This window comes from Sebastes umbrosus, chromosome 3, assembly GCF_015220745.1.
Source record: "Sebastes umbrosus isolate fSebUmb1 chromosome 3, fSebUmb1.pri, whole genome shotgun sequence".
NCBI classification, from domain to species: domain Eukaryota; kingdom Metazoa; phylum Chordata; class Actinopteri; order Perciformes; family Sebastidae; genus Sebastes; species Sebastes umbrosus.
In genome coordinates this window covers 17,596,265-17,841,796 of record NC_051271.1, presented here as the reverse complement: position 1 = coordinate 17,841,796, position 245,532 = coordinate 17,596,265, and the positions used below count along the sequence as shown (strand labels likewise).

General features: G+C 39.0%; 11 protein-coding genes and 3 long non-coding RNA genes across 22 annotated transcripts; 9 read left to right on the top strand and 5 right to left on the bottom strand.

Moving 5' to 3' along the window:
• Positions 1 to 49,777: 49,777 nt before the first annotated feature.
• parn (poly(A)-specific ribonuclease (deadenylation nuclease)) lies at positions 49,778 to 62,228 on the top strand. The gene is made up of 26 exons (XM_037765128.1): positions 49,778 to 49,914; positions 50,119 to 50,196; positions 50,290 to 50,369; positions 51,292 to 51,359; positions 52,724 to 52,805; positions 52,976 to 53,036; positions 54,161 to 54,326; positions 55,263 to 55,325; positions 55,428 to 55,466; positions 55,548 to 55,590; positions 55,680 to 55,760; positions 55,912 to 55,968; positions 56,171 to 56,248; positions 56,355 to 56,398; positions 56,508 to 56,550; positions 56,767 to 56,842; positions 56,935 to 57,045; positions 57,139 to 57,208; positions 57,318 to 57,373; positions 58,200 to 58,286; positions 58,378 to 58,452; positions 58,536 to 58,710; positions 58,841 to 58,968; positions 59,600 to 59,666; positions 59,756 to 59,910; positions 61,255 to 62,228. Exons 1-26 carry the CDS (start codon positions 49,896 to 49,898, stop codon positions 61,299 to 61,301), a joined length of 2,049 nt encoding a protein of 682 aa, XP_037621056.1. The 5' UTR covers positions 49,778 to 49,895; the 3' UTR covers positions 61,302 to 62,228.
• Positions 62,229 to 63,240: 1,012 nt separating this feature from the next.
• On the bottom strand, positions 63,241 to 76,064 carry LOC119484766 (RNA exonuclease 5-like). Of its 2 annotated transcripts, none has more exons than XM_037763839.1 (19): positions 75,887 to 76,064; positions 73,119 to 73,371; positions 72,815 to 72,941; positions 72,599 to 72,719; positions 71,258 to 71,365; positions 70,945 to 71,033; positions 69,683 to 69,798; positions 69,427 to 69,565; positions 68,713 to 68,807; positions 68,492 to 68,594; positions 68,244 to 68,338; positions 67,198 to 67,306; positions 66,618 to 66,734; positions 66,395 to 66,535; positions 65,340 to 65,432; positions 64,871 to 65,219; positions 64,583 to 64,788; positions 63,488 to 63,597; positions 63,241 to 63,404 (listed from the first exon to the last, which is right to left on the bottom strand). In XM_037763839.1, exons 1-19 carry the CDS (start codon positions 75,918 to 75,920, stop codon positions 63,350 to 63,352), a joined length of 2,460 nt encoding a protein of 819 aa, XP_037619767.1. In that variant the 5' UTR covers positions 75,921 to 76,064; the 3' UTR covers positions 63,241 to 63,349. The 2 variants fall into 2 exon arrangements, with proteins under 2 accessions (XP_037619767.1, XP_037619768.1); XM_037763840.1 differs by having other exon boundaries at positions 73,119 to 73,368.
• A 127-nt stretch (positions 76,065 to 76,191) lies between these two features.
• eri2 (ERI1 exoribonuclease family member 2) lies at positions 76,192 to 83,822 on the top strand. The gene is made up of 9 exons (XM_037763841.1): positions 76,192 to 76,456; positions 79,683 to 79,747; positions 79,897 to 79,977; positions 80,070 to 80,197; positions 80,307 to 80,469; positions 80,815 to 80,915; positions 81,089 to 81,170; positions 81,260 to 81,348; positions 81,796 to 83,822. Exons 1-9 carry the CDS (start codon positions 76,434 to 76,436, stop codon positions 83,230 to 83,232), a joined length of 2,169 nt encoding a protein of 722 aa, XP_037619769.1. The 5' UTR covers positions 76,192 to 76,433; the 3' UTR covers positions 83,233 to 83,822.
• An 837-nt stretch (positions 83,823 to 84,659) lies between these two features.
• On the top strand, positions 84,660 to 91,583 carry thumpd1 (THUMP domain containing 1). Its single transcript, XM_037763842.1, has 5 exons — positions 84,660 to 85,170; positions 88,448 to 88,625; positions 88,711 to 88,796; positions 89,102 to 89,264; positions 90,735 to 91,583. Exons 1-5 carry the CDS (start codon positions 84,967 to 84,969, stop codon positions 91,067 to 91,069), a joined length of 966 nt encoding a protein of 321 aa, XP_037619770.1. The 5' UTR covers positions 84,660 to 84,966; the 3' UTR covers positions 91,070 to 91,583.
• Positions 91,584 to 99,423: 7,840 nt separating this feature from the next.
• On the bottom strand, positions 99,424 to 111,690 carry LOC119484770. Its single transcript, XR_005206113.1, has 3 exons — positions 111,678 to 111,690; positions 110,784 to 110,787; positions 99,424 to 99,571 (listed from the first exon to the last, which is right to left on the bottom strand). It is a non-coding gene; the product is annotated as an uncharacterized LOC119484770 (long non-coding RNA).
• A 3,418-nt stretch (positions 111,691 to 115,108) lies between these two features.
• On the top strand, positions 115,109 to 129,293 carry LOC119484765 (axin-1-like). The gene is made up of 13 exons (XM_037763838.1): positions 115,109 to 115,314; positions 116,638 to 117,334; positions 120,506 to 120,699; positions 120,858 to 121,010; positions 121,512 to 121,646; positions 121,771 to 121,867; positions 122,798 to 122,935; positions 124,196 to 124,586; positions 125,889 to 126,051; positions 126,163 to 126,339; positions 127,195 to 127,494; positions 127,623 to 127,772; positions 128,051 to 129,293. The coding sequence occupies exons 2-13, from the start codon at positions 116,708 to 116,710 to the stop codon at positions 128,175 to 128,177; spliced, it is 2,652 nt and encodes an 883-aa protein (XP_037619766.1). The 5' UTR covers positions 115,109 to 115,314; positions 116,638 to 116,707; the 3' UTR covers positions 128,178 to 129,293.
• A 4,532-nt stretch (positions 129,294 to 133,825) lies between these two features.
• On the top strand, positions 133,826 to 161,506 carry LOC119485451 (general transcription factor 3C polypeptide 1). Its single transcript, XM_037765077.1, has 40 exons — positions 133,826 to 134,287; positions 135,909 to 136,118; positions 136,303 to 136,479; positions 136,592 to 136,735; positions 138,980 to 139,079; positions 139,166 to 139,289; positions 140,049 to 140,228; positions 140,796 to 140,911; positions 141,634 to 141,686; positions 141,779 to 142,137; positions 143,721 to 143,789; positions 144,042 to 144,172; positions 144,282 to 144,406; positions 145,377 to 145,530; positions 146,021 to 146,124; positions 146,882 to 146,991; positions 147,555 to 147,914; positions 148,164 to 148,309; positions 149,272 to 149,369; positions 149,480 to 149,576; positions 150,072 to 150,255; positions 150,370 to 150,463; positions 150,611 to 150,743; positions 150,839 to 150,926; positions 151,225 to 151,286; positions 151,794 to 151,902; positions 152,002 to 152,144; positions 153,020 to 153,162; positions 153,248 to 153,332; positions 153,438 to 153,550; positions 153,660 to 153,719; positions 153,806 to 153,899; positions 155,075 to 155,244; positions 155,852 to 156,523; positions 157,035 to 157,174; positions 158,328 to 158,432; positions 158,522 to 158,811; positions 159,879 to 160,606; positions 160,702 to 160,888; positions 161,049 to 161,506. The coding sequence occupies exons 1-40, from the start codon at positions 134,067 to 134,069 to the stop codon at positions 161,262 to 161,264; spliced, it is 6,894 nt and encodes a 2,297-aa protein (XP_037621005.1). The 5' UTR covers positions 133,826 to 134,066; the 3' UTR covers positions 161,265 to 161,506.
• Positions 142,955 to 143,267, bottom strand: LOC119485458. The gene is made up of 2 exons (XR_005206273.1): positions 143,108 to 143,267; positions 142,955 to 143,018 (listed from the first exon to the last, which is right to left on the bottom strand). It is a non-coding gene; the product is annotated as an uncharacterized LOC119485458 (long non-coding RNA).
• Positions 161,507 to 164,156: 2,650 nt separating the features above from the next.
• Positions 164,157 to 221,939, top strand: LOC119485453 (vascular cell adhesion protein 1-like). 5 transcript variants are annotated; one of them, XR_005206271.1, is made up of 10 exons: positions 164,157 to 164,375; positions 164,839 to 165,111; positions 165,230 to 165,559; positions 166,400 to 166,654; positions 183,362 to 183,634; positions 207,140 to 207,472; positions 208,982 to 209,239; positions 209,455 to 209,607; positions 219,747 to 219,786; positions 219,952 to 221,939. XR_005206271.1 is itself a non-coding variant. In XM_037765082.1 (9 exons), the coding sequence occupies exons 1-8, from the start codon at positions 164,303 to 164,305 to the stop codon at positions 209,592 to 209,594; spliced, it is 1,935 nt and encodes a 644-aa protein (XP_037621010.1). In that variant the 5' UTR covers positions 164,157 to 164,302; the 3' UTR covers positions 209,595 to 209,607; positions 219,747 to 221,939. The 5 variants fall into 5 exon arrangements, 4 of the variants coding, with proteins under 4 accessions (XP_037621010.1, XP_037621008.1, XP_037621009.1 ...); XM_037765082.1 differs by having other exon boundaries at positions 219,747 to 221,939; XM_037765081.1 differs by having other exon boundaries at positions 164,158 to 164,375; positions 219,308 to 221,939.
• On the bottom strand, positions 175,053 to 179,867 carry LOC119485455 (kelch-like protein 10). Of its 2 annotated transcripts, none has more exons than XM_037765084.1 (5): positions 179,676 to 179,867; positions 178,155 to 178,665; positions 176,982 to 177,578; positions 176,610 to 176,759; positions 175,053 to 175,466 (listed from the first exon to the last, which is right to left on the bottom strand). In XM_037765084.1, exons 1-5 carry the CDS (start codon positions 179,792 to 179,794, stop codon positions 175,104 to 175,106), a joined length of 1,740 nt encoding a protein of 579 aa, XP_037621012.1. In that variant the 5' UTR covers positions 179,795 to 179,867; the 3' UTR covers positions 175,053 to 175,103. The 2 variants fall into 2 exon arrangements, with proteins under 2 accessions (XP_037621012.1, XP_037621013.1); XM_037765085.1 differs by having other exon boundaries at positions 178,155 to 178,641.
• On the top strand, positions 192,718 to 201,480 carry cdc37 (cell division cycle 37 homolog (S. cerevisiae)). Of its 2 annotated transcripts, none has more exons than XM_037765086.1 (8): positions 192,718 to 193,120; positions 196,436 to 196,732; positions 196,820 to 196,925; positions 198,021 to 198,136; positions 198,238 to 198,360; positions 199,109 to 199,291; positions 200,971 to 201,042; positions 201,173 to 201,480. In XM_037765086.1, the coding sequence occupies exons 1-8, from the start codon at positions 193,004 to 193,006 to the stop codon at positions 201,263 to 201,265; spliced, it is 1,107 nt and encodes a 368-aa protein (XP_037621014.1). In that variant the 5' UTR covers positions 192,718 to 193,003; the 3' UTR covers positions 201,266 to 201,480. The 2 variants fall into 2 exon arrangements, with proteins under 2 accessions (XP_037621014.1, XP_037621016.1); XM_037765088.1 differs by having other exon boundaries at positions 192,718 to 193,158.
• Positions 201,113 to 203,734, bottom strand: LOC119485457. Its single transcript, XR_005206272.1, has 2 exons — positions 203,527 to 203,734; positions 201,113 to 201,221 (listed from the first exon to the last, which is right to left on the bottom strand). It is a non-coding gene; the product is annotated as an uncharacterized LOC119485457 (long non-coding RNA).
• On the top strand, positions 213,508 to 220,224 carry LOC119484912 (vascular cell adhesion protein 1-like). The gene is made up of 5 exons (XM_037764093.1): positions 213,508 to 213,808; positions 215,227 to 215,499; positions 215,618 to 215,950; positions 219,070 to 219,106; positions 219,870 to 220,224. The coding sequence occupies exons 1-5, from the start codon at positions 213,736 to 213,738 to the stop codon at positions 220,222 to 220,224; spliced, it is 1,071 nt and encodes a 356-aa protein (XP_037620021.1). The 5' UTR covers positions 213,508 to 213,735.
• A 3,997-nt stretch (positions 221,940 to 225,936) lies between the features above and the next one.
• On the top strand, positions 225,937 to 243,363 carry LOC119485452 (cAMP-specific 3',5'-cyclic phosphodiesterase 4C-like). Of its 2 annotated transcripts, XM_037765079.1 has the most exons (18): positions 225,937 to 226,205; positions 227,196 to 228,010; positions 228,994 to 229,128; positions 231,851 to 231,978; positions 232,087 to 232,269; positions 232,375 to 232,414; positions 232,699 to 232,769; positions 233,566 to 233,728; positions 234,915 to 235,008; positions 235,110 to 235,267; positions 236,209 to 236,307; positions 236,446 to 236,610; positions 237,033 to 237,132; positions 237,281 to 237,435; positions 239,286 to 239,408; positions 239,565 to 239,747; positions 241,304 to 241,696; positions 241,754 to 243,363. In XM_037765079.1, exons 2-18 carry the CDS (start codon positions 227,969 to 227,971, stop codon positions 242,219 to 242,221), a joined length of 2,700 nt encoding a protein of 899 aa, XP_037621007.1. In that variant the 5' UTR covers positions 225,937 to 226,205; positions 227,196 to 227,968; the 3' UTR covers positions 242,222 to 243,363. The 2 variants fall into 2 exon arrangements, with proteins under 2 accessions (XP_037621007.1, XP_037621006.1); XM_037765078.1 differs by having other exon boundaries at positions 241,304 to 243,363.
• Positions 243,364 to 245,532: the final 2,169 nt, after the last annotated feature.

The following is a 245,532-nucleotide window of genomic DNA, read 5'->3' as shown; positions in this document are numbered from 1 at the left end:
AGCTAACCACGATCATTCATCAAAAATGCGTCTACAAAGTGAGATGACATTCAGCATTTTGTGACAGCGGATCAGTTTTAAATATTGCAGGGAGTAATGGGACAAGACGGGACAGCCACAGAGAGCGGTTAGATGATGAGCTGCAGGCGACAGGCCGCACACCTCCAATCCCTCACCAACTCCTGTCACCGTGTCCTGCTGTTGTGTGGGAAACAGCGCAGCAGGAAATCAGATCACGGTTTGCTTATGACATGATGGAAAAAGGCCAATTAGTGTCTGACTTCTTTATTAAAACATGAGCTTGTTTGGCTTCGCTGTGAACAGATACACAAGTTACTCTTTCGTTATATTTCTGACAAAGTAGCTGCTCAGTGAGTGTTTGCTGCCACCAGAAATCTGGGACCTGCAGTGTTAAACCGCTGGAGTCACCAAATCAACCAGGACCGAAATCTTAAGTTGACAGCTCCTTGAAGAGGAACCGCTTCATATGTAGATAACGAAAACACAACAACTTTTAGTTTCAGGTGATTATACACTAATGAAAACATAGTTATGAATATTAAATTCCATTTCTGCCTATGACAATTTCAAATAATTCAAGAAAACTGAGACTTTTTATGTTTTTTGTGTGTCTTGAAGTGAAGACATCTGGAGGTTCAGAGACTACAGACCTAAAACTTTGTTATAAGTTAGTCTACAAATTTAGAGAAGTCCTCATGTAGTGAAGAAAGTGCAAATCAGAAATTGCATATGATTAGAAAACATAGAATATATTATTGGATACTCTTCTACTGTAATAATATGTGTTATTTACTGCATCTCATTTGTGATCAAGGTGTGTTAAATAGAGGTGTTGTGATTCATTCAGAGCATCAGTGCATTGATTATACATTATACCAACTTAACACACTGTAGGATGTGCTAAGAGACAATCAATTCACAATGCTCTTGTTTATAGCAAAAATCAATATGAATCAACCTGTAAAATCAAACTGAAGCTAAACATTCCTCCCATGTGCAGACTGTAAAGCTGAAAGTTGCAGTGTCAATACTATCACTGCTACTACTGCTGACTCTGTCACAACTGCAACTATCGCTGAGAGGGAAATATGGTGTCAACACTGTACAGGGTAACATACTGTATATACATATATACAGTATATCAACCCGATATCACGTCAAAGCATGTAATAGACCCGCCTGTCCACCGGAGGATGGCGTGTCAGTGTCACGTTTTACTTCGCCATGCCATGGATATTACTCATGTGTATGGAGGTGCAGTTGCAACAGTAGCAACAAAACCACTTAGCAGATTTAGGAAAAATGTCATGAATGGCCTTAAAATAAGTACATAAAAAACACGTCACTAATGTAACTTACAAAATAAAACACTGGTCTCAAACGTCGGCCTCCTGGTTACAAATCTTGTGTTGATTGGACCCATCCACCTCCCCTCCCTGCCGCCATGTGCCTTTCTCACTTTTTATTCTACGTCACAAGCTCACTAGTTCTGAGCGTAGCATATTTACGAGGATGTATTTACATTGCAGTCAGTACAGAATACATGGTGTACGAATGACATGCCTAAAGCAAGAACAGCATTCTTATTACACGCTTTTGCCTTGCACATTATCGAGTCATTCAAACGCCTTTTCGTGCAACCAGGCTATCAACTAAATTTTATTTTATTTAATTTAATGAAGGGAATGTCCTGTTCTGTTGAAAAATAAAGATGCTTTGGTACCATTGTGACATTTTCTTTTTAAATAATAGAAACATACAACCACCTATTATGAATGATCAAAATTCATACTTAGATCACCTAATGACAACTGAGCAATCTCCATCCACTGTGGAAGACTGTGAGACGGAGTGGATTTCTGCAAAATGCTAGTAAGACCATGGGAAAATATAACTCTGCTATCCACTTTTCATCTTGGAGAAGAATAGGGACATTATTTAACTTATTTATTTGATGAATATACAGCTAATCCTTACTGAATCGAACAGTCATTTCCAAAATCAAAAGAAAGAAAAACAATATGCACTCTTGAGGCAAAAAATCAAGATGAATCATCAAATGTATTCACTGTGAAACCAGTGATTTGCACCACCTGGTGTTAATTTAACACCCCCCTGCCTCAGCTGCTTCCATCATTCAGGTTTATTTATACGATACAGAGTGACTCTCAACAACATCCGGAAAATTTGAATGAAGTTGTTGCCTTCAGCTTTGAGTCACACATGCAGACAGAACTATAAACCTGTAGTGATGGTGATACCAGACCTAAAAGTAAGAGTGATGCCCCATTAGTCAGGATGTGTCAGGACTTGTTTGTGTTCTGCATTGTGGTCTACTCTGGTTATAAATGGTATCTGTTCCTCGTCTACGATGGATTTTGTCGGTATGATTGTTGAACTTCCCTGCCAAATGTTGAGTTATACGGTTACTGTCTCAGATTGCTAAAAAGTGTTCCAGTTTTCCACTTACAAAAGAAGCATGTTGATGTCACATCACATCACATCAAGATATTAAAGAGGACCAATTTTGTGCTTTTTCCTTTAGTGTTTCGTATAGTATTTTGTGCATGTAAAAGGTCTGCAAAGTTATAAACCCCAAAGTCCACGCCAAAGAAATGAGCATTGGGCGAAGGTGAATTCAACATTATCATGATGTGTTCAAAGTTAGGACTGATAATAACACCTTAACGCAAATTTGTGTTAATGTCACTAATTTTTTTAACGTGTTAACGTGTTCATGTCAACCATGCTTGTCAAAATGGGAGGTTAAATAAGTCCAAACTTACTCTAAATTTTGGCGAGGAAAAACAGTCATGGCCATTTTCAAAGGGGTCCCTTGACCTCTGACCTCAAGATATGTGAATGAAAATGGGTTCTATGGGTACCCACGAGTCTCCCCTTTACAGACATGCCCACTTCATGATAATCACATGCAGTTTCGGTCAAGTCATAGTCAAGTCAGCACACTGACACACTGACAGCTGTTGTTGCCTGTTGGGCTTGAGTTTGCCGTTTTATGATTTGAACATATTTTTATCCTACATGCAGTACCTGTGAGGGTTTCTGGACAATATTTGTCATTGTTTTGTGTTGGTAATTGATTTCCAATAACAAATATATACATACATTTGTATAAAGCAAGCATATTTTCCCATTCTCATGTTGATAAGAGTATTAAATACTTGACAAATCTCCCTTTAAGGTACATTTTGAACAGATAAAAAATGTGTGATTAATTTGCGATTAACTATTTTAATGGATTGACAGCCCTAGTTCATATGTAATCTTGTAAAATTGAATATATTGAATATAATGAAAATAGCTGTTGGAAGGAGAAGTTTGTATTGAACATACAGCCCTTCAAAGGGATTTACTCTCCCGCACAGAAACACTGCTCTTGAACTGCCTGAAACGCCTTGCTTCAAGTCTTCTAACATGGTGATGTCACCAAGTAACACATTTGCATACCTGCCTAGCGGCTACTTCGGCACGCCCTCAAACAAAGCTAGTTAGAGCGGAGCTGGAGTGGAGTCGGAAGAGTTAAAATATTTTTTGAACATTAAAGCATGTAAAGAAGCCTTAATGGAAACCCAAAATACAAGTATGCACTTGAAAATTAGCATAATAGGTCCTCTTTAAACTATCTTTGGCCAGTTTTCTGTGGAAACAAGAAACCTGTAGATATTTCCTCTATTTCTTAACAATCGTCAGAGGAAATTTTAGACTCAAAGGTTGCCAAAGGTAGAAAAAATATTAAGCTAAAAGTAACAATACCACAGTGTAAAACCACTCTGTTACAAGTAAAAGTCCAAGTTAAATATTATATTATTGGATTATAAATTATTGATGCATTAATGTGTAAGCGTCACTAACGTTGCAGCTGGTAAAGGTGGTTTTAACTACTTTACATACTGCCAGATATCTTAATCTATAATAATAAATCATGATTTATTTGTTAGTTGATTGTTGTTGAACATTAATTATATTTTGTATTAATCTGAATCTGTAAAAAGTAACCAGTAACTATAGTTATTAAATAAATGTAGTGGACTAAAAAGTACAATGTTACCGTCTGAGATGTATTGGAACAAAAATACATAGTGGAATACCGTCTAAGTATAAAGTAGCATAAAATGGAAATACTCAAGTGAAGTACCTCAAAACTGTACAGTACTTGTACAGTAGATGTGGTTACATTCCACCAGTGAAGATTGCTGTCACAGTTCTGTGACTTTCACTTAACCATTGTGTGAGTGTGTTTGTCCTCAATTAAACATGATGTTAATGACCTTAATGTGAATACTGGAGGGGCTACATTATCCCTTTAACAGACTGATTTGATTAATTATGAGGGAGAGGTGTCATTTGATAGACTCAAACTGGAACAGTCACATGTAAGCAGCAAACAAAGACATCCACACATGCAAATCAGATTAATGTAGAAATATACATCTATTTATGCTAATTTGAAGGTATTGTACAGTGTGTAACTTACACAAATAATAACTACATGTGCTTAAATGTATTATTCATGCACATATATGCAAACAGGAGATTGTACTACTACAATGGTACATGTAATTTCACATTGCCTTTGTACTGCATTGTAGCATTTATTATGCTGAATTATGAAATCACAACCAAATATATTTATTACCTAAGACGTGTTGCCAAACAAAAAACACACATTGTTTGTATAAATATATATGTGTAAAAACAGATGAGAATAATTATTTGTTCCCTCAATATATTAGTGTATATGTCTGCATAAATGTTTTTTATTATATGAACATATACAGCATCATCATTGTTTGACATAAAATAATAAATGTTTATGTTTACTTCTGATATGTAAATATTATGTTAAACTGCATGTCAAAAACTAGCTCTAGTTTGTGCTTCTCATGTTTTACTATTACGTTCAAGTCCCAGAGCTAAGCTTTTGATTTTATGAAAAATATAAATACTCAGCCCTCTTTGAAACACAACTTACCACTCTTCTAAAAATGTATTTCCATCACCCTAAAAGCCATCTGAATGAGAACAGATTTTGTACGCTGCATAATAAAACCCATTTAGTCCCTGAACAGACAGAAAAACGTACTGTTATTGTTGTGCCTTTTTTTTTTTTTAAATCTAGTCTAAACAAAGATAGAAGCTGGAAATGAATAGCTCCTAGCTCAATTTTTACAACGCAAATCAAATTAAATAAATAGTTATAATGGTAAATGTTGATGTTTGTTTGTTTCCAATATTTTCATACAAATAATAATACATCAATATTTTAGTTTGTTCATTTTATTGGATGCCCATTATCTTCTGCCATAGCGGTTGCTTATCTTCCTTTGGATATTTTGCTTGTGTTTTACAAAAGGAAAGAACATGTAGGCTAATTTATGTGACTTAAATATAATAGTATTACTTTACAAAAACATCATTCTAAATGTTTATGTATTGTAAAATATACAGCTTTCACAATGTTACCCTCATATATGAATATATACTGTATATTGTCATTAAGTATGTTCATATATGATCACTACTTAAGAACACAAACATACTGTATGCCAATATGCATTAAAGACCCAGTGAAATGAACAATACATTTGACCAGTTTTAACTCTGTGTCCTTTTGTTAATTGTTCATTTACTTCTTGTTATATGACAAATATATGTAAAAAAAAAAAAAGAAGAAAAAAAAAATCAGTATCGGCATATTTTACATTAACATACTGTCTTTTCTCTTCTTGTAAACAGTTTATATGTTTGATGACTCATCCTGCACTCATTAACAAAAATCCATCCAATTAAATGAGACTCTGGGCGACTAGCTAGCCACACCGGTCATATAAAACCACACTTCACCGTTTGTGGATCGTAGCAGCTAACAGAGCAATATGGAGAGATAGAAAGAGATGTGTGTTTGGACACCGGTGGGAAAAATGTTGTTTTCATTCCATAAACAATGTGGCTGAGGTCTAATTCATTCAAGGGAAACCTTGACGATTTTCAACCGGCTTTGTGTTACTGCAGCGCGGGCAGTACGTGCAGATGAATGGCGCCCGGCCTTCCTCTATGCCTCTAACGTTCGGAGCTCCCCGCTCACCCACCAGCAAAAGTCTGCAGGATGACGCAAAAAGACTGGGAGACTGTCGCCCGCCCACTTTTTAGCAGTCCAATCAAATGAAAAGGATTTGATTTAAATCCCTCTTGTAACTGTACAACGCTCAAATATTCACTGGAAAATATGTCACAGTACTGTAGCTAAAAACGCTCTAACTTCTGTTACACTGACTTTAATAATCCTATACATGTTCATATATGTCATTGCATATATGAACATGTATTTTAACATACAGTATGATCACTTGCATTTACAATCAAGATGCCATAAATGTCCTATAAAGGCACATATGTGGTCTGTGGTCATACTGTATATTTCCTCTCTGTATGGGTAAGATGCAGACATACACACAATCACAACACTGCAGTCAGTATCGTCATGCCAACAGAGACAGACTGAGAAATAGACTGACAGGCTGAGCGAGCCGGCAGACGGACGGACGGACAGGCAGAAAGAAATTCTGACAGGTGGAGGGTTTAAGATGATTGACAGCGCGAGAGAAGAGGAGGACGGAGGTGAGGAGGAAGTCACTGTTGGGTTACGTTTGACCTCCGTCACAATACAGCTGACAGGCATGTCACCCTCATTGGTGTACAATGTGTTGTTGTACGTGTATATGAAGGCTGTAAAGCAAAGCAGGGCTGCACAGTTTAGTCGTTAGGTCAAATCCAAAATAAAAGACTTGAGAAAAACACAAAATAGATAACTGACCATTTGCTAAACTCCTCCCCTGACCAGCAACTGTCCAATCACAGCTTAGCAACCGTAACTAGGCACAGCAGATATGTCAAGCTTCGGATTTGGAAATCGACGGTTGTTGGCGAGAAATGAAACGTCGCCTGGAATAAAGGACCCTTTGTTGCAAAAATTACTGTGAATTTCTTGTTGGTGAATCTGCCAGCGCTATCACTGTAACCTGGATATTGATATGTGCCGTACGTCATATCTTAGGGAACAGTCATTACAGGCTAAATTAAATCTTACAGTAGCGTACCGTAATTCACTTATAGGATATACAGTTTGCAAGAAACACACCATTGTTGACACATAAAAGAATTTATCCTGAAAAAAATATGGACCTATAAATAGAAATCAGTTGGGACCCAGTTAGTTTATCTAACTGAATATAACTCTAAATTAATAAAACCGTATTAAAATAAAAATGAAATCCTGGTGGGTGCAGAAGATTGAAATTACAACATTAAAAAAAAAAAATAACTGATGCAAATCATCACATCAAATCCTGATGAATGTGTGAGCAGTGTGTGTTAATCTGCCCGTGTCATGTGTGTCTGTGTCTGCAGCCCCAGAGGACCAAAGTCTCCTTTGATACGGAACGAAAGGCCAGCGGTGCCAGCGAAGACTAGCCGAGGCGAGAGAAAACATGAAAGCAGCAGCCGTAATTATGCTTAACCCTCACCCCTTAAGGAGAGATTTGGTGATGCAACATCACTCTGCCTTCATGAGGCTGACAAAAACACCAGCAACTCGCTCTACCTTTCACACACACACGCATGTAGGATATACATACATCCACGAATTAATGGAGGAGACAGTGAAGGAGTCGCCGGATGCAAGAAAAACACTTGAAATGTTGAAAGCAGCTTCTGTATTCGCTCTCTAACACTTCGGGGTGGACATGCGACATCTCACCACCTCCATCATGCTGTTCTCACACACACACACACACACACACACACACATGTATGTAACTGCACACACACACACGGAGATGCTCTCATTTATCTCAATGCGGTAATAACACTAATGATATCCCATGAGTACCTCAAAGTATAAAGGAGGGACTGAAGAAGGAGAGTGGGAGAGAGAAAGAGTGGGAGAGTAAGAGTCTTTGTGAACAGTATGCTCTCATCTCCGTTGGCAGGAACGCCATTTGTGAGTCTGTATGATGTTTAAATAGAGACAGCAACGGACGCGTGCACACACGCGCTCCCGGAGACGCTCGCACGCGTACACACAGACGAGCGCGTGCACGTCGACTAGAAGACAGAGACTGGGGGAATGGAGAAGAAAAGAGGATTTAAGCGACACTGGCAGGCTTTCACACTGTTTTTAGGTCAATGACAAGAAGCCTATTCAATAGACAGACACACACGAGTGAAAAAAGTACGCAAACACTGGCGGTGGTGCTCACACGAGTGCAGCTCAAACACACACAAGCTGTGCATACGCGCAAAATATACTTAGCTGCATTTACTGTCAACCTTCAACAAAGAATCTCTGTAACAGTACTAGAAAGGCTTGACAGATATCATACTCTTCCTCAGCTGTTATTTTGTTTCCTCTCTCTAACATGTAAACAAGAGTTTGCTGATGCCTACGTGGACCGGCTCCATTTCCTGTCCTGTTTTGGACACTGTGTGCTCCTGACCCACTAACTTGGCCGGGGTTCAAAGGGACAGTGTGTTTGCTTGTGTGTGTGTGTGTGTGTATGTGTGAAGTGTGGGGGGATACAGGAGCAGCCATACAGATCAAAGGGGGTTGAAAACAGTCTGTCATCCCACTAGGAAGCATCAACTCTCATACATATTCACCAGGGGATGTGCGGGCGCATGTGTGTGTTCGAATGAGGCCCACTCATAATCAGTTATCTAACTTCCTCTTCTTTAAAACGACGACAATCGCATTAACCAAGAAATTCGGATTAATAATATTCATATGTGGAACTTTAAATCTTATCTTGCCTGTGTGCGAGTCGGGGAGAGGCAACATGTGGATGTGTGTGCTTGTAGACACACTTATGTTTCATGTACGCAGATATTAAATATTGAATTAGTATTTAAAGTAAAGGTTGGGCACTAGACGGACGATTAATCATACTTAATCATACTACTTAATCATAAGAAGTGGATGCAGTCACAGTGACGTCACCCATTAGTTTGTGGACTGTCATTTTGAAGCCTCAAGTTCGTCATTTTGGCTGTCGCCATCTTGGTTTTTTGCAACCAGAAGTGACACAAGACAGTGGAGCTAAGTACAACCAAACATTGAAGACCTTATTAGGCGACCAAAAAGGTTATAATTAACTTTAATGAACTGAAAACACACTGTGAAAGGGTTAAAGTTGTAAGACAAAAACACAGACAACTCCCAGACCGGACAACGCCGTGGTAGCGACCTGTCAATCACAAGGTAACTAAAGCATCCCCTGCTTTATGGTCTATTTGATTGCATAATGGGACCATAATGTACTAAATGAACATCATGCTGTATTGATGAAGACTTTAAACTATAGCGATTGAGACCATAAACTCATGTTTACAATGTTTACTGAGGTAATAATATATGAGGTCATTTTCTCATAGACTTGGGAAGGCAGGCTGCACTTTTTGTTTCACTTTTTATAAAAGCAAAAACATCCCCAGCATTATTCATATTTTCTTTAAACAGTCCCCTTGACTTTCAAAAAAAAACTGCAACACCCTCCCACCCTAATGTCTTAAACTAATATAGCAGTATTGAGTTGGTACAACTCATTTCACCATAAACAAGTGAAAGAGCCAAAGCATGAATAATTTAAGATGGTGTAGACTAAACTTAATAAATAAATGGAATAACACATGTTGGCAACACGTGATGCTGAACTCAATTATCTCATCATATTTTAGGCACCAAATTTTACATTCCTTTGTGATAACTACATGTGCACATATGTGAATGTGGGAATGACTGCTGATAAAGATTACAATAATGATGAATAACTAATATCCATTAAGATCCACATGTATTCTGTGGTTATCTTACATGTTGGTCCTGTGATGGGGACAACTAAAGCCGTGACACAGAGACATGATTGTTGTCGTGTATATGGCAAAGTGCACTTTTATGACCACATGAGAGCCATTATTTTACCAATTAATCCTTTAAGAAAAGGCTGTAATGTTATAAAACTACACTACGTTTCCTTAAAAAAGACAAATGCAATCCCTTATTTATTCTCAATACAAAACTAAATATGGATGGACATATGCAAAACTAATGTATTAAAAAGTAAGTCATATCACATTGGAATAATCTGAGAAAATAACCAAAAAACATTCCCAGTAGACAATGAGCTTTTGTCAGTTCACAAACAGCAGAAACAGGTTTGTGAATTAAAGGCCAAACTGTGTCAAAAAGCCAAGAGAGAGTCCAATAAAGCAGGAGACTTACGTAGATGGTTCCTTTGGGCAAATGAGAATATCCTGTAAAGCGAAGAGAAAGAAGTTGGGGGTTAAATCCAGGCAGAAAAAGGTGAAGATTAAAAAGAGAATCAATCATAGCAACTCGGGGGATCAGCACTCTGCCTGGCAGCACATGGCTGCCCATGTAGGAAATCCAGCTTGCTCTGCATACAAACTGGCACTCACATTCTTCCAAGTGTACTTTTTCTTTAGTCAAACTATGTGCTTTTACTTTGCTTCTTTTGCTGGATTAGATTTTAAATATCTCCCTTTTCAAGCCATTTCTCCTCTCTCCTTCCTGCTCTCCTCCATTGTGGTTTGTTTGGTGTTTTTTCTCCGCCCACACCCCTAGGTGTCACTCATCTATCCCCTACACCTTTCTTTAAAGGGCTAATCTGCCTTATTTTTCACCTTGTTCCGTCCTTTCTGCTACACTTTTACCATTTTATTAATCTGAAAGGCCTAAAAATTCTTCAGGACATGAAGGGCTTTCTGTCTTTCTAACCTTTATAGCATCATTTAGCCGATAGTATTGAATCGTTTGAGGTTGCAGACATGAACTGTTTTCATATCCTGATCAGTATCTTCAAGGACAACTTGTTAGTTTAGAGATTCAAGTTGTTCACCTGCAAGGTAAGCACATTTCCAGGGTCTGGTGAGATTAGATGTGAATTTGTATTCAGCACTAGACTTAGACTGTTCCTCAGTTGTCTGAGGAAAGCTGTAATTTTAAAAATCCTCCACATCTGCTTGCAGTCTTTTTTAATGGCAAACAACATCAGCAGGTGCATCTGGAAGTAAATCGTTGCAAGAACTTTGCCCATTGGATTATTCATCTTCCTGACAGATTGTAAATCCCAAGGGGACAGTTGCATAAACTTAGTTTAAGATGAGTCTTGGCCTTAGACTAGTCTTAGATTGTCAGGTTACTTTAAGTCTGTCTTTTGCAAACTGTATTATGTTTTCTCCATTTTAAGGCCACCAAGGAGGGCACTGCATCACATTTTCTCCATGTAAGGGCACCCATTAGTGCACTGCATCTCCTTTTCTCCACTGGAAGGCACCCTAGAGGGCACTGTATCATGTTTTATCAACCACATGGGCATCCAAGAGGGTATTTCATCACATTTTCTCCAACGGAAGGGCACCCAAGAGGACACTTTATTTTGTTTTCTCCACTTGAAGGGCAACCTAGAGGGCACTTTATCGTGTTTTCATGTTTCTACCATAGAGGCATCAAAGAGGGCACTTTTGCTTTTATGGAACAACGTTCGAGCGCTGCTTGGATGGAGAATGATGGAATTTGTGGCTGAAATGACAACGAAAGCACCAGAAAAGGGGCAAAAATTACCGTGGACACTCGGGTATCACGTTTCCATTATCGCCGATCGGACCTTTGACTATTGCAGAGTCATTTGAATGAATGAATGCCGATTGTAACCTCTCCCATTAAAGACAAAAGTTGCCAGATGTTAGTGGGTATTAGTGGGTTGTTTGTCCAGAGGGAAAGGCGCTTAAGTGTAACCACTGATAGAGGAGAAGAATGAACAGTTTCAGTGGAAACAACAGGAACCAATATGCAAGAAACGCTCCATGTGAAAACCTAATGGCTGCCATAACTCACCGGCGCCTTAACACCTCCCTTAAGACCTCTATCTGTTTACGTGTGTGTGTGTGCGTGCGTGTGCGTGTGTGTGCGTGTGTGTGTGTGTGTGTGTCCATGTGTGTGAGACATTGATTTATCCGTTCTCAGACGATTTAAGCAGTGTCTGTTTTAAATGAGCCCATTTAATGGCCTGCTATGTTAACAAGTCCTGCAGGATTCTTCAGCTATGGAGTTATTTAAATAGAGAAATGAATAGAGAGAGAGTTCATCTAAAGGAATACAACAACTAAAGGTTTTCTTTTCAAATTGTTACAGGACTGATGTGGTTGTGTTCGAACAAAGGCATTCATGAAAAGCACACATAATTTGAAACTCAGGTCTTTTCCACCTGTCATACGGTGCAGGAGATATGAGGTTGTGATACAATACGAGTGTGGCGGCCTTGTGGGCTTCTCCTATGCCTGTCCTGTGGAAAAGCTTCTCTCTCTCTGCAAAAATGTGCCCTCAGGCAACAATAGACAGGATTAGTTTGAGTGTGTGTGTGTGTGTGTGTGTGTGTGTGTGTGTGTGTGTGTGTGTGTGTGTGCGTGCGTGTGTGCACGCGTGTGCGTGTGCATGTACGTGTCCATGTACACGTCTTTGTCTGCATGCCTGCTCGGGTATTTGTGTGCAGTGTATGTGTCAAGGACAGCTGTTCCTTCTGTTTCTTAGTAGGGCCTCAGGCGACTCCCCATCAAGCCTGTCCAAACGCTCCTTTCTTCAGGGGACAGTGATAGACTGTCATCGTTCTCCGCCCTTAATAAATCCTTCCCAGCAGCAATCAACACAATCTGAAACCTCCGCCGCTCAAAATCTCTGTTTGTTTAATTTCAGTAGCTCAGGACTTGTCTGCTGGAAGTGTTGAATATAATACAGTCTCTCCCTGCATCTTTCAAACATCACTCTCTGTATAGAGGCCTACGGTACAGTACACATGTGGATCAAGTCTATCTTGCTGCACTTGAGAAAATCGGGACACAGAGAAGTCAGACGTGTATAGTGTTACCAATTATTATCATAATATATAGTAACCAGGGAATTTTTTAATACAACCATGAGACAAATAAAAGACAAGAAATACAAGAACAGATGTAACCCAAACTGGGAGTGGGGGGTTGTGCTGATGTGTGGGAGAATTTAAGGTGTTTTAATTCATTAAAACCAATAATATTGCCTTATACTCAAACTGCAATTGACTCATTTGAATGTTCACTAAACCCCGAGCAGTGATTGTCCAGTCTTAAAGTGATAGTTTGGGTGTTTTGAAGTGGGGTTGTATGACGTACTTATCCATAGTAGGTGTATTACTTACAGTAGATGATGGTTGGTGTGTCCTCAGTTTGGAGAAACAGACAGGAGTACCGACACCACAGCAAAGCAATGTACTGCTGTGGATGGGAACGGCAGAAAAACATATTTTAGCCACCTAAAAGAAAGGCTCACCTAAAAAAAATCTATATCCGTTTAAGTGTACGCTATATTTACAATATTTTCATCTTGCCGTCAGACAGCCTTTTCCTTCTCCTTTCCAACGGGGAACTGAACTGAAAGTGAAACTTATCTACCCTCTCTCCAAAGCCAGCAGGCTCAGATGACAAAAACAGTATGGCTACGTTTCACTCTCAGTTCAGTTTGCAGTCGGAAAATACTCTAGTGTACACTTACACAGATAACATTTTTTAGGTGAGTCTTTCTTTTAGTTGGATAAAATCCGTTTTTCTGCTGTCCCCGTCCACAGAAGTGCATTGCATCAGGTGTCAGTACTCCTGTCTGTTTCTCAATGCTGGGGACACTCTGATCGTCATCTACTGTAGGTAATACACCAAATATGGATAAGTACCTCATACAACCCCACTTCAAAACACCCAAACTATCACTTTAACACCTGTAACAAGGCATGGATTTCTCCATGTTGAAGCAGCATGCCAGCGATACTCAGCAGAGCTCCAGAACCAACCTGGTCTCACTCCCAACCTGTCAAATACCGCAGCTTAGTCAGTGCCCCTCAGCGTCTGAGACCACTGTTCATGCCCTGTGTAAAACCAAGTCAACGTTGACTTATTTTACCGTAGTTTTCTTACGTAACTTCCGTACTTTACCAAAGCCAGTTACATAACAAGTGTAGTTATTTTACGAACAAACGTACTTATTTTAATCCAAACGACATCCTTTTCCTAATCCTATACAAGTACTTTTATTGCCTAAACCAGACAAGTAGTTTTGTTGCGTAAGTCAACCTACATTGGAAGTTTATTTTGAAAAAAAGACTGTATGCATGTAACAAGCGGGAACTGTATGTTTCTTGTGAACAAGGAACACGCTGTGACACACCGTGACACGCCGTTCCTGACACATACAAAACTGACGCTAGAGGGGTACCTAGAGTGCCATATTTTGAAGAGTGAAGCCACTGACCAAGCGTCGGTATATGACGAGTGATGAGATATGATGAGTTGGGAGTGAGAAGGTGTTGCCACAACAGCTACTAAATGGTGGTGAGATTGTTTCCTCAACTGTTGTTTCCAAAATTAAGAGTGAACTTCCAACCTTAGCTCACAAGGAAATGGACAGGGTGAAAATAATTGATATGTTGCCATGACACTGAATGTATATTGTAAAGCTTTGTCAGCTGTTCTGTATTTGAAATTACTTATCTATACTGTATGTTGATTAATGTTATTTTAATTGTTCTGTCCCAGTATGTCTAGTTTTCCTTACAGGCTACTTTCTGCATAATTTTCTCCAGTCAAACTCCTGGCTAAGCATTTTACCAGCATTTAGGGAAACTTTTCTTTCAGCTTACAGTTGCTTTTCAGCTATGCGTGCATAACCCCCCCGAGGTTTACCTGCGGCTACCCTCATACACCCCCACGCACACAGAAATACACAGAATCTCATAAAAGAATATTAGGAAAGACTTGGCTCTCCACCTTTCTCTCTGTGGATTTAAATAGTGGAAATTAAAAACCACACACATACACGCGTCTCTCCAGAGGGCAGTTATACCTAAAGGTTACAAAATGTTTAGTCGAGGCGGGAACCAGCAGAGCTGAGTGTGAATGTTCCTAATGATTACTAATGCATGCAGCTCCGCTATCCTTCAACCTCTCTTCAGAATTACAGTCAATATTTATTCTTCCCAGAAAGTTAGTTCTTGATATCTTATTTTTGTTCTCTTGAATCTAGCAGTTTGGTATCCAATCCCCACATCCTGCACAGGTGTCTCTTTAGTGAACTTTAATTTAGGAGCTCAATAATGCACAGAAGGTTCAGTTTTAACAAAACTATGTCCCAATTTGGGGTGTCCTGGTAGCCACTTGTGGACTTGGTGGGTGGGGGGGGCTCCCCTTGGTGCCCCCATGTTCAAAAGAAACGCAGCAAAACTGATAAGGTGGTTATCAACTAGGACCCCCAAGAAGGTCGCTAGATAAATCTGAGGGTCGCTAGGTGGTTGTGGAGCAAAAAACATATTCAAAATAAAATTACATATTTTAGAATGGGGGATGTTTTTTACATTACATCGCCTGTACTTTCCATCAATCCATTATCTGTAACCGGTTATCCTATTAAGGGTTGCGGGAGGCCTGGAGCTGATCCCAGCTGACATTGGGCGAAGTTGGGGGTTGTCGGGCTGACACATAGAGACCGACAACTATTCATGCTCACACACTCAATTTAGAGTCAACAATTAACTTAACCTGCATGTCTTTGGACTGTGGGAGGAAGCTGCGTAGAAAACCCACGCTAACACGGGGAGAACATGCAAACTCCAAGCCGGATTTGAGACCTTCTTGCTGTGAGGCAGCAGTGCTAGCCACTGCACCATCATGCCGCCCTCGCCTGTACCAGGGATATAATATTTTATTGTGTGTGTTTATGAGAATCGAAGTATGTCTGAAGATTATTTTCTGACGGGGGATTCCGACGGGTCAGGGGGAGAGAAAAAGTCACTGAACGCATCAGAAATCCACAGCGCCTGGAGCACATTGGACATCGCCTATGTGCTAGCTGTTCTAAATAAACAAAGCTTGGGGGGTCGCAAACACAAACCGGATTATTCTGGGGGGTCGCGACTCGAAAAGGTTAAGACCCACTGCTCTAGGGTGCCCTTCCAGTGGAGATAAGGAGATGCAATGCACTAATGGGTGCCCTTAAATGGAGAAAGTGTGGTGCAGTGCCATATAGGCTGCCCTACATGCTAGAAAACGTTCTGCGAGCTGGTGCCCCTTTTAGTTTTTTTTTTGCCCTGCCCCTCAGACAGTCTGCCACTGCTGGGGGCCTTGGGGTTTTAAGACACTGACCATGTAATCCAGCTGGAGACCCTCTCCCCCATCAGCTGACTGTCAATCTAATAAAGGCAAAACTGGCCCAAACAATACCTAAAGGTCCAGTGTGTAGGATCTGGTGGTATCTAGCGGTGAGGTGAGGAGATTGCAATCAACTGAATCCTCTCCCATGTGCCAAGCTTCCTTCAGGTTTTACCCGTCAAAAAATGTGCCTGCTTTGTTGATCCAGAATACACAGAAAATGAAAGCAAAGTGGAAATTACGTTTCCAACGTCGTCGCCTACGCCTACGATGTGTCCTCCTGTTGGCTGAAAATGCACCGGTATGTTTACGTATTGTTTTATTCTGATATCCACATAGCCCATAGACATCTATAAGGTACGTTGAGTTTCGTACGGTTTTGTACTTCGAGTGCACTGCATTTTGCCATACTTCACAGTGTGAACACACTTATGCACTCAAAATAGTAAGTGCAAGTACAGAAGTACGCAGATTGGAACACACTGTGTGTGTGTGTACGTGGGAAGTAAGTGGTGAAGCAAGAGAGAGAGAGAGAGAGCGGCGGCGGTGACGGGAGCGAGTAACGTTATCGACTCCAGCCCAAGCAGAAAATGTTAGTTTGGTTTATCCATTCTGGGCTACTGTAGAAACATGGCGGTGCAACATGGTGGACTCCCTGAAGAGGTCCCGCTCCCTATGTAGATATAAACGTCTCATTCTAAGGTAACGAAGACACAACGATTCTTATTTTCAGGTGATTATTCACTAAAGAAAACATACTTTTAATATTATGTTCCGTTGCTGCCAATAGATCCCCCTAAATGCTACACACTGGTCCTTTAAGAAAAGCATTGTCCCAATTCCATATTATTACTTGTAATCAGATCTATGTTCACACTGCAACAGTGACAAAATCAGGTATTCTCATTTTGAATGTGGTGTTGATGTATTATCCTGCTTGATGTGGTTGCCTCAGTGAATGTGGCCAGCGAGGTGATCTGGGTGCAGCGTTTAAGATCAGTACAGCTCAACTGATTCATATATCAGAACTGCCCTGATCACCCACTTCATCAGGAGTTTGATCTCCTTCCTTTTATTAAAAAACTTTTTTTGATATTCAGTTTTTTATTTATTATTTGTACATATACTGTATATTATATATTGCTTTTATGTCCTTGATTATTGATTGTAGCTGTCATCAGTGTATTCCTGTGACCAAATTTCCTCTGGGACAATAATAAAGTTGAAGTTGATGACAAAGCTGCTCACAGATGGAAAACATCCAAATAAAATGTGGACACCGGTGAGACAGTTTAAAAAAAAAAAAAATCAAAAACTGTCTAAGTTTGAAGCTGGCAGTGTAGCAGCCAGAATACAGTATTGAGGTTAGTTAGTCGTTCTGGGACACAGCTCACAGCAACTCTTGCTTGCAAAAGGATAATGTTCCTTTTCAAATTGCAAATGTCAGGCTTAAATAAAAACCTGCTATGATTCTTAATAGAAGACAATTGTAGAAAAAGACATTATTTAATTTAAATGTATTAATCAGCTTCAGTAACAGAAACTGTATTTGTTGGATAGAAATGCAGAAAGATTCATGTCACCCATTCTTAGTTCAACATGATTTCTATACAAGGATCTTTCAGAAAATAACAACAAGCCATCAAAGGCTATTCTTTTATCTTAAAAACAATACGCTTTATGTAGATTAAGTTAATATTTTAGATGTGTGCCATGGTATGATCCCTTTTCCCTTTTAGGGCTGTCAAAGTTAACGCAATAACGCGTTAACGCAAATTCATTTTAATGCAACTAATTTCTTTAACGTATTAATGCAACTTGTGATTTTTTAAGTTGTAGTGAGTTCATTTTTAAAGCTAGAGCAAAGATACTGGCATCACATGTGAAATCAAATATCAAATATGAAACTAGAAAAACCTCAGGAATCCATTGGTATCAACAATGTCATAATTAGCTTGTCGTGAAGGAGGTTAAATAACGCTCCGAACTTGCACTAAATTTTGTCGAGGAAAAACTGGCATCGCCATTTTCTTGACCTCTGACCTCCAGATATGTGAATGTAAATAGGTTCTATGGGTACCCACGAGTCTCCCCTTTACAGACATGCCCACTTTATGATAATCACATGCAGTTTTGGTCAAGTCATAGCCAAGTCAACACACTGACACACTGACAGCTGTTGTTGCCTGTTGGGCTGCAGTTTACCATGTTATGATCTGAGCATATTTCTTTATGCTAAATGCAGTGCCTGTGAGGGTTTCTGGATAATATTTGTCATTGTTTTGTGTTGTTAATCGATTTCCAATAATAAATATATACATACATTTGCATAAAGCAGCATATTTGCCCACTCCCATGTTGATAAGAGTATTAAATACTTGACAAATCTCCCTTTAAGGTACATTTTGAACAGATAAAAAAATGTGTGATTAATTTGCCATTAATTATGGACAATCATGTGATTAATCGCAATTAAATATTTTAATCGATTGACAGCCCTAATATATATATTTAACTACCAGAAAGCATGCTATATTGTGATATATATTGTTATCAAGATATGAAAGACCTATATTGTGATAGAAGAATTTGGCCGTATCTCCCAGCCCTATTTATCATTTCAATTAAATGATTTCTTGTATGTAAAGCACTTTGGAAATTGCTCCAATGTCTGCATTGTGCCTTATAAATAAATCTCCCATCAGCTGTGATTGGACCACTGCATTTACGGGAAAAAAATATCCCCCTATTTCCCCTGAAATTACCATGGCAGGTAACATATTGAAGGTATCACACACAACCCCTACACTGATTGGAGCCACACTTAATATGGCAAAGTTGTTTTTTCTTTGCTGTGCTATGAGAGCAAACCTCTGCAGGAACCTCTTGCTCTGTTGGAACAGAGCTCGGGCTTCGTAATGTCCCTTCGTAAAGTTGAGGCTGATGTTAATCCACACTGTAGAAAAAAAAAAAGAAAACCCAAAGAAAACACATTTCAGTGCAGCAGAGTGATCACGACAATAGGCCTAGACTGCAGATAATAAAAAGAGGAGAAACATAATAAGAGAAAAGTCCTTATGACTTTCAGTTGATCAGGCAGAAAGCCGTATAAACCACCTACTACCTCCGTCTGGGAGTCGTGTTCTATTAGCGTGCTTGCCCTATAAACACAGAGTGTACACATTATAGCCTGAAGCTACGCAAGAAAAGCTCCTTTTCAGATTACACTATTTTCTTTACAACACAGTTCAGCGATGATCACAGAAATTGTTTCGCATTCTGCTGCAAAAAAAAATCACAGCGTTTCTGTTTATGAGCGCTTCTGTGTTTATTCATTTTATTTGGCTTATTTATCAAATGGTACACAGTTGTTTTTGTGTTTTGGAAGGAACATTCGAGAAATGTGCCATATCATCATATTCTATTCCAGACTGCTGTTTGTTTGTTAATTATATTGTAAGAGGCTTATACTGTATGATGCTGCGTGTATTTTTACTAAATTTACATGCACTCACAGTGAGCGTCAGCCCCCATCCTGTGTGCGCTTATGTTTGTGCAAATATTGCATGTATCTGTGCATTTTAAAGTACAAATCTATAGATAATAATCAATGACTCTGTCCTCTTTTATTTCAGCATTGTTTGTGTGTCTTGGATGATGCATTGTTAGCAAATTAGACTTCAAAAGACTCATCGATTAATGTCTGTTTATTGATTTGTACTTTACAATGCATACAAACACATACCGTACTGAATCTGCAAACACACACAAAAAAAAACTGCAATGATTTATGTCTAACAGGAGTTAAAATAAAAGCTGCATGAAATTTAGCTTGGAGCCCACAGAATAACCAAATTTTTTGTCTAATTGCAATAAATCTTTGGTGCACAAACACACAACCCAACACTTTATATGAAGATGGATTGAGTTGTGGATACAATGAACTGGCAGCAGTTATGAAAGACTCAGTTGCAGGCTGTTGTATTAACATTATAACAGGTAAGAAACATAAAAATATACAGGAATTTATGGCTGTGAAGAGGCTCTTTCTGAGATTGCAGGGTATGGATGGAGGGTCGATAGGTTAAAGGTCACCTGTCAACCATAAAATCACATTATGATCCCAAGAATGGGTTTGGGTGAAGGTCAGTGTGCTATGACTCTTTATGAATGGGTGTTTTGGGTGGAGATATTTTTGTTTTCTCTCCTATCAACACACACGTCTCAGCAAACGTTAGGCTTCAGAATATTAGTACAGACATGAATATGATTAAATATAAACTGAGTGTTTTCATAATGCACACCATGACCACTCATTCCTTAATATTCAGTCCTCGTAAGTCCTCGGGGAGAGCATTAGTAGCAGCAGATGTCCTGTGATTGTAATATCCAAGAATCTTTCAGAGATATCAGTGATCTTTGCCTCGCTGCCATGAGAGGAATCCCAAGAGCCAACAAAATTATTCCTCTGGCAAATTCAGCTCTTTCCAGATCAGCAGGAAGTAAGTAGTAACTTTTAGTTTGCAAAAATGATCTCTTCACTATTTTACTACCAGTAGTGGCAGTCATGCAGATCGTTTTCTCAGTCTTTAAATTGCCACCTCTGAGATGATTGCAAACACACCGATACAGTGGAGAGAATTGAAAAAGCTCAACAGAAACATCTTTCCAGAAACAATATCTTCGACCTCACTGTAAACAGTTTTCATTGGAACTACTTCCTACCAAAGAAAGTGACTTTTTTGAAGAGCACAAACAAAAACCCATTCACCTCTATTAGGTTGGCGGCAGCAGAAGATATCTCCAAACCTCAACATATAAAACTGACAATCTGCATGACTCTGACTGCGACTCTGATATTCTCCATTCTGCAAAACTCCAGATTACATTCAACGATCAGTGTATCTGTGCATGGTGACTACAGGATGGTCAAGGTTAGGGAAAGACTATGTTTTTTGGTTAAATTGGCCCTAATTAATATTTTTCTACTAACTGATCACATGACTAGGTGTCAGGCCTGGTTTCATCATTTTAGGGTCAAGGCCACTTGGCATTTGGTGGTGTCAATTTTTTGAGGGCAAAAAGGCCAAATGCCAGAGCAGCAAGGCCATCAATTAACACAATGCTTTTAAGCCCACAGAAATAATGAATAACTCAGAGGTTAAGGATGATTATATCTTTTTTTGGGCTGTCTATCGCTTAAAATATTTAATCGCGATTAATCTCAAATTAATCACACATTTTTTATCCGTTCAAAATATACCTTAAAGAGAGATTTGTCAAGTATTTAATACTCTTATCAACATGGGAGTGGGCAAATATGCTGCTTTATGCAAATGTATGTAAATGTGTATTATTGGAAATCAATTAACAACACAAAACAATGACAAAATATTGTCCAGAAACCCTCACAGGTACTGCATTTAGCATGAAAAATATGCTCAAATCATAACATGGCAAACTGAAACCCAACAGGCAACAACAGCTGTCAGTGTGTCAGTGTGCTGACTTGACTATGACTTGCCCCAAACAAAGTGGGCATATCTGTAAAGAGGAGACTCGTGGGTACCCATAGAACCCATTTTCATTCACATATCTTAAGGTCAGAGGTCAAAGAACCCTTTTGAAAATGGCCATGACAGTTTTTCCTCACCAAAATTTAGCACAAGTTCGGAGCATTTTTTAGCCTCCTTCACGACAAGCTAGTATGACATGGTTGGTACCAATGGACTCCTGAGGTTTTCTAGTTTCATATGATGTTCACTCTAGCTTTAAAACAAAACCCGCTTCAACATCCGGAAGATTGATTGTGTTAATGCGTTAAAGAAATTAGTGGCATTAAAACTAATTTGCTCGTTACCAATTACCAATATTTGTAAGTTGTTTATTGTTCTTATTTCCTACAGACAAAGTTAATACCATTAAAGTCCTGTTATGACCGACATAATTAATTTGGATCTATATTTCACATACAGTGTCTGTTAGCACAAGAAGAATGCTCACATTTCTTCTCCTACACAAAAGACTACAAAAGGGGGTTAGAGGGAGAAGGAGCAGGTTTTGGGTGCATCCCCTCAACCATCCGTCAAAAAGTGTATTTTTATGAAGCAGTGCTGAGAGCCGCTGCTGAAACGCGCTTTGGTGCATCTGGTGGAATCACGAGCATCATGATCACGATCAGCTCTGGTGGATACTTGGCAGCCAAAACGCAGCATAGCTGTGCCCTATCATCATAAATAGCCCTGTTTTCCAGTGGTTCATATCAGTCATCCCATGATGTCCCCCAGTAAGAATTCAGAATCTCAACAAAAGACACTGGTGTCTAAAAACCGTATTGACAGGAAAGAGGCAGAGGAGAAAACAATGACATCAGCTGGGACAGTGCGGCCGGGGCATCAAGGCCACTGTGGCCGCAGGGCATACGATTTTCAGAGGGGCATCAAGGCCAGACAGAGGGGCCATATAGCCGCCGTGGCCGCTGGGTAAATTCCTTCCCTGCTAGGTGTAATATTAAAGGTGTTGCTCGTAGTGATATCGTATCACCTGCAGTTCCCCTCAGCTCCATGGAGCGCTTTAGCATTAGCTCATTGTTTTGGTTTCACTGTCATAACTTTACTGTTTTGGTTCACTCTCATGGCTCTCATCTCAGCGCTGTTTCCAGACGCAGCATGCAGCTGTTTGTGTGAAATACTCTAAAAACACACTGAACACTCAGCCCGGTCGCACTAAATGGCGTATGAATAACAAAGTAATTCGCAACTCATTTAGCATGCAATAAGAATGCTGTTCTAGCTTTTGGCGTGTCATTTGTACGCCATAGTCTGTATTAACTCCATTGTAAACGCATCCACGTAAATATGCTACACTCAGAGCCAGTGAAGTAGAATCAAAACTGAGAAAGGTTGCTTACGGTGGGTGGGAGAGGAGGTGGATGGGTCCGACAAACACAGGAGATTGGTGATCGTGTCCCAATGTGTTGTTGAGTTATTTTGAAGTTACGTTAGTGACGTTTGTGATGTGTTTTCTGTACTTCTGTTATGTTGTTTCTGTGCATACTTTCTTATTTTACGTACTGATTTTAAGCCCAACCATGATGTTTTACCTAATCCTAAGTGAGTGGTTTTGTTGCCTAAACCTAACTGCGGCTGTTACCGTAGTTGTGTTACATGGCGTAAAAATGACACACAAAAAGGCTCAAATACGTTCTCATGACACGTGTTCTTGTAATGTCATGCTATTTATGTGAGATCGGTTGGAACACTACCTTCCCAGCACCAAACAGCAAAAAGACAAAGTTAGCGACTATCTGGTGAACATAGTGAAGCATTTAGCGGCTAAAGAGACAGATATTTCCCTCAGGAGTTGGTGGAGAGCAAAAACAGAGCTAAAAGAAGAGTGAGTATTGGCCTTACATTTGTCATGAAGCCAGAGTCGTGACTCTAAAATGTATGTTAATTTTCCCGGGACTATGTAACACAGGGAGTTAATGAGAAAAAGGGTTGGACACGCTTTCTGCATGTGCATTATGTGATAATGTTCCTCCCATTTGCATTGTACCATAATGATTTGACATTGTTGAAATGGGTGTCATAAAATGCAGGGATACATGTTATTACCAGCAGTCATCATCAGACATATGATAATTTCCTTTTCCAGTTGCTGCTCTCTAAAGTTGTTTCTTTGGCTCCGCTGCACATGGACTGGTGTGTTAAGCAGCTGCACAGTTAGTTACTGCAGCCCGGCTCCAACAATTTCATTCCTATTCCATTTTTCTATACTGACTGGGACTTCCTTTGACACGTTTGACACTCAAAAGCACCACATTTGCATATCTCCTCATGAGGTAGCACTCACATCTCTTTCTGTGCACGACAATTTACATAAATTCAAGATTATTTTTTTTAGATTTATACCCTGCTATTCAGCCTCACATGTGGTACTGCACACGCTCCAGTTCACAAACTGCTACGACGGCTGCTCTGAGGGTGGGCAGCAGCTACTTTTGCGAGTCTGTGGGCAAAAGAAACCCAAAATAGCACGTGCGGAAAGAGCATTGTGTTTGACCACAACTGAGCAAAACCCATTGAAAGTCTAATATTCATTATTCCCTTTATTTTCCAATTATATTACTGATATTAAAAGCCATTTTTCAATTTATACACTGTTGTATCCTGATGAATTTCCTGTAGTCTGATCTGATTCATAAGATGGATAACTGCCAAGGCTACTACAGCAAATACTCGTAAAAGATAATACCAATAATACCATGTGGCGGAAGTCATGAATATATTTGCAAGGAATAATCTAAAATAAGAAAGCACCACATGCAGGCAAGATTTCATCTTCATGCTCATGGCTTACTGCTGACCTGAGATCATTTATAGCTCTCTCTACTATCTAAATGTGATCCTGTGCATGTATGTAGTATGTGCATATGGGAGAGAAAAACAGGAAGAGCACGTATGTGAAGATAGTACACAACAGTATGTCAGCTCATGCTATAAATGTCACGGGGAGGATATATGGACTAGTTTTCTGAGGGTAATGGGAGGAGGGGCTGCCAGAGGAAGAGATACCAGGATTGAACGTCTCATTGGGGATGAAAAACAGCTCACTCTGGGACTTGTGAACTCACAGCGTGGCTCACCTTCCACTCTTATGATCAAGGATTGCACTGCGTGGGGAATTAAAAAACTGCTCTCTGAGTGTGTGTTTGTGTGTTTTCTCACAGGCTACAGTTCAGCCTGCTCTACGCTGGCATGAGTAGTGTAATAATTAAGAGAGGCCTGGGCCTCCAGCCCCGGTCACTGTGTCTATTATTGGTTCAAGCTGTGAGTTATGTCGGTGCCCAGTGGACTAGAATAAGCACGGAGTTAATCGGCTGGGAGACAATTAATCTTTTCACTTTTTTTTCTGAATCATTAATTCATACGGATGTTTGGAAAATTAGGATTTAAGAAAGTCTAGTTTGTAGATTTCTCACACACCAACACTTGTTCTCCATCTTCGTCGCCTTTTTGGTGAACAGTGCTGAATAAAACCATTTTAATATTATTATTCCTACACCACCTTCTATGAAAGGAGGATGTAACGGCAATCATCTGCCTTGAGATCTCTTTCCTTTTATAATCGTTTTTGATGATGTTCTGCTAAAAACCAAACCGTTCTCGCTCCCAACCTGTCAAATACCACCGTTTGGTAAGTTCCCCTCAGCATCGGAAACCAACACACGGAGGCATCCTTCAGCAACAGTATGTGAAAAAAACAGGCTTTCAACTAACTCCGATGTAAACCCACCCGCGGTGTTATTGGACAGTCGGAGCAAGTGACGTCGTATTATTTGCGTGAGAGTCCGTTTAGGGCAGGTAGTGGATGGGTCAAACAAACACAAGACTTTCAACCAGGAGACCGGTGTTCGCGTCCCATTATTTTAGGTTCGTTCGAGATGAACTGCGCCTCACCTTGAAAGTTGACGAGATCAGGCAGCAGCAGCAGGGGGCGGTGACAAAAAACTGTCATAGGCTACTTTATGCAATCCGGCATGACTCGCAGCCTCTGGAAACTCCCTAGAAACATTTAAACTAATCACAGACAGATTTAGCAACTGCTTTGCTTATTTCTCGCATAAAATGTTTTCAGAAACACATTTTGGTGAACTATTTTCATGATATAAGAGCAGAAAGTTTCCAAACGAGCCGCCATGTTGGTTCCGAAAGCTAGAAGCAGCCGCCCACGAGGGAAAGCATTCGTCCAATCAGGTGCCTAGAGCCTTCTGTCTCGTGGCAGCGCATCAAGCGTCCAATGCTGGGAAGCGAGGCGATCCCTCACAATAAAACACAAAGGTCAGCAAAGGTTCTGATGTATATTTCATCATCAGAAGGTGTATACTAGGCTCTGTGCGGACATCCCCGTACCGCCAATTGTTGTGACTACACGGACAGTCCGCGAACACGTCCTCCAAGCGAATAGTATAAACAGAACTACTAGGCATTCTGTGGTGTCCGGGTACGTGTCCATTCGGGAGTAAAACCGAGGCTTAAAGCGTGATTTATGCTTGCCACAACTGCGAGGGTCTCGAGTGTCCGCATTTCCAAAGTGACGTCACACCATCAGACACGGCCCTCTGCACGGAGAATAAAAGATCCAAACATTTCCTCGTCACGATTTCACGTCAGCTCATGTCTGTGCAACCGTCCTTGCGGAGAAGTATAACTGAGGTTTAAGAATGATAAAGGTGTAACTTGCCCCACCCTGGCAGGAGCAGCATATAGCAGGAGTGAAAGAGAGAGATGATAATCAAACACAGACTGAGTCCGAAATCACTCCCTCAATTACTGTTTCACTACAGCCTGTATAATAGACACTTATTAATTATCACTTTACATCATCATTTACAGGTGTAGTGTCACACCACTCTAGTTTTTGCACTTGTAAAATGTGACGCGGTGCATTGTGGGATGCAGAATGCAGGGTATATGTCATGGACACTTCTTTTTTCATTTCACCATTTCATTGTGGGGATCTTTGAGGGCACTTCAAATACAATGGCGGAGAGTAAAGTGCACTTTATAGTAAGTAGAGAATGATTTTGGACACATCCATATTCTGCACATGTTCACACAGTCCTTGAGCTTGTGAATTTGTCTGGTGAAATTTACTTGTGTGGTCCGGCCAAAAGCAGAAGGGGACAGGAAATACTGGTCAGGGTTGTAAACAAAGTTGTAAATCACAGAGTGTTTTTGCAAACATTTTACTGTGATTAACCTCTAGCACTGTCCTACACTCACTGCAGACCAGCAGCATCTCTTCTTCTTCTCTGCTGTTTGTATTATTTTGTGCTGTGCAGTTGTAAAACGAGAATATAAACAGTCGATAGTTCCTGAATGAGAGGTCAGTCCCACCACTTCACACAAACTGACTGGACATTAGAGAGCCTTGCAATTTTGCATGTCAAAAGTTCAACCAGATTTGAGTCTGTGTTAAGAGAAAGAGGCGGGTCAATTCATGACAAGAAGCGAATGTGTCTTGTTCTAAACAGGGAAGCTACAATCTTAAAGGGAACATATCATGTATGGAGGACGGAACCTGCCAAAATTTAAAAAAAAAAAAAAAAAAGAGATAAATAAAAGAGTCAATAAATAAATATATTATTAAATATAGCAAAACTAATATTAAAAAATACATGTATCCATTAATCAATTGATAAAATGTGACATAAATTGATATTCCTGTTTTAATGTGCTTCTTTATTTATTTATCTTTGTATTAATTCCCTTATTTATTTACTCTTCTGTTTAATTTTCCCTTTTGCTTTAATTTTGTATTTCTTTATGCATTTTCTTATTTGTTTTTTTAAATGTATGTATTTATTTATGTATTTATGCATTTTTTTTTTATTTGTGCACAATTTTCCCTTTGCATTTCACCCCTTATTTATTTCCCCAAACTTATCTATTCCTGTATTATTTTCTTTCTTTCTCTACATGTCTTTAACATTTATTTTTACATTTCTTTAGGCATTTCTGCCTCATTATGCAAATGAGGGGGCTGTCACTCAACGTGTGTCATCATGGGGTCAGAGTGCATAGATCGACTATATGCCAGCCAGCTAGCTGCACTCCAGTCTTCATCCCCGGCTCCGTACAGCGGGTCATCGACCTGCTGCTGCTCCCCCGCTGCTGCCTCGTACTGGTACAGGTGTGCAAATCTAAATACATTTTTCGAGTCACTTATTTATTTATTTTTAGTTAAGTCCTCCATAATCATGCTCATTTCAAGGTTCATACTTATAGTTTGGGTTTCTACTAGAACATGTTTACATGCTTTAATGTTCAAAAAACACATTATTTCCGAAAAAAAAACAAGTGTGCTCTGATTGGCTTGTAAGAAAATTATGGTGCACCTTTGCAAAGTCGTTCTCAAGCTGTGGGCGATATATTCTAATGAGCCTGCATGTGACATAGGAAGGGGACTCAAATCTGAATGTTGATTCACATGTTTTTTTGTCTAGGCAGCCCCCAAAAACTGACTGTGTTGTCTTACTTCACAGTTTGTGGGTTGGTAGGAACTCCAGATACCCAAATGTATGAGCATAAGCACTGAAAAAGGGAGTTTTTCATGATTAAAATAAATGAAAAATACTCAAATGGTGAATCATCTTTGGTTTGTTAAACACAAATGGTTTTCCTTCCTCCTGCTCTCACTTTACTCATCCGCAGAGCATCATCTTGATTGGCCCTGAATTAGTGGGAAAATCTCTAGAGACAAGAGAAATCCTCACTAAAGCTGGTGTTTCATTTGAATAGATTTCATTTCAATTCCTTCTAAAATGGTTAGCGGTGAAAAGATTAATTTTATAAACCTGCACATGAGCAAAACGGGTGTAAAACATTGTTCCGAGCAGCAGGGGACGAAATGTATTAAATTCACTGGGAAATAGCTTTGAAGCAAATAGCGAGCTCAAATTAAACTCGGAAAAAATGTTTTAGCAATTACTAAAATTGAAATGCAATGTGAGAGAGAGCAGACAAATAAGACAATCTCCTGTTATGAAAGTTGCAATCTAAGCCCACACACAGAAACACACACACACGTTTGTCAGCACAAGATCATTTTCTCCCTTTTACACGGTGTGAGATGACAAATTTTGCACTATATATTGCATTACATTTCTGACAGTGTATTTAATGAGCAAATGTTGAATTTCAGCTTTCACATACAAATAGTTTCCTTCCCTATGTGTGTGTATGTGTGTGTGTGTATGTGTGCAGCCGCTGTGTGACGTGGCAGTAAAACACAATCTCACTTCCTGCTCGTCTCCGGGCTGCATGTCAAGGCCATGACGTGTTGGTGGATGTCAGTTTACAGCACGTAATCAATCCTCCCTTTGAGCATGTGTGTAGTAAATTCTTTAACTGAATAATCACACATTTGCACAAATAAGTTAAATATACACACACATGTATGAACACACTCACAGAGTAAGTACATCTACAACAAAATAAAAACCAACCGCCAGGAAGAAATACAAGTTTTATGTCTAATTCATGCATATAAGATGGAAAAAGAATTAGAAATACTTCATTGATCCCCGGGGAGGAGTTGGGACGCTACAGTTGCTCTTATATAAACATAAAGAAGTGTAAGAAAATAGAATTAAAGGAGTAAGTAACATTAAAGACATATAATATATAACATATAACCACAGTGCAAATAAGTAAATACAAAATGCTGAGAAGTGGGATCTATTAAGTGTATTAAATATAGGGCTGTCAGTGTGTCAGTGTGCTGACTTGACTATGACTTGCCCCAAACTGCATGTGATTATCATAAAGTAAAATTAATCGCACATTTTGTATCTGTTCAAAATGTACCGTAAAGGGAGATTTGTCAAGTATTTAACACTCTTATCAACATGGGAGTGGACAAATATGCTTGCTTTATGCAAATGTATGTATATATTTATTATTGGAAATCAATTAGCAACACAAAACAATTAGAAATATTGTCCAGAAACCCTCACAGGTGCTGCATTTAGCAAAAAAAATATGCTCAAATCATAACATGTCAAACTGCAGCCCAACAGGCAACAACAGCTGTCAGTGTGTCAGTGTGCTGACTTGACTATGACTTGCCCCAAACTGCATGTGATTATCATAAAGTGGGCATGTCTGTAAAGGGGAGACTCGTGGGTACCCATAGAACCCATTTTCATTCATAATCTTGAGGTCAGAGGTCAAAGGGACCCCATTTGAAAATGGCCATGACAGTTTTTCCTCGCCAAAATTTAGTGTAAGTTTGGAGCGTTATTTAACCTCCTTCACGACAAGCTAGAATGACGATGATGGTTGGTACCAATGGATTCCTTAGGTTTTGTAGTCTCACATGATACCAGTATGTTCACTCTAGCTTTAAAACTGATTCCGCTACAACCTTCGAAATTGTAAATTGTGATAATGCGTTGAAGAATTGAGTGGCGTTAAAACAAATTTGCCTTAACGCGTTATTATCGCTTTGACTTTGACATCCCTAAATTAAATATAAATGCAATTATAGTCTATAATACATATGCAGTAGTGTGTGTGTGTGTGTGTGTGTGTGTGTGTGTGTGTGTGTGCGTGTGTTCGTGTGTGTGTGTCTGCTATTGTCAAATTAGAAACTGAGAACAGCCTCAAAGCCTCACATGAACCCCGTCACATTATTTCTCATTTCTTCTCTCTCCTTTTTTTTCTCTCTCTCTTCATCGTCCCTTCTCTTTCCCTTCAAGGCTAAACTCAAGCTACCTCTGAATCCTCCCTCAACACAAGGCCGTATGAGATTAGCTGTGTGTGTGTGTGAGGTTTACCATAAATTCTCTCCTCTCTCTCCGTTTTCCTCACACACAGATGGATAGATGATCCTATTTGTATATGCTCTATACTGACACAATGGGCTTTTATCTGAACTGTGGTGGAAATGATAAAACAGGTGTGGGGAGGAAACAAAACCTGAATGATTCATTTTTGTCTTCCTTTCTTTTTGGCTTTCTTGTTCCCGTGTTCTTGACTGCCACTATCAAACAGCTCTGTATTGTTTCTATTGAATGCTTGTCTTAACTCATAACAGCGTCACAGAGGAAGATGAATTACGGGCACACGGAGCAGCCGAGGCACAAAGAGCATTTAGCTTAAAGGAACAGTGTGTAATATCTCGGGGGGATATATCAGCAGAAATGGAATATAATACTCATTATGCCATAATTGCCCCAAACTGCATGTGATTATCATAAAGTGGGCGTGTGAGTAAAGGGGAGACTCGTGGGTACCCATAGAACCCATTTACATTCACATATCTGGAGGTCAGAGGTCAAGGGACACCTTTTAAAATGGCCATGCCAGCTTTTCTTCGCCAAAATTTAGCATAGCAAAAAAAATTATCCTCTGATTTACAGACGTAACTTTATACATCCATGGCCACAGACTCGTTGGGGTTTTTGTTACAAAATGGCGCAACCGCAGCGTCATTTAGCGGCTATTGTCAAAAAAGCACCAGAGTTTTGTCTCTTTGCTTCTTTGACCTCTATATGAACAGTGCTTGACCCAGCCACGTGCTTGTTCTTAAGTTAAAGGGAATATTTGTAACTTTCAGAAATGCTTGTTAACAGCGACACCTGTGGCCGTTAAGTCAACGAAAGTCAGCGTCGAGCTCGCGCTTGCTCGCTCTAAATAGACATGGACGAGCATCGCTCAAAACAGTGAGGCGACACACGTCAGCTAAAAGCACAATATCACTCTATATTTCATCTGCTTGGTAGTAATGTTAGCTGACCAGACGAAGGTCTCTCCATGAATCACTGCTGATCCTAGTGTTGGCTTTTCCTGCTTCAGCGCAGGCGCAGGCAGCGGGGCTACTCAACGAGTTATGTTATCGCCTCCCGATCGCAGCCGGCAGCCGCAGGGAGACACCGGCACCCGGTCGGTAACGAGACGACAACGTAACCCCTGGAGGAGCCCCCTCTGTTGGTCTGGAGGAGCTGCAGCATTTATTTCTGCACAAACGTCCCCTATACATTCACTAGATATTCTCAGAGCTAAACTAACTCTTCTGCAGTGTGGAGTGAGCGCGCGTTTACGTCTAGTAGAGGTGGAGCGAGTACGCGAGAACGCGCGCTCTGTCTGAGTGAAGGTAAGCAGGCAGCGGAGACGAGGCTCCGGCCACACGCGAGCGCGCATATGCAAACGCGCATGTGTGGCGACCCGCTACATTTATACGCTTAAAAAGTTACAAACAGTCCCTTTAAGGATGAATAATCATTTAACATCTCAGCAATCAAGATCAAAGAGGGTAACTCTGATAAGATAAAGATTAATGACACTTTTCAACTATTCTATCAAAACTTGTATAAGTCGGAGGTTGTTCATGATGAAAAAGTCTGTGCTGAATATTTAGAACCATTACATTTAACTTCTCTGGAGGCCGTCTGATCATTAGAGGGAGCGACTATCACCCTAGAAGACCTAAGACAAGCCATTAAATCAGTGAACAAAGGCAGATGTACGGGTCTGGATGGATTGCCTCCAGAATTAAACATTTCTTTTTGGCCCTCTGCTGTTGAATATGCTTAATTTTTCCATCAGTAGAGTTTGCTTTTCCACCTCTCTCGTTTGTTAAAGAAGGACAAGCATCGAATTGACTTCTCTTCTTACAGGCCTGAACTGTGAAGTTAAACTCTACTCTAAGGTCTTGGCAACGCAGTCGGAGCGCTATATGCCTCGTCTGGTCCACCACGACCAAACCAGGTTTATTAAATCGAGGCTAGCATCTGATAATGTCCGTCGCTTGCTTCTTGTTATAGATTTAGCTTTAATATCAGAAGAGCAAAGTACCATTCCTCCAACACATGGGCTTCAATGAAGACTTTTCTATGACTAAGCTATTGTATGCTAACCCTAACGCAGTAGTGTGATAAAAGGCAACATTTGCTGATCAAGGATCTCAGTTTCCAGATCCTCTCGTCACGGCTGCCCCTTATCTCCACTTTTATTTTCTCTTTCTTTTAAGCTTGTTGCTCAGCCAATACGGCAGTCGGAGGTCCTTGAGCCAATCATAACACACTACATCACATTACTTTGTACGCGGACGATATTCTGATTTTTACCAAAAATCCCTCTACATAACTCTCACAACTTTTTAAAAAGTTTTTAGGTTTTTGGTATCTGGGTATAAAATTAAATGGGGAAAAATAGCATCAATGCCATTGGGTTAATATAAGTGAGCAGGCACCTGCTTTGAGTATTCCTGTTGTTGTTCAAATACGTAGAGGTCTCTGACTATCCTTCCTCCCACATTAACCACTAAGAACTGCAATAACATCCTAAATGATACTGATTTAAGGAGATTTTCAGTCTAGATTTGAGATGAATGTATTGCCTCGTATATACTTGTATTAGCTCAATGATACCTCTAGTCCCACTGGATAACTACTGGAAGAAGTTGCATTCTGTTATCAGCATTAAGCTGCCTAATTTTGAATGGTACTTATGGTGTTTTGCTCTGTGTCGACTCCCTACCAGATCTGAATCTGGAGATTGTGTGCAATGGCGTCCCATTGAAGAACATTACCATAACACACCAATGTTGATATATTCCAACATAACCCATAAGATAGTGAAACAGGTCTTTTATATCATACGTTTCTATTGTTTGGCATAAAGTCCAACAATTTGCCAAAAAATTGCAATTTTTCATAGCTATTCTCTTTTGATAGATTGGAAGCCAAGTTTCTTTCCACAGTATCATATCTAATATTTTTTGAGAGCACTCACAGTGTCTGCCTTCATACTTAATGACACCTCCTCGTTGGAGCTAACTACAAATGATAGGCGCCCATTGTTAGCTGGTCTCACAGCTGCTAAAAGAACATCACATGCACTGTCGGCGAGGGAATGGCTCTCTTCCTACCGGGATATTGCACAGCTGGAGCTTTCTAAAGCACGATTACATTATGCCAAAACACAAAATATTACCTGCTGGTCAAAGGTCAAAGAAAATAAGTGTTTTATTATAAATATATGTGGTTAAATGTCTTTTTCAGCCATGTTTTCGTGTATTTTGCCTGCTTGCTTACTTGTTTACTCTTTACATAGGATACATGTATGATATGTACATTTATTTATTTCATAATAGTCATGGGATTCCTGGGTAGCAGGGAGATGGGGATGGGGTTGGGAGGAATGGGTATGTTGTACTGTTTTTGTTTGTTTTGTTCTGTTTTTTTGTGTGTTTTTTTTCTTCTTCTCTTTGTACACTTCCTCGGTTCATCATGTCAGGGGTCAGAGGGTGGAGGTGGAATGGGCTGGTTGAAGGGAAACAAGAAACTGTGATATTACACTCTGCCTTATGTCACTTTTATGACTGCAATAATGCTGCCCCTCCTTTATACAAACAATAAATAAATAATTGATCATAAAAAAGACCATTACTACAGTAAGCCCACTGATTGCCGCTCTATATCACGCTCTCTGTCATTCATTAAGTGAATAAAAGAGTGTTAATACTTCAGTTATTAAAGACTGAATGTCCACTATGGGACCACCATGATGCAGACATATAACTCAGGCTTTAACTGAGAAGATGGTTGGGCAGACAGACAGAGAGATTTGGAGTTAAAAGGGATAGGGAGGATCATAATATATACAGTAACTGCTAAAAAAGAGGTTGATAACACAGAGTGAGGACAAAGAAAGTTACGAGGGCGAGGCAGAAGAGGTGAAGAAAGGACACCAAACAGACTGTGAAGTAATAAGACCTGAGAAATGTCAATACGTCTCACACAGTGCTTGACAAATTCCTCCGTGACTCTGTGATCTAGTAATGTTGCACATAATTATTTAACCCTCTGAAACCCACAATAGACCCGTTTTTGTCTTTTTTTCATGGGGGTACAGGGGATATTTAGATGGAGATAGCAGGTCAACATACTGTAGATGTCACATAGAAGTGGTGTACATCATCTGAAAGCTGGGAACCTGAAGATTAATTTGAGATGCAGCTCTTGTTCTAGTCATAAATCAGAAATAAACATGAATTAATTAATTAAAATAAATTGTGAAAGTGTATAAGAGCGTAGAACATGGTGATATAAGTTTGTGATGGCCATCTCATGCTCTATTATATCTCATAAGTTGTTGCAGCAATTTTAGGGTTGATATCATTCGTCACACAGATTTGGTTTAAGATTCATCCTCTTGGGATAATGCACATTTGTACCAAATTTCATGGCAATCCATCTGACAGTTGTTGAGATATTGCAGTCTGGACCAACCAACATGCCGTTAGCATGGCTAAAAAGTGAGCATACATCTAGCTGACTGTGTCTTTGACTAACTGATGAAGTGACTGACGTCAAAGTGACTCTTCAACTAACCGAGTGACTGACTGATGGACTGACTGACATCCCACTGAATGGCCAACTAATGCACTGTGTGGGAAGGTACTCGTCCACACTTGTGTTTGCATTCATATACCGCTCCCTGCAACAACCTGTTCTTCATAAATAATGCACAGTGTTTTCATGTTAGTGTCACTCTCATGCTTTGCCCACGCACCAGATGAAGATAATTGAGCTGCATTGCATACACAAGCCTATACACAAAGTACACCTCTGAGCATCACACACCGGCTTCATTAAACCACACACAACTTCTGTCTTCATTAAGGTGTATTCTCTCGCTCTCTCTTCAACACAAACACAAACCCACCCACCTTGATTAACTGGTTACCATCCTCCCCCACAATGTGAAACTATAATGGACAAAGTGACGATGTTTAAAGCAATATTCTGATATTAACACAATTAAAACAATGTACTCGAGTATGAAATTGCCATGTAAACAACAGGTTCAAATTAGCCTAACCAAATAAGGTCATAGCTTTGAATTAAAGACGTGGAGGATTCAGCCTCATTGTTGAAGGGCACTTTAAACATGTATATCGGTATGCCTTTATCAAACCATGACTCATAGAGTTTTTATGACATTTTGCGTCATAAACAGCGATCCAGCTGCTTGATGATGCATGAGCTATTACTGTGCATGAATCAACTCTCATATATAGCCATAGAAAGGACAGATCAAAGTGAAATTTACACAAAGCAGCGACAGGACAGAAACTGTCGCAGTCAGTGACTGCGACAGTTTCCAGTGGTCTTTTTGAGATTTATCCAGGGCTGGATGTTGTGTACTTGGAGCCAGACTTTATATAGTATTAGATGAGGGAGGTTATTTGGCCCACAACTGCAGGAAAAGTCTGTTACCTTTTAGTTAAATACACCTGTGCAATCCAATGCAACACATATCATACTCTAGGGCTGCGTGATTATGGCAAAAATCATAATTATTTTGGTCAATATTGGGATCACGATTATTTACAGTAACACAATTACTCATTGATTTTGGAAACATCATGCATTTAGAAAGAAAATGTTGTAATCAATCTGGATCAATGCCTAAATCTGGTGCACTTTGAGAGCTAAATTAGGAGGCTGGATCGCACCCAGAAAGCATGGTAAACGAGACATGGTCTATGTTTCAAGGTGGATCAGATGGGTTTGCCGACATCGCTGCACTGAGGTCAGTCCGTGCCGGTTTACAGTCGAAAGAGAAAGGAAAAGGGTGCGCTGGATTTAACTCAAGACAAAACGAGAGCGTCATTGCAAAGCGGAATGCTGCACAATAATTGTTAAATGTCGATTATCTTGTTTTCATAATCGTTGGAAGCCAAAATTGTAATTGTAATTGAAATTTGATTAATTGCACAGCCGTACTCCTTCAATAAAATCCTACTTTTGTGAGGTTTCTAATCAGTTTGTCTTTGAGCTTCTAATGCCACAATAACGTCATAAGGGATGGACCGATAGCAAATTGTCTTGACGGTGCTGACCTTTGAGGGAACACAGAGTCAGGGAGTTCAAGACAGAGGAAGCTATCATAACCCATTAGCAGTGTAGTCGTGTTGCACTGCGGTCGTGCAAACAGCTCCACAATTGGACATTGGTAGGACATGTTCCTACCAATGTCCAGCGACTACTGAATTGACCTTAGCAATAATTTCGATCAAAACATTAAGATATAACCAGTGTTGTCTAACTGAGGAGGACACTATCCTTATGCTAACAGTTCTGTGCAGGAAAATACAGGAAAATCGTGCTTGTATTGACACAGTAAGTTTTGGTTTTCAACCTCCGATGAAGAGCAGCGCCCAGCTGGTAACCTTTGTCTCATCCAGGGGATACTACCATATATGCAGAGCAATAACATAGGCCTAATGCAGACTATAGAACAGGTAGATTTATTTATTAGACTATTATGAGTTTATTCTCATTAAATTATGACTTTATTAGCGTAATATAATTACTTTTTTCTTGAAATATCAAGACTTTATTCTCATTAAAGAGGACCTACCATGCTCATTTTCAGGTTCATATTCGTATTTTGGGTTCCTACACACTTTTAAATGCTGTAAAGTTAAAAAAAAATGCTTTAGTTTTTTAATACCAGCTGTGCTGCAGCACCTTTCACCCTCTGTCTGAAACGCTCTGTTTGAGCTTCTGCTCCCTCCCCTCCCAAAAAAAACAGTCTGCTCTGATTGGTCAGCTGACCCACTCTGTTGTGATCGCTCAAACTAGCTGCTAGGTAGATATTATGCAAATGTGTTGCTTGGTGACATCACCATGTTACGGAAGAAAAGGGGGGACTTCATGCAAGGAAGGGGGAAAAGCAGAAAGGCATAATAAATCCTCTATAAATTACAACTTTATTCTCATAATATTACATTTTCTCAAAATATTATGACTTCTCAGAGAACGTGCAAATCTGTTTTGAATGTGTCGTGTAGTGCATTTTTTTTTAACATGAGCAGAAATTATTTATACATTAATTAAAATAAATGAATGTATCATTGAGGTGAATAAGTGCCACATGCACATTTAAAGAGGTTACTTCTCCAAACAAAAGACACAAAAAAGGATGGAAGAGTAAATCATGCCAACATGTGTATTGACTCAGCAGGGATAACATTAAATGAGAAAAGTTGATCTACAGGAGAATAAATATTTGAAAGCAATACAAAATTGCCTGAGAGCGTTACTGCATTATAGTCCATTATATTTTGAACTGTCACCTGCCGCTTGAATTTTGTATTTTCCTTTAAATAAATAAATTTCCAGCATCAATTGGTGCATACAAATTCACCAGAATGCAGGAAATTAAGTGTTTGACACTCAAAATGTGGGCGAGGACCCCCAGACCCCAATGTTGAAACGAAACCTACGCCCTCGACCAACGTCTCCTAAATAAAGTGTGTCAAATTGCCTCATTGTTGACCAAGCTTACTCGCTAACTCAGCCAGAGAGCTTGGAGAGCTATTGTGACTGGCCAGCATGTTAGCAATAGCTCACTACAGTAGTTTTTCAACGTGCCATGCAAGTAGTCCCTGCGCCAACAAGCTTCTAGCAACCACCTTTATGAGGCTGAACTTCACTGTGACAATTTCTAGTGTGACAAGGCTTTGATTCAGTGTTTATTGACGTTCTGTCAGAGACATATTGATTAAACTCTGTGGTCATATTTAAGGCTACAGATTGTGGAATTGCTGTACTGGATTACATTATATTTCTAATATAGGACAGAGTATGTTTACTTCTTGAATGTGTATCTTCTTAGCTTAAAGGTATTAATTCAAATTGAATACAGCCATGTCTTTGCACATATTCATACAAATAAGCTACTTCATGTGGGACCTATAAATACAGTATATGTTCATTGATTCAGAAAAATAAAAAAGTGGGCATTTTAGGTTTAAGGACCATTTCAGTAAACAACCGTGGATTACTGGTGGTGTTATCTAAAGAGAAAGTGGTTTACCAAAAATATTCAGACAACCAGACTTTTGTGAAATATAGCAGTGTTTTGTCCTAGCCTTCTTCTGAATTTAGCAGCAAATGTTGTGTTTGGATGAAAAATTTATAAATTCATCAGGTCTATCCGGTCAGAACGAGCAAGAAATCTAGGTCCAGCAGTGCCTGAAAGCCATTTTTCAGTTAAATGAAGTGGCAACACAGAGACGTTTTTTTTCTTCATCTCTGAGGAAATAGTCTTAAAACCCCACTCTATTTAAACTTTGAATCTTTGCTGCAGAGTCAGAACCAATATGTGTAACAGTAATCATTTTTATAAACAAACAATTTTAAACCACACACTCTTTTGAAAACCGCTGAACTGATTTTAGTACCACTCTGTCCCCTGAGTGCTAAAATATTTCAAGCTGGTATCTGCACTGTAAAATAACATATAGTAAACACATTTAAAGCTGCACTAGTCGATATTTTTATATTAACAATGAATCTGACGATTTCGTTCACATGCCATGTTTAGTGCAGGACCCAGAACTTCAATCTGTCCCACGGACTATTTTACTTCCTTCATCCTTTCCCTCCAAGGATGTTAAAACATCCAGTTGAAAGGTCAGCCAACTTGACACAGAGAAATCGAGCAGTAATGTTACTATGATGGATTTACGGTGCTGGAAATCCATTTGTCTTTGTTTTGACTTTGTTTGGTTTAGTCAGTGAGGCTTTTACTGCTAAATTACCTCAACTTATCATCGTCATTGCAGCAGGCAGGTTTTGGTTGCTTATAAACGACAGACACGACTGTAGCGCAACCTCCCAAGCACCTTGGCTAAAAGGATGAAAGCGGCATTCTCTGAGCATTTTAGCATCTTTCAGCTCATTGTTTTGATTTTCTGGCCGAAAAATGTTTTGTACTGCAATTAGCTGGTGAATATCATGGAGCATTTAGCTGCTAAAGAGCCAGATATTTCCCTCAGAAGTTGATGGAGACCAAAAAAGGGCAAAAACAAGTGTGCTCCAGGTAGCTAGAAACATGACTCATAATGAATGCAAATGTGTCTGTTAAATAAGTAAACAGGCAACAGGTTGCCGATATGTTCACCAAAACAACTTTATGAGGTGATTATACAGTATGCCACGGCATCGAGGTCCCGCCCACACACCCGCCCGAGCCAATCACGAGCCGAGCATGGCTGCAGCTTGTCAGTGAGAGAGACTCACAGCTGTCAATCATGACATCTCACCCTCTTTTTATAGCATCAAATAACTAATTAAACCAAACTTATCAGAAAAATGAACACTTGAACATACATCAGTGTGATAAGCACTACCTAAAATTACAGAAACCATCTTTTGGAAAAATGTATTTGATGTGTACTTTTGCTTTTTAGTTTGGCCCATGTCCCATCCACTAACATGGAGGAGGCAGGATTTATGACCTATTCTGCAGCCAGCCACCAGGGGACAATCCAGATGTTTTGGCTTCACTTTCTGCTGCCCCCATATGGCCAAAAAAAAACAATCAAATCAATCAATCCAGGTTTAAGTTACCTGGTTGGTCGATGGCATTTCATTCTGCTCGGTAGCTGAACACCAACCATGATGACATAACAGGCCTGACACGAGATGCTCCACCACTGTGTTTGCTGTTATTGTTTGCTGTCTCAAGGCTACAACATCTGAATGTTATCTAACTATATGTCATCAACCTTCACATTATTGGTCATCGTGTTCTGAACATTGGCGAGGATTATGCATCAGTGTGTGGGTACCTGCATGTGTGTCTGTGTGAAAGATACAGAAAGTGTGAAAGAGAGAAATCTATCAGGAGATTCACTCTGAATGAGCTGAATGATGAAAGACAGTGTAACAACAATACAGAGCTGTTTGAAAGGTCTGTCCGTCTATATATCTATCTATCTATCTATCTATCCATATATCTATCTATCTATCTATCCATCTATCTATCTATCTATCTATCTACAGTATCTTGCAGCTAGAGATGGTATTGGACATTATAATGGGGATTTACACAGGCAGTTTTTTAGAAAACTGTATGGTAACTGCCTCCTATCTTGCAGAGTCAGAGGCCTGGGAAATTGGAAGTGATTCATAAAATTACTGCGGCAGTGAGTGCCATCACAGGCTGAGATTATCATCATCCAATGCTCAGCTCTGTGTAGTGTGTGTGTGTGTGTGTGTGTGTAAATGTGCATCTGTGTGTGGGTTCTATTAGAAGTTATAGTCAATAAAATCCCCATGTTGACGACTGTGTTTCATATGAACAGAGGGAACGACTGCTAACACCAACATGCCAAAGAGGTAACAATCTTTATACTCATATGGCATCATAAACACAGCTTCGGTGGATCATACAGTAGCTGAGTTTGGTGCATAAAACGTCTCAGTTTAAAATGTTATCCAACCACATCTTCAGCTTCTAAAGATAGTTTACAGAGACTCTTTATTTGGCCTTGACATTGCAGTCAAATTCTCCTGTGGCCCTGTTATGTCACTTTGTGTTTTGCCAGCGATGAAGCCAGATAATGAATAATTTTAAGGTTTAACACCTTATTGTACCTCACAAGAGTTCTCATATGACTGAAGTCGCACTCACCCTGTTCATACCTGGCAAGTGATCGGATCACAAGTGGACAGCTCTAAGTACAGGTGTGAATGCACCCAAGACGCATTGAGGACACATTGAGATCTGATCGCTCAGACCACATTCGGAGGTGGTCTGGGCCACATATGGCCATATTCTTTTAGCAACATGTACGTGAATGTCTAATCATCACTAAAGCGTATGTCATGAGCTAAAAACAAATGGAATGGTAAAAGTAAACATTCTAACTTAAAAGATGCCGGTAGCCTTTGAGCGGCACAGTGAATTCAATAATTTCTTTCTCAGTCTATCGATGGCCAACTGCTTCATTTGCTTGGCACAAGTAAGTAAATTAAATCATTCGAAATACGAATTGGTTAAAAAACAACAACGCATTTAGTCTTTGCAAACGGAAATAATGAATGTGTTTATTTGCATATAGAGTGGAGAAGTGAGATTCGATTTACCAGTCCATCTACGTTACAACACTCACCTATGGTCATGAGCTTTTGGTAGTGAACAAAAGAATGAGAACGCAGATACAAGTGGCCGAAATGAGTTTCCTTCGTAGGATGTTCTGGGCTCAGCCTTAGAGATAGGCTGCGGAGCTCAGCCATCCGTAGGGAGCTCGGAGTAGAGCCGCTACTCCTTTGCGTCGAAAGGGGCCAGCTGAGGTGGTTCCGGCATCTGATCAGGATGCCGCTCGACGTCTCCCTTTGGAGGTTTTTCGGGCACATCCAACTGGTAAGAGGTCCCGGGGTAGACCCAGAACACGCTGGAGAGATTACATATTTTGTCTGGCCTGGGAACGCCACGGGGTCCCCAGGAAGAGCTGGAAAACGTTGGTGGGGAGAGGGATGTCTGGAATACCCTGCCCCACAACTCGGCCCCAGATAAGCGCATAAATGGATAGATGGATGGATGGAAGTAAGATCCGATCACATGTGGTCACTCGAGACGCATGTGTGGACGCATCCTAATGCCAGGTGTGAACTCATGTAATTAGAGCTGTCCACTTGTGATCAGATCACCCAAGAGGCATGTTAATGCCAGGTGTGAACAGGGCCACCGCCACAAATCAGATATTGACAGATTCAGTGTCACGCTTTCATTAGGCACATACTGTTTGAGGGACAATATCTGATTCTGAACACTTTTTCTCCTGCAGTGCTAACATGAGCTAACAGTCCACATTCAGGGTACTCTGTTGCATTACTGTAAATGTTCTTAATCTTGTGTGTATATAAAGTGATATGCATTGTCTGCTATCTCTTGTGTGCCCTGTGCTCTGCCTTTGTACTAAATGTTGAGTCGCTGTTATCCTTGTGTGCCAGTGAGCTGTGGAATTTGCTTGCGCCAAAAAGTCAAAACTTGGATCCTGATTCTGCACATTTGTGTTTGGTTTGAGATCTCAGTCGCATCGACAGCAGACAATAGGCAGTCCAGAAATAGCAGAAGATGAAGAGTCGTTTTCAGAATTTGCAGCACTTCTCTGATCAGATAAATTTAGAGTCCCAAACGTAATGAAAGAAGCCATTTCTGTACACTAGTGATGGAAAATGGTCGGCACAAATTCTATGAGTCTCACCTCAGAGAGTAAGACTTCCTCCTCCTTGTCTCCACAGCTGAGATTCACTCCAGCTCTTCCTTTTATCCCAGTCAAACCCCTCATCCTCCCACAAGTTCTTTTTAAACAAAGAACCAGACCAGAGACAGGCAGCCAGCAACGCTCCTCTCCCTAAATTGCCATCAATTTATTCTTTGTTCTTACTTATCTGTTACACTTCTACAACTCTGAAAAACTTTTATCCCTTTCACAGCCACGTCTCTGTTCCTCTCCCATCCCCAACCTACAATTATAGAATGATAAACCACACTTATTCATTCCTCTGTTTGGCCTGAAAGCAAAGCAGTTTCTATTCACTTGAGGACGGGTTAAAACAGACAGTCTGTGTGTGTCTGCGTGTGTGATGAAATGGAAGAGGACGTGTCAACAGCAGGTTTTTGCTTATGTGCTGCCACCTAATCTCACGCATGATTAGGAGAGCAATAACACGACTGTCTGAGCAGGTTACAAAAATGTGAGCTCCCCTCTGTGTGTGTGCGCGCTTTTATGTGTGTGACAGCCTAGAAGATGTTTATTGAACTACTAACTGTCACATTACAACCAGTCTTTCTTTTTCCCACCTATGCTCCTTCAGTGTTTTAGTGTCCACACCTGCTGCATTACGAGCCTCCGGCCTCTCGACCTCTTTGACCTTCATCCAACCTTCTTGATTGCCTCTTTCACTAACATATATTCCTTCTTTAACACCCCTACCCCCCTGCGGCCTCTCTTCAATTTCTTTGTCCACTCTAAAAAAGGCTTGATTGCCCACTGGCTGGATCAGTAAACAAACGCACACACACACACACACACACAAACCTGACAGATGCTAATGGTCTACCCTCAGCCGGCTTTTACCTTAAATTGCAGCTCCCTTTCTCCCTACCACCCCCCTATTGCCTCTCCATCCCACCACTCATCCCTCACTCTGACTGAATCTCATTCTTTCATTCACTTCCTGACTCTGCCCAGTCTGTGACTTCCCCCATTGCGCTCCTTTTCACTGTAAAAGCTATGATGTATTGTGATGAAAAAGGGAAAAAAAACGAGGGAGCAGAGGGCTTTTATAGTGAGCTCAAGCATCCACATGCAAGTGTGTGTGCGTGCGTGCGTGTGCTTGTGTGTGTGTGTGTGTGTGACAGGGAAGAGGGGAGGGACTGTCTGAAAGCAAGAAAACAAGTCATCTGAAATTGTGGAGTGTAGCGCCCTCCTGTGGTGGCTGTCTAGTTTAGATTATAGACAAACCAATGATTATTTTAAAACCTGAAGGATGCTTTATGAAGTTTGGGGAAATAGGATGTAGATGTAATCGCAAAGAAATTTAGAAAAATCTCTAAATAGATATGCAGGTGTGAAACTGTAGCAAGTTTTGGTTCTTTAAAGCATCAGTTTAAATATGATTAAAAAACCAATATTTTTTATAAAACGGTCACTATATCCTGACCGTAGTGCATGAGACAGGTAATCTGAAAAAAAGTCCTGTGCCTCTGTGTCCTCCAGTGTCCTCCGGTGTCCTCCGGTGCTCCTGATGTCATCTGCAAGACTTCACAGACCGAAGGAAAACAACCAGTCGGAGCTGATCTAGAGTCTGCCGTCTCAGAGCAGCTGTCAATCACTCGCAAACTCCGATCAAACGGTCAAACTAGGCAGCGCTGATCAAATATGAATCGATATTCTGTTACTGTGATGCCTATTTCTCTCCTCAAATGTTTTCAAAACATCTTGTAGTGTACTGTTTAGCTGTGAGATTAAAAAGTTTGTGACCCCGCAGCCATGTTGAGAACAGTTGAGGAAATACCAAGCACCGCCCACCAGCCGGAGCACACTTTCTCATTTTACAGCTAAACAATACACTAGTGATTGACAGCTGCCTCCGCTGAACGAACAGCCATGAAATTAAATGACCTGTGATTGGTCAAAGTCTCTCGCCTACCAGCTAGATTTTCTAAAGCCTGAAAACAGAGCCCTGAGGAGGTGCAGAAGTCTAGTTTTCTCTCAGAACACTTGAATTACATTATGCTGAAAGGTTATTGTGGAATTTTTTTCCAAAGATGCCAAAAATATTCTGCCAACTGTAGGTTTAATGTGACACACCAATTAAAGAGAAGCAGTTGTATAGTTGTTTGGAAATGAAAATCTTGGATCTCAAGTCTCCCTCCAACAATGCTCAATAATAAAATGATGCAATAAAAAACCAAAATGAGAATCTAATACATAAAAACAATCTTTATAAAGGAGTGTATGAAGACAAGTGCAAAGAACTGTGCAGCTTTAAATCTAATTTTTGCGACATAGTAACTATGACAGGCTTTGTTTAAAAGTTGCAATATGACATCCAAATTAAAAAGCGTCTCTTTTCTACTGAAAGGTGTGCGTTTGGCACGGCTTGATTGTGTTACAGCAAATCAAACCAGACAGCAGGGGGGATCCAGGCTTGATAATGGTGGGCGATAGGATGTCTGAAGTTCAAATCTGCCTGAAGTATTTTAAATCTGTACTCAGGTGAACAACACAACAGTATTATTTGATGTTTCTTCAAAGTGTGGATGAGATTGATTCAGCTATACAGCGTGTCAGAAGTAAACTTACACTTAAAACTATTTACTGACTTAAAAAACAGTAACTGCTCATAGAGTGCTACAGGGATGACGTATTTTTGTAGGCCAACCAAGAAGTTAGAATCGCCCGGGTTCCCTCGACAAAAAGCCAATGGGATTTTTGCATTGGGTTTTGGATTATCGCAGAAAATAAACTCTGTGGCAAACACACATTTATGATACTTACACGTTTTGTTCAGCAAGATAATCTCCACAAATGAACACCACTTTTATGATTTTTGAAGTGTGAATGCAATCACCAGAAGTAAAAAGCTAACGTTAGGCTATAAACAAACTACACCACGAGTATACACAACGAGGCTGTAAAGGTGGACGAGTCGGTTTGTGAAACTAATTGGACAAACACCACAAAAACCCAACACAGCGGGACAGGTTGGATACGGCACTCCAGGCAAAGTATAATGATACTGTCGTGTGTAGCCTGGTGTGTGCACTGAACTTGATTGACACTTGTGACAGGTGAATGACTACATACACACCGACTGCACACAGCTTATTGTTGCCCCGAGGCCGTATAGTGGGTTAATCTGGCTGTGAGTTAGATTAGTGAATCTTGGCAGCTGTAAAACACACTTCATATTACCTAACATGTGTCCACATGCACGAGTACTACTTATAACAATGACCTTAATTCTTTAACGCCAAAGTGTGTGTGATAGCTTCAGTTCACGTCCGGCTGGAGACTATTGTTCACATGTCATTCCTCATCTCTCTCCTCTCATATCCTGTTTTCGCTCCACTGTCGTTGTCCACTAAAGGACAGTTTCACATCCTTTGAAGTCTGTTTTAAAACAACACCGACATGCCCATATGCACATTGAAATCATTTCTGGTTGCTGTAATCACTCCTGCTGTCCATACAAAGAGATTCCTTCCTAAAATGAATTCAATGTGATGAGTGATGAGGGACAAAATCCACAGACGTCGTTCTGTGTAAAAAAATGATGTTGTTTCCACAGACGTGTTTCTATTTTTGCCCAATGATGCCAAAAATATTCTGCCTACTGCAGGTTTAAAGGCATAAAATTCCCCAGACTAAAGATTCAAACTTTTTCTCATTATAACAAATTTGACTGCTTAACAAAGAGCAAAAGTCATTTAGAGAAATTGATTTCTTGAGATTGATAGGGGACACGTGACGTCGAGCAAGAGTGAGCATCTCTGACACACTCGCCAGAACCGCATGTACGCTGTGTGAAAACCTTTTACGGGATATGTTTTCACGGAAATGATAAACTCATTCAGGCTTTTAGCTGTTTGAGAGGACATTTCTGTTCACACATGTAACAGACCTTAAAACCGCAAAGCTGGAGAAAGTTGACTGCAGTTTTTCCGTAACACACCACAGATTCTGCTGCAGAGTGTGGGTTGGAAAAACCATAACAGCAGTAAATCTGAAATGACACCTTAAAGGTCATTGAAAAATAAAGACATCCCATGGATCAATGTGATTCAAGTGGCCCCTTTTAAAGTTCAACAAACACACACACACACACACACACACACACACACACACACAAACAAACGCACTCTACCTCCCTCCCACTCTCACTTCCACTCATCAACCATATTTAATTAAATCTGTTTAATCTGCCTTGTCATTTATCACTTATATAAGCTTTTCTCACCATGTTGTGCTCTGCTGTAATCTATTTTTTTCTATGCCACTCATATCTTTGTCATTCTGATGTTTGTTTGTTTTTTCTTTTGTTTGTTCTGAAGTGAGATGCTTTTATAGAAAGATTTTGATCTCAGCTGCAGATTTTGTGATTATATTCTCCTCTGCTTGTTGTCATCTTAAAATAATAGAATAATAATAACGAATGAGTATAAAGCCTGTCTACATCCAAGCTCAGGAAAACTAATAATAATAGTAATAAAAAACAAACAAAGGCATACATAATGCAGCTCGTTGCATGCATACACAACTATATCTTGCATACAGTAAGATAATATAGATTTATGCTGTGTGTTTAAATGCCTTAAATCTGAAGGCTAAAAAATACTTTGTATTGCATATTTGTAAAATACTGTCAAAAAAATATATAATTCTACAAAATTACACCCCTGGAGAAAACGTTAGAAATAAAAGCTGAAGCCTTTTCCTGATTCCCTTCATTAAAGAAAAGAAAATCTCCTCCAGTCCGTACTTTTTGAAATGTCATCTTTGCATTTCAATGGAGGGGAATATCTCACCCCTGCACTCACCGTGAAGACATTTTCTTATGAAAAATGCTTTTTTTATGTTCATGTTAGCATTCAAACTGTGGATAATAATCACAGGAGCTGCTCTGCCTCTTAGAAACTCGGTGGCAGCTGTATCGCCAGCCTGACTTCAGAGAAGCCACTTTAAGGAACTCATAAGAGATCCAACCATGATCCACAGTAAGAGCTGCAAATCCTCCACACATGCAAGGCAGGTTTTTGAGGATGCTTACATTATGCTGTGGTAGACTTTGTCCTACATCCGCTCCTTGTTTCCTTGCCTTCGTCTCATCTTTGATGCCTCCAGCCCCCTCTGATCCTGAAGAAAGCAGAGACCATAAATGAATGTGTTATTGTGGGCACATTTTTTCTAGATTACCCCTGTGACCCTTAAGTTAAAACGTTAATATCCATTCATGAGGTCACAGTATAACTGCATTTTGAGTGCGTCTTGCTTCCTTAATTTGATATAGTCTTAGAGAGACAGTTTAGATAAATATATTGTAACTAAGTTAATTTACTCAAACACTGAGTACAATTTTGACATACTTGTACTTTACTTGAGTATTTCTATTCTATGCTACTTTATACTTCTACTCCACTATTTCAGAGGAAACTGTTGCACTTTTTCCTCCACTACATTTATTTAATACATATAACTAATTACTTTTTACAAAAAGAAGAAAATATGATATTCTTATGATATGATATGATGCAGTACTATATTACTAATCTACTGAGTAGTATACATAGAATCTAAAATTGGCTTCACATTGACTCATTGATTAATTTATGTGCACTATCAATGTATACCTCTGTGCAATATCAATATTTAGTGTAATTGTAATATCTCATATTTCATATGTGCAATAATGTGAATTCAACCATTCAGTCTGTCTATTATTATATTTTGCTTTTCTTTTTACAGTTTACTTATTTATTTAATCTTGTTTCTCTTTATTGTTGATGCTGTGAGACTAATAAAGAAATATCTAAATATCATATACATCAAAATGCTCTTATATGTATGTGTTACTGATAAAAAAAACAGAATAATATAATATTCTTTAATAATATAACATACTTAAAGGAGACATTCTTCATTATGAGCATTTTTACTTTTGGTAATTTAAGTACATTTGCTGATATATAAATTTGTAGCAACTTATAGGCTATTTCAACCAAAATATCAAGAAGAAAAAGATAGGGAAGAGAAAAATTAACGTTAAAGCTGCTGCACTAAAACGCACCTAAAATCAGTTTAATTTCCCCTCTTACATCTCTATAACTTCGAAGCCAACATGGAATATAATAAATAACCTAATATATATATATATATATATATATATATATATATATATTTGATGTTTTTAATTTAAATATATTCGATTTAATATTTAAAATGACAACCCTTATATATGTATATACAGTATATATTTTAAATATTAAATATATAATATAATAAATAACCTTATATATTATATATATATTATATATATATATGTATTTTGAATATTATATATATATATAATATATATATCTAAATATATTATATATATATAATATACAAGCTGTATTTGGTGTTTTTAATTTAAATATATTCGATTTAATATTTAAAATGACAACCCTTATATATATATATAAGGGTTGTCATTTTAAATATTATATATAATATAATAAATAACCTAATATATTATATATATTATATATATTATGTATTATATTATATATATATTATATATATTATGTATTATATACATGAATTATATATATTATATATATTATATTATAAATACTGTCAAAAAGTGTATATATATATATATATATATTATATATATATATATATATATAATATATATATATAAGGGTTGTCATTTTAAATATTAAATATATAATATAATAAATAACCTAATATATTATATATATATATATATATATATATGTATTATATATATTATATTATAAATATTGTCAAAAAGTATATATATATAATATATAAGGGTTGTCATTTTAAATATTAACTCTAATATATTTAATTAAAGACACTACACACAGCTGATGACAGTTTGAACATCTCCAGTTGACCTCCCAGGCAGCAGCATTGACCCCGGAAGTGTTTGGTGAACGGTTAAAAGCCAGTTGACGTCGCTAGCTAGCGTTAGCTCCTGTTAGCCGGTTCAGTCATTGTGCAGGATGGAGGTGACACGCAGAAGTAAGTACACAGCCTCATGTTACCCGCTCTAGCTTTACCTCGCTATATCCGTCGTGATAACGCAGAACAGACTAGTGACCTGATGTGTGTTTAAAACACACAGCGAGTCTTTTATCGCTCACACTGTGCTGCTGCTGCTAGCTGCGAGGCTAATGCTGGCTAGCACGCTTTCCTCATGATGTTAACACACTTCACCTGTTTCAGACTATAAAGACAGCTTAAACACGGTGTACAGCGCCATAGAGGAGGCGGACTTCCTCGCCATCGATGGAGAGTTTTCAGGTAACTGTGTTTGTAGAGTTATAGCAGAGATTAACATTGAAGTAGTCAAAGCTGTGTGGATGAATTGTGACATGTGTTGATGTGTGTTTTCAGGGATAAGCGATGGTCCTAATGTGAGTGCACTCACCAACGGGCTGGACACACCAGAGGAGAGATACACCAAGCTTAAAAAGGTGAGGAATGACTGCACAGCTTCATAAATGCATCCTGCTTTCCCTCCATATAGTCCAGTTTACTGTCATTTAAACGCATGCACTATCTGCAACCATCCTGGACTCTAACCACTGCTGCACTTTACACTATACATCCTATATTCCACTTTAAAGACTGCACATATTACATTTATGTATTGCACATACTACATTTATTTATTGACGGACTGCACACACTATGTTCACCCATTCACTCTGTATGTTTTATATCTCTATGACCATTTTTCTATTTCTCAGTTCAGTGATTCAGAGTGTCCTGCAGTACAGCCTGGCTCAGTAGTATATCTGTAAAACTTAAAACTAAACTTTATAGCCAAATCAATATCTGCTTTAAGATCATTGGCCAACCTGTGGCAGCCTCCTTTCAAGCAGCTCACAACAAGAGCATGCTCAGACTTGCCAACAGCATCTCTTCTGATCCCTTACATGTTTTAAATGGGGAATATCAACTTTTGCCCTCCATGAGGCGATTCAGAGTCCCTACATTTGTTCATCAGTCCATCTTGTTGCTAAATAATAATTAATGTGCTGCTAAAGACTTGTAAATCCAGAGGACAGATGGTAATTTTGTAATGGGTTATGTATGAATAATGGTGATGTGTTTAGTTTTTTTGTCTGATGGGTCTTACTTGTCTGTCTGTTTATGGTAACAGTATATCTATTGGATGTGTATTTTTTCTCAAACTGAGCTGCCTATGGATGCAAAATTAATTTCAGTTCAAACTGACAATGAAGTTGTATTGTTTTTATAATTTTTGTATACCTTTACCTCTCCTGTGTTTCACTCTGTTTGCTGATGTTGCTGCTCTGACACCTGAATTTTCCTCCAGGGATTAATAAAGGTTCTTCTTATCTTAACTCTCTCTCTTTGTGTCCCACTCAGCACTCCATGGACTTTCTGCTGTTCCAGTTTGGATTATGTACATTCAAGTACGACCAGACAAAGTCAAAGTGAGTCATATCTGCTCACAAATGCATCACTTTAGATCTGATATTGATATTTGGTGACAAATTATGAAGTACTGTCTCCCAAAGGACTCACCAACACTGGTATCTATCTACCCAATTAAATATAACATTTGAAGACCAAATTGGTTCATTGTCAGGTACATAGGGGAAAAAGCCGACTTATTGTGAGTTGTCAGTTTTTGGACTCTGTACCTGGACAAAATAAATGTGTGTTTTCACACTGAAAAATAACAATATTCTTTATACCATCTCCCCATTTAATCAAGGTTTAAAAGCTGGAGGCTCCCAGGACCTCCAGGCTTACTGTGTGCTAATTTTTTTGCAAATATGCAACACTAATGGGGGCCTTAGGTGGTTCCTGCTTTGTTTAAAAAAAAAAAAAAATATGACTTGCTCCCGCACACACTTTTCTCTGCTTTATTAGTCAACGTTTCAGTCAACAAGGACATTCATCAGGACATTGAGTTAAGTAATGTTTAATGTCCTGATGAAGGTCCTTGTTGCCTGAAACGTTGACTAGTAAAGCAGAGAAAAGTGAGTGCGGGAGCAAGTAATTTTGTGAAAAAGTACATATTGGAGGTTATCTACTCCCAGCACCACAAACAATTTTGAGAATGTGCATGTTTTCCTCTCCTTGAAGGTTCCTGCTTTGTTACCAGATCTTGAGGCCCAGATGGTCCCGATGTCAAAATCTAGCCTTGACCCATCGTTTATTCAAATTTAGACTTTTATGATCTTTATTTTTAATTTATGTGTTTTAATCAAATCAATCCGCAGCAAATCAGGGCCGGGTATGATTTTAGCGTAGAAAAATCGTGGGGTTAATGGCAGCTAATTTTTGCCCCCGTAATCCAGCCGACTAAGTCTTGATGTTAAACACATTTTATCATCTATTTGAATTTCAATTTAAAATGGTCCAAACTAGCGCTGCTCCCTCTTAGTCGATTAGTTAACTAATTGGCCGTTTTGTTCTTAGTCAACCAAGATTTCTTTAGTCAATTACTCTTTTTTATGCTTTTCATTTCTTTTTCCTTATTTGTTGAGAAACTCAGATTTGTTGATTAAATTAACTAAATCGATTAGTCCACAAAATCATATGAGTGTTCGTTGACGAAGGATTTCTTTAGTCGAGGACAGCCCTAGTCCAAACAAGTAACAGTTTACAGAGATTTCCCCCAATGCCGTCGATACATTTTATTCAAAAACATTTGCCAACTAGATGATGATGATAATGGAAGTGATCCATCTTTTGTGACTCGCACGCAGGTTATTTTAATAAACTCCCCGCAGCTGGAATGATTTCACTAATCTTTATTGTTCTGTGTCCTGTCTTCCCATCTCTGCAGATATATCACAAAGCCTTTTAATTTTTATATATTCCCCAAACCGTTCAACAGGACGTCCCCTGACCTAAAGTTCATCTGTCAAGTAAGTCAGCGTTGCTGCTCAGGGTCATTTGGTTGGATCGCTTCAGTGTGAACTGAGATAAATTAGTTTTAATAGTGACAATGATTTGGATGCTTTATAAATGATTGTTCTGTAAAAAGATGTTGTTTTTTTGAAAGTTGTGAAAATGGAAATCATCTTTGTCATTTCAGAGTTCCAGTATTGATTTCTTGGCCAGTCAGGGATTTGACTTCAACAAGGTGTTCTGTCATGGTGAGTATCCCGCAGAGTGACCGTGACATACCCTTTTTGTCTCATGATGTGTAGTGCTTGGGACCTAACCTCAATATTTGACTATTGACAAAGAGATTATAGCACCAAATATTAAACTTTTATGGAAGTCGATAGTGAATGCTTGGTCAGTTTCTTTATCAATTCTTAGATTATTATCTCTTGGTTTTTAAATGAAAATCTTGTTCTAAACTATTTTAAACATTACCCAACTTCAGTGTTGGGTTAGGAGTCATCTGTCCTACTGGGACAGCTGGTTCCAGCAGGTCCTCTTCACTCAGACTTGTGATACTGGTCCTTTTTGCTAGCCTGGATCTAGACTTCTGAATCTGCCCACAAAATGGCAATTCAGTCTGATTATTAGGCTAGTCTTTGCATGACTTTTACAGTCTGATGGTCAGTCTTTATTCAACACTGGTGTCTGCTGTAGGTAGAGGCTAGGACTGCACATTAATCAAAATTTTATCTAAATCACAATATGGCCTACATCAGTTTTCAAATCGCAGGAGGTGCAATATTTAAGACGAAATGTGTTTCAAAATACCATTTTAAATTAAATATTGTGGTGCTGCAGAGATCTCATGGCCTACACATCATATTTTACAGACTTAAGAAAACATCTTTGTTTGGTACAGATCCCTGCAAAAATCACACCACAATCATTTTAATATTTTTCAATGAAAATGAGCTTAATGATGTTAAAATGATTATTCCCTCAAATATCGCAAATTGCATTGCAATCTCAATATCAGTCAAAATAATCAGAATTAGATATTTTTCAAAATGGCTCAGCCTTAGTAAAAGGTTATGCTGTCGCTTATATTCACTCCTCCGAAAATGTAACTACACATAAAAGCTATGCAGGTTTAGCGGAGCCTGTGAAAGATGTTAATGTTGTTCTCTTGTATTTCCCATTTATTTTCCCAAAGCTGGTGAGGTTCTTGAGTGTTTGTTTTTTTTATGCAAGAAAACTGCTGCTCAACAAATTGCGTTCTCATCTTGCAGTGTTCATTGCAGTCGTCTGTAGGACAGTGAATGTGTTGAGCCACCATAGAACTTCGGGTTACTAGGAAGACGTAAATTTGTGACTTGTCTGGTTTTCAAAGGAATCCCATACCTAAACCAAGAAGAGGAAGCCCAGCTGAGGGAGCAGACGGAGGAGCGGAGAAATCAACATGCTAACGGTGTCGGGACGCCATCCTTCATCTCCCCATCCTCCAAAGGCCCTGCACACGTACCTGAGGAACACAAAGACTTCATCAACAGGGTGATGTAAGTGTTACAGTACATATGGAGTACTTTTTGTGTGTAAAACATGTACACTTAAGGCAATAAGGGGGCTCTTGTTTCAGACTACGAGCTGTGGGTACTGACAGGGTTGTGTGTGATGTTTTGCATGGTGGTAGCAGCTTAGTTGTTTCACACTAATATGAGCAGGCTGAGGTGGCTTACCCCCTGGTTACCTTTCCTTGGGGGTATGTTTTGGGCATGGCCGACTGGAAGGAGACCCCATCATTTACCCAGGATTTGCTGGAGCCCATTTCCCTCTGGACAAAAAACCCAATAACACCCACCAACATGTGGCTTTTGCCTTCAGTGGGAAATGTTACAGCATTCATTCCCAGAACAAATGACTCTGCAGTAGTCACGGGTATTTATCGGCACCTGCTTCTATCGACAGTGATGGAAACATGACACCCGGATGGACACGCTAATTTTCTGGTGTGCTGCTCATTGAAATTAATATAATAAATAAAATCAACTGGGATTTGGACAATTTTTTAATATACAAAACATACAGTTAATATCCTCTCCTCAAAGCCACCAGACTCCAGTCAGATAACAATCATTTTACCTTGCTGATCATTGTAAAACCTCATTCAAACTTCACCGTCTTTGTTAGTCTTTCTATTGTTCCAACAATCCCCAGCTGTGGTTTGAGAGACCGAATAAGTAACCGATATAAGAAAAGAAGTAACCACTGTAACATTTTCACTGTTTATTAACCCTGCTTCTGCAGTGGGCTTCTGGGAGAAAAAAGGTCACTGCAGCGGTACGGCATACTTGCAATGAGAATGGATTTAAGCGTGTTTTAACCTGCATATATGGGCTAATTTTGGTGGGAAAAGGGTATAGGAGTCACATGGGAGGGACCTTACCTCTTAGTTGGTTTTGGCATAACTGTCACTTCTACTGTTTTCCTTACAGAGGGAAGGTTGAAGCCCTCTTCACTAACTCTGAGAAGACAATTGACTTGGATCCATGTACCGGGTAATCTAGCCCTTCTCTCAAAATATCACACCTACTCTAAATATGTATTCATCATGTACATTTTGTATTTTTCCATTATTAATACTTGTATTTCCTTACCAGGTTTCAGAGAAAGCTGATATACCAGACACTGAACTGGAAGTGAGTAATCTTTATCGCAATTATTGTTTTGTTTTTTTGTGTTGGATTGAAGGAGATTAAGATTGGTCTTTTTTTCCCCAGGTTTCCCAAGGGGCTTCATGTGGAAACTGTGGAAACAGAAAAGGTAAGAACACATTTTATGTCAACCAATTTGGCCTTCTGTTTTTGTTTGGAATATGTAAAATATTGATTGTAAGTTGTGTATGTGTGCAGAAGGAGCGATTCATCCAGATCAGCAGAGTAGATGACGAGGAGAGGAAGAGGAGGGAGCAGCAGAAACAGGAGAGAGAGCAGGTGAGTCTGGGGTTCAAGATGGACATTTAAATGAAAGTGTCGCATTCTTGTCTTAATTGTGCGGAGTATACTGAACATAGGAAAACATAAAGATACACTATGCTTTTATTAAATCTAATATTTTTGCCCCACACTTCTCTATCGCCAACAGGAGGAGCTAAATGATGCTGTTGGCTTCTCCAGAGTCATCCACGCCATCTCTAAATCTGTGAGTCAACTTTTTTTCAAACTGGAAATTGGCTCCAAATTGTTGAATTGTATTTTATATGAATTACTTGGCAGTTGGAATACATTTCTCATGTTTAATTGCACTAACCTTGAATCTTTCTGTTGGCAATTCAAGTTTTTTTTCTTGTGTTTTTTAAATATTTTGTTTTTGGAAAATCTAACCCATTTCATCGGACACACAGGGTAAACTCGTGGTTGGCCACAACATGCTGTTGGATGTGATGCACACCATTCACCAGTTCTACTGCCCTCTGCCAGAGGTAAAAGCTAAGATATGGAGCCTTTTTCGGCTTCCTGAAATGGCAGTTTATTGCTAAGTAATGTGATTTATGAGTGATTTATGCTTTTTTTTTTTTTTTTCTTCAGGATCTTCAAGACTTCAAAGAGGTCACAATGTGTGTCTTCCCAAGGTAATATTCCTCTGCTTTGCTAAATGTGGTTACTTGTCTTCACAACAGATGCTTTTCTGTACTTTCTGTTGTTCAATCAACACATTAATGGTCATCTATCCACTTGCAGAATTCTGGACACAAAGTTGATGGCCACCACTCAGCCTTTTAAGGTAAAGGATCTCGGCGCTGTAGAATACCAGGGACACCAATTTGTTAGTGATTGAGATATTTAGATTTAAAAAATGTTCAAGTTGTATTACTGGTCAGAGCACCAAGCAAACAAGTAGCTGTAAAGTACATCCCAACGTTTTATTCTAGATTTTGTCTTTTAATATATTTTGATAATATCTAAAACGGATGAGTTTTATTTTACGTTTGTGTTTCAGGAGCTGATCAATAACACGTCTCTGGCCGAGTTGGAGAAGCAGGTGAAGGAGAGCCCCTTCAAGTCACCACAAGTTGGTAAGTAAATATGCTAATATTTGTGTGAACCACTCTCAACCTACAAAATCCTGCCGACACCTTTTTGTTATCTTTGTACGGTTCACTTTCAGAAACGGCAGAGGGGTTCCACAGTTATGACACAGCCCAGGAGCAGCTCCACGAGGCCGGGTACGATGCCTACATCACTGGCCTCTGTTTCGTCTCGATGGCCAACTACCTGGGTAATGCACACAGTCACACCGATCCTGTTTGTAAAGAAAACAATGACTAAATACCTGTTGTTTAACGTGGTCTGCTCGACACTCTCTTTACAGGCTCTTTCTTGACTCCACCTAAAGCGTACATCTCTGCTCACTCCAAACTAGTTGAGCCTTTCTTCAACAAGTAAGAGATGCACTCGAATTTACTGTATTTGTAGTTTTTTTTTTTTTTTTTTATTAACTGCTAAAAACATTTTTAAAAGATGCATATACTTCTGATTTTTGTTCTCAAGGCTTTTCCTGATGAGGATAATAGATATTCCCTACCTCAACATCACAGGACCAGATTGTGAGTACGATAATGTAGCACAGCAGAGCTACTGTATATGTCAGGATTGTTGAATTGCCTACATGCCTGCAAATCTTGCCAAATTTAAGTAGTAGCACCATGGAGCAATGTTTTTACGAGTAGGTCCCTGTTTTGTTTGTACTGTGCACAACAATCCACATTCCTGCCACCAGATTAGTGGCAAAGAAACTAAACAAAAGCAGTGAAGAAGAGCAGCAATTATGGATGTAAACTGCACAATTTTAGAATATATTTAAAAATCTGCTTTTCAAATGTAATAAGGAAGGAAATGCATTCATGTTTTTCAGGCACCAAAGGATGTAGATGTGCCTTTTGGTGGGAGACAAAATGTTTAGCACGAGGGGCAGGAAAATACCAAAACAAAGTCAAAGGCCATACTATTAAACTTAGATGTGTATAACATGACAGCAAGCGAACGCCCGACTATCGCTTAACATTGGACGCTCTCCGTCCACACTGAATCCATTAAATACGCACTTCTGTTACGTCATGTAAACAAACCATGTACCTATCAGCTGTGTATCGCTTTCAACGCGAGCGACAGGAATAAATAGAAACAGGCCGTCCAACAAATGTTCAGCTCAAAATTGTGCACTTTGCAGCGTCGCTCGCAGCCAGTGAGGTCATTCCAATAGAAAACAATGCAATCAAGGTGATTTTGTGGCTGATGCTCGCTCACGTCACATTCAGTTAGGACACAGTGTTAGCCTGCCAGGGCTTTAAACCAGCCACTTAACTTCAGCGTTTGATTTTCTTGACTACTATCGCCACTTCTCCACCTCAACTGTTGCTGTTGTTCCTACAGTGCAACCTAAAAGAGACCATGTCCTGTATGTCACCTTCCCAAAAGAATGGAAGACCAGTGACCTCTACCAGCTCTTTAGTGCCTTTGGTAAGACATGATTTTTCCTGTATAATTCTGCTTGCACACAGGTATGACCCATTGTTTATCACTCACTTTCTACTTCCTGTTATCCACTCAGGAAACATCCAGGTTTCCTGGATCGACGACATGTCAGCATTTGTGTCACTAAGTCAGACGGACCAGGTACAGATAGGTGAGTTTCTCAAACACACGCACATACCAGGCTGGATAAAAAGTGTTGCTGCAATCTGTTAACGTCTTTGTCTCGTCACGCAGCTATGAACACCAGCCGCTATGCAGAGAGCTACAGGATCCAGACGTATGCAGAGTACATCCAGGGTAAGCAGCAGGACAAGGAGAAGCTCGGCCCAACGCCCAAATCTTGGGGAGAGGACGGCTGGGTGAAACCTCCCTACACCTCCGCTTCTTCTGTTAGTTTTGGATATCACAGGTAAACGTGCGCTGCTGATATGCGTTGCATTTTCAACATAACATACCATGCATTTACCTCTCGCCTTGGGAGGTTTTGCAGGTGTCCACAGTTTTCTATTTACATTGATGCCTGTTTTTTGTTGTTGTAGGGGTTTGAGGAAACGCAGCATCAGTCCCGTTCTCGGAGAGCAGGGGATCGGAGACAATCAAGTTACAGACGGCTGGAGCCACTACTCGTACCCGGATGGCACCGGCAGCAAGAAGATGAAAACTGATGGTGTGTGAACGCTGCAGTGTGGTAACATGCAGCCAAGAAAAGTAGTTGGCAGAGATACAGCGTTGCCCTGAGAGAGAGAGGCAAGGTGGCATTGTGAATAATCATCACAACTGTTGAGATTAACTATCCAGGAACTCTGGGTAATTTGTTTAACATCAGATTAATTTTTCAGATAGATTTTATGCTACCTGCTGCAGAATGGACAGGTCGGATGCACATCTGGATAGTTTTGCATTTCCTTTCAAAATGGGGAAAAACTGAGAACATGCAAAGTAATTTCAATTATGCATATATCTTATTTTTTTGGGATGAACATTAAATAACAGTAACAAGTATATTTGCTGGATTCATTTGTATCTGATATTGTAATTTGAGTCATAAATGATGGCTTTTTTTTTTTCTTCCAGTTGTGCTTTTTGTAGTCTCAAGATGGGACCAAGTTATTGACAAAGAAATCAATGGAAAATTGACATGTAATTTTCCCCCATATGTCTTGGTTTTAAAGTTGCTAAGGACAAGCCCTACCAGCATTGAGTGTATCCTTCCTAATTTTATGCTTAAGTGTGTATATATGCTGTATAAGGAGGTCTAATTAAGGCTCTCATTCACTGGTCGTCATTGTGTTTCCCAGACAAAAGTGGACACGCAAATGCAGAAGCTATCGAGAGCAAGACCTCAGAAGGATGGCTAAAGACGGCGTAAGTAAAAATGGAGGCGATTGTTGATGCTGTCTCTTTTATTCTATTTGCTGCGAGTCAAGTCTCTAAACGGTTTCTGTGCCCTGCAGAGATGCATCAGATTCAGCGGGGTCGAGTCCAGTCCCGGGTGATAAGGAGGAGGAAAGTCCTGCAGGCAATGATGCTGAGGGGACGGTCACCTGGCAACAAGCTCCGACGGTCCCCGGGAGGAAAGGTCAAAAGAGCAAGAAAAAGAAGTCTGAAGGTGCGTTTGTCAGTGTGAGGGCGGATACACACTTTGAATGACAGTTCAAACACTCAATAAGAGGGTTGATGTCTAAGAAATCCTCTTTCATCATATTTATATAGTTTTGTTCATTATCAGAAGTTATCCAGTGACTATTATCTGTACAGTCATGGTTACAGTTCACTGCTAGGAACTAATGCAGCATGACTCGTCGTAATGTTGATTCATAAAATGTAAAGAAATAATGGCCACAATCAGCAGGACTGAGGCGAAGCTTACAGCTAACTCACTTCCTGTTTGCATCACCCAAAGCATGAAGGGAACCGTAGTGTCAAAACTCGTATCCCAAATAAAAATAAGACAAAGCAATAGTGTTTTTAAATTAATGAATATTAAGGTAATATGTATACATGTCAACGGATTAGCAACTTTAAAATTTGTTTCCACTGCCCCCAGTTTGCCAGAAACTCAGTTATTGCAGGTTTAATCTTGATTTGTTAAAAACAATCAATGCATTTTTTTTAATTTTTTTTTTTAGATTAGTAAGGTTCAGAATGTCCCATCAACATGGTTCTTATGTCGAAGCGACCTTGGCACTCGTGGCGATCCATTCATATACAGAACAGATGTTTGTGATGTGTTGAAAACATGTGGACATGCAGGCAAAACTGAAACAACTTGACATTGTGCAAAGCAAGAACATGTATACTACCATTGACATGTCAATGGTACATGTTTTCTACACGATTATAACGTTTCAGGTGGGAAGAAATTCTTTGTAACATAAGTCAACATGTCACGGAATATGTTGACTGATTGGCTGCGTGTCCTCTCTGGCTGTACTATGCCGCTAAAAGTTTAAACTCTTCCCAACTTTTGTTTGGCTGCACTTTGCTGCAGAGTCAAAGGGCCACAGCAGCTTTTCATAGACATTGCAAGGCAGCTGCTCTGGTATGAATGCGGCGATATGTTATCTGCAACCGTCAGCCAAACAACCGGCGATTGCAGATATATTCTCACAGGTTTTAGCGCTCATGGCAGCTGTCCGCTGAGCTGCGGCTTTCACTCGTTTTTTGGAGGCAGACCATTAAATTGGCAAAAGAAAAATGAAAATCACCCCAAAAAAAAAACAACCGGCAATGTACTCAGCCAATCACCGATAGCTGATATGTTTGTTCAATCGCCCAACCCTAGACTGTACCAAGACTTGTAAACAAAGGGAATCAAAACTGAGTAAAAAGCCATGGGTTCAAGAGATTAAATGTACCATTGTTAAGATTTCAGTATAACTTGCAAATGAAGATACTGGAAGCTGCAGTTCTTGTTCTCATCTTTACCGGTTTGTCCCCTCTCCTTGTACAGGGGCTGAATCTGCAACATCGCTGTTTGAGGTGCCAGAAGTCTGGTAGCGAGAGGTGAGGAGTGGAGAGGCCACTGTCCCACAATGAGCTCCTGCTTAAGAGTCTCTTCCTAAGCACTTGGGTCGCTCTCCTGTAAGGTTGTACATCACTGGGAGTGGTGCACGCCCTAAATTCATTCGTTCACTCAGCAGCTGTGGAATCCGTGTCCAAAGCTACCAGCCAAGCCTCTTGACTGAACTATTGAAAGAGAGAACACAAGCCATAACGACAGCTGCCATATTTTGATCTTATATCAGAGGAGCAGGCAACTCTTTTGGGTAAACACACACACACACACACACACACACACACACGCTCTTCACTAGAATCTTAAAATCTTTAACTCCAGAAATGTTGATTTATTCTGTGTTCAGACTGGAATCTGCCACCACAGTCATGCCGTCACATTGAAATGATTTTAAATGGCCCCGTCACCTCCAAACAGTCTTATATTTTGTGAGCGAGTTTGTGCATGTGAGGGAGATGTACATTTTCTCCTGTCTCTGTATCCCTGTGAATCCGTTTTCATAAAATACCACCGGACAGGTTCTGTAGTTTACAACGTCTGGGTTATTTAGTTATTTTTAATGCAGTCAAATATTTTTTTTTTTTTTCCATTTTAAAACAAGTTCTATCAACTTCCCCAGTTTTATCAAAACTATATAAGCTTATCAATGATAATGTGATGTTTATTATTGGTGGCATTCTGATCCTTTATGAGAGGTGCTTGTTTTCGTTTTGTACAGTTGTTTTTCTTTACCTTTTTTTGTGTTTAATGTTTTGTAACTGTGTCAATCTGCAACATTGTCAAAGTATGTTTTAATGCAAAAGGTGTAAACGTTAAGAAGACGTATACATTTTTGTATAAGATAAAGTTTAAAAATACTGAAAATATTTCCTTGGAAAGGGAAAAAAATTAAAGAATGTTTCTTAGTATCTTTTGTTTTCTGTCTTTTCTGTTCCCAAACTCACCTCCGTTGACCTGAGGGGCATTCGCCACACATTGTCATTACACTGTACATGGCACACTTAAAGCACAATTTTTTGCTTTAAAAAATCTAGCCCGTGACGGGAGACTTTGACCAATCACGGGTCATTTCAGAGAGAGAACGTTCCTATTGGCTGTGCTCCGGTCACTTTGCGTTCCTTCACCAGATTTCACAATGGCGGTGGTGTCACAAACTTTCTCATTTTACAGCTAAACCGTACACTACAAGATGATTCTGAAAACATTTGAGGCGAGAAATAGGCATTAGTGTAACATAATATAGCATTAATGTCATTAGTAACGTCAGTGCTTTTCCTACTATGACGACTCAAATCATCAACTGTGATGAAGAAAGGCCTAATTAGTTCCTGGAACAAAAAGGAAAAAGACAACGTTTGACATTAAAACACATTTAATGGTACAGTATCAAAATGCAAACATCCTGTATTGTAAAAACAGCTAATAATTAATATATATATATATATATTTATCTCCTTGTTTAAGGTGATATTATAATAATAAAACCCAACATGGTGTTTGATACGTGTGTCTTTGGGTTCACAGTCACCTCATGAAACTGCCGTCTTATCATCTTCTTCCAGAACAAACTGTATCTGGAAGACTTTCAAACTCCACCTCAACATGTGTTATGATTAAAGAGTTATGTGCCAAGTCTGACTTTCATGAGCGCACTCATAACCAACTGATTCTGTTAGTTTCCCATTAAGAGACAAACCAAGAGCCAAAATGCAAACAATGATCACTGTGGAGAATAAATAATTTGGTACCAAAGGCAGATGTTAATTTGTTGCTTTGATTATTTCAAGGCCACACAAAGTATTTTACAAGTACTGTATTTGACTTAAAAACGTTCCTTTATATCAATTTGCCAAATAGAAAAGTGTAGACATTCAACTCTCAGCTCTTTCAGTAAAAAAAACAAGTCTGAGGTAAAGAGAATCGTTTTGCTGAGTCTGTGGTGGTTTATTTTTTAATTATTTGGACTGGAAGATATGTTGATAGTGCAGGTTTATAATCGTTCCCACAGAGGACCAGGTCTCTGTTCTCCTCAAGACCCATGCTTGAACTCCATGAGGCACAAACCAGGAAGGTGACCAAGAGCACTGGAGAGGAGAGGAGAGGAGAGAGGAGGTTTAGAAATATTGAACTTGGTAGCAGATTTTCCTCAGACTGTCAGAGTCCTCACCTGGTGCATCCGGGCAGCACGACCACAGACAAGGTGCCTTGTGGGAGAGATCTGAAGAGCTTCAGCAGGCAGCGGTCCAACTTCCCCATCATGAGATCCATTTCCTGCTCCTACAGAGATCACATATTGGAGTCTTCATTACATGTGTTCAATAGGGCTGTAACTAACGATCATTTTCTGTGGGACTAACGCTGTTGTCAAACTGTTGTGAAGCTGTGCGCCATAGACGACATGTCTTCTCAATATTGCCTGATATCATAGTTTGTTTTTACTTATACACCGCTAAGGATACCGGATCCGGTATCGGGCCGATAGTGACTCAAATAGCTGGATTGGATATCGTGATAATGGGGCCGATCTATTCAATTCAGTTCTATGTTTATATGCTATATACATTATATACTGGAATTTTAATTCCTGTGTACGTTTTGACCAATTTGTTGCTGCAGTAAAAAGGTGAACACTTGAATTGTAATTCCTGTTGTCCTGGTGTACGATTCATTAATCTAATACTAAATAACAATTCCTACATTTATATCTATATTTATTTCTTACATTTTGTTTTACAAAGTTAGGAAAGCAACATTTAAGTCAAGCCTGTTGTTGCTTCACACATAAAAGAATAATCCCAGTCTCTTCCACACAGTGAGAATACAGCTTATTAATTAAACACTGGTATCGGATCGGTATCAGAACGGATCGGTGCATCCCCACTTAAAACCCCGGCAAAACCAGTGCCTACGTACAGTGTCGGCTTAAGAAAAGAAAAGTCAAAATTCTCTGATTCCAGCTTCTTAAAAGTGAATATTTTCTGATTTCTTTACTCCTCTATGACAGTAAACTGAATATTTTTGAGTTGTGGACAAAACAAGACATTTGAGGACGTCATCTTGGGCTTTTAGGAAACACAGACCAACATTTTTCACCATTTTCTGACATTTTATAGACCAAACAACTAATCGATTAATCATGAAATTAATCGACAGTGAAAATAATCGTTCACCCATTTCCACTGGGATCGACTCCTTTTCCTAAACAGTGACGTTAGGAATGTGTGACGACCAACTGGAGTCAATAACACACCCTTGTCTTTACCTGAGAACTGGTGTGCACGCGGGTCCTCTCCTCGTCTTCTGCTGCTGCTGCTTCACTGTCAGGATCCACCGTGGCGATTGGTGTTGTCATGGCAACCCATGAGGGCAAGTGGGGTGGAGTTAGGGACGAACAGACGAGGTAGTTTTCCCTCCTGAGATCCTCAGTGGAGCTGAAGGCTGCATGTCTGCAATCTGAGCTCTCAAACTCTGCACACAGAGACACTCGTGTTGGAGAACTTTGTTTGAACAGTACAACAAGGGATAGTGAATAATATAGCTTTTTACTCACTTATGTATGCATGTCTTGCACGTTTTCCAGGTTTGGCCGGCAGGATGACTCTCTCCACCGAACCAAAGTGACCAAATGTCTCTCTGACTTCCTGCTCAGACAGCTTAGACTGCGACCGCTGGCCGTTTACTTTCGTTGAGGGCGACCTGTTCGCTGTTTTAACAGAAGTAACACCTGAACATTCTGCATCTGACGTGTGTCCATTGACCCGTGCAGAAACGTGTATGCTCCCAGCCATACTGGGGTTCAATTTAACAGCGTAGAGGTGACTGGCGTGGAGACTGTCACACATCAAAGTATCAAGAGTCAGATCCAAGTCCAGCATTGACTCGTAAACAGGCCTCTGGACCTATAAAATGCACACACAAGCAAACATGTTGGAGATACAGCAGTCTACTGGAATAACTTTAACTGTAATGCAAAGGGAAGAAGTGACAGGAAGCAAAAGGAAAAAGGGAAAGAGAGTTACCTTGATGGAATGTCCCTGCATATTAAATCCATTCAAAGTTGTTAGAGCCAGCACAGCTCCCTCCAGCAGCTCAAACTCTACCTCTGCATGAACCTGGAGACCAAACAGTTAGAAAATATAGGTCTTATTAATAAAGCACGTCCAAACAGAGGGGGAAGCTTTTAGAGCTCTAGTTTAAGAGGAACTGAAGCGGTAATTATCACCATATCTTAAGAGGTATTCGGTTGTTGATGTGTTCATCTGACAGAAATACAGTTTACTAGCAGTGTATTAAAGGGTGGGTCCATCTGCGTTCGTTTTTTTTTCAAATGGAAACGTCCACTCAGCCGTTGCAAAAAGCAGTGACGAAAGTTACCAAAGTAAACTAATCAATAAGGTTATGTATAATGTGAACGCTAGCACCAGGTGAGTCAACGTTAGCTGTGCTAAGATTGGAAATAACTGAAAGGGTTAGTTCGGATCTATTTGAAGTGAGGTTGTATGTATACTCCCTCTGGGAGGTAAAATTACTGTTGTTTTTAATGTAGTCTGGTGAATTTGAAGAGAGCGATATAAAGGCTTCAGTTACTGCCGGAAAGGGCTTTCTGACGCTGAGGTAAATCGGCTTTGGACGGGAGCAACAGAAAAATGTATTTTAGCCACCTTTTCACCGCTTTACCTCGCCGTCAGGCAGCCTTTTCTGATGGGGAACTGAAGCCGTTATTTTGCGGTCTTCAAAGCCACCAGACTACATTCACAAAAACAGTCATTTTACCTTGCAGAACATGGGAGTATCTGGCCTACCGCTGCATCGATCGGTTAGTTTGTTTGTGTTATTGTGTGACTTTCAGATCCAAACTAACGTGGCATCATCATGCAGAAACCTACGTCAGGTCACGTGGGAAAACGTTTTTATCAGGGCTTAAAAAAAACAACATTTTGACACTAAAACATAGTACTTCAACCAAAATGTTCGGATTTGAATACATAAGGAACACCACTGGAAAGCTAACCTCAAAATAATGGACCTGCCCCTTAAATGTGAAATAAAGGATGATAACGTAGGTGAGATATACCCTGACAGTTGTTTTCAACATTTTGATATTTCGAACCGGTCCACAGCAACAGAACAGCCGCCTCACATCCCTCTCAGAGAAACCTGCAGGGAACGGCCCGGCAAACACGACGCACATATCTCGAAGGTCCGCACACACCACCTGCAGGATAAACACACACACACATTAAGTAGTAGATTAAAACAACACTTTAAATGTATCATGTTGTGAATAAATGCCTCACCCTCTGGTACTGGTGCTCCTGATGAGGGTAGCTCCTCTTCATTTGGTCCGAGAGGGAAGAAAACTGGAGCACTGAGAGGAACGGATACTTGGTCTGTCTCCTGAAAGAAGCTAAGATCTGAAGGAGACGAGATACAGTAACAGAGGTAGAGAAAGGGAAGAGTTAAGGGGAGGATGGTGAGGGAAAAGAAGACACAGATCATATAGTGAGGGAGAGGAAAAATGGTGCAAATGCAGCAAACTGTTATATTCATCTATAATATAATCAATGATGATCAATGTCATCTCTTGAACAAAAAGAGCAACTTCATTCATCTTCATAGTTCAATGTTAAATTAGGAAGAAATGCCACTAAAGATTTTCCATCAGAACCAGAAACCTGAAGATATTCATCACTGAACGGATCCTAATATCTAACAAATAGGTCAACCAGCAAACCCTCTATGTGTATTATATACAGTATATGCACCACGAATGAAAAACACATCAATTCATATTTTGGGTAGAAAACCGAGTTAATTTAGAGTGTTTGATCAGGTAAAGGTCAGACGGCTTCGGAGTCAGAACTTCTCATGTCTCACCTCTTTGTCAGAGTTGTGCCACTGCTGATTGGACAGCTCCAGAGTGATGTCAGAACGCTTTCCTATGAAGGCTACTGACCGGCCCAGTGTCTGTAGGATGTCCGCAAACCTGCACGAGAAATAAAGATGGAGAATCTGTCAAATACAGCTGCAGCAGAACGTGCGATGAGAGGAGTTTGACATTGTGAATGAGGAGCAGAATCCCTCTATTAGCAACGTAGATTGTTTAATAGGATTTTAGTGTTTTCATTAGTGAAAGATATATTTTTCCTAAAAGTCTATCATTTTGGATTTTCAGGAAGGCATTCATCCTCATGATTCATGATTCAGTGAAATGATTCTGCAGACAGTTAAATCACAGAGATTTGAGTTGAAAATTTCAGACAAGGACGGACTAAGTTGGAGAGATCGGTAGACTGACTCAGATATTTCTGATTTTGTGTGTGTTCAAAAGCCACATTTAAAAAGTCCAAACTAAAATGTGAGTGCTGTGTTTTTGTATTGATCCACCATCGGGAGTGTTTTTGGGAGGGAAAATGCTATCTTAGCATGGAGGCCAAAAACCTAGAGGAAAGATACGGTTAACCCGACTTAACCGGTTTACACTGCAAGCCTTAGTGCTCAATTCACATTTATTGCTCAGATCCGATTTTTGTTCTTCAAAGGCTACTTTTAACTACATCTGTCCGCGCCTCTCCTCAAAGCTCTCGCGGCAAGACTCTCAGTTCAGGCGACCCATCTCCCTGAGAAAGTGCGTGATGTAAAAGATCAGAGTTCCGATATGAATGTTCAGACTGAGGTCGCATTGCAAAGAATCAGACTTCTATCTGATTTAGGACCGCATATAAAAGTGGCCCAAATCAGAATTGAAAAGATCAGATTCCATGTGATTTGTGCTTTTCACACACAGATCTCAGTCACATATGCGCAAAAAAACAGATTTGGGCCACTTTTGCCTGCAGTGTGAATGTAGCCTTAGTGTGAACATGGTCTGAGTAACAGCAGATGTGAAGAATACAAAGAGGTATACAGACTGTATATTGTACCTGTGACTTGGGGCAGGTGCAGGTGCAGGTTCACAGTCAGAGGACTCCTCTACTATTGTATATCCCCACAGCTCCTCTAGATGAAGTTCTACAACCTGAGAGTGAGCACACAGAAAATATTACATCAACTGTGCGTGTGCGTGTGTGCGCGTGTGCGTGTGTGTGTGTGTGTGCGCGTGTGTGTGTGTGTGTGTGTGTGTGTGTGTGTGTGTGTGTGTGTGTGTGTGTGTCTGGAAGCGATGTGTTACCTGACGAGGTCCTGTTTTAATAAAGTACTGAGCCAGCTCCAGGGCCGCCACTGCATCCTCAGTGGGATTATGACCCTTCTCCTCTTCAGTTTGTATTTGCCTCCTGGGACACAAGTGGAAAATTTAATTATTAGCCGTACTGGGTGAGAAAAAGACAGAGAGAGAGAGAGAGAGAGAGAGAGAGAGAGAGAGAGAGAGAGAGCGAGAGAGAGAGAACTTACTGCAGCACTACGTCGGCCAGGACCTTCAGTTTAAACTTGTTTCCAAACTCTCTCCTGTACAGCAGGGAGGTGTCGATTACATGCTGGTGGATCAGCTGCAGGGACGACACAAACACAATATTGGTCTTCACTTTAAAGAGAGCCTCTACAAAATGAAATATCCATCCACAATACATCTGAGAAATTTGACTACTTCCAAATGACTGCTGGCATGAAGGGAATAAAATCACTTTTTTGAGTTCTTAAAATATCAACATTTTTGACAATGTAATTGTCTGACTTTTTTTTAAATAAAAACCAGCTTACATGAGACACTGACATGTTATGAATATCTTGTTCCTGGTGTCTGCTCACAACCATCTATTTATTTATTTTTGTGAGTGATGAAGGCAAAAAAATATGTTCCCACATTGTAGACAATAAAGTTCCTAACTTACAAAGTTTTTTTCAAGGTGATGCATCAGAGATTTTATATTAAATTGTGTAGCAAATATTCTGACAACTTTGAATTAAATATAATAATATAAATAAAATAATATGGTCTCTGAGTATAAAACTCTTTTTATTTATGAGGTTAACTGCTGTAAACAAGTCAGACATCTGAAATGTGTCAGACTTAACTTGAATTTCGAGGTAACATCTGACTCAGAACATAACCACATCCTGATAATTATATTGTTACAAGCAGAAATAAAAATGTCAGTAGTAACTCACTTTCAGAGCCACGAGGTCGTTGTTTAGAGAATGTCCCACCAGGACAGCGTCGCTCGGCAACAACGTCCTGATCTTTACTTGAACATCACGCAGGGTCGTTGTGATTGGTCGCAACAGCTGTGCGGTTATACCAGAGAACCTATTAGAAGGCAACAAAAATGTGTTTTAGCATTTTAACACAGAGATTGATGATTATTTAAAAACACACCAGTGTGTGTGTGTGTGTGTGTGTGTGTGTGTGTGTGTGTGTGTGTACCTTGTGAGGTAGTCGAGGATTCGGTTCTGAGGTTTCACCAGGTCGTCCATCACACAGTTCCCATCGCTGTCCACCAGAGAGACACGAGCCAGCTCGTATCCTCTTTCTGTTAGACACTGAAGCACAACATGAACACACTGATTCACTGCTGGATCAGAATAACTCACAACACAAACTTCTAACAACATCTTGCCCAGAAAAGCGATGAGATCCCCATCACAGAACGCTGAGAAGTGATGAATAAATGGAGACAGCACAAGAGAGGACGGACCACATGATAAATAAAATATTACTTGTTGTTATTTGCAGACAGATGAGGTGGTCTGGTAATGTGAGCTGCTGTTTGTATCAGCTACAAGTAGAATAGACGTGCGTCAAAGTGATGTAGCTCGTTCTGTCAGATAGTAAATATCTGTTTAACGGGGCACATGTAACATAAATATGCTTCAAGTTAAAGTAGCATGAGCATATGTCAATTCAAACAAGTCAAGTCAAATTTATTTATAAAGAATATTTAAAAACAACCCACGTTGACCAAAGTGCTGTACAGACTCATAGGCACAAATAAACAACATATAGGCACAAGTGAAAAATCAGGAGGATTCAAATGCTAGTGAGTAAAAGTACAGTATGTCTTGAGCCCAGACTTAAAAGAGTCAATGGAGACAGCAGATCTGATCATTTCTACCTGACAAAATATTTATTATAAAAATGTGATAGGGTAGCACATCCCAAATTTCAAACTCAAGGAGGACAAAATACTAGCATTTCACTTGTTTAATTGGCTCACATCACAATAGATATACGCTTACGCGTGAACTGATTCTGTATACTTCACCCGCTCTGAAGAAGGCTCCATGTCGAAACACGTAAGCGTATGTGTATTGTGATACATTAATGTATTTTTAAAATGATGAAAATTGAACTACTTATTGATGGATTCATATTTATTTTTGCAATTTCTTTTTATTGCCCATTAAAATGTCAAAAAAGAATTAGTTCGTAATTTAGTCCATTTATTCATAGTTTAATAAATACATTTGTAAATACATCTATTAATGCCTATTTTTATTGTACAATTAGTTATTAATCAAATAAATGCTTTATTACTATTTACGTGACTCTTGTGGTCCTACATAAATATCACGATAATGGTACCTGTCTATTTGTCACAATACATGCTGCTGTATTGACTGTTTAAAGCTGAGTAACTGCTACAAGGAAAGTGGGAATGAAGTATATAACTGAGAGCATCTTCTCACCATTTCGCAGTCGAGTCCATACAGAGGGCTGCTGTCAGTCACACAGTCAACACTATCCATGCACACAAATTCCTCAAAGCCGGGCATTCCTAACCAAGAGAGAGAGAGAGAGAGAGACAACATCTAAGTTTTCACATCAAAAACTGATCTTTTAAAAACAAAGGTCTCCATAAATGTAAAAATGCATTTTAATGAGGATATACACACATACAGTATGCAGCCTGCTAAGATACTGTCATCAGCAGAAAGCCCTGAAAGCGTAATGGTGGAAGAAGCAGGATTACTGTGGATGGAATCAGAGAGAGAGACTCACCTTTGACAGGGAAGTGTGTCTTGATCATCTCCTCCTGGGTGAGAACGTATGCCGTCAATCCTCTCCTCTGTGTCCCAAACTTGCTGATTACTGGGTGAATCCTCAGTGCTGCAGCAATAATACACACACGCACGCACGCACGCACACACACACACACACACACACACACACACACACACACACACACACACACACACACAATTAAGAACAAGAGTAAAAACACTGAGGGAAAACAACAAATCTACAGCTGAGAGGTTTAATGTAAGATGACTAAATGGCACAATATAATAATGTGATGATATTCAGGGGATGAATATTAAAGCGTAACTTTGGTACTTTTCAACCTGGATCCTATTTCCCCATGTTTTTGTGTCTAAGGGACTAATAGGGACAACTATTTTTGAAATTGGTTCGGTATTGAAGAAGAACGCTGTAACCGACAGCCACGAAACAATCTGCGAGGGCAAGTGAGCAGCGTCAATGTCAAGACAACATTATAGAAAGGACTCTACAGAGAAATAAAATGTTTTTCTGACCTTTCTCTTGATCCGGTCGGTTTGTTATTGTGTCCAAGTCCAGCTCAAGGAGAGGTCTCGTTGTGAAATCTGAATATCCGTATACTCTGGCTCAAATAAATACGGACGGCCATCAAATTCAGAGACCAGATGTAAATATTCAGCCATGACATTGAAAGTATTTTAGATAACACTAAGCTACGCTTTCTGTACTCCAACACAACAAACTCCATGTTTCCGCCATAGATGTATTCCACTATTCCACCGTTGTCTTCCAGCAACACGTCACCTCGCCAGATTTCACAACGAGACTTCTCCTTGAGCGAGACTCTTTCCATGATATCAGACACTTATAATAACAATCAGAGCCTGTCATGGTAAAAAACAAGCACTTTTAGTGGACGTAAATGTCGGTGCCAGCTTGCCCCAACAGCAGCGTATTGCAGCCCGTGAGCAGCAGCTCTCCCTCAATACTAGACCAGTGTCCGAAATTGTTGTCATTATTAGTGAGTTAGATACAAAAACATGAGAAAATAGGGTCCAGGTTGAAAAATACCAAGCATTCAGAGGACAATTAATGACACAAAATATTTTTTTTTGACTAACAGTCAAATGAAATGTGGATGTGAGGCATTCATAAAAAGTAAATTTAACTCTATAGCAGCCTTTAATAAACAGGAATGGGCGAAGTTTTGTGGGCTACATTATCATTTTTTGACGATCAAAGTCGAAGACAATAGCTACTCAGATGTCGTACTGATGATGTATTCATATATTGCCCACGTCTACACACACTCAGAACATATTATCCGCATAAGATTCTCACCTTTGTGCACTTCACTGTTTCCATTGTGTCTTTGGGAAAGAGATGGATCATCTGATTCAGGAACTTCACTGCTGAAGATTCCTGACACCAGGTTGGCAGACGATGGCGTAAAGGTGATCCTCTAATCCAGCCAGATAAAAACAACAAGGACCAGCGTTCAGCCCAGACACTAATAATGTATATCATTGTACATTTACATCCCCTCTGGTTACTTACAGTGGTGTAGTTGGTCCTGAGGTGTGGCAGGGTGAGGTAGTGTTTGTAAAAGTGACTCTGGGTCAGGCCCTCCACGATCACCACATTCACAGCTTTAACCCTCTTCTGATGGCGGAGATGACACCAACTAGAAGAGACACGGGGGGGTGGCGGGAAGAGTGTGATGAAAAGTACAAGTGGTGTAGACTTTAAAAGGATCATTAAGATTATTGTCAGAGCACAGGGACTCAGTAAAAGTGCAATACAGAGAGTTGTTTGATAAAAGCTGATGAAGTAGATAACATCTTACCACCCCAATCATTACCTCGGCTGTTTAATGCCACTTGTTTTCCCCAGAGCGGCATAATGCAGCAGCTCTGTCAGCTCATTCAGTGTAATTGGTTGTTGAAGGCGGTGGAGCAGCACGGGGCTCCTCGTTGGGCGAGGGGAACATCCACACTCCCGTGTCTCCTCACCTTCCTGCACAGATTTTAATCTCTTGGCCTCTTCGTGTGCTGTGAAGTCGACGTGCTTTCTTTTTCTTCTGTCGAATGTATCTGCTGCTGTAGATGCTTCTACTAGGAGGTAAAAAAAATAAAAAATAAAAACATATTTAATCATTATAATAATTTAAGCAGAAGTTAATGTAAGTTTAAGAGCTACACATGTTGCTCTTTAAATGTGTTTTATTTATGAAGGTACAACAGGGGAGCACTGTGTTTAGCCAACTAAGGCTGTTTTTCAAAGCTCAATACTTTTCCAGTACCAAAATGTGTCCGTAACTTTTGAATATAGAGCTGCGGCGATAAACTGATTAGTTGTCAACTATTAAATTAATCACCAACTATTTTGATAATCGATTAATCAGTTTGAGTAATTTTTAAAGAAAGAAAATGTCAAAATTCTCTGGTTCCAGCTTCTTAAGTGTGAATATTTTCTGCTTTCTTTACTTCTCTATGACAGTAAACTGAATATCTTTGAGTTGTGGACAAAACGAGACATCTGAGGGAAACAGTGATCAACATTTTTCACCATTTTCTGACATTTTATAGATAAAAAATTAATCAATTAATCAAGAATTGTCACTTTACCTTATTTACCTTTATATACTTTACATACTGTTTTATAAACTGTTACACCTTTGTACATATACATATTTACTACTTCTCTATACATACTACATTCCTGTCTACACCTCTGTATATATATTTTTAGTACTTCTCATTATTACACACTATATTCCTGTTTACACCTCTGTGTAAATATATTACTTCTCATCATGCATATACATACTACATCTTGTTTACATTCAGTTTTCCCATCTGAAATACTGTTGTCAGCAAAGTTACAAGTTTACATTTACACTACTATTTTATATTTACTTATGTTTATATTTATTTTAACTGCATTATTTTATGCCTTAGATTATAACTTTGCTTTTACTTTTACTTGTGTGATTTCCCCTTTTATATATACATATTTTATGAGCATTGTTGAAGGAACCTGAGACCAAAGATTTTCATTACCAATAAAAATGCTTTGCTGGAATTGACAAATGACAAATAAAGAACCTTGAAAAAATCCTCGACAGATGTACCGAAAATGAAAATAATCATTAGTTGCACCCTATTTGAATATCAAAAACTGTCAGTTATGCTTTAAGTGTTGTTTACTTATTCTTTGATCAGATATTTCCTCATTCACATCAGAATTTTCAACTTTATTTTAAACTGTGGTTGCTTTGTGTAAAGACAAAATATAAACACAGAGAAAAAGATAAGGAGTTTTGTAAATGAAGGTTTTCATGCCTTCATTAATGATAAAATGTATATCACCCCTAGTCCTATCGCACCTGTATTTCTGTAAATAACTTTAAATTATTATAGTTTTAATATAGTTGAAGTAATTCTGCAGGTAAACTTCATCATAGACTGACCCGAAAGAGAGAGAATGGGTTTGTATAAAAACATGTTTACAATGTGACGCATGGAAACAAGCAATGTTTTATTATAAGGCACCACATTGGTATGAAAAATGTAAAACAATACTCAGCCCATTCTGCAACTATTTGGCTGAAACGACTTCACCCTTCATCAGGTGGGATTTACAAGTCAAACTGAATATTATTTTTTTTATATTTAGAATAGCATGCTGGGTTCATTTTGATTACTTTAGCTGTAAAGCAACACAGTGATAATTGGAATAAGTAGATTGGCTTACATTACATGGGGTTGTGTTGGGGTATTTTTTCCCATTGTGAGGGGATGGTGCATTAAAAGCACATCTAGTGACTGTATGATGATGTGTTTGCTGTATTAGTGTTGCATCTGTCAGGTGAGTAATTTTAAGCTTTATCTGTATAACTGTATTAGGTACAAGTGAATGTATCCCAGTGGAATCTGAACTTTTACAAGGGGTACAAAGATAAGTAACATGCTGGTGATTTGGGTTCATTTTGATTACTTTGTACCCCTCTAAAAGTTCAGATTCCACTGGGATACATTCACGAGTACCTAATACAGTTATACAGATAAAGCTTAAAATGACTCACCTGACAGTTGCAGCTCTAATACAGCAAACACATCATCATACAGTCACTAGATATGTTTTTAATGCACCATCCCCTCACAATGGGATAAACAACCACATGTAATGTATACTTATTCCAATTATCACTGTGTTGCTTTACAGCTAAGGTGATCAAAATGAACCCAGATCACCAGCATGTTATTCTAAATATTCAGTTTGACTTGTAAATCCCACCTGATGAAGAGTGAAGTTGTTTCAGCCAAATAGTTGCAGAATGGGCTGAGTATTGTTTTAAATGTTTCATGCCAATGTGGTGCCTTATAATAAAACATTACTTTGTATTAGTGCCTCACACTGTAAACATGTTTTTATACAAACCCTTTCTCTCTCTTTCAGGTCAGTCTATGAGGGAGTTTACCTGCCAAGCTTAAGTGAGAATGAACAGTAACAGTTACAGTACACACACCTAGCTGGCTAACACAACAATAATAAACACTTATAGAGTATTTATAACTTGAGTTATAACGCGTGAGAATAGCAACGAACGTAAAAATGTGTAAATACCAGATGTTGTTGATCCTGCAGGGTCCAAATCCATGTTTTTCCACCACTCATAGAGGCTAAAAACACATGGTTTACTAAGCACAAGCACTGCTGCAATGTGGGATACAAGTTTAAAAATGCCAGTACTACTTCCGGTTTGAAATTTTAAAAATAAACTACTGTACACACTGTTGTCATGTCTTTCAGTCAGTAAATGCAGCTAAATGCGACAGATTTGATATAATCACATATTAACAGATCAGACTAACACTTTGTTGTTGTATAAATGTTTTTACATTTGTGTTTTTTTATATTGGTTACAGTATGTCATGCTTTTGTTTTGGTTTATAAACGGTAACACCGGAAATGCAGTTTCGATAAACTCCATTGTTTGTTTTTCTGTGATCGATTGTTTCTGCAGTTGATTTCACTGACTAGCCCAGATTAATCAAGCTCAGACTGATGGATGAGCATTTAAAAAAAAACAGCGCGGTGTTTTCTGAGTTGTCTGAATAAGACTCTTTATAGTTTCACATTTATTATGTAAAGTTAGTTACTAGCTGACGTGATGTCTACGAAGAAACTGGCCAAGTAAGTGACTTTAGCGTTTAGCGTTAAGCTAACGCTGAAAACAAACTGAGGAGGAGAAACATGTGACATGACACCCTGAATGTTTCATTAACGAGGTGACGTCATGTTCTACATGTGTGTTAATGTTACACTGAGTGTTGAATATTGGTTAAAATGTAATCTGTTTGTTTTAAAATGAACAGCACAGCAGTACTTTCCTTTAGACCTCAGGGGTCAGTAACATCTTCAGCTCCTCTCCAGTGGCTCCCTGTGGGTTTATACAAATGGAAATGAATAACTGTTTTTTTGTTTACATTTTCATTTTTATTTATCATGGTTGTAGGTCTATGGTACGACGGTATATTAGGGCCACTTTGAGGAAAGAATAAATCAGAGATTTCGAGAATAAAGTCATAATATTACGAGAATAAAGTCATAATATAACAAGAATAAAGTCATAATATAACAAGAATAAAGTCATAATATTACGAGAATAAAGTCATAATATAACAAGAATAAAGTCATAATATTAAGAGAATAAAGTCATAATATTACAAGAATAAAGTCATAATATAACAAGAATAAAGTCATAATATAACAAGAATAAAGTCATAATATTACGAGAATAAAGTCATAATATTACGAGAATAAAGTCATAATATTAAGAGAATAAAGTCATAATATTACAAGAATAAAGTCATAATATAACAAGAATAAAGTCATAATATTACGAGAATAAAGTCATAATATTACAAGAATAAAGTCATAATATAACAAGAATAAAGTCATAATATTGAGAGAATAAAGTCATAATATAACAAGAATAAAGTCATAATATTACAAGAATAAAGTCATAATATTGAGAGAATAAAGTCATAATATTACAAGAATAAAGTCATAATATTGAGAGAATAAAGTCATAATATTACAAGAATAAAGTCATAATATTGAGAGAATAAAGTCATAATATTACGAGAATAAAGTCATAATATTACAAGAATAAAGTCATAATATTACAAGAATAAAGTCATAATATTGAGAGAATAAAGTCATAATATTACAAGAATAAAGTCATAATATTACAAGAATAAAGTCATAATATTAAGAGAATAAAGTCATAATATTACAAGAATAAAGTCATAATATTAAGAGAATAAAGTCATAATATTACGAGAATAAAGTCATAATATTACAAGAATAAAGTCATAATATTACAAGAATAAAGTCATAATATTGAGAGAATAAAGTCATAATATTACAAGAATAAAGTCATAATATTACAAGAATAAAGTCATAATATTAAGAGAATAAAGTCATAATATTACAAGAATAAAGTCATAATATTGAGAGAATAAAGTCATAATATTACAAGAATAAAGTCATAATATTGAGAGAATAAAGTCATAATATTACGAGAATAAAGTCATAATATTACGAGAATAAAGTCATAATATTAAGAGAATAAAGTCATAATATTACAAGAATAAAGTCATAATATTGAGAGAATAAAGTCATAATATTACAAGAATAAAGTCATAATATTAAGAGAATAAAGTCATAATATTACGAGAATAAAGTCATAATATTACAAGAATAAAGTCATAATATTAAGAGAATAAAGTCATAATATTAAGAGAATAAAGTCATAATATTACAAGAATAAAGTCACAATATTGAGAGAATAAAGTCATAATATTACAAGAATAAAGTCATAATATTAAGAGAATAAAGTCATAATATTACAAGAATAAAGTCATAATATTACAAGAATAAAGTCATAATATTATGAGAATAAAGTCATAATATAACAAGAATAAAGTCATAATATTACGAGAATAAAGTCATAATATTACAAGAATAAAGTCATAATATTACAAGAATAAAGTCATAATATTACGAGAATAAAGTCATAATATTACGAGAATAAAGTCATAATATAACGAGAATAAAGTCATAATATTACGAGAATAAAGTCATAATATTACGAGAATAAAGTCATAATATTACGAGAATAAAGTCATAATATTACAAGAATAAAGTCATAATATTACAAGAATAAAGTCATAATATTACACGAATAAAGTCATAATATTACAAGAATAAAGTCATAATATTACACGAATAAAGTCATAATATTACAAGAATAAAGTCATAATATTACACGAATAAAGTCATAATATTACATGAATAAAGTCATAATATTACAAGAATAAAGTCATAATATTACAAGAATAAAGTCATAATATTACGAGAATAAAGTCATAATATAACAAGAATAAAGTCATAATATTACAAGAATAAAGTCATAATATTAAGAGAATAAAGTCATAATATTTCAAGAATAAAGTCATAATATTACAAGAATAAAGTCATAATATTAAGAGAATAAAGTCATAATATTAAGAGAATAAAGTCATAATATTGAGAGAATAAAGTCATAATATTGAGAGAATAAAGTCATAATATTAAGAGAATAAAGTCATAATATTGAGAGAATAAAGTCATGATATTACAAGAATAAAGTCATAATATTACGAGAATAAAGTCATAATATAACAAGAATAAAGTCATAATATTTCAAGAATAAAGTCATAATATTAAGAGAATAAAGTCATAATATTGAGAGAATAAAGTCATAATATTGAGAGAATAAAGTCATAATATTAAGAGAATAAAGTCATAATATTACAAGAATAAAGTCATAATATTACGAGAATAAATTCATAATATTAAGAGCATAAAGTCATAATATTAAGAGCATAAAGTCATAATATTGAGAGAATAAAGTCATAATATTAAGAGAATAAAGTCATAATATTACAAGATTAAAGTCATAATATTACAAGAATAAAGTAATATTATGACTTAATTCTGTAAATCTCAGATGTTTTTTCCCCTCATTGTGGCCCTATTACTACGTAGTACATTTGCACTTTGGCCCTCACTGCATTAGACTTATATACTATATACTTAGACTATAAACTGTGTTACATTCATCACAATGATCACATGTTTTGCGGCTCCAGACAGATTTATTTTAATTTTATTTTGCCTAAAATGGCTCTTTTAATAGTAAAGGTTGCTGACCCCTGATCTAAACATTTTATTCAGTCAGTAACTTGGTAGTAACATTAGTAGTACTAGGCTAGTAGTAGTAGTACATGTCCGGCTAATGTTACAGTTAATATTAGGTTTAACGTTACTGCACTTCTAATAGTGTCTCTTGAATCCTTCCCTGTCTCCACAGAGAACTGGGATTATTGAGGCAGCGGAGTCAGTCCTCTAATGGGTCAAAGAAATCACTGTTATCAAGTAAGTATGATTATTTGAATTGATAATGTGCATACAGAGAGAGAGAGAGAGAGAGAGAGATCATGTTTAGACTTGATCCCCTAGTCAGTACACTATCCCTCTGGATTACACTGTTGTACTTGCCATTAATACTGTATAATTTCTTTCAGATCAAATATTTTCCTACCTGATTGTGATTGATTTTGAGTCAACTTGCTGGAGAGAGAAAAACCACTACAGCCAGGAAATTAGTAAGTAGCTCTTTATATATTACATGTGGACCGTCCTTATTTTTCACCCTTATATAACATCTGTCCCTCTTCCATTTCTTCCTGCTATGCAGTTGAGTTTCCTGCTGTTCTGCTGAACACGTCTACAGGGGAGGTTGAGTCTGAGTTTCATACTTATGTTCAACCCCAAGAGCACCCCGTTCTGTCCGAGTTCTGCACTGAGCTGACCGGGATAACACAGGTGACTGTGCATAAATACACTGCTACAAACATACCAATGCACTTTCTGCTGCCGTGTGCTGTAAACAGTTTTACACTACATCTGACATCCTCGATTCTCTGTGTCACAGATGCAAGTTGAGGCAGGGATCCCCCTTCGGATCTGTCTTTCTCGGTTCAGCCGCTGGGTGCAAAACCTGCAGCTCGAGATGGGTGTGGTCTTTCCCAACAGACAACAGAGATCTTCTGCACCTTCACCTTCTCAAAAACTGTGTACTTTCCTCACATGGTCAGGTAAAAGTCAACTGCAATGGTCAACAACTCTTATGGTAATCTTTAGTTACCATACGCTCATCATCATCAGTCTCTGCCTCAGTTAGTGAGGATCTTACCTGCACTGAAGACAAGATCACACTCAACAAGAATGCCGTTTTTATCTTCAAACATTACAAATCATGTATAACAACAGTGAATTATCTAACTCTGTCGCTCTGTTGCATTATGTGCAATGAACAGACTGCCTCATCACAATAACATGGTTTATTTTCTCCTTGTTGGAATTTTGAAAAATGAAGTGGAGAAATTTAGCTGAAACAACATTGTTAACTTTAATGTGCCTCCATATGCGTTGCGTATCAGACTGGGATCTCGGAGTTTGTTTGCTGTACGAATGTAAACGCAAGCAGCTCCATAAACCTGATGTGCTCAACAGCTGGATAGACCTGAGAAGCACCTACAGGGTAAGTGACTTTACACATCTGTTCTCTTTCATGCTTATGGCTGTAACTAAATAAATTGTACTTTGATTAACCAAATATTCACTCATAAAACTTTCTGTCTATTAACTAATCACTTGGACTAGACCTTCCAGCACTCCTCATGCTGTGATTAACCCTTTTTTTTTTTTTTTCAGCTGTTTTATGACCGGAAACCCAAAGGTCTGAACGGGGCACTACAAGATCTGGGAATACAGTTTTCAGGGAGAGAACATTCTGGTATAAACAAAGCAAAACTTCCTTTGTCCAAATAAATCTCCATAGAAAATAGACTCAATCTAAATCCTGTGCGTCTTGTTTTTCCTCAGGTTTGGATGACTCGCGAAATACAGCTCATTTGGCAGCGAGGATGATGAGGGATGGGTGTGTGATGAAGATCACCAGGAGCCTGGAGAAGGTGAGTGGCCGTCGTCCAACGATGCATCCCAACTCCTGAATCCCCCGGCCCCCCTTCTGTCTCCCCAAGCAAAACCTGTTATGGATGATGACGATATGGAAGTCTTCACGGATGAAGCTTGTTTGGTTCATAAATTGTACAATTTTTTTATTTGTTGTGAAGCTTTCTTATTTAAATAAACACATATAGATATATAACTGGACTGTTGCAAATAATAAACACAGATATTTATGACCTTTACTTGGTTAGCTTTTAGACATTTGTGCTTGATGCTACGTTAAATATTTCTCGACACTGAAGAGAAAAGGAAGAGCAAGATAAGTAAACATGCAGCTCAGCGGTTATACAGTGTAGCACCTATAACTGCTGATAGAACTTATTTGACTACAGTTTCAAAAATCAGGAGTGGGTGATATTTTACTGATTATAGCTCTCATCTTCTTATAGATGCCATTAAAGGTCAAACCCATGTTTGGAAACACAACTGCAGACAACAAAAAATCCAACACCGATGAAGAGGAAAACACACTTACCACAAACAAACCCTCATCACCCAAAATTCCTCCCAAATCATGTCAGATAAAATCACTTTCAGGGAACATTATGAGGGATTTAGACACAAAGGAGAACTCAAGTTCTGTTCAAAGCCTGATCTCACCAAAGACACTGCTGAATGGTACAACTACGCCACTATGGGGATGCAGCAGGAAGTCTATTACAGCAGTGACTGTCGCTAATATTTCCTCTTCAGTTATGATCAACTGTCCTGCACCACGCAATAACAACAGCAGCAGCCTTGTTCTGTGTTCGACCACTTTGGGCTGCCTTTCAAATCTGCCTCAGCCAAACCAGCCCTCCAAAACCGGAGCAACAGTAGAAGAGGAAGGTGCAGAACTTTTAGTGGAAGCAGAGGACAGGTGTGGTTCATATGATGATGTGGTGCTGGAGGGTGACGATGACGTCATCAGTGAAACGGAGAGAGAATTTGACAGCGGATGTCACGTGTGTGAAGAGACGGATGATACACATTCACCAGAGAAAAGACACAAAATAAGAGAAACGGTGAGCTTTGAAAACAACTTCAAAACTCAAAAGATGGCCAATGAGTCATCAACGACGTCTGTATCTACAAAGAGTTCTCACATTAATATGTCTAATCACTTGAATGAAATCAGGCAGCATTCAACGATCTCAGAGCCCAGTTCTTATTTTGCTGTGCCTAAAACTGTTACTCGGGACTCCAAATCTTATCGGCACAAAACAGGACTTAGAACATCTCTACAAGTACAAGAAAAGTCAGATGGGTCTCATAAAATCTGTCGAACAAACACACCCGCTCTATTCAGGCACAACCACTTCATCCCAGAAAAGACCTCCACCCCTTTTACCTCATTTGTCAGGCCCAAAGCAGTCATCACACAACACACAAAGCACCAAGAGACTCCAAAATCTTCCTTCACCATCTACACTGACCCAGCAAAACCCTCCCGTCCCTCCTCATGTCACGCCTCCAAGAATGTCCTCTCCTCTTTGTCGACTAACACACTCTCCTCACGCACCAATCTCGCCTCCATCTCTGTGACAATGAAAGGAGGACAGAGGATCACATCTCCACTGTGTGCGTGTGGGCGTCGTGCAAAGCGGCAGGTCGTATCCAACGGCGGACCAAACCACGGGCGAGGGTTTTTCTGCTGCCCGGTCCGGCGGTCAGGCAGCGGAGGCAGGATCCAGAAGGGCTGCGAGTTCTTTAAGTGGGAGTCAGCTGTGATGAAGAGCAGCTCAGTGGCCGCTCCTGCTGTCGGGTCTTCAGTCTCACTCTGTCAGATCAACTCGAGTCTGAGCTGTCGTCCACCCCAGAGGTCAACGCTGAGAAAGAGCTATTAACTTGTTGAAGAAAAAAAAGAAAGCTGTGTGTGTTCAACCTCAGTGAAATAGACTTTGTGATGTTGTTTAACTTGTTCCTCCTCTTTATGTTGTATGTGAAAAAAGTAAAAGCTGAATAGATATGCTTATAAACAGAGGAGATCCCCTTTTATGAACTTCATACAGCAGTACAAATCAAAGCTGTCATTTTATTGACACAAGGAATGCTTAATTAAATTTCTTTATTACAGTTTGGATAATTAATTGGCTTTTATAAAGCTAAAATTCCCCCAAAAGATGTAATTCATTGCTTTTCCGTATTTCACATCATTGTTGAATGAATACTTTTAAATATTTGACTGTTTGTGACACTTAATTATACAATTTAGGACATAAAAGTTTAGTAATCATTAATGAATAATGATAATTAACTAATGAAATTAATTTATATAATGTTAGTGTTGTGTTTTTATTTAAACAAAAATAATCAAATCAGCCAATAATGAACACTGATAATAAACTTCATTTTGTTCATGTTTTGTACAAATTTATTTTGGAAATGTGCTTTAGAGATCAAATGAAATGTTGAATAAAGTGATTAAAGTTTAATCATCATTTTGTGTCATGTTTTAATCTATAAATTTAATGAATAGAAGTATAAAGTAGCAAAAAAAGAAAATAACACGTATAATTACTACTTTATAATATGACTATTCTCATAATACTAAGACTTTTTTTTTCGTAAACCTATGACTTTATTCTCAAAATATTATGACTTTATTCTCGTAATATGACTTTATTCTCGAAATATGACTATTCTCGTAATATTATGACTTTATTCTCGTAATATTATGACTTTATTCTCAAAGTATTTTGACTTTATTCTCGAAATATTACGACTTTATTCTCGAAATATTACGACTTTATTCTTGAAATATTATCACTTTATCCTCGAAATATTATGACTTTATTCTCTAAATATTAGGACTTCTATTCTTGTAATATTAGGACTTTATTCTCGTAATATTAGGACTTTATTCACGTAATATTAGAGCTTTATTCACGTAATATTAGGACTTTATTCTCGTAATATTATGACTTTATTCTCAAAGTATTTTGACTTTATTCTCGTAATATTATGACTTTATTCTCTTAATATTATGACTTTATTCTTGTAATATTAATTTCTTTATGCTCGAAATCACAGATTTATTTATTTTTCCTCAATGTGGCCCTAATACTCCATCATACCGTCGTACCATAGACCTACAACAATGATAAATAAAAATGAAAATGTAAACAAAAAAACATTTATTCAATTACATTTCTAAAAACCCACATGGAGCCAATAAAGAGGAGCTAAAGAGCCACATGTGGCTCCAGAGCTGCAGGTTGCTGACCCCTGACCCCTGGTCTAACAGCATGTAGTGAACAACATTTCGCGAACCCCTCAGTCTTTTGTCCCTCCTCCCGCGCCGTCCAGTGCAACCAAAAAACGTGCAATGTTGTGACTGAATGAGACATCTGTCCTCTGAGCTGCAGCTCATTTGAACGCACATTTTAGGCGGTCCGGCTGTGTCATTTAGTCAACTTCACATGGCGTTTACATTGTAGTCTGCAGCTTTAAAAACCCAGTGAATCTTCATCTTCACCCGGTTAAACCGAGGAGGAGGAGTGTAACCAGGACAACACGCTAGTCCCGCTGCTACTGAGCTGAAGCACTCTCACGCTCTCTGAAAGGTTTATCTGTTAAACATGTCGGCTAATGACTCGAGGAAGCGGAGCAAGAAGCGGTATGCAGCCGGACACCACAACAACAAGCGGTGGAAGGGCTCCAGAGAGCTGGAGGTGGGCATGGAGGGGATCCTCATCACATGCAACATGAACGAGAGGAAGTGCACCGCCGAGGCCTTCAACCTGCTCAATGAGTACGCAGACACGCTGTTTGGGCCCGAGAAGGTCAGTCCAACTACACTTTAACAACATCTGCTGTTATACTCATCAATCAGAGCCCCTGGTCTACTGTTATTATAGACCAGGCCTGGCTCAGGTTATAGTCCTGTTCCTAGAAGTTACTGTGCAAGTTGGAGCAAAGTGGCATCACTATTTTTTACTTTATTTACGTGCAAATAAGTCCAGTAAGTTTTGTTTTGCCTTTTCCTGCACTTTAAATTATTATATAACAATATATTATTATTTTTTGTTATGCTTGTGTATTCTTAAATTGTGCAAAAAATAAAGACAAAATTGCATTACCACTATTTTATAATTTTAATAATTAATAATATAATTATAATAATAATTACATATATTTTATAATTATAATATAATAATTCATAATATTTTAATTAATTCCATTTTTAATTGCACCTTGTTTTTTTGTATTGCATAGGGGTAGCTAGATCAAAAGCTTGTTATTGTCCACATTCCCATATCAATAGACTTGAATTAAACATGGTCATGCAGGTCTCTTTTTCAATACCCACTCTCTTGTCACACAGAAATGAATGAAATCTGAAAATCTGATATAGTGCTAAAATAGTCAGAACATTTTGGATTTAAATTGGCGTGTTTTCTAATTTTTTTACGTGCAAATAGGTCCAGTAAGTTTTTTTGCCTTTTCCTGCACTGTAAATTATTATATAACAATATATTATTATTATTTTGTTATGCTTGTGTATTCTTAAATTGTGCAATAATAAAGACAAAATTGCATATTTTACCATAGTTAATTAGATTTTTAATTGCACATTGGTTTTGTGTATTGTATAGGGGTAGCTAGATCAAGATTCAAGCCCTTTATTGTCATTGTGTAGTACAACGAAATTAGATTGTGACAATCCCATAGATGCTAATGAAAAGATAATACAATAAAAAAAGACATAGTGCAATATAAATATAAAAGATAGTACAATGTAAAATATAAAAATACAATATGTATATTGATGAGGTGACAGTTTTTGCCAGATTACAGTTTTCCCAGATTATTGCACAGCATCATATAATTAGTGCACAGAGTGATCAGCATGTTATTGCACATATCCGTAACAGTAGAAAAGCTTGAAAGCTTGTTATTGTCCACATGCCCATATCAATAGACTTGAATTAAACATGGTCATGCTGGTCTCTTTTTCAATACCCACTCTCTTGTCACACAGAAATGAATGAAATCTGAAAATCTGATATAGTGCTAAAATAGTCAGAACATTTTGGATTTAAATTGGCGTGTTTTCTAATTTTTTTACGTGCAAATAGGTCCAGTAAGTTTTTTTGCCTTTTCCTGCACTGTAAATTATTATATAACAATATATTATTATTATTTTGTTATGCTTGTGTATTCTTAAATTGTGCAATAATAAAGACAAAATTGCATATTTTACCATAGTTAATTAGATTTTTAATTGCACATTGGTTTTGTGTATTGCATAGGGGTAGCTAGATCAAGATTCAAGCCCTTTATTGTCATTGTGTAGTACAACGAAATTAGATTGTGACAATCCCATAGATGCTAATGAAAAGATAATACAATAAAAAAAGACATAGTGCAATATAAATATAAAAGATAGTACAATGTAAAATATAAAAATACAATATGTATATTGATGAGGTGACAGTTTTTGCCAGATTACAGTTTTCCCAGATTATTGCACAGCATCATATAATTAGTGCACAGAGTGATCAGCATGTTATTGCACATATCCGTAACAGTAGAAAAGCTTGAAAGCTTGTTATTGTCCACATGCCCATATCAATAGACTTGAATTAAACATGGTCATGCTGGTCTCTTTTTCAATACCCACTCTCTTGTCACACAGAAATGAATGAAATCTGAAAATCTGATATAGTGCTAAAATAGTCAGAACATTTTGGATTTAAATTGGCGTGTTTTCTAATTTTTTTACGTGCAAATAGGTCCAGTAAGTTTTTTTGCCTTTTCCTGCACTGTAAATTATTATATAACAATATATTATTATTATTTTGTTATGCTTGTGTATTCTTAAATTGTGCAATAATAAAGACAAAATTGCATATTTTACCATAGTTAATTAGATTTTTAATTGCACATTGGTTTTGTGTATTGCATAGGGGTAGCTAGATCAAGATTCAAGCCCTTTATTGTCATTGTGTAGTACAACGAAATTAGATTGTGACAATCCCATAGATGCTAATGAAAAGATAATACAATAAAAAAAGACATAGTGCAATATAAATATAAAAGATAGTACAATGTAAAATATAAAAATACAATATGTATATTGATGAGGTGACAGTTTTTGCCAGATTACAGTTTTCCCAGATTATTGCACAGCATCATATAATTAGTGCACAGAGTGATCAGCATGTTATTGCACATATCCGTAACAGTAGAAAAGCTTGAAAGCTTGTTATTGTCCACATGCCCATATCAATAGACTTGAATTAAACATGGTCATGCTGGTCTCTTTTTCAATACCCACTCTCTTGTCACACAGAAATGAATGAAATCTGAAAATCTGATATAGTGCTAAAATAGTCAGAACATTTTGGATTTAAATTGGCGTGTTTTCTAATTTTTTTACGTGCAAATAGGTCCAGTAAGTTTTTTTGCCTTTTCCTGCACTGTAAATTATTATATAACAATATATTATTATTATTTTGTTATGCTTGTGTATTCTTAAATTGTGCAATAATAAAGACAAAATTGCATATTTTACCATAGTTAATTAGATTTTTAATTGCACATTGGTTTTGTGTATTGCATAGGGGTAGCTAGATCAAGATTCAAGCCCTTTATTGTCATTGTGTAGTACAACGAAATTAGATTGTGACAATCCCATAGATGCTAATGAAAAGATAATACAATAAAAAAAGACATAGTGCAATATAAATATAAAAGATAGTACAATGTAAAATATAAAAATACAATATGTATATTGATGAGGTGACAGTTTTTGCCAGATTACAGTTTTCCCAGATTATTGCACAGCATCATATAATTAGTGCACAGAGTGATCAGCATGTTATTGCACATATCCGTAACAGTAGAAAAGCTTGAAAGCTTGTTATTGTCCACATGCCCATATCAATAGACTTGAATTAAACATGGTCATGCTGGTCTCTTTTTCAATATCCACTCTCTTGTCACACAGAAATTAATGAAATCTGAAAATCTGATATAGTGCTAAAATAGTCAGAATATTTTGGATAATTGATTAACCGTTTAAAGGTCTTATTGAGAATTTTTTTTTGATCACAGTTCCAAGATAATAATGGGAGCAGCAGTGAAGAGGAGGAGGCTGATGAAGAAGATGTTGATGTAGCGCTGAAGAAGGAAGTGGCACAGCTGAAAGCCTCTGGAACTAAACAGGAGAGGCGCTTCCAGGCGTTGGACAGCGGAGCAAACAATGTAATCTTCATCAAAACTCAAAGTCTGGGTAAGTCCTTTATTGAATGAATCATTGACATGATTTGTAAATTTTAGTTTTATTGTGGCCTCAATTTGTTTTTTTCCTCTCATAGAATCTGACAAGCTGGTTCATCACATCCTGTCTGATCTCCACACCACCAAGAAGAAGAAGTCACGCGTGATCCTTCGGATGCTACCAGTGAGAAGCTGAAATTTACAACTGACAACCAACTGTGTTTAATGTGATTTTACAGATGCAGTAGAGAGATGTTTTGAGTTTTCAAACAACTTAAGTTTAATAAGCTTGTGTTGTTATTGCAAATGAGACAGAGAGGATATATTATTTGACATTTAATAATAACACTTCTATTGATGTATGTATCCAAATAATAGTTTAGGCATGTTTTTTAACAATAAAATGTAATGTTAAATTAGGAATCAAGACTAAAATAATTGAAGTTTCATGCTGCCGCCATGTCTTATCCTTGTCTTTGTGTCATCCAGGTAACTGGAACATGCAAGGCCTTCCAGGATGACATGGTGAAGTACTTGACTACTTTCCTGGAGCCTTGGTTCAAAACCCCAAACTGTGGTACCTACCAGATCGCCTTCAAGGCTCGCAACAGCAGCCACAACAAGAGAGACGAAATCATCAAATCAATTGCAGGTATGTTGGACTCTAGGGGCCCTATCTTACACCCAAAGCACAGCGCTGCGCAACTGTCATTGCTAGTTTCAGACCAACGCAGATGTCATTTTCATGCCCAGCGCCCACGTTGTGTAAGTAGCAAATGTACTTGCGCCCATCTGTGCGCCTGTTGGTCTTAAAATGAGGTGTGGTCAGGTGCTTTGTTGGCACATGGCTTTCTTGAGGCAGCATAAAGCGTTGGCGCCATTTTTTAGGGTGCATTATTCAGATAGTAAGATGCGTCTACAGAGGCGGGTTCACAACACACGTCCTCTCTGCTTGTTACACAAACAGGGACAGGCAGCAGCTCTCCTCCTCCTCAGTTAAATACCATGTTGGCACTAGAACAATGTTTTTATTCATGTAAGGGAAAACACAAATTTCAGACAGCAGGTGACAATTCAGAATATAATGGAATATAATGACGTAAGGCTCTCAGGCATCCTGTATTGCTCAACCTGCAGCGCCCTCTCAATGCTCCTCTAGCATGACCGCAGTGACCAGAGAGATCATGGTGCTTACACGCCTCTGTGGTAGGCTTGCCGCGTTAGTCAGTGTTACACAGTGGTCGGGCATACACTGATTACATTACGTACCCATCGCCTACACACTTGTTTTGCTTTGTTTACAGAAATAAAACCCATTTAGTTCATCTTCGCGTATCAACGCTGTGTTATCAATAGTCAAACGACGGACGCTACAAACTGAAAGTGAATGTGTCTGCTCCGTATGGAGTCTCAGCTCAGAGTAGCAGGAGTCAGATTTCACACACGGGATGAGAGAGAGTTGACAGACAAGACGATGGCGGAGGATTTGGTGGACACACAGATCCCCGACGTTAACGATCAAAGTAAGCGCACTACACATATTGACCATCATCTTTTCCCCCCGTGAGTTTCATCGGAAAGCAATACAGTTTAAATATTTATCAATACAATTTTATCATATTTAGCCTGGTGCACCACATACATCTGCTCGTGCACTTTCACTTCACGCACAAGCAGATCCGTTTTCTCAGCGGAAAATGGCTCGCTTCTCCAATTTGCCGAATCCGCCTTTTAAATAGCATTGAGCCCGTTGAAGGCGCACCTGGCTTTTAAATGGAATGGTAGATGACACTGATTGGTTTGATTCCGGTTACGCCCAAAACACACCTATGATTAATTAAGATACTAAATACAACCACTTTGCGCCTTGCTTTGTGCCCAGATTATGCGTCACTTAACTAGCGAAAGTGTTGGACACGCACGCCCTAAATGCACTTGCTCCATGCACTTTAGACCATGCGCTATAAATCGTTAAAATAGGGCCCTAGCTGGATATGTTGGTCTGATCATTTTGGCAGATGAAAAAGAGTAAATGAAAAGTAAATTTCACATTTTTGATCATCAGTGTACAAAACTGTCTTGTCCCTTTTTTGTTTTGTTTTTGGTCTTTTGACCATTGCAGGTCTCGTGGGGAAGCTGAACCCTAAGAACAAGGTTGATTTGACCAACCCAGAACTGACAATCATTGTGGAGGTCATCAAGGCGGTGTGTTGCCTCAGTGTGGTAAAAGACTATACGCTGTATAGAAAGTACAATGTCCAGGAAGTAGTCAAAGAGGACACGCCAAAGCCTGACGTGACCACAGCACAAACGGATACGAATACGGCTGAGGAGAAGGCGAAACACGATGCAGAGGAGACGAATGAAGAAGAGAAGAAGAAAGGCGAAGAAGACAATGGCAACAATGTGCCCCAGGACAACAAGGAGGCTGATAAGGATGAAGGTGACGGGGAGTAAGAGCTCATATTTAGAGAAGCTGATGATCAGTCAGATTTTGAATTTCTACAAAAAAACATCTTAAGTTGCATTATATTGTAGTGTTTTTTGTTTTAAATACAAGGCTCTAAGCAAGAATACGTAATTTTTTTTAATGACTGATGACACGACTTGACAAAGGTTCGCAGGAGTCGAACAGAATCCTAATTTAATGTCTTTTTTATATTCCTAAAGATATCTATGATACATTGGTACCGACTTCATTGAGGTGTCCATTTTTTAAATAATTGATATATGTGATTTTGAATTAACTGTACATGTCACCATTCTGCAGCATAACTGCCATCAGCTCAGTTTTTTTTAATACTGAATTTGATTTTTAATTTCAATGTTATTTTTATTTTATTCTTTTACATTTTTACTTAAAGAAAAAAGGGTTTTGTTCAGTTTGTGTCACATTTAGTTACTCCGTTTTTTGTAACTGTTATTTCCTAAAGCAGTCCCTGAATTAAAGGCATTTGTGTGTTTGACAGTTTTTGCCACATTTCCTCTTTTTATGGTTCATTACACTTTCAGTGACACAACAAGGGTGGTGAGAAGTAGATGAGAGGAAACATGCATCACAACTACATAATAAAATAAGTACTCTGCTACTACACACCTGCAGGGTGTTTGTGGTCTTGTATTTCACATTATGTAGTCAAATGTCCTGTTTGACATTGTGGTATTCACTACCAGTCATTGAACGGGCACTTCTTCTCTTCACCACAAGATGGAGTTAAACCCTCATTTTGTAGAGTCGTGGTTGTCTATGTTACAGATGTACTGTGGTTATTGCACCTGGATGAATCATTTATCAAAATCATTGAAACAATCTCCTAATATCACCTTCTGGTATGAATGCTTTATATTATTTACTAAATAACAATATAAACAATATAGGTTTCATATCAATGTAAAAGAATATAATGTCTTATGACAGATGTAGTGAATTTACATGTATTCTCCAGCTGAAAGGTGATAACTGCCGCAGCAACCACTACAAGCTGTGATGCCAAAAATATACATTGTTCTCGGGTGAGTTTCTTGAGTGATAATATGCTCCACAATTTGTCATATTTAGATATGTTTTATTGTCAGTCAGATTTTTTGTGAACATGAGAAACGTCTCACTCAGAAAGAAATGCAAAAAGTATCAATGATGTAATAAGACTGCACAGCGGCGCTTTGACCTAATGCTACCTGCATGCTAACATGTTTACAGGTAGATTATAATACGTTTACCTGGTTTGCCATTTTAGCTTTTAGCCTGTTAGCAGTATAACATGCTATTTAGCTCTAAACAAAAAGGACAGCTGAGGATGATGGGCAGCCATGTTGAGATAAGTTGAGGAAATACGAAGCACCGCCCACCAGCTGGAGCAAACTTTCTCATCTTACAGCTGAACAGTACACTACAAGATGTTTCTGAAAATTACAGTAACATAATATTGATTCATATTTGATGAGCGCTGCCTAGTTTGATCGGAGTTCGCGAGTGATTAACAGCTTCCTCCATTGAATTAACAGCCAATAGGAACGCGCTCTCTCTGAAATGACCTCTGATTGGCCAAAGTTTCCCATCACAGGCTAGATTTAAAGCCTGAAAACAGAGCCATGATGAGGTGCAGAAGTCTAGTTTTCTCTCAGAGCACTTGAATTATAATATGCTGAAACGTTATTATGGAATTTTTGCCCAATTATGCCAAAAACATTTTGCCTACTGCAGGTTTAAAGCTGTGCTCATATTTCTGTAGCATTACCCTGGGTCCCTCCTCTGCATCCACCGAGCCTTAAAGGTCATGAACAGTCCTTTTAAGATATCACCAGGAGAACTTGGCTTTGTTTGTAGATTTGTGATGCTAAATTTAAGAGAAACTTAAATATGTTCTCTAAAGCAACAATGGTGCAGTAAAACCAGCGCTAGCATTCAGTGACGGCATTAATCATAGTAAGGACACGTACACATAATGACACACACATGCATTAACAGAATTGTGAATTTCTCTCTGCTCATTACGCTTGGGCTGAACTGTTGCTGTGACCCGTCCGTCGTTATCTCCACCACATTCAGCTAAAACTCACAAATTGCATTTTCACTGGCTCTCAGGTGCCCCAATCAGTGTGACCTGCTGACAAGCTTATAGCTCCAACGCAAGGGGGAAGGACCGGATGTTTTCAGCCTGCCAGTGTGTTATTAGTACAACGCCAATTAGACTGTGTGACTAGCCTACATAATGGATAACGTACAGTGATGCCTCATAATAATATCACAGTGGCAGCATCTTAATGATATCTCTGCTGTCAGGTGAAATCTTAGAGATCATAAAAACATAATTTCATACAGATGCTAAGGCTATTATAATATAATATTATATTATAATAAATTAATGTTGATGACATTTTTTATTCAATTCATAAAAAGCATTCTGTAGAATATGACAATTTAAAAATGTTTAACAACATAATCAAAATCAAGAGAATATTTACAGTGCTAACCGCTTGGTGCTGTCTACAGGAGAAAATAGCCTCTGATGTTTTAATTGCCCCCGAGGCCGTTTCTAATTAAACCTCAGTTGGCACTAAAGCCCACTGCTTTCCAGCCAAATAGGCATACGAACACGTACACACTGTTCTGCCACCCAGGATTGTACACTCATTCAGGTTTAAATGTCACAGGCCTGTGAAACAATTGCATCCACAGGCGCATGTGCACACAGTCCCCGGGGTCAGGATTAGCATCCGTTGGTGTGGCTCCATATCTGACCTTTATGAGTGGCTAAGTAGTACTCTCCAGGGTCTCATTTGTCTCACTTTAGCCGAACAATGGCCTCAGCCCCCTCACAACTGTAGACTCCTCTCTCACAGCACAGAATGAACAAGCCGAGGCTCAAATTGTTGAGCTTCAGGGATTTTCAAGGACTCCAGGTCTACTTTCACTTACTTACATGCGGTTAAAATAACCATTAAAGGGTAACTTCGGTATTTTTCAACCTGGACCCTGTTTTCCCATGTTTCTGTGTCTAAGTGACTAATGGGGTCAACAATTTAAAAAATTCAGTATTGAGGGATAACGCTGTACCGGGCAGCTGCAAAATGAGCTGCGTCAATGTAACGTTACATCCACTAAAAGTGCTTGTTTTTGCCGCTGACAGGCTCAGATTGTTATTACACGTATCTGACAACATTATGGAAAGGACCCTACAGAGAAATAAAATGTTTTTCTCACCTTTAGCTTGATCCGGTCTGTTTGTTATTGTGTCCAAGTCCTGCTCAAGGAAAAGTCTCGTTGTCAAACCTGAATATCCGTATACTCTGGCTAATAAATACGGGCGGCCATTGAATTCAAAGAGCTCATCTGCATTGTGGAAATCATCTAAATATCCAGCCATGACCTTGAAAATCTTTAGATAACACCAAGCTACACTTTCTGTACTCCAACACAACAATCTCTGCCCGACTGGCACTCACGTTTCCACCATGGATGTATTCCACTATTCCACCGTTGTCTTGCGGCAATACGTCACCTTGCCAGATTTCAGAACGAGACTTCTCCTTGAGCGTGACTCTTTCCATAATGTCAGACACTTATAATAATAATCAGAGCCTGTCATGGTAAAAACAAACACTTTTAGTGGACGTAAATGACGGTGCCAGCTTGCCCTAATAACACCATATTGTAGCCTGTCAGTTGCTGCTGTCTACAGCGGTCTCCCTCAATACTGGACCAGTTTCAGAAATTGTTGTCACTGTTAGTCAGTTAGACACAAAAACATGGGAAAATAGGATCCAGGTTGGAAAATACCAAAGTTACCCTTTAATGGTTATTTTAACCACATGCAAACAACTTAATTTGCTTCGCCATTGTCTCTAAAACAGATGCCTGTGCACACACAAGAGTGAATGCATCAATGTGCATGCAGCGTTGTTATGTGCACTGACTGACTGTAACAGCAATATTTAAATATCACTAATGCTACAAATATTTAAGATATATTTATTTTGGGGTGCACGTTTTACTGTTTGCTGTCCCTATCTTTTATATGTTCAAAAGTGGTTGCCATTGATGGTAACCAAAGGCCAAGAATTGTCAATTGCTCAGAATGGTTGCCAATGGCAACCTGGCAACTATCGAGCCCTGAGAATGGTATAAGTAATGGCATTGATATCAGCCAATACCATGAGTTATACCATCAGTTACATGAGAGAAAAAAGTGATACCGGTGCTTCCTTAGTCCAAATATTCCAATGCCAAATGCAAGATTGTTAGACCTCTTAAAGCTTAAATATGTGTGCATCTTCATTTGTAATTGTGGTTTGTATTAGGCCGGATGACTTTCTTTTGCATCAATCACAAGCACTTCAAATTTATGCAATATGGTGAATGGTAAAGTCTCAAAAATCATGAAGATGTACAACAAACACAGCACGGCTGCATTTGCTTGAGGCAACTCATAAAGTTGTCACAAACAGACCAACACTGACTGAATGTGGTGTTTGTTAATAACAAAATATGGCCTCAAAAATGACCACTGAGTTGAACCCAAACGTCCAACAGCGACAACAAAAAGCGATTATGAGCTTTGTCAAACTGGTGTTTACTGCAGAGCCATTGTATAGGGAGGCTTTTCTGTTATTTTGTCCATCCCTAGGTGTCAGTTTGTAGCTTTCCAGATGCTTTCTCCTTTGTCACACGCATGCATAGTCAATAGATGCACACACCAATGATTTCTTTATTTATTTATATCTATTGTTGCAATGGGAATATGGTTTGGAGGACATCTATTTCTCTGAGAGAGTCTGTGTGAATGTATGTGTGTGGCAGCCAGCTATGTGAATGAGGTTCAATAATGAGAAATGCTTATCAACCCTCTACAGCCTGTCAGCTCGCTGCTATTAGCTGTTACCCCAACAGTCCTACAGGTAGGCCAAGAGGGCTCTTATTGATTCCAAACATTCCTATTTGTCCCTGCAGAAAGGGAGCAATCAGCAGACGGATTTAGTTGATTAGGATTATGGGAAGTCATTTGTGGAGAAAAATAACTGGGCATTTTTAAGGGGTCTATTAATGTTGCGAAATTAGTTTTCTTAATACCTGGGATGAAGTTGCTGTTTGAATGTAAATCACTGTTTATGTGATTGGAGCGTGAAGGAGAGAAGGAGGGCTTGGTTTTTTAGGAAAGCTGAGAAACAGTTTTGTCGAGCTGAAGAGAAGGAGGTGGTGAGATGGAGAGAGCATGAATGAACAACAAATTCAGGAGCAGTTATTCCCCTCCACACACTCACATCTACTCACTCATTCTCTCATCAGCGGTATAATCCTCGCTGAGGGTGCTTTCCATATCACTGGGTGGCTTTTGCTGCAGAGAGACCCGTTTTAGCATAATACTAACAAGAACCTTGACAATTAGTTAGACAGGAGAGGGGACGTGGGGGCAGAGCGGCGGCGGCAGGGCAGCGTGCAGAGTAAAGACGTGAACAAAAAGCTGGGGAAAATAGAAGAACAGGAGGTGGAACTGGGACATCAGCTGTGTGACTCTAAAAAGCTTTAATTACTTTTCTTTCATTTAACTTTCCAATGATCAGTGCTAAGAGGAACCGGATCAAAGCTCTATTTCACTAATGAGACGTATGAATTTGCCCTTAGATGTATGAATACACAGAAAGAACTCTGCATATGAATGGCACCAAGAATCTTAAGATGTAATTGCAGCCAATATAGTTGTTTAGAAATTTGTACAGGCAACGTACACTCGTGACCACTTTATTAGGTACACCTGTACAGTCTAATGCACTCTAATGCAAAAGCCCCGCCAACCTTTACGAAATTCATAATGTTTAATTTTTTTGGTGACATTCTCCGAAATGTGTAAATTAAATTATCTGTTTATTATTGAGGTCATATTTAAATAGGTGGTGTTGCACTGGATTGCATTATATTGAGAGATAATTTTTGCCCTTCCCATTCATATACATGAGGGGGTAGAATAGAGGAAACACCTCTCAATATTATCAAGTCCAACGTAACACCGTAACTACGTATGACGCCAATGCTAAAACAAATAATTGAATTTACACATTTCCATCAATGTTGCCAAAAAATAACATTATAGACATCTTAAAGGGGAACTACTGTACGCCCATTTTCAAAATCCATACATGTTATTCCTATGGTATAATACAGTCCAAAAAATGTTAGCAAACATGAACAACTCTCTTCCAAATCCAAAAACTAGGGTGCTAAAACTCAAATTTGTGATGTCATAGGGTATAATGTCTGGATCTGCCCAATGAATTTGAAGAGATGTTATAGATGACACTGAGAGCAGCCAGGGAAATGTTCTGAGTATACGGGAACATTTTGTGTTTCACAGCTGAGAACATTACAACAGAATAAAGCTCATTTGGGTATTAAAAAGAAAACAAACATTCTGTGGTTCCATAAAATCAGTCTCCCGTTCTTTGTCTATGGAGCAGCTCCAGACTTTATACCCTATGGCATCACAAGTTTGAGACTTCCTTCTCTGGTTTCTGGCTTTGAGAGAGAGTAGCTCATGTTCACAAACATAAGATATTCCTTTATTAGTACAACAGTGGGGAAATTTGCAGTGTACAGCAGCAAAGGGGATAGTGCAAAAAACAAGAAGCATCAGCTAACACAGTAAAAAAACAGCTAAACAAAGTGTAACAAAATATGAACCATTTAAAATAGAAGGAAGTATAAAAATAGGAGCAGTATATACAGTATTGACAATAAACAGACCATTAACAAAATTGCACAAGTGGAAAAATGATATTGCACAGTGATAATGAAATAAAATTCCACCTGAAAATATTGCACAGTATGAATTATGAACTTTACTAGGCCATGGAAATAACATGTTGGAATTCATAATTTGGGTGGTGTTCCCCTTTAAAGGTAGAAGTTACAGCAGGGCTGTTGTATTGGACTGCATTAGATTGTACAGGTGTACCTAATAAAGTGGCCAATGAGTGTAATCTTACAAACCCCTAGTCCTAGTTATACACTGTGGACTACCTTTCTAGTACATATTCAATCACATATCTCAAGCTTCAAGCATGAAATGTAAATAAAGCTTAATTACACAGAATAACATTATTATTGCAGCTGCACTATTATTGGTTTGAGTTGGGTTGGTTTCAACTAGTTTGCGAGCTTATGTTAGCTTACTAGCTATTATTAAAAGACGATATATATATATATATATACTATATGATGTGATATTATTGGATTCCAGAATCAGACTTATATGGTCTGTAAAAACATGTGCAACAACAGTGTTAATATAAAGGTAGAGAAAGGACCTGTGTTTGACACATTTTATTAAAGAACAAAGATATTTGCCTAGACCTAAATGTTAAGTTTGAACTGCGCACCACCGAAACACAGTAACTTCATATTTGGTTAAAATTGAGTTTAGCGATTTTTTGACATTGGATTTAACATATCAAAAAGTTAATATGCTCTAGAAATATAAAATGTCTGCACAAACAGAATGTAAAAGTTACAATAACTCCAAAATAAAGCAAAAAAACAACAACAAGTGAGCTAACTAGACAGCTAAAACAAGTGAAAGCCAGCTGGGGAGTTAGCCACTGCTAGCCTTAGTTGAATCTAAATTAACCTTTTTTTCAAAAGCGCTCTTTGTAAGTGAGAAATAGCCATCAAAATTTGATGAACTGGCATCTTGAAAATCTTGTTTTTTATTCTACATAACCAAATGTAGCGAATGTAGATAAATTTAGTCACGATGAAGAAAATAAATTACTTTGGCTAAAAGATAACTAGCCGAGCTTAGCAGAGAGGCAGTAAGGCTGCATTCACATGAGATCAGGTGTTGCGGCGATTCTCCGCAGGGTTGTGCAGAGGTTCTGGGAGAGTCACTTTAATGCAAGCCCCCAGGAAGAGCGCTGGTCATTGATTCCAATTTTCATGTGGCCAAATGGCGGTACTACAACTTCTGTGTCCGTCACGTGATGCCATTGGGCCCAAAAATACTTTTCCTCATAGACTTACATTGGGAAAGAGACGTCTGTAACTCAGCGGATTATTTTTTTTGAGGTAAATAAACTTCGCAGTATGAACACTTGAATAGCCCTTATTTAAATCATTAGGTCCTAAAAGTTGTAAAATGCTCTAATAGCCGAATCCAGAGTTATTTCCCTTCCTCCATTCATGTGAATGAGACCCAGACTGAGGCTGGAGCGAGGGCTGGGAGGTAGAGTTAGAAGCCGTGACAACGGCGTGACGGCTGTGACCCCGTGACCGAGCCATGTAACCGAGCAGACGCTATACTGCGCTGGCTCCATGGGCCCAATGGATGGGGAAGATCGCTGGAAGATCCGGGTAATTTTGCAGATGGAAATCGAGCCATTTTGGCATCATGCGCCATTGAGCAACTCTCATAGGAGTGAACGGGGCCCCACCTCCAACGCTGTATCCAGTTCTCTATTACATCCATGCTTTAATGGCCCATTAACTGCAATGATTAATTTTTCTGTTTCTACTTTTCCCTGTGGCCGCAGCCGCGGCCCAAATGCACTACCTTCATTCAAAATGAATGAATATATTTGGCGTTTTCTCCATATTGCCTGATCTCGTGTGAATGCAGTCTGTCATCTTAGAATTCATATGATGAGTTGAGTTGGGATAAAATATTCTTTTAGTCTTAACATGCATAAGATAATGCATTACAACCTTTCTATCTGTTGCACAGTTTGCTGGCCAGCCTGAAAACTTTGAACCCATTTTTTCTCAACTCCAGTTTCTGTAGTTGGTCTGTCAAGGATATTAAATTTTCACTAAACGATTATCGTGGCCAGAAGAATTCCTCAAAATGATATTATCGCAATATCTATAGAAAACTTGAAAAATAATAATAATACTATCAGTCAAATTCATATTTAACTTTGTTTATTGTGCGTTTCATCTCTTTGGCAAATTAATTACACTCAATATGTGAGTGTATGGAGGTGGAGAGAGAGTCTGTAACCATAATTAAGTGCAAAAGCATGATTTAAGAAGCACTGGATTATTTACACAATATTACCATGTGTGTATTATTAACATGATATCATTATTAATATTTTTAAATATCATTGTTATCATCAATACCGATATAGAGTGCTCCAGGGATGACTTATTTTTGTAGGCCAACCAGGAAGTTAGCACCGCCCTGGTTCCCTCGACAAAAAGCCAATGAGATTTTTCCACTGGGTTTTGGGTTATTGCAGAAAATAAGCTCTGTGGCAAACAAACATTTATGGTTTTGTTCAGCAAGATAATCTCCACAAATGAATAACACTTATATGATTTTTAAACATAAATGCAATCGCCAGAAGTAAAAAGCTAACGTTAGGCTATAAACAAACTACTCCATGGTCACATGAGCGTGAGTTTACACAACGAGGCTGTAAAGGTGAACAAGTCGGCGTGATGACGTTTAGTCATCTTATCATTTAGCCACTTGTTAGCAACCGCCTTTTTAAAGACACGTAAAAGCTTCAAAATTCATGATCGGGATATTCATTGATTTATTTTATGTTGTGTTGTGTTAACCACAGACCTTAATTCAGGCATCTAACTAAATACCCATTCAAAAAACCCATTGACTTCCAAAATACATTCCTGTAGCACTCTACATCGTAACTCCCCTATTCACTGTTTTCTGTTTTTGTAGATCAAATACTGCTTGTTAACTGGTATTTAAAAAATAATGTATGTCAACAATGCTTAAAGTGGTAAAGAGTTGAGTGGCTTTACTCTGTTTGCCGGTACATGAATGTTTGGTTGAATGCTGCTCATTCTGTTGCTAATTATGTGTGTTTTTTGGGGGGGAAGATCTCATTGGATTGGATAACAGCTGCCGCAGAGGATTGAGAGTGTGACAGTGAAACATGTATATGTGATTTTCAGGCAGATGACAGACAGACAGAAGGGGCTTCTCAAGAGGACATACAACTTTAACAGGATTGGAAATGGTACCGGCCAGCTGTAAGAGGTAAGAGAGAAAGAGCAGGGGATGAGAGTCAAAGTGGGAGGAAGGAGGGGCGGCGACTCAAGGAGGAGTGTTGCTAGATCAGTTTGAGGAGGAATTAACTGTCATTTAGCCACAAAGTTGACTAAAGGACACATTTGTGTTTGTCGCAACAGCTTGAAGAGATGGATAAGGAGGCTGAAAAAAAATGGTTCGAGAAAAAGAGCGAGCTTTGGGATGAATGAAGCCGTTAAACACATCATCAAACGCTACAGGCACAGCAGGGGGCCTCGGGACACAACCGTCTGAGAGATGGGTGGTGTGGGTGTGTGCATGTGTGTGTATAGTTTTGTATTGGCCAAATAAACCATCCATCTGCAGGGAGAGGAGAACAGTGGATGCGGGGAGCGGGGGGGTTACAGGACTCTTTACGCTCCATATTTGCACCCCTTTCAAATGCACAGACCGACAGATACACAGTCCTGCCCAGAGGTTTCTTTGATGCTTGTCGATACCGCTGCGTGATGATGTCATACGGCAGAGAGCAAGGGAGGGAGGCATGATCAAAGGAGAGAGGGAGGGATGAAGACGCAGGAGAGGATATCCAAGACAACAACGGGACAAAGATGGCGACTGCTTCTGCTATGGGACGTCCACTGGCGTCCAGACCTCCGCATCACCAGGAGGAACCCGGGCCGTGCTGCATTCACTTCCCTTATTCTAACAGGATGACCACCAGCATGACATACTGGAACCACCAAGCCAACCTCAGCCACCACTACCGCCGGGCTAGCACGGTAAGCTTTCCGTCTACCTTAGCCTTTCCTCCGCTGCCGTTACACCATCAAACCCTCAACGCCCCGATGTCTGGTTACCATCACTCCATCCCAAGTATTTATCATGAGTTGCCATTCTTTCTAATAACACATTTTCTACCCATTTTCTTTCTTTTTTCTCAGCCCCCTTTCATCATGGTCTTTTGGCTGTTAATATAGGCCTCTCTTTGCCATCAAAGGCAGCACATCAATTGCCTTGACTCCCAAGTGTATGTGTGAGGGTGAAAGAGAGAAAGGGAGAGAGAGAGAGGAGAAAAAAAAGAAGAACACCATGTATCAAAGATCAAGGCACGCTTTCATGCCTGATTTTGGCCCTGGTTGGGTTTTGCTTTCCATCATCTTTCCATCCTCCTTTTTTCTCCCCGTTCTAGGGCTGCAGACGCTCTCCGAAACCCATCGACGCTTCCTCCCAAAACCCTCAGCGGTCCAAATTCCACGTTCGCTGAAAAATGAAATCAGACGCTTTTGTGGGGAAATGGAAGCATTTTTTTCTGTTTTTTCTTTGAGAATATTCTGTAGCTACTGGGCCACAGCTCTGCCCCGATGATGACAATACGTGAAACAATATTTGAATAAGCAGCAGGAGGGCAGGCAGCTAATCCACTGTGGCTAATCCAGTATTGGTGCAGGCCATATTGGTAGCTTGAGTATTCAACACCATCACAATACACATCAGCAGGACGCCATGGCAGATATACTGACACTCTTACTACAGGCATGGCTGGGAAAGGCCAGCAGATGGATGGATAGGTGGATGGATGGATGGATGATATAGAGATACATGAATGAACAATTGCATGCGTGGATGGAAACCCTTGATATTGATACTGTGGTTTCTTTATTTCACATATCGTCCTCTAGTGTAACTTCATTTGAGTATTTTAATAAAAAAGAAAGTGGGGATTGTGGGTTTAAGACAAAAAATAGAGGTGATGGACCTCCCAATGTCATTCATAGCTCTGTGACAGTGTTTAAATTTAAAGTAAACATGAACACAACCAGACCCGGTACATCGATATCTCCCAACTCCTTCTATGTCTAACACAATAAAAGGATTCACTGTACTAGATTCTCCTTATCCTTTTGTTTTGGAGCTTCCATTGCGGCCACGCAATATACTTGTCGCCAATTAATTTTCTTAAAGAGCAGAGGTCTGTTTCTCTTTCAAGAGGTATATAATGAAGATTTCACTCTCCGTGAGCATCTAAATGGGTCTTTGTGCTGGGAGGCCCCCAAGAGATAAGCCTGTTTCTGACAGGCCTCCGTACAGACGCCCAAATCTGCTGTGGCAGCTGGAACAAAGAGACCCCTGAGCTGGACCAACACACTGACAAAAAGCGCCGTCTCAGTAGTCTAAGGGGGCTGCCTCAATTTAAGAATTAATAATCCACTTTTATCTTCACTGGAAATGGTTGTTTTCATCACATACTTGACAATATCTAGAGAGTAATTCACGGGGCTCTTTTGTCTTTTTATTGAGACTATGCAAATTGGTCAAACTAGCTAGCAATGGTCATCAGTCGATGATATAGATCGTTCAAGTATCATTGACATTATAATTAATCAGCACCAGTTGCATTATACTGCTTGATTTTCATTTTCTGCTATACTTATTAGCCAAAACAGTCGGTCTCCTAGAATTAGGGCTGCAACTAACAACTTTTTTCATTGTTGATTAATCTATTGATTATTTTCTTGATTAATCGATGCTTGGTCTATAAAATGTCAGAAAATTATGAAAAATGTTGATCAGTGTTTCCCAAAGCCCAAGACGACGTCCTCAAATGTCTTATTTTGTCCACAACTCAAAGATATTCAGCCTACTGTCATAGAGTGAAGAAACCAGAAAATATTCACATTTAAGAACCTGGGATCAGAGAATTTTGACTTTTATTACCGGTCAATTGTTTATCAAAATAATTGGCGATTGATATAATATTTGACCTAGAAATTGTCACAAGGCACAGAAAGTGAAAAAAAATACTAAGAACTGCATTTCATTGTGAAATCCTGTATTGTATAATGACAATAATGAAACCTTGAATCCTTGAAGAATGGGTGATATAGACCACATCTTATGTCATTTTATGTGGCGATATCATATTTGTTGTGATATTATATATTCTCTGGAATAAAACCTTGAATAATTAAGGTAGTTAATTACATACATTGATGCAAAAATTATTTAAAAGTCCAATGTTGGCATAAAGCAGTCCTGTTAATTGATTTGCAACATGGTCCACAATAGGCACATTCTCACAAAAGACTTGTAATTCATAACATTAATTATGGTCCTGGTATTGTGCATGCTGGCTCACTGGAATGGCTGTGACACAGTAAATGGGCACATTTTCACAAAAAACATTTTGACTCGTCCCAGGGGAAAATAATAAAATGAATGATGGCTGAATTCCATTTAGCTGCGTCAGTTTCAGGGTCCTGTATTGTGCATGTTGCCTCACCGTCACTCTGTCATGGTTCACTAGGACACTTGAATAGAACGGAGCCATCGTTAATGTTATTAGGAACACCTGCTTTTTCCTACTCTGACAGGTCGACATGTCTGCTTTGATAAAATACACAAATACAACCAGAGATATTAAAAGGGTGGACAACCCGGTATAAACTATGTGGCACAATGTCTGAAGGTTGACAGATTTACAGTATATTGTCTCATAGTGAATATATCACATTTCCCAACCCTAAAATAAACACCTAAACCACGCCTGTAGCTCCTCACAGGACGCTGATTGGTCCTTGATCTGGCTTGCCGGACACAAATGCATTAATTGAAGCCTGACAAGATGGATTTTCTTGTGAGATGTGATCCCGCGTTTCTCGCGTGGTCTTGTGACATTGCGAGAATCCAGCTGCCGTGCAAGGTCACTGTGATTCGGATCCGCTCCAAAATATAATGGGTTCTTCCTTTGCCCATGCTTCATCGTCTCAGTAGTCTAAAGGGGCTGCCTCAATTTAAGAATTAATAATCCACTATTATCTTCACTGGAAATGGTTGTTTTCATCACATACTTGACAATATCTAGAGAGTAATTCATGGGGCTCTTTTGTCTTTTTATTGAGACTCTTCAAGTTGGTCAAACTAGCTAGCAATGGTCATCAGTCGATGATATAGATCGTTCAAGTATCATTGACATTACAATTAATCAGAACCAGTTGTATTATACTGCTTGATTTTCATTTTCTGCTATACTTATTAGCCAAAACAGTCGCTCTCCTAGAATTAGGGCTGTTAATTGTTGATGAATCTATCGATTATTTTCTTGATTAATCGATGGTTGATGTATAAAATGTCAGAAAATGGTGAAAAATGTTGATCAGTGTTTCCCAAAGCCCAAGATGACGTCCTCAAATGTCTTGTTTTGTCCACAACTCAAAGATATTCAGCCTACGGTCATAGTGGAGTAAAGAAAGCAGAAAATATTCACATTTAAGAAGCTAGGAAAAACTGTAAATGAGATATAACGTTCGAGAGCTTTAGATGTGCCGATAGGTAGATTTTTGGCTAGTTGGTTCACCGTTTCCAGTCTTTATGCTGAGCTCAGCTAATGGTGGTATGAGTGGCATTGAAGGTCTCTTTAAACTCTTAACAAGAAAAAGAATGAGCATGTTTCAACACATCAGCCAGCTCTGTTAGACCCCTAGATAGATAGAGAGATAGATAGATAGATAGAGAAAGAGGGAGCATGCAGCCAGGTGTATTGGTGAACCCCCTGTGTGATGACCTTTCTTCAGCTAAGAGCTCAGACCTCTACAATACTCTCACACACACACACAGACACACACACATACATAGTGGAGACTCATTATAGATTCATAAGTACCAACATGCCCCCAACCCTTCCTCACCAAGACATCATAAAGGTCAAGTTCATCTTCCTCAGTATTCTGTCTTTGTCTTCCTTGCCTCTCTGCTCATTGTCTCTGGGGGCTCTGCAGTAACCGTAACAACACCAGCCTGTTGCAGCACCAACCTGTGTATGCATGCGCATGTGTGTGTGTGTGTGTGTGTGTGTGTGTGTGTGTTTGTTTGTGTGTGTGTTTGTTGACTGTTGAGGCTATAAGCCAAAGTGATATGAATACATTTCCATAATGAAGCGTGTTTAGCTCGGCATGTAAAGTGTGCTGCCAATCAAACACACTGCGAAACATTTCATCATCATTTTCTCAGACCACCACTGCAATCGACCCCGTCTGTCTTCATCGGTGGCCGCTGAAAGGCTTCTCGCTTACTGAACGACGTCACAATGGTCGTCTGTTCAAAGACATTTACATTGTTTTAGGCTAAAATGACAGGTGGGCAATATTGACAAACTGAAATCCTCAACATCTCTATGCAAAATCACCAATATGTGACAATATTTTGGGACGATTACTGCTGCTTTCAGAAGATATTTACAATAATGTAATATTATAATAGTTTATGAGCTAATATTTTAATAATATTTATGAGGCAACAGTTAAATTAGTCTAAAGATATGCATTGATTGAGCCTAAAATAGCCTTTAGACTCTCAGAACAGAAATTGTAAGCTATATCATGTTATTAAAAAGATTAAAATTTGTACTGTAATTTGTTTTAACCATCATTTATAAATGGTAAATTGATAGTTGATTAAAGTTAGTTATTAGTTATTTTACTGTTAACAGACAATGAAATTATAATTATTAATGTTTACAAATTATTAGTAATTATATAATTTATTTTATTTTATCATTAGTTTGTGTAATATGAAATAATTCATTTATAAATTCTTTATTGTATCAAAGCTAATAAGAGACGATAACAATTACATTTTTATTATATTAGTAAACTATATATTAACAGTTTAATGTTGCGCACATTATAACATTTTATAAACTATATTAAGTATTTGTTAATGATTACCAATTTAAGAAATCATTTATAATAAAAAATATCTAACATTATATTGATAGAAGGACCAGAAACCTAAGCAAAATCACCAATATGTGGCAATGTTTTGGGAGGATTACTGCTGCTTTCAGAAAACATTTACAATAATGTAATATTATAATTATATATGAACTAATATTATCATAATATATGAGCAAACAAATAGAGGTAACAGTTAAATTAGTCAAAAAATATGCATTGATTGAGCCTAAATTAGCCTTTAAGACCCTCAGAACAGAAATTGTAATCTATATCATGTTATAAGAGACAATAACAATTACATTCTGATTATATAAGTAAAGTATTTACTATTGGTTTATTGTTGCACACATTCTAACATTTTATATACTATATTAAATATTTGTTGATAATTACCAAATGATTTGTAAACCTTTAAGAAATCGTTTGTAAAACATCTATAAACATTAGGTAGATAGATGGACCAGAAACCAATTATTAACCATTGACAAACTATCTATCTAAATAATGTTTATAGATGCTTTACAAAGTATTTATTAACCATTTAACAAGGTATTATAATCACCAGTTGCAACCTTATAATAGTCATCCAAATAATGTTTATAGACGGTTTACAATTCTATTATTAACCATTAATAAAGTGTTACAAATATCTATCTATGTAATGTTTATAGATGTATTACAAACAATTTTTATAAAGTTCACAGATAATCATTAAGCTCTTAATCATGAACAAATACTTATATATATATAGTATATAAAATGTTATAATGTGTGCAACAACAAACTGTTGGAATAACATAAATTATAGCAATACTAATAATTAGTAAACATTAATTATCGTTTGTTAACAGTAAAGTAATTATTAACTAAGTTTAATTAACTATCAATTTACCATTTATAAATGATAGTTATTATGAAGTGTTTCCCTAAAATCACAGAGAATATCTATTTTACCTTATGAATGCCGTATTTATATTGTTATTCTCTAATTGTACATATGGTCTTCTCTGAGGCTGATTTCTACTGATATATATGAGAGCGGATGTGAAACAAAGTGCTCAGTTTGAGTTCTTAAAGCTGTTTTTTATTCCCTAGGTTCAGATGACTATGGAAGAACTGTCCGTCCAGGAGTGGAGAGAAATGAGGACGGGAGTCTGGACCTCACCTGAGCCACCTGACCCGGCCTTCTCCTCATGGGACAGCTAGCCTGAGCGGCTCACAGGAGGCATGGTAAAATACTCTGTTAACCACTGCACATCATGGGTATACTACTGGGTAGACTAGTAATATAGTACTGCATCATATCATATAAACACCATGTTTTTTTTTTTAGGGCTAACATTACTGCCAAGCAGGTGAAATATAGAGTGATGTTGTGGTTTTAGCTGACGTGTGTCGCCTCTATGTTTTGAGCGATGCTCTTTCATGTCTATTTAGAGCGAGCAAGGCGAGCCTGACGCTGACTTTCGTTGACTTAAAGGGACTATTTGTAACTTTCAGAAATGCTTGTTAACAGCGACACCTGTGGCCGTTAAGTCAACGAAAGTCAGCGTCGGGCTCGAGCTTGCGCTCGCTCTAAATAGACATGAACGAGCATCTCTCAAAACAGTGATGCGACACACGTCAGCTAAAACCACAATATCACTCTATATTTCACCTGCTTGGCAGTAATGTTAGCTGACCAGACGAAGGTCTCTCCATGAATCAATGCTGATCCTAGTGTTGGCTTTTCCTGCCTCAGCCCAAAGCGGGTCAGTGCCGGGGCTGAAGCAGGAAGAGAAACGTTATCGTCTCCTGACTGCGCCCGCAGGGATACACCGGCACCCGACGGAGACGATAACATTTCTCGCTGCGGAGCCCCGTCACCTCACAAGACACGGGAAACCTCCATTGGTCTGGAGGAGCTGCAACAGTTATTTCTGCACAAACGTCCACTGTACATTCACTAGATATTCTCAGAGCTAAACTAACTCTTCTGCCGTGTGGAGTGAGCGCGCATGCTCGTCTAGAGGTGGAGCGAGACAGCGAGAACGCGCGCGCGGTGTGTGAGTGAAGGCAAGCAGGCAGCGGAGCAGAGACTCCGGCCACAAGCGAGCGCGCATAGGATCCTGACCCGGTAGATTTAAACGTGTAAAAAGTTACAAACAGTCCCTTTAACGGCCACAGATGTCGCTGTTAACAAGCATTTCTGATTCTTACAAACAGTCCCTTTAATGCATCAGGTAAAACACATGTGGAATAGCTGAGAGATTAGTTCTCACTCCACTAAAATATTAAAAATGTGAATTTCAAAAGTGTGTTTTTTTAAGGGGTATTAAGCTATTTGTAATATGACTATTAAGTGTAGTCTAATGTCTCTCTCTCTCTCTCTCTCTCTCTCTCTCTCTCTATCTCTCTCTCTATCTCTCTCTCTCTCTCTCTCTCTCACACACACACACACACACACAGTAGCCGGTGGCAGCCCGGTGCTCCTGACTGACTGACTGACAGCCCGGCAGAGGCTCCTGACAAGCAGGATGCTCTCAGGTGTCAGCCTGCTCTCCTCTCCCCTCCTCTCCTCTCCTCTCCTCTCTGTCCTGTCAGTGTCTGCTCCGGTGGAGGTGAGCTCCGTTAACTGAACACAACAACACCTGTCCAGAGGTAAGAACATCTCGCCTTGTCTGTTCTTTTTAGCCCGGTGCTTCTCTTACTGACATGTGGAGCTTGTCTTTAGATTAGTCTCTCATTCAGAGCCGGCTGAGTGAGTGTGTGTGTGTGAGCTGTATACCTGCTCAGGTTGTCTGTGCTGCTCCTCCTGTGTCCCTGCCTGTTCATTCATCTTAATGTGCGGTGCAAACAACATCATCATGCATCCTGTAATAACGTCTAATTAGAGTTTATTAGAAGCGTTTCTATTGCGATGCACTTGATGTAGTGACCGGTTGGTGTCGGAAGGGGCGCTGTTGAGCGACATCGACATAGAACTGCGACACATAGAACCGTCATGATCTATAAACTGTTTGATAGCAGCAGCTATTTTAATTCAGTGTCAGTGGTGGAAAGTAACTAACTGCATTGTACTTCAGTTGAATATCTTGATTCTATTCAGTTTCGGAGGCAAATTTAGCTTTTTACTCTACTACATTTATCTGACAGCTTTAGATACTAGATACTTTTGAAATTAATATATTTAATAAATAATAATAATAAAAAATATAAAACATGCTTTTAATGTTTTCATAGATTTAAATACATAAATGTATACTGTATAAAGTATTTAGAATTAGCTCCAGGGCCAACTACAAAAAAGTATGTGTGCTTACTACAAAGTAAGTGTTAATACATCACCAATATATATATAAATTCAAGTGTTTTATATATATATATTAATTATTAATTATTATTAATAATTATAATAATTATATATTATAATATATTATATTATAATTACATAATTATAATATAATTATATTCAATTATTATATTATAATTATATTATGTATTATATATCATTATTAATTATTAATTATATATGCTAGTTTATGAAATATGATTGCATTGTTTTCATAGATTGTTTCATAGATTTAAATACACAAATTTACACTGTACAATTTATATATATATATATACTGTATACATGTGTGTGTGTGTGTGTGTGTGTGTGTGTGTCTGCCTAATATGGGTACTTTCACGTTCGATGTAGGCCTGCATTTTGCTGTTTATACCTCTGTACTTTTACTAGTAATGGAGTAGTTTTCCATTGTGATATGGCTACTTTTACCTGAGTAAATGATCTAAATACATCTTCCACCACTGTGCACTGCGTAACTACATGTATGGTCACAGTGGAGTAGCGCTGGTTTAATGGGCATCAGAACAAAAAACAGAAGATCACTGGATGTAGTCTGCTGGCATTGTTAGAGATAATATCCTTGAATCCTCAATCTTTGGATTTACTGTTAACGCTACACCACTGTTCACGCAAGTACTGTATTTCTAATGACACTGTCAATATGATTTATGCTCAGTAAGCTGCAGTGGTGAAAAGTAACTAAATACATTTACTTAACTAGTGTACCTAAGTACAGTGAAGTTATTTACTTTAGTATTTTAATTACATGCAATTTCTACCCCACTATACATTTCAGAGGGAATATTGTACTTTTTACTACATTACATTTATTTAACAGCTATAGTTACTTTGTAGATTAAGATTTTTAAAACCTATGAGCAATAAAATCCTTTGTTATATAGTAAATGAAACCACCCCACAAAAATAAATTTGGTAAAATTAGCCCCACTGCATCCAGCTGCAACATTAAAATGCTGCTTACATGTTAAAGGTATGTGTAGGATTTGGTGGCATCTAGTGGTGTGGTTGCAGATTGCAACCAACTGAGTACCCTTCTGCTCACTCCTCCCTTTCCAAGACTGCAGTAACGTGTGAGTGCAGTAACCGCCAAGTGCAAAATCGTGATAACGCCATTACCCTCGATCAGAGGCCATCCTTACCATAATAACACTACTTTAGGAGCAACGTGAGTCAGACGATGGCTGGTGTTACCATGGTTTTGCACTCTGCAGCTCACATTACTGCAGTTTCACAAGCGTTTCAGAGAATGGTGGCCTTCAGGTAACGTAAAAACCCCAACGGCTCTCTCTAGAGCCAGTGTTTGGTTTGTCTGTTCTGGGCTATACTGTAAAAACATGGCAGAGCAACATGGCAGGTGATTAGGGATGTCCATAATTAACCGTTTAACCGTTAACCAACATTAAGCATTTTAATCGATTAACGTTATCGGTTAAACCCACGGTCTGTTGGAAACTCGCTAAAGTTATGCCGGGCAGACAGAGTATCGTTACGCCAGACACACACCTGACAACCTGCTAAACTAAACTAAATGTGCGGTGGAGACTTTTACTGGGAAAGTGGCTGCATGTCCTCGACACGACACGCAGCATCGTAGCTGCTAAGTTAACGCTCCCGGATGGGAAAAAAAAAAGTGCAATTTATTTGCAATTAAATCTTTTAGTAAATCGACAGCCCTAACACAAACATACTCTCTATAACACAAACATACTCTCTATAGCACAAATGAAATGCAATTTGGTATGTTCTTACACAACACTCTCTACAATATGCCGAAAGGTTGAATGATGCCAAAAATATACTGCCTACTGCCGCTTTAAGTACATTTAACTTATTATACTAATATATTTTTTTATTTAAGTTGAATACAGGATTGTTGCTCTTAATGGATTATTTGTGGTGTTATTACAAATTTAACTGAAGTAAATAATGTAAATACTTCTCTCACTCACCAGTGCTATATATCTATGTATGTCTCTTCTACTCTCTACTGTAGCTCTATAAACGCGCTACACACCACGCAGCGTTGCTCGGCGTGCACGCACGTATACTCAGTGTATAAATGTGTGTGTGAATGGGTGAATGCTGACATGTAGTGTAAAATGCTTTGAGTGGTTGGAAGACTAGAAAAGCGCTATATAAATGCAAGTCCATTTACCATTTACGAATATGCTGAAAGGTTATTATGGAATTTTTACCTAATGATGCCAAAAATATATATACTGCCTACTGCCACTTTAACTGATGTTGCGTTGTGTAAGTATTTTCCGTACTTATTTTAAACCCAACCATGACGTTTTTTCCTAAACCTAACTGAGTGGTTTTGTTGCCCCCTGCTGGTAGTACTGAAAACAGAGGCACGAGGAGGTGCAGAAGTCTAGTTATCTCTCTGACACACATTTGACAATTGTCACACTTGAATTACAATATGCTGAAAGGTTATTATGGAATTTGTACCCAATGATGCCAAAAATATATACTGCCTATTAAGTACATTTAACTCAAGTAAATTTTTTTTACTTGAGTTGAATACAGGATTGTTGCTCTTAATGGATTATTTGTGGTGTTATTGCACCAGTGTCTCACAAAGTCTAAACTAAACTAAATGTGCGGTGGAGACTTTTACTGGGAAAGTGGCTGCATGTCCTCGACACTACATGCAGCATCGTAGCTGCTAAGTTAACGCTCCCGGATGGGAAAAAAAAATGTGCAATTTATTTGCAATTAAATCTTTTAGTAAATCGACAGCCATAACACAAACATACTCTCTATAGTACAAATGAAATGTAATTTGGTATGTTCTTACATAATACTCTCTACAATATGCCGAAAGGTTGAATGATGCCAAAAATATAAGTACATTTAACTTATTATACTAATATATTTTTTATTTAAGTTGAATACAGGATTGTTGCTCTTAATGGATTATTTGTGGTGTTATTACAAATTTAACTGAAGTAAATAATGTAAATACTTCTCTCACTCACCAGTGCTATCTATCTATGTATGTCTCTTCTACTCTCTACTGTAGCTCTAGTTATAAACGCGCTCCACACCGCGCGGCGTCGCTCTGCGTGCTGCGCTACGTCACGTCACGTCACATCTCGTCGTCTCGCTGTGTATTATTGCTTCGAGAGCAGCAGCCACCAACGATGCCAAAAATATATACTGCTTACTGCCACTTTAACTGATGTTGCGTTGTTTCCGTAAGTATTTTCCGTACTTATTTTAAGCCCAACCATGGCATTTTTTCCTAAACCTAACTGAGTGGTTTTGTTGCCCCCTGGTGGTAGTACTGAAAACAGAGCCACGAGGAGGTGCAGAAGTCTAGTTATCTCTCTGAACACTTGAATTACAATATGCTGAAAGGTTATTATGGAATTTGTACCCAATGATGCCAAACATATATACTGCCTATTAAGTACATTTAACTTATTATACTAATAATTTGTTTTACTTGAGTTGAATACAGGATTGTCGCTCTTAATGGATTCTTTGTGGTGTTATTGCACCAGTGTCTCACAAAGCCTCTCACCAGTGCTATCTATCTATGTATGTCTCTTCTACTCTCTACTGTAGCTCTAGTTATAAACGCGCTCCACACCGCGCGGCGTCGCTCGGCGTGCACGCACGTATACTCAGTGTATGAATGTGTGTGTGAATGGGTGAATGCTGACATGTAGTGTAAAATGCTTTGAGTGGTTGGAAGACTAGAAAAGCGCTATATAAATGCAAGACAATTTACCATTTACGAATATGCTGAAAGGTTATTATGGAATTTTTACCTAATGATGCCAAAAATATATATACTGCCTACTGCCACTTTAACTGATGTTGCGTTGTTTCCGTAAGTATTTTCCGTACTTATTTTAAGCCCAACCATGACGTTTTTTCCTAAACCTAACTGAGTGGTTTTGTTGCCCCCTGCTGGTAGTACTGAAAACAGAGGCACGAGGAGGTGCAGAAGTCTAGTTATCTCTCTGAACACTTGAATTACAATATGCTGAAAGGTTATTATGGAATTTGTACCCAATGATGCCAAACATATATACTGCCTATTAAGTACATTTAACTTATTATACTAATACATTTTTTTACTTGAGTTGAATACAGGATTGTCGCTCTTAATGGATTCTTTGTGGTGTTATTGCACCAGTGTCTCACAAAGCCTCTCACCAGTGCTATCTATCTATGTATGTCTCTTCTACACACTCTCTACTGTAGCTCTAGTTATAAACGCGCTCCACACCGCGCGGCGTCGCTCGGCGTGCACGCACGTATACTCAGTGTATGAATGTGTGTGTGAATGGGTGAATGCTGACATGTAGTGTAAAATGCTTTGAGTGGTTGGAAGACTAGAAAAGCGCTATATAAATGCAAGTCCATTTACCATTTACGGATATGCTGAAAGGTTATTATGGAATTTTTACCTAATGATGCCAAAAATATATACCACTTTAACTGATGTTGCGTTGTTTCCGTAAGTATTTTCTGTACTTATTTAAAGCCCAACCATGACGTTTTTTCCTAAACCTAACTGAGTGGTTTTGTTGCCCCCTGCTGGTAGTACTGAAAACAGAGCCACGAGGAGATGCAGAAGTCTCTCTCTGAACACTTGAATTACAATATGCTGAAAGGTTATTATGGAATTTGTACCCAATGATGCCAAACATATATACAGCCTATTAAGTACATTTAACTTATTATACTAATAATTTGTTTTACTTGAGTTGAATACGGGATTGTCGCTCTTAATGGAATATGTGTGGTGTTATTGCACCAGCTCACAAAGCCTCTCACCAGTGCTATCTATCTATCTATGTATGTCTCTTCTACTCTCTACTGTAGCTCTAGTTATAAACGCGCTCCACACCGCGCGGCGTCGCTCTGCGCGCTGCGCTACGTCACGTCACGTCACGTTCTCGTCGTCTCGCTGTGTATTATTGCTCCGCGAGCAGCAGCCACCAGCCAGCAGCACCACCATGGGGAGTTGAAGGAGGGCTAGTCGACGGGTCGTTTTCAGCTAATGTTTAACACCAGAAACGCTTTCCATATGCTGCGTTTCGGAGCACACAGTTCGCGCCAGTATCCCCAATGCAGCGGATCAAGGGGATCGGGCTTTCAGAGACGGTAACCGGACACTTTAACGTGAAAACAACGGGAACGGTTAACGTTAACTCAAGCTAACAAGCTAGCCTAAAAACTAGCTAGCTGCAGCCAGCAGAGTGGAAAACGTGCCTCGCTTTCTTGTTTTGTTTGATGTCAGATCGCCTGATTTGTTGGTGTTAATCAGTAGGAAAGTTGGTGTTTCTTCTGTATGAGTTTACACATGAATACATTACTAAAGTAGGCTGGTTGTTGGGGTGTTTTTTAGCATGCAGGCCCTGTCTTGTGGTGGTTGTAGAGTTTGTTTCTGTTACCCATCCCCCCACACCGTCTTCTGCTTTGCAGGCCAAGATGAATGAGATTCCCACTTCAAAGCACTACTGGCATTGGTTTGGTGGCATTTTGCTACAAGGCTTAGCTTAGCTGTCTTAGCTTGTTAACATGTAGTTGGGTTATTTAGTAAATGATGTGTAGCTACATGAAGTGGGAGCTTTGTTTTGACAACTGGTAGCGGGTTAGCTTTTAAAGCTAGCTGTTAAACTAGACGACAAAAACCTTGCTGGTGAACTTCAGCTTGGATATTTAGACACAACATCAAAGTGTGTTTTTGGTGAGACTGGAATCTTAGTTGCTGGATGCAAAGTAGAATACTAACAATAAGTAACAACAATAACAGTTATTGTTGTTACTTATTGTTAGTTACTTTGCATCCAGCAACTAAGACACCAGTCTCACCAAAAACACTTTAATGTTGTAAATAGTAAAGTGTGTTTTTGGTGAGACTGGAGTCTCAATTGCTAGATGCAAAATAACTAACAAGTAATAACATTTATTGGTTAGCAAGCTTACATGAAAACTTCACATTCTTGCAATATTTTGTGATAAGAGTCTCCTCATTGTCAAGCACATTTGTTTGTATCTTGCTCTATTCTATTTGTATGTATCCTCATTTTGTTGCTGGTTAATAGTGCTATATATATATATATATGGACTGGAGTCTTAGTTGCTAGATGCAAAGTATCTGACTGTATTCATATTGGTTAGCAAGCTTACATGACACCTTAACATTCTTGCAATATTTTAAGTTTTTGTGATAAGAGTCTCCTCATTGTCAAGCACATTTGTTTATATCCTGCTCTATTCTATTTTTTATGTATGCTCATTTTGTTGCTGGTTAATAGTGCTATATATGTATGTGTATGTATGTACTGTATATGTGTGGTCTGACACAATGGAGGGGTTGAAAGAGATGAGTCAGACCGCTTCCATTAACTTATCTTAGTGATAATGTTTTATTTCCTTTGTTGTCAATGCTTCAACTAACTGCTTTTCTTGTTTCCATCGTAGGGTGAATTGTTTGCCAGCAAAATCGTTGCTAGAGGGGGAGATCTGACCTCTGCCTTGTGCAATCAGAGACATGAGTGTTGTCAGAGAATTACATGGGATTGGGTACAGGGGCGGCGGCGGTGGTGGGGTTGTGGCCTCTCTGAGCGTCCCTACCCACTTTACCGAGGATGCTCCGCGACCCCCGGTTCCTGGCGAGGAGGGATCTGATGTGGACCCCCCGGTTCAGTCAGCCAACACCCGTCCAAACACCCTTTCCCAAACCCTCGGCTATCCCCCGTCATCCTCGTCGTCTAAAATGGGGGATCCATCAAGCTACACACCCTCCTCGTCGTCTGCGACCCCGCGTCGCCCGGATCTGGACTTGGGGTATGAACCCGAGGGCTCGGCTTCACCAACTCCACCTTACCTGAAGTGGGCAGAGTCGCTTCACTCTCTCCTAGACGACCAGGAAGGCATCCAGCTGTTCCGAAACTTCCTGTACCAGGAAGGGTGTGCGGACCTTCTCGACTTCTGGTTTGCTTGCTCGGGGTTCAGGAAGACCAGCCAGGAGAAGAAGGCAAAGCTGGCCAAGGCCATCTACAGGAAGTACATTGTAGACGGCAGCGGGATTGTCTCCAGGCAGATTAAAGCACCTACCAAGAGCTTCATCAGAGACTGTGTGGGGAGGCCGCATCCAGACCCTGCCATGTTTGAACAGGTAATAAAAACACTGATTTAATGTTTGAAAATGTTCCTAATAAGAGCAATGCATGTTGGATTACACAGGCAAGTGGACATTGTTATAGATTTCTCACAGGCTGTTTTTTCATCCATCTCAGTTCTTTGAAATGCTCAAGTTCAACCAGGTTAAGGTATTGGCTAATGCAAAACAGCATTGCTGTGCAGGCTGGCAGGATACAGCAAGATCATGTATGACCGCTAAAAGGTATCACAATTGGCTTTGATGGCAACGCTGGCTGCAGACTGGTGCTGAGAACTTTATCTCTTTTTTTTCTTCACAGCTTTTCTCACTTCTCCCCAGTGCACAGTTGGGGGCCAAGTGTGTTTGGTCTATGTCTATGAAGCCATCTTAGTTGAGTTGTATGTCAATATTTACTTCATGATCTGATGAACTTGACAGCCACGTCTGTCTCCTTCATGACTGGTGTCGCGGGCCTTGAAAGAGGCCAGAAATTGTAGAGAGTATTGTGTAAGAACATACCAAATTGCATTTCATTTGTGCTACGGAGAGTATGTTTGTGTTAGGGCTGTCAATTAATTAAAAGATTTAATCGTGATTAAACACAAATGAATCCCAAATTTTGTTATCTGTTCAAAATGTACCTTCAAGGGAAATTTGTCAAGTATTTAATACTCTTATCAACATGGGAGTGTGAATAATATAATAAAGAATTAGTGGCGTTAAAAGGAATTTGCGTGATGCGTTATTATCACATTAGCTTTGACAGCCCTAGTAAGAACATGCCAGATTGCATTTCATTTGTAGTATAGAGAGTATGTTTGTGTATGTATTAATTTTCTACGAAAGATTATTCACAATGATGGGAATATTTACCATATTTGCATTCAGAATTGCTGCACAACAGTTGCAGGCTTGAAGCTTGTAATGGACCTGTCAGCAACATTCAGTACTGCTCCACTGGAGAGACTTTTGAAGAGATTACATCAAAAGGTTTCTGGGTTCCTGAATATGTTTTGTGGTCGTAAAGGGCTGTTACAGCCTTGCAGTAAATAGTATTTTAACTGTGACAAAGAAAGGATGCAGCTATGTTCCACACCTGTCACTGCCAAGCCACAGACTTATATGTTAAAGTGGGGGTAGGCAGGATATTTTTGGCATCATTGGGCAAAAATTCCATAATAACCTTTCAGCATATTGTATTTCAAGTGCTCTGAGAGAAAACTAGACTTCTGCACCTCCTCATGGCTCTGTTTTCAGGCTTTAAATCTAGCCCGTGACGGGAGACTTTGGCCAATCACGGGTCATTTCGGAGGGAGAGCGTTCCTATTGAGCGTTACTATTGGCTGTGCTCCGGCTGGTGGGCAGTGCTTGGTATTTCCTCAGCAGGTCTCAACATGGCTGTCGGGTCACAAACTTTCTCATTTTACATCTAAACAGTACACTACAAGATGTTTCTGAGGAAATAGGCATTACAGTAACAGGATATTAATTCATATTTGATCAGTGCTTCCTAGTTTGACCATTTGATCAGACTTTGCGAGTGATTGACAGCCGGCTCATAGACGGCAGCCTCCAGCTCGGCTCTGATTGGTTGTTTTCCACTGCTGCTTTAACTTGTGTTTTCCGGTTCTAGTAAGTAAACCACAACAAAAGACCAAATCAAGTTGCGGTGTAGTTTCAGGTTTTCTCTCACTCGCCCACTTGTGCCCTCTTTCGCCCCTTGATCTCTTTCATGCTTTCTGTATTCATCGCTGTTTACTGATATGATGATGTGGGTCTACTGAATGTGTTTTCAGAACCCACACATATGAGAGACTGCTATCACTGGTGTCCTCCACGGCTTATTTTGGACTTGCAGTTGTGACAAATTGCTGCTGTATGTCTTCTTCACTCCCACTGAAGAACTTCCACACCAACGTCATGTTGTGTTGCCAACGTAAAACCTTCATGTGGCGGCTGCACATGTGTATCTGACTGGTAAAAAAAACAGATATGAGCATATGAGACTGCTGAAAAACTGCCGGCTTCGATCAGCTGCTGATTGACAGTTCATCTCTAGCTGTTAGTTTAGGAAATGCTTGATTTATGCAGTGGAGTTTTCTATGAGCGGAGCACGTATTATTAACGCCAATATCGCAGTCGATCATGTTCATTTAATTGTGGGAAGTCAAAATCGTGATCGTGATTAATATTTGATTATTGTGCAGCCCTAACACTGATTGACATATTTGGGCATAACACAACTCTGTGTCAATCTGGATTAAGTGTGACTAGTTTGGTAGTCAGTTACATAAATGTGGGTTTACCGTGTGTCATTGTGTTGACCTGAAGCGGGTGTTAGTTTGCTATAAAACCCCTATAGTGATCATGGTAACCTGGGCATAGTAACATAGGCCCTACAATATGATATTATCACGATACTTAAGTCACAGTACGATCTTATTGCGATTTTAAACATTTTGCGATATGCTGAGTATTGCGATAAGACATATTGCGATTTATTACCTTTTTTCAACTGTTTGTCAACATCTGTTTTTATCTAATAGGATACAGTTTTCACTCCGTTCATCTCAGAGTTTTCATTCACATATCTTGAGGTCAAGGGAATCCCTTTGAAAATGGCCATGCCAGTTTTTCCTTGCCAAAATTTAGTTTGGAGCGTTATTTAGCGTTCTTCTGGTTGGTTCTGACATGGCTGGTACCAATGGATTCCCTAGGTTTTCTAGTTTCATATGATACAAGTATATTTGCTCTAGCTTTAAGACTGAGCCCGCTACAACTTCTGCAAGACAGAATAGCGGCCGGGCCCGCCGTCGGATTAAGAAGTTAATAGTTTATATAATAAAAGATCAATACTTGATGTCTGTGTATCGATACAATATTGCCACGCAAAATATCACAATACTATGCTGTATTAATTTTTCCCCCACCCCTAGTAACCTGTGTTTAGCATTTATTCTCAAAAAGCTAAGCAGGAGTTAGAACTAAATCATGAGTCGGGTCAAAACCTTCCAGACCATTAAATCTTTGCTTCAGTCTGAAAAGACTGTCATCGATTGATAGGTGGACTCAATTAAGTGATTTTAAACATTGTGTGAGTGAAAGGAAGATATCTTCTTTGGGTATCATTTAGTTTTGTACAAGCTCTGAGTCCAGATATGTGACCAGTGTGTTTGACTGTTCCAGGCCCAGACGGAGATCCAGGGCATGATGGAGGAGAACACCTACCCGTTGTTTCTGAAGTCGGATCTGTACCTGGAGTACACGCGGACCGGAGGAGAGAGCCCCAAGCCTAACCCCAGTGATCAGAGCCCTTCATCGGGGCCAGCCAAGCCTGTGCCTGGGTACTTACCCACACTCGCTGAGGATGAGGAGTGGAGGTGAGATGATGCAAAATTAATGTCAGGTATTGCACGGGATCCATGTGTGCCTGTCATCTGGAATAACTCAACAATATATTCCACTGACTTTTCCGAGTAGTTCATAACGTGTGAAATAATGATGTTTGACTAACGGATCTAATTTAATCTGATCTTAGGTGTGGAGGAGGAGTGAGGGAGGAGGATGAAGAGAAGGATGAGGATGAGTGTGAAGACACACCAGCTGGTAGGCTGACTCAAAGCCTGCTGATGCAGACAGCACCGCAGAGATCCTCGACCAACAGGAGGAGGCCGGACAGCAGGGAGTACAGGTGTGTGGGTTCATCAAGAAGACTGTGATGTCATAGAGTTTGTTTCCCATCACAATGTTTGATATTGAAATAATTTTTTTTACATCAGTATTGGATCATTTACATGGTCAATTATCTTTTCATTTTTAATACCACCATGTCTAGTGTACAGTTTACCCATTTTACTGTAATAGTGAATTTTGGCGCAAATGCAACGGTCTTAAAAACATTTTTTCCTCTACATTATATGTGTCTCTAGGTTCTTTAAATTGTGTTAAAATTACAAATATTATCTGAGTAATGATGAAAAATAATAAACCAAACCTGCTGAGTTAGAAGCAACCCAACACGAGAAGTTTTGAGACGTGTCCTGGTCATAGAAATTGTGTTTAATGTAATGGAAAAAAGAATTCGTCCTGGCTTCACGCTGACTGACCCCTTGCCTGCGTGTGCATGAATGTGTACATGTATGAACATTTGAATGTGAGCTCACTACATTCTACTCTGTCCACTCATCCTCAGGCCCTGGAGGGAGCCGGTAAACCCGTACTACGCTAACATGGGATACGCTCGTGCTCCAGCAACCAGTGCCAATGACAGTGAGCAGCAGAGCATGTCGAGCGATGCAGACACACTGTCACTGACCGACAGCAGTGTGTGAGTACACACCGATGAACCCAGAATTACAGCAAAATATATATGCATGACACCACTGGTTTTCAGACTGAAGTAGCTGCCCTGATCTTAATTTAATTGAATTGTTGTTTATCTGTGTGTGCAGCGATGGTATTCCTCCATACAGATATCGGAAGCAGCATCGTAAAGAGATGCATGAAAGTGCCAAAGCCAATGGACGTGTGCCCCTACCTCATATACCTGTGAGTTATACAGACAGCATTCATATCACCTACCTACACACACACCGATCAGCCATAACATTAAGACCACTGAGAGGTGAAGGGAATAACATTGATTATCTCGTTACAATGGTATCTGGCAGTTTGACAGCAAGTGAACATTTTGAAGTTTGAACTTTGTGTTGGAAGCAGAAAAAATGAGCAAGCGTAAGGATGTGAGTGACTTTGACAAGGGCCAAATTGTGATGGCTAGACGACTGGGTCAGAGCATCTCCAAAACTGCAGCTCTTGTGGGATGTTCCCGGTCTTCAGTGGTCAGGACCTACCGAAAGTGGTCCTAGGAAGGAAAACCAGTGAACTGGCGACACGGTCAGACCCAAGGCTCATTGATGCACGTGGGGAGCGAAGGCTGGCCCGTGTTGTCCGATCCAATAGAAGAGCTACTGTAGCACAAATTGCTGAAAAAGTTCATGCTGGTTCCGTTAGAAAGGTGTCAGAACACACAGTGCATCGCAGTTTGTTGTGTATGGGGCTGCGTAGCCGCAGACCGGTCAGGGTGCCCATGCTGTCATAATGTTATGGCTGATCGGTGTATACACTTATTCATATGTATGCATGTAGCATAACAGTAACATGATCCCTGGTGACCTAATTCAAATATCAGTGAGAATTTGTTTTATTACTGTAGCAGACAACAAATAGCTGAGAGTGGGTTGCCTTGTCACAACATTTTGTGTTATATTGATTCATGCTTGATTCTTTATTGCAACTAGTACATCTTTAGTAGAGCCATTTAATGGTTATTACCGTTTTTCCTGCCTAAATTTGTTAATAATTTAAACGTTAATTTACTAAAATGGCATTTAATTAAATAATTATTTAAATAATTTTAGCTGCAGATGTGCGTAGGAATTTGTGACATGTAATATTTGTGTTTGTGTCCATATACAGCGCACGTACCGCATGCCAAAGGACATCCACGTAGAGCCCGAGAGGTTTGCAGCGGAGCTCATCAGCAGGCTGGAGACGGTTCTCCGAGAGAGAGAGGCTCAGGAAAGACTCGAAGAGAGGCTGAAGAGAGTACGACTGGTGAGTGTATTACTGTGTGTGTGTGTGTGTGTGTGTGCGATTCGGACACTGTGAGTTGAGCTGTAATTTATCCCAGTTATTCACACAGTGTTGATTCCGGAGAGCCGGAAGATAGCGTTTTCAGGTTGTCCGTCGGTCTGTAGGTTTGTCTGTTCCTGATATCTCAGGAACGTACGGACGAAATTTCTTAAAATTTGTGAAAACGTCCATTTGGACTCAAGGGTGAACTGATTAGAATTTGATGGTCAAAGGTCACTGTGACCTCACAAAACACATGTTTGGCCATAACTCAAGAATTCATATGATATTTATGACAATTTCAGACAACAGGATAAAATGATGAAGTGATTATATTTTGAACACACAAATTGATGTAAACTGCAACTGGACTGGTTGTTGGAGGCACACAACCACGAGGCGGTAAATCAATGAGTTTATTTTACAGCGGTGACAACAAGGGTACACCACGGGAGCAATATGACTGCAGTTGGAAAAGGAGGGAAATTAAAGTAGGACGTAGGTCGTGGGTGTGTTTTACGTTAATCGGAGTAACGTTATGCTGCATGTAAACTGGAATATTAGTGGAATATTCATTTTCATTAGCCATGTTAATGGCTTAGTAGGAATATTGTCTTTTTCAGAACGAGCGCAAAAAAACAGAATATGTTGTGCATGTAAAAGTAGTCAATGTGATTTTTATCTAGCACTAAAGTAAACAAAACCTTTATGTACATTTTTTTTAAATGGTTTGTACTAGATTTGCCTATTTTCTGTCTCAACTCACTCGTCATCACCAACTCACATTTGCATACGGTGTCACCTTACAACACGCTGTATACACTGAGAACACAAAGCTAAATGGGCTTATGGATCCACCAGTGTTAAATGCATAATTTGCATATAGCTTAATAATGAATTCTTTCAAAATAACCACAATTATATGCTGCCTTTTTATTGTTTTTCCTCCCTGGGGAAAAAAACTGTTGAAATAACATTTATTAGTTAAAATTACTTAGTGTTCAGCCAGATTTAACCAAAGGCTAGTAAATGGTCACAGTAATGTTTATTGAAGTCTCTATTTTTAATAAGAAATTACCAAATTATTTTTGCATTATGTGTCTGAAATGTTCCTGCACATATTAGTTTGGTAAGGCCATTCATTAATTTTTTTCCTCAGTCCATGTCTTTGTGTGTACATACTGATTTATACAACGTGAATGTCCAGTTAGAGGTCAAATATTTTCCTCCTTCTCCCAACAGGAAGAAGAGGGTGACGATGCTGACATCTCCGTGACAACCTCCATGTCTTCTCATAGCATACCACTCCCCCTCCCCTCGACGTTTCCACCTCTCTATGGCGCCCGTTATTCAGAGACCACTGCTAACACGGCAACAGTCGCCACTTACGGCGGCCTGGTTGCCATGGAGGATTCCCTCGACGACGACCCGGAATCTATTTTGGATGAGCATGTGCAGCGCGTGATGAAAACGCCGGGCTGCCAGTCGCCAGGGGCAACCAACAGCACCTTAGGAGGAGGGGGTCGACACACTCCACCCAAATCATCGCGGTCACCTGACGGGGGGATCGGCCCGCCTCACTGCCCCCCACACCGAGGGGGAGGTCACAGTCTGCCTCCTGCTGGGGTCAAAGGTAAGAAGACAACATCCACTCGTTATTTTCTGTGTAAACCAACCCGGCAACCCTCGGTGCTGGTGAACATATCGCTGCTCCCCGAAGTGATGCTGAAGAAAATCTTTTTTTAAGACTTGATCCGATGATCACATCCTGACTGTTGTATTTTTCTTGTGTGAACAAATCCCATGAAAAGACTAGAGATGCACCAATTGCAATTTTCTTGGCCAATTCTGTTTTTATGCCTCTGCGACAGCCGTGGCCTGAGGCATTATGTTTTGGGGGTTTCAGTCCGTACGTACATCTGTCTCATCCTCATGAACACTCGCTTTTTAGAACTAAAGTCACTAAAAGGGTCTGAAAAGTCGAGAAAGTCGCCAACACTGTGAGTGTGTGGATGTGAGAATTGTCAGTTACTGTCTGTGCCACCGGCTGCGTGTTGTGAACCATCGTGCGCCGCATGCGTGTAAATTTGACCGACACAGCATTGGCTATATCTAAGACCGATTGGCTGGTCACTGGTCATGGACGATGGCACTTATTCCCAAGCACATTGGTTCCTACTGCAGATATAAATCTTTAAAAAAACGGTCACAGATATATAATTAAATTTTTTTTTTAAAAGGCTCAGTAATTCCCTAAAACAGCTGTAGTAGTTTTTGACAAACGTTACTCAAACAAGAAGAAAACGGTGCTTGTTGGGGACTATTTTCAGCGGCGGATGAATACACTTTTAGCGCTCTAGTGAATGTTTACAACAGCAGGACAGACTTGTTCGGATCAATTCATTGCTGGTTTTGGTCTTTTCATGGGATTTGTTAATTGTGAGAAAAGTATAGAATATTATTACACGGCTTTGTTGAATACTCTATTCTGATTGGTCAATCACGGCGTTCTACGGTCTGTTATTTCTTTATAGCAGACCGTTGCTATGTATAACAGACCGTTGCTATGGGCGCAGCTCTGATGTTGGACTCTGGCGCACCGTTTTTGTGTCAAATTATTGATTTCTTAACTAAGTGGGTGTGTAATAAGCGGGATATTATTACAGTGCTGCATCACCTTGTCAGGGTTTATTTCACAACAATGACCGGCTTGCTGTACATTATTCCTTACTTAGCAGCCTTGTACTTAAAAAGAAGAGAAGAAGACCTCGACTAGCCACAGTCCTGGCTTTACAAAGATAATATTTAAACCATTTCCTGGTGAGCCATAGCTGGAGAGATTGGTGCTTCAAATGCAGTCGTGTGTTTTGGCGTGCGACGTATTGACGAGAGGCTGGTATGTCACCAGTAAGTTTGACTGTGATGTCTGTCTCAGGTATGCATCACCACAAGCAGCCGTATCACCACCGAGGAAGAGAAGGGCAGGAGGAGGCGGGCTCTAGGTCTCAGGCTAACCCCATGTGGAACGGAGACCCGGCGAGAAGTCGTAACTACGCCGACGGGGCTGGAGCCAGCACGCTCGAGGGCATGGGCTACAGGTAGGCTAGTGTGGTTGAATGTGTGGGACATTTACAAGGTGTACAGCAAACTGCATGTGCTGTTTTTATTCAGATGGCCTCAACTGTTTGTGTTACCTGTTGGTTCTGCAGTAGTAAAGGCAGCACGCTATCACGGCGAGGTTGTAAGAAGACACCGGAGACGTCAGGCAAAGGGGAGGAGAGTGGGCGTGGCGTGGAAGGCCAGGTACCAATGGAGGATCTGGAGAGAAACCAGAAGATCCTGCAGTGGATGATGGAAGGAGACAGACAAAGGAAGACCTCGCATGTGTGAGTATTATGTAATATTACGGGTACATGATTCATATAAAAATGATTATTTAATACTTAAAGATATTTTTAGAAATACATTGAATTATGTTTGTTAATTTATTTAAAATATTTTATTGAAGTCGTAATGATTTACGAGTTCACACTGACGTGTCAAGCTTAATGAGTAAGATATTCAAGCAGCTTGTGTCAGGCTAAAAGTTGATGTAAACATGCAGGACAATAGAGGCTTCACTACATCCGTAAACCATGACATGTATGTCAAATTAAATGATGTAACATAAAATTAACATCAACAGATTAACATCAATTAAACCTATAACAACCCTTTTTTGTGGCGTGTGGGAGCAACAGCAACGAGCCGTAAACCACCTTTTTAAGTTGATAGAGCAAACTCTCAGGCAAACTGTTGCATATTTACACATCCAGCAGACATGGAAGCAACATTAGCATTCATTTGGAGTCGTATTTGTTTCCATCTGATGAACATAAGTCAAATATTTACTCTCCTTTTAGCTCTGTTTTTGGCATAGAAATAGAATAGGACTAGAACGGACATACCCATTCAAATCAATGTAGCAGGATTGTCAGAGCAGAAGCTATTTTTATGTGTACCGTTGCCAATACGATTTTTTAAATATTTTAGCACTATCATATCAGCTACTTTCCCCTCAGAATATAGGATTGAGGGGATTTATATTCATCCAGCTGCATAACGAATTTTTCCAGATTCTTTTGTTCTTTGGCTGTTTGTAGAGCTGTAAATCGGCATCACTCTCATTGGAGCAACACTCTCTTTTGGATATTTTGAGTCCTTTGACATTCATCCTGTCTCCGTCTCTGTTGTTTTTCCAGCGGCAGCACCAGTGGCTCGAGGAGGACGGGACCCAGCAGCGAATCGCCACGTCCGACTTCAGTGGAGCGACCTGGAGTCGTACACCCCTGGGTCTCTGCCCAGCTACGCAACAACCCCTCGTCAGTGTCCCCCGCCATCCCCGGCTCATCGTCCACCCAGGTCCAGCCCTCGCACCCTTTCATCCAGGACCCAGCTATGCCCCCCAACCCGGCTCCCAACCCCCTCACCCAGCTGGAGGAGGCTAGGAGGAGGCTGGAGGAGGAGAGGAGGAGGAACGCACTACAGCAGGCCAAGCAGAGGTAGGTGTTGAGTCATTTCTAGATTTGTATTACCCAAAATATCACATATTTGCCTCAGAGGGCGTTAACTTGTGTCTGTGTTTAGATGTATTCTTGAGTGTTTTGACACGGATCTCGTCCTCTCTCAGGCATAAGTCTGGTAAGCGCCAATTGTGTGAGAACATGACGGTCGCCTACTACTTCTGTGGAGAGCCAATCCCATACCGAACATCAGTCAAAGGCCGTGTGGTGACTTTGGGCCAGTTCAAGGAGCTGCTTACCAAAAAGGGCCATTACAGGTGAGAACATGCACATATTTTAATATTTATAGAACTTATAGAACAGCTAGAACAGTCATTACATCACTTAAGTGTAATGCAGCCTTTAAAACCAGGAAAAGACGACTTTATGCGATATTACGATATCCCAAATCTAAGATGATATCTAGTCTCATACCATGATATCGATATGTTGCCCAGCCCTAATGGTTTGGGTCAGAATGTCACTTTTTAAAGGAACAAATTTGTCATCATTTGAATGAAATAATTGTGCATTATCTGTTTTCTTTGGTGTGCAGGTTCTACTTTAAGAAAGTGAGCGACGAGTTTGACTGCGGCGTAGTGTTCGAGGAGGTTCGTGACGATGACGCCATCTTGCCCATCTTCGAGGAGAAGATCATCGGGAAGGTGGAGAAGGTTGACTGAAATTTGGGAACAGGAAGATGACACAGAATTGGGGAAAAAATTAAAAAAGGAGATAGGAAGAGAAACATTGGGGGTTGGATAGCAATTCAGCTGTGAGAAAAAACGAGCGAAAGAAAGTAGAAAGAGGGAAGAAGCGATGTGTGACAGAGGGGGGGCGATCGCGCTGCATGGTAGAAGCTCGAGTATTAAGGAGGCGGTTATTTTTACGGACTATCTGGATGTCGGCGTCACGCCTGGATCAAACCCACATAAAGCGAAGAAGCTTGGCCATAAGGAAATGGAGGAAAGGAACATAAATTATTTCACCTGTCTTGTCTCCACTGTGGATATTTTTCGAGGAGCGCTGTTAAAATCTGATGTCTGACCAGTCTTCCACTTCCACTACGATGGATGGAAAAAGGGTGAGGGGGGACTGCTGGAAGGAGAGAGGATTAAAGTAGTCTTCCACTTCTGCTCTGGAGGAGTCTGTCCTCCGCAGACCATTACGATGCTGCTACATTACCACGGAAACTCTTCAATCGGTGCTTCGGGACAGTAAAGAAAGCAGTTTTTTGTTCCATTCGGGAGTCTCGCTGCCTTTTGCTGTCTCTGTTCCTCATCAGCTGGTGACAAGGGGGAGAGGACGGAGGATATTTGGGGGGAGTGGAACTTTAGCCTGCTTCTCCTCTCGTTGACTTCATAGCCTCAAAAAACACAAACTTTCTCACCCTTGATTCCTAGATGTCATGTAGTGATCTCTCACATCAACATGTTCAGACAACAGTTCTCTACATAACTTGTTTACCAAAGCTACATATTTTTGATAAAGACAAGTATCCTAGCTACTTGTTTCATTTTATTTGAATTGTGTATGTACAAGGCAGGTACTATTACTTATTAATGCAGCCTAATTTCGTTATATCTCAACTTAATGTTGTTTTATTGTGTATGTTTTGAAGCTAGTTCATTAGTCATTTCAGGGCAGCCATTATGTTTGTTTTTCCCCTTCTATAACACATCCCTGCACCTCACTTCTGTACTGTTTACCTGTGAGTGTGCACTTCTGTTCTCCTGCGCAATGCATTTTAATTGTAGGCTCTTTTTTTTTTTTTTTTTTATACCCTCAACAATTCTCATGAAAAAGAGCAGTGCACACTAACGGTGTGCCATCTTTGACCACAGCATCTATTGTTTTTTTAACAGGTCACACTGTCACCTCATATACGTCATGTGTTTTTCTGTAACGTAACTCAGTCTCGGTGCCTGCCTGCCTGGCCAGTGCCATTACTGTCTAGAATGCTTATTCTGAAGCGTGTTGGCGAGTGTGAAAGCCTGTGTCATGTTGTACGCCTGAACTCAGCCAAAGAGCATATTGTGCGTCCCGTATGCCTACATGCGTGTGTCTGTCTGTGCAGTCCAAGTCCACAAGCATCCAATGTGGGTTTTTTTCATCATGAGCAGAAGGGAATCTTCTTCCTAAACTTCAGACTTTGTAGCTCAACACTGAGTCTAAAATCTGCAGCTTATCTTAGAATAGTTTGACATTGTGGGAATTATTTCCTTTCTTGCAGAGTTAGGTGAGAAAATTGATACCACTCTCATGTCTGAAAACAGGGGGAAACAGCTAGCCTGGCTTTTGTACAGATTAAACAAACCAGAGCTGCAACTACTGATTATTATTATCTATTAATCTGCCAATTATTGTCTCGATTAACTGATTGGTCTATCAAATGTCTTCCATCACAGATCACAGTTGTGTGACCAACATTTAAAAATGTATAGATATTCTGTTTACTATCAAATAGGACAAAAAAAATCGACACGATTTAGAAACTGGAGAATGTGAAAAATGATTTTATTAATCAAACAAACTTGTTTCTAGTCACTTTTCTCAATTGTCAATTGTTTAATCAATTAAGTCTCAGCTGTATTGCAAACTAACTATAACGTGTTATCTAATGGAGCCTTAAAGGAGCTGCTAGGTGAGTTTTGTTCCCTTTAGACGGAGCCAGGCTAGCTGTCGCTAGAGCTGCAAGTTGTCAACTATTAAATTAATCGCCAACTGTTTTGATAATTTAGTAATGTTATTAAGAAAAAGTCAAAATTCTCTGATTCCAGCTTCTTGAATGTGAATATTTTCTGTTTTCTTTACTCCTCTATGACAGTAAAGTGAATATCTTTGAGTTGTGGACAAAACGACATTTGAGGACGTCATCTTGGATCAACATTTTTCACCATTCTTTGACATTTTATAGACCAAACAACTAATCGATTAATCAAGAAAGTAATTGACAGATTAATCGACAATGAAAATAATTGTTGGTTGCAGCCCAAGCCCTTTGTTTCCAGTCTTTATGCTAAGCTAAGCAAAAGAGCTGTAGCTTCATATTTAAGGCACGAACATGAGAATGGTATCAGTCTAACTTTCAGCAAGAATTAAATAAGAAATGTGCGTATTTTCCTAAATGTCAAACTATTCCTTCAAACCTCAACATCATAAAGCACCGTGCAGACAGCGCACTGAATCACACACCAGCTATGTAAGCTGAATGTAATTTGACTTTTTTTAAACTTTTAACCCGCTATGTCCTCAAAGGAAGTCCCTTCATCGGTCCTGTCGTCGCGTCTCGTCTTCAGTATTGATCTCAAGCTGTCGGCCTGACTCAGTGTTTTGTGTTATCTATGCTGGTAGTTCATTGAATGTGTTCATGAAACAAAGAGGTCCTACCGTACGTCTTGCAGGAATGTCAAATACAATTTGTCCTGGGTTTCTGCCCAGTAAGGGAAAACATAGGATCAGAAAACATATTTGTCCTCACTTCAACCCATTATGCCTTCAATATGAAATTTTAAAATTTAGATATGTATTTGTTTATAAAAAAAAAATGTAATTTTAATAATCACCAAGCATGTTCTTTATAAGGAATGTTTTCCTGATGAGTTGAATTATCTATTTTTGTTTTAATGTTTATGTGCAAACTGCTATGGCCCTCTGATATATTTTATCTGTTTTGTTAGAAAGAACGCCCAGGGACGGTTGAATGACAACATTTGTGAAGAGTTGTTTCTTGTGATTATGATTCGATGGACAAAACAAAACAACTGCGTCTGTTGTGTCGTCAGTTTGTGTGAAACACAGTGCCTTTATCATGTTATCTTTCGAAATATCTTTATTGAACCAATCCGTGCTTTTAATGTTCAAAGTTTTTATTTCCAGTCAGTCCCGTTGTATTTTTTAGCTGCAGTCATGCTTGCTCACTTCTGTTCTGATAGATCCTCTGCTGTAAATATGTACATTATCATTTCATACGTGTCTTCAGACCCGCACCACATGTCCACGGTGTTTCTGTTTTTCAAAGGTAAACGCCAAGATGTCACTGTGCTGGTTCCACTTGTACATTTCTTTTAAAAAGGTACTTCATAATAAAGATGTTGAATAAATCTTTCCTCTTCTTTTATTGTTCTGTGTTTACTTCATTTTTTTCCTTATTCACACACTGTTCTTACACGGAACACCGCACATGCCTTTTAACCGTCTATTTTTGACATAAATTAAGACTGAGCCTCCTGGTGTTATAACAGCAAATATTTTACTTTTCATAGCAGGAAAAGCACAGGTGTTACTAATAACTTTAACAACGGCTGTGGGGCTATTTAAGTTTGCCAGTGAATCAGCATGAAACTGAAGCAGCTAAATGAAATTCAGCCATCATTCATTCTATTAATACCGGTGCTTTTCCTACTGTGACAAGTTAAAATGTCTCGGTGAAAAGAACCTATTTCTTCATTGTGTTGTTGAAGGAGCAAGTATTTTCCATAAAATCTATAAATACTCGTACTAAAGTATTTCTATTTTGTGCTACATTCTACTTTACTTCACTACAGTTCAGGAATAAATGTCAATGAATGTTTATTACTCGACTACATTAAATTGACAGCTATACTTTATCTATAGCTATTACTTTGCAGATGAAGATTTCCTGTAACAAACTTATGATAAATTTATAACATTTTATTTATTTTTGTGACCCACTCAAATATATATATATATAAAGTAGTTAAAATTGTAATGTAAGTAATTGATTAGTGTTTCTTTGTCCTTTACCGTAACAATTAAAGATGCCAAAGTTAAAAGGACTCATGATTTTGACAAAACAATCCAAACTCAATGATCACCTTCTAGCTTTTTCTGGAGCTTTTAGCCAAATCACAGTCTTCATGGATGGATGGAGTTTACTCATTTGTCATGGAGATAGATGTTGTTTAAGAGTAATTAGGTCAAAGTGCAACTGTGTAGGTTTAAGAAAATATGTAACCTTTCATTTCTGCTACTTTTATAGTAATTACAAGTTGGAATATTTATTAATATTTGGTGTAAATGGATATTGTAATAGTGTAATTACTCAACTATTACAAAGTAATTGCTGAAATGAATTGTAAGATGATTATATAGCCCAAAGTATAAGGTTAAGACAGTTTTACCACTTATTGTGAACAGGCAGTAGTGGAAGAAGTATTCAAATCACATACTAAAGTAAAAGTAGCAATACCACAATATAGAAATACTTCATTAAGTCTCAAGTTCCTTATTATCATATGCACAATATTCACATACAGTGAAGCAGTCGTTTGAAATAAAAATCTTGGATCTCAGGCACCCTTCAACAAGGCTCATTAAAAAAAAAGGGAAATCACACAAGTAAAAGTAAAATGAGAATCTAAGACAAAAAATAGTGCAAGTTAAAGTATAAATAAAATAATAAAATATATAACAAAGTAATATACATTTTTGGTAGACAGTATTGCTAATGAATAAACTATATAACAGGAATGTAGTAAATGTATATGCATAATAAGAAGTATATATATTCATGTTTTATTTGTTTATTTATTTATTTATTTTTACTTAAAACAGTAAGTAAAATATATAGAGGTAAAAGTAAAGGCCCTGCATTCAAATTTTACTCGAGTAAAAGTACAGAATTTTCAGCAACAAAATGTACTTAAAGTATCAAAGTAAAAGTATTCGTTATTCGTAAGTGTTGTATTATATTATTGGATCATTATTGATGAATCAATGTGTAAGCTGTACTTTAATGTTTCTAATTTTAAGTACTCCATAACATACTGTTGAGTATCTTAATCTATATTTAATTAAATAATCATATGCTTTTATAATCTTAATCTGAAAAGTAACTATAGCTTTAAAATAAATGTACTGCAGTGGAAGTATAAAGTATCTTAATGGGTATGCTCAAGTAAAGTAAAAGTACTTCAAATTTTAAGTAGGCTACCGTACTTGAGGAAATGTTGCTTTCCACCACGGTTTGCAGAAATAATATATATATATATATATATATTATTATAAAATATATATTTTATTATATAATATATATTATTATAATATATATATATATATATATATATATATATATATATATATACGTATATATATATATATATATATATAAAGTAGACACTGTTAAAGCTAACAAAGTTGTCTGTTCAAAACAATAAAATAATCTCTTTTTAATGCATCCATGGCATAGATAGATGATGATAATTCAGAAACTGCTCTTGAGCTCCACCTTGTGGATTTTAGTTGTTTCTCTGAAAATACGTAACTACGACGTGAGGTCAAAGTTGGAACGTGACGCAAGCACGTAACACTGTGACGCACTAGTTGGAGAACGTAGCTTTAGAGGAAGCACTTTGTAAACAAGCTTGTTCTCATCCATTGTTTGTCTTAATCTTTTACAATTAATTAACATTAAGTCTTCTAACCCGAAAGAACATAAGTACGCGAATAATCTTGTTTAACATCAGGTGAATTAATGAACCTGGAGCTTAACTACAAGCTGTAGTTAGCTGTTAGTTATGGTGAAGCTAGCATGGTAGCTGCTGGTTGCTATGGATGCGTTCAGTATCGTTGAGGATGAAGTGGCTCTGGAGGGTCTGGACGGGATAACCATCTCCTCTCTGTGGATCCGACTAGAAGATAGGAAGCCCAAGTTTCCCCTCAAGCTCGACGACTCCACCAAGGAGCTCCTCTGGAGGTATCTGATCAGCAACACCGACCTGAAGGTCTATCAACTCCCGAAGGAGAGAGATGACGTGCTGCTGTTAGACAGGTCAGTGGGTCGCTATGGTTATTAAGATCATCCACACACCTGCTGTACACACTGTAGTGGGACTTTCTTCCAGAGAAACACACTCAAAACACACTCAGTTGGCAGTATATGAGGTGCATTCAGCTAAAATTAAGTCAGTCTAATAGAGTGGTTCCCAAACTTTTCACATCAAGGACCCCTAAAGATGAGATGAGATGAGATGAGATGAGATAAGATAGAACTTTATTAATCCCGAAGGAAATTCTTGTGCCAGAGAATTGCTCAAAAATACAACAAAATTACAACAAGTTCAAGTGTATAAAATAAAAAAAGTACTTTTTCTAGCACCAGTGCCTAATAGAATAACAATTAAATAAGATACATTTAGTAAAATGAGTAAATAAGATAAGATAAGTAAAATAAAAAAGGTAAAGTAAGCTAACAAACAGAAAAATAACTAATATTGCACATGTTGGACATTAATATTGCAAACAATGAACAGTGATATTGCACATGTGAATGTAAAAAGTAGTATTGCACATGATATTGATGTTATATTTGTACTCAGTGTCCGGTGTTTTCAGCACACTAAACTGACACACATTAGACCACTGACTTTTAGATGCTGGTATTACAGAAAGTGTATGAAACCCATGACCAAAATAGTCATACATTCTGTCATTGTGTTACTTATGGATGGAGTTATAGTGAAACTCAAGATTCCCCTTTTTGCTGGGACCCCCCTCAAGGACCTATGGGGGACCCCACTTTGAAAACCACTGGTTTAAGATAAGATAAGATAACGTAAGATAAGATAAGATAAGATATTCCTTTATTAGTCCCGCAGTGCGGAAATTTGCAGTGTACAGCAGCAAAGGGGATAGTGCAAAAGACAAGATGCATCATCTAACACAGTAAAAAAAAAAAAAAGAGCTAAACAAAGTATAACAAAATATGCACCTCTACACACAACAAACAGCAATATCCGTCTGAGAATAACTAATAATAATTAATGTTGAATATGAATAATGCTGTGGGATTATTCCTTATTTCATGGGCTATTTGGGGATTTCTAATTTATTATTACATACTTGTATAAAAAAAGAAAAAACTACTGATTTGGAGGTTGTTTACCATGGCAACAGTCAAAGTTTTGACGCTTCGAAGCATTCAGGTCAGCCCTAAAAAAAGCCTTAAAAAAAATGACTAATTGACTAAAAGAATCTTAGTCGACTAAGACCAAAAGGAACGATTAGTCAACTAATCGACTAAAACGTGAAAGCCCTAGAAGAAACAGATTAAGAAAGGGTTTTAAATCCCAACATCAGTCGTCAACCTCACTAATGCTCATGTGCAAATCCCTAAAGCCAGGTTAACAAATCTTGTGGGAAAAGAGTTTTTTTGTGCTATTTTTCATAAACTTCATTTTGCACTCTTGAAGTGAGGTAACAAGGAACATTATGTAAAAAGTTTTTGATATACGTATATATAATATTTTTCTTCATTAGAGAGTTCAAAGTCAAGTTTAAGAAAGACATCAAGTAATTTGTAGGACGTTGTGTATGTTCCAGTTGCCTCTTTGTTTTATAGTTTTGTTGCCCAGATGTAGAGTTTGTGTTTCCATGCATATGTGTGTTTTCAGGTTTAAAGACATCGACCCAGAAACAGGCATTGAAACAACACAGAAGTTTTGTGACACACGGAAAGACGTCTACCCGATCCAAATTATTCTAGAAAACAAGAGTGGGATACAGGGCTCATGTGCACTCTTCAAAGAGAGGACAGACATCACTAAGCATGTCCGCTCCAAATCCTTCACCCCAGTAATCAGCTTGAAGGAGGCTTTGGAAAGGTTAGTAGAGTTTCATTGGTAGTATGTAAACACACATTCACATTATTTTTCAATTCAAAATTAAGACATACAAATATCTAAGCTTAGACCACAAAAGTTATTCAGTTAATTACATTTTAGAAAAGTTTATTGCAACTGTTCATTTGTCTCATTCCCCCCTTCTCTCTAACCCTTAACTCCTCAGATATGGCCGAAAGCTTGTTGTTGTGGCGTCTCAGACGCTGCGATTCAAGACCCTGATTGGTGTCGAGAGCGATCCTGATTTGAAACTGAACGACGACTCTTACTGTGTGTTGGAACGAGTGGGCCGAGCTCGATGGCAAGGAGAGCTCCAGAGAGATTTGCACGGATGCTCTTTCAAGTACGCGTACACACTCATTTATCACGGCGTCGTTGCTGCTCCGTGTTTCCTCTGTGTCACGAGCTGCGGTTCAGATATTCACTGTGTAACAGCCAGTCTTCTGTTTCAACAGGATCGATGCTCGAAAGTTGCACTACATGAGGAAGTCTCTTGTCAAATATGGACTCATCAGCATGCAGTCTCACGTCACTCGAGTGAATTCAGGACAACAACAACACTCCATTCTTCTGCTGCTCAAACGCTTCCATGTAAACAGGTCTGTTTATGGTGTCTGTGTGTCAACACTGTCCTACTGTTGTGCACATAGAGAGAAGTGATTGGTTGAATAACCTGCTATTGTCCATCCATCCATCCATCTTCAACCGCTTATCCGGGATCGGGTCGCGGGGGCAACAGCTCCAGCAAGGGACCCCAAACTTCCCTTTCCCGGGCCACATTAACCAGCTCTGACTGGGGGATCCCGAGGCGTTCCCAGGCCAGAGTAGAGATATAATCTCTCCACCTAGTCCTGGGTCTTCCCCGTGGTCTCCTCCCAGCTGGTCGTGCCTGGAACACCTCCCAAGGGAGGCGCCCAGGAGGCATCCGTGCTAGATGCCCGAACCACCTCAACTGGCTCCTTTCGACGCAAAGGAGCAAGGACTCTACTCCGAGTCCCTCACGGATGACTGAGCTTCTTACCCTATCTCTAAGGGAGACGCCAGCCACCCTCCTGAGGAAACCCATTTCGGCCGCTTGCACCCGCGACCTCGTTCTTTCGGTCATGACCCAACCCTCATGACCATAGGTGAGAGTAGGAACGAAGATTGAACGGTAGATCGAGAGCTTTGCCTTCCGGCTCAGCTCTCTTTTCGTCACAACGGTGCGGTAAAGCGAATGCAATACCGCCCCTGCTGCTCCGATTCTCCGACCAATCTCACGTTCCATCGTCCCCTCACTCGCGAACAAGACCCCGAGATACTTAAACTCCTTCACTTGGGGTAAGGACTCATTCCCTAACCTGCTATTGTAATCTGTCTAATTTGTGTACAGTGAAGTCTCGGGCTGGGTATCAAACCTCAATAGCGCCACCATCATGTTTATGACCAAATACTTGCAAAACTAAAAACATTCCCATCAGCCTCAGCTACTTTCTGTTTAGTACTATTTAGAAAATGTCTGCATCCTAATACGCTATACTGAGATGGTGAACATACTGTACTAAGCATGCCAACACAAGCATTTAGTTTAAATCAATTGTATGGTGGTGCGATTCGATATCTTCTTTACTTATTCAGTGTTTATTCAAATAAAAGTCTTGCTACTTTTAGATTTTTTTAGGCAATCTTCATGCATGGCTGCTGCTGCAATATTTAACATTTAAGAACGATAGCTTCTTTTGTCAAATAAAACAAAGGGTTCTCTAGAGAAACATGTTTATATACGTCAAAGTAAGGTTTCCAAAATGTATCCTTTTTGTATTGGTACCAGTGGGCAACCTCCGGGTCTGAGAAGTGAAGTCAATGCTGAAATGCCTTAAACTTGCATTCGTTCTAATAGCCAGCAGGAGGCGACTCCTCTGGTTGCAAAAAGAAGTCTGATTGTATAGAAGTCTATGAGAAAATGACCCTACTTCTCACTTGATTTAATACCTCAGTAAACATTGTAAACATGAGTTTATGGTCTCAATCACTAGTTTCAAGTCTTCTTCAATACAGCATGATGTTCATTTAGTAAATTATGGTCCCATTTAGAGTCAAATAGACCATAAATGCTTTATGTTTTAGGGCGTGGCTACCTTGTGGTTGACAGGTCGCTACCACGGCGTTGTCCGTTCTGGTAGTTGTCCGTGTTTTCGTCTTACAACTTTAACCCTTTCACCGTGTGTTTTCTGTTTATGAGAGTTAATTATAACATTTTGGTCACCTAAAAATGTCTCAATCAGCGTTTGTACTCGTATCACTTCTGGTTGCAAAAAACTAAGACGGCAAAGTCTAAAATGCCAACTCAAGGCTTCAAAACAGCAGTCCACAAACCAATGGATAACGTCACGATGACTACGTCCACTTCTTATATACAGTCTATGATTGATAGCAAAATTCAGGCACTAGCATGGAAATATTTCAAAACAGTACACAGCAATAGAGACACAAAGCAAACAGCTGTACATTACAGAATTGGACAAAAGGGAAGCTGCTTCTTGGATAAAATTAATGACTAGACTCATCATCAGTGCTTCATTTTTAAGAAATGATGAAAAGATGAAATCATGTCCCCTTCTCATCTGAGTTCACTTGAGAGAAAAGAGTCAACTTGTCTTCAGCTGAATGCGTCTTTTCTCCACCACAGACATGCTAACCAAGTCTTTGCAATACTGAAAATGTTCAGAAGGAGCAAAGCCAATGTTTGTGCTTTTACAAATGTAGTTTTAAGATTTAGGAGCACCTTTATCTGTATCCTCTGTCACTTCTTGTCTTTGTTTCTGTCCTGGAGAAACTCCTCTTAACCCCCTCTGCTGTTTCAGGAGGTCTAAGTATGACCTACTGATGGAGTACGTGTCCAACCTCCTCCAGCAGTCGCCTGGTCAGTTCGCCACTCTGCTCACACTCAAAGAACAACTCAGTGTGAGTATCTCCCTGTGAGCTTCTGTTGGTCTGTGTGTGTGTTCGCCTTTCTGTTTGTGGTAATAACTGTGTGTGTATTCTTGCAGAATGTGGATGACCGTACTTTTAAGCGCGTATTTCAATACATGCGAACTGCCAAGGTGGTTGAGTACTGCCAGTACCCTCTGGAGGACTTGGATCCCGGCGCCGGGCCCTGCACCAACAAAAAAGGTAAATGTGCCTCTGAAGCACCAGTGCTTATGCATATAGTTACATACATGTTTGTATAGACGTATGTATTTAGATATGTTTATATTCGGATGTATTTGAGTGTTTACGTCGCCTATATTTTCACATATGTATGAAAATATTCAATTTACTGTAATTTAAAACAAAGAAACGCACATTTGCAAAGCTGAAACCTGTGATTTTTTTTGGCATTTTTACTTGAAAAGTTACTTAAATTCTTAACTTCATTAAAAAAGTTGCAGATCACTTTCTGTTGTTTGAATAATCAATTAATCAGGTGATAGATTCAGCTCTACTTTGGTGCACAGAACATGCCAGCTGCTCTGCTGTACAACAAAAAGTATGTTTGGCATAGGTGTAGTCTAATATGAGATATGACAAAAAGTTCATAAAAATCACAAGTTTTGTGACAGAAATATGAGTTACTAAAGGAATATTTTAAAATAATGTTATTATTATTTATGTTATGCATAAAAAATTAAATGATGAGCACAAAAGTTCATTCCTTGATATGAAAATAATATCTTGACAAAAAAATATATTATTTAAAGGTCCACTTACTAGCTTATGAAAAAGCTGGTTTAAGGTTTTTCTTTTTCTCACAAATTTAAAAGATACTAAAATCACTGCAAACACACATTTAACTGATGTATATTATACATTTGTGGTGATTATTTGTGGCATTATTCACCACATTTCTAACAAATGTGCTTCATCATTTCACTTTTTTTTGTTCTCCAGGGAATAAAGTGACCGTTCGCTGTGTGAAACTGTTGAAGCCGTACACGAGGAAGGGCGTTGCTGACGATGACGACGATGAGGACGAGGATGATGAAGATGACTCTGGAGGGAGAAGAAGAGCTCTCCTTTCAGAGGGGCGAATCATGGAGAACGATGTCCTGTCGCAGGCCTATCACATTGGTTCGTTTCAACGCTGTCCTGGAAAACAGATCTCGGGGATTTATTGTGTCAGGCAACTATTTTGGCAAGGCTTCATGTTGTTATATAAGACTCTCCACTGCTGTCCTCATGTAGTTGGACACATTTTCTTTTGTTATTTTGCAAACAAGTATTTGCTATGTAAAGATATAGAGAAGTAATGTCCACCTGAGCAGAGAACAAAGTCGCTCTCCCCCTGTGTGTGTTGTAATCAGAGCATTTCTGCGCTTTGTTGACATAGCCAGGCCGGCCGTGTGAATGATGAAAAACCATGAAGCCTGAAAAGTGCTACTCATAGTCCCCCCAGTTTGTAAAGACTAGATTAGGACAATGAGAAGGCTTCTGTTCACCCTCAGATCAATGCTGAAAGTCAGCCCTTTACCCTCAAATCCATTGTTTCTATTCAGATCCAATGTTCAAGAGGACAGAGACGACGCAACACAGACATGCCAAGAAATTATTGACTGCGCCATAATTCTCTAAAAATAACGTACTTTGCAGATTCCTCTATTTTTAATTCTTGCCTGTGTTTTTGTTGTTGTAATGCAGTGTTGTCCTGTGGTACAAAGGGAATCCCCCAGCGTAGTATCGGGTTAAGGATGAACGTCGGTAAGCTGGAATCTCGTATGATCTGCCGAAGGCTGGAGAGGGACGGTGTGATAAAGGTAAGACCTACTCTGTTAATACAACATTTCCCAGATAGAGACATCTGCCATTTTGCCACCAAAATGAATTTGCTCCCTACAAAAATAACTTTTTTGTATGTATTACCTCTTCTGTTCAAAAACTGCTTCAAAATGCAGTGAAGTCTAAACCACTGAAGTCTGTTAGAATAGTTAATGTGCAGATAGAGAGATTGAAACATGTCTTATGTAATGGGAAGTTAGTTTGTGAATGCAGTCATGTTGGCAGTACACTCACAATTGTTGGATGTGTTTGTTTGGGCTTGCCGCCCACGTGACCTCCACCAGAGGTCAACCATTACAAAGAAAACCTTTCCTCTGCGATGAACACCACACTGCTCTTCTGCTTCAACACTGGTTGAATCAATGAAAGATTGTTCGGCGTCAGATAAAGTGTTCGTTTGAGTGGAAAATGGTGTTTGTTTGCTTTGGTAACTTGTATTAGATTGTATTATATTGTAAAGTGTTTTGCCCCTCCATAGATGAGGTGGACAAAATATAGGAAACACTCTCGTTTTATAATGTGGTCCAGTACAACCCAAAAATTTACCAGAGAACTGAGTAGTTTATACAAAAATAGAGAATTTTAATGAAATGCAGTTTTTAATTCAGAGTTATTTTATTCCATATTGTGTTAAATTGTAAAGATGTTTCCATTTTTCTGGTCACACATTTTAATGTGTGCGATGTCTTTCAACCTGCAGGGATTCATGGTGGACGAGGGTCGGCAGAGGACGACAAAATTCATCAGCCATACGTGGGTATCTATAAACGAGTGTAGATTTCTAAATTCTCACTTTAACACTACATCATATTAAAAGATGTTGTTTTGCTCACTTGTCTTGACAGGTGTGTTGGTGTGAGCAATCAACTCCAGCTGTTTGCCAAGGAGCAGGAACGGCAGAAGCTTCTCTACTCTTCTGCACCACAGATATCAGACGCTGCACCTCCCACCCCTAAAACACCATCAACCTCTAAGAAAACGGCAAAAGCTCGTGCAGGAAAGAAGATCCGAAAAGCAGGCGGAGGAGGAGACAAGGATGCAGAGGAGGCCGGGCAGATGTGTGGTGATGAAGAGGTGAATACAGCAAATGAAGGGTTGGATGGAGAGGGAGGAAAGTCAGGAGCAAAAAGAAAGACGAAAAGCAGTGTGAAGACTAATCAGACACAACCTGAGATCCCCATCGTACAACCTACACCAGCTGAATGTGAGTACTCATTGAACTATTGCACATTTCACAATAGATAATACTTAAAAAGGACAGCCAACAGAAAAGGAAACCAAAATTCACATCCTGACTGTGACCTGTGATAACCAAAGTATTGGTTTAACCTCTTCCTCTCCTTTCGGGCGCCAGGCTCCCTCAGGCGACTTTACTTGTTTCGGAGGCGGTAGCAGGCTCAGTTTTAGAGCTAGAGTGAATGTACTGCTATCATATGAACCTAGAAAAATCTGAGAAATCCATTTGTGCTAGCATGTCGGGAAGAACGCTAAATAACGCCATGTAGTTAGGCTAAATTTTGGCGAGGAAAAGCTGACATGGCCATTTTCAAAGGGGTCCCTTGACCTCTGACCTAAAGATATTAAATTAAAATGGGTTCTATGGGATAATCACAGCCTCATGAAATTTTACAGCCACAAACTACAGATTTGGAGCATTCAGAGGATGGATGGCTTTCCTAGGTAGATTGACAATAAGAGGGTTTCTGAGCAGTTTACACAACAGAAGTGCTCGCCATCCAGTCACCGAAAAATGAAATTCTTGCAGAAATCTCCAAAATCTCCATTTGATCCCAAATCACAGCCTGGCTTTTTCTATGGTGTTCCTCAAGGTCTTGGTGTCATAATGTGGTATTTTCGAGGGATTATCGGTCATTTTTTATCAATTCTCAAGTGGTACATTTTTTTTTAAATTTAGCACCAAATCTGTGTAACAAATGGTATTGAAGAAGCTATCTTGCTTGTGGTGGCGTTAGTTCATAAAACATCTGATGTGGTGCACATTTAAACACAGGATCCAGGGAGCCGTTCCAACAATTTATTAAAGTCAAGGTGTGAAGTTGGATGGCAGTTGGTGGATGATTTTTTCTATTAAGAAAAGACATTAACAGATGATATTATAAATCTCATAAATATAATACAGATTACAATTAATAAATAAGTTCATTTTAACTTACATCTTTATGCATCCACAATCTGGAATTTGCCTTTTCTCCTTCACATATTAAACTCAGGTATCTAACGTAACACAAAACAATCTGTTAACTTTCAAACAATATATATCTCATTTCAACCAAATAAATTATAAAGGCACAAAAGCCACATTAAACTCACATCACTCCCTCTTTGTTCTGCCTGGAATTGTTTGGAGGGAAAAGGGAGGGTTCAGGCCTGGAGGGCGGACTTATACAACCTAGGGGGAGTGGTTTAATCAAGAGTGGCATTCTATACCATGCCTGCAGGTGGGTTAGAGACTTGTGATTTAACAGGTATCAACCCAAAAAATTGCTTATGAGACATAATAGAAAATGGGAATGGCCATCATATACTTCTATCATAATGGTCTAAGCCCTTATACACGTTCACAATTTATTTTAATTTATTTATTATTTATTTCTGATTTATGACTAGAACAACTTGATGTACACCACTTCTATGTGACATCTACTGTTGACCTGCTATCTCCCCCTAATGACCCTGAATCCCCCTAAAAAATACAAAAACGGGTTTATTTATTACAGTTAGAGTTCTTTATGTTGTCCCACTTCTCTAATTTCTGTCATCACTCAGGTGAAACTCCAGCCAGCAGCAAATCCACGTCCAGCATGACACCTGAGTCAGCATCCACTCCCAGAGCAGGTAATTTGCAGAAATGGGCCTCAACACACTTCACTTCATCTACACTCCAGCAACAGACAAACTTTAAAGGAAAAATAATGTTTTCATTTTGTTCTCCGTCTCGCTGTCGACAGTACAAACTGAGAATTAGCTAATCTTAAACCTTAACTGATTTTGTTTGCCATTTTGGGGCAGCGGAAAGAGTCGTCACTCCTAAGTGTGTTTCCTTTGTTCTGTTCAATCATATTTAATCCAGACTGTCTCTTCTATCAGAACAAGCTGGAGGTGAGGAGGAAGAATCCAACTCAAGTCCTGCCAGCACTTTGCTTCAGAGTGAGGCGTTGGATGAACCCAATAGCCCAACGGACAACAACATTGTGGTTGTTAAAGATGTTTGCAAGCCGGTCAGTCTGATGGATTGCTTTCAGTGTTGTTGTTTTTCACTGTTTTGTTCCAGCTGTTTGAGATCAATAGATGAGTGTTATAATTAACGGTTCAATCCGTCTCCCTCAGGCCCCGCCGCGTAAAAAGTCCAGATGGTATGTGGAGAGGTCTCATGAGACGTACCGCCTGTTGAGGAGGAGGAACCTGATCATTGAAGCGGTCCAGAACCTCAGAATCATCGAGGGTCTTTTCCCGTCAGTTTGCCTTAAATGTTATCAGTTACAGGGATAGTTTGGGTGTTTTGAAGTGGGGTTGTTCGAGCTACTTAACCATAGTCCGTGTATTACCTACAGTAGACGTTTGGTGACATTTGGAGAAACAGACAGGAGTACCAGCACGGGAGCAAAGCAATGTACTGCTGTGGACGGGGGTGTCAGCAAAACGTATTTTAACCACCTAAAAGAAAGGCTACCTAAAAAAAAAATATAAGTTTAAGTGTACTCTATATTTTGAATATTTTCACTGCTTTACCTTCCCGTCAGACAGCCCTTACTGATGGAGAACTGAAGCCGTTATCTGTGCTCTCTTCAAAGCCACCAGACTCCTTTGACAAAAACAGTAATTTTACATCGCAGAATACGGGAGTTGCTGGTTTACCGCTGCCTCGATCATTAGTTAGTTTGTTTGTGTTACTGCGTGACCTTTTGGTGTTTTAAAGGGTTAGTTCGGATTCACCAAAGTCACAAAATAACACAAACATACTAACCAATTGAGGTAGCAGTAGACCAGTAGTTCGTGTTTTGCGAGGTAAAATTATTTTCAAATTCATTATTAATTTTTTTCAAAGGAATCTGGTGGCTTTGAAGAGAACATAGATGGATGTAACAGCTTCATTAGCCCATCGGAAAGGACTCTGACAGCAAGATAAAACGGTGAAAATATTCTAAATATAGCATACACTTAAACTGATAACGATTTTTTTTAGGTCTAAAATACATTTTGCTGATCCCCGGCAGTACAATGCTTTGCTCCTGTGCTGGTACTCCTGTCTGTTTCTCCAAACTGGGGCCGTGCCGACCGCCATCTACTGTAGGTAATACACTGACTATAGATAAGTACCTCATACGACCCCACTTCAAAACACCTGAACTATCCCTTTAATTTCAAAGCATTTTATCACAGTAAGAGAGGGAAGTAAAATGTCAACGTGCCGTCTGTCTCCAGGCTACAGAAGATAATCAATGATGACGAGAAGCAGGACGGAGTCAGCTCAAAGTGTTGCAGGAAGACTATTCTACGTCTCGTCGACAGTCTGTCTAGAGAAGGCATACTGAAGGTTTACAAGACCACCATCATACAGGACGGGATCACCAAGAATGTAAATGCACACGTCACACCTTGGTGGTTAATTATATTTACAAGCCTGTAGTCATTTGGAAGTTGTTTGCTCTTTGATCGCATCCACTGCAAATAAAACTACTGACAACACATAATATAGGGCTATTACATCTTTTATAGTGACGGCCTCTTACAGTCTTGTTTATCAAATGAGTTATGAAGGGTGCTTTCACACCTGTAGTTGGGTTCATTTGGTCTGGACCAAGGGGAAAAAATGATACATTATTGCATTTTAGTTCAACATTGATACAATATTGAGGGAATCAAAATTTAGATAAAAACAAAAAAAGATAAATAGCAGTGTGTGGAGAGGAGATGGAGCAGAAAGCGCAGCTGGTACCCGTGTACCGATTGGGCAGAAAATGAGTACTGAAACTGTCAGTATCAATATGTATCGTTAATTCGATATATTTTTGACAACACTACTAGAAAAGAGATACTAACGCTGTCTGATGGTCTTCTTCTTGCAGCTTGAGATGGTCGTTCATCCGTCCATTCAGCCCAACGATGAAATGGTGAACCGAATCATTGAACAGGTCCGCTTCAGAATCTCCAGCTCCTACACAGCTGTACGGTGAGTACAAACCAAATACTCTAAAATACGTCAGTGAGGAATACGGTATGTCTGATTTTCCCAAACTGCGTGATTCTTTTGACTATACTTGATTTTGTCAGTTTTCAGTGCTCTGCCTCAATCCTGATTAATAATTAGTCTTTATTATCGAGCATGTCTTGTATCTTGTCTCCTGATCAAGCCTCTGTTCAGCTGTCTTCTGTCAAAACCAGCTTTTTCCAGTTACGACTTTTAGCCGAGGTGAAGACTACTGTAATTCTTTGTATGTGGGTTTAGAACAGTCGTGTCTTCGCCGGCTGCAGTTAGTGCAAAATGCAGCTGGTTGTCTTCTGACTGGAAAAAGAAAACATGATCACATATCACCAGTTCTGGCCTCCCTCCACTGGCTTCCTGTCCGTTTCAGGATTGATTTTAAGATTTTATCGCTTGTTTTTAAGGTTTTAAATGGCACCACCTTATCTAGCAGAACTATTGCACCTTCATACTCCAGTTAGAGCACTGAGGTCAACCAATCAGATGCTACCTGGATGTCCCCAGAACTAGACTCAAAAACAGGGACGACCGAGCTTTTGCAGTGACCGCCCCTAATCTCTGGAACAGCTTACCTTTTCATATTAAAACATTTCAGTCGCTGCTGAAGATCCACTTCTCCTCGCCGGCGTTTGATTAAGTTGAGCTTGACACCTTGAGTTTTTAAATGTGCTATACAAATAAAGTTTGACTTGACTTGACTTTGGTCTTCCTCTCTGTCCCTCAGTCTGCAGCACGCTGAAGAGAAAGCCAGAGAACACGAGGATATGACCGGCAGCCCTTCTAAAGGCCTGAAGAGAGAGAAGAGCAAATCTGACGAGTTCAAGCCCACAACAGGTTCTGTTTCACAGTATGCTAGAAGAGCTGTAAAATGGGAGGACATACTTTGGTCTCACAGCAATATGAAATAGATAATAGAGAGAGAATTATGACCTGTTTAACTTCCTATCGCTAGCTCTAAGCAGCTTATAATACATCATTAAAACTACGGATGCCAAGATTTTTAAATAATTAAAATCATTTGAATTGTGTGTTTTTATGCAAATAACCACTATATATATATGACAATAGCAAAGTACAGTACATTACAGTAGTGTGTACAGTACCCTCCCACCCCCGAAAAACAGGGCTCTCCCAGAAGCTACGGTGTAATTCAAACACTGTAATTTACCATGCGTATAATGTTTTTCATGTAAAATATGCCGAACATTGAATGACATCAGATCTAAATGTTTTTTCTTCATTTAGTGCATAGATTTCAAAAGTGGCAGATACAATTTCTGAGTGGCAGGCAAAAAATAATACTTACCTACCACAGTGGCAGGCAGTGAAAAAGTTAATTTCAGACCCTGCCTCTAAATCTTTGTCCACCATTCATTGTTTTGTTCTTTGTCTTATAGTCCGGGGATTGGGGAAGACCTTTGGCTTCCAGCCTAAGATGCATCGCCTGCGTCTCGTTCATAACTTCCTCTGGTACCTGATATACGGACACCCGAACAGACACAACTCCACCGACTCCCACTCGACCAGTCAAACGCCAGCAGACCTACACAGCTCTGATCCCGACGCCAAACACGTGAAAGACTCCACAAACACAAACGGACAAACGCAGTCGTCTGAAAAAGATGCCTCCGGCTCTGCGGACCAACAAACTGCAGATTCTGCATTGTCTAACTTGGATGTGACATTATCATCAAGTGATGAAGAGGAGGAGCTGAAAGAGAAGTCGACACCTCGTCGCTTTCAGTCTGACTGGAAAGGTGAGAGAGCATCCTGTGTGGGAACTCTACTGTAGTAAAATGTTTGTGTCTATTTTAAATGAGCCGCCCATTTCGTTTCTTATAACTCCGTCAAAACCAATGCATGAGTTCTGCATACTGTTTTATATTTACGTTCATGTACATACGCATATTGCAGTTATTTTAATTATTTGGACACTTAAAGGGTAGGAGAGTTTTTCCCAACTAACCACCTTGATGTTTCTGTAATCTTCTCCCCGTCTCTGATAGTGTACGCTCATGAAGAGTCATGGAAGAAATTCGTGCCTCCTGTCCGTGTACACAAGGAGTTTGGCAGCGGCTGGGCGATGGTCGGCGACCTGCTCCTCTGCCTTCCTCTCTCCATCTTCATTCAGGTCATACAGATCAATTACAAGGTGAGAAAACTATGTTTGTCCTGTTTTTCTTAAAAGGATGTTATACAGTTCATCTCACTTACCTTCTGTGAACTGTGGGGAAAAATATTTTCTCTTATGGTGAGCTGATCCTCATCTGTGCCAGATATTCTGTAGTGGTTATAAATACTCGTCTATCCTCTTTCAAATCAGATCAGATATACAAGATACACACCGACTTCAATCTGCTTTTTCAGTTGAAGTAGTGGAGAAGAGGAATTACATATCCACAAACATCAGAGACTCAGGAAGCTTTGCAGTGTTTAAAACTAAAGTCAGCACAAAAGTGTCACCGCCAATGATTGCCTTGTATTTATTGTATTTATCATACTGATTCTATTTATTATCTCACACTGATGGACTTTTATGTATTGTGTTGTTTTATGTAGTGTTTCTGTTCTTCTGTCGTTTTTTTTGTCTACCTGCCCAGGGACAAAAGATGTAAATAAACTACTAGCTAACTCTGGTGCAATTACTTTTAACTGAGCGCTGCAAAAATAAGAAACAAAATAGATAATTAATAAACTGTTTCCTTGCAGTGTCGAGTGAATTCACTGTAACTTAAGTTGAGCACTTTTTGTCACTGCAACTAAAGAAATTCACAAAGTCAACCTTAAACTACTGTAGTCTGATACAACATTACTGCAATAAATCCTTCATGAAATTGATCATTTTCAGCTTTTGTTTAAACTGTTTTAGAGGTGTTGATTCAACTTTATGATGATTTTGGAAGTTGTAGTTTGTTCTGCTGTTAAACTGTATTGAGATGAGATTGGGACAAAATAATAGGCATATAGGTGGACTTGATAAATTGAATGTAGATTGCCTCATAAGTTGTACATTTGGACATTTATGAGAACTTGTTGATTTCTTATAGTACAGCTTGCAACACATTAAAGACACATTCAGTACATAAAAACATATTTGCTGACTTGTGTCGACAGGTGGAAGGACTGGAGGATTATCTCAACGACCCTGTGAAGCAACACCATCTTATCAGATCGCTGCCCGCCAGAATGAGAAGACAGCTGCTCTTTAAACGGTGACTTTCTTTCTTTCTTTCTTTCTTTCTTTCTTCCTTTCTTGCGCTCTTTCTGTAAAGCATCATAACTGTTGAATCTAAATGGAGTATTTTTGGGTTCTTTACGTCAGGAAATACATCTTCTCATTTCACGAGAACCTGCAGAAGTTGACCTACATGGGTCTGATGCAGTTTGGTCCTGTGGAGAAGTTCAAGGAGAAAGATCAGGTACACAGCAACCACATCACAGAGAGAAAAGAGCTTCATCATCTGACTGCTGCTCTGATCCACTCAGAAAACACAGAATTTAATTTATCGTTTGCATCAAAATAGAAAAATATCATCATAAAGTTTGAAAGAAGGACAGAAGACAAATGTTATCCCTGATTTTACATGCTAAATTTAACATTTTTAAGCATTTACAGCATCTTTTTTCCCCTTTTTAATACATAAGTAGAGCAGCTATACAAACATACAGTACAAGTAACATGCACACATCATTTACTGGAGTAAAAAACAATTTAATGGGCACTTCACCACAAAGCACAGGGGCTATCAGTATCTGTAGATTTAGCTATGAATGAATTGGGAGTATTAACAGCATGTGTTTTAAATAAAGCATCAAAGTTACATCAGGGAAAAGAGGTTTATTACTTGGTCAAACTTAAGTAAATTCTATTTTCATGTGTCTCATATTTGTTCTCCACATCTGCACTAATCCAGGTGTTTCTGTACTTGAGGCGCAATGCCACCATTGTTGACACCGTCAGCGCTGAGCCTCACTACTGGCTGGTCACAGAGTCACCTGACAAACCATTTGAGAGGCGCCAGTACACATTGAACACCGCTGAAGACGTAGAAAACTACTGGTTTGACCTGATGTGTGTCTGCCTCAATACACCACTGGGTACATGAACACACTCAGACAAAAGCAGAATTACACAGCACTGGCAACCATATGGAAAATTATAATGTTCACTTTTTTAAGTTGTGCCCTCCTCTCTTTGTTTGCATTTTTTAGGGGTAATCCGCAATAAGAGAAACGCAGATGCAGAATTTGATCCTTCCTTTGTGCATGAACGCAACGTGTTTGTGGGACTGGCATACCTGCTAAAGTAAGTGGAGTCACTCTGCCTGTTCTTCTTCTCTTTTTATAAGGTAACTCAAAGAAGCTGAAATTTAAAATTCAAAATTCAAAACAAAAGTACAAATAGAGTTCGTCACCAGTGTGTTAAAGTAGCCCTGATGTATATGTGTATCAGGGGCTCTCGTGAAATGTGTGACGACGGCTCAATACCAGGAGACGGTAAAGGAGCAGCAGGTCTGGACTCTGAGTTCTTTGCTCATCTTAAACGCAACTGGTTGTGGACAAATCACCTTCTCAAGGTCAAAACGGTATGTAACAGTATGTATGTGCATGTAGTGAATAGACAGAGACAATATTGAATGTGGTCTAATGTTTGTCCTCATGTATCTGTTTTGTGTTTTAGATCCCGAGTGGTTTAGAGGCGGCGGAGAATAAAATCCGACTAAAGAGCCTGCTGAGTAGAAATGCTCTCAGGATTGCACTTAAAGCTGGTGAGTTGCTGCTTGAAACATAATGAATATATTCATTTAGAATGATCCCAGTCACTTCCACACAGTGAGGCGTACAGCTTATTAATTAAAGATTGGTATCGGATCGGTACTCGGTATCGGCCGATACCCAAAGCCCAGGTATCAGTATCGGTATTGGTACTGAAAAAGTCGGATGTGTGCTTCCCTACTTATGTTGGAGCTTTTAGGGTCTTACTCCCTCTGCTTCATGTTTACTAGCACACTGTCACAGAGCTCCTACTCATCAATAATATACTTTTTATACATCTGTGTGTAACAGGAGGAACTACTACACCTCGATATCTGACTGCCAAGCGATCACTGATGACAGAAACTATTGAGGTATGAGTTCAATCAATTTGATTTTATTATTATTTCATTATCTTTGTATAGACCTAGTTGCCAGTTTATTAGTTAGACAATACAAATCAAGTGAAAGGTAGGAATAATGTTTTATTTCTCTGTAGGGTCCTTTCCATAATGCTGTTAGACACTTATATTACCAATTTGAGTGTTATCATTGGCAAAAACAAGCACTTTTAGTGGATGTAAAATGACGGTGAGGAGTTGCCCTGAGTGATTACATCAGAAATTGTTGTCCTCATTAGTCACCTAGACACAAAAACATGGAAACATAGGGTCCAGGTTGAAAAAAAATTACGTTACCCTTTAAACTCAGTAGGCTTCTTGTTGATATGTGTAGTATTAACCTATTACAGATGATGATGGCAACGTTACTGGAGCTATTTCCACTGAAGATATCATTTTCAAAATGCTTCATTCACAGTTAAACCACAAACAGGTTCAGGATGCAAACAATACAAACTGTTGTTGTGTGTTTGTAACCAGGTGGATTTTGAGCCCGCTTCCAGAAACCAGAAGGTGGTCGGAGGAAAGAAACAGAAGAGGAAGAGAAGCAAAAAGGAGGTTGTCAAGGCCCCACGCAAGAAGAAGAAAGGTACAACATGAGCTTAAAAATGGACTAAAGATGGACAGCTGACAGACTGTGCACCTGTCTGATTGTGTGTTTTTTTTGTATTTCTTTGTGTATTTAAAGAGCCAAAGAAACGCACCCCTGCTCACGACGAGGCGGACCACCGAGCTTTGAAAATGATGACCCGACAGAGAGTTTGCTGGTCTATACAGGAAGACTCTCTGATGATGCTCTGCAGCGTGGCCGCACATCTGCTCAACAGCAAGGTACACACAAATACATGAAGTGGTGTCTAATATGGTGATCCCCAACCTATTCGTGGGCGTATGTCTAGTGAGTATGGCCAATTAAACCAGAGTGTTTTTTTTGAGGGGGGGGTATTTGAATAATTTTTAGAGGTCAAATTATCAAGTAATTCAAAAACAAATACCGAGGCTTTCACACTGAGATTTGAGGCACATACGATACGTTAATATTCACTGTCAGTGTAATAAATCACTAAATGATGCTTGTGACAGTGACTAGCATGGCTAGTTACCGTTAGTTTGAGTGTGAGGCTGCTGCAGTAATACAGTTACACATTAACGTTGTAGCAGCATCAGACTGTCGTCTCCAACTGAATCTCAGCCTATAGGAGAAGAATAGTTGTCTATTAACAGGCTGGTTATTCACAAACAACACTTAGCCGAACGTGATTCAATCAAATATGTATAGAAGTCCGGATAAACAATATCCCGCCACTGTGTTGGACGGCGGGAAGACTGAAAGGACATGACGGCTTTCAACCATAATTTATGAAGTTATCGCAAACACTCAGGTTCGGGCAAGGTCGCAAAATAATTATTAGACATGTGTATAAAACAAACGTTTGTATAACAAGAGATGAATGCGATACAAACTTGTCAAAATTACAATCCAAACACACGTGTTGATGTCTATGGGATCTACGGTTTTCTTTCCCCCAAAAGGGGGCGCGGCCTTGACTTTTTGCGAAGTACCCGTATGTGCCAGTCTGATGTATATATTGTTATCGAGATATGAAAGATTTTGGTCATATCGCCCAGCCCTAGTCTTAAATTATGAGCAGTGGTTTGTACTTGTTTGGATCAAAACATCACAGCGTATTGTTAATGTGTTGCAGTTAAAAAGGCCATTCGTACCGTACTGTGTGGTGAGAGACCTGCTCCACGCAGAGTTTGAGATAGCGATGGATAAAACATCCGTCGCTGTCGGGCGTCGCACACGATACATCCTCAAAAATCCTCAGACGCTTCTGAACTACAGGTAGGTGCACGTAATAAAAACACCTGCATTTATACATTATATTCCACATAAACCTGAAGTTGTATTCATCAACTGTGTGTTGCAGGATCTGTCTGGCTGAGGTGTACCAGGACAAACCTCTGATGAGTCTGTTGGAGGAGAAGAAGCCTGCTGATCCAGACAGTGCAGATGTGTGTTGTTTTGTTGGTGTTATTGTCGCTCTATTTTTGTTTCTAAAAGCTTGAAGTTGACTTATTATTAATTCTTATATGAACTTTCTGCCTGTGTTGTTTTAGGATTGTGGAAAATCGTTCTCTGAATATACGCGGCTGCTCAGACAGAAGTTCAGCTCTGTTCTTCTTGCTCGTGATATGATCATATCCGACTCAAAACAGCAGCTCTTCTCACGGTAAGAAGACGAGAAGGAGTTTTGACGTTCTGACTAGAAACCAGCGGTGATGGCCGCAACCAGAAGCTGAGTGTAGTTTGTAATGTAACGCTGCATATGTGTGTTGCAGGTTCAAGGTTTCGGCAATAGAACATGGAAACCGGGTGTCATCGACAGACACTCTCACCTGGTGAGGATTCAGTTAGATTTTCTTCTGCTGAATAAATTTGAATTGTTATGGTAGAAGTTAATTGTTTGTGTTTGTGTCTATTGCAGCACAGATGATATTCATGCCATAGTGTTGCATAACTTGATCCAGAGCACTCTGGCCATGACCAACTGTCAGATGAAGTCGTCTAGATCCTTTCAGGTACGGCCTTCTTTAATTCCTCTTGTTCATTAACCTCTTAAAAATCCGACGGCTTGCTGTGTCTTTCAGAGGGTTTAAAGCTAGACTGAAGATACTGATATCATATGAAACTAGAAACCCCTAGGGAATCCACTGGTACCTACCATGTCATTCTAGCTTTTTGGGGAAAAACAAAAAATAGATAAATAAATAACGCTCCAAACTTAAGTAAAATGTTGGCGAGGAAAAACTAGCTTGGCCATTTTCAAAAGGGCCCCTTGACCTTTGACCTCAAGACATGTGAATGAAAATTATGATTATGATAATCACATGCAGTTTTGGGCAAAAACATGCAGTTTTTTTTAATGCAGTATAATAGTGTTATTTTCGCCTATTCTAAAAATGGTATATTTGAATATTTCTGCATACAGGGGTCCCTAAACAGTCTGGAATTACATAAATTATAATTATTAATATCACTGTAAAGCTGAGACTCTTCTGGATCCAATGAGGCCAATTGTATTCATGTGTGATGATGTTAGTCTCCATAGTAGCCATTTCATATAGTGAGATCAATATTTTGAAACTTGACCTCACTGTATAAAATGACCTGTGGTGACCTCTAGGATAATCACAGCCTCATGAAGCTTTACAGCCACAAACTACAGACCTAGAGCATTCAGAGGATGGATGGCTTTCCTAGGTAGATTGACAATAAGGGGGTTTCTGAGCAGTTTTACAGAACTGAAGTGCTCGCTACCCAATCGCCAAAGATTCTGCAATTCTTGCAGAAATCTCCAAATGTCAAACGTTTTTGATACCAAATCACAGCATTGCTTTTCTATGGTGTTCCTCAAGGTCTTGGTGTCTTAATGTGGAATTAAGGAGGGATTAGAGCATGGGAATGGCCATCATATACTTCTATTATACTTATCATCATGTTCTAATGAGCCTTTCAAGAGCAGCACAATTTAAAAAAAGGTAAGAGACATAAAATACAAACTTAAGAACTGTAGTAACACTTCTTAAGTTTAGCCATTAAATAGAAATAAATAAGAAATTACACAAATTCTACACAGGTGGGTCTTAAGCTGCTTTTTAAAGGTGTCCATTTGTCCCCGTTTCCTTTTACCGTTCCACACTCGCAGATTCTAAACACACACAAACCTCTGATTATCATCTTTCTTCTTTCTCAGACCTTCCACATGTACAGTAAGTACAACCAGGAGCTGCTGTGCCAGGTGTTCATACAGTGCAGGAAGAGGGGTCTGGTCAACCGCCGGCGTATCAATCAGTTTGGGCCGAAGAAGAACCGAGCGCTGCCCATCCTGCCCATGTCCTACCAGCTGTCCCAGTCCTACTACAGGTATATTACTGTCAATACTCTCATTACTTGTATTAGTATTCTAGTATATATCATCTCTTTTACAAAACATACAAGGCCACAGTGTATCGTTGTAGCTTGCAAAGTACTGCTTATTTATTTTTAAGGGACCGTGTGCGGGACTAAATGTTATATTGATGTGTTGTGCCAGAGTTACTGTAGATTAGAGCTACTATTCATTTGCAGTCCTGTTATGCCATAAAATGTTCCAGAAATAATATTGAAACTAAATGTAAGCATTAATTAATTGATAAAAATGTGACATATATAGATATTTTTGTTTTAATTTCCTTCTTTATTTATTTACCTTTGTAATAATTCCCCTATTTATTTATTTATTGTAATTTCTTTTACATACATTTGAAAAATATATATATTTATTCATTTTTAAATGTATGTATTTATTTATTTATTTATATATTTTTATTTCCCTCCTCAATACCATGTGTTAGAAACACAAACATGAGTTCCCTAAAGGAACTTTTTAACTTCTGTTGTCGTTCCTGAGTTTAGTTTTGTGTGAATATTTGGTGAAAAAGTAAGTCTTCTAAAAAAAATTGACCACGCCTCTCTTACTCCTTCCTGACAGGTGTTTTTCGTGGCGTTTTCCTCACTCGCTGTGCACCGATTCCTTCCGCTTCTTGAGGAGTCTAATTAACAACAAGATGGAAGACGACCGACCCGTCACTGCGTTCTACCATGAAACCGAGAACAGGTCAGAGAACGGCGAGGATGTGATTGAGAAAAGAGCGGGGTCAGAGAGGACAAAAAAACAAAGCAAAAAGAAAGAAGACGGAGGAAGACCAGCAGTGAGTGAACCAGAGATACAACCAGAGAAGGAAAACAGTGAGTCCTCAAAGGAAGGAGAGAACGACCAAAGTAAAATGGAAGGAGAGGAGAAGCTGAAGGAGGTGAACGACGACAAGGCTGAGGCGACGAGCAAAGCGGATGAACAGAAAGACCCAGAAGATTGCCTCACAGCTGGTTGTGGTGAAGATCCATCCAGCAGAGAGCAGACTGACGATCACCTGCCCAAAGAAGAGCCACCAGAAGAGGCTGCTGCCTCAAACGCAGCAGCTCGAGCTCCAGAGGAGCCTCCAGATGTGTCGGACATGATGCGGTTCTCTATGGACTCTCCAGGTGGAGCCTGTGTGGTCTCTCTCGGCCTGATGTCTCTGGGCCTGCTGAGTGTCTACATGTCCATACCTAAACAGATGGTGGTGGTGGACAGCAACCTGGTGGACAACGATGTAGTCAAGAAGTGAGTTGTAATCTGTGTGCGAACATCACTACATGTTACTTTCTCTTTCTTCTTCTTCTTCTTCTTCTTCTTCTTCTTCTTCTTCTTCTTCTTCTTCTTCTTCTTCTTCTTCTCCTTCTCTTTCTCTTTCTCTTTCTCTTTCTCTTTCTCTTTCTCCTTCTCCTTCTCCTTCTCCTTCTCCTTCTCCTTCTCCTTCTCCTTCTCCTTCTCCTTCTCCTTCTCCTTCTCTTTCTCTTTCTCTTTCCCTTTCTCTTTCTCTTTCTCTTTCTATTTCTCTTTCTTCTTCTCCTTCTCCTTTTCCTTCTCTTTCTTTTTCTCTTTCTCTTTCTCTTTCTCTTTCTTCTTCTTCTTCTTCTTCTCCTTCTCCTTCTTTCTCTTTCTCTTTCTCTTTCTATTTCTGCTTCTTCTCCTCCTTCCCTTCCTTCTCCTCCTTCTCCTTGAAAGTTTTCAATGTGTGGAGTTGTTCATGTTGTTAAAAATATAATAATGTTGAGGTAAACTGGCTTTTCAGTATGGCAGCTCTGGAAGAAGAGGACGATGATGAAGAGGACGGTGAGGAGTTTGAGGGGAGAAAAAAACTAGAAGTGAAGGCACATCAGGCGTCTCACACCAACTACCTGATGATGCGCGGATACTGCTTTCCTGGAATAGGTAGAGTTTGAATTTTTTCACTCACTTACTTTTCTTAGATTATTGTTTTCTGCAGAGGTAATGTGTCCATTTGTCCCGCTTGTCTCTGGTGGATGGCAGAAAGTAAAGTTGGGTTTTTAGCAACATCATTTGAATCACTTTGCACTGGGTTAAAGAGAGTAGAAATTTAATTTAGCAACAATGAGTTTTTGTGTAATAGTACAAATGGTTTTAGTTTTTCATTTTCTCACAAGGACGATATTAAAACATATTAAAACATATTAAACAAGATAATCCCGTTTTTTTTGTAAGTTAATTTAAAGTGCACAATCACAAGTGTCTCAATACACTTTACATTTATAGTAAAAGACAACAGTAAATGTAAAACGTTTTGAAACAAGCTATTATTAAGCTCCATAGTTTATTTACAGGAACAAAACCCAAAATATTGAAACGTAAATTTGACTTGGATACAAACTTAGCCAAAAAAGTTTATAAAAAGTCTTTCATTTACAGATAAATATTTTTTCTGTATTTAGATTTAGAGCTCAGACGAATGGCGACTTAATTGATTAGTCCACTGGTTCCCAATCTGTGGGTCCAGATCCCCACTAGGGGTCGCCAAAGCTTCACCAGGGGACGCGAGGCCTTCTTGATTTTAAGGGGAGTCAAATTTTAAGAAATATCTATACATTTTGACGATTTCTGTGAAGAAAAGTAATAGATAGTTGGATTATTACTTAAGATATAAACTCAACAAAAGAGCTAATAGAACAATGGCCAAGCGTCAGGGAGAAGAAAACCCACACAATCCCTAAACATAACAGGGAAACTCATCTCTGGTGCTATATTCACAGGAAATAATCTGCTCATTCATCCCAATTTCTCGTTTCACACAAACTTCCTGTAGTTATTGCGTTCAATATTTGGGTTAATTTTACAGTTTATCAGTTGTTCTGTTCTATTATTGTTATGTGTTGACTATAATATGAAATATCCATAAAATGTCACTTAGTCAGCATCCTCAGTTTAAGGGGTCCCTTAAAGAAAAAGGTTGGGAACCACTGGATTATTCGATTAGTCAGTCGTTTATCAAGCAAAAATGCCAAACAATCTTCTGTTTTAGCTCCTTAAATGTGAAGATTTTGTGTGAACATTGTGATTTTGTTTCTAGTCAAAATCCGTAACCTCAACACCACTGATAACATCGTGGTGGAGTCGTGTATTATGAGGCTGCAACTACGCAACACACCTGCTCACAACGTGTTCAGCATGGACGGTAAGTATTAACAACGCATGTAAGACACGAACAAACTCTGTTTCATCTGCAGAAAGTGATACTTTATTTCCTTTTTTCTTCCTTTCTAGACTCTCCACCACTGGACTTGACTAAATGTGGTCCGTCCCTGCTGCCCTCCATCCTCACCTACTCCACCCGCTCCTCCTCATCCTCTCCAAACAGTGTGAAGGAGTGTGAGAGCCGTTTGGTTCAGCAAAGAGGATACACTCCTCAGGACATTGACGCGTGTGCTCAGCTCAGGAGGAGCTTAAATGCAGCTGGTGAGAATGGTTTGGATACACACGATCTCTACAAGACTCATCTACACCTGGAGGAGCCACGGTCTGGACGCACCAGGAGCCTGCAGCAATACATGAAGGTAAAATTCACGTACGGCTGTTCTGCAAAGTCAAAACACGGTATATTTGGTCAAAAACATGTCACGACATCTGTTTTACTATATATAATATATAAAAACATTATTATGCAATAGAAATATATAATTTCAGCGATAACAGCATGTAAAATGTACAGTAACTACAAAATATAGCTTAAAAACAAAGCAGTTACTGAGTGCTCTGCCAGAGAGAGACAGCTAAAGCAAGGGAGCTAAATCAAGTGAAAGCTAGCTGGGGAGATAACACCACAGATAGCCTTAGTTTAAGCTAAATTAACCTCTTCCCATTGACTGAATAAAAGAAGTGGACGTAGCCTCCAGGTCTGAAAAGTGAAGCCAATGCTGAAGTGCCTTAAACTTGCATTCTTTCTAACAGCCAGCAGGGGGCGACTCCTCTGGTTGCAAAAAGAAGTCTGATTGTATAGAAGTCTATGAGAAAATGAGCCTACTTCTCACTTTATTACCTCAGTAAACATTATAAACATGAGTTTATGGTCTCAATCGCTAGTTTCAAGTCTTCTTCAATACAGCATGATGTTCATTTAGTAAATGATGGTCCCATTTAGAGTCAAATAGACCATAAAGTAGGGTATGCTTTAGGACGTGGCGGAGGCGTAGCAATGCATATCCCTTTCCATCGCCACCCTCTTGTCCAATTATGGTCACTTCTGGCTTCACAAAAACAAGATGACGACGACCAATATGCCAAACTCAGGTTGTGTCTAGAAGGTAACCCCAAAAAAGCGAAAACTTCCAAAAACTCTTGCGAGACTCGCTGCCTAACAACCTATCCTAACTTTAACCATTTGAGGTCAATGCCTAACCTTAAAGGGAAACTACACCCATTTTCAAAATTCATTCATGTTACTCCTATGGTCAAAGACAGTCCAAAAGTATTAGCAAACATGAGCAACTCTCTGTCTAGTTACAGTCAATAGTCTATGATTGTACACTTGCTGTTTACTGACGGGTTTAGTGAACGATCAGTTTCCCTGTTTCTACTTCTTCTGTTCGTCTGCCTGATCTTTAATTTTCCCATTTTGCTGCAGGAGTTACAAGAAGAAGGCCAGGTGTTAAAAGTCGGGAGTTTGGGCGTCCGTTGGGTGCTCATGCAGCACGCCGATCCGTGGCTGCTGACCGTAAACACCAAGCAATGGTCCCAGTCACGCTTCACATCTGACAGACTCCCCTTTTTGGAGAAAGATCACAACATCCCCTTCATGCGCAAGAGACCCAGGCGAGATGTCCGACCCGGGGCCGGGGAACCGCCAGCCAAAAAATCGTCTATGGACAAACAAGAAGGCGAGGAAAGACGGGACGTAGAGGGGTTGCCGAGTGATGTAACAAGAGAGAAACTGAATGAAGAAGAGCAGCTGGAAAAGCAGAAAGAGAGGGAAGGTGAGGGAAGTGGAGACAAATTGTTGAACTTGGAAGGGGAGGGAGGAAAGCCGATGCAGCCGGAAGAGGAAAGAGAGCAGGAGGCAGGGCAGGAGGCAGGGCAGGAGGCAGGGCAGGAGGCAGGGCAGGAGGCAGGGCAGGAGACAGGGCAGGAGGCAGGGCAGGAGACAGGGCAGGAGGCAGGGCAGGAGGCAGGGCAGGAGGCAGGGCAGGAGGCAGGGCAGGAGACAGGGCAGGAGACAGGGCAGGAGGCAGGGCAGGAGACAGGGCAGGAGACAGGGCAGGAGACCCTGAAAAGGAGACTTCGTAGATGCAGAGCGGACAGTAGAGACGATGAAAGAGAGGAAGAAGCGTGCTCTCCATCAACAGCTGATAATGAGTAAGTGCAGATTATGACTAATCGTCTAATTGCAGTTAATCATGTACTTCCCTTTCCTGTGTGTCATCTCTTTCACCAACCTCTAATCCACACAGTGTGAACGTGAGTTTCATCAGCCGGCCGTGGCGCATGGTCGACGGCAATCTGAACCGGCAGGTGTGTAAAGGCATGCTGGAGGCCATTCTGTACCACATCATGCACCGACCCGGACTCACGCAGCAGACGCTGGTGGAACATTACCAAAATGTGTTGCAGCCAATGGCGGTGCTGGAGCTGGTGCAGGTAAACAGAAATACTCCCGCATACATAAGCTCACCTGGGTATCAGCTGATAAATTCGTCTCCAGTTTTTATTCATAAGTGATTTACATATGAACATTTTACACTAACAGTAGGTTCTCTTATGGCTGATACATTACCCTTTACCCCCGTCTCTTCCACAGGCGCTCATGGACATGGGCTGTGTGACGAAGAAAACTCTGGTTAAAGCTCCTAAACCCTCGCTGTTCGCCCGCCGCTCTGTGTACCAGACAAGCAGCGAGACCAAAGCGAAGATTGAGGAACCAGACGCGGTGTATTACGAGCCCACCATCAGCTGCTGCCTGCGGCTCGGCCAGATGTTACCCAACGAACGTCACTGGAACTACTGCCTCCCGTGAAAGTAATCATGGACCTTACCTGCTATCACGTTGGGTACATCATGAGGCTTTTCAAGTTTAATTTTACAAAATGTTTCATGTCATCAGGTTCTTTGACAGATTTCACTTCTGGTTTTACAGAACAAGGATGTATTTTTTTTTTTTTGTCATTTTTTGTCTTTGAATTAAAATGAATAAGTCTGTGTTCCTTTTTTGTATGCTGAATAGCTTTGAAATTATTAATAAAAGTGTATTACATTACATTCCTGACTTATATTTGTTAGATCTGGGACGATATGCTCATCTCTCGATTCGATTCTATCACGATACTTGGGGGCCGATTTGATCTGGCGACGGTTATGTTCTAAAGCACAAATAAATAACCATCAGACACTCAACAGATGATTTACTGTGGAGACAGACGCTCTGCATTTCATTCATTGCATCCAACGGGCAGCAGTATATATTGTTGCAACTTTTATTTTTTTCCAACGTGTATTTTATATTTTAGATGAAACACTGAACCGCAAGCTGCAGTGTGTTTACCGCTGTGACCACCAGCAGCCCTCCTACCATGTAGCAGGTATTTAGACCTACAGTGGAAACGCAGACAACAGTGGGCTGAAGGAACATTTTAGTTCCTTGAAAAGTAGTTCCAGGTACTAAAAGTCATGGGAACTTTTGGTGGAAACCCATCTAAATATCTCAAAACTAAGATGTTAATACAGTTGCCACTGTATGCACAGAGAGTTAAAGAGGTTAAACACATTGATATTTGAATAACAAATCACTTTACAAATACAGTAACTTGGTAAAAGGAGTGAGGCCAGTTTGGCCAAAGGAAGGGCTAAAATTGTGTAGCTTGAGTCCACTTTTATACAGCACTCTCCCTACATGTAAAATGGCAACTGAGGAAGTTTTGTTGCTAAATACTGCAGAGCTTGTTTTTGTAGTCAAGTAGCCTAATTTAGCGGTTCAGATGGTTTTGTAATCTCTGACATACAGTGTCCTACAATTTCCTGAACGCTTATAAAGTTAGTTGAAGTCAGATACTGCATGACATCACTTTCTATTCAAGCAAAAAACTAATTTGGAAAAAATGAATGCAGTAGGGTATAAGCACTAGTGAAGAATAGATGAGAGACTTGTGCCCAGTATTCTTGGGAGGGCTCTCAGGAAACTGAGCGATAAAGATCACCGGGAAGTTGAGGAATGTTTGCTTACAGCTCTGCTCTCAAATCTGTTTCATTTCTGAGCACGAAACTTCCTGTCGACCTGAAGCTCCAAACTTTTGGTTTTGGTTCCACCTACCTATAGGCCTTCAGATATTATGTGCACAGATCGTATGTCTGTATGTGTGGTTACTAGTTCAGTAGTGGTCCTAAACTTACACAATTACCCAGAGTGGCATGTGAGGAAGGGTGGTGCTAAACTGCTCCGGTGTTCTCTCCAAGCCCGTCATCCAAACATTTCCTTAGATCAATTACTTCTTTAAAAGGGCCGGATTTGAAAAACCCGTGACGTGCCAAGGGGTCAGACAATTACATTTCCTATGTCTGATCTGCAAAGCTAGGAATTTAACTGTGAAAACAATACACCTTTATAATCTTATTAAGTTGTTGTTTTGATAAACACAATGTTGCGTTAAGATCCTTTTAATTATTGTTGATCTTCTAATAATCAAACAATATATAAACCCTCATAAACTCAGAATGTTTGTTAGCAGGTTATTTAAACATAAACAAAATATTGCTTTTAACAGTCCGTAACAGCGTCAGTAGCGTGAGTGGTAACGTTGATGAATAGGAATAAACACTCCTATTGGAAGAAATTATTATTATTATTTTTTTAAATACATTTTTCAGATTTATAAATGATCAAAGGCCCCCAGGTCACTAATTGAATAGGCCTTAGATTTATAATACAGAGGTTTACCCAAATACATGATTTGACACGGCATGGCCAAAAGTGCCAATGGAAAAACACCAATACATTAAAACCTTTGGTTTCAAGAGTCTGTAACCCAAATTAAAAAAAAACTTTTTTTGTTGTTGATTTTCTAGATTTAGATTTGGAGGTGAACAGAGTTTTGCTTGTGGAACCCGAACCATTGAACACAATTTAAACAATTTAGATTTCTTTATTTGACCTTACAGGAATAGTTCAGGTGTTTTGAAGTGAGGTTGTATGAGGTACTTATCCATAGTCAGTGTATTACCTACAGTAGATGACAGTTGGCGTTACGGTCACAATGACACAAACAAACTAACTGATCAAGGCAGCGGTAGACCAGCAACTTGTGTTTTTATGAGGTAAAATTACTGTATTTTTCCATGGAGTCTGATGCCTTTGAAAAGAGCATAGATAACGGCTTCAGTTCCCCGTTGGAAAGGGCTGTCTGACAGCAAGGTAAAGCGGTGAATATATTCTAAATATAGCATACACTTAAACTGATATTTTTTTAGATAGTGGCTAAAATGTTTTGCTGCCGTCCCCGTCCACAGCAGAACATTGCTTTGCTCCCCTGCTGGCTGGTACTCCTGTCTGTTTCTCCAAACCGGGGGCCGACCATCATCTACTGTAGGTAACACACTGACTATGGTTAAGTACCTCATATAACCCCACTTCAAAAAATCCGAACTATCCCTTTAAATATTGAATTGAAGTATTAGTTGTAGATATAGATTTGTATTTTGTGGATTCTTTCTCTAATGTGAATGAAGATGTATCATATCCTATGTTTTCCTGGTTTATGCAGCAGTCAGTAGAGTAAAGATAATATAACACTCAAGTTCCTTTGAAATGAATCTAGTGTAGGAAAGGGTGATGTATAAACCTGGGCGGCCTCTGAAGACCTGTAACTACAATACCACTGATAGGCTACAATACTTTCATTTGGAGAGGATGTGTGGTGTGTGAAAAACAGGCTGCGCTGCCAACATTGTTCGACTACAAAAGAAAACAAAAAAACAGAGTGGACACATTCACTTACTGACCACCTTTGGGTTTTATGTTCGACGATTTTTATTATTTCTCTTACAAGAAAATAACTGGGGATAATGTTTTTCCGTTTCATTCTTTTGGTTGTTTCTTTGATGAGTTTCCTGTGCAGCTTCCTCGTGTCCAGTTGTGGTAAGTGAAGAGTTTTCCATCTGTAGTTTGCCTCAGAAAGGACTTTATTGTCATCAGACTGTGTAAATTAGATTATGACTTCTTATGATGATCTGTACTGGTTGTTCCAAAATATATACTTTTTCTGTTGAATTCTCAGAAGCACCTTTACAACTCAAGACATACTTTATTATGAAAGGATTTACTAGTTTCTTATGTTTTTACATTTTCTGTCTAGTGCTTTATTATGAAATCATATTTGTTCTTTTTGTGGCACTCATCCTACTGTATTTTAGTATTATTGATCAGGAACAAGCAAATATCTTGGATAAATAAAAACATATACAACATAATTACATGATGTGATATTGGAATGTATGAAAGCTTTTTTTTGTATGGAATGACAGATTTAAGTGCTTTAAAAGTATCTGATTGCTGACTTAACATTGAGCTGTTTAAATCAATATTGTCTAATGTGTTACAGATGAAAACTGTGCAGATAAACCCGTATTCACTCCATCCAGACTGGTAGTGAAGTTTGGTGACCCAGCCTCTGCCAGCTGCTCTGTGTGTCAGCATGCTTGCCTCGGCAACAAATTTGAAGTGGAAAGCCCTGTGGGAGACTCGACAAAAAATGGAACCACGGTTTCATGGAGGGTTGACAGACTGACTGAATGGCGCATATCTCCCATTTGCTATTATAATGATAATACTACTAATGACAACTGTTGTACCTACCTGCCTGTTACTGTCTACCGTAAGTAAACAAAATACTGTTGCTAGTGATGGTTTAAACATTTATAATCTAAATGAGTAATAAAACATCTTGGGTAGAAGTTTAGATTGTGTATTTGTCTCTCTGTTTGTCTCCACAGAGCCTCCTGATAATGTGTCCATCAGCTTTGTTGATCTCACTGGGCCGATGTTTGAGGGTCACCAGTACACTCTGCAGTGTACAGTACAGCATGTGGCTCCTGTTCAAAACCTCACAGTGACCTTCTACAGAGGACAGACAGCACTGGGTCAACGACTGTCCAACAATCCAGTGAATAAACCAGTGACTGAGATCTTCACTCTGAACATCACCACGAGTAAAGAAGATGATGGAGCCCAGTTCTGGTGTGATGCAAAGCTAGAACTGGGACCAGAAGAACCACAGCTCCCTCCAGTGGTGATGTCACAAAACATCACCGCCATCGTCCTCTGTGAGTCCGACAAGAAAATTAACACACCTAAAATTTGTGTTGAGCAAAGTACTAAAACCCTGCTGTTATGCAAAAAACAAACCCGTTAACACATAAGTTAAAAAAAAGTTGATATTTGGTCATATATGTGTATATATACGTGTGTGTGTGTGTGTGTGTGTGTGTGTGTGTATATACGTGTATATGTATGTATATTTATATATATATATATATATATATGTATGTATATGTATATATGTATGTATATGTGTATATATATATATGCATATGTATATATATTTATAAATGTATGTATATGTATGTATATATAAATATGCATGTATATATATCTATGTATATGTATGTATATATATGTATATATGTATGTATATATGTATATATGTATGTATATGTATGTATATATAAGTATATGTATGTATATATATGTATATGTATATATGTATATATATGTATATATACTGTATGTGTATATATAAAAGTATGTATATGTATATATATGTATATATATATATATATATGTATGTGTGTATATATGTATATATATATGTATGTATATATATATACAGTATATGTATATATACATATATACATATGTATGTGTACATGTGTATGTATATACTGTATATGTGTATATGTATGTGTGTGTATACATATATATGTATATGTACAGTATACAGTACATGTATATGTACAGTATACAGTATGTGTACATTTGTGTGTGTGTGTGTGTGTGTGTGTGTGTGTGCGTGAGTATGTGCGTGAGTGTGTTCTTGTTTGCTTTTTGCATTAATAGCATGTGTTGTATTTCTCTCCATCTCTTCCTCCTCAATCAACACACAGATAAGCCTCAGCTGGCGTCATCACATCCAGATCCAATCACCGTCACAGAAGGAAAGCCTCTACAGCTGAGCTGCTCGGCTGAGGGAAACCCCACTCCCTCGTACACCTGGATGCTCCCATCAGCTCACCTTTCACCCCTCGATGGCAGCGTTCTCACCATCAACTCTGTAACTTCTTCAGATGAAGGACAGTATATCTGTTCTGTCAGCAACAGCGTGGGGACTGTCACTGTGAAGTTCAACGTGGTTGTCCAACGTGAGTTCAAACTTAAACTGTTCCTTCTTTCTTTACATAAATCTCTGATTCGACTCTCTTTGCAGTCAACTACATGCTCATTTAAAACGCCCTGACAGCAGGAGTTGCCTTGGTTACTATTGTCATCATCTGCAAATGTGGATATTCTTAATAATTCATTTGTTAGACTTAAAAAGCAAACTTATGGTAGTTGTTTAAATTGCTAAATGCTTAATTCATGTAAGCATGGAGCAGCTCCTGTGTGGAGCCCCAAAGCTGACAAAAGCCTGGAAGAAATTATTACATGACTAATAATACACCAATAAATAATACTGTTACTTGAGTTTAAACAGAAATAAACCTTCCTTTTAACCTCCTATGATTTAGTAAAATAAAATAAAACAGAATTCATTTTATTCTGCTATTTGTCTTTTGCAGTTTCGTTTTATTTTTATTTTTGTTTTGTTTTGTCTTACCACACATTTAATCTTTCATGTATTTCCAATTTTCCCCAAACAACCCTTCCCCTTTTCTTCACCACATTTCTAATTTTCCTCATTTTTATATGATGAAGATCTGTGTGTGTAGAGCGCAAGGAATGAGGAAAATTTTAAATGTGGTGAGGAAATCGGGAAGTGTTGAATAGATAAATTATTAACCATGTGCAAAAATGTAATCTTAAATTAAGTTTTAATTAATTTTATCAATTGACTTGAGGTCAAGGAATTAAATAAAAACATTTTCTCATTTTAACCAACTGAAAAAAAGTTTTAAAATGTATGTTTATTTTTACAGTCCGTTCTAATTATCTAGAAGGCTTCGTAAGGGATAATGTACAGTCATTGTTGTGAAAGAAACCCCGACCCCGACCCCTGAAGGGGATTCTTTCACAACAATGACCCGCTAGCTGTACATTATCCCGATTATTACACGGCTACTTACTGAAGTCCGACATCAGAACTGCGCCCATAGCAACGGTCTGTTATACATAGCAACAGTCTGTTATACATAGCAACGGTCTGCTATAAAGAAATTACAGACCGCAGAACACTGTGATTGACCAATCAGAATCAAGTATTCAACACAGCCATGTAATAACATTTGATGACCCTTTTACTGCCTTTTGACAGTTTTGGTATTATGTCACCAGCAACATGAATCTAAATATGATAATGTGGTAGGTGATACAATACACTGCAGTCAAAAGTTCCAAAAGACTTACAAAAGAAGAAACGTGGTTGATGTCAGTCCTTCTTTTAAAGATGCTGATCGACTGAATGTCTATTTGTCCTTAGGTTTAACCTCAACCACACTGCCACCAACAACAACACCCACCACAACAACCACCTCAACCACACCCACCACAACCACTAAATCCACCACAACAACTACAACAACTACAACAGCCACAATGACAACAACCGTACCGGACAGTAGTACCAGCATACAGCTTCACGGGTTCATAATGTGTTTAATGCTTTTATTCTCTGCTCTGGTTTGAGTTCATTCCCAGAGAACATAAGAGGAGGTTTGTTTCTAAAACATTAGCATGTAATATTTTTGACACTAATATATTTGGAGAATAAAAATTATTTTATTCATGTCCTATATCGCTCACATCTGATGTCAATACAATCAGTTCTCTAAACATATTGAAAACATGAATCACTTGTAACAATGTATCACTGGTATTTAACCACTAGAGGGCATTGGCTTGTAAGTGAGCAGTGTTTCAATTATGTTTTTTTTGCTTTTCTGCAAATGCATACACAGATAATGCTGTAATAATTGATAAGTTGGAGTGGATATATTTTATCTCGAGCAACGCAGCTTGCATGGCTAAAAACGTTGTTTAAAAGTGTCAATAAATGTAATACTGATGTTTTACCACTAAATGATGAGCAGTTTTTAAAATGATCTTTCCTGCCTCTCTGTAAGAACCAGAGCTGTAACTAGGACACTGAGGTCAAATTAAAACAATGTCCATAATCACACCTAAAGTTGAGTTTTCTGATTTCTTTATTAAGGAATGAACAAGGTGTGTGTTATATTGTGAAAAGTTATTGATACCTTTAAATAACTTAATAACTAAACACTGAGAAATATATTTGAATATTATATGTGAATTCAGGGGGAAATGCTATATGGGCAGATTGTAACTAGCACAAACCTCAACCCTCTTGTCTAGTACTCTGGAACTGTTATTAGTCACTTTAGTGATAAATGAGGTAATAATGATTCAAGGATTCAACGGTTTTAATTCTTACGCAAGCAATACATGGAGTGAAATGCAGTGAGGAATACTTTTTAAAGGCTCTGCTATTGTGTGGAAATTAAGATTTAAGAAGAAGAACATGTCATACTTATAGGCAAACTATACAATAACATTTTGTAATCTTAAATGACTGGTGGGTAACAATTAGGAGGATCTATTGGTAGAAATTGAATATTAATAAGTATGTTTTCTTTAGTGTATAATCACTTGATAATAAGAATCCATGTGTTTTCGTTACCTTAGAATGAGACTTTTATATCTACAAAGTCTGCCATGTTGCACCACCATGTTTCAACAGTAGCCCAGAACAGACAAACCAAACACTGTTAACTTTTCCTACTTACTTACTGCTTTTCCTTTTTTGGGCGGGAGTCGATAACGTTACTCGCTCCCGTTGTCGCCGCCGCCGCCGCCGCCGCCGCCGCCGCCGCCGCCGCCGCCGCCGCCGCCGCTCTCTCTCTCGCTTCACCACTTACTTCCCTCATTCACGTACTCTAAGCACTCTACTCTTAAAACAACTTGCTCCAGAGAGGGTTATTTGCGTTTTTGCATTGGCCACCATAGCAATCCCACACCAAGCCCCAGGAAGAGCGCCGGGCTTTGAAGCAAATGTTTGTAGTGGCCAAACGGTGGTACTACAACTTCTGTGTCCGTCAGGTGATGCCATTGAGCCCAAAAATGTCTTTTCCCATAGACTCATATTGGGAAAGAGACGCCTGTAAATCAGCGGATATTTCTTTTTTTTTTTGGTAAATCAACTTCCCAGTACGAACACTCTAATAGCCGTTATTTAAATCATTAGGTCCTAAAAGTTGTAAAATGCACTAATAGCTGAATCCAGAGCTATTTCTCCTCCTCCTGAATGACCACCAGTCCGAGGGCTGGGAGGCGGAGTTAAAGGAAACGCTACTGCGCCTGCTCTATGGGCCCAATAGATGCAGAAGATCGCCGGAAGATCCGGGTACATTATCACTCGGCAATTGAGCCATTTTGGCTTCATTCCCCAGTTAACCCACACAGTATTATACCAGCCCATCTCCACCTGCTCCTTGACGGATTGTCAATGTTTCTTATGCCTTTGCTTTCCAGCCATCTGAACTCCTATACCTGATCTGTTCCTTTTGCTTTTCGTTTGTTTGTAGTACTGCCATCCTGTTGCCAACCTGTAAGCGTTTCCCTTTATCCTACCTGCTTACCTGGTGTTTTATTTGTATTTGAGTCCTCCTCCCTTTGTTGCAGGAATTCACCGGTCGTGACATGTAAGGGAAATTTTATGCTGTAGCTCGCCACCCAGATCAACAGGCACACACAACCAGTAGATAGAAAAGAAAGGAACAATACTGTTAATCACTCAACTAAAAACATTCAAAGGCTAGACCCTTTAAAAACTAGATGTAGAATTAGTAATAAATGCATTAATAAATACATAAATATTTATCAAATCAAATTAACAATATAGCAACCAGTTAGACCTGAGTAGGTCATTGTAAGCAGTAATTAATGAATTCTTTCTTTATAAATGTCATGTGAAGATGTACATTGCCATGCAAAATACTGTACGGGAGGGAAATTTTCAGTTGTTCTCAAGAAAACAAGAAACATCAGTTCCTTGTGAAGTTGGTGAAACATCTTTCCCTTTAAAGTTAATCATTCTCTTTCTGTGCAACACACAACACTTATGACTAAAGTACATGACTTCATTGAATGACACACTTGTGACGGTTGTCGTGTTTTTTCCACTTCAGATGGGGAAGTTTAGTAACACTTCTTATGAAAACCCCCTTTGTAGGACTTGTGTAAGGTCAACCACCTCTCAAAAAACCTCAGCTGATCTGCATTTACTTCTATATTTCACTTCTGTTTACTTAACTTTACAGAACTGGAAACTGGTTATAAATACTTTCGAATGCATTTCACAATGTAGGTGAATAGCATGCTGTGGACATAAAGTAAAAATCTATATCCACAAACTTTTTACTTTTAAGCCAATGTATAAAATATGAATAAAACATATTCACGTTAAGGAAATCTATAACTGACTTTAACCAGAGAGGTGTAATTCACATGAAACCGGGGGAGATATAGGAGTCAAACACATCCAGGTCCAGGTCCTGGCTCAGCCCGTCTCTGTTGATGTTATCTGTCAAACTGTTATGGCTCCCCGTCTCCTGTTCAAAATAAATCATCACTGTTAGCTGGAATTCATGCCCAACCTTCACCCAAGAACATGCAGGGACAAGCTTAATAAGGTCAATGAGGAGCCTAATGACAGACAAAAGACATTGAGGTTAACCGTGGAGTTTTAACTGCCTGTTGAACCTGTTAAATAGATGAGGTACTGTAGCATATTCCCACGTTATTCAGATCACAGCCAGCAGTTAGCTTTGCACATACAGGAGGAATTCCTCTGGCTCTGTAACTATAGTCAACCAGCCCCTCTAAAGGTCACTAATTCCCAGTATTGATCTTTTAAGGTTTATTCAACTTCTTCAACTATTTGTTCCGTATGTTTTTTGGCCTTTAACTAGTCCTGCATACTTTCAGTTACAGAAACCGTTCAACTATCAAAATATTCAGCTCTTTAAGGACATTAGTGCTATGACTTGACTTGTTTCAACTATTTATACTTTTTAAAATAATAAGCTTTTTCCAATTTTTTTTTACAATGTAACTCAATGGAGAAAATCTTCAAATCCTCTTAAACCTACTCCACTTTGAAATGCTACTGCTTCTGCATACTTTCAGCTACAGACTTCATTTAAACTTTAAACGGGTTACAAGTCTTTGAACTATTAAGCTGTGATTCAGCTTTTTGATAACTTTTACAGTTTTTCATTTATCACAGTTTATGTTTTATGAAATTTTCAGACTATTTCAGATTTTATAATGGGTGTGTATTGCGTGGGTCGTTAAGGGCTAGAGTGCATCATCGTTAGAGTGCGGGAAACCTTTGAAATCTTTTGAAAATTTTCCGAACAAATTGCTCTGTAGCCCACAATTTTCACTCTTAATAGATATTTTTTTCCTCAAATTGTAGGAAATTTTGTGCCCGTCGCAGTCATGTAGCTATGGAATCAGTCGGACTTACACATTTGTCTCTAGGGTCCCAAAAGTGAGAGTAAGTCCAATAAGCTGCTCCATAGAGAGCAATGTTAAATCAGACGGGAAATATCTGAAAGAAAGTTGACAATGGCACTTTTCTATCCTGCTCCCATGATCCCATTTTTGACTCCACACACAAAAAAATGACATCAATGCATTCGGCAGAGACGCTTCTCTCTGATGATGACATTATTTTGCCGATTGGACTCACATTTTTTGTCTGAGAGACACTTTTATGACATGTATGTCTCTGGTTGACTCCTATTATAAACTGTCTCACTGAGGGTGCAGTGGCCATCACCACGGCAACGTTTGATTGCTGCTAGACAGCTGATTCACATCAGCCAATCAGAGCAGGCTGACTAACACATACACACACACATACACACACACACACACACAGAAGGTAACTGTATCTTAACAGGGAACTCAGGACAAGTTTTTTTTTCAAAATGAAATCTCTATAGAGTAACTCTATCTACTATATTTTGTCTAACGACAAACAGTTTTAAAAGTTCTAGCTGCTACTACTACTACAAACTATTACTAATAGGCCTACTACTACTGTTGCTGCTGCTGCTACTACTGCTACTACTACTATAACTTCTACTACTACTACTGCTTCTGTTCCTACTGATTCTACTACTACTGCTACAGCTGCTGCTCCTTCTGCTACTACTACTACTACTAATAATACTACTACTACTACTACTACTACTACGATTACTACTACTAATACTACTACTACTACTGCTTTTGCTACTAATACTACTACTACTACTACTACTACCGCTACTACTATTACTACTACTACTACTATTACTACTACTACTACTACCAGTGATGTTACTGCTACCACTACTGCTACTATTACTATTGCTCCTGCAGCTGTTCCTACTGCCTTGACTACTACTACTCCTGCTCCTTCTGCTACTACTTCTACTACTACTACTACTACTATTACTACAACTCCTACTGCTACTTTCCACCCAAATACCACTTTCTGTGTAACAACTTATAGATTTTAAAGGTTCATTTCACCCAAATACTACTCTCTCTCTCTCTCTCTCTCTCTCTCTCTGTCTCTGTTTGTGTTTAGCAATGCAGTTCATCTGTCTGATATACATACAAAGCATTTCTTCCTTCCGCCTATTCAGGAAATTCAAATTTACCACTTATTATTACAGTTTCGCTTCCAGCTTTTCTAGCAATGTATTTCAGCTCTCAGCTTCTTTAGCTAATGCAGTTCAGCTTCCAACTCTGCCAGCTGTGCATTTCATCTTCTAGGGTTTTCTGCAGTGCAATGCATTTGAGCTTTAACATTTTTAGGCAAGTCATTTCCCATTTCTGCATTTTCAGCAATGCTTTGCATTAAATTTCAGCTGTCAGCATTCCCACGCATTTTCAGCAGGAAAGGCATTTTCTAGTTAACATATTTTTATCCTTTCTGTTTCATACATACAAAAACACAAAAAAGTGTAAATACAATGCTAAAATGGTCACAGCCAGCAGCCAGTTAGCTTAGCTTTGCATAAAGACTGAAATCAGCTAGCCTGGCTCTTTAACTGAATAGTCAACCAGCTCCTCTAAAGGTCACATGTTAAAGCTTGATTGTTTACAAAAACCAAAGTGTAAAATAAACGCTAACATGAAACTAATGTCACAACCAGTTAGCTTAGCTTAGAATAAAGACTGGAAACTGCTAGCCTGGCTCTCTGACTGAATAGTCAACCAGCCCCTCTAAAGGTCACTAATTAACATGTTACATCTTGTTTGTTTAATATATACAAAAAGCTAAGAGTAGAAACAACGCTAAAAATGAAGCTCTGTGTGCTACCCTCCAAAAATGGCGACACGCCCCAGAATGCTCCGCGATTCCCATTCCCTATAGTCAGATAGCCCCTCTAAAGGTCACTAATTAATTATCATTTCTTGATTGTTTAATAGGCTACATACAAAAAACAAAGTGAAAAAACAGCTGTTGTTGTCTGTTGGGCTTGAGTTTGCCATGTTATGAATTGAGCATATTTTTTATGCTAAATGCAGTACCTATGAGGGTTTCTGGACAATATTTGTCATGTTTTGTGTTGTTAATGGATTTCCAATAATAAACATACATAAAATAAAATAAAATAGACAACATCCAAATAGTAGAGAGTAGGTGAGTAGAGTTTTAGTAATTCAAGTGTTCTGAGAGATAACTAGACTTCTGCTCCTCTTCATGGCTCTGTTTTCAGGCTTTCAAAAAAATCTAGCCCGTGATGGAAGATTTGGCCAATCACAGGTCATTTCAGAGAGAGCGTTCCTATTGGCTGTTCATTCAACGGCGGCAGCTGTCAATCACTTGCAAACACCGATCAAACGGTCAAACTCCGGCTGGTGGGCGGCGCTTGGTATTTCCTCAACTGATCTCAACATGGCTGCCGGGTCACAAACTTTCTCATTTTACAGCTAAACAGTACACTACAAGATGTTTCTGAAAACATTTGAGGCGAGAAATAGGCATTACAGTAACAGAATATTGATTCATATTTGATCAGCGCTGCCTAGTTTGACCGTTTGATGGCATGGATTGACAGCTGCTCTGAGACGGCAAGGCTCCAGCTTGTCTCTGATTGGTTGTTTTCCTCCTACGGTCTGTGAAATCTTGCAGATGCCATTAGGATCACCATTCAACGGGTAGGTCAAAGGTCGCAGGGGCCAGTCAGGCGTCCCATAACTGGGCGGCTGTGGCTCAGAGTGTAGAGCAGGGCGTCCACCAATCGGAAGGTCGGTGGTTAAATCCCCGGCTCCTCTGGTCACATGTCGATGTGTCCTTGAGCAAGACACTTAACCCCAAATTGCTCATCGGTGTGTGAATGAGTACTTAGATTAGATCCTGATGGACAAAGATGGCACCTTAGCAACCTCTGTCATCAGTGTATGAATGTGTGTGTGAATGGGTGAATGCTGACATGTAGTGTAAAGCGCTTTTAGTGGTCGGAAGACTAGAAAAGCGCTATATAACTGCAAGTCCATTTCGAGTAACAGTAGCACTGCATGTAGGTGGATCATAGAGACATTTATTAACATTTATTTACAAAACAATACAGCTCATAGCCAGGTGGAACATTCCACTTCATCCTCCTCCACGTTGGACAGTTGTGGGCAGTGATGACGGGCAGCGTACTCAGCCAAGTTGGGGAGTCCGTACACCACGCAGCAACTCGGGGTGCTGCGGGAGACCGCCATGTCATGCACCTTAGACCACACACCAGTTTTGACATCAAAGCACTCAACATCATGGGTGGTGGTTAAGCCGTTGAAGCCCCCGACCACAAAGAGACGGTCATCGATCACTGCGATGCCGAAGTTACTGCGGGAGCTCAGCATGGAGGGCACATCGTCCCAGGTGTTAGTGTGCGGGTTGTACTTCTCAGCAGTCTGCAGAAAGCTGGTTCCACTGAAACCGCCAACCTTTAACAGAAAAGGTGAAATATGAAGTCGGGACCACTACTACTACTATTTTTCTGTTTTGTTCTCTTGTAAGGCCCGATCAGACAGAGTGTGTTTTAGCAGCCTGGGTTGGCTTTTTGTAATTGTTGTTTAATGAAGCGTTTTGCACGCTGCTTTTGCGTTGCTGAGCGCCTCGTGTTTATACAGAAGCTCCCTGAACGCCTCGAGTTGAAAAAAATTCAACTCAGAGCGGAAAAGCAATCAACTTTATCAGCATTTTTTCTCATCTCATGGTGACTTTTGCTGGATACCCAAAGCTATTTATAGTTTACCAACCAGAGTTTCCATGGTCTGAACAGAAAACAGCAGGAGGCAAATTAGTGCGGTGGCCTACTTGAGATTTCGGTTAAGTTTTCAATAGTTTAAACTGCACTATTAACTATTTCGGTCGCACACAGTTCATAGTTTGAGATACGGTAACGCTCATTTGGTGGTTGCCTAGCAACAAATGAAATAATAAGACGCAGCTAACTACAAAAAACACTTCGTCTGATGGGACAACAAAAAGGCAGTGTGTCATGAGGATATGAGACACACTGCATCTATTCACTGCATTACTGTATGTAGGGCAGTAACTAACAATTATTTTCATTATTGATCAGTCTGCTGATTATTTTCTTAATTGATAGCTTAGTCTATAAAATATTACAGTGAATAATGTCCATTACAATTTCCCAAAGCACAATTTGAAAAATTTAAATGTTCGTTGTTTGATCCGACCAAAACTTATAAACTATAATATATTATAAAATAAGATATTCAGTTTAATATCGTGGAAAACAAAGAAAAGCAGCAAACCTTCACTCTTGAGAACACTTGAAAAATGACATAAACAATTACTGGATTATCCAGCCCGTTCTCATTCCCAGGGCGTCAAATACTGCGGCTTTATCACGGCCTTCAGTGTGTGTGATACCACCGCACAGGGCACCCTTTAGCACCAGTATGAGATGCACCAGGCTTTCCATTATCTACAATGTTTCTCTGGCTTTCAATGATATGTGTTAATCTAATTGAAACCTCTGCCAGCAACATACTTTCGTGCCTTTGTGTCTCTGTGTGTTTCTGTGTTATGTGAATATCAGCATTGTTCAATGTGCTTACTGCAAAGACATGGTCTGCATAGGCGATGACCCCAATTCCACTGCGCCTGTTGCCCATGGAGGCGATCAGTGTCCACTGGTCGGTCTCTGGGTTGTAACATTCAGCTGATGACAGGCACTCGCTCCAAGTGACGCCACCGCAAATGTACACCTGGAGAGAATTAAAGAATTAATTTAGAAGTAATTTCTAGACTTATTTCCACACCTTTGGGGATCAAACTAGCAAGTTGCATAGTTAAATTATATGGGGATTTTTGTTCAATTTAAACTTTGTTTTTCTTTAGTCAAGCTAGAGATGTGCAACTTCTGTGCTCTCCCTGCTCTCACACAGAGCTTTCTGAATTATTCAGAGCTGCTCTTTAGCTCCACTCACCTTGCCATGGAGGGTTGTGCAGCTGGCGCCGCTCCTCTGCTCATGCATGGTGGCAATAAAAGTCCATTGGTTGATTCCGGGCTGATAGCGCTCAGCAGTTCTGAGTTGCTCACGTCCATCATAACCTCCCAAGGCATATATGCACCCGTCCAACACAGTTACGCTGACATAGCAGCGGCTTACGTGCATTTGTGACACCTCATGCCAGGTGTGCGTGCCCAGGTCAAACCTGTGCACAGAGTTTAGCTCAACTCTGTCAAAGCCACCGACACAGTAAACTGATCCATCGAGGAAAACCAAGCCGTGGTAGGCCCGGGGAGCCTCCTCATTGTTTGTTACATTTACCCAGCGGTCAGCACGGACATCGTACGCCTCAATGGCATTGGTGGGACTGCGGCCGCTCCAGCCTCCAACGGCAAACAGAATGGCAGTGGGCAGTCGTGGGCGGACCAAGCCAGAGAACCTCTTTGTTTGTTGGTCAAGCATGGCTTGCAGGGTTCTGTTGAGAATGAGTCGACACTCTTCGCTTGCCCTCGCCAGTTCGTTGTTGCTCACACAGCCTTTCAAGTATCCTGGACTCATTAAAGCCAGCCTGACCTACACAGAGACATGAGGACAGAAGTTGGAATTAAATAGTCTAAAATATAGCCCAACCAATATTGACATGGCCGATTTTAGCTTATCAAAGATATATTGTATTAGCATACGTTGGCCTTTAAGTAACAAGAAATTGCAGTACAGAAATGACAAACATATGATACTTCATATCTAAACATTGTAGATAATGGAAAGCCCGGTGCATCTCATAACATATCTCATACTTCTATTCATAGATTCATCAGAATCCTACAATAGTTGGAAAGGGTTTCATACAGAGATCTCATAGATATATCTACATTTCTCTTAATCTTAATAAACCCATTAAGCATTTTGCATTTGTAAAGACAGGAACACAATTTATTGCCTGGTCTAGAATAGGACTCAATATGACTTGGTCTCAGTTTTGATTTTGTCCCCTTTACATCTGGCCTTGACTGTGCCGACTTTACTAAGGGGGTTTTGACAGCCCTGATCACACTGTTGTATTCGTAACACCTTTAGCAGGATGTGAAATATGCAAATCAAAAGTTAATGTAGTAGCGGCTGACGAATTGTTCGTCATCTTTCACTTACGTTAGTCAAAAGCAGAGGGATGTAATCTCTGCGTTCCTCACTTGCATGGGCGATCCAGCGAAGGATGGCCTCAAACACTGTTTCCTCCTGCTTCACATTGAGTTGGTCCTTATCAATGATTTTAACAAGATCCTGCGCAGAGAGCAGCAGGAAGTCTTCTGAGGTGGCAGCAACCTCCTCAAAGTGATTCAGCATGAAAAGGAAGGCCTTGTGGTTCATTTCAGGGGTGTAATAGACGCCTGTGAACCACCAGATGCCGATGCAGTTCTGGGGGGTCAGCTGCTCCTCCAGAAAGGAGCAGCAGACTTGTACGATGCCCATTATATTGAACTGGTCTGCTGCTACAAAAAGCTCTTGTACATTGTCTTGCGTTACAGGAACAGAGTCAGTGTAGGCAAAGTCAATGATGAGCTTCATCATGTCAACTGACACATTGGGGATGTCAAAGTCCCGACTGCCTGAGTTTGACCAGTGAGTGAAGAGCGCTCTGTGAGGCAGGAAGGAAGCAAAACAAGGGTTTGAAAATAAAGTGGTCCACGTTTTCCCTTCATATTCACACTTCATAGAATAATAATATAAATATATACCCCATATTGCACTTTTCAGAACAGATGTGACTAACAGAAAACAAATGCAAGTGCATTAACCCTTAGAGACACACATAAACCTATTTTTGTCTTTTTTTCAGAGGGGACAGGGTATCTTTAGGGGGAGATAGCAGGTCAGCCGTATATGTCACATAGAAGTGGTGTACATCATCATTGCACATAGTATCTGAAGATTAATTTGACATGCAGCTCAGTACTGTGTGTCAAGTTGTTCTAGTCATAAAATAGAAAAAGCCATGCTGTGATTTGGTTTAAAAAACTTTTGACATTTGGAGATTTCTGCAAGAATCGCATTTTTTGGCGACTGGATGGCGAGCACTTCTGTTCTGCAAACTGCTCAGAAATCCCCGTATTGCGAATATACCTAGGAAAGCCATCCATCCTCTGAATGCTCTAGGTCTCTAGTTTGTGGTTATACAGTTTCAAGAGGCTGTGATTATCCTAGAGGTCACCACAGGTCATTTTATATAGTGAGGTTAAGTTTAAAAAATGATCTCACTACAATTATATGGTGGCTAACAATTGGGCTCATTTAATCCACAAGAGTCTCAGCTTTACAGTCATACCCAATTTATGTGATTCCAAGACTATTTAGGCCCCAGTATGCAGAAATGTTCAAATACATGAGCGAAAATGACACTTCAGATATCTTGAGGTCAGAGGTCAAGGGACCCCTTTGAAAATTGCCATGCCAGTTTTTGCTTGACAAAATATACATAAACATTTGGAGCGTTATTTAACCTCCTTCACTACAAGCTAGTATGACACGGTTGGTACCAATTGATTCCTTAGCTTTCATATGATGCCAGTATCTTCCCTCTATAGCTTTAAAATTGAGCCCGCTACAACCTCCGAAAGATCGATTGTGTTAATGCGTTAAAGAAATTAGTGGCCAACCCACAAACCAACTCACTTGAAGTATGAGCTGCAGTTGCAGAGGATGATCTTGTGCACGTGAAATTCAACCTTGTCCACTCTGATCACCGCGTCACAAAGCTGTTGCTCCAGACGGAGCTCGTTATACACAGGCATCTTTACTTTTCAGTATGAGGATTTTTTAATCTTGATATCTAAGGTGCAGGTTTCTCTCCCGACTATCTGATTCTGTGTGAAACTTCTGCTTCTGCACAGAGGTGATGACGGGATTCTAGAAGGGACCATTATGATACCTCAGAATCAGCAGGCTCCATTCCAATGACAAATTCTATAGAATAAAAAGTTAATTTACAGAATGGGCAGCGTAACTTCTTGTTATGACTTCTTCCTGTAATGCACATTCATCTGTGTAATCAAGTTGTTTTTTTTAGGTGGCTAAAATATATTTTTCTTTCTTTTCGAAAAAAGTCATAAAAAGGTCATAGTATAGTGTGTCGAAAAAAAGTCATAAAAAGTCATAGTATTATGTGTTGAAAAAAAGTCATAAAAGTCATAGTATAGTATGTTGAAAAAAGCCATAGTATAGTATGTCGAAATAAAGTCATAGTATAGTATGTTGAAAAACGTCATAAAAAAAGTCATAGTATAGTGTGTCAAAAAAAATCATAAAAAAATCAAAGCATAGTAGTCTAAAAATGTCATAAGAAAGTCATAGTATAATATGTCAAAAAAAGTTGTAAAAATAGTCACAATACAGTATGTCGAAAAAAGTCATAGTATAGTATGTCGAAAAAAATTGTAAAAATAGTCACAGTATAGTATGTCCAAAAAAATTATAAAAGTAGTCTGTCAAAAAAAGTCATTGTATAGAATGTAAAAAAGAAAAGTCATAAAAAAGTCACAGTATAGTATGTCCAAAAAAATTATAAAAGTAGTCTGTCGAAAAAAGTCATTGTATAGAATGTAAAAAAGAAAAGTCATAAAAAAGTCATAGTATAGTATGTCGAAAAAAATTGTAAAAATAGTCACAATACAGTATGTCGAAAAAGTCATAATATAGTATGTCGAAAAAATTATAAAAGTAGTCACAGTATAGTATGTCGAAAAAAGTCATAGTATAGTCTGTCGAAAAAGTGTTAAAAAAAAGTCATAATACGGTATGTCGAAAATAGTCATAGTATAGTGTGTCGAAAAAAATTGTAAAAATAGTCACAGTATAGTATGTCCAAAAAAATTATAAAAGTAGTCTGTCAAAAAAAGTCATTGTATAGAATGTAAAAAAGAAAAGTCATAAAAAAGTCATAGTATAGTATGTCGAAAAAAAGTCATAGAAAATATGTTGAAAAAGTTATAAAAACATCACAGTTCCCTGATTGTTTTCTATTCCAGTCGTGTGGCACTGCTGCACTTATCCTAACACCAAGTGCCATTAAAATATCTGGCCCACTGATAGGGAGTCCTGCCAAGCATGTAGTGGGGGAGGGGAGTCAGAGGTCAGAGAGGACTAAAAACATGTGAAGTTAAAAATGAGAAAACAGTTGGGAATCTTGAGTATGAAGGGAAGGAACTGAGATTGATATTTATGTGGGAGAGAGGGTAAAAGCTTACCAAAAGTTGTGCAATCTGAGCATTTGAAAGCAGAATCAGAGAATGACTTTCCCCCAAAGGGAGGAACTGCTTGCAGGAAGGAGATAAGGGAAGTATTTTTTCGGATTGAAATTCCTCCACCAAATTCAACCAATAAAAAAAAAGGTCTGCCTAAATATCCAGCTCTGTTGCTTGTGTGCAGATTACTGGTATGTATATCATCATAGTAGACTATAATTATAGTAGACTATATATAGTCTACTATGATGAGTTGACTCAGGGTCATGATGAGTATCAGATGAGTTGACTCATGGTCATGATGAGTATCTGTCATCCTCTACTGACAATACCGGAATTTCCCAAAATTGCCTGACTAGTTTCAATTTCGCTTACTTACCATGTTTTAAGCAATGACGTAACAGGGGAAGCCTTCAGTAGGCTGGTAGACTACGAGAGAGACAGGAGTGTCTCCGAGCTCTTTCCCTCTTCTTCCAGGGAAAATAAGGGAGTCGACTTTATAAGAATCTTTTACTTTCAATATCAGTCACACTCTTGTTAGATAGGGCTTTGGGGCTTTTTATTACCGGACATATCATTTGGCTACAAGACCTACTGGATACAATGTTTTTCTGTTACATATTGTTGGTGGTTTCTTTGATGAATTGTCTGCAGGACTTCCGAGTGTCCAGTTGTGGTAAGTTTTTCTGACTAGTCTGTCTATAGAAGTGGTTATTATCTGCCTTAGTGATAACTCTTATTGTTAGTGAGGCGTTTTTACATAGATGCCATCATATATAACACAGCTTATAGTTGATGTTTTTAATGTTATGTTTAATGTTCACAGCACTTGTAGTCTATTTATCACAAGGACCGCTAGAGTAACTCTTTCCTGTCCAATAACCCTCTACAACACCTCACACGTGTCTAACAGAGACCTCTCAGCTTTATAGTTTCCGTCTCAACCAAACTCCATTCTGTTCTTGCTGTTGAATTAAACACATCTACATTTGCACAACCTCAGTTATTTTTTATTTAAGAACAAACATTGTAACTTGCACACTTTGCTAATGTATATATAATAGGTTATTCTATGTTGGTTTTTGTATGCTAGTTGTAGTAATCCTGTATATTTATAGTGTATTCCAATGTTCTTTATATTGTGTATTCTATAGATATATTTCTCTAGTGTTGATATGTATATTTTATTTACTGTTCAGGTGCATTGCCTAGATAACCTGCTGCTGTAACACAATAATTTCCCAATTTGGGATCAATAAAGTACTTCTATCTATCTATCTATCTATCTATCTATCTATCTATCTATCTATCTAATCAGATGTGGTGAAACATGGCAGTTATTGCTTCAACTAATTTATTAAAAAATCTTGTCATATCATATTCTTTCATTTTTTAAATTATTTGTTTGATTTTCTTTCCTTATTGTTTACTATATGTACTGTAGTAGGCTATAGTAATGTGGTTGTGATGCATTATATGTATTAGCCTCTGTGGATAGTGGTGTAGTAATGAACAAACCATTTGTTATCCCTCTTTTCTCACATTCTGAATATTATACCATTGTGAACTTTGGACATGCTGTGGCAGTACCTACTGTACATATTATAAATATGGTCTTGCAAATTAAGCACATTTGAATTTGGAGTAAGCTAGTTGGCTATATTCACTCACCCACTGCTAGACTACTGTTCTAAAAGTGAAACTGTGACATTCAATATCTTAAAAAAACTGGTTTGAACTGTTGTAATCACAGGAGAATAACCACAGACCATAGTATTAATTAAGTTAACCTATAATTATATTGATTTATTCAGTGATTGACTAGAAATGCAAATATATGTTGATTCAAAAAACATAACTACATAATGTAAAATTAAAATATCTTTTGGAGTGTGTGCAACATACCATACCAGTACTTATGGAAAGATAGCCATTCTATTTAGGAAAAATATAAATACACTGAGTAAACAAACAAAAACACTGTTATATGATTCAGTATATAACACTTATTAACATTTGGTGTGTGTGAAATGTGAAATGTTTGGCATGCGCATCTGAATCTGATTGCTAATTTTACATCAAACTGTTTTAAAATCACAACCCTTTTCTGTGTTACAGATGAAAACTGTGCAGATAAACCCGTATTCACTCCATCCAGACTGGTAGTGAAGTTTGGTGACCCAGCCTCTGCCAGCTGCTCTGTGTGTCAGCATGCTTGCCTCGGCAACTTATTTGATGTGGAAAGCCCTGTGGGAGACAAGACAACAAATGGAACCACGGTTTCATGGAGGGTTGACAGACTGACTGAATGGCGCATATCTCCCATTTGCTATTATAATAATGATACTACTAATGACCAGTGTTGTACCAAACTGCCTATTACTGTCTACCGTAAGTAAACAAAATACTGTTGCTAGTGATGGTTTAAACATTTATAATCTAAATGAGTAATAAAACATCTTGGGTAGAAGTTTAGATTGTGTATTTGTCTCTCTGTTCGTCTCCACAGAGCCTCCTGATAATGTGTCCATCAGCTTTGTTGATCTCACTGGGCCGATGTTGAAGGGTCACCCGTACACTCTGCAGTGTACAGTACAGCATGTGGCTCCTGCTGAAAACCTCATAGTGACCTTCTACAGAGGACAGACAGTACTGGGTCAACAACAGTCCAACAATCCAGTGAAGAAACCAGTGACTGAGATCTTCACTCTGAACATCACCACGAGTAAAGAAGATGATGGAGCCCTGTTCTGGTGTGAAGCAAAGCTAGAACTGGGACCTGAAGGACCACAGCTCCCTCCAGTGGTGATGTCACAAAAAATCACCGCCATTGTCCAATGTAAGTCTGACAAGAAAACATCAATGCACCTTGACACCCTTGGTTATCATGTTGGTCTCTTTTGCAAAGAATCAGTTTTTTGATCTGTTACTAAAAGCTGCACTAATCTATATTTTTTATTAGCAATATATCACATCAATACTTGAAAGTGAAAGGGGTCGCTTGTAGTGATGAATCCACAGATAATTATCACCAGACTCCACAGTTCTCCTCTTATACTTTTATAGTGTATTTCAAAATACCAAACTTGTTCATAAACTGAAAACACACTGTGAAAGGGTGAATTGTTGTAAGACGAAAACACGGACAACTCCAAAACCGGATAACGCCGTGGTAGTGACCTGTCAATCACAAGGTAGCCACGTCCTAAAGCATACCCTCCTTTATGGTCTATTTGCCTCTAAATGGGACCATAATTTACTAAATGAACATCATGCTGTATTGAAGAAGACTTAAAACTAGCGATTGAGACCATAAACTCATGTTTACAATGTTTACTGAGGTAATAAATCAAGTGAGAAGTAGGCTCATTTTCTCATAGACTTCTATACAATCAGACTTCTTTTTGCAACCAGAGGAGTCTCCCCCTGAGCTCAGTGACTCTAACTTCTCTGAACACAGTGAAAATAAGCTCTGTGGGAAACGTTTATGATACGTACATGTTTTGTTCAGCAAGATAATCTTCACTAATGAACACCACTTTTATGATTTGTGAAGTGTGAATGCTATCGCCAGAAGTAAAAAGCTAACGTTAGGCTATAAACAAACAACACCACAGTCACATGAGCGTGAGTACACAATGAGGCTGTAAAGGCGGACGAGTCGGCGTTTAGTAGTCTCATTTAGCCACTTGTTAGCAACCGCCTTTTATAAGACACATAAAGGCTTCAAAATTCACGAGTGGGGTATTTATTGATGTATTTTTATGTCATAGAACAAAACATTAAAATCTCGTAAGCTTATGTTAACCACAGACCTTATTTCAGGCCTCTATGTAAAAACCCATTGACTTCCAGACGAGGGAACCAAAAGTGCTAAAATGCTAACTCATTGCTGGGTTTTAGGACTCATTCCTGTAGCACTCTATACAGTAAGATGATCATATGTTTCGTACATAAAACACCAATCTGCAAAGGAACTATTATTATTATTATAGCTACAGCTGTTCCTGTAAATAAAGGTGGTGGATTAAAAGATGAAATATTTTCCTCTATGTTTTGGAGTAGTAGCAGAAACTGAAAGTGGAGTACAACAGCCTGTTAGGACGGTACTTTCCACCACTTCTCTACACAATGTGTCTTATATCTACATCAATGGACTTTCAGTTTAAATTTCAAAAAATTGTTCCCATGTTACTGTAATGATGTGTTGTATTTCTTCCTCAATCGACACACAGATGGGCCTCATCTAGAGGGGTCATTACATCCAGATCCAATCACCGTAACGGAAGGAAACCCTCTACAACTGAATTGCTCGGCTGTGGGAAACCCCAGCCCCTCGTACACCTGGAAACTCCCATCAAACAACCCATCCACCTCCAAGAGCAGCGTTCTCAACATCAACTCTGTAACTTCTGCGGATAAAGGGCTGTACACCTGTTCTGTCGGAAACTACCTAGGGGGTGTCACTGTGAAGTTTGACGTGGATGTAAAAGGTGAGTTTTACTGTCCAGTCTTCAGGGTTATGACTGTTACTGGAAAGTTAGTGCAACCACTATTTGCTTTCACATGCTGCTTTCTCACAGCAGTTGAGAATTGATGCTAACACACATGACATCAAGAAGGAAGTTCATTGTGGTTTTTGGTTTGACGTGAGATATTCTCTGTTCCTTTTTCTCTTTACCCATCCCCCTCACCCAACTCTCTGCAGGAAACAACACGGTAGTCATTATAGGTGTGATAGTAGCAGTTGTTGTTCTGGCTGTCATCTTGGGCCTGATTGTATACAGCTCTCACTACAAACACAAAACGGGAAACTACAACCTGAAGGATGTTTCTGTTGCACTTTCAACGCTCTTACCTGCCAACTGCGGAGTAAAGTCTGCGGCCTGATGAAAATGTGTAGCCTATGGTAGGGGTGTGACGAAATATCGTGCGACGAAATGCATTGTCGGGACGAAAAACTGGATCGCGATATCAGAGCATAATAGGTACTACGTACATATGGGGCTCCGGGGCTGAAGCTGCAGCCTCTCAGGGTACAACTCATGCTCAGTAAAATCTGGTCTGCCCTCGCTGAAATTGAACCAAACAATCGTAACGCACGGCCGCAGCTTCTCTGTCGGAGCTCCACACACATCAACACACACACAGCGCAGTCAGTGAACAGCTGATCAGAGAGGCCGCGGTGGAGAGACGAGTTGACGCTACGCTCGTTGCTAAGTGCAATAAAACTTTGTTATTATACCTGTTCAACAAGCATAAACACGATGAAACGGTTAAACATGGAGGAAAGCAACGTGTCGATCTGCTCTGTCCGCTGTCTCTCATCCACCGCTGCTGTTTACACAAGCACAGCGCGTTGGCTCGGCGGCTAACAGCGCGTTGGCTCGGCGGCTAACAGCGCGTTGGCTCGGCGGCTAACAGCGCGTTAAAATATTGTATCGTATCGAGATCGTGAACCCAATAACGTGTATCGTGTATCGTGTATCGTGTATCGTGTATCGTATCGTATCGTGAGCTGAGTGAATCGTCACACCCCTAGTGTATGGACATTTGTTGCGTCTCTTTCTCCCTCACTAATGACATAAAATGCCTCAAATAATAAAAAGGAGTTTAAGTCAAGTTTCAACTTGTGTTAACCTAAATACTGAATGGAACAAGTCACTAGATCTCTTATACCCAACTGCTGTGTTCGCAGAATATTAAGTTACATAGCGTTACACAGCGTTACACAGTGTTACACGGTGTCACCCGATTCGACTGTCATCAGGCCATTAAATAGGCATTATCAGTCTCTCTAAGCACCATAGATGTGGGTCATTAGGGGCCTACTACGCCTACTACGTTGTAAAAGTGAAAGTAAAACTTAAAAGCAACACGTTCAAACATGTATAACTGATTGAAATGTCACGTTTTGAACACAAACAAAAAGGATTCTTTAGGTTTAGGCAATAAAACTACAACTTCTTAAGACAGATGCACAGAGTTACACGTATAAAGGAGAGATGTATACAGCTCAGCTTATTTCATTACTACAAAAAATTTAAATATCTCTGTAAAGTTAAAAGTGCTGCTTTTGTTACTATTGTCATCATTTCAGCGTTTCACATGTCCTCTGTTTCATAAACTGTCACTTCATTGGTTTTTAAGTCCTGTCAAAGACTGCAGTTGAAAAGTAGCTGGCTTGCTAACTCCGGCGCATTTACAGAAATGTTGATTCATGTGCGTTGTCCTAAAGCACACACATATGTGAATATAAAATATCACAGTTGTAAGACCGATTCCAGCTGCAGTTTTATGCAGAATTATAGTGTATTGATTATGGATGTAGAGTGGTGAAAGAGAAAATTTTACATTCTAGTATACTGATTGTTTGATATTAAGAAATGTATAAGTTATCTATTAAATGAGCACAGGCTATTAATGTAAATTGATTTATGCAAGACTCACAAGTGAAAGTAGCCTGGTTTATATATACAGTTCTTTTTAATAAGTGAAATAGTGAATTAGAACAATCAAATAAAAAAAAAAAACAGTTTGCCAAGGGAAATGGGGAACTATAGGTTCATGTTAACAAGTCGATATTATGTGGTGCTTATTTGGCCACATTTTACTGAAACATCCAATACAGCTGTTAAATATGCTGCTTTACTATTTCTCTCTGTTGTATTTCGGTTATGTTACTATAAAGGACTTCATAACTTAGTCTTCAGAGATGTACTGTATATATAAAGCTTAAATACTATGTGAAAATGCTCACATTGAACTTCACAGCTATGTTAAACCACTGAAAGCTTGTGCCTGACCGCAGCTAGAGCAACAGTTTCCGTGTGCATACATTCTTCGTGTGGCTATATTTGTGTGTATGTGTGTGTGTTGTATTAATGCGCTCGCTTAGTGACACTGAAAAAGAGGAATTCATGTAAGCAACAACTGTATAATAATGAACTGCGCACTGGAACTCAAATAAGGAAATATTGTATAAGCTTTGACCATGTTTATTTTAAAAATTGTAAATAAATGATCACTTTTTGCAATGAGATGCATCCCAGACACTTTTATTGATATTCTATTGTATTTAAGGCAGTTGAAAATACATAGAAGAATATTAAATGGAGGCAGTGTTAAAACACCACAATATTAATGCACCAGTATGTTAAAAATACGACATTATCTGCTCTCTATTTCCTAATTATGTTAACTTAAAGTATTACAGTCACAGATTGGCCTTAGATTCCCGTAATCCAATGTCTGACCTTGCCTGAAAGATTGAAAGCGTTCTCACTAAGTTTTACAGTCAGACAAAATGGCAAGTAGACTACAGCAAACCCCCAAAGTACTGATGTAACTGGTATACGTAATTATAGATTTCCTGTTTATGAGATTCTTCATCGTTAGGCTAACTGGACTCTTTAAGATCTCTTTTTGATCTCTGAGGCTTTTACGGGAATCTCCACTGCGAGTAAATACATCCCAGAAATGTTTCACTCCCACTCTTTTCCTCCCGTCCATTACCACATCTCCTCTCCTATGAGGAAGAAACTTGGAGGAGATGAGAAGAGGAAAAAGGGCATGAGAAACTTTATTTTCGATCACTAATATTAGATAAACTTCTGATGAACTAACTAACTTTTTAGGAGGGTACAAGGGGTCTTTAGGGGGAGATAGCCGGTCAACAGTAGATGTCACATAGAAGTGGTGTACGTCATCTGAAAGCTGGGAACCTGAAGATTAATTTGCGAGTTGTTCTAGTCATAAATCAGAAATAAACATGAATTAATTAATGAATTAATCGGTGAATTAATTAAAATAAATTGTGAAAGTAGATAAGGGCTTAGAACATTATGATAGAGGTATATGATGACCATTCCCATGCTCTATTATGTCTCATAAGCAAGTTTTGGGTTGATACCATTTGTTACACAGATTTGGTGCTAAATTTAACCATTTTTTACCACTTGAGAATTGATAAAGATGATCAATAATCCCTCCAAAATACCACATTATGACAACAAGACCTTGAGGAACACCATAGAAAAAGCCAGGTATCAAAAACTTTTGACATTTGGAGATTTCTGCAAGAATTGCCTTTTTAGGCAATTGGATGGCGAGCACTTCTGTTGTGTAAACTGCTCAGAAACCCCCTTATTGTCAATCTACCTAGGAAAGCCATCCATACTCTGAATGCTCTAGGTGTCTAGTTTGTGGTTGTAAAATTTCATGAGGCTGTGATTATCCTAGAGGTCACCACAGGTCATTTTATACTGTGAGGTCAAGTTAAAAAAAAAAAAAGGTCTCACAACAATGAAATAGCTGCTATGGAGACTAACATCATCACACATGAATACAATTGGGCTGATTGGATCTACAAGAGTCTCAGCTTTACAGTGATATGCAATTTATGAAGAAAACATATTTATACTGCAATCAAATAACTGCATGTTTTTTGCCCAAAACTGCATGTGATGATCATAAAGTGGGCATGTCTTAGAGGGGAGACTCTTGAGTACCCATAGAACCCATTTCCATTCATTTATTCACATATCTTGAGGTCAGAGGTCAAGGGACCCCTTTGAAAATGGCCATGCCAGTTTTTCCTCGCCAAAATTTAGCCTAACTTTGGAGCGATATTTAGCCTCCTACTGACAAAATAACATGGGGATCATGGGGTTAACATGAGACTGGAGAGCAGGTCCATTCTTCACGTCTTAGTCCATAACAGTCATGTGTATAACAACCAACTAAAAATGAATGACGGCCTACAATTTTTTTGCAAGCCATCACTGAATATTGTGGACATGTTTATAGACCTTTTCAAACTTGACAACATAAACATTTGAAATGGGCCCCTTTGCTGAAAGCAAACTTGGACCAAAGCTGTTGACCTAGCAACATAACGACAAGGAAAAGGTCTATAGTGTGATCATCAGCCGCAAAACTGAAAACACTTCAAGAGGAAACACCTGTGCATCCTGGAACTCTTACCCTGTGCGTCAGTGTTTATGGTGGCAGAAGTCCATGCTTGCAATTGTATAAGTGTTGACCTTTGAAAACATGTTATTTGTCGTACCCTTATTGTCCTCATCATTCAATTACAAATCTCCCTGGAGCTCACACACAGGCGACTGGATGTAGAAAGTGAAACAGTGGCGCAAATAAACTACAGCAGTGACGTGATAACAATGTGATTAAGATTCCAGTAAAAACTGAATAAACAGTATTATTCACCATCCATTAACCTCTTGGAGAATACTTTTCCTAAACTTTTATTTCTTTGCTCTGTTATATTAAAGCTGAAGTTGGCAAGTTGGAATAAACATGATTAAAAACGGTTATTTTTATAAAACGGTCACTATATCCTGACAGTAGTGCATAAGACAGATAATCCGAAAAAAATCATGCGCCTGTGTCTCCTCCGGTGCTGTCAATCACTCACAAACTCTGATCAAACGGTCAAACTAGGCAGCGCTGATCCAATATGAATCAATATTCTGTTACTGTAATGCCTGTTTCTTGCCTCAAATGTTTTCAGAAACATATTTTAGTGTACTGATTAGGTGTAAAATGAGAGAGTTTGTGACCGCCATGTTGAGATCAGTTGAGGAAATACCAAGCACCGGCCACCAGCCAGAGAACTTTTTCATTTTACATTTTACATGTCCCGCCCTCTCCGGTGGACCAAATAGGACCTTATATCGCAAAAAAAATAGAACGGTAGTCAAAAGTGAGAAACAAATATCTTTTTTTGTTGAATTACGCCATGAATAACACATATAATGTTTGTCAATTTAAAGGTCCCATATTATAAAGAAGTGAGATTTTCATGTTTTTTCTTTATAAAGCAGGCTTAAGTCCTATGAAAGTATCGAAACACTCAATCCACAGGGAAATACACACAGCCTGTATTCAGAAACTCTACATTTGAAACAAGCTGTCAGGATTTCTGCCCATTCGTGATGTCACGAATATACAAAATTTAGACATTTGACACAATTTTAAATATAAACATTCTAAATGTATCCCAGTTTATTCCTGTTGCAGTGTATGTGAATGTCATCAGCTGACAGGGAGTACACATGGACCCAAGCTGTTGCCTAGCAACGCAGTTGCAATTCCGTCAAAATGCGCTAAAACGGAGCGTTTCAGACAGAGGGTAAATACAGGCATATTCAGGTCTGAAAATATGAGGAAAATAAAGTTTTTTTTGAACATTACAGGAGGTAAACATGTTCTAGTAGAAACACAAAATACAAGTATGAACCTGAAAATGAGCACGATATGGGACCTTTAAAACATCATTTTGCAGTCAGGTCAAGAAAGTCTCTATAAAGTCTATCGGTATAAAACGACGAAATTCTAAATTGACTAAAACTATTAAATTGTTTAGACATTTCAAATTAATTCCAATTGTTTAGCAGACCCCGAATGTTGTTTGTTTGTTTTTTTTATTTTGTTTTGTTTTTATTCATCTTTACCTTTCCTTTCAGTTTATTTGTTGTATAATTTATAATCTATTTAATTTATTTTTCTCGTAAAGTTATGACTTTATTCTTGTAAAGTTATGACTTTATTCTCGTAATATTACGACTTTTTTTCTCGTAGAGTTATGAATTTATTCTCGTAATATTACGACTTTTTTTCTCGTAAAGTTATGACTTTATTCTCGTAATATTAAGACTTTTTTTCTTGTAAAGTTATGACTTTATTCTCGTAATATTACGACTTTTTTTCTCGTAAAGTTATGACTTTATTCTCGTTATATTACGACTTTTTTTCTCGTAAAGTTATGACTATATTCTCGTAAAGTTATGACTATATTCTCGTAATATTACGACTTTTTTCTCGTAAAGTTATGACTTTATTCTCGTAAAGTTATGACTATATTCTCGTTATATTACTCTTTTTTTCTCGTAAAGTTATGACTTTATTCTCGTAATATTAAGACTTTTTTTCTCGTAAAGTTATGACTTTATTCTCATTATATTACGACTTTTTTTCTCGTAAAGTTATGACTATATTCTCGTAAAGTTATGACTATATTCTCGTAAAGTTATGACTATATTCTCGTAAAGTTATGACTATATTCTCGTAAAGTTATGACTATATTCTCGTTATATTACTCTTTTTTTTCTCGTAAAGTTATGACTTTATTCTCATTATATTACGACTTTTTTTCTCGTAAAGTTATGACTATATTCTCGTAAAGTTATGACTATATTCTCGTTATATTACTCTTTTTTTCTCGTAAAGTTATGACTTTATTCTCGTAATATTAAGACTTTTTTCTCGTAAAGTTATGACTTTATTCTCGTAAAGTTATGACTATATTCTCGTTATATTACTCTTTTTTTTCTCGTAAAGTTATGACTTTATTCTGACTCTATTTGTTGTATAATTTATAATTTATTTTTAAATTATTTTTTATACTGTAAAATATTTTTGCAGAATTGTAATGAAAAATCGGAGCATGCGATTATATTTTATTGAACTTTGGAAATAAAGTATTATAAAAAAAAAAATAGAACGACCCCCCGGGGCTTCTTGATGACGTGTATTGATTGCCGCAGTTAAAGAGGTGATCACCATGGTAACACATCCCTGGATCAGACGGCTTGTGGCTGCCTGCCTCTTTAAGAGGATTGAGAAACTACCAATTACAGTCTGGTTTGCTGCCGTCTTGTCAGTAGAGTCCCAGCTGAACATCCCTGCCGTCTCCTACTGAAGCTGAAACCAGAGAAGGAGGAAGAAACAGCCGTGGAGATGAGCACCGGAGCGGGCATCGACTACAGCCGCTGGGATCACATCTATGTGTCCGACGATGAAGACGCGTCCAGTCCGTACGTCGACACGCAGAGCCTGTTCAGGATGAGACACCGGGTCAGCAGCAGGGACACGTGTAGTAGCCGTGATACCTGGTTAGTTTTACCAGTAGATGTGATTGAACTAGTAACCAACAACCAGAGGAGTCCATACAGACCAACAGACCAACAGACCAGCAGGTGTTACACACAGATCTGTGACGCTGAAGGATCTGATAGCTAACTAAACACTAGCAAGCCAACTCTAGGCCAGGGGTCAGAGGTCAGGGGTCAGCAACCTGTGGCTCTTTAGCTCCTCCCCAGTGGCTCCCTGTGGATTTATAAAAATGGAAATGAATAAGTGTTTTTCAATTTACATTTTCATTTTTATTTATCATTGTTGTATATATAAATAAATCTGAGATTTCAAGAATAAAGTCATAATATTGTGAAAATAAAGTCATAAGTTTAAGAGAAAAAAAAGTCCTAATATTATGAGAATAAAGTCATAATATTATAAAGTAGTAATTTTACATGTTATTTTCTTTTTTTCTTGTAAAGTTATGACTTTATTCTCGTAATATTACGACTTTTTTTCTCGTAAAGTTATGACTTGATTCTCGTAATATTACTACTTTTTTCTCGTAAAGTTATGACTATATTCTCGTAAAGTTATGACTTTATTCTCCTAATATTACGATTTTTTTTCTCGTAAAGTTATGACTTTATTCTCGTAATATTACGACTTTTTTCTCGTAAAGTCATGACTTTATTCTCGTAATATCAGAACTTTTTTTCTCGTAAAGTTATGACTTTATTCTCGTAATATTACTACTTTTTTCTCGTAAAGTTATGACTTGATTCTCGTAATATTACTACTATATTCTCGTAAAGTTATGACTTTATTCTCCTAATATTACGATTTTTTTTCTCGTAAAGTTATGACTTTATTCTCGTAATATTACGACTTTTTTCTCGTAAAGTCATGACTTTATTCTCGTAATATCAGAACTTTTTTTCTCGTAAAGTTATGACTTTATTCTCGTAATATTACTACTTTTTTCTCGTAAAGTTATGACTTCATTCTCGTAAAGTTATGACTTTATTCTCGTAAAGTTACGACTTTATTCTCGTAAAGTTACGACTTTATTCTCGTAATATTATGACTTTATTCTCGTAATGTTACGACTTTTTTTTCATAAAGTTATGACTTTATTCTCGTAAAGTTATGACTTTATTCTCGTTATATTACGACTTTCTTTCTCGTAAAGTTATGACTTTATTCTCGTAAAGTTATGACTTTATTCTCGTAAAATTATGACTTTATTCTTGTAAAGTTATGACTTTATTCTCGTAATATTACTACTTTTTTTCTCGTAAAGTTATGACTTTATTCTCATAAAGTTAGGACTTTTTTCTCGTAAAGTTATGACTTTATTCTGGAAATCTCTGATTTTTTTCCCTCAATGTGGCCCTCATACGCCCTCACTGCATTAGACATATATACTATATACTTAGACTATAAACTGTGTTACCTTCGTCACAATGCTTAAATGTTTTGCGCCTCCAGACAGATTTCTTTTGATTTAATTTGGCCTAAAATGACTCTTTTGATAGTAAAGGTTGCTGACCCCTGCTCTAGCCTATGTGTATAGCACATTTTAAAAAACTAAAGTTACAAAAGGGATTTACAGAAAAAGGAAAAGGAGAGAAAGGGCCTTAACCCAACAGCCTTAGATAGACGAATCAAATTGTGAAGTGTAAAATCACAAATTACTTGAAATTAAATAAGCTAATTATGGAACTAGTAACAGTATGGCTGCAAACTGCATTGGTCAAGCTCAGTTTGTATGGCTCTGGTGGTTCTGTGTAAATAATGAGCTTAGCTGGTGTTGAGCTGTCACATGACTACAGTAGTTAAGTGAACGTGACTTGTAGTCTCCAGCATCCTCCTTGTCTATTTTCATTCCAGTATTTCTTAAATCTGATATCTGTAGAGAATCAGAGCTTGCAGAGATGTCGGAAAAATAAATGATTACCACTGGCTGATATGTTTGAAATGTTATGGGCTGGTACACTGGAGCCAAATTTGGCCATGTGTGTGTATTTTAGTTATGATAACAAAATGAGGCTGAACAAGTCATTCTGATTTATGCCCTTAAATGTATTTCATTGCCCAGCAACAGACATAATAGTTCCAACTAATGTTTCCCAAGATATTTGAGATACTTCTCCCACATCAGGTACTGATTCATTAGTGTTTTTAAATAAAAGATGTAGCTCCTTGATAATTAGTTCTGTCATGTGCAGACTAGTTTTTCTTTCTGTCATGCACACATATGTTAGGGCTGTCAATCGATTAGAATATTTAATCGCAATTAATCACACATTCTTATCAGCTCAAAATCTACCTTTTTAAAGGGAGATTTTTCAAGTATTTAATACGCTTATCAACATGGGAGTGGGCAAATATGCTTGCCTTATGCAAATGTATGTATACAAAATAAATGTAAAATAAATGTATAATCAATTGACAACACAAAACAATGACAAATATTGTCAAGAAACCCTCACAGGTACTGCATTTAGTATAAAAAAATATGCTCAAATTATAACATGGCAAACTCAAGCCCAACAGGCAACAACAGCTGTCAGTGTGTGAGTGTGTCAGTCGTGTACCCATAGAACCCATTTTCAGTCGTATATCTTGAGGTCAGAGGTCAAGGGACCCCTCTGAAAAAAGTCATGCCAGTTTTTCCTCGCTAAAATTTAGTGCAAGTTTGGAGCTTAATTTAGCCACCTTTATGACAAGCTAGTATGATGTGGTTGATAACAATGTATTCCTTAGGTTTTCTAGCTTCATATGATGCCAGTATATTTCATTCTAGCTTTAAAACTGAGCCCACTGCACCCTACATATCATAAATTTTGTTAATGCGTTAACAAAATCAGTGGCATTAAAATGAATTTGCTTTAACGCCAATGATAACTTGTTAACTTTGACAGCCCTAGTTTTGAATGGTTGTTCTAGTTTTCTTGTAATTTCACTTTTGAGCCTCTTCTCCTCACCTGATCCCTTTCATCCATGACCTAGTACTTTTTAAATCTAAGCTCAAGACTTTTTTATTTAGATTGGTTTTTAATACCTAGTAGCGCTGTGACATTTTCCCTGTGCTTTTTATGTACCTTTTTATGATTTTATGATATGTTAATTTTTTATTCTTGTTATTTCTTGATGTCAATGTAAAGAACGTTGGGTACCTTTTGGTTATTGTAAAGGGCTATACAAATAAATGTTGGTTGATTGAGTGATTCATCCTCTCCTCAACTCCCACCATCTGTGTCTTCTGTTTCTTCTTCATTTACTCTCATCTTCTCTGGCCTGCCAAATCAGGCCCGGGTGGAGAGGATGGCCGAGTTTCAGCAGAAAGGGGAAGATCTGGAGAATAACGTATTAGAATGCAAGAGGCTACTAGAGGAAGCCCAGGGACGACTTAAGGAGCTGGAAGAAGGAAGGAAAGAGGGAGAGGAGGATGAGGACAGAGAGGCCCAGCTGAAGAAAGTCCAGGCCGAGGTGAGAAAACTTAAGAAGGATGAAAAGTCGTTTGAGAAAATGATCGAACAACACAGGCGAGAAGAAAAGAAACAGCCCTGGGATGTTGACACTATCAGCAAAGAAGGTTTCAGCAAGGTAAGGCATGGCGTCAGCAGGGCCACAAGATTTAGTGTGTCTTGTCTGTATCCTGGATTTATCAGTTTGCTTTATCTTGTTTTCTAGAGTATACTCAACATCAAACCGGTGACAAAGGAGGAAACGGAGGAGGAAAAGGTGGAGAAGCACAAGACGTTTGTGGAGAAGTATGCAAAGGAAATCAAACACTTTGGTATGCTTTTTGTATTGATGTGTGATGTGACTGAGTGTTTGTTGTCTTTGCCTTCTTGCTCCCACACATTGTCCCTTTCTTTCAAATGTGTTCTTTCATGTTGCTGTTTAAAACACTTTATTTGATCCTCTGGTCCCAAGATTTTCAAATACACCAAACATATGGGTTGTGTGTTTCCCTCTCAGTATATACTGAATTGTATGCCGATTAGGGCAAAATCAGAAAAATAATTTGGTCACTACTTGGGCTGTTCCAATCATTCAAATTCCCTTTTTTCTATTCTTTGTATTTAATTTATAGTGGTAGTTAGCTCTTGGTTAGTGTGCATAGATTATATACTGCTTTTTATGTTGCATTGTGGGATACTTAAGTCACCATATATACTGTAGAGCATATGGGAAACACAATAGTCAACACCGAACAGTTTTGGACACAAGGATAAATGGGTCGTTCCCGTTATGCCGCGACATTTCAGCCTCATGACTTTTGAAAAAAAAAAATGTTTTTTTTCGTCTTTTCTAATCTCAGTCACTCAAATAATAATCCTTATGGGTAGACTGGTTTATATTGGTATATAGACCTAACAGGGTGGAAAAGATAGAGCTAAATTAGCCATAGCTCTGTGAGTAATTAGAGACATTAATCTATAATTTAAGCCATTTGTTATGAATATTTGACACATTTTAAAGAAAATATGAGGAAGTAATTCATGGGGACAGAAATGTTGCTGCATAACAGGAATGACCCAAATATATATAAATTGGTGGGAACTTCAGGGTTCAAGTGGTTAAACATGTTTATTTTTGTGGTGTATGATGCCCTCTAGTGGGGGTCCTGTTTACTACAGTGTATGATGGGATATTTATGACTTTGGAAGTCTGATAGCTACAAATTAATAATTTGTGACTTAAGATGATGTTTTTAAAGGGGTACTTTAGTGATTTAGTATAATGTCATTTCTGAAAAAGGTCCATCCATTTTTATTGTTAGTCACCAAGCAATGCAGAAAATATTTTACTTCCTGTGTCGACAACACAACCATTGGAGCTCAGTTTGAATGTAGCATTATGCTGGATGTGTATTTGTGTGCACCAGGTTTGATGCGGCGCTGGGACGACAGTCAGAAATATCTATCAGACAACCCACATCTGGTGTGCGAAGAGACGGCTAATTGCCTTGTTGTCATCTGTATTGACTTTGAGATAGATGAGGTGAGTTCTTGTGATAAAAGTGTGCATTCATCCTCTGGGTAAAAAAAAGCCCAAAACGATTCAGCCAGGTAAAGCCTTGTATATTCTCTCTGTACTTGTAGAAACACGCGCTGATGGAGCAGGTGGCTCACCAGGCCATCGTCATGCAGTTCATCTTGGATTTGGCTCGGACGCTTAAGGTCGACGCAAGAGGCTGCTTCAGACAATTCTTTTCAAAGATCAAGGTCTGTAGTTAACAAAACATCTTTGTCTGTGTCGTCACTTTCCACAGGGAAAGTTATTATTGTTGACGTATTGGCAAGAATCTGGCGATACGATATGTATAATGATACTGGGGTAATAATTCATGATGATGATTGAGATTTTCTTTAAATTTTATTTTAGGAAAACTGTTATAGTATAAAGAACACACCAGGAATTTTAAAATAAGCAAAAAACAACAAATGTTTATTGCATGCAAACGAAATGTTTTGCCTTAAACAGCATGTGATTATCATAAAGTGGGCATGTCTGTAAAGGGGAGACTCGTGGGTACCCATAGAACCCATTTTCATTCACATATCTTGAGGTCAGAGGTCAAGGGACCCGTCTGAAAATGGCCATGCAAATTTTTCCTCACCAAAATCTAGCCCAACTTTGGAGCGTCATTTAAACTCCTTCCTGACAAGCTAGTATGACATCGTTGGTACCGATGGTTTCTTTAGGTTTTGTAGTTTCATATGATCATGGTCAGTACCTACCATCACTCTTTAAAACTGAGCCCACTACAACCTCCGAAAGATGAAATAGTGGACTGGCCCAATAGTGGACTGTCGGATTTTTAAGGGGTTAATAAGATACAGTGTTTTAGAGAATCGATACAGTATCACACATCATAATATCGCGATACGCGTGTGTATCGATATTTTCTTACACCCCTGCTGTTTGTGGGAATTTGTCCATTTACTGTATGTGTTTTCGTGTCCATGTCAGACTGCAGACAAGCCATACCAAGACGCGTTCGACCATGAGCTGGAGCTGCTGAAGGAGCGGATCCGCAGCTGTGCGCAGATTCGTATGGAGGGCACCATGAAGGAGCTAGAGGAAGAAGAGAAGCAGAAGAGACTGGGCCCAGGTGGTTTAGACCCTGTAGAGGTCTATGAAACACTACCAAAGGTAAACCATTCTCACACACCTGCAAGAATACGCAAAGTTGTGAGTATTTCTTTAGGGAGAAATTTGCCACAGTGGTCAGTCGACGTTGTTTGTTTACATGTGGAATAACTAACTATTAATGGAAGGCAACAAACTGGTGGAGTTTGTGTTTGAGTCTGAGTTGTGGTGGGGGCTGGTCGTTACTGTAAGCCCTGAAGGCACTCGTGAGCGCGCATGACGTCACATCCGTTGGATTTTCCCGGAAAAACCGGCCCAGGTTCTTCACATTAAAAGCAGTCTACATGCTGATAGAGGAAACCCAGAAATTCACATAAGGTCTCATTTTTTAGGTTTGGTTACAACCTGTTCACACATTGGCAATAGAAAAAGATTAAAACATGTTTATACATGTAAAAACTTACATACAGTCCCTTTAAACCGTATTCACAACCACTGCAGATATAATTCAGCTTTATCTTTGGCAGATTAGGAGTCAACTTTTCTGCCCACTTAAGCTGTCTCTGTGATAATTTACTTACTTTCAGTACAGCAGATCACAATATATGGTGTTGTCATTCATGTATCTTTGTTTTTAAATAACCCGATCAATAAATCCTGGTTGTAAGATCCGACAAAGTTTAGAAATTGCAGGTTTCCAGCCTCACTGTAAACTAGGATATTCAATATGAATTTACGTCAGCGATATTTGATATAACCTTACACTGCAACTAAAAAAGTGGTTGTTTGGCCTGCTCTACATCCCTCGAGGCTGAGAGGGAAAACATCAGGCCTGTTAGAGCGTCTCCCATTTCATCCAGTTTACACTCCGCATCAATGACCACCTTGTTTTGCTTTAGCAGCTGAAGCTACAAGCCAGAAAAGTCAATACTGCAAATCAGTTCATCCATAACAAGCTAGCATTAGCCACATGGCTACAAGTTATTGTGTAGTTCATTTTTTTAATTCACGAGTAAACTTATAATGTTGACTTTGTTTACAGTATTGTTTAATTGTGTGCATGGTGTAAAGGTACTGTATGTTGTTTATACTAAGATATTGAGATTCGTGCCAAACTACTTCCCTGCTTTCTACGTTTTCTTTCTTTTTCTTTTATATTCTGTTTTGAGATAATTTGGTTTTCCTCCACATAAAGTTCACGTCCTGTTAATGGCTCCTGACTTTAGCTATTTAAAAAGATCTTTTTACTTTGACGGTCGGGTAGTCGGTGCGAGAGACTACGTTTTTTTCCACAGATTTCAAAACCGTTGTTTGTAGACTTTGAAGTCAGTGTTTGCAAGGTCTATTGATATGAACCGTGTTGCCATTTGGATAATCAGGGACGTCAATACACAGCTCAGCAGAATGGACTCCACCAGTCAGGCATGAGCTCTTTGTGTGCAAGGTAAACAGCATTATATACTTTCCTGAGATTACACGCCATTTTTCATCTTTTCCTTAGCGACATTAAGATTGTAATAAAGGATTCAAAATCATTAAATTTGGGGGAAAAAGTGAGTAGTGCAACATGAATTTGAAGTTATGGATGCAGGGTTTGTGTAAAAGTGAATTTCAAATGTGACTATGAAAGCATTTTCCCACTAAACTCACTCAATTTCAGTGCTGAGACATCAATCGGCAGTGGTCATTTCAGTAGTCTGTTTATTGGACCATGTTAGACTGTTTTGTGTTTTGTATTGTAGGAAATACAGAAGAGCTACGATGAGAAGAACATTGAGATGCTGCACGAAGCTATAAACAAACTGGACCTTGAGGTGAGTGTGTTTGTAATTGAGCCTCGCCCTAAAGTCACTAAACGTAACCTAAAGAAGTCCAGAAGGTATCTTTCATCTGTTTGTTCATTTTATTCATTGTGTCTTGAACTCACCGTGTTTCTCTCTGCAGGAAGGAAAATACCACCTCAGGAGGTGTATTGACTCTGGACTTTGGGTCCCTGATTCAGAGGAGGGTGATGATGAAGAGGAAGAAGATTCATAAGAGAAGAAAGAACAATCCTTGTTAGTTGACAATGGATGTGGACAAGTCCAACAGTGTGCAAGTAATGCTTCATACATGCAACATAATGTACATATACTAGGGCTGTCAATCGATTCAAATGTTTGATCGCGATTGATCGCGTGATTGTCCATAGTTAATTGGAAATTAATCACAGTTTTTATCTGTTCAAAATGTACCTTAAAGGGAGATTTGTCACAACATAGGAGTGGGCAAATATACTTGCTTTATTCAAATATATGTATATATTTATTACAGGAAATCAATTAACGACACAAAACATTGACAAATATTATCCAGAAAACCTCAGTATCTTCACTCTACCTTTTAAAACTGAGCCCGGTGCAACCTCCGAAGGATCGAATTGCGTTAATGCGTTGTCGCGTTAACTTTGACAGCCCTAACATATATACATATTTAATAGCATTTGGACTAAACCATCATGTGATTTAAAAACAAAACAAAAAAACTGGAGTACAAAATTTGAAATATTCAGACAAAAGCACTTTTTCTGTTTCAATTTTAAACTGCTTTTGTGCAACCAAGTGGACAAAATATGGACAGAATACGGTGTCTTTTAGGCTTACCTCAATCTGATTTTACATTGCAGACACTTGACTGAATTAATGTCTTTAGAATCAGCTGACTCAATACAAGTCACCAATTTACTCCTGTAGTGTATTCTTTCAAGGGTATTTTTATTGGTTATCAATAATGAATTAAACAGTAACTGTACGGTGAAAAGACTGTTTTGTCCAGCAACACTCCAAACACATCCATCGACTCACCTAAAAAACAAACACACAAGCAACCACAGCTGACCACAGAAAATATATTCTAAATTATGAATAAATAAAGTTAAATTATAGGCAATACAGAGAAAATATCTTTAATACACCTTAATAGTAACAGAAAAAAGTAAGTCGAGAGATAAAGGAAATAGAAAATTGATAAATAGGATAGGAAAAGAAAAAAGTAAATAAATAAAATACTCCTGTAGTGTATTAATCATGTTAAAGGAAAGCTCTCACATGATGGCATTTTAACACCTAAATATTGATACTTGTGGTTACATTTCAACAGCAGCACATAATGTTATATGTCATTACAGTTGGCAGCTGTGTCCTTAGGTTTTCCTCCTTTTCACACCTTTGTGAGTGAAGTCAGCATCTTGACAGATCAGTTGAGTAAACAGCCACCGAGCCATCTGGTTTTATGAGTGTAACACAACTACAGACTGAATGAGAAGCTGCCAAGATCTGATTCTGAGACGCTGGCTTACACCTCTGACATATAAAACTCATACATCTAAAAAAAAAATCATCCAAATGTCCTATTTTATTTGAATATGGTCTAGCATGCCGTCACATGCACTTACCATTTACAGATCAGACAATCTGCCTGCATCTGTTGTCCTACTGCGGTCAACAGCGCCATCTCCAGTCTGCTTGGGGACAGACAGCCCACAAACTATCAGAAGCCTGTATGGTGAACACCAATCAATCTGGTTTCCTTATCTGTAATATATTTACTGTAGGGAATCATAAAATGACCATGATACATCATCAGAGATTAAGGACAAACAAGCCTTTTAGCACCGTTTTAGAAATGATCTCTGTCCACACAAACACGCCTGAAAACCCATATCACATCACCGTTCTGCGGTTGGTTGCTTAGTTAAAAACAAAATACAACTATTGTACCAAAGAACGTATATTGCTAAGAAGTGAATGCCAATTGATCGTTCTATTGCAACATCAGCGCCCAGCACAGGGTTAAGGGTTGAGGTTAAGTTTAAAAAAATGATCTCACTACAAGGAAATGGCTACTATGGAGACTAACATCATCACACATGAATACAGTTGGGCTCATTTAATCCACAAGAGTCTCAGCTTTACAGTCATACCCAATTTATGTGATTCCAAGACTATTTAGGCCCCAGTATGCAGAATTGTTCAAATACATGAGCGAAAATGACACTTCAGATATCTTGAGGTCAGAGGTCAAGGGACCCCTTTGAAAATTCCCATGCCAGTTTTTGCTTGACAAAATATACATACACATTTGGAGCGTTATTTAACCTCCTTCACTACAAGCTAGTATGACACGGTTGGTACCAATTGATTCCTTAGCTTTCATATGATGCCAGTATCTTCCCTCTAGCTTTAAAACTGAGCCCGCTACAATCTCCGAAAGATCGATTGTGTTAAAGAAATTAGTGGCCAACCCATAAACCAACTCACTTGAAGTATGAGCTGCAGTTGCAGAGGATGATCTTGTGCACGTGAAATTCAACCTTGTCCACTCTGATCACCGCGTCACAAAGCTGTTGCTCCAGACGGAGCTCGTTATACACAGGCATCTTTGCTCTTCAGTATGAGGATTTTTTAATCTTGATATCTAAGGTGCAGGTTTCTCTCCTGACTATCTGGTTCTGTGTGAAACTTCTGCTTCTGCACAGAGGCGACGACGGGATTCTAGAAGGGACCATTATGATACCTCAGAATCAGCAGGCTCCATTCCAATGACAAATTCTATAGAATAAAAAGTTAATTTACAGAATGGGCAGCGTAACTTCTTGTTATGACTTCTTCCTGTAATGCACATTCATCTGTGTAATCAAGTTGTTTTTTTAGGTGGCTAAAATATATTTTTCTTTCTTTTTGAAAAAAGTCATAAAAAAGTCATAGTATAGTATGTCGAAAAAAAGTCATAAAAAAGTCATTGTATAGTATGTCGAAAAAAGTCGTAAAAAAGTCATTGTATAGTATGTCGAAAAAAGTCATAGAAAAGTATGTTGAAAAAGTTATAAAAACATCACAGTTCCCTGATGGTTTTCTATTCCAGTTGTGTGGCACTGCTGCACTTATCCTAACACCAAGTGCCATTAAAATATCTGGCCCACTGATAGGGAGTCCTGCCAAGCATGTTGTGGGGGAGGGGGGTCAGAGGTCAGAGAGGACTAAAAATACGTGAAGTTAAAAATGAGAAAACAGTTGGGAATCTGGAGTATGAAGGGAAGGAACTGAAATTGATATATATATATATGGGAGAGGGTGAAAGGTGACCAAAAGTTGTGCGATCTGAGGATTTGAAAGCAGAATCAGAGAATGACTTTTCCCCCAAAGGGAGGAACTGCTTACAGGAAGGAGATCAGGGAAGTCTGTTTCCGGATTGAAATTCCTCCACCAAATTCCACCAATAAAAAAAAAAAGGTCTGCCTAAATATCCAGCTCTGTTGCTTGTGTGCAGATTACTGGTATGTATATAGTCTACTATGATGAGTTGACTCAGGGTCATGATGAGTTTCTGTCATGCTCTCAATTTCGCTTACTTAGCCACACCATGTTTTAACAATGACGTAACAGGGGAAACCTTCAGTAGGCTGGTAGGCTACGAGAGAAACAGGAGTGTCTCCCAGCTCGTTCTCTCTTCTTCCAGGGAAAATAAGGGAGTGGACTTTACAGGGTCTGCGCCAGAGTGTTAGGGGCGGACGGGCAATCAGCTTTGACAGGGGAGGCATTTTTTTCACCTCATATAGCCTTTATTAAGTGTATCTTTAACATTATCATGTTTCATGAAAGAAATAAACTGACAGAGAGGTGTATACATACTGCCACTTATGCGCACAGGCGCGCATACACATGCTGTTATGTCCACAGAAACAGGTTCTAAACTAACACCGTGTCTCGTTTTTGGTTTAAAACGAATAAATAAAAAAATCGTTTTTTCGTTTTTGAATTCAAAAGGAATAACGGATTATCCGATGATACCCAGACCATTTTGGTTTCTGTTTTGAAACGAGGAAGTGCTGTAGGCTGCAAATAACTCCTCAGGCACGCCCTGCGTCTTGCTTGTGCCAGGGTCAAAATGTGCGCAGTATTATAAGAATCTTTTACTTCAATATCAGTCACACTCTTGTTAGATAGGGCTTTGGGGCTTTTTATTACCGGACATATCATTTGGCTACAAGACCTACTGGATACAATGTTTTTCTGTTACATATTTTTGGTGGTTTCTTTGATGAATTGTCTGCAGGACTTCCAAGTGTCAAGTTGTGGTAAGTTTTTCTGACTAGTCTGTCTATAGAAGTGGTTATTATCTGCCTTAGTGATAACTCTTATTGTTAGTGAGGCGTTTTTACATAGATGCCATCATATGTAACACAGCTTATAGTTGTTGTTATTAATGTTATGTTTAATGTTCACAGCACTTGTAGTCTATTTATCACAAGGACCGCTAGAGTAACTCTTTCCTGTCCAATAACCCTCTACAACACCTCACATGTGTCTAACAGAGACCTCTCAGCTTTATAGTTTCCGTCTCAACCAAACTCCATTCTGTTCTTGCTGTTGAATTAAACACATCTACATTTGCACAACCTCAGTTATTTTTTATTTAAGAACAAACATTGTAACTTGCACACTTTGCTAATGTATATATAATAGGTTATTCTATGTTGATTTTTGTTATGCTAGTTGTAGTAATCTGGTATATTTATAGTGTATTCCAATGTTCTTTATATTGTGTTTTCTATAGATATATTTCTCTAGTGTCGATATGTACATTTTATTTACTGTTCAGGTGCATTGCCTAGATAACCTGCTGCTGTAACACAATAATTTCCCAATTTGGAATCAATAAAGTACTTCTATCTATCTATCTAATCAGATGTGGTGAAACATGGCAGTTATTGCTTCAACTATTAAAAAATCTTATCTTATCATATTCTTTCATTTTTTAATTATTTGTTTGATTTTCTTTCCTTATTGTTTACTATATGTACTGTAGTAGGCTATAGTAATGTGGTTGTAATACATTATATGTGTTAGCCTCTGTGGATAGTGGTGTAGTAATGAACAAACCATTTGTCATCCCTCTTTTCTCACATTCTGAATATTATACCATTGTGAACTTTGGACATGCTGTGGCAGTACCTACTGTACATATTATAAATATGGTCTTGCAAATTAAGCACATTTGAATTTGGAGTAAGCTAGTTGGCTATATTCACTCACCCACTGCTAGACTACTGTTCTAAAAGTGAAACTGTGACATTCAATATCTTAAAAAAACTGGTTTGAACTGTTGTAATCACAGGAGAATAACCACAGACCATAGTCTTAATTAAGTTAACCTATAATTATATTGATTTATTCAGTGATTGACTAGAAATGCAAATATATGTTGATTCAAAAAACATAACTACATAATGTAAAATTAAAATATCTTTTGGAGTGTGTGCAACATACCATACCAGTACTTATGGAAAGATAGCCATTCTATTTAGGAAAAATATAAATACATTGAGTAAACAAACAAAAACACTGTTATACGATTCAGTATATAGCACTTATTAACATTTGGTGTGTGTGAAATGTGAAATGTTTGGCATGCGCATCTGAATCTGATTGCTAATTTTACATCAAACTGTTTTAAAATCACAACCTTTTTCTGTGTTACAGATGAAAACTGTGCAGATAAACCCGTATTCACTCCATCCAGACTGGTAGTGAAGTTTGGTGACCCAGCCTCTGCCAGCTGCTCTGTGTGTCAGCATGCTTGCCTCGGCAACTTATTTGATGTGGAAAGCCCTGTGGGAGACAAGACAACAAATGGAACCACGGTTTCATGGAGGGTTGACAGACTGACTGAATGGCGCACATCTCCCATTTGCTATTATAATTATGATATTACTAATGACAACTGTTGTACCTACCTGCCTGTTACTGTCTACCGTAAGTAAACAAAATACTGTTGCTAGTGATGGTTTAAACATTTATAATCTAAATGAGTAATAAAACATCTTGGGTAGAAGTTTAGATTGTGTATCTGTCTCTCTGTTTGTCTCCACAGAGCCTCCTGATAATGTGTCCATCAGCTTTGTTGATCTCACTGGGCCGATGTTTGAGGGTCACCAGTACACTCTGCAGTGTACAGTACAGGATGTGGCTCCTGTTCAAAACCTCACAGTGACCTTCTACAGAGGACAGACAGCACTGGGTCAACGACTGTCCAACAATAACACAGAGAAGAAACCAGTGACTGAGATCTTCACTCTGAACATCACCACGAGTAAAGAAGATGATGGAGCCCAGTTCTGGTGTGATGCAAAGCTAGAACTGGGACCAGAAGAACCACAGCTCCCTCCAGTGGTGATGTCACAATACATCACCGCCATTGTGTACTGTGAGTGTGACAAGAAAACATCAATGCACCTTGACACCCTTGATTATCATGTTGGTCTCTTTTGCAAAGAATACGTTTTTTTTATCTGTTACTAAAAGCTGCACTAGTCTATATTTTTTATTAGTAATATATCACTTCAATACTTGAAAGTGAAAGGGGTCGCTTGTCGCTCGCAGCCAGTTAGGACACTCCAATAAAAAACAATGTAATCAAGCCCAAGTACATGTCCTAGTTGTTTCCTAAATGCAAAACTATCACTGTTTTGTGCTTTATTTTGCATTGCAGTGTTAAGTCCTTCCATTACCAAACTGAATGACTTAATTTTACTAATAGCTTAGCTGTTATTTCAGTTTAGTTTTTTGTCAGGAGAGAATTCAGCTGAGGGGGTACAGTGACCTTTTTGGACGGGCCTGGACCCCCGTGGCCCGCCCCTAATGCCGACGCTGGTAGCGACCTGTCAATCACAAGGTAGCCACGTCCTAAAGCATACCCTCCTTTATGGTCTATTTGCCTCTAAATGGGACCATAATTTACTAAATGAACATCATGCTGTATTGAAGAAGACTTAAAACTAGCGATTGAGACCATAAACTCATGTTTACAATGTTTACTGAGGTAATAAATCAAGTGAGAAGTAGGCTCATTTTCTCATAGACTTCTATACAATCAGACTTCTTTTTGCAACCAGAGGAGTCGCCCCCTGAGCTCAGTGACTCTAACTTCTCTGAACACAGTGAAAATAAGCTCTGTGGGAAACGTTTATGATACGTACATGTTTTGTTCAGCAAGATAATCTTCACTAATGAACACCACTTTTATGATTTGTGAAGTGTGAATGCTATCGCCAGAAGTAAAAAGCTAACGTTAGGCTATAAACAAACAACACCACAGTCACATGAGCGTGAGTACACAATGAGGCTGTAAAGGCGGACGAGTCGGCGTTTAGTAGTCTCATTTAGCCACTTGTTAGCAACCGCCTTTTATAAGACACATAAAGGCTTCAAAATTCATGAGTGGGGTATTTATTGATGTATTTTTATGTCATAGAACAAAACATTAAAATCTCGTAAGCTTATGTTAACCACAGACCTTATTTCAGGCCTCTATGTAAAAACCCATTGACTTCAAGACGAGGGAACCAAAAGTGCTAAAATGCTAACTCATTGCTGGGTTTTAGGACTCATTCCTGTAGCACTCTATACAGTAAGATGATCATATGTTTCGTACATAAAACACCAATCTGCAAAGGAACTATTATTATTATTATAGCTACAGCTGTTCCTGTAAATAAAGGTGGTGGATTAAAAGATGAAATATTTTCCTCTATGTTTTGGAGTAGTAGCAGAAACTGAAAGTGGAGTACAACAGCCTGTTAGGACGGTACTTTCCACCACTTCTCTACACAATGTGTCTTATATCTACATCAATGGACTTTCAGTTTAAATTTCAAAAAATTGTTCCCATGTTACTGTAATGATGTATTGTATTTCTTCCTCAATCGACACACAGATGGGCCTCATCTAGTGGGGTCATTACATCCAGATCCAATCACCATACCGGAAGGAGACCCTCTACATCTGAATTGCTCGGCTGTGGGAAACCCCAGCCCCTCGTACACCTGGAAACTCCCATCAAACAACCCATCCACCTCCAAGAGCAGCGTTCTCAACATCAACTCTGTAACTTCTGCGGATAAAGGGCTGTACACCTGTTCTGTCGGAAACTACCTAGGGGGTGTCACTGTGAAGTTTGACGTGGATGTAAAAGGTGAGTTTTACTGTCCAGTCTTCAGGGTTATGACTGTTACTGGAAAGTTAGTGCAACCACTATTTGCTTTCACATGCTGCTTTCTCACAGCAGTTGAGAATTGATGCTAACACACATGACATCAAGAAGGAAGTTCATTGTGGTTTTTGGTTTGACGTGAGATATTCTCTGTTCCTTTTTCTCTTTACCCATCCCCCTCACCCAACTCTCTGCAGGAAACAACACGGTAGTCATTATAGGTGTGATAGTAGCAGTTGTTGTTCTGGCTGTCATCTTGGGCCCGATTGGATACTTCTTTCAAACGGGAAAGCTCCGTTTGCCCTCACGACACTCTTCCGTGCCCACTGCAGAGTAAAGTCTACGGGAAGGTATGAAAATGTGTACGAAATATCGCGCTATAAAAAATGTGACAATATGCATCGTCGAGGGTTTGCCAAGTGAAATGGGGAACTATAGGTTCATGTTAACAAGTCAATATTATGTGGTGGTTATTTGGCCACATTTTACTGAAACATCCAATACAGCTGTTAAATATGCTGCTTTACTATTTCTCTCTGTTGTATTTCGGTTGTGTTACTACAAAGGACTTCATAACTTAGTCTTCAGAGATGTACTGTATATATAAAGCTTAAATACTATGTGAAAATGCTCACATTGAACTTCACAGCTATGTTAAACCACTGAAAGCTTGTGCCTGACTGCAGCTAGAGCAACAGTTTCCGTGTGCATGCATTCTTCATGTGGCTATATTTGTGTGTATGTGTGTGTGTTGTAATAATGCGCTCGCTTAGTGACACTGAAAAAGAGGAATTCATGTAAGCAACAACTGTATAATAATGAACTGCGCACTGGAACTCAAATAAGGAAATATTGTATAAGCTTTGACCATGTTTATTTTAAAAATTGTAAATAAATGATCACTTTGTGCAATGAGATGCATCCCAGACACTTTTATTGATATTCTATTGTATTTAAAGTAGTTGCAAATACATAGAACAATATTAAATGGAGGTATTACAGTCACAGATTGGCCTTAGATTCCCGTAATCCAATGTCTGACCTTGCCTGAAAGATTGAAAGCGTTCTCACTAAGTTTTACAGTCAGACAAAATGGCAAGTAGACTACAGCAAACCCCCAAAGTACTGATGGAACTGTTATAAGTAATTATAGATTTCCTGTTTATGAGATTCTTCATCGTTAGGCTAACTCTGACTCTTTCAGATCTCTTTTTGATCTCTGAGGCTTTTACGGAGAACTCCACTGCGAGTAAATACATCCCAGAAATGTTTCACTCCCACTCTTTTCCTCCCGTCCATTACCACATCTCCTCTACTATGAGGAAGAAACTTGGAGGAGATGAGAAGAGGAAAAAGGGCATGAGAAACTTTATTTTCGATCACTAATATTAGATAAACTTCTGATGAACTAACTAACTTTTTAGGAGGGTACAAGGGGTCTTTAGGGGGAGATAGCCGGTCAACAGTAGATGTCACATAGAAGTGGTGTACATCATCTGAAAGCTGGGAACCTGAAGATTAATTTGCGAGTTGTTCTAGTCATAAATCAGAAATAAACATGAATTAATTAATGAATTAATCGATGAATTAATTAAAATAAATTGTGAAAGTGGATAAGGGCTTAGAACATTATAATAGAGGTATATGATGACCATTCCCATGCTCTATTATGTCTCATAAGCAAGTTTTGGGTTGATACCATTTGTTACACAGATTTGGTGCTAAATTTAACCATTTTTTACCACTTGAGAATTGATAAAGATGATCAATAATCCCTCCAAAATACCACATTATGACACCAAGACCTTGAGGAACACCATAGAAAAAGCCAGGTATCAAAAACTTTTGACAAAAAAAATCATACAAATGTCATATTTTATTTGAATATGGTCTAGCATGCCGTCACATGCACTTACCATTTACAGATCAAACGATCTGCCTGCATCTGTTGTCCTACTGCGGTCAACAGCGCCATCTCCAGTCTGCTTGGGGACAGACAGCCCACAAACTATCAGAAGCCTGTATGGTGAACACCAATCAATCTGGTTTCCTCATCTGTAATATATTTACTGTAGGGAATCATAAAATGACCATGATACATCATCAGAGATTAAGGACAAACAAGCCTGTTTTAGAAATGAGTTCTGTCCACACAAACACGCCTGAAAACCCATATCACATCATAATTCTGCGGTTGGTTGCTTAGTTAAAAACAAAATACAACTATTGTACCAAAGAACGTATATTGCTAAGAAGTGAAAGCCAATTGATCATTCTATTGCAACATCAGTGCCCAGCACAGGGTCAGCGCCAGAGTGTTAGGAGCAATCAGCTTTGACGGGGGGGGGGCATTTTTTTCACCTCATATAGCCTTTATTAAGTGTATCTTTGCACTTCTGTTACATCATGTAAACAAACCAGGAACATATCAGCTGTGAGCTCCAGATCAGGCTGGAGCTGGAGACGTAACCACTCAAAGATGGGTTAGTAGTACTTATCTTCCTATGTTCGTACTTTTTTTTTTAATCAGAAAACACACGTTTTATTTTTTATATTTACTGGAAAAAAACATACGATATAGCCAAGAGCAAGTAGGTTGTTATCTAGTGATCTTCTCCAGCCAACTGCCACCTTATTTTGGTTTCTGTTTTTAAGGTACTGTAGGCTACAGATAACTCCTCAGGCACGCCCTGCGTCTTGCTTGTGCCAGGGTCAAAATGTGCACAGTATTATAAGAATCTTTTACTTCAATATCAGTCACACTCTTGTTTGATAGGGCTTTGGGGCTTTTTATTACCGGACATATCATTTGGCTACAAGACCTACTGGATACAATGTTTTTCTGTTACATATTGTTGGTGGTTTCTTTGATGAATTGTCTGCAGGACTTCCAAGTGTCAAGTTGTGGTAAGTTTTTCTGACTAGTCTGTCTATAGAAGTGGTTATTATCTGCCTTAGTGATAACTCTTATTGTTAGTGAGGCGTTTTTACATAGATGCCATCATATATAACACAGCTTATAGTTGATGTTGTTATTAATGTTATGTTTAATGTTCACAGCACTTGTAGCCTATTTATCACAAGGACCGCTAGAGTAACTCTTTCCTGTCCAATAACCCTCTACAACACCTCACATGTGTCTAACAGAGACCTCTCAGCTTTATAGTTTCCGTCTCAACCAAACTCCATTCTGTTCTTGCTGTTGAATTAAACACATCTACATTTGCACAACCTCAGTTATTTTTTATTTAAGAACAAACATTGTAACTTGCACACTTTGCTAATGTATATATAGTAGGTTATTCTATGTTGATTTTTTTTTGTATGCTAGTTGTAGTAATCCTGTATATTTATAGTGTATTCCAATGTTCTTTATATTGTGTATTCTATAGATATATTTCTCTAGTGTTGATATGTACATTTTATTTACTGTTCAGGTGCATTGCCTGGATAACCTGCTGCTGTAACACAATAATTTCCCAATTTGGGATCAATAAAGTACTTCTATCTATCTATCTAATCAGATGTGGTGAAACATGGCAGTTATTGCTTCAACTATTAAAAAATCTTATCTTATCATATTCTTTCATTTTTTAATTATTTGTTTGATTTTCTTTCCTTATTGTTTACTATATGTACTGTAGTAGGCTATAGTAATGTGGTTGTAATACATTATATGTGTTAGCCTCTGTGGATAGTGGTGTAGTAATGAACAAACCATTTGTCATCCCTCTTTTCTCACATTCTGAATATTATACCATTGTGAACTTTGGACATGCTGTGGCAGTACCTACTGTACATATTATAAATATGGTCTTGCAAATTAAGCACATTTGAATTTGGAGTAAGCTAGTTGGCTATATTCACTCACCCACTGCTAGACTACTGTTCTAAAAGTGAAAATGTGACATTCAATATCTTAAAAAAACTGGTTTGAACTGTTGTAATCACAGGAGAATAACCACAGACCATAGTATTAATTAAGTTAACCTATAATTATATTGATTTATTCAGTGATTGACTAGAAATGCAAATATATGTTGATTCAAAAAACATAACTACATAATGTAAAATTAAAATATCTTTTGGATTGTGTGCAACATACCATACCAGTACTTATGGAAAGATAGCCATTCTATTTAGGAAAAATATAAATACACTGAGTAAACAAACAAAAACACACGTTTTATTTTTTATATTTACTGGAAAAAAACATACGATATAGCCAAGAGCAAGTAGGTTGTTATCTAGTGATCTTCTCCAGCCAACTGCCACCTTATTTTGGTTTCTGTTTTTAAGGTACTGTAGGCTACAGATAACTCCTCAGGCACGCCCTGCGTCTTGCTTGTGCCAGGGTCAAAATGTGCACAGTATTATAAGAATCTTTTACTTCAATATCAGTCACACTCTTGTTTGATAGGGCTTTGGGGCTTTTTATTACCGGACATATCATTTGGCTACAAGACCTACTGGATACAATGTTTTTCTGTTACATATTTTTGGTGGTTTCTTTGATGAATTGTCTGCAGGACTTCCAAGTGTCAAGTTGTGGTAAGTTTTTCTGACTAGTCTGTCTATAGAAGTGGTTATTATCTGCCTTAGTGATAACTCTTATTGTTAGTGAGGCGTTTTTACATAGATGCCATCATATATAACACAGCTTATAGTTGATGTTGTTATTAATGTTATGTTTAATGTTCACAGCACTTGTAGCCTATTTATCACAAGGACCGCTAGAGTAACTCTTTCCTGTCCAATAACCCTCTACAACACCTCACATGTGTCTAACAGAGACCTCTCAGCTTTATAGTTTCCGTCTCAACCAAACTCCATTCTGTTCTTGCTGTTGAATTAAACACATCTACATTTGCACAACCTCAGTTATTTTTTATTTAAGAACAAACATTGTAACTTGCACACTTTGCTAATGTATATATAGTAGGTTATTCTATGTTGATTTTTTTTTGTATGCTAGTTGTAGTAATCCTGTATATTTATAGTGTATTCCAATGTTCTTTATATTGTGTATTCTATAGATATATTTCTCTAGTGTAGATATGTACATTTTATTTACTGTCCAGGTGCATTGCCTAGATAACCTGCTGCTGTAACACAATAATTTCCCAATTTGGGATCAATAAAGTACTTCTATCTATCTATCTATCTATCTATCTATCTATCTATCTATCTAATCAGATGTGCTGAAACATGGCAGTTATTGCTTCAACTATTAAAAAATCTTATCTTATCATATTCTTTCATTTTTTAATTATTTGTTTGATTTTCTTTCCTTATTGTTTACTATATGTACTGTAGTAGGCTATAGTAATGTGGTTGTAATACATTATATGTGTTAGCCTCTGTGGATAGTGGTGTAGTAATGAACAAACCATTTGTTATCCCTCTTTTCTCACATTCTGAATATTATACCATTGTGAACTTTGGACATGCTGTGGCAGTACCTACTGTACATATTATAAATATGGTCTTGCAAATTAAGCACATTTGAATTTGGAGTAAGCTAGTTGGCTATATTCACTCACCCACTGCTAGACTACTGTTCTAAAAGTGAAAATGTGACATTCAATATCTTAAAAAAACTGGTTTGAACTGTTGTAATCACAGGAGAATAACCACAGACCATAGTCTTAATTAAGTTAACCTATAATTATATTGATTTATTCAGTGATTGACTAGAAATGCAAATATATGTTGATTCAAAAAACATAACTACATAATGTAAAATTAAAATATCTTTTGGATTGTGTGCAACATACCATACCAGTACTTATGGAAAGATAGCCATTCTATTTAGGAAAAATATAAATACACTGTTATACGATACAGTATATAGCACTTATTAACATTTGGTGTGTGTGAAATGTGAAATGTTTGGCATGCGCATCTGAATCTGATTGCTAATTTTACATCAAACTGTTTTAAAATCACAACCTTTTTCTGTGTTACAGATGAAAACTGTGCAGATAAACCCGTATTCACTCCATCCAGACTGGTAGTGAAGTTTGGTGACCCAGCCTCTGCCAGCTGCTCTGTGTGTCAGCATGCTTGCCTCGGCAACTTATTTGATGTGGAAAGCCCTGTGGGATACAAGACAACAAATGGAACCACGGTTTCATGGAGGGTTGACAGACTGACTGAATGGGGCTCACCTCCTATTTGCTATTATAATAACAATATTACTAATGACCAGTGTTGTACCTACCTGCCTATTACTGTCTACCGTAAGTAAACAAAATACTGTTGCTAGTGATGGTTTAAACATTTATAATCTAAATGAGTAATAAAACATCTTGGGTAGAAGTTTAGATTGTGTATTTGTCTCTCTGTTTGTCTCCACAGAGCCTCCTGATAATGTGTCCATCAGCTTTGTTGATCTCACTGGGCCGATGTTTGAGGGTCACCAGTACACTCTGCAGTGTACAGTACAGCATGTGGCTCCTGTTCAAAACCTCACAGTGACCTTCTACAGAGGACAGACAGCACTGGGTCAACGACTGTCCAAGAATAACACAGAGAAGAAACCAGTGACTGAGATCTTCACTCTGAACATCACCCCGAGTAAAGAAGATGATGGAGCCCAGTTCTGGTGTGATGCAAAGCTAGAACTGGGACCTGAAGGACCACAGCTCCCTCCAGTGGTGATGTCACAAAACATCACCACCATTTTCCAATGTAAGTCTGACAAGAAAATTAACACACCTCAATTTTGTGTTGAGCAAAGTACTAAAACCCTGCTGTTATGCAAAAAACAAACCCGTTAACACATAAGTTAAAAAAAAAGTTGATATTTGGTCATATATGTGTATATATACGTGTGTGTGTGTGTGTGTGTGTGTGTGTGTGTGTGCGTGTGTGTGTGTGTGTGTGTATGTATATGTATGTATGTATATATGTGTATATATGTATATGTGTGTATATATATATATGTATATGTGTATATATGTGTATGTATATATATATATATATGTATGTGTACATGTGTATGTATATACTGTATATGTATATATATCTGTATGTGTGTGTACACACATATGTATATGTATACAGTATGTGTGGACATGTGTATGTATATATACAGTATGCATGTGTGTGTGTGTGTGTGTGTGTGTGTGTGTGTGTGTGTGTGTGCGTGCGTGCGTGCGTGTGTGTGTGTGCGTGAGTATGTGCGTGAGTGTGTTCTTGTTTGCTTTTTGCATTAATAGCTTGTGTTGTATTTCTCTCCATCTCTTCCTCCTCAATCAACACACAGATAAGCCTCAGCTGGCGTCATCACATCCAGATCCAATCTCCGTCACAGAAGGAAAGCCTCTACAGCTGAGCTGCTCGGCTGAGGGAAACCCCACTCCCTCGTACACCTGGACGCTCCCATCAGCTCACCTTTCACCCCTCCATGGCAGCGTTCTCACCATCAACTCTGTAACTTCTTCAGATGAAGGACAGTATATCTGTTCTGTCAGCAACAGCGTGGGGACTGTCACTGTGAAGTTCAACGTGGTTGTCCAACGTGAGTTCAAACTTAAACTGTTCCTTCTTTCTTTACATAAATCTCTGATTCGACTCTCTTTGCAGTCAACTACATGCTCATTTAAAACGCCCTGACAGCAGGAGTTGCCTTGGTTACTATTGTCATCATCTGCAAATGTGGATATTCTTAATAATTCATATGTTAGACTTAAAAAGCAAACTTATAGTAATAGTTTAATTTTCTAAATGCTAAATTCATGTAAGCATAGTGTTTCTATAATTTATCTTTTTGTTAGCTTTATGGAGCAGCTCCTGTGTGGAGCCCCAAAGCTGTCAAAAGGCAGGAAGAAATTATTACATGACTAATAATACACCACTAAATAATACTGTTACTTGAGTTTAAACAGAAATATACCTTTCTTTTAACCTCCTATGATTTGGTAAAATAAAATAAAACAGAATACATTTTATTGCGTCGAAAGGAGCCAGTTGAGGTGGTTCGGGCATCTAGCACGGATGCCTCCTGGGCGCCTCCCTTGGGAGGTGTTCCAGGCACGACCAGCTGGGAGGAGACCACGGGGAAGACCCAGGACTAGGTGGAGAGATTATATCTCTACTCTGGCCTGGGAACGCCTCGGGATCCCCCAGTCAAAGTATAACCGCCATTGTGTACTGTGAGTGTGACAAGAAAACATCAATGCACCTTGACACCCTTGGTTATCATGTTGGTCTCTTTTGCAAAGAATCAGTTTTTTGATCTGTTACTAAAAACTGCACTAATCTATATTTTTTATTAGCAATATATCACATCAATACTTGAAAGTGAAAGGGGTCGCTTGTAGTGATGAATCCACAGATAATTATCACCAGACTCCACAGTCCCCCTCTTATACTTTTATAGTGTATTTCAAAATACCAAAATTGTTCATAAACTGGAAACAAACTGTGAAAGGGTTAAAGTTGTAAGATGAAAACACAGACAACTCCAAGACCGGATAACGCCGTGGTAGCGACCTGTCAATCACAAGGTAGTCACGTCCTAAAGCATACCCTGCTTTATGGTCTATTTGACTTTAAATGGGACCATAATTTACTAAATGAACATCATGCTGTATTGAAGAAGACTTGAAACTAGCGATTGAGACCATAAACTCATGTTTACAATGTTTACTGAGGTAATAAATCAAGTGAGAAGTAGGCTCATTTTCTCATAGACTTCTATACAATCAGACTTCTTTTTGCAACCAGAGGAGTCGCCCCCTGCTGGCTGTTAGAAAGAATGCAAGTTTAAGGCACTAAGGCACTTAAGGTCCACTTGCCCACTGGACACTTTACGCTTCGGTCCACACTGAAAATATCTCAACAACTATTGGCTGGATTGCCATGACATTTTGTACAGACATTCGTGATCTCCAAAGGATAAATCCTACTGACTTTGGTGATCCCTTGACTTTTCCTCTATCACCACCATGAAGTTGACATTTGAGGTTTTGAGTGAAATGTCTCAACAACTTTTGGATGGATTACCATGAATTATTACACGGCTGTGTTGAATACTCGATTCGGATTGGTCAATCACAGTGTTCTAAGATCTGCTATTTCTTTATAGCAGACCGTTGCTATGTATAACAGACCGTTGCTATGGGCGCGGTTCTGATGTCGGACTCTGGCGGACCGTTTTTGTGTCAAAATATTGATTTCTTCAGTAATTAGCCGTAAGAAGCGGGATAATGTACAGCTAGCGGGTCATTGTCGTGAAAGAAACCCCTTCAGGGGGATGAGAGACCCCTAGGCATCGCCCTGTTAGACACATAAAGGCTTCAAAATTCATGAGTGGGGTATTTATTGATGTATTTTTATGTCATAGAACAAAACTTTAAAATCTTGTAAGCTTGTGTTAACCACAGACCTTATTTCAGGAATCTATCTTAAATCCCATTGACTTTCAGACAAGGGAACCAAAAGTGCTAAAATGCTAACTCATTGCTGGGTTTTAGGACTCATTCCTGTAGCACTCTATACAGTAAGATGATCATATGTTTCGTACATAAAACACCAATCTGCAAAGGAACTATTATTATTATAGCTACAGCTGTTTCTGTAAATAAAGGTGGTGGATTAAAAGATGAAATATTTTCCTCTATGTTTTGGAGTAGTAGCAGAAACTGAAAGTGGAGTACAACAGCCTGTTAGGACGGTACTTTCCACCACTTCTCTACACAATGTGTCTTATATCTACATCAATGGACTTTCAGTTTAAATTTCAAAAAAATTGTTCCCATGTTACTGTAATGATGTGTTGTATTTCTTCCTCAATCAACACACAGATGAGCCTCATCTAGTGGGGTCATTACATCCAGATTGGTTTGACGTGAGATATTCTCTGTTCCTTTTTCTCTTTACCCATCCCCCTCACCCAACTCTCTGCAGCAAACAACATGGCAGTCATTATAGGTGTGATAGTAGCAGTTGTTGTTCTGGCTGTCATCTTGGGCCTAATTGGATACATCTTTCGAACGGGAAAGTTCCATTTGCCCTCACGACACGAGTAAAGTCTGCGGGAAGGTATGAAAATGTGTATGGTAGGGGTGTGACAAAATATCATGCCACGAAATATCGCACTATAAAAACTTGATGATATGCATCGTCAAGATGAAAAACTGGATCGTGATATCAGAGTATAATAGGTACTACGTACATATGGGGCTCCGGGGCTGAAGCTGCAGCATCTCAGGGTACAACTCATGCTCAGTAAAATCTGGTCTGCCCTCGCCGAAATTGAACCAAACAATTGTAACGCACAGCCGCAGCTTCTCTGTCTGAGCTCCAGACACATCAAAACACACACACAGCGCAGTCAGTGAACAGCTATCGTATCGTATCGTGAGCTGAGTGAATCGTCACACCCCTAGTATATGGACATTTGTTACTGTGATGGAATTTTCTATTAATTAATTATTTAAATTTGAATTATTAGTTAAGTTATAAAAGGTATCACTTACAGGTGGCAGAAAGGCTCCCCAAACCCTCGGACGAGCCAATTCACTCTTTTCAAAGTTGGTGATAAAAAAAAATACTAATTAAGTCCTTGGACAAGGTGCTCTCTGTTTGTCTCCCTGGTGGAAAGGCCCATAATAGGTGCTGTTGGTGACCAAAATAGCGGTGAAGGTCAAGGGCAGAGCGGAATGGGTCCATGCTACAAGGTGCAGAGCAGCACCTCCTGCTACTGGAGAGGGCAAGCAGGGACGTGGCAAGTGACAGGATGGTCACTCCTTCTCCTCTCACTGCTGAGTGGGTTCGGTCAAGGGACCGAGCAAACTAATCCAAGGAAATCGGAGCATGAGGGCTCTCATGTTCCAGGTGCCGAGCTGAGCCTTGAGCTCGGTAGAACAACAAGCAACCCAGTGATTGCAACCATTGTGAGGAGGGTTGAGCCACCACCCAACACTTTGTTACACACCGGTGTGGTGGACAAAAAGTGAGAAAAAGACTGAAGGATTTGGGGAGGGGGTGTCCGAGCTGCATTGATGGTGTCCGAAAGGAGGGTGAAATTGCATCCTGCTTCCGGGTAAAGAAAAAGAAAAAAAATGATTTATGATTTGTGAATTACTTCTTTACTTCAATTTTGTTCCATGTATTTCTTATTCTATTATCTATCTTGTTTCCTTGTATAAGAAGGAAGATTAACTTTATATTAAGTTTAAAATTTAGCGTGTGATGTCATTTAATCAAGTGTGTTTGGTTATATTTGAAACGTAATCAGGTGAATCATCCTATATCACCCTGAAGATAATTAATTAATTAATAATTTGGACGGACGGGACAATATGGGTTTTCCCCTCTTTTGTCATCTGAGGTTTTACCTTTGTCCTGTCCAGATAGAGTAGTTAGCACATCTGGTCTTTTTGCTCCATCTCCTGTAAAACCGAGGCGGAGTTTTTGGCCATTTGTCAGTAGATGCATGTGACCTGCGACCTCTGTCAAAGAGCTCTCTAAACCTTTACAGGGTTTTGGGAGGTCTACAGGTAATTTTCCTTGGGAGGTCTTAATTGGCTTGAAGACGGAACTCATAGGTCAGTGCTAGAGGTTAAGGGTGAGTTTTTTAATAATCATATGTGACTGTTTTTGGATTTTGACTGTTTAAATTAGTCATTACTGCGTGAAGTGGATCAACCCTGACAATGCTCTGGTGCTCAATTGTTAAATTAATAGGTCACACTGGGGGGTAATTAGTGTTGATCTGTCGATCAAAAAGGAGGGGTTGTGATGGAATTTTCTATGAATTCCTCTCTTCTTGGTCGGGAGGTCAGAGTGTTTGTCAGAGTGTCCCTCTGTTGACATTATTGGGTTGGAGTCCTGTCTAGGGGAGCCGCCGTTATCTGTACCAGTCGCTGGGGCAACCAGGGTCAGAGATGCCAGAGGAACGGAGTATGTCAAAACATGATAAGGGTAAGACACTGAGCACCAGGGAGGAAGGGCAGAGTTGTGAGGCCTTCACGCAGAGAGCACCTCAATGTGGAGACCTGACAATTGCTCCTTGATCAAGCTTCAATAAACCTTCTATGTAAGACATCAACAGCTCCGGGGCCTCTTCCTTCCTATAAGTTAACTTGTGTATCAGAAATTCCATCACAGGATGCTTAAGACACACTATATACTGTAGAGCATATGGGAAACACAATAGTCAACACCAGACAGTTTTGGACACAAGGAGAAATGGGTCATTCCCGTTATGCAGCGACATTTCAGCCACATGACTTTTGAATACGATAGGAAAAGAAAAAAGTAAATAAATAAAATACTCCTGTAGTGTATTAATCATGTTAAAGGAAAGCTCTCACATGATGGCATTTTAACACCTAAATATTGATACTCTTGTGGTTACATTTCAACAGCAGCACATAATGTTATATGTCATTACAGTTGGCAGCTGTGTCCTTAGGTTTTCCTCCTTTTCACACCTTTGTGAGTGAAGTCAGCATCTTGACAGATCAGTTGAGTAAACAGCCACCGAGCCATCTGGTTTTATGAGTGTAACACAACTGCAGACTGAATGAGAAGCTGCCAAGATCTGATTCTGAGACACTGGCTTACACCTCTGACATATAAAACTCATACATCTAAAAAAAAAAATCATCCAAATGTCCTATTTTATTTGAATATGGTCTAGCATGCCGTCACATGCAGTTACCATTTACAGATCAGACAATCTGCCTGCATCTGTTGTCCTACTGCGGTCAACAGCGCCATCTCCAGTCTGCTTGGGGACAGACAGCCCATAAACTATCAGAAGCCTGTATGGTGAACACCAATCAATCTGGTTTCCTCATCTGTAATATATTTACTGTAGGGAATCATAAAATGACCATGATACATCATCAGAGATTAAGGACAAACAAGCCTTTTAGCACCGTCATTTTAGTTAGTTTAAAAAAATACAACTATTGTACCAAAGAACGTAAATTGCTAAGAAGTGAAAGCCAATTGATTGTTCCATTGCAACATCAGCACCCAGCAGCAAAGCTACGCTTCACTCCAGTCGCTGAAAGAGACTACTGGACGCCAGTAAAACGTCCGCCTGCAAAGTGCCGTACAAAAGTAAAACAAAATGTTTTCTATTTTATTGTCATAATTTTAATGTCTCTACCGAAATGTCCTGTGTTGAACAATAACAATATAATAAATATGCATACTATTATACTTACTTGCTTACTTATTAAACTCTTTTGCCCGACTGCTTCCCAGAGGAGCATAAAGTGAGCGATGGACATAAATGGAAGCTAGAAAAATCCAGTGCACATTGAGAGCAATCTCAAACTTTTTCATGTCCAGGACCTCCAAAATCGATGTCCAATAGACCACAGACCATGGATGTATAAGAGGTTGTGTCCTGTGCTTTTGCCCTGCGTGTTAGTAAATAGCCTACAACTACATTAAATTCAGTGTATGTCATGCTACTAGCACTACTAGCTACTGTCCGATAGCCGGTTGTTTGAGAACAGAGACTTTAATACATCCACCACGGTACAGGCTTACAGCATACAGCCCAATGGATGTATTATAAGATAATAAAAGTGATGAATTACAGCCAATATATCCATTATTACAGCCGTTTACAGCTAGCAGGAAGCTGGCAGAACCGGATATGTCATGACCGTGCAGGGCGGTGCAGTCCCGTGGGTGTGATGTAGTTCATTATGCCGCGGAAAATAACTCTGGATTCGGCTATTAGTGAATTCTACAATTTTTAGGACATAATGATTTAAGTGAGGGCTATTTAATTGTTCGTAGTGGGAAGTTGATTTACCTCGAAAAAAATATCCTCCTATTTACAGACGTCTCTTTATACATCCATGGCCATAGATTCATTGGCGTTTTCAGTCCAAAATCGGGGCTGTTGTCAAAAAGGCACCAGAGTTTCGTCTCTATGCTTTTTACTCTTTGATTGTACTTCCTATAATAAAATGTCTTGTTAAGATCTTCCTCTCTCATTCCCACACACTCACTCAAAAAGAGACTAATTTAGTGGAAAACAAACAAGCTTTATTTGTCAAACACAGTTACGAGGCTGCTACTGTTGCTACATTTTCTTGCTCCATTCCTCTCTCACACATATCAGATTTACTTTAAAAATGAACATTACAAATCAACATTATGGGTCATGAAATTTGGTCAACAACACACATCTCACTCGTTTCCCCTCGGTTTCGTCGTTTACTTACTTCATTGTTTAGTATTTGTTTATTTTGTGTGTAATTGTCATGCAATACGTTTTATTTTACGTTTGAATTATCTGTTTTTGGGTTGTGTTATAGAACTTAGTACAATAAAGCAGGCTAATTTTGTTGTTCACAAACAGTTTTTGTTTAATTCATTAACTTTTCCACTAGTTGCTGTGAATCCTGACTCTGCCACACTTCTCCATCTCGCTCTCTCTCTCTCACTTGCATAATTAATTGTTGTGTCGCTCTCCCTCGCTCTCTCTCCTTCATAATTAATTGGTGGGTTTGATTTAGTGGTCTGTGCAGGATTTTTTTTGAGGCAAAGCTTCTTTGTGCAGTCACTTTTGTAAATAGAAAACAATCAGCGCAGGCCCAGGGCATAAATCAAATCTAGATAATGCCTATAAAAGCCGATGGGAGAGAAACAGAATTGCATCACAGCTTCATGCAGAAGCGCTCGGGTGTGTTCATTTGTATGTTCATATCAATGTGTGGTTGTTATTGTCACAGTGAAGTCCGCTCTTGATATGTGAATGTTATACTGATTTTGTAAAGGCATTGAACAGGAAAACGGCAGCACCAGTTTCTGAATGTTAACTTTGATCATCAGAGGCTGTTTTACTGACATTTTGTGTATCACAGCGTCTGTAGAGAAACAATTACAAGCTCAGTCGATGGACTGAAAAATCATTTGCAACTATTTTGATAACTGATTAATCATTTGAAGTCCTTTTTCAAGCAAAAATGACAAATTGTGTCTTGTTGTAGCATTAAGGGCTGCAACTAATGATTATTTTTATTGTCGGTTAATCGGTCTATTATTTTCTCGATTAATCGATTAGATGTTCATTTTACTGTCATAGACAAAGAAACCAGAAAATATTCACATTTAAGAAGCTGAAATCAGAGAATTATTACTTTTTTTTTTCTTAAAAAATTACTCAAACTGATTAATCGAATATCAAAATAGTTGGCAATCAATTTAATAGTTGACAACTTATCGATTAATTAATGCAACTCTCTTCTAATGTGAGGATTTGCTGCCTTTACTTTACTTCTTACTAGGGCTGTCAATCGATTTAAATATTTAATTGTGAGTAATCACATGATTGTGCAATGCGAATAATCGCAAATGAATCACACAGATTTATCTTTTCAAAATGTACCTTAAAGGGAGATTTGTCAAATATTTAATACTCTTATCAACATGGGAATGGACAAATATGCTTGCTTTCTGCAAATATATGTATATATTTATTATTGGAAATCAATTAACAACACAAAACAATGACAGATATTGTCCAGAAACCCTCACAGGTACTGCATTTAACATAAAAAATATATGCTCAAATCATAACATGGCAAACTGCAGCCCAACAGGCAACAACAGCTGTCAGTGTGTCAGTGTGCTGACTTGACTATGACTTGCCTCAAACTGCATGTGATTATCATAAAGTGGGCATGTCTGTAAAGGGGAGACTTGTAGGTACCCAAAGAACCCATTTTCATTCACATAACTGGAGGTCAGAGGTCAAGGGACCCTTTTGAAAAAGGCCATGCCAGTTTTTCCTCGCCAAAATTTAGCATAAGTTTGGAACGTTATTTAGCCTTTTTCGCGACAAGGCTGGATTCATTAGGTTTTCTAGTTTCATGTGATTCCAGTATCTTCACTCCAGCTTTAAAACTGAGCCCTCTACAACCTAAAAATCGCAACTTGCGTCAATCCGTTAAAGAAATTAGTGGCGTTAAAACAAATTTGCAATAACATGTTATTATCGCGTTAACTTTGACAGTCCTACGTCTTACTATATAGTAAACTGAATATCTTTGGGTTTGGGACTGTCTGTCGGACAAATTTGAATACGTCAAGTTGGGCTCTGGGGGGATTAGATGGACATATGATGGGCATTTTTCACTATTTTCTGACACTGTATAGATTAAACAATAATAAGCTGATAAATCGATAAAGAAAATAATCGTTATTTGCAACCTTACTGCTTTGTTTTATATTAATGGAGTAAATTCATAAAGCGTGAGCCTAAACACTAAAAGCTTGTTGCTCTTTGCTCTCCAGCTTTGAGAAGCTCACTGTCCTTTTTACATATTTATTCCAAAATGTTCAAGATAAAACAAAAAAAGAGAAGCACGATTCCTTTTGTATCCTTTTGAATAAATGTACTGCATGTCCTTGAACGACTGTAAAAAGACATGGAAGGGAAAAAAAGGGAGAGTGAGTAACAGGGATGCACGAATCCTTTATTGTGGAGCAGTGTGCTCCAATAAAAACCTGTGTATGGGTGGGTGTAATGGAGAGAAATGACGCCTGACTATTGAAGCAGAGAATCGGCGTGTGGCTGCTATTAGAGGAAATAAAGGGGGGTACCGATAGAGAGAGGAGGAGCGGAGGCTGTTGTATGAGATTAATGGACACAGTGTGTGCAGGAGGAGGGAGGGAGGGGAGATGGGCTTCTCCACGGAGGCGGCGGCGGTGATGGTGATGGTGGGGGGGTGGCTGGGGGAGACCACTGTGGCAGGGGAGAGGGAGAGGAGAGGCAGGGAGGGAGGGAGGCTGGTGAAGCCGCGGATATTCATGAAGACGCCAAGTGTTTTTTCTCTCGCCGTGGTGACACACTGCTAGTCTGCAGAGAGACGGAGGGAGCTGGGAGGAGAGAAGGAGAAGGAGACGAGTGAAAGCAACACAAGGCCCAGCCCATCTTGCCATTGATCTTGAGGCGATCAAGGTGAGTGTGTTTTTATTCTTACATGCTGCGGCCTGACTGTGTGCGTGTGTGTGTGCGTGTACATGTGTGTCTGTCTGACAAATATCTCTTGCAGTGCGTGTGCAGACAGGCATGACGGCAGGGCTGTCCTCATGTATGCATGGTTTGAGTGTGTTTTATATATATATATATATATATATATATATATATATGGGTGTTTTGTAACAGGCTGGTAGTTGAGCTGCATATTGATGCATTGCTGCTTGGTTTTATAAGCTGCTTTATCTGTAGTGGAGGTGGTACTGGTGGCAGCCATGGTGTGTGTGTGTGTGTGTGTGTGTGTGCTCAAATTTCTCATTGTCTGTGCATATATATGTCACTGTGTCACTATGCATTTGTTGATTTCTCCACACAGACCCTCTTTTCTGTGAATGTGTGCACACTCTGGTGGTGTGACAGTGCTTTCATTGAGTGGGTGTGTTCTTGATGACCCCTGGTAAAAGTCGTCTCCACCACTATCTGTCTGTGTTCCAGCTCAATCGGAAACACTCTGATATGCCGAATCTGTCCTATCCAATGGAATTAGGTCATCTCGGACTCTCTCAGAGTAATTATATAACATCGGAGGGCTTCGGTGTTGCAGTATCTGCTCAGAATTAGCCACACTGTAGGTACAGCTCCTGCAATGCAACAATAGCCAACATATTTTTGTTAGGGCAGCCCCCCTTTATTAGTCGACCAATCGTTTGTTTGGATAATAGTCAACGACTTGTGATTTCATTAGTGTTTTTGTTCATGTATGAGCCTTGTATTGTGGAAAACAATACGCATTTGTTCCCAAATATATCTCCAATCTTATTAAAAGAGTACACAGGGAAAGGATTTTCTCATATTTGATGATGCATCAGATGAATTCACTAAATGCAAGCAGGACAAAGAGTTCCAAAAGAAGAAGGAAAGAGGACTCAAAAAGAGCTCGCCCTAACTCTTCATTTCTGTTGTTTCTCACAGGGGAATCTACGCCGAAGAGGACCCACTGAGACACATTCAAGGATGGATCCCGGCATATCAAACCTGGAATTTTGACATCTGGAGTTCTCGGATGAGCCAATCATTTTTCAACACTTCTCCCTATGCAGGATTTGGATCCGACTGACCGATCAGACGGCGGAAAACTGATCTGAGACAAGACTTCCAGAAGCTGAATCTGGATTATTGATTGTTGCATTCATGTGGGATCAGGTTTACAACTGGGAAATGTCATGCGAACAATACTCCAAGTTGGATAAACATTTTAGAAAACTTGGGAAGAGGTTTTCTTCGGCAGTGACATCATGAACTCCGACCCGGATATCCTATTGGCTTGTCTGGCCAAAGCGAGACAACATGCCGGCGGACTTATTTTTTCCCAGAAACTCGTAGCTTACACTAAAATGGAGTGATTCAATTAGATTCTTCTTTTCTTCCACCTTGTTGAAAAACAACAACAGATCAAGACAAAGGACGTCCACCTCAGACTGAACCTGGAGCCTCTGAGGGGCGCTTAAATGCACCTTTAGCATTTAACAGCAGGTCGGACGCCCGGTTTCAGCCATCTGAACACGGAGGTGTGGACAGAGGCGGTTGGCTGGCTTAGTCAGCTCCGATGGGGGCCGGTTGTGACCCGGTCTGACCCCGGTTTGACCTTGCAGTGACCTTTGACCTCTCCGGTCCTGGCTCTCCACCTGCTCTGCTGCCTGGGTTCCGGAACGCTCCGCCCTGGGGCCCAGAACGAGCCAATCAGGATGAAGAAGAGCCGCAGCGTGCTGTCTGTGACTGGAGAAGAGGTGAGAATATAAACAAGCAGCGACATACTCGAGAAAATCAGCTAACTTTGTCACTTGTTACCGTGAGAGTAGATACAAGGCAGAGCAGACTGGACTGTTTGTGCGTTTTCTTGGATGCTTACCACGACACACAAACCTCGTGACTTTCACACATCCGTCCAAGGCTCCCTTTGTTCTTGTTGTCAAGGTCTGTGGACGCACTCAGAAGTCAGAGTGGACAGTTTGTCCTCTCCAGCCTCCACTCACACCGTGTGAACCACTCAGTCAGTCATAGTCCTGTATGTAAATGAGCCCCAGCTAAATGAGTGCTCTATGTAAATGAGCTATTTTCTTTTAAAGGTAACCTTTTGGCTGAAGGACATAATACCATCTGCATTATTCAAGCGCTCCTTTATTGATTATGCTGAGGAGCGGGTGCCCATATATTTGTGTATGTATGTTTGTGTGTGTACTGTATCTGTGTGTGTGTGTGTGTACGTGTGTGTGTGTGTGTGGATGTGAGCATCTCTCCACATCTGGGTCTGGACGACATCAAACGCAGCATGGAAGCAACACGGCACTGTTGCCTAGCAACTGCTACCATTCCCCCAGTGTTTTGTTGCTACGGTACTGCAGTGCAGATCAGCCTCTAAGAGCTCAGTCTGTAGAGGCCTTATCCCAGACACACACACACACACACACGCATGTAGCCAAACACACACACACACACACACACACACACACACACACACACATGTAGCCAAACACACACACACACACACACACAACACACACATACATTGATATTTTATGGTGTTTGTATTGTTTTTGTGTAGTTTCTTCACTCATCAGAATTTGAATGTGGCAAGTTCTTTCATTTTTATTATTGACTTTTATTTTACAGTTTCTTATTTCTTATTTTTAAAGACGTGTCTCTCTCGCTCCATGTCTCTCTTGCTCCATGTCTCTTTGTTTCCCTCACCTGCTCCCCCCCTGTGTTACAGGGTAAGGACACAGATATAACAGGTGCTGTGGAGAAGGCGGAGTCATCTCGCTACAGCCGATCTTATACGTCCGGGGCCACACTGGGGGCTGAGCTACGCAGAGGGAGGAGCAGACGACTCTCGTCTAGTCTCCAGGTATTGAAAGGAAGCACTGGTGCATTAGCCCCCTCCCTCATGTGAACATAATATTAAAGGACCATACTGTTTGATTTGGCATGTGTTTGCCTGTTTTACAAAAAAATATATATATATTATGGCTGTCAAAGTTAACGCCATAATAAGGCGTTAATGTAAATTTGTTTTAACGCCAATAATTTCTTTAACACATTAACACAACTTGCAATTTTTAGGTTGTAGCTGGCTCACTTTTAAAGGTAGAGTGAAGATACGAAATGAAACTGGAAAACCTCAGGAATCCATTGGTACCAACCATGTCATACTAGCTTGTTGCGAACAAGGCCAAATAACGCTCCAAACTTGTGCTAAATTTTGGCGAGGAAAAAATGGCATGGCCATTTTCAAAGAGGTCCTTTGACCTCTGACCTCAAGATATGTGAATGAAAATAGGTTCTATGGGTACCCACGAGTCTCCCCTTTACAGACATGCCCACTTTATGATAATCACATGCAGTTTGGGGCAAGTCAAAGTCAAGTCAGCAAACTGACACACTGACAGCTGTTGTTGCCTGTTGGGCTGCAGTTTGCCATATTATGATTTGAGCATATTTTTTATGCTAAATGCAGTACCTGTGAGGGTTTCTGGACAATATTTGTCATTGTTTTGTGTTGTTAACTGATTTCCAATAATAAATATATACATACATTTTCATAAAGCAGCATATTTTCACGCTCCCATGTTGATAAGAGTATTAAGTACTTGACAAATCTCCCTTTTAAGGTGCATTTTGAACGGATAAAAAAATGCTTCCCTGGCTTTGATTAATGTTGGTACAAGAGGAAGACTTGCTTGAGCATTAAGTTACACTGTCATTATGAGGTGATGCACCTAGCACTAGCTGTTGAACATAGTAGAGCATTTAGCAACTAAAGAGTCATTTATCTTTCTCAGAAGTTACTAAAGAGCAAAACAGAGCTAAAAGTGTAATTATTGGACTTGCATTGGCCAGGTAGACAATTCTGTTCAAGAACTTTATTGTCATTATGCCAACATAACAAAACTGCAGCTGCCTCAACCTCAAATGTTGCATTTCATTAAAAGACTTCACACATATTTAAAAGGAATCAGAGGTTGGGTCAAGTCATTATTTTGCAAGTCACAAGTGAGTCTCAACTCTTAACACTCAAGTCCTTAGTCAAGACTGACAAGTCCAAAGTCCTACATTTTGAGTTTTGAGTCCTAAACAAATCATAATGCGCTCTTCACCAAATGTAATGCCATTTTAACAACAGAGTAACTGACTCCAACTGGCGCTTAGTAAGTCCCAATAATATTCACCAAAAATAGAGTCCAGAGTTCAACATAAAAAACACCACTTTTTGGAGATTTAGCAATAAACAACAAAAGATTTCCCCACGAGTAAATCCTCCTCCCAAACAAATCAATAAAGGATAAAAACAAATAAATCCAACATTGCGCAGTTGATCGTCTTCATGCACACACTTTTTAAATAACATGCTTTTAAGTCTTTGGGCTTAGGTATTAAGCATTTTCAAATCAAAAGGCTCAAGTCCAAGTGAAGTCACGAGTTACTGGTGTTAAAAGTCAATGTCCAGTTGCAAGTCTTTTTATATTTTATCAAATCGAGTCTAATGAAATCAAATTTGTGACTCGAGTCCACATCTCTGCAAAGAATAAATAATGCATGAATGAGATAAAAAAAAAAAGTGTAATAAATATCAGCGATAAAAAGTGCAAAAATATAAACAGACAACTCCAAATAAATGTCCCTCTGTATCTGCTGGATGTGTAAATAGGCAACTATTTGCTAACAAGTTTGCCATATCCATTTAAAAAGAGATATTATGACAGTGAGGTGTTTACAGCTTGTTTCTGCTGCTGCCAAATGACCAAAAAATCTGAATAATTAAAGGAAGTGTGTAGCATTTAGGGGGATCTATAGGCAGAAATTTAACATGATAATAATAAGAATGTTTTCCTTAAGGTATGATCACCTGGAAATAAGAGTTGTTGTGTTTTTGTTACCTTAGAATGAGCTGTAGATGTGTTGAAATGTGCGATTAATTTGCAATTAAATATTTGAATCGATTGACAGTCCGATTTGTAGTTAACTTTGTTAACTCTGTAGAAAACTTAAACACACTTCATGCACACATTTGCAATAAATCAAATGGCCTCAGACCAGCTGAACAGGAATCTGGGGCTCCTGTGTGTCTGGTACCCCGAGGCAGTTACCTGTTTTCACAGCTTTTAAAGGAACAGTGTGTAACATTTCTATTAACAGGATCTATTGGCAGAAATGGAATATGATATTAATAAGTATGTTTTCTTTAGTGTATAATCACCTGAAAATAAGAATCGTTGTGTTTTTGTTACCTTAGAATGAGCTGTTTATATCTACATAGGGAGCGGGTCCTCTTCACCAAGTCCGCCATGTTTCTACAGTAGCCCAGAACGGACAAATCAAACATCGGCTCTAGAGAGAGCCTTTCACGTATTTGCATCGACCACTGTAGTTCTCCTACATGCTTTGCACATGCTAGACTCTTAAGGGTGGTTGCAATCTGTAACCTCACCGCTAGATGCTGCCCGATCCTGCACACTGTTAAAGGTGCAGACCTTTAACATAAGAGAGATTGAGTGTCCAAATTGTGCTGTACACCTACAAAGCAACAGGTGACTGGTATCATCTACAAACCCTTCCTTCTAACTCTACAGGTACCCTGCTGGCTCCGCCCTCGAGACCGCACTCGTTCACCAGAGGTCCTGAGCAATGTGTCGCGTCCGACAACTCTTCCCCTCCGCATCCCGCCACGCATCTCCATCACACAAGCAGACGCTGACGGGTACACACACCCAAACCATTGATTTTCACTTTTGCAGGTCATTTTTCTAGATGTTTCATTTCTGTCCTCTCTAACCATCGAACTTGTCCTCCTCTCCTCGGGCTCCAGTTACGAAGCAGAAAATGGCGTATCACCAGGTCACACCCCGCTGGGTTCGCAGAGTCCAGGCCTCACCCTTCACACCCCCTTTCCCCAGGGTCAGAGAAGAGAGTCCTTCCTCTACCGCTCTGACTCGGACTACGACATGTCGCCCAAGACGGTCTCACGTAACTCCTCCCTCGCCAGCGAAGGGTGAGACTCGGGAAGAAAGACGAAAAAAGAATGAGTGAGAGGGGGAGAGAGCATGCATGTGTGTACTCATGTGAACTCTTATTTTCAACTCTCTCTCTCTCTCAGGCACACAGGAGAGGACTTCATTGTCACGCCTTTTGCTCAAGTGAGTCTCACTTAATAGATAAATCATTTATCTACTGTGGATTATTGATCATTATACTATATATTGTGTAAAATGTTTCATGATGCTTCAGGTTCCCCCAAATAGTTTCTCAGCTGTCATGTGACCTGTTGGAAAATGGTTAAATAAGCATGTTGAAGAATTAATTGGAAGCATTCTTCATTGGATGTTACGCCACTTTTTTCCTTTTCTTAAACCTCCCATTAAGACATGTATATTTCTCTGATTATTTTATATATATCCTGTGATACTGTGTGATTATTTAGGTATTGGCCAGTCTGCGATCAGTACGGAGCAACTTCACCATTCTTGCCAACGTCTCCACACCGCAAGTAAAGTCAGTACCAACTCATTGTCCTTAAAAATGTGCCACTGATGCACATTATGATAGTATGTTGTCATTTGTGTAACCAGTTCAGATTTTGCAGATCAAACTAATTTACTACAGTGTATGAGACCTTAAAATGCAGCTACTTATAATTTCTAAGCATGCTTGCAAACACATGTAGGCATGGTTTACTCGTCCGTCCTCTTTTGTGTCTTGTTTGGGAAAGTAACCTCTGTACATTCAAAACATGACCGATATGTGTTCTCTGAGAAATCGAGAATAAGTCGCAATTTAGTGAGAATTAAGTCATAATACCATAAGAAAAAATCAACCTGCCCTATAGTCTGCTGTGCATGAAGTTATCGCTCTGCAGATATATATCCTCTTCAGACCGTCTGACAGACACAGAACCCTGTTTGGGACTTTGGTCTCTAGATGAGACTAGGTTTAGGGAAGTGACTGTGCGCCAGCTGCTCGGAGCGCACCGCAGCTGATGCAAAACAAACAAAGAAACAAAGTACGTGAGTACAGTCGCTGCAGTAAACATGACTGTACTATCAGGTCCACACACGCTATGCCTTCTCCAGTCACCTCACCCGACACATCTTCACATCTTCATCATCTTTAGGAAATATTTACCGATGTCCGGACCTCGGTGACCTCATAGCTGGCTAAGGCTATGGGGTCTTGACTTGGGATTTGAGTGCAAAGACTTGAGACTTTGTGACTTGCAAAACAATGACTTGCTAACATCTTGTTGCTAACCACAGTCTCTGGTAGGTCTAACTAACCGTTGTGTCCTCAGGAGGTCTCCTCTGGGTGGAGTGTGCGTCAGTCCCAGGGCGTCACTATCAGACCTGGAGTACCAGCAGCTCGCCCTGGACACACTGGAGGAGCTGGACTGGTGTTTGGACCAGCTGGAGACCATTCAGACACACCGCTCTGTCAGCGAAATGGCCTCCAACAAGGTATGCAAAACATCACTGAACCAACCAGTCCAACCAACATTATCAGTAGGCCAATACATGTATCATTATCAGTGTCCAGTATATGTTGCAAATAGAAATTATTTCTAAGGATTTTGACACATTTTTCATTTTATAACTTTACTACATTTTTGTATTTATTTATAGTTATTGTTTATAATGATTTAATATCATATTGTGTTCATAGAGTGTTGGAGGAATGAGTCCTAAAACCCGGAAATGAGTGAGCATTTAACACTTCCGGTTTCTTCATCTGGAAGTAAAAATGGGTTTTTAGTTAGATGCCTGAAATAAGGTCTGTGGTTTTAACGTTTTGTTCTACGATATAAAATACATCAATAAATATTTCACTCGTGAATTTTGAAGTCTTTATGTTTCTTTAAAAAAAGGCGGTTGCTAACAAGTGGCTAAATGAGACTACTAAACGCCATTTCAGCCTCGTTGTGTATACTCGCGCTCATGTTACCGTGGTGTAGTTCGTTTATAGCCTAACGTTACCTTTGTACTTCTGCCGATTGCATTCACACTTCAAAAATCATAAAAGTGGTGTTCATTTGTGAAGATTATCTTGCTGAACAAAACGTGTAAGCATCATAAACGTTAGTTTGTCACAGAGCTTATTTTTTGCAATAATCCAAAACCCAATGGAAAAATCCATTTGGCTTTTTGTCGAGGGATGCTAACTTCCTGGTTGGCCTACAAAAATACGTCATCCCTGGAGCACTCTATTGTTGCTATTGTCATTTACAATCAAAAATATCATAGTTCAACTGTAAAATATCCTGCCACTAGAGTGCATATCTCTGTCACAATGTTTGAATAACAAAATCTGAGGTATCATTGACAAAAATGTCTGTTTTGTAATGATCGGCTGATATTTAGTTATCAGATTTTTTATGCTCAAATATCTACTGTATATTGGTTTAAGTCTCTATGCTGAACTGTACTGTAACTAAAATCAAATGCATGTTGAACAGGGAATTGTAAGACCTTTCCAACAGCACGAGGTTGCCGTTTTGTTACTGCAACCTTAAAACTTGGGACTTAATTACAACCCCCAAATCCCAAAAGAGTACTGTATTGAATATTACCTCTTAGTCATCTCCAAAACTTAGAAAAGCAGCACATCATTGACTCGTATCTCCGCTTTGCTCTCATTCTGCCACAGTTTAAGAGGATGCTGAACAGAGAGCTGTCCCACCTGTCAGAGATGAGTCGCTCTGGTAACCAGGTGTCTGAATACATCTCCAGCACCTTCATGGGTGAGTGGGACCAGAGTCTGATTTCTGTTCCACATCACATTTATGACCAAATAAAACCAATAAATCTATATATGTGTGTGTGTTTGTCCATCAATCTGTAGACAAGCAGAACGAACCGGAAATCCCGTCTCCTACCCTGAAAGACAAACCTATGAGTCACATCCCCGGAGTGAGGAAACTCTCTCACAGCTCCAGCCTCTCCAGCTCTTCAATGCCTCGCTTCGGTGTCAACACGGACCACGAGGATGAGCTCGCCAAGGTCTCGTTGAATAGTCTTTTTTTTTCTCTGACTCACTTCAAAACAAGTTGTACAAATCAATCCCTGTTCAGACTTGGACTGTGAACACTGATAATATTTTTTATATCTTGTACACACGAGGTATAAATATCAACTTTCAGGACTTCGGGGGTTCCGTAGCAGAGTTTTATTATGCCTCCGCGCCGGCGACAGCCGCAACCAGAGGCATTATGTTTTCAGGTTGTCCATCCGTCCCGTCCTCGTGAACAGGATATATCAGGAAAACCTGGAGGGAATTTCTTAAGGTCAAAGGTGGTCAAAGGTCAAGGTCACTTTGACCTTACAAACACGTTTTTGGTCATACTCAAGAATTCATATGCTAATTATGACAATTTCGAACAGGATAAAATGATGAAGTGATGACATTAGGGACAGATATGGATGTAAATTGCAACTTGACTGGTTGGCGGAGGCATATACTATATAATATATATGTACTTTGACTTTTTAGTTTGGCCCATGTCTCATCCGCTAACATGGAGGGGGCGGGATTTCTGACCTATACTGCAGCCAGCTACCAGGGGGCGATCAAGATGACTTGACTTAACTTTTGGGGAGCTGTCATGTCGTCCAGCTTTATACTAAGTCTATGATCTAGCTCTATGTTAAATTCTGCTGCAGATATTTCTCAATAATACTTTTATTTAATTTTAAACAAGTGAACAAAATATACACCGGAAATGTGTAGAGTGCACAACAGATATGTCAATTTAACAAAACACATCTATGATAGATGAGCACATCGTGCAATCTTGTCTCAACCATCCCTCACCCCCACTCAATATACAAGCCAGACTTCCATATATTAAAGGGTACTTCTCCTACAGGAAGGTTCTGGAAGTTGGCTTTTAAATTTAGAAAAGAGAGAGACTCAAAAATTCATATTGTGTGTGTTTAACCAGGAGTTGGACGATCTGGACAAGTGGTGTTTTAACATATTCAGAGTAGCAGAATTCTCCAACAACAGACCTCTCAGCTGCGTCATGTATACCATCTTCCAGGTAGGCAAAATGAGTGTGAATGTGTGTTTTTCTGTAGGATCGTTCTCACCTGAAGTGCTTGTTGGCTTTGCTGATATACATGATATGTGTGTGCGTTTATATGTGTGTGAAGTTGTGGCTCCTGTCCTCCCTCCTCAGGAACGAGAGCTGTTGAAGACGTTTCGTATCCCAGTCGACACCTTTGTCACGTATGTGATGACTCTGGAAGACCATTATCATGGAAATGTAGCATACCACAACAGCCTCCATGCAGCAGATGTCACCCAGTCCACACATGTCCTCCTGTCCACACCTGCTCTTGATGTATGTTGAGACACACTCTCTCACACACACACACACACACACACACACACACACACTGGTTGGTTTGTACATGGAAGTGGACCTTTCATAGAAAACCATTAAATGAAGCACAACAGAACTTTATATCAAACCAAGGCTGGAAAACTATTACAGTGTGTAGCTTAGTCAAGCGAACCACCACAATGATTTTAATTCTCTTGTGACAAAGACAGAAAGTCTTGTAACAATAAAAATTGAAAGGAAACATGAGCTGCTGATTCTTCATCCTCTAAGAAAGCAAAAACAGGATTCAACTACAGAGTGATTGTATTGCAAGTTATATTCTTAATATTCTAAATAAACAGACAAACTATCACATTTTATTTAGCTAAAAACTTAAAATAATAAATGGAAGTTTTCTCTGCCCTTCTTGTCCCTTTCAGGCCGTCTTCACTGACCTGGAGGTCCTCGCCGCTCTGTTCGCTGCAGCGATCCACGATGTAGACCACCCCGGAGTTTCTAATCAGTTCCTCATCAACACCAGTGAGTGCACACACACACACACACACACACACACACACACACACACACACACACACCCACACACACATAGAAAAATGGTAAAATATTTCTATATATTTGCACAAACTGTGTCTACACCTCCTCCTCCATCCCTCTTCACTGTGCCCAGACTCGGAGCTGGCCCTCATGTATAACGATGAGTCAGTTTTGGAGAACCACCACCTCGCTGTGGGCTTCAAGCTTCTGCACCAGGAAAACTGTGACATCTTCCAGAACCTCACCAAGCGCCAGCGCCAGAGCCTTCGCAAGCTCGTCATCGATATGGTAAGGACATTTTCTACCACATTTCAAAACGTACCGGTTCGATTATAAACAAATAACTTCTCCTTCAGCTTTGTTTACTTAGTTTTGGTTAGTCTTCTTCTCTTTTAGCTGCCAATGCTGAGAATCTCATTATGTATCATTTGATAGTTTCAGATTTGCCTTATTTATTTGCTATTGATGGTTTTAAACATCTTTCACTGTTTCTATGCCTTTTATTGGCAATTTTATTTAATTAAGACGGTACAAGTTAATTTAGTTTAGTTTTGATCTTGTGAAATATACATCTTTTTGATGCTGTTTGTCTATAACTTGTTGTTTCTGCCTAACTTGACAAGGGCACTCTTAAGTCCTTTTATGCATCACTAGGGACAATTTTTGGCTTTAAATTTTTTTATCATTTTGGATGTGTTAATGCATGTGGCATACGTTTTGGCAAGGGTGTGATTTCTTTTTTTTCTTCTTCTAATTTTAGATGTTCAACCTCCGCTCCCATAATAAGTCTATAATAAACTGTGTAGCCAAAACACAGTCACTCGGAAAGAGAAACCGCCAATGAGGAAACTCCAACACGGCCGAGCAATCGTGTAACTTCAGCACTCACAGTCACTCAGTGACAGACTTTCGCGTTTTGGACTGCAGAGGGCCAGCCCTACAAATGCAAAAGTCTGTCACTGAGTGACTCCAGTTTGAGATATATACAACGTTATTTTGACTAGTTACAATTTAATTTTAAGATATCTAAAAAGGACGATGTAGATATCTTCAATTGAGGGAAATTAAAGATATCTTGAACTGGAATTCTGACAACTCAGAATTATATTGTAGATATTTGAAACTGGAATTACGACTAGTCAGAATTCAGTTACGGATATCTGTAACTCACATTGCGGATATCTGCAACTGAATTGTGGATATCCGTAATGACAAACCCCATACACATGAATGGCAAAAGTAGTTTGAATCGTACTAGTCGAAATGCAATTATGGATATCTAAGATTAGAGTTTTGCCTTGTCAAAACAGAATTAGGGATATCTTGAATTAGAGTTTTGACTAGGCAAAATGACGTTGCAGATATCTCTAATGAATATCCTGTCTAGCTATTAAATGTTAAAACGGTCCTCGCCAGACCTGGTGGACATGTACCGCTGGATTTAACATTATAGACATGACCACTTACTATTTATATAACAATTTAGCCACAAATTCACAGACTGACCAGACACGGTCCAGCCATATACTTGGTTTTGACCGAGTCTTGTTTCATAACAAACAACAGTGGCATTATGTAAACAAACCAACATGAAAATGAATAAATATTTGGTAGTTATGATCAGGACTGATGTTGGTTAAAATATTGCTCAGTGAAAGTGGAAAATAATATTTATATATAGTATTTTCATAGCAGTTTTAAGAAGGGGACATTTGTGTCCACTAAGGACATCAGATCAACTTTGCACAAGGGTTTAAAAAAGAGTTTTGATCTCAATGAGGTTTTCTTAGTTAGATTTAAGTTAAAACTAAAATTCAATCCATCTAATCTAATTAGCAGCTTCTTAAATAAAAGCCTTTTCAACATTACAGCCACATCCCAGCTTCTGGCTTCCTCAGGATTCTCAGTCAGTTTAAGAACTGGATTTCTTCCAAACAGCAATAAAGTAAAACTAAAAAGTGCTCTTGTCTGGCAGTACCTGTTTTAAACTAAGAGTATACTATCCTCATCTCTGATTCCAATCTCACATCACATCACTCATCTTTGGTTTTAGTCATGTTATGTGACGGATAAGGACAGAGATTAGTTTGAATCTTTGTGCTTCTTTTCTAGTTTTGTCTTACTGTCTCTGTCTGTAGGTGTTGGCCACAGACATGTCCAAACACATGACCCTACTGGCTGACCTGAAGACCATGGTGGAGACCAAGAAGGTGACAAGCTCTGGTGTGCTGCTCCTAGACCACTACACAGAACGGCTTCAGGTAACTTTGTCCTGAATACATGCCAGTGTGGCTGCTCACACAGACCATGGTCACTCGTGCATGAATGTTGTGTGAAAGCTACACGTCTACTGTACTGTGTGAATATAATGATATATATACAGTACAATGTGTGTGTGTGTGTGTGTGTGTGTTTAGGTGCTAAGGAACATGGTGCACTGTGCAGACCTGAGCAACCCCACCAAGACGTTACCGTTATACAGGCAGTGGACGGAGAGAATCATGGAGGAGTTCTTTCGACAGGGTGACAAAGAGCGAGAGAGAGGGATGGAGATCAGCGCCATGTGTGACAAACACACCGCCTCCGTGGAGAAGAGTCAGGTAACGCTCGAACTCTCTCTCCCATCCACTTTAAATGTGTCATTGTTGCACATCTTTACAATGAAATTTAAAGTAATGAACAATCGACTATGTTGCAAAAAGTAAAAAAAAAAGTCATAGTATAGTATGTCAAAAATATTCATAAAAAACCTGTGGTGTATTGTGTCAAAAAAGTCACAGTATAGTATGTCTAAAAGTCATTAAAAAAAGCCCAAGTATAGTATGCCATAAAAGGTCATTGTAAAAGCCATAGTATAGTACGTCAACAAAAAAATTATAAAAAGTTTTAGTATATTTTGTCGGAAAAAGTCATAAAAAATACATAGTATAGTGTGTCGGAAAAAATCATAAAAAAGCCATGGTATGGTATGTCAGAAAAAGTCATTAAAAAACATAGTATAGTCTGTCGAAAAAGTCATAATATAGTATGTCAAAAAAGGAAAAAAATAAAATAAAAAGCCATGTCGAAAAAAGTCATAAAAGACCCATAGTATGTTGGAAAAAGTCATAAAAAGTCAAAGTATAGTATGTCGAATAAAGTGAAAAAATGGTCATAGTATAATATTTTAAAAAATTAAAGAAAAAATCATAGTATAGTGTGTCGAAAAAAGTGAAGGAAGCCATAGTATAACATGTTGAAAAAAAATAGTTATAGTATAGTATGTCGATAAATTTCACGAAAAAAAGTCATACTATCGTATGTCGATAAATTTAATGAAAAAAAGTCATCATATAGAATGTCGAAAAATTTAATGAAATATTCATAGTATCGTATCTAAAAAAATTCCATGAAGAAAAAGTCGTAGTATAGTATGTCAAAAAAAGTCACAGCACAGTATGTTGAAAAAAAGTCAGTATAGTATGTTCAAAAAAGTCAAAAGAAAAAAGTCAAAAGAAAAAAGTCATAGTTTCGTACGACGAAAAAAAAAGTCATAGTATAGTAAAATATTCAAAATAGTCATAGTATAGTATGTCCAAAAAAGTGAAAAAGTCATAATATAGTATGTCGAAAAAAAATGAATAGTATAATAAAATATGAAAAAAATTCAAAGTATAATATGTAGAAAAGGTGAAAAAAGTCATAGTATAGTATGTCAAAAAATTCACAAAAAAATCATAGTATAGTATGTCGAAAAAAAGTCATAGTATTATATGTCGAAAAAAAATTCACAGTAGAGTAAATCAAAAAAAGTGAAAAAAAAGTATAGTACGTTGGGGAAAAAAAAAAGTTTTTGATTATGCATTAGTCCTTGTGAGAAAGACAGACAGACAGGGAGAGGGAGAGGGAGAGACAGAGAGAGAGAGACAGAGAGAGACAGAGAGAGACAGACAGAGAATGCCAGTTGGATTTCTCTATACTTTAAAAGGAATACTTTATTTGGGAAAGATGCTGATAAGGTTGAAGCCATTGAGATGTCTGAGAGCGCCATCAGTCTTCTCCTATAAATCTCGGCAAGAAAGCAAATCAGCACATCTCTCAAACTGTCTAAATATATTTTAATAACACCACTTCACTTATTGTCATGGTCTCAGTTGTGAATCTTTGTCTTTTCCAGGTTGGTTTCATTGACTACATCGTCCACCCGCTGTGGGAGACGTGGGCTGACCTGGTGCACCCAGACGCCCAGGAGCTGCTGGACACGCTGGAGGAGAATAGGGAGTGGTATCTGAACACCATGCCCCAGTCTCCTTCACCTCCTCCGGACAGACACCTACAGCATGACCGCTTCCAGTTCGAACTCACCCTGGAGGACCTGGAGCACAACAACCACAACCACATACACCTGAGGAACAACGGCGGCGAAGACGGAACGCAGGACGATGTAGAAACTGAGAAAGAAGACGAGCAGAATCACAACAGCGAACACAACGGAGTCCGGGAGGAAGAGGAGGAGGAGGAGACTGGAGAAGAAGAAGAGAAAGAGGTGAAGGAGACCGCAGAGGAGGAGGAGGAGGAGGAGGAGACTGGAGAAGAAGAAGAGGAAGAGGTGAAGGAGACTGCAGAGGAGGAGGAGGAACATGGAGAAGATGAAGTAGAAGAAGACGGAGGGCAGACGGATGCAGCGGAGGATGAGGAGACTAAAGAAGAAGAGAGAGATAATGAGCTACATCAGGAAGAGGAGGAAGGAGAAGGCAAGGAAACTTTGGAAAAGGAAGAAACAGAAGAGGAGTTAAAGGGAGAAAAAGAAGGTGAGGGGGAAGAGGAAATAGAAAATGAGGAGGAAAAAGAGGAGGATGAGATGGAGGAGGAGGAGGAGGAAGAAGAGGAGGCAGCAGAGATGGAGGAAAGTGTAGAACAAGAGGAGGGCGAGAAAGTGGAGGAAGAGGAAGAGGTAGAAATGGAAGACAAAGTTGAGGAAGAGGTCGGCGAAACAGAAGATGTCGAAGAGGAGAAAGGAGAGTTGGAAGAAGCAGAAGAAGAGGAGGAGGAGGAGGAGCCAGTTGAGGATGAAGAAGAAGAAGAGGAAAGTTAGTTGGGTGTAAAAACATAAATGAACAGGGACAGTGAAGAAAGGTTAACGAGAGATGAAGAAGTACGTAAATGGAGCCTGAAGGGCTTTGACAGTTAGCAGTAAGAGCTGAAGACGCACTTCTCTCCAGATAACGTGCTCCGACTACTTCATGTGACGCTCTCAGCTCCAGTCTCAACTGCAGACGTCTTAAACAAACTTCACAGCTCACAGACGGACAGCACAGCACCGGAGCATACGCCTTCCCGAACAGCCAGATTGTTGCAGCGTCTTGATCAACTGGTAGTGATAGAAAGACTTGACGTCTTCATCACCGAGTATCTGTACATCCATCACTGCCGTAGGGAATAAAATGGGGGATAATAAAAGGGGGGAACCTGTTTTATCGACCTTTTGTAGCTCCTAAAAAAAACTGAAATGCGTACATGCAAATAAGTGCGATCTCATGGACTACTACCCGTCATCTCTCTGTCACTGTCTCGTTTATGAGGAAGATACCAACTACCACACACACACCGACCAACAACTGTTAAAAGAATGTCAACTTCCTCGGTTTGTCAGAAAAAGAGAAAAAAACAAAGTCTGCAAAGTGTCTGTCGTCTTATATTTACTACAAAAACTTTCCACTTGTGAACAAGATGCTGAGAATAACTTTGGGCTCTGGTCTAGGAACAGTTTAACCTCACATACTAACCTTAAAGCAACAGTGCTGGTTTTCTCAATAATATCTGGACCGTTCTGTCAAGGCGGAAACATATGCAGTCCAGTTCAAAAAGCTGACCTGTTGTACGTGTCGATGTCGGTTCATGTTTAAAAGAAAAAACACCCAGTATTCATCCCATCACGACAGTTTCTCCACTACCAGACTGTGAGTTTGATTCCCGGGTGAATCGTGCCAAACTGACCCACGACCAGCATTGAGCAATTCAGCCTTCCTCCAAACAAGGTGGCTACTCGTCCGTGAAGCAATGAACTGTGGGACCAGGGTACACGGGTGTGACGGTCTTCCACAAATCCCTTTTTTCTTTGTTTTGTTTTTGTAAAAATGGTATTTGGCACTTTATCTAACACCCCTGTTACATATATGTACATAATAAACATGTATTTTAATCTGCTGATGTCATATAATAAATATGATCAATGAAGTTGATGGATTGGTGTTTTCAGTTGCAGGTCTATGACAAGTCATTGTGTAGTATGTCATAAACAATATAAGACAAGTCATAGTATAGTATGTCATAAAAATGTCATAGTATAAAATGTCATGAGGACGAGAGGAGAGGTATTATAAGCTGCTTAGAGCTAGTGTTAGGAAGTCAAACAGGTCACAATACCCTCTCTAATATCCATTCTATATTGCTGTGTAAACATCTCCTTCAACCAACTGGATTTATTCTAGTTTCTCGCCAAAAACTACATTTTACAAGATCACATTGGAACACATCATGATAACGTTTGCCCAATAGCTTTGCCTCATTTTTACTGAATATACTTGAACGCATCATAATGTAATGGAGCACTGTTAGCTCCGGTGCTGCCAACGTTACTAGCTCTCCTCCAGCTGAAGTTTTCAACACGGATTTGTTGTTCACAATGTAACATTATCAGGGATCAGCGACTGAAAACTATTAATGCCGATCTTCAGATCGCATATTTTTACTGAATATCTGCTGATAATGATTATCAGTAAAACTTAATTCTACACTATGATTGTTAAACTGTGTACTCAATCCACGGTTCACACGCGCGCCCAACCGTGGGGGTGATCCGTACGGATAAACTACGGTCCGTTACAGTTAACACTACTAGTTAACAAGCAAGCAAAAAAGCCATAATGGCTAAAAGTATAAAGGATAAATGGTTGAAGAGTCCACCCGGAGATGCCGAGCACACAGAGGCCTGTGAGCACCGTCCACACGAGGTGTAAAAACAGAACTCGTGGACACATCAGGACACATTTTGTTCGAAAACGTGAGATCTACCTGGTGCTTATTGTTATAATCGTTTTGCTAACATCATCAGGTAAGCGCAAAGTTTCTCATTTATAAGCATCCGTAGCACAGATTAATATAATGTTTTTAAAAAGGATAAAACGGAGCCCTCTCCTCTTGTTAAAAAAAGAAAGAAAAAAAATTCAGCAGCGGCGGCCATATTTTTGCAGAGGCACAGCACTGCTACTGCTTGCATATAAGGGAAACACTGAATAGGTAAAGATCTCAAGAGTCATGGTGGCGTCTGTTTAACATTAAGAAATATGCCAGAATCTGAAACAAGGACGATTTGATGAGACAGAATTTGAGCTTTACAGACTGTATTTATTGATGACATGTGGCAGAGCAACACACTGTTGGACTGACAGACAGGTAGACAAGCATTCAAAGACATATTCACATTGGCTTTAAGTCGTCCAAAAATCTGATGACAAACTTTTACTTGCAGACTGTTTTTGAAGGTTGTGTAAATCTGACAGTAATAGATGATTAAGCAGGTTAAGTTGCTCTGAATTTGTTGCTCTGGGCTCAACATTATAAAGCTTCACAGTATAAAACAGCCGACCCAGGAAACACTGATCACACATAATTAGTGCTGCGCCCGAAAGCCCGATAGCTCAACACACTGAAACTTAAGAAAACAAGCAAACAAATTACGAAATGATCTTCATGACTTTGACAAAACAGACGCATAAAAAAAAAGTCGCAAACAGCAAATTTTTAAAAACACAAGCAAATATTGTTATTATGCTTATAATACTGTCATACTGGTTGCATTAGTTTCAGTTGACCAAATAACTTCACGTATGAGTGTGAACCAGGGCTGTCAATCGATTCAAATATTTAATCACGATTAATCGCATGATTGTCCATAGATAATCATGATTCATTATACATATAAATATGTTATCAGAAACCCTCACAGGTACTGCATTTAGCATAAAGAAATATGCTAAAATCCTAACATGGCAAACTGCAGCCCAACAGGCAACAACAGCTGTCAGTGTGTCAGTGTGCTGACTTGGCTATGACTTGCACCAAACTGTATGTGATTATCATAAAGTGAGCATGTCAATTGCGATATTTTGACTGATATTGCAATTGCAACATGATTTGCAATATTAGAGGGAATGATATTTTTTACATCATTATTCTCATTTTCACTGAAAAACATTAAAATGATTATGTTTTTTTTTTTGCGTGAATGTGATGTGTAGGCCAGGACATCTCTGCAGCACAATATTTAATTTAAAATGGTATTTTGACACACATTTCACCTTCAACAAATATTGTGATTTTCTCCTCATCCTGCGATTTGAAAAT

Coding starts and splice junctions, on each gene's coding strand:
- parn (XM_037765128.1), top strand. Junction 50,370..51,291: donor GATACACCAAGCTTAAAAAG/GTGAGGAATGAC, acceptor TGTCCCACTCAG/CACTCCATGGACTTTCTGCT. Junction 51,360..52,723: donor TACGACCAGACAAAGTCAAA/GTGAGTCATATC, acceptor CCATCTCTGCAG/ATATATCACAAAGCCTTTTA.
- LOC119484766 (XM_037763839.1), bottom strand. CDS start 75,920: ATGGATTTGGACCCTGCAGGATCAACAACATCTG. Junction 68,808..69,426: donor ACGACCTCGTGGCTCTGAAA/GTGAGTTACTAC, acceptor TCGTCCCTGCAG/CTGATCCACCAGCATGTAAT. Junction 68,595..68,712: donor CTGGCCGACGTAGTGCTGCA/GTAAGTTCTCTC, acceptor CTTGTGTCCCAG/GAGGCAAATACAAACTGAAG.
- eri2 (XM_037763841.1), top strand. CDS start 76,434: ATGTCTACGAAGAAACTGGCCAA. Junction 80,470..80,814: donor TACTTTCCTCACATGGTCAG/GTAAAAGTCAAC, acceptor GTTGCGTATCAG/ACTGGGATCTCGGAGTTTGT. Junction 81,349..81,795: donor TCACCAGGAGCCTGGAGAAG/GTGAGTGGCCGT, acceptor ATCTTCTTATAG/ATGCCATTAAAGGTCAAACC.
- thumpd1 (XM_037763842.1), top strand. CDS start 84,967: ATGTCGGCTAATGACTCGAGGAAGCGGAGCAAGAAGCGGTATGCAGCC. Junction 88,626..88,710: donor CATCAAAACTCAAAGTCTGG/GTAAGTCCTTTA, acceptor TTCCTCTCATAG/AATCTGACAAGCTGGTTCAT. Junction 88,797..89,101: donor TGATCCTTCGGATGCTACCA/GTGAGAAGCTGA, acceptor TGTGTCATCCAG/GTAACTGGAACATGCAAGGC.
- LOC119484765 (XM_037763838.1), top strand. CDS start 116,708: ATGAGTGTTGTCAGAGAATTACATGGGATTGGGTACAGGGGCGGCGGC. Junction 121,647..121,770: donor TCACTGACCGACAGCAGTGT/GTGAGTACACAC, acceptor CTGTGTGTGCAG/CGATGGTATTCCTCCATACA. Junction 127,495..127,622: donor CTACAGCAGGCCAAGCAGAG/GTAGGTGTTGAG, acceptor GTCCTCTCTCAG/GCATAAGTCTGGTAAGCGCC.
- LOC119485451 (XM_037765077.1), top strand. CDS start 134,067: ATGGATGCGTTCAGTATCGTTGAGGATGAAGTGGCTCTGGAGGGTCTG. Junction 144,173..144,281: donor TTAAAGATGTTTGCAAGCCG/GTCAGTCTGATG, acceptor CGTCTCCCTCAG/GCCCCGCCGCGTAAAAAGTC. Junction 149,577..150,071: donor AGTTCAAGGAGAAAGATCAG/GTACACAGCAAC, acceptor GCACTAATCCAG/GTGTTTCTGTACTTGAGGCG.
- LOC119485453 (XM_037765080.1), top strand. CDS start 164,303: ATGTTTTTCCGTTTCATTCTTTTGGTTGTTTCTTTGATGAGTTTCCTG. Junction 164,376..164,838: donor CTTCCTCGTGTCCAGTTGTG/GTAAGTGAAGAG, acceptor AATGTGTTACAG/ATGAAAACTGTGCAGATAAA. Junction 184,083..185,478: donor AATCACCGCCATTGTCCAAT/GTAAGTCTGACA, acceptor ATCGACACACAG/ATGGGCCTCATCTAGAGGGG.
- LOC119485455 (XM_037765084.1), bottom strand. CDS start 179,794: ATGCCTGTGTATAACGAGCTCCGTCTGGAGCAACAGCTTTGTGACGCG. Junction 178,666..179,675: donor AACTGCAGCTCATACTTCAA/GTGAGTTGGTTT, acceptor TTCAAACCCTTG/TTTTGCTTCCTTCCTGCCTC. Junction 175,467..176,609: donor ATGCAGACCATGTCTTTGCA/GTAAGCACATTG, acceptor TTTCTGTTAAAG/GTTGGCGGTTTCAGTGGAAC.
- cdc37 (XM_037765086.1), top strand. CDS start 193,004: ATGAGCACCGGAGCGGGCATCGACTACAGCCGCTGGGATCACATCTAT. Junction 199,292..200,970: donor TCTATGAAACACTACCAAAG/GTAAACCATTCT, acceptor TTTGTATTGTAG/GAAATACAGAAGAGCTACGA. Junction 201,043..201,172: donor TAAACAAACTGGACCTTGAG/GTGAGTGTGTTT, acceptor TTCTCTCTGCAG/GAAGGAAAATACCACCTCAG.
- LOC119484912 (XM_037764093.1), top strand. CDS start 213,736: ATGTTTTTCTGTTACATATTTTTGGTGGTTTCTTTGATGAATTGTCTG. Junction 215,500..215,617: donor CCTGCCTATTACTGTCTACC/GTAAGTAAACAA, acceptor TTGTCTCCACAG/AGCCTCCTGATAATGTGTCC. Junction 219,107..219,869: donor GGGTCATTACATCCAGATTG/GTTTGACGTGAG, acceptor CCTGGTGGAAAG/GCCCATAATAGGTGCTGTTG.
- LOC119485452 (XM_037765078.1), top strand. CDS start 227,969: ATGAAGAAGAGCCGCAGCGTGCTGTCTGTGACTGGAGAAGAG. Junction 232,270..232,374: donor TCCTCCCTCGCCAGCGAAGG/GTGAGACTCGGG, acceptor TCTCTCTCTCAG/GCACACAGGAGAGGACTTCA. Junction 235,009..235,109: donor CATCTCCAGCACCTTCATGG/GTGAGTGGGACC, acceptor ATCAATCTGTAG/ACAAGCAGAACGAACCGGAA.